The 288,358-nt window shown below is 42.1% G+C and overlaps 6 protein-coding genes and 4 long non-coding RNA genes across 38 annotated transcripts; 5 read left to right on the top strand and 5 right to left on the bottom strand.

The window, feature by feature from the left end:
• Positions 1–28,093: 28,093 nt before the first annotated feature.
• LOC110505151 (uncharacterized) lies at positions 28,094–32,435 on the bottom strand. The gene is made up of 3 exons (XR_002470697.3): positions 32,035–32,435; positions 28,272–28,345; positions 28,094–28,162 (listed from the first exon to the last, which is right to left on the bottom strand). It is a non-coding gene; the product is annotated as an uncharacterized LOC110505151 (long non-coding RNA).
• Positions 32,436–40,160: 7,725 nt separating this feature from the next.
• On the top strand, positions 40,161–48,284 carry LOC110505150 (transmembrane protein 33). The gene is made up of 8 exons (XM_021584161.3): positions 40,161–40,387; positions 41,100–41,171; positions 45,212–45,306; positions 45,739–45,926; positions 46,298–46,365; positions 46,601–46,734; positions 46,910–46,993; positions 47,125–48,284. The coding sequence occupies exons 2-8, from the start codon at positions 41,121–41,123 to the stop codon at positions 47,252–47,254; spliced, it is 750 nt and encodes a 249-aa protein (XP_021439836.1). The 5' UTR covers positions 40,161–40,387; positions 41,100–41,120; the 3' UTR covers positions 47,255–48,284.
• Positions 48,285–48,626: 342 nt separating this feature from the next.
• LOC110504164 (uncharacterized) lies at positions 48,627–50,890 on the top strand. The gene is made up of 3 exons (XR_016491711.1): positions 48,627–50,395; positions 50,512–50,695; positions 50,842–50,890. It is a non-coding gene; the product is annotated as an uncharacterized LOC110504164 (long non-coding RNA).
• A 3,456-nt stretch (positions 50,891–54,346) lies between these two features.
• On the top strand, positions 54,347–54,724 carry LOC110505149 (uncharacterized). Its single transcript, XR_002470696.3, has 2 exons — positions 54,347–54,450; positions 54,580–54,724. It is a non-coding gene; the product is annotated as an uncharacterized LOC110505149 (long non-coding RNA).
• A 21,840-nt stretch (positions 54,725–76,564) lies between these two features.
• Positions 76,565–81,572, top strand: LOC110505148 (cyclin-A2). Its single transcript, XM_021584160.3, has 9 exons — positions 76,565–76,802; positions 76,945–77,208; positions 77,601–77,850; positions 77,976–78,076; positions 78,181–78,404; positions 78,581–78,785; positions 78,867–78,980; positions 79,759–79,892; positions 80,841–81,572. The coding sequence occupies exons 2-9, from the start codon at positions 76,993–76,995 to the stop codon at positions 80,890–80,892; spliced, it is 1,296 nt and encodes a 431-aa protein (XP_021439835.1). The 5' UTR covers positions 76,565–76,802; positions 76,945–76,992; the 3' UTR covers positions 80,893–81,572.
• A 16,201-nt stretch (positions 81,573–97,773) lies between these two features.
• LOC110504163 (annexin A5-like) lies at positions 97,774–116,335 on the top strand. 4 transcript variants are annotated; one of them, XM_090219850.1, is made up of 15 exons: positions 97,774–98,032; positions 98,152–98,194; positions 99,492–99,514; positions 99,790–99,834; positions 102,341–102,428; positions 104,094–104,188; positions 107,554–107,667; positions 110,181–110,271; positions 111,597–111,676; positions 111,996–112,046; positions 112,415–112,508; positions 112,860–112,955; positions 113,200–113,258; positions 113,399–113,521; positions 116,171–116,335. In XM_090219850.1, exons 4-15 carry the CDS (start codon positions 99,832–99,834, stop codon positions 116,228–116,230), a joined length of 954 nt encoding a protein of 317 aa, XP_090075976.1. In that variant the 5' UTR covers positions 97,774–98,032; positions 98,152–98,194; positions 99,492–99,514; positions 99,790–99,831; the 3' UTR covers positions 116,231–116,335. The 4 variants fall into 4 exon arrangements, with proteins under 4 accessions (XP_090075976.1, XP_090075977.1, XP_036825909.1 ...); XM_090219851.1 differs by having other exon boundaries at positions 99,458–99,514; XM_036970014.2 differs by lacking the exon at positions 98,152–98,194.
• LOC149971991 (uncharacterized) lies at positions 108,514–118,805 on the bottom strand. Of its 2 annotated transcripts, none has more exons than XR_016491710.1 (2): positions 117,952–118,805; positions 108,514–109,038 (listed from the first exon to the last, which is right to left on the bottom strand). It is a non-coding gene; the product is annotated as an uncharacterized LOC149971991 (long non-coding RNA). The 2 variants fall into 2 exon arrangements; XR_016491709.1 differs by lacking the exon at positions 108,514–109,038 and adding an exon at positions 112,761–113,973.
• A 19,620-nt stretch (positions 118,806–138,425) lies between these two features.
• Positions 138,426–139,617, bottom strand: LOC110505147 (fibroblast growth factor-binding protein 1). The gene is made up of 2 exons (XM_021584158.3): positions 139,513–139,617; positions 138,426–139,347 (listed from the first exon to the last, which is right to left on the bottom strand). Exon 2 carries the CDS (start codon positions 139,330–139,332, stop codon positions 138,661–138,663), a length of 672 nt encoding a protein of 223 aa, XP_021439833.3. The 5' UTR covers positions 139,333–139,347; positions 139,513–139,617; the 3' UTR covers positions 138,426–138,660.
• A 480-nt stretch (positions 139,618–140,097) lies between these two features.
• LOC110505146 (uncharacterized) lies at positions 140,098–143,525 on the bottom strand. Its single transcript, XM_021584157.3, has 2 exons — positions 140,982–143,525; positions 140,098–140,753 (listed from the first exon to the last, which is right to left on the bottom strand). The coding sequence occupies exon 1, from the start codon at positions 141,893–141,895 to the stop codon at positions 140,990–140,992; it is 906 nt and encodes a 301-aa protein (XP_021439832.1). The 5' UTR covers positions 141,896–143,525; the 3' UTR covers positions 140,098–140,753; positions 140,982–140,989.
• On the bottom strand, positions 143,525–263,608 carry LOC110505144 (prominin-1-A). Of its 25 annotated transcripts, none has more exons than XM_090219834.1 (29): positions 262,884–263,488; positions 227,781–227,839; positions 227,121–227,147; positions 218,080–218,285; positions 182,423–182,543; positions 182,068–182,131; positions 181,676–181,765; positions 178,769–178,792; positions 176,353–176,582; positions 176,100–176,174; positions 175,668–175,731; positions 175,232–175,391; positions 173,579–173,731; positions 173,218–173,341; positions 172,998–173,101; positions 170,377–170,461; positions 168,976–169,122; positions 163,905–163,976; positions 158,241–158,333; positions 157,504–157,521; positions 156,759–156,812; positions 156,513–156,593; positions 156,357–156,425; positions 155,935–156,024; positions 150,921–151,036; positions 147,113–148,260; positions 145,971–146,074; positions 145,329–145,361; positions 143,525–145,155 (listed from the first exon to the last, which is right to left on the bottom strand). In XM_090219834.1, the coding sequence occupies exons 1-26, from the start codon at positions 263,119–263,121 to the stop codon at positions 148,224–148,226; spliced, it is 2,601 nt and encodes an 866-aa protein (XP_090075960.1). In that variant the 5' UTR covers positions 263,122–263,488; the 3' UTR covers positions 143,525–145,155; positions 145,329–145,361; positions 145,971–146,074; positions 147,113–148,223. The 25 variants fall into 25 exon arrangements, with proteins under 25 accessions (XP_090075960.1, XP_021439823.1, XP_021439825.1 ...); XM_021584148.3 differs by having other exon boundaries at positions 147,885–147,908; XM_021584150.3 differs by lacking the exon at positions 147,113–148,260.
• Between the last annotated feature and the right edge of the window lie 24,750 nt (positions 263,609–288,358).

Below are 288,358 nucleotides of genomic sequence, written 5' to 3'. Positions count from 1 at the left end.
ACTGAAAATGAGGCAAATACTTTTTTTGTTGTTGTCATGAATACAAAGCATTACGTTTGGGGCAAATCCAACACAACACATCACTGAGTACCACTCTTCATATTTTCAAGCATGGTGGTGGCTGCATCATGTTATGGGTATGCTTGTCATCGGCAAGGACAAGGGAGTCTTTTTTTGTTGTTGGATAAAAAAATAAACGGAATAGAGCTAAGCATCTGCAAAATCCTAGAGGAAAACCTGGTTCAGTCTGCTTTCCAACAGACACTGGAAGACAAGTTCCCCTTTCATCAGGACTATAACCTAAAACACAAGGCCAAATCTACATCAGAGTTGCTTACCAAGAGGACATTGAATGTTCTGTGTAGCAATGACAACCAGCTTCACCGAACGGCCACGCAGGGCACGTGCCCCAGTGGGAGGTTGTGGGGTCCCCAGATAGCATATGATAGCAAAACGTGTAGAATTGTAGGAAATTAGCTTTAAAACTGCAACATTTTCTCTCAGCCTCAGGCAAAATGTAAACAAAAGCATGAGAGGAGCTAAAAAACAAAAACATTTCCCCCTGCCCAATGGCAAAAAGTGTAGAACTGCTGGAAAATAGCTTTAACAAAATGTGTAGAATAGCATTATAAAACATCACATTTTTCTCTCTGCACCATGGCCCCAAATGCGGTACTCCAGCCCTGAGCTTGACAGAGCTTGAAGAAAGAATGATGGGCAAATATTGTGTAATCCAGGTGTGCAAAACTCTTAGAGACTTACCTGTAATTGCTGCCAAAGCTGTTTCAAACATATATTGACACAGGGGGTTAAATACTTATCGAATCAAGATATATTAGTGTTTTATTTTTCCTACATTTTATAATATTTGTAAAAATTATTATTATTGTGTAGATCGTTGACAACAAAAAAATACAAATCAATTTTAATCCCACTTTGTAACGCAACACAATGTGGAAAAAAGTCAAGGGGGTTGAATACTTAGGCCTAATGGTGAGCAATAATGCATCCAATTACGAGTTTATGGTGCAGTCATACTCCAATGATCAGTAACGAGACTTCAGTGTGCCCACCATTAAGCCTATGCCCAAAACGTAAACACTATTTCCCTGCATATTTGTTCACCCTCCCTTCCCACTGTGTCAATTTTTGTGAGATCAACGCGCATCCATCTATGCATCTGAATCATCGGGGCCTGAGCACTAGCTGGCCACGTGGAGGCAGATTGATGTCATTGTCTCGGCACACTGACCTTTGCTGTAATACCCACGGCAGACATCGCAAACTCTCACATCAATTTAGCCCAATTGGATGTGGCATGTCTTGGCTAACTCGATTTGTGGAGAAATGCACCTGTCTCTGCCTTCTCTCCCTATAGATTTCGGCTGAAGTGGGGGGGGGGGGGGGGGGGCTTGGAGTGGAGCTGCTGCATGCTCTCCACCCCCATCCACCAATCCCTCTATCCCTCCCTCCCTCCCTCCCTCCATCTCTCTGCAGATGTAGCCCCGTCTGCAGTAGCACACCCCCGTGTGTCTTGCCTTTCCAAAGTCTGGCCAGAGCGTCTCCGAGCAGCAGAAGGAAACCCATTAGCCAGCCGGATAATCTGATTAGGGAAACGTTAAAGGGGGATGTGGATTTAAACAGGGAGGAGAGGAAGAAAGTTTGAGGTTTTATTAAGGTTGTTCATTTCTCATATGGTTTGTGTGTGTGTGTATGTGTGTGTGTGTGTGTGTGTGTGTGTGTGTGTGTGTGTGTGTGTGTGTGTGTGTGTGTGTGTGTGTGTGTGTGTGTGTGTGTGTGTGTGTGTGTGTGTGTGTGTGTGTGTGTGTGTGTGTGTGTGTGTGTGTGTGTGTGTGTGTGTGTGTGTGTAAACCAGAGAGCGAGAGAGAGAAAGATCGAAGATGAACGAGTATTAATGGTGTGTGTGTTTGACTATTGACAAGCTATATGTGCATGAGTTTGTGCATGCCTGTATGTGTGCATTAAACTGTGTTTTTATGTCTAGGCCTGTGTGTGGGTCTGCATTCTTTATATGCTTTTGTCGATATTTGCGTTAGTGTGCGAGAGAGAGTCAATTGTGTGTGTGTGTGTGTTTGCCTGCATGCGTGTGTACATGTTTGCACATGTATGTGTGTGTGTGTGTGTGTGTGTGCGTATCTGTATGTGTTGCGAATGTGAGGGGTGCATGACGCGTGCATGCGCGCATATGCGTCTGTGTTTGTGTGTATGCGTGTGCGTTATGCAAAGCAGTGTGAGCTGTCAGCGATGAATAATATACAGTGGGTTATGAGCATTAGGTAATGAGGCGCATGCTGTGAGATAAGCGCTAACGCAGTATGCCATGGCCCTCCATCTGTGCTGACACGGTTTATTTGCGATTACAAACAAACACACCCACCAGCACCAGGTAGACATGTGGCCCTTCAGTCCCACCGTGAGGCTTGCGCATTTTGGACTTTCTAACCCCAATTCAACGTTGTGCGTTTGAGCTACAGACGACCTATGTCTGTGCGGTTAACGGGGGCTGAGCTCGAGTTTGTTTGTGAGACAAGGGCGGATTCTCACAAACATTTCTGTAAAGGCCCGAACAGTTTGAGCTACGGAACTATTATGAACCATCTATGAAAAGTTGGTCATCTCACACAACAAGCGCAAGTAACATGTTTTGCTCTATGATGCTCACAAGCTACGTAAGTGTCGTTAGGTCAGGGTTTCTCCTACATAGAAGATCATTGAAAATCCCAGGACATTGTGTCTATAATACTGTAATAAGCTCATATAGTTGCTGGCACAAGCTCCAAACTCCACACATTTGTCACTGACTAGTTGGATAGTCATGTCCCACTGAGCAAACATTTCCTAGAAATATATTTCTTATAAGGTTTTTGCTTGGCGGACCTTCGTTTTTTTATTGAGAATTTTTTTAAATAGCGCTCATGAATGCAGCTGTTTATGTCAAGTTGTTTTGTGTTCTACTTGTAGCCCTGGTTGTCCTGAAAAGAAAATGGTTAAACACTTTAATTGTGAGAAAAATATGGGTCACACCCTGATCTGTTTCACCTGTCCTTGGGCTTGCCTCCGTCTCCTCCAGGTGTCGCCCATCTTCCCCACTTATCCCCTGGGTATTTATACCTGTGTTTTCTGTCTGTCTGTGCCGGTTCGTCTTGTTGGTCAAGCTTACCAGCTTTTGTCCTGTCAGCTCCTGTCTTTTCCCAGCCTCGCTTTTTCTCGTCCTCCTGGTTTTTGACCCTTGCCTGTCCTGACCCTGTACCCACCCGCCTGTACTATCGACCCCTGCCTGCCTTGACTTGTCGTTTGCCTGCCGCTGTTGTTACAATAAACATTGATACTTCACACAGTCTGCACTTGAGTCTTACCTTCATACCTGATAATATGAGGGCATAGTAAGCAGATTAATGAAAGTTGTGAATTTCAGGTTTTTCATTGTGGGATTTCCTGGGACTGATAAGGTTTGAACATACCCTCTCTCTGTCTCTCTCTCTCTCACACGCACTCACATGTACACACAAACACACACACACACACACGAGAACAAACACACAACAGATATTGAGATGGCAGTCAAATCAAATCAAATGTATTTATACAGCCCTTCGTACATCAGCTGATATCTCAAAGTGCTGTACAGAAACCCAGCCTAAAACCCCAAACAGCAAGCAATGCAGGTGTAGAAGCAGGGCGGCTAGGAAAAACTCCCTAGAAAGGCCAAAACCTAGAAAGAAACATAGAGAGGAACTAGTCTTTGAGGGGTGGCCAGTCCTCTTCTGGCTGTGCCGGGTGGAGATGATAACAGAACATGGCCAAGATGTTCAAATGTTCATAAATGACCAGCTTGGTCAAATAATAATAATCACAGTAGTTGTCGAGGGTGCAGCAAGTCAGCACCTCAGGAGTAAATGTCCGTTGGCTTTTCATAGCCGATCATTAAGAGTATCTCTACCACTCCTGCTGTCTCTAGAGAGTTGAAAACAGCAGGTCTGGGACAGGTAGCACGTCCGGTGAACAGGTCAGGATTCCATAGCCGCAGGCAGAACAGTTGAAACTGGAGCAGCAGCACGGCCAGGTGGACTGGGGACAGCAAGGAGTCAACATGCCAGGTAGTCCTGAGGCATGGTCCTAGGGCTCAGGTCCTCCGAGAGAGAGAAAGAAAGAGAGAAAGAGATTAGAGAGAGTATACTTAAATTCACACAGGACACCGGATAAGACAGGAGAAGTACTCCAGATATAACAAACTGACCCTAGCCCCCCGATACATAAACTACTGCAGCATAAATACTGGAGGCTGAGACAGGAGGAGTCAGGAGACACTGTGGCCCCATCCGATGACATGGCCAAACAGGAAGGATATAACCCCACCCACTTTGCCAAAGCACAGCCCCCACACCACTAGAGGGATATCTTCAACCACCAACTTACCATCCTGAGACAAGGCCGAGTATGGCCCACAAAGATCTCCGCCACGGCACAACCCAAGGGGGGGCGCCAACCCAGACAGGAAGATCACATCAGTGACTCAACCCACTCAAGTGACGCACCCCTCCTAGGGACAGCATGCAAGAGCACCAGTAAGCCAGTGACTCAGCCCCTGTAATAGGGTTAGAGGCAGAGAATCCCAGTGGAAAGAGGGGAACCAGCCAGGCAGAGACAGCAAGGGCAGTTCGTTGCTCCAGAGCCTTTCCGTTCACCTTCACACTCCTGGGCCAGACAACACTCAATCATATGACCCACTGAAGAGATGAGTCTTCAGTAAAGACTTAAAGGTTGAGACCGAGTCTGCGTCTCTCACATGGGTAGGTAGACCATTCCATAAAAATTGAGCTCTATAGGAGAAAGCCCTGCATCCTGCTCTTTGCTTAGAAATTCTAGGGACAATTAGGAGGCCCGCGTCTTGTGACCGTAGTGTACGTGTAGGTATGTACGACAGGACCTAATCAGAGAGATAGTTAGGAGCAAGCCCATGTAATGCTTTGTAGGTTAGCAGTAAAAGCTTGAAATCAGCCCTTGCCTTAACAGGAAGCCAGTGTAGGGAGGCTATATGATCACATTTTTTGGTTCTAGTCAGGATTCTAGCAGCCGTATTTAGCACTAACTGAAGTTTATTTAGTGCTTTATCCGGGTTGCCGGAAAGTAGAGCAATTGCAGTAGTCTAACCTAGAAGTAACAAAAGCATGGATTCATTTTTCGGCATCATTTTTGGACAGAAAGTTTCTGATTTTTGCAATGTTACGTAGATGGAAAAAAGCTGTCCTTGAAACAGTCTTGATTTGTTCGTCAAAAGAGAGATCAGGGTCCAAAGTAATGCCGAGATCCTTCACAGTTTTATTTGAGACGACTGTACAACCATTAAGATTAATTGTCAGATTCAACAGAAGATCTCTTGTTTCTTGGGACCTAGAACAAGCATCTCTGTTTTGTCCGAGTTTAATAATAGAACGTTTGCAGCCATCCACTTCCTTATGTCTGAAACACAGGCTTCTAGCGAGGGCAATTTTGGGGCTTCACCATTTTTCATTGAAATGTACAGCTGTGTGTCATTCGCATAGCAGTGAAAGTTAACGTTATGTTTTCGAATGACATCCCCAAGAAGTAAAATATACAGTGAAAACAATAGTGGTCCTAAAACAGAACCTTGAGGAACACCGAAATGTACAGTTGATTTCTCAGAAGACAAACCATTCACAGAGACAAACTGATATCTTTCTGACAGATAAGATCTAAACCAGGCCAGAACTTGTCCGTGTAGACCAATTTGGGTTTCCAATCTCTCCAAAAGAATGTGGTGATCGATGGTATCAAAAGCAGCACTAAGGTCTAGGAGCATGAGGACAGATGCAGAGCCTCGGTCTGATGCCATTAAAAGGTCATTTACCACCTTCACAAGTGCAGTCACAGTGCTATGATGATGTCTAAAACCAGACTGAAGCATTTGGTATACATTGTTTGTCTTCTCGAAGGCAGTGAGTTGCTGCGCAAGATTCGATATAGGCCGATAGTTTTTTATATTTTCTGGGTCAAGGTTTGGCTTTTTCAAGAGAGGCTTTATTACTGCCACTTTTGGTGAGTTTGGTACACATCCGGTGGATAGAGAGCCGTTTATTATGTTCAACATAGGAGGGCCAAGCACAGGAAGCAGCTCTTTCAGTAGTTTAGTTGGAATAGGGTCCAGTATGCAGCTTGAAGGTTTAGAGGCCATGATTATTTTCATCATTGTGTCAAGAGATATAGTACTAAAACACTTGAGTGTCTCTCTTGATCCTATGTCCTGGCAGAGTTGTGCAGACTCAGGACAACTGAGCTTTGAAGGAATACGCAGATTTAAAGAGGAGTCCGTAATTTGCTTTCTAATAATCATGATCTTTTCCTCAAAGAAGTTCATGAATTTATTACTGCTGAAGTGAAAGCCATCCTCACTTTAGGAATGCTGCTTTTTAGTTAGCTTTGCGACAGTATCAAAAATACATTTTCGGATTGTTCTTATTTTCCTCAATTAAGTTGGAAAAATAAGATGATCGAGCAGCAGTGAGGGCTCTGCGATACTGCACGGTACTGTCTTTCCAAGCTAGTCCAGTTTGGTGTGGTGCCATTTCCGTTCCAATTTTCTGGACGCTTGCTTCAGAGCTCGGGTATTTTCTGTATACCAGGGAGCTAGTTTCTTATGAGAAACATTTTTAGTTTTTAGGGGTGCAACTGCATCTAGGGTATTGCGCAAGGTTAAATTAAACAGTCCTATCTGTTTGGGCTTATGGATTTCCACCGCAGGGATATTGACGACCAGTCATTATCCACGTGTGCAGAGACCAACCTCCATTTTTTACCCTAACGTTCACTTAACACTGAAATGTAGAAATCACCTCCTGGACAGCACACACAGCCAAGAGCCTTGTATGCCAAAATGTCAGTGTTGCTTATATCAATCATCCAATGTACTACTTTAGTTTTCACCTCACTCATATGGAATTGTGAACCTTCCATATTGGTGTAAGGATAAACTGTCAATCAGTATGTATCCCCATTGGTAATTTGGTTTACAAACAGGACAACATGACCAAATACACACAATCCATATACAAGAAAACAGACCACAGAGTGGCATACACCACATAACATATCACCAATTCCAGGTCGGCGTTGTGAATGAGAACTTGTTCTCAACTGGCCTATCTGGTTAAGTAAAGGTGAAGTAAAAAATAAATAAAATCATCATACTGCATTTATTAAAGATGCTGCTGCTGATCCACTACACATAAACTAAGCAGGAAAAGCAAACTTGTAGTATATTTGAGGTTTAAAAAGGCAAACGTTTGTCATTTCTACTTAATATGTCAAACTTGATTTGCCATAACTAAAAAATGCACCAACCCCTCCAAAAAATGTCAGTTAATTATAATCCACACAATAATTCACATTTCCTGTTGCTGCAGGATTATTCTCCTGTTGTGAGAAACTGGTCAAATTAAGATCCGACACCTGTAGCTGTGTCCTCAGTCGTCCCCTAAAAGTTCCACTGTGTGTGTGAGAGGTAAAGTTATGGCTCCGGTGGCACAATAATGCCTTCAGCCTGGCCCCCTGTCTGTCGCAGCCACAGCCTGACACTTGGGGTCAATGTCCCCATCATCCCTGTGAGTGCCCCGAGGCGCAAGACAACATCGTCATAATACCAGAATGCTGACCAAACCCCACGGTCTACACACACACACACACACACACACACACACACACACACACACACACACACACACACACACACACACACACACACACACACACACACACTCACACACTCACACACTCACACACACACACACTTTGTATTCCCCAGCATGGGTCCACACAACCACACAGTGAGTGACCTGTTCCAATCAGGCTCCCCACCAGCCACCACGCCAAAAGTCCAGACTGACAGAGTGACCCCCACTGCCCCCCTCTCACCCCCACTATCCCCTCTTCTCTTACCCCCCACCCAAATGCTGAGGCATCACAGTTCCTGAGCACACAGTCCTGTCCTATAGCACCCCCTGACCCCACGGTGTCCCCCATTATAGGCCAGTCAGAAAGCTTTTAGGGGTCTGGTAACGCTGAAAGATTGATGGCGTAAAATGGAGTGGAGGAGGGGGGAAGAGCAGGTGGCTAAGAAGAAAATGTCCTGCTTAATGGGTTGCAAGGAATGTAATTCAATAATTATGAAAAGTGACTCAGGAAAGCCGGGATGGATGGCTTGTGGTTTCAGGAGCATTGAGATTGTTCAGAGAGTTGCGGGTGTTGTGCGCATGCCAGGTCCCTTCACCTCCTTCTCCCTAACAGGGGAGTTATGTCAGACTAACTTCCTGCTTCCTGCTATGACATCCTAGATGTACAGTAGCCAGTATTGGAATGACCCCCCCCCCCCCCCCCCCCCCCCACACAGTTTTGGTTCCAGTTCTACCTGGAACCAAAGAAAGTTATACCGGGAACCAAAAGGGTTGTCGTATGGGGACAGCCTAAGAACCCTTTTTGAGTTTATACAGTAAAAGGTATAATAAAAACATAACCAAATCTAGAACCACAATAAAGTGAAAGAATGCCTCTTACAATATCAACTATTCTGACGTGTTGCCATTTTTTTCCCCCTCCATGTTTATTTTTTTTGAGTCTAATTCTGATTCAAGCAGGCCCTGTAGTTAAAATGTCATAAACGTACAGATAGTAACACGACTGACGACGATATGAAAACGCACAGGTTTTTGTGACATTTGCTAACTCCACATGTCAATAAATCTCTTCAACATAATATATGTCTACTGTTTGACTCCAACCAGTTGTTTCATCTTCCAACTTTTTTTTTATCTAACACCCCCTTTCCAATAACCCAGGGTCTATTCTATTCAATGTCTTTGTCTTCTTATTCTCTCTCAGCAAGATGTATTGCTAATTTCCAGCAAAAAAAAATACAATTTCCGTTTATTCTACAGAGCAAAAAAAAATCCAATAGTGCAGTCTTCAATTCAATTGCTTTTTTTTTTTTTACAAGAGTGGAGAACAATAAACATTGAAAGGACCCAGCTCCAGACATTCAACATGAGATTATTGTTCAAAAGAGACCTGATACAATTCCAGGAAGCAATAGATAATAATTACATCACAACATGATCTCTCCTCAGTGGACAGCACATATTAATCTGTGTTATGCATGGGAGTGAAGCTGAAATGTGGCAAGTACAGCATGGCAGGGCAGGAACCAGGTCTTTCATGAAGGTTGGCCGGTATTTTGATACTGTGTTATAGCAAGGTTACGGGGGACACCGACACATACATTTCAAGTTAAGCAACCGAATTTTGGGACAAGCTGCTGTCTGAGAACGGGTCTAGTTATTATATTTTGAGATATAACATGTCAAAAACATGTAAGAATAACTGTGGTTCCATCAACAAGCACAGCTTACTGTCCTGCATTGAAGGGTCGCCGATGACATCACAGGGAAATAGGCAGATACTGTAGGACTTGTTATCGGTCATCCACAATTGTATGAAGCGTTGCACTGTGTAGACGTCGAAAACATTTGGATGAGAAAAAAAAAAAGGAAAACGTTGCTTTGTTCGATCACAGACACTTTATTGTCACATACACCAGATAGGTGCATTGAAACGTGTCGTTTGACTGGGTCAGCCAGAGTAGTATGGTGCCCCAGGAGCTAATTAGGGTTTAAGTGCCTTGCTCAAGGGCACAGACATATTTTCCAGCTTATCAGCTCAGGTAGTCAAACCGGTGTCCTAGGCTACCTGCCTCCCTTTTTAATATTGTTTATGTCAGTATTTAGGCTTAACTCAAGTGCAGACATGTGATCAATATTGATCCCTTTAACAACCTCATATCACTAAACATTGCACCTTTTATGTGTATATTAATTGATAAAAATTTGCTTATGGCAATATGTTAACCTCAAATAATGTGGGCCATACACCACATCAGCCTCACATGGTGATATGGCACCACATCTCACAACTACGTCCCTTAAAACCCATTCCCAAAATAGCAGGCAACACATTAACCATCCCCAAAAAAGGGGGGGGACTGAAAACAAACAAGAGTAATTTGATTCCAGTGTGCAAAGAGTAGCTGTTTGGCGAGGAGGGAGGGACGGAGGGAGGGACGGAGGGAGGGCAAACAAACGGTGGGGACCAGGCGGTGAAAGATGGCCCCTTTTACAGGGAAAGACAATGCAAAAGAAAAATAACAAAACTGCCCAACTTTGAGGGCCCCTGAATATATTGGTCACTCTGCCTGTGCTGCTGTGTGTGTGTGCCTGCAGCAGAACAGCAGCAGCGGGTGGGGGGGGCAGAAGGGTTAAGTAGGATAGAAGGCACCCATACTTCAGATTGGCAGCAAGCTGCCACAAGGATAATCTAATCAGGGGATATAATTCAGTTAGCTGGGGTCTCTGGTGCGGCTGAGCCAGGCAGCCGGTCGCAGAGCAGAGCCGCTACGCTACCGAGGAGCCCTGTTCTCCTCCGCCGATGGTAGCCCGACCGACGCTCCACTCGGCCCGGGCCGCGCCGCATGAATGCAGATGAAATTTGAAACATGAAAATATCCAATAATTTATGGAAGTTGTCAGGAAAACCGGGGCCAGGCCAGTTGCTGGTGGCTGTGTTGGGAGGAGGGAGGTGGTTTGGAGAGGAGGGGGAGGGAGGTGGGAGGTGGTTTGGAGAGGAGGAGGGAGGGGGTTTTATTCCACCCATAGAGACAAGTGGAAGTATCTGACTGGTTGTTCTTCGATCTCAGAGTGACTAGTTGTGCATGGATGCTCATGTGTGCTAGGCCTTTATGTTACTTGCTATATGGCAAACAGATGAAAGCGTGTACATTTGACATAATACAAAGGATCATAGCTGACTTAAGCACGGTAGCAATGACTTCCAAACCTCTCTCACACGGACACACAAACCTGAACTTTGCTACATATCCCGATCGTTATCTCTTCATCTCCCCTTCTCTCTCAAGTAACAACAAAGCCACACAATTATGAAAAACACACACACATCCCACCCCCCCCCCCTCCCTTTTCCTCCTCAAGAAAAGAGAGAAGAAGCCGATGAGTGCAAGAGGTGGAGAAAACGAGAGAGCCGAAGGAATAATGGGTATTCTCTGCTGTGAACCTGAGCCTTGAGTGGAATGAGGGTGGGGAGTGAAGAGAGAGAGAGGGATATAGAAAAAGAAAGAGAGAGGCTCTTAGACAAATTACACCTCATTAGAGACTGCCTTGCACTGTGCCATTATGTCAGGAGCAATCCTTTTTCATTTGCAAAAATTTGCCTGGAATTCTTCGAAATTAGCCTGGCCTCCATTATCAAACATGGGAATCTGATTAGCTCTTGATTATTCTCTGCCTCCCATGCCAATGTTTCCTCATGTGGCCTGTGCTGGTGGCTGGAATCTTCGCTAGCCTTTTAGTAACCCCCGCCAACACACCCAAACAAAAGCATACAGGTCTACATACGCTATTATGACATAAATTAGTCATCCTTTGACCAATGCCCATCTCTGTGATCTAATACATGTTTACTATGCTATATGCAGTACTTGTGCATATGATGTGATATTCATGTTTGTTTTGTTTGTATGACAATGGAATAAAATAGCATTGTCAAACATTCCGATTTGTGTATTGTTACCCTATGCTCTTCTATATGATAATGTTTTAAAACTAAAACACAGGAGTGTAGGCCTATACATATTCAATTTACCATCACGCTCCATTTAAGCTACTGATTTTACTGTCACAATGCCCCTATTAGACCATGGTAAATACCTACTCTTATGATATACCCTTATTCACTTGGGTTTAAATATGATTATTGATTATTTGATTTGATCATTGAGAAGCAAATCCAACTGTAAATCCATCATCTTATCAATTGATTGGCAATGTGAGGAAGACGGTGACAGATTCCCCCTTCTGACAGAACAGTTGGAATGGTTTCCCCATTGCTAAATAATCCCTCCAATTAAACAATTACAACCCGAGGAGAAATTGAGTTACAAGGGACCCCGTGTATCCACCCCTTCTTCGCTAAACATAAATGAACAAAGACACGCTTGATTTTTGATGGTTTCATCAACCTGCTGGAATGTTAAACACAAATCTTGAAGGGCAACTTCACGGTTTGGTCTGCCATTTTGTATTGGCTATGCTGCTGATGAAAGCAAAACAACACAGTTTATAAGAAAATGAGCTTTATTAGGCTACATAGATTTGTAGTTACTGCAGAGACAACAAATTATGTTTTCTCAAAAAATTGTCCAACAACCTCTCTTCAAAACTGCCATCCCCTGTAAGACGCAGTATAACAAATTGATTAGAAAATACCAGATGTATGGTTCTACATACACTAACGTTCAAAAGTTTGGGGTCACTTAGAAATGTCCTTGTTTTTGAAAGAAAAGCACATTTTTTGTCCATTAAAATAACATCAAATTGATCAGAAATAAAGTGTAGACATTGTTAATGTTGTAAATGACTATTGTAGCTGGAAACAGCTCATTTTTAATGGAATATCTACATGGGCGTACAGAGGCCCATTGTCAGCAACCATCACTCCTGTGTTGCAATGGCACGCTGTGCTAGCTAATCCAAGTTTATCATTTTAAAAGGCTAATTGATCGTTAGCAAACCATTTTGCAATTATGTTGGCACAGCTGGAAACTGTTGTCCCAATTAAAGAAGCCTTCTTTAGACTAGTTGAGTATCTGGAGCATCAGCATTTGTGGGTTCGATTACAGGCTCAAAATGGCCAGAAACAAATAACTTTCTTCTGAAACTCGTCCGTCTATTCTTATTCTGAGAAATGAACGTCAACATCAACAGTGAAGAGTCGACTCTAGGATGCTGGCCTTCTAGGCAGAGTTCCTTTGTCCAGTGTCTGTGTTCTTTTGCCCATCTTAATCTTTTGTTTTTATTGGCCAATCTGAGATATGGCTTTTTCTTTGCAAATCTGCCTAGGCCAGCATCCAAGAATCGCCTATTCACTGTTGACGTTGAGACTGGTGTTTTGCTGGTACTATTTAATGAAGCTGCCAGTTGAGGACTTGTGAGGCGTCTGTTTCTCAAACTAGACACTCTAATGTACTTGTCCTCTTGCTCAGTTGTGTACCGGGGCCTCCCACTCCTCTTTCTATTCTGGTTAGAGCCAGTTTGCACACACAGCATTGTATGAGATCTTCAGTTTCTTGGCAATTTCTCGCATGGAATAGCCTTCCTTTCTCAGAACAAGAATAGACTGACAAGTTTCAGAAGACAGTTCTTTGTTTCTGGCCATTTTGACCCTGTAATTGAACCCACAAATGCTTATGCTCCAGATACTCAACTAGTCTAAAGAAGGCCAGTTTTATTGCTTCTTTAATCAGAACAACAGTTTTCAGCTGTGCTAGCATAACTGCAAAATGGTTTTCTAATGATCAATTAGCTTTTTAAAATGATAAACTTGGATTAGCTAACTCAACGTGCCATTGGAACACAGGAATGATGGTTGCTGATAATGGGCCTCTGTACGCCTATGTAGATATTCCTTTTTTTTTTTTTATCAGCCGTTTCCAGCTACAATAGTCATTTACAACATTAACAATGTCTACACTGTATTTCTGATCAATTTGGTGTTATTTTAAATGGACAAAAAAATAGCTTTTCTTTCAAAAACAAGGGCATTTCTAAGTAACCCCAAACTTTTGAATGGTATTGTACATAATACAACCATTAGGATAAATCAGAGGGCATCCATCCTAAATGACTTAGCATTATCTTAGAAACTCCTTTCATTTCCAATTCAATTACATGGGTTTGAGTGGCTGAGGTAGAGGGATCAGTGGAGAGCTCGAGTGTGACATAGAAATAGAACATCCAGATAGTCCCGCTACCATGAGACATCGCCTTGAATTACAACATCCATTCTACTAACTCTACTCCCACCCATCTGAGACCTACTGGGAGTATGTGTCATAGGGCAGACTGGAGCCACAGGACATAAGCCCATCACTCCACCCCCTTCCTCCCTCCCTCCCTTCCTCCCTCCCTCCCTCCTTCTCATCCCTCCAACCAGGCTGTACTGCAGTGTACCGTGTAGCTGCACTGAGCCTGGGGTCAGTGTAAAGCTGGCTTGGTAGGAGATGATTGCAGCCTAATTGTGCCATTGAGGGATGTGGTGCACTGGGGTTAGTATGGCCTGCATGAGGTCTGTCTGGACACTGTGGTGGACCATTGGGACTAATGCATTTTCAGGATGACAGGGATTCCCCAAGCTTCAGTGGGAAGGTCTCTGTGGAGCAGGGGTCAATGGCTGACCAATTGGTCTCCTGTTGCTTGGTGCAAGTGTGGCACTTCTATGAAGGCCTTTTGATTAGCTGGTGCCCGTTTGGGATTCTTGCTTATAGTTATGGATGAAGGGATGTAAATAAGTATTGTCCCAGATGTTGTCTTGTTTTGCCTCTTTGTTTTCTACAGTATATTGCCTGAATAGTATATCACCCTTCGGTTAGATTAGAATTTCAATTTTTAATGTTAAGATAAATAATATAGGTTGTTACACACTCAGGCAAATACAAAAAACCTGCATTTTCTGATATGCAAATCATCCCTTACCTTCTACCCTGGAGGAAGCTGCGTGATCATCAGCATCTTTCTCCATCTCCCTCTCCCTCAATTCCTCGATCAGTTGTGTGTGAACTGTACGCGTCTCCCCACATCCTCCCCTCCTGTGGGCCCTATCCAGCCCTCCACTCCCTGCTATTTTCACCCCCCCCCCCCCCCCCCCCCCCACACACACACACACACACACACACACACACATTCGTCGCTGCACTTATTAACTAGCCTCAGACGGCTGGTGGCTCAATGGCTAAATGGATTATGGAACAACAGAGCACCTTCCCCTCTTCGCTTGCTTGCCTGAATCCTCGTAGGCGGTGGCTATTGAGCGGGCCCAGGCCCTCCACTAGCCAGGCTTTATTGAGGCGTCTATGGGGCTTTATGCTGCCAGCGCTCGGCCTTGCCCTCGCCTTCATCAATCATCTGGGCTCCAGGGCTGCTATCACAGCGGAGACAGGCCTCCAATGCACTGCAGCACCCATCCAGGAAACTCTATAGGACAGAGAGAGAGAGAGAGAGAGAGAGAGAGAGAGAGAGAGAGAGAGAGAGAGAGAGAGAGAAAAATGAAAGAGCATCAGTCTGTTGGGGTGTTTCTTAGCCTGCCACTTGTTTCTGGGGGGTTTGAGTGCCATAGAGTGCATGACATGACAATGCAATGATTAACAAGGGTTGGGCTATTGCATATCGTTTAATCATAACGTTGTGAATGTATATGTCATAATGTTGGTCCCTATGTATTCCTGATCACAGTGATAGTAAGTTATGATATGAATAATGATAATTTCTGTTTGAAAATAATGACTTTGTTCAATAATAGATAGACCATTAACAGATAGAGACCATACTGTGTCTATGCTATAGGATATTGTGTAAAGCTAAATGAAGAAAGGTTATTTAGGGATAATATGTCTCATATAGGCTAAGGTCTGTCGGTGTTATCACTTTCCCCATTTTTCAACATGCCTCAACAGTATGTTGAATTTTACTCTGTGCCTAACTTTTTTAATAAAGATTTTTTTTCCCTCCCCTTCAGCCGTACACTCTCACTCTCTCCTCCCTGGTGGAATAGCCTAATGCGATTATAGTTCTATTTTACAGCAGACGCCAGGGGCGCAATAAAAGGAGGGGAGCATGGAAACGGGACTTCAGCCATCAGTTAGATCTCTATTAGCAGCCAATGCAGACCTCACCGCAGAAAATACTGCGGCCGGACTGCCTCAGCCAAGAGCCGAAATGAAAAAAATGATTCAAGCCCGTCGACAAGCTTGAGTCAAGTCTCCATTGTTTTGGCCAAGTTGTTTTTCTATAGCCGATACGATATCGTCTTGAGTGCTAGGATTATAAAGGCCACTTCATGCGGGAGCAATGGCCTTGTGATCTGCGGCGGTGCTAACATGTCAATGTGAGATAATTAGCTGCAACAATAAAGGAAATAAATGGGGAATGCCTTAGAGAGACGTTTGTCTGAGATTAAGGGCTAGATTGTATCAGATCCGCACTAACCGACAACCGCATAGTGGTTGTTTTTGGCCGTGTCGGAGATCCGTCAGAGCTGTGAAATCCACAAGCAGCTCCCGGTATTAGCCTACACCTAAAGTGGACATTGGCTGCACAGAGTCTAATTAAGAGAAATCCCATGCAGCCTTGTTTTCAAGTTGAACACTTAGATGTAATCTACACCTCGATTAGGCTGATAATCCTCATCATTTTGTTTAAGAATTTCTAAATTTGACCGTCATTATTTCTATATAGCCTAGGTCCACAGACTTTCTCGTTCTGAACTCCTAAGGCGCGTGGGATGGGTGTGGCTTTGTGACAAGGATCACAAGAGCAGATGCTCACCAATTTGACAGCTCCAACACAGTTACACCTCTGACACAGTCAAAGCATCAGCCATGCATGTGTCAGTTATCACTGGTTAATGCTGATTGAATCTAGGCCTAATTCGTGATTGTAAAATGAGATGTTTCTGTCTGTTTCCTGGCTAATTTGCTCTAACAGCACAACGGTGATGGGAAGGTTAGTGATCTTCAAAACATCCATTCGGGTCCCAGGGACTTCTAGAGTTGCCTTCAAAACTGGCCACTAGGGGCAACAGTGAGCCAAGTAAAAGCAACACTCCATTGCATGTTCAATCCCAGTGAAAAGCAACTGTTTTTTGCTTTTCTGTTTTAAGCCTTTCCCAAACCTTAACCACTCTGAATTCATTCCTAAACTTAACTAAACTTAACCCTATTTTAACCCTATACCACACCTTAACCCTTTAACTTCACCAGATTTGAAACCCCTAGCCCAATGGCAGTTTAGTGTTTGGTTTCACTTGAGTTAGGTAACAGTGGCTTAACTTAAACATTAAAAATAACTGTTTTACCTTGACTTCAGCCACAGATGTTTGGAAAAACGTGGACAAATGTCAAATTTACAAAGTTAAAAAGTGATATATGGGATTTGATCCACTTGATTAACCAACCCTAGCCTCCCATTAGGACAATTTGTGTTGTTTTGTGTGGAAACTTAATTCAGAACACTCTCATGTGTTTATAATGCATTTGTGTCATGTGTGAATTGGTCTGTTCTGTATTTATTATCTCATCTGAAGCTACCTCTGAGAAAAAGTCATTATATTCTCGCTGATCTTTGTTGCTATCAGACTCAGAGCAAACTGATTGTCTGATTTCACTTTGTGGGAAAATGTCTCAAATACATGTAACTATTGTTATACTAAACAAGTCATGGAAGAGACACTGTTAGGGCACACGAGTATGCTCTGCTCGTTCTCCATTGATGAAGAGAGCATGCAGCTTGGTCTTGCAAAACTTTCCCAAAATTCACAGGTTATTCCAGAAATCCCAGATGGAATATTCTTGAAATCAGGTGGGAATAAGCAGGAAATCCACAAATCTTCCAACCAATTTCAAGAAAGTTAGGAGAATTTTGCAACCCTAAATAGTTTTTTCCCCCTCATCATTCTACTCACAATACCCCATAATGATAAAGTAAAAACAGGTTTTTAGAAATGATTGCAAATGTATCAAAAATATAAATACATTTTTTTTTAAATCACATTTATATAAGTATTCAGACCCCTTACTCAGTACTTTATTGAAGCACCTTTGGCTGTGATTACAGCCTTGAGTCTTCTTGGGTATGACGAGCTTGGCACTCCCATTCTTCTCAAGCTCTGTCAGGTTGGATGGGGAGTGTCACTGCACAGCTATTTTCAGGTCTCTCCAGAGATGTTTGATCGGGTTCAATCAAGTCTGGGCTCTTGCTGAGCCACTCAAGGACATTCAGAAACTCCTGCGTTGTCTTGGCTGTGTGCTTAGAGTCGTTGTCCTGTTGGAAGGTGAACCTTCACCCCAGTCTGAGGTCCTGTGTGTTCTGAAGCAGGTTATCATCAAGGATCTCTCGGTACTTTGCTCCGTTCATCTTTCCCTCAATCCTGACTAATCTCTCAGTCCCTGCCGCTGAAAAACATCTCCACAGTGTGATGCTGCCACCACCGTGCCTTTCCGTAGAGTAGGTGCCAGGTTTCCTCCAGACGTGACGTTTGGCATTCAGGCCAAAGAGTTCAATCTTGGTTTCATCAGACCAGAGAATCTTGTTTCTCATTATCTGAGAGTCCTTTTGGTGCCTTCTGGCAAGCTCCAGGCCGGCTGTCATGTGCCTTTTATTGAGGAGTGGCTTCCGTCTGGCCACTCTACCATAAATGCCTGATTGGTGGAGTGCTGCAAAGATGGTTGTCCTTCAGGAAGGTTCTCCCATCTCCATAGAGGAAGCTGGAGCTCTGGAGCTCTGTCAGACTGACCATCGGGTTCTTGGTCACCTCCTTGACCAAGGACCTTCTCCCCCATTTGCTCAGTTTGGCCGGGCAGCCAGCTCTAGGAAGAGTCTTGGTGGTTCCAAACTTCTTCCATTTAAGAATGATAGAGGTCACTGTGTTCTTGGGGACCAAGATTCAATGCTGCAGACATTTTTTGGTACCCTTCCCCAGGGAAGGGGGATGCATCGACGCATTCCCGTCTCGGCGCTCTACAGATAATTCCTTCGACCTCATGGCTTGGTTTTTGCTCTGTCAACTGTAGGACCTTATATAGACAGGTGTGTGCCTTTCCAAATAATGTCCAATCAATTTAATTGACCACAAGTGGACTCCAATCCAGTTGTAAAAACATCTCAAGGATGATCAATGGAAACAGAATGGGTCTGAATACTTATGCAAATAAGGTATTTCTGTTTTATTTTTGTTCTATAAATTGTCAAAAAAATCTAAAAACCTGTTTTGATATGTCATTATGGGTAATTGTGTGTAGATTGATTAAGAAAAATAATAATTTAAGCAATTTTAGAATAAGGCTGCATGCAACAAAATGTGGAAAAGTAATACTCGGAAAACTTCCCGAATGCACTGTTTAACCATTCATTGACACCCATGCCATGATTCTCTAGTCTAGGGATGTGCTTGTCACAATCTGCAAACAAGACAACATAATTCTTGCATTTTAGGTTTAAATAAATATACATAACATAAAATAAACAACGTTTGTGTTAGTTCATGTTGTTTCAGTAGTCCTATAATCTTAAAGTTCAACAAAACTAAAGTACCCAATCTTTAGCAGTTTCTTAGTAGGCCTAAAGGTTCGTATTTCTCTATTTGTTCAATCAAAGGATGGCAATTTATCATCAAGAGGGACAGCTTCGTATTTTCTACCTAGTTCTCTGAAGCCCAGACCCAAATCCAGCATTTTTATGGAAAACTGCAGTCATTTTGATTGATGAAATCTAAAGATGTCTAAAACAATGCAAGAGATCCCCAACTGTGGCGCGCCGAAGGGGTGCTCCACTGTTGTCATTGTTCCGCACAAATGGGGAGCGTTGGGAGAATACGCAAGAAAAAATAGAGATTTCAGTTCAAAAGGAATAGAAAAGTAGCATTTCTTTGCAGGCAGTGGGAAAGTTTCAGAAAACATTTTCCACTTCACTCGAAAACAAAGCTAGCTTTGGTCTTCTCTTGACTAATTCAAACATATCGGCTTGCATAGGAATAGGATATAAAGAATAGATTATTTTACTGAATATGAAAGTCGTTTGTTTGCATGCGTGAGTGCCCGTATGTCTCCAATTGATCCAATAATAAAAATGGTACGTTTCATGTGTCCTATATAAAACGATTATAATATTTGACTATCATGGAGCCCAGGGTATCCCAAACTCGGTCCTGGGGCCCCCCTGCATGAACGTTTGGGTTTTTGCCCTAGTGCTACACAGTTGATTCAAATAATCAAACCTTGCTAATGAGTTGGTTATTTGAATCAGCTGCGTATTGCTAAGGCAAAAAACAAAACGTGCACCTTGGGCTGGACCGAGCTAGGGAAACCGTGGTGTGCCCTACTGTAGATTTGTGACACATGGGTTTGTTTCCTTGGCATGTAATACAAATAAATTAAATAAAGTACCATGTACATTTGTTTTTGATTTAGGCCTACTTGTACTTGCTTGTTTTCCCTTCTGTCTGTCTTGTTTAGCGGGACACATAATGTAACCTGCCTAATTTCCACGTTATATTATTAATACCAGGAGAGCGTGGCATCCTTATCACCCGCCGGGAATATTTTACTTAATACCGCGACACCCAAAGGGATCAATAAATCTCCCTTTAACTGCCTTCTCCCTCAAAACTCCTTCAGGCGAAAGGAGGCCGTGTCAAGATTGCGTTTGTGTGCCAGTGCTTAGGACCAGCTGCTCCTAAAGACAGACAAGCCCTTGTCAATTAGCCAGTGACAAGCAGGTCCTCTGGTTGCCTAAGGCGCTCCACCACCCAGCTAGCACATTTGGTTCCTTGGAAGTTGTGGGAACTTTTGCTTTTGATTTCAAATTGGTTGTTGGAACAAAGCAATACATTTCCTGACCATTTAAACTGAACCTTTTTTACAGGTTCTGAGAACAGAAGGGAAAACGTTGCCTGTTCTGGGAACATTTATTTTCAGGTTGCAGGGAGGTTCTGAAAACATTTTACTCTGGTTCCTTGAATTTTTTTCTTGGAGGTTTTAATTCAGCTCTGAGAATGGAAATTATAGGTTATTGAGTTTTTTTTTTAAATAACTTCCTTAAAAATTACACTGAATGTTTCAATATAACTTTTAATAACACTACTAGCTTATTTTGAGTTAGGTTTTGTTTATAACTCTAAGCACAGATAGAACACAGACATTATTGTCCTTTGGCATTTATACATGTTTGTTTATTGTGATATGGCATTTGTGGGATTTGAATGGAAGATATTTTATTTTCTATCTTTTGAATTATTCCACTGCGCCGCCAGAATACAAAGCTTTTCATTTGAGTCTATTCAAACAAACCCCAATTTTTAAAGGAAACAAGCACTCATTAAGATCAGGTGTGGTCAATTAGTGTGCGCAGCCAACACATCTGAGCACACTTAACAAGATAGAGGATAGAGATAGTTTTGTTGAAGCTGACAACGAAATGTATATGTTTTCAAATAACATTCTTAGAACGTTATCTGAACGTTACTAAAGTTTTCTTGTGTTTTTTTATGGAACATTTTCCATTAAGAAACTGGTGGGAAACTTTATGCAGAAGTACGGGAATTCCCACAGAACAACGCTGTTCCATAATGTTTTTGGCACAATTTGAGAACATGACTTTAAACAGAACCCTGAGTAACCTATAGGAAACACTATGCTTATGTACTGAAATTCCCGGAGAAAAACATAGATTTTTAACATTCTCTGTATTACTTGAAAACATTCCTGTCAAAATAGTTGGAGAACCTTCCTAGAACATGACCAAAATTTAAATTAAATGTATCCATGTTTGAACTTTTGGGAAAGGTTCTGTTAAAGTAATGGAATATCAAGAAAACTAAGTATTTTTATACCAAGAAAATGTTCCTTAAAGGTGCTGAGAACGTTCCAAAGCCAAGCAACTATCATGCACCATTCCCAGAACGTTGTGGGAAGGTTATATGCAAAATAACCATAGGACAACCACGCTCTCACCAAGCTCTAAGAAACATATGGTTCTCAGAACGTTATGTGCTAGCTTGTCAGCTAGCCGTGTACAGTCCCTGCAATTAGTATACAATTCTGTCTGGACCTCCTTGGAGCACACAAGGAGGTCCAGACAGAAATAACTGGATAGGCCACAAATTACACTGCGTAATATACCATTTTAGCTGCAAGAGAAGGAAATGCTGGAATAGAAAGAAAATTGAGACTTTTTTAGGCTTAAATTCAAACATGAAACTGTGTTTGGTTCCATGAGACTATTAACAAATTTCAGTCCAACACTGTCACAATACTGACATCCCATAGAACGATTGCTCACCGCGAGCCTTTGTGGCCGGTGTCACCGCTAGCAGCTGGCGGTGCCATTCTGAGCCACGGACGGTGCCCTTTGGCCCGTGGGGGGATGGACTTCGGACAGGGCGGTCCAGCCGTTTCAACAGCGCAACAGAAGAGCTAAGTTTCCAGCAGGACATGCAAAGTCCAGAGTTAGAACACAATCCAAAAAGCTCACCAGGCCTGCCGACTCATTAGTACGAGCGTTTATTTAACCAATTAGCAAGCTGGGCAGTCAGGGGAGGCTTGTATTCGACAGGGCATTGATTTTGAGGAATATCCAGAGTTCAAAGTACAGGATGGGGACACGGCAGCGTCGCCTGGTGCGGCACACTGAAGTTCAAGAACAGTGCAAACAGCACATGCCAACAATGGGGGGACACACACTATTCAACTGTGGAGCCAAAGAAGTCCCAACGACTGCAAAATAGAGAGCGAGGGGGGAAAGATCCCCAGTTAAACATGGGAAAGTTTAGGGAACGGGTCGGCGGGTCAAGAAAAGTCAACAAGAGAGCAGTCTTGATGACAGAAGGAATTTAATATCAAAAATACATAAATCTTCGAGTAAGGGCAGGCGCACAATGGGCACAAAGGGGGCGAGTGTTCCGAGTCAACGTAGATATGTAGTTGGCGGTAAAATGGATTAGGCCAAGTTGTTAACATTTAACACAAAACGTTGGCACTAGAATAGAAGTTGGGTGAAATAGAAGGGGGTTCCCTGTAGGCCATGGCGGTCTACAGGGAAGAAAAACAGCTTATGGTTTTGCCTCGAGGCTAATTGGAGACAGCCAATTCCACTGAGGGTGGCTATTTTTTAAGCACGTAAAAGTTGCTCATGCGAAAAAGTGCGCTGGCTGATTAAAAAAATGTATACAATGTAATAAGCTATATGCAAAAAGAAAGCAAAACCTACTCGCAAGAGCTATGAGTTAATGACCAATGAATGATATGTCAGGCCTTGCAGGGCCTTCATGCTGGAATAGTTCGGTGCACTGAAATGCATCATCAACCTAGTTGATTTTATGAGTAATAAAATTGTCACAAAAATTGGCACATTTGGGAATAACGGTACTTCACCATCTGTAAACATGATGGGGTGAATGGTAAAAAAACGAATTACATTTACATATAGCAGCCAATACCAAGCCCCAATCCAATCGTAAAATTCAAGTGGCGCCACTTGTGCCTCCTCTCTCCAGTCCTTAGAAGATGCCACACACTGAACAGTGAGTGACCATTACTGCTGAGAACTTCATCTGACCTTCGCCAGTTTCTCAGCGGTTGGCTGCCCTCACCCTTCCTAGCCCACACTAGGTCCCCCAGCAGTCGCCAACAACCCTGGATTCCATAATTCTTCGACGAAAAGGCATTATTAGGGAAATCCTTCCTTTTTGACAATTTAATAGTGAAAACTAATCATTTGCGTGACACGGGACATTCATCTCGTCATAGCGAGACAAAGACGAGGCCTCTTCGCATGTTGAGTCTGGGATCCTGCAGCTAAGACATGGCTCTATTTTAGGATAAAGTGCACAATAAAAGCATTGTGACCGCTTAATGGTTATGTTTGTGAAACCAATACCAGTGTATTAAGTCGATTTTTACTACGGATTAGAAATCTAGCCTAACCCACAGAACTCACAACTTTCATGTTCCGTTTTCAATTTAGAAGAGGAGCGAAATGGTATCTGAAAAAAATAGCTATCTTGAAATGCGTAAAAGTAAGGACAACATGATGGAGAAAGCAGGGGGAAGATAATGGTAGGGTGGGACACAATTAGGACTACTTTCTGTAAAACCTGAAACAATTTAGTGGTTCCAAATCATTTCCCAAACATTCTCTTACGGGATTAACAGGCCAGAGAAATTGATCCGCTGAGACCTCACCTTTCAGTGCGCCTCAATAAAAGAGACATCAGCCTCGCGCGACGACTGTTTAATTTTTAATATATATGCAATAAATGTTCAATTTGTTTCCTGAAATGACGGGAAATAATAACGTCAAATTTTAAAGCCATCCATTATATGACAACGATGTGCTTGCTCTATTGCGTGGCGCTTGATTAATTCATTTTCTGATTGTGTTTGATAAAGCAATAAAGATAGCGCTTTGATCTTGACATTGTGCTCTCCACGGGGCAGGTAGACCAATTCCCCTTTAGGGGGAAAATACTATGCAGGCATAGGCAGTTGTTTAAATATGATCAATTATTAATTTATTAATTCGACGTTATTAAGACACGCCATATCTGGTTGCCCCAAATGTCAACACCAAAATAGGTCTACAGATAAGGGCCCATATTTTAGGCCTTTACCATTAGATTGGCGATCCGATCCAAACGAATAATTCGTTTTTCAAGAATGTCACACACTACTTTAAATGTGTATGCCAACACAAATTGTATATGTCTTCTACAGTGAACGTGTCCTCTGCTTAAAATGACCTACAATAGGCCTACACACAATTTAGTTCAAAAACATCATAAGAAATATGGCGATTATGGTAGCCTTCCGGCTACCCATACCATTATCGCCAAACGAACAAAAGTGGCCTATCAGCATGCATTGGCCACTGCACAACGAATAAATCAAATACGCCTTAGATTGGGTAATATTCCTATAACCATTTGATTAATACTATCGTATTCAACCAAAAGGAGGCCCATGAGCTAGAGGGACGTGACTTAATAGTCGAGCAACCCTGCGCGCCCAGATGAGTTGTGGTGACAGCCCAGGGCCTCGTTTCCTAGTTGCAATGTAACTTAAACATTGCGATTATCGTACCAGTTGCCTCCTTATTTTACAAGCCAACTTTTTAAACAAGCACGTAGAGAACGTTCGCTAAGTCCATCGTTAACAGATGGTCTTTAGACCATGTGTCGACACTGACAGGATCGAGAGAGAAACATCAAAGCTGCTCTTGGATCAGCCTTCTCCACTCAAATCTTACCTTAACATTATAATTATTCCATAATACTGAATAAATGATTGTCATTATATGCAAACATAGTTTGGAAATATGCACTGGTAGCCAGGGAGGCATTTCTTTGTTTGAATAATGGCCCATGTCAACTCTGGCTGACTTCTTTACAATACAATGCAATACAACTTTGTCCATTAGTTACAGAGAACAACACAAATATGTCTTCTGCGCCATTCTCAACCTTGGAGGCTCCACAGAGGAGGAGCATCCTCCTCAGTTAATTTCAGAAAAATGTAAATAGTGAAACATTTAAAAAGTTATCTTTTTAAGATACAAGTATACTAAATATATTGTCAACACATCAACAAAATATTTATTAAAACACACTGTTTTGTAATGAAGGTCTACAGTAGCCTCAACAGACTCTGTAGGGTAGCACCATGGTGTATCCAGAGGACAGCTAGTGTCCACCCTCCCCTGTGTACTATGACTTCAACACAAAACCTAGGAGGCTCATGGTTCTCACCACCTTCCATAGACTTACACATTACAACTTCCGGAGGATGTCCTCCAACCTATCAGAGCTCTTGCAGCGTGAATTGACATGTTGTCCACCCAATCAAATGATCAGAGAATGAATCTAGTCCTGAAAGTATAAGCTACAGCTAGAGCACTGCAGTTCATAAAATGTGGAGAGTACTTGACTCAAAGAGAGAGAATGACAATAGTTGAACAGTTTTGAACAAATTCATTTCTTAAAAAATGAAGGAGAAGCTAGAGAGGGAGAGCTAGCTGTATTTCACTGTATCTTTTTCCATTTCACTTTCACTTACTAAGCTTGCGAATGCAGCTAGCTAGTTTCATCTACTCAAACACCCGAGCCAAACAGAGAGGGACGCAATGTTAGCTAGCTGGATATGGCTATCCAACACTGGAACTCTTCCAAGTCAAGGTAAGCTTTTGGTTTTATTCAGTGCTTGATTTGGACTGAAATTGGTGCTGGTACTCATTTTAGGTGCTGGTACTGTTTATATTTGGGTTCAGGAGCTCCACAATACTTTTGAACTAATATTCTAAAAGATGAACATTAGCTCAAGCGTTACAATATTGAAGGTGCTGGTACTCAGCTACGGTGAGCTCTTGCCCAAGTCAAGCACTGGTTTTATTAATTTATTGCCACGAGACCTGCCAGTGTACACTGCTTGCTGACTGTACACTGTACTGCATGATTGTAGTGGGTATACTAACACATTAGTTCTAATAGCTATGTTTACCATGACATTAGCTAATATGGTGACAAAAAAATAGGCTGTGTGTAGCAGTTATGATATGAAGGTTTGGCTTGGAGACGTTTTTTTGCCTGGTCACAGACAGCTGATGTGCTGTGCACTGAAGTCCACAAGTGAAAGAAAAAGATGGGAGGAGGTGTGAGATGGAATTATACAATGAGCAAAGTGATCATACTGGTTGTATATGGCTGCTATGAAAGTGAACTGTGTTTTTGCATGTGATCAGGGAAACGGAACAAAACGGGGATAAACATACCCAAATTTGTCCAATAGAAACTTGTTTGCAACTGTTGGACTTATGATTACAGCCGAGATCAGCTAGATGCAGGCAAGAGTGTGCATGCTTGTATTGTATGTGTCACTGTCTGTCACCTTGATTACTCAAATTTTTCTCTCGACCTGTGTGCACCTACGTAGTAAACTAGGCTAGGTTGGCTAGGTTATAGGCTAGGTTGTAGCCACCTCATAATGGGTATAGGGAACCTTTTAGTATCATGTAGAGGCCTAAACCTATCGATGTTACATTGAGCTGGTTGAGTGGAATATGAATGACAGTCATCCAATATGCTGTAATAGAAATAAGGCCATGCTCCTTAACACAATGATCTTTCTCCCTCATCTTAAACGGCACTGACCGCCACTGGTTCTCAACAATAATGAGTCTACATACAAGGAGTACCAGTACAGAGTCAATATGCAGCGCTACGAGGTAGTTCAGGTACTTGAGGTAATACAGTATGTACATGTAGGTAGGGGTATAAATGGCAAGGATAGCAGCGTATAGCAGGATAGAAGCGTATGTGAATAGTGAAAGTGTGTCTCTGTGAGTGTGGCGTCAATATTCATGTGTGTGTGAGCGTAAGCAGTGTGTGTGTATGTGTGTGTGTGTGTGTGTGTATGTATGTATGTATGTATGTATGTATGTGTGTATGTGTGTATGTGTGTGTGTGTGTGTATGTGTGTGTGTGTGTGTGTTGGAGTGTCAGTGTAGTATGTGTGAGTGTGTGGGTAGAGTATAATGAGTGTACATAGAGCCAGTGCAAGAGAGTCAGTGCAAACAAATTAAAATAGAACATCTATAATAAAGGGGGCCCATGTAAACAGTCTGGGTAGCCATATGATTAACTTTTCAGAAGTCTAATGACTTAGGGGTAGAAGCTGTTCAGGAGCCTTTTGGTCCCAGACTTGGTGCTCTGGTACCTCTTGCCGTGCAGTAGAAGAGAGAACAGTCTATGACTTGGGTGGCTGGAGTCTTTGACAATCTTTAGGGCTTTACTCTGACACCGCCTGGTGTAAAGGTTCAGCCCCAGTGATGTACTGGGCCGTATGCACTACGCTCTGTAACACCTGAGGTTGGATGCCGAGCAGTTGCCATACCAAGCAGTGATGCAACCAGTCAGGATGCTCTCAATGGTGCAGCTGTAGAACTTTTTGAGGATCTGAGGGCCCATGCCAAATCTTTTCAGCATTATAAGGGGGAAGAGGTGTTGGTCATGCCCTCTTTACGACTGTGTTGGTGTGTTTGGACCATGATAGGTCCTTTGTGACCTATCATGCTGCAGTGCAACACCCCTGGACGGAGAGAATGCTGCGGGGTTAAGGGTTTTGCTCAAGGGCCCAACGGTAGGGGAATGTTTTGATGATGTGAACCCAGCAGCCCTCCAGTTGTCAGATCAATTCCGCCTGTTTTTTTTCCAGCACCCGGCCCAGGTTACCTACTGCCAGCACAGTATGGATTATCGTCTGACTGGTTCCAGAGGATTAGACAATAGGAGCAAAAACACGAGTTAATCTTCAGAAATAAGCATGAGTTAATCTGACAAAATGAAGACAAAATTCTGTGCATACATATAATTATTATGATGTAGAAAAACAACTCACATACAGCTGTTGTCAGCAGCAGCCAAAACACAGATTATCTGCCTCTGATAGTTCTGGGTTACTGCCAGACTGAGGAAAAACATAGTATGTTAAAAGTAATGTAATGCTTAACTAGGCTTTTGAATCACCAATACTTATTATACTTCATATATTATAAATAATTTATGCATAGGCCTACCTCCTCTCAGTCAGCAACAGTCTTCTAACGGCTTCATGAAACATAGTCCCCTCAATTGATTCCACACTAAAATACTGAAATAAAACTAACAGTTAGCAAATGTCCTTTGTCAGATTGTGTCTGTAGCTCCATTTGGTATAACCCGTAATAAAAAACAATGTTTATTTGAAACAGTAAACATTAGCCGGCTAGCTTGTAAAGTGGCAGATTAAAGTAAATCCTAGCCTAGCTCAGCGTTTTCTGTTTAATGCTAAATTAGCCAAATAAGTGCTGTGGCTAGCTAGCTTACAAACGTGCTCAAATTCTAATAACATAACACAGCCTATAGTTTATCATATGAATTTGCCTTCCTATATTTTAAATAAATAATCTACTTTGCTTACCTTAATACATTGAAAAATAACTTGCTTATGGGCACGGTTCAACCACAGTACTCTTGCTTATTCATGCTAGAATGGCAGTTGATCTTTCATCTCGACCAAAGAACAAAAATTATCTATATTGAACCCCAAATATACATTTTTCTAAGTGTAGGAGCTGATCGGTTGTCCGTAGGCTATTGTGGAATCATTGTCATGTTATGGTAGATTTGAATGGAGAAAAGTGATCTCAAAGCAGCAGTGCTTTTCTTTCGATCCTAACAGTAGCGAACACATGGTCTAACAACAGACTTAGCGAACATTCTGTTTACATGCTTGTTTGGGAAACACTCTTTCTTAAAAGTTGGCTCATAAATCTAACATCTCTCACAGTCTCAAGTCAGAATTAGACATTCATCCATGCTTCTCAAATATCAAATTTCGAAGTTGTTTCAAATGTCAAATGTTGAAGTATTTAAGGTTAAGTTCAGGCATGAAGTCTAAATTCTTAAGGTTATGCATTCAATCCGAATGGTTGATGTAAGGGTTAAGGTATGGAATATGAAAACAAAAATATCAAAAACAACTTTATATTGCTGCACCTTTGGAATCAGAGGTTTATAGCCTACTTGAAGGTAACAATGCTCAATGTTGCCCCTAGTGGCCGGTGTCCACGTCGTCTGCCAATGTCCTCAGAAATGAACAGAAGTCGAACACTGATTTGACCTGGCTGCATAAATAACGATGCATCTGGTACCATCATTGTGATGCTTAGTTACATCGTAACTAGGAAAAGAGGCCCTTATCCGATCAATTTCATAGGTCCCGTTTCCCGATAGCGATGGAATTTAGGCTTACGGGTGTTTTAAATATGTATCTTTCGTACAACGGCCGAAGATGTTTAATGCGTTTTCCAAAACACCATGCAGAGATAACTTTGGGCTAAGTGCGTCGTTGAGGCATGTATAGATAGATACTAATAGAATCGAAAGAAAGGCGCTGCTCTCGGGATCATCCTTCTCCACTCAAATCTTACCTCAACATTAGAATAATTACACAATACTGACAACGGATCAGCTCCTAGAGAGATATTATCACCAATGGCTGCAAATGTTGAGGTGGCTTGTTCTAATGCTTACCCTTATAATAATGCACTAAATAAAGATTCGGCACATAATTGCGCACATGTTAGGCTACACATCATGAAATATAGCCTATTGAGGTAGAAATTGCATACAGTTGCCAGATAGCAAAATTAAATACAATTAAATAAACATTACATTGATTTCTAAATAATTTAAATATATAGGCCTATGTAGCCTATACTGTAGGTAGGCTATTTATATTTTAATGCAGGCATCTCGGTTTTCATTTGAAGCATATTTTTTATCCTTCACTTGTTTGTAACAATTGCATAGACATTGGCAACTTCATTGTGATGTTATCAGCGGTCACAGAGACAGATAATCATATTGATTTTATGTTTAGCAGAGATCTTCTGTGTATAAAGTGACGCGGTAGGGAAAAACGCATCGAACGACGCACTTATCTCTTCTGCGAGTGGTCTGAGGCAGTCGGTAAATAACGAGCATTTTCAAGTGCACCTTTTGTAACGACAGTTTTGGGAAACCGCTTGGAGATATAACAATGCTCCTACGAAGGTTCTAACGAGGAACTTAGCCTTCAGATGCTTTTGGGAGACCGGGCCCAGGCCATTCAGCTAAGAAACAAACATACAGTACCTCCCCAAAAGAAAAATACTTTATTTTCTAAATAAAGCATTTATTCAATGGGCATCGTTTGGCTATCAAGTCAAGCATAAGGAACAAGATATTAGCCTACATAACACATAATTTGTAGCCTGTTCACTGGTCAGCGGGTTTTCACCCGCATCCACCACCTTAAGTGTTCTACATTTTGTTAATGCATGTTTATAATGACCTTTTTGTCTGCTTGACCATGCAAACATATTGCCATGCAAACATATCACCATGCAAACGAATGCCGCAACAAGAGCTGCCAATTATTTACAGGCTCCAATCAGAAATCAGCATTTATTGCATTATTGTATATTTGTTTTATATTTTCGAAGCAATTCTGAAAGTCCGCTATTCTAAATAAATAGCATTAATATAATGCTTGATCCCCCATTAACAGAGCTAATATAAGGGAAGGAACTATAGATTCACCCTTATCCCTTTCCCCCCTTCCACCAAACCAAGCCTTTTTACACGTCTTCCTCGCTTGTGCCAATTTTCGTTGGTTTCAGCCCATTCCACACCCTGTTTCTTTTGGTCAGATACAGCTGCACAGACCTATTTTTGCCGATTACAACTACATTCCTTTTGAGGTAGCCCCCCCGCTTATACCCTGTCAATCGCACGTATGTTTTCTTCTATGTCTCGACGCAGCTTCAACAGAAAACGTATGACCCTTGTTGATTGATCAGTTTTGAAATAGGTTAAAAAGGTTAAAGGTGGAAATAGTTAAAGTGCGGCTTTAAAGGTTTCCCTGGCAATTGCTTTGTTTTTGCGAAAATGCTGTTATTTTTTTGTCATTGGTGGTAGCGATTCGACAGCAGAAAAAGTGGGTTGCTGAACGAATTGTTTTGCATAAAAAAATAGACAATTGTGGACTAAATCAAATAGATACAAAATTAGGAGTCAACAAAAAGCCTACATTTTATGACACAAAAAAAAATGTAGCCCTACATCATTTGCCCCTTCCACATATTAGAACATGACGGACGGTGCAGACAGACAGGTGCGTCTGAACCCTCACGCTTTTATGGAGTTTATGGAGCATTTCTTCCCCTGCACTTTTGCATTGCAGTGAATAGAAAAAGGAGAGGGCCTTTTCATCGAAATCCTAATATCACATTTAAGCAACAGCAATGCAAAAACGCTATATCTTGGTGAAATAATCAGAACGCTAAGCCTAAACTGCTTTAATGCAGGAAAAAATAATTTATTTTCCACCACAGAATGTCTAGATTTTTCCACATTTACATTTTGCAATGCATTAATTCACTCTAAGTTAGGCTATACGCTATAATGACTGTGGTTTAATGATATAGGGTCCTTGAGGACCTGACGCAGGATAAATATCATGCACTGCAGTGCTCATATATTGATGTTGCCATATATTGCGATTCCCTCCGGGAATAATGTTTTTTTTAATAAATCATGCAGCAATATACTCTTCCATTCGTTAAAGGAAAACGACATACATTTCATAGTTCGATGCGTAGTTAATGCAGCGATTCCACCAATAAAGCACGCTGTCTTATAGCCTCGGCTATAAAACTACAACATTTCGTGTAGATTATGATGTTTTAATAACAGCAATACGAAAATGGGCTATAGAAAAAAAGGGCAAAAATACACATGCTATAGCCAACTTACTGTGACGATGTCCTGCTTTCCCATCTCAGATCTTGTCAAATGTGGTGTGTTTTGTCTCGACCATTTCTCAGAGATTCACTTAAACAAGTGGAAACTTAGTGTCCTGCACGATTTTATACACGATGAGCCGTCAGTAATGGGATTATTAAACAAAAACGGTTTCAGGCGCTGGCGTTAACCTTTTTTAATGCCTAATTAGGTTTTGCAACGAAATAATTAGATTCAGTATTGCACTGCCTATATTTTCTAATGCTATCTTTCCACAATCTCATCATTAGGCTATATGACCCTCTTGTCAATCATATTTAAACATATATTTAGTGTCAGAGTACAGTAGATGATTTAAAAACATGTTGGCATCAAATACAGCATTATAGACGAAACGAATTATCCTACACACAGCGACAGTCAACTCCACACTGCAGAGGGGCAATGGACCCAACTGAAGGGCTGACCGCGCCATCTAGTGAAACCATAACAAAACATAATTGTTCTGTGAATACAACAATCACATGGCCTCATTTACAGGTTCATTGAAATATTAAAAAAAACTGATTGAAAAGCATGCGGACAAGGGCACGGTGCTGTCCATGGTGCTGAAACCAATCTGCAGCTGTTGCCTGGGCCACAGTCACTTGATGACTGTTTTCACCATGGTCTCTGATGCTTTCCAAGTGATTCTTGCTGTTCTAAAACCCATCCAGCATCTCGGTATCACAAATATTCGCTGCAGTCAGTGCATATGTAGCCCTAATATCTGTCTTTTCAACCAGCCTACTCCCTTGATGTCACAGATCTCAGCCCAGGGCTTGATTGCATTTACAACAGATTTCAAATCCCTCCATTCCTCCACAACAGCTTTTCAAACGCTGGGAGAGGAAATCACATTGAAATTGTTATCACTGTCGCTCTCATCAGTGGTGAAGATGGTCTCAAACTTTCCAATTGTGTCAATAGGCCTAAATAATCAAACCGTAGGTCAAACCTAGTTACAATGTGGATTTATTAGACATGTTAGCCTTTGTATTAACCTTATTATCCTGCATCATATAATCAAATGTCCAGATTACGCTATACTAAATATAAATTAAATCAATGGTAATTGCAGCTAGATATCACAGCCAGCCCTGCACGTACCATTTATTAAGTAGAGGGCAGCATTGAGGTCAATTTTGCTAAAGGCCCAGTGTAGTCGAAAACGTGGTATTTATGTGTTTTACATATATTTCCACACTATGAGGTTGCAATAACTGTGACATTGTGAAAATTATGATGCCCTTTTAGTGTAAGAGCTGTTTGAAAAGACAGCCTGAAATTTCAGCCAGTTTAGGTGGGATTGAGTTTTGGCCTGTCTGGTGACATCACCATGCGGGAAATTAGTTAATAGACCAATGAGAAAGAGAGTTCCAAACCTCTCTGCCAATAACAACTAGTTACTCCCCACTCAGACCACTCCAAGACAATCCTAGCAAAATTTTAGCTTGAGAAATTGTATTTTGCTAAGAAGCTATTTTAGTTTCTTTTTTTACTAATTGAATTGAAAACAATCACAGTAAGGTACTTAATTGTTACCCAGAAAATATTTAATATTGAGATAAACGGCTGAATTGGACCTTTAATTATTTTATTTCAGTTTACTGAATTGTTTTTTCATGATTCGTTTTGTTTCAGTTTTTGCTTACTATAATAACCTATGTGTGTGTGTGTGTGTGTGTGTGTGTGTGTGTGTGTGTGTGTGTGTGTGTGTGTAATATAGAGGAGTATTGGCCAAGAGTAATGGATTTCAGGTTGGTCTCCAGATGAATGTTTGCTGGCTTGACACTTCTAAATTGTGGATTCTGTTTAAAGTACTGTTAAATATGACATGTACCACAAATATATGATTAATAGATCAAAGCCATTTGAGCTACAACACTGTAATTAATCCCTTGTTAGGATCCCCGTGTGGACATGATGCAATACAAGGAAACTTTATGCACATATCCCATGTAGACGTTTCCTAGCCTACTGCACATGTGAGAACTTGCACTCATTGGTTGCCATATCTTTCACTGAGGGAGTATTTCCAGTGTATTTACACAATACCAATTAAGTTTAAACACTGAATCTTGACTATAGCAGACCTAGATCTCAAATCAAATCAAATTGTATTTTGTCACATGAGCCAAATACAACAGGTTGTTGTATTACAGTGAAATGCTTACTTTAAAAGCCCTTAACCAACAATGCAGTTTTAAGAACCCCCCCCCCAAAAAAAGTAAGAGATAAGAATAACAAATAATTCAAGAGCAGCAGGTATTAACAATAGTGGGGCTATATACATGGGGTACCGGTACAGAGTCAATATCAATATGTGGTGGCACCGGTGTCGAGGTAATTGAGGTAATATGTACATGTAGGTAGAGTTATTAAAGTGACTATACATAGATAATAACAGAGAGTAGCAGCAGTGTTCCTGGGGGGCAATGCAAATAGTCTGGGAAGCCATTTGATTAGCTGTTCAGGAGTCTTATGGCTTAGGGGTAGAAGCTATTTAGGCGCCTCTTGGACCTAGACTTGCCGCTCCGGTACCGCTGGCCGTGCGGTAGCAGAGAGAACAGTCTATGACTAGGGTGGCTGGAGTCTTTGACCATTTTTAGGGCCTTCCTCTGACACCGCCTGATATAGAGGTCCTGGATGGCAGGAAGCTTGGCCCCGGTGATGTACTGGGCCGTACACACTACCCTCTGTAGTGCCTTATGGTCGGAGGCCGAGCAGTTGCCATACCAGGCAGTGATGCAACCAGTCAGTACGGCCCAGTATATCACCGGGGCCAAGCTCTTGATGGTGCAGCTGTAAAACATATTGAGGATCGGAGGACTCATGCCAAATCTTTTCAGTCTCCTGAGGGGGAATAGGTTTTGTTGTGCACTCTTCACGACTGTCTTGGTGTGCTTGGACCATGTTACAGTGCCTTGCGAAAGTATTCGGCCCCCTTGAACTTTGCGACATTTCAGGCTTCAAACATAAAGATATAAAACTGTATTTTTTTGTGAAGAATCAACAACAAGTGGGACACAATCATGACGTGGAACAACATTTATTGGATATTTCAAACTTTTTTAACAAATCAAAAACTGAAAAATTGGGCGTGCAAAATTATTCAGCCCCTTTACTTTCAGTGCAGCAAACTCTCTCCAGAAGTTCAGTAAGGATCTCTGAATGATCCAATGTTGACCTAAATGACTAATGATGATAAATACAATCCACCTGTGTGTAATCAAGTCTCCGTATAAATGCACCTGCACTGTGATAGTGTCAGAGGTCCGTTAAAAGCGCAGAGAGCATCATGAAGAACAAGGGACACACCAGGCAGGTCCGAGATACTGTTGTGAAGAAGTTTAAAGCCGGATTTGGATACAAAAAGATTTCCCAAGCTTTAAACATCCCAAGGAGCACTGTGCAAGCGATAATATTGAAATGGAAGGAGTATCAGACCACTGCAAATCTACCAAGACCTGGCCGTCCCTCTAAACTTTCAGCTCATACAAGGTGAAGACTGATCAGAGATGCAGCCAAGAGGCCCATGATCACTCTGGATGAACTGCAGAAATCTACAGCTGAGGTGGGAGACTCTGTCCATAGGACAACAATCAGTCGTATATTGCACAAATCTGGCCTTTATGGAAGAGTGGCAAGAAGAAAGCCATTTCTTAAAGATATCCATAAAAAGTGTTGTTTAAAGTTTGCAACAAGCCACCTGGGAGACACACCAAACGTGGAAGAAGGTGCTCTGGTCAGATGAAACGAAAATTGAACATTTTGGCAACAATGCAAAACTTTATGTTTGGCGTAAAAGCAACACAGCTGAACACACCATCCCCACTGTCAAACATGGTGGTGGCAGCATCTTGGTTTGGGCCTGCTTTTCTTCAGCAGGGACAGGGAAGATGGTTAAAATTGATGGGAAGATGGATGGAGCCAAATACAGGACCACTCTGGAAGAAAACCTGATGGAGTCTGCAAAAGACCTGAGACTGGGACGGAGATTTGTCTTCCAACAAGACAATGATCCAAAACATAAAGCAAAATATACAATGGACTGGTTCAAAAATAAACATATCCAGGTGTTAGAATGGCCAAGTCAAGGTCCAGACCTGAATCCAATCGAGAATCTGTGGAAAGAACTGAAAACTGCTGTTCACAAATGCTCTCCATCCAACCTCACTGAGCTCGAGCTGTTTTGCAAGGAGGAATGGGAAAAAATTTCAGTCTCTCGATGTGCAAAACTGATAGAGACATACCCCAAGCGACTTACAGCTGTAATCGCAGCAAAAGGTGGCGCTACAAAGTATTAACTTAAGGGGGCTGAATAATTTTGCACGCCCAATTTTTCAGTTTTTGATTTGTTAAAAAAGTTTGAAATATCCAATAAATGTCGTTCCACTTCATGATTGTGTCCCACTTGTTGTTGATTCTTCACAAAAAATACAGTTTTATATATTTATGTTTGAAGCCTGAAATGTGGCAAAAGGTCGCAAAGTTCAAGGGGGCCGAATACTTTCGCAAGGCACTGTAGTTTGTTGGTGATGTAGACACCAAGGAACTTGAAGCTCTCAACCTGCTCCACTACAGCCTTGTCGATGAGAATGGGGGCGTGCTTGGTCCTCCTTTTCATGTAGTCCACAAACATCTCCTTTGTCTTGATCACGTTGAGGGAGAGGTTGTTGCCCTTGCACCACACGGTCAGGTCTCTGACCTCCTCCCTATAGGCTGTCTCATTGTTGTCGGTGATTAGGCCTACCACTGTTGTGTCATCAGCAAACTTAATGATGGTGTTGGAGTCGTGCCTGGCCATGTAGTCATGAGTGAACAGGGAGTACAGGAGGGGGCTGAGCACGTACCCCTGAGGGGCCCCGTGTTGAGAATCAGCATATCGGATGTGTTGTTACCTATCCTTACCACCTGGGGATGGCCCGTCAGGAAGTCCAGGATCCAGTTGCAGAGGGAGGTGTTTAGTCCCAGGGTCCTTAGCTTAGTGACAAACTTTGAGGGCACTATGGTGTTGAACGCTGAGCTGTAGTCAATGAATAGCTTTCTCACATAGGTGTTCCTTTTGTTCAGGTGTGAAAGGGCAATGTGGAGTGCAATAGAAATGGCATCATCTGTGGATCTGTTGGTGCATTACGCAAATTGTAGTGGGTCTAGGGTTTCTGGGATAATGGTGTTGATGTGAGCCATTGCCAGCCTTTCAAAGGATTTCATGGCTATAGGCTTCTGTATATTTATATAGGATCAGTAGGTTTCTGTATATTTACAATAAAATAATTCCAGTAAGATTAATGTTTTACACAGACATATTGCTAGGACAACATAAAAGAAGCCATACTTGAAATGTATCTAGCTAGTTTCAGATAATAAAACAAAACAGAGATGATTTGAATGATCTTTTCCCCTTTCTGGTGCAAGCCAAGGTCAGCTGATAAATTTGACTTCAATGTGGGAATGGCGCATATCGCTATAGTCAGGAAGGTACAGGAATCAATTGATGAGGTAGAGCAGTGGGCATTAATGTGGGGATTCAGGTTCCCTGTAGAGAAAACGGAGACAGTGTTCTTTACCAGGAGGAAGGTGGGAGATGAAGTACGCTTGAGGTTATATCGGAGAAACTTGGAGAGGGTGGGGACCTTCCGGTTCCTTGGGGTGTACCTTGACACCTGGGCCAGGCTGACCTGGGCAGAACACATTGAGAGAGGGGTGGGAAAGCGTAAAAAGGTGCTAAATGTGACACGCTGTCTGACGGGGACGGAGTGGAGGGCTGGGCGTTCCTCATTGAGGACCATGTATGTTGCATTGATCCAATCTGTAATCGACTGGCAGTATAGCATATGGTTCAGCAGCCCGGACCTCACTGGAAAGGCTAGGTGTCATACAGTGTATGTAGTGGGGATTTTCGGACCTCCCCAGTGCCTGCACTACAGATGAAGAAGGGGGATATGTCATTGCAGATTAGGAGACAGCAGCTGGCAATTAATTATTGGGTCAATTTACAACAACATGGAGTGTCTCATCCTGCGAAAGGGATTTTACAGGCATGCTGGGAACATGAGCTTTGGGTGGGTGGGTAATACCCAGGCAAGGGAGATGGGACTGTCTGGAAGGGAATTTTTCCCAATGGTAGCTATTCCTGTGAACCCACCATGGCTACTCCCGCCTCCAGTAGGTGATCTAGAAGTGTTGGAGAGACTAAGGAAAGATAAGGAGAGGGTTGATCCAACTGATTTGTTTCATAGACGTCTGGATACTGTACTGTATACCAGCATTTTGTGGCCATTCACACAGATGGTTCAAAAGATCAAGGACAGGGCGTACTGGGTCAGCATTTGTACTGCAGGAATGTGGGGTGTCAGTCAGGAAACGTATTACAGATCACCTGGCTGTATATGTGGTGGAACTGATGGCTGTACTGTTGGCTTTGCAATGGGTAGAGGAAGTCAAGTCAGACAGAGTAGTTATTTGCTCTGATTCACGTGCAGTGTTGATAAGTCTCCAGTCCTTTAGCTCATGTAGCAGACAAGACCTGCTTTATGACATACTACAAACCCATGGCAGGGTTAGACAGATGGGTAAACAGACCAGATTTACTTGGTTCCCAGCCCATGTGGGGATGGAGGGGAATGAGGCAGCTGATGTACAGGCTAAACAAGCATTCAGTAGTGGAGATATTGATGTTGTAGTTTCAATGAGCAAGGCAGAGGAAAACATCCTGATATGGACCGTGACCAAGACTAAGGAGATGATTGTGGACTTCAGGAAAAGGAGGACCGAGCATGCCCCCATTCTCATCGACGGGGCTGTAGTGGAGCAGGTTGAGAGCTTCAAGTTCCTTGGTGTCCACATCAACAAACTATCATGGTCCAAACACACCAAGACAGTCGTGAAGAGGGCACGACAAAGCCTATTCCCCCTCAGGAAACTAAAAACATTTGGCATGGGTCCTGAGATCCTCAAAAGGTTCTACAGCTGCAACATCGAGAGCATCCCGACTGGTTGCATCACTGCTGGTACGGCAATTCCTCGGCCTTTGACCGCAAGGCACTACAGAGGGTAGTGCGCACGGCCCAGTACATCACTGAGGCTAAGCGGCCTGCCATCCAGGACCTCTACACCAGGCGGTGTCAGAGGAAGGCCCTAAAAATGGTCAAAGACCCCAGCCACGCCAGTCAGACTGTTGTCTCTACTACCGCATGGCAAGCGGTACCGGAGTGCCAAGTCTAGGACAAAAAGTATTCTCAACAGTTTTACCCCCAAGCCATAAGCCTCCTGAACAGGCAATCAAATGGCTACCCAGACTATTTGCATTGTGTGCCCCCCAACCCCTCTTTTTACACTGTTGCTACTCTCTGTTTCTCATATATGCATAGTCACTTTAACTACACAATCATGTACATACTACCTCAATGGGTCTGACCAACCAGTGCTCCCGCACATTGGCTAACCGGGCTATCTGCATTGTGTCCCACCCCCCACCCGCCAACCCCCTCTTTTACGCTACTGCATAGTCACTTTAACCATATCTACATGTACATACTACCTCAATCAGCCTGACTAACCGGTGTCTGTATGTAGCCTCGCTACTTTTAAAGCCTCGCTACTGTATTTAGCCTTTCTTTTTACTGTTGTTTCATTTCTTTACCTACCTATTGTTCACCTAATACCTTTTTTTGCACAGTTGGTTAGAGCCTGTAAGTAAGCATTTCACTGTAAGGTAATCGGCACACATGACAAATAAACTTTGATTTGATTGTGCAGAGATGGCATGAGTAGTGGAAGAGACACACTAAGGGCAGGCATCTATTCCAAGTACAGACGAAAGTCGGGGAGGACGGAAGAGAGGAGGCTAAGATTACGGGTAGGACACAGCCGGGTTGAATAAGACTAAATGTGATAGGAAAGCATCCAATTGGAAAGTGTGACTATTTACAGGAAATATAAACAATAGGGCATGTAATGATACTGTGTGGACAGTATGAGAGGGAAATAGAAAGGCTGAGATCCAGTATGAGGGAGAAGTGGATATAGGAAATTAGTTTAAAGAGTACACTGAGTAGAACGTCATTAGATACAATATTCTCAAATATTTTGATACCTTTTTTAAAGGAAACGGGTCTGGCAGGTGGGATTTAGTTTCTCCCCGTCTCTGGTCCATACTCCAGTACGGTAGGTGGTGGTAATGCACCATAACGTTGGCTGCCAACCGCCGACAAAAACCCCACCGAATAAAAATATCGCTGAGTATTTAGCAAAATTAGCCAACAAAATAACAGAGTCATTGATGAAACGGCACATCTGACGTTGATCTCGACAGTTTCAGGTAATTTTCAGAAAAGAAAATATAGCCTAACCCGAATTGTTCGTGTTAGCCACATGGAAGCCAGACGGTCCACGCAGAGAATATTTAAGATAGTTTACGGTACATTACATGCTTGGTAGCTAGTCTAGCCAGAATTGAGCTAGCTAACGATACTAGCACTAGCCAACAAGCGTCCGAACATTCTAGAGTGTGAAGGCGGTCATGCGTTAGCTAGCTTACATTAGGCTTGCTCACTTATTTACCGGGATTAGCCAGTTTGATAACGTTCTCTCAATTAACTCATTCTATTAAAGCCAACACATTTGCTTGTTAAGTACTATAGTTGGCTAGTTATCACTTCCTGATCTGTCTCACTTTGGTGTGGCTAATAATTGCTGTCTAAGTTAGCTAGCTAAGCTAGTTGAACAGCGACTTTTTCTATGTTCTGACATTGCTCCAGCTAAACCAAAGATATTGATGCCCGAACTGACAGTCATTTAACGTTGGCTGGATGAGTATGTTGGGTAACGTTAACTTGAATCGGTTAACGTCAAAAGCAACCAGCTAAAATGTTAACGTCCGTACTCGGCATATGCAAAAGCAACTCATGGACGTGTGTTTAAACTGATCAGCGTTTTCATTCTTGACATTTCTTCAGAGTCAAGTGGGCTTTCTATGTCAGGGTGCTGGAAGTTATTCATTAAACGGCGTCTTTGTTTCCTTCTCTCTTCAGGGGTAAACGAGAGTCAAAAAGATGGCTGACACAGAGCAAACAAGTGCCCCTCCCCCTCAATTAGGGCCAGTGGTGAGTAATCATGCACTTCTACTTCATCGAGATCATAGATTGTACTTCTTAGGCAGGATGTATACTCTAGTGTAGGAGCACTGTGACTTCACCACACATTTGGCTGCATGTTGTAATTTTACGCACTCTCCAGTGATGTTTTGTTACGGATGTTTGGTTGAGTATAAACCCAGCTTAAAGCCTATTTTATACATTGTGCAAGTACTCAACGCAAGGACACTTATCTACACTAATTGATAGTGATGCACCGATATTACATTTTTGGCCGATATCTGATATTTTCCTTGCCAAAGAAAACAATACCAATATGTTTTTTTAATTGCAGCCTTTAAGCGTTCTAGTACAGTTAAAATGCACACGGACGCAACGGTCTAAGGCATTGCATCTCCGTGCAAGAGGCGTCACTACAGTCCCTGGTTTGAATCCAGGCTGTATCACATCCGGCCGTGATTGGGAGTCCCATAGGGCGGTACACAATTGGCCCAGTGTCGTCCGAGTTTGGTCGGGATAGGCCGTCATTGTAAATAAGAATTTGTTCTTAACTGACTTGCCTAGTTAGATGAAGGTTACACACTCCACACTGACCAAAACGTTTTTTATTTTTTGGCATTTACACATGTCCCCATTACCAGTAAAACACAATTAAAAAACGATTTCTTTCACTTACTTGCCGTGCTGTTTCGTTGTTTATTTGTTTGTTTCATTCTTAACCAGAATTTCTATGGAATGCCGGTTGGGTCTTTGCGTGTCAAAAAAGATATGTCAAATAACACTACTTGACAAAAAAGCTTGTTGACTAATCAGGACCTGAATATGACTACATGTCACGTAATAATTTAACGCATTCATGATTTTTTTAACATAGTTATTACACATTTATTACACTGTCACTTGTATTTCATATGTCACCATGATTCATTGATACGTATGCTATAATGCTGGTAAAGTTGTCTCGCGCACCTACAGTACTGGTCATTAATAAAAAACAATCAAGCTATCTCATGGATGCAAATTATGTTCTTCCCCAAAAACATAGCACAATGACATCTGTTTTAGTAGCTATATAGTTAGCTAGCTAACTATATAGCTTGGTGTCATTATCTAAAATAACCCTAATTTATAAGACAGTTCTTATTTGATTAATGGTTGTCGGACTCATATGTGAAGCTAGCCACAATAAGGATTAGCCACAATAGTGGACCTTGCTGTTAGCCTTCAAAACAAAAGTATGTAATTGACAATGATGCAAATGAATACAAATAGTAGAATTATGCCATAATTGAACAGATCATGCTAAACGAGGTTGGAATGTTATATAAAATCTGCAAAATACAATAATTTGTTAATTTGACCAGTCTGTTGAAATCACACTGGATGTATTATACATAAGAATTGCATTGGGGGCATACTTAGTTCACTGTACCTGTGGATCAATGACATGGGGTACCAGTCTACTCTGTGACACCCAGAGAACATTAGCACCGTAGCTCTTATTGTGGGAGTCTGAAACAACTGTGAATTGAGCCACATTTATTGACAACCTATGTCTATTGAACACTGTTGATGAGGGGAAAAAAATACTGCATAGATGTTTTGGAGTCTGAACTCTGAGGAGGATGTTGGGGGGGGGGAAAAATATATTGGGTATTGAGTAGACTGATAGCCCATTTCATTGATCCCCTATCCTTAGGTAAAGCTGTACAGTGCAATATGAATGTCAATACACACAATAGGCTTACTGGGGAGGGGATTTCACACAGTCCCAGTCCCGCGGTAAGCGCTAAAACACGAATCTTTGCGTAAACTCTTCAGTTGTGTTCTGTGGGTGTCACAGAGTAGACTGACATTACATTGCTTCACATTCCAACCTTGTTTGACATTATATAGTTTAAATATGGCATGATTCCACCAATTGTGACCTGCTGCATCACTTTCAAATAGGTACTTTTATTTTGAAGGCCAACCGCAAATTAAACTTTTGTGCCAAATCCTTATTGTAGCTAGCTTCACAACACACAACCCGGTCCGGTCGAGCCTCCCTAGCCAGAAGTTAGCTGGATGCTTATAATGTTAGCTTTGGGAAACAGGGTTAAGTAGCTGGCTAGCTATTTATTTTCATGAACTGAAATTCAATTTCAATAGGTGAACAACAAGTGGCTACCTAGCTAATACTTACTCACAAGGATTCCTAAATCATTGCTAAGAATAATGAATATGACTGCAGTTTCTACTGGTCATTGTTTTCAGGCTGGTTGTATTGGTGCTAGCTAGGTACCCCAGAAGTTGCGGTTGAACAAATAATGCTTTATTACCAACGCATAGATTGTGGCCGGTGTTTGCTTGTTTGTAGACTTTCTTTTACAGCTTTGACTGTGCTACTCATAGTAGTGGTGGCGCTTGGCTTGCACGTGCAAATTCAGAACAAACAACATTCTATTATAGAACTGTGTTATCCTCTTCCGTCTACCCCCTCCTTTTTCGAACATTCTGTTAAAAATCGCGCAACATTTCAGCGTCCTGCTACTCATGCCAGGAATATAGTATATGCATATGATTAGTATGTGTGGATAGAAAACACTCTGAAGTTTCTAAAACTGGTTAAATCACGGCTGTGACTATAACAGAGCGTGTGTTTCATCGAAAGGCGCAAGAAAAACTGGTCACTGAAAACTGAAAAAAATATCCATGCATTGTTTAAGGGACACCAAATTAAATGGGGCCGAGATTGCAATTCCTACAGCTTCCACACGATGTTGCCAGTCTTGTCAATTTCCTGGAAGTTATTTCTTGGTCAAACAAAGGAGAGAGATTCCATTCCATCCGGTCTCCGACAGGACGTCTTGGAAGAGAGATTTCCCAAACATGATTTGAAGACGTGGAGCTATTCACATCACACATCGCCCCGTGTTCAATTTGATAGATTATTAACGTTTACTAATACCTAAAGTTGGATTACAAAAGTATTTCGAAGTGTTTTGTGAAAGTTTATCGTCAACTTTTTTTATTTTAAAAAATGACGCTGCGTTTTGAAACTGTGTTTTTTTCTGAATCACACAGTTTCCATAGATGGATATTTTGGGTATATATGGACCGATTTTAATCGAAAAGCATTTAAAAAATCTGACTTGTTGGCTAGATTCACAACGAGTGTAGCTTTAATTCAATACCCTGCATGTGTGTTTTAATGAACGTTTGAGTTTTAACGAGTACATTTAGCATTTGCATTTCCAGGTGTCTAGTTGAGACATCTGCGTCTCAGGTAGGAGCAAGAAGTTATTTGACATTTCAAATTAAAAGCTTATTTAACGCGTCAAATGGTGTTATTGGACATGTATCTTTTTTGACACGCAAAGACCCAAATGGTGTCGGGAAGATAATAGCATTGCCGCTATTACTGTGCAACTCCGGTAGGGTAACATCTGAAAAACGCACTTGGTAGTGTGTACCGGTGCTCGACCAGTCGCGAAAGCCAACATCACTCACAACAGAGAACGGTTGATTGTCAAGGGCAATCTTGGCGTTAATTAATTTCGCCTTTGAGTTGTCTTGCTGAAATGTTGTTCTTACTTTTTCAAATGACTGCTCGACTTGACTGCTCGATCCACACAGCAGACACTGTGGGCCAGGTTAGGAATGCTGTGTTGCAACATTTTACGTGACGTGCATATAGGTATGCACGTCGGCGTTCAACTAGACATCGGGCCGATACCGATGATGGCATTTTTAGCTAATATCGGTCGATTCCGATATGTTCACCGATATATCATGCATCCCTACTAATTGGCTGTCCTGTGCAGTTGTATTACAAAAACATGCTGAAGTGTGCAGACCCAAATTTGTAGTGCAATGCAATTGTGAAGGTAATTGCGTCCTTGTAGACATTATTTTTTTAAATATTTTTTGGGGTTCTCACATTTTGGTGTATTGCAGATCATTTGGATAGTGCTCAATGATACAATGTAGGCTTTTGGATGGTGATTTTATAATATATTAAGTTTTTCTAACCTCATGAACTTGAATGTACTCTATTTTTTTCACAGCAATTCATGTTGGCTAACAAACTAGAGACGGCAATGTGGCTCTCACGGCTCTTCACCATCTATTGCTCAGTAATGTTCATTCTACCACTCTTAGGGTAAGGGTCAATGCTCAGATGTTTTACTTTGTCTATATCAGGGCTCTCCAACCCTTTTCCTGGAGCGTTACCATCCTGCAGGAGGTTTTCAGTCCAACCCCAGTTGTAAACTAACCTGACTCAATTTATCAACCAGCTATTGTAGTGTGCAGTTTGGGTTTTGCGTTATTGTTAATGTTAACACCTGGGATGTTAGCAACAATAGCTGACACAGAAAACTAATGCAGAACTGCAAAATTAACAATGTTATGCTGATGTCATTATCAAATGAATGTCTTGAATGGTCACGTGATGCCACCACATATTCAATTTTGTAGCATATTGTCGTCCAAATTGTTTTACCTTTTCGATACACTGAAATGTAGTTAACTAGTCTAAGTTCCCTCAAAGTAATGCATTTGTTTGTTTTAAACTTTTTTCAACTTTTTCCAGACCCCAGGCGGCTGCCAATTTCTACCAGCGTGCGCTGCTGGCCAACGCCCTCACCAGTGCTCTGCGACTACACCAGAGGCTCCCCCACTTCCAGCTCAGCAGGGCCTTTCTAGCCCAGGCACTCCAAGAGGACAGTTGTCACTACCTGCTGTACTCCCTCATCCTGGTCAACTCTAACCCCATCACAAGTATCCTCTCAACCATACGTAAAGGCTTTATGACAATAGCCTGGTCCCAGACTCGTTTGTGTTGCATAGCTGAATCCCATGGTCATTGTCATGTCAGGCTAATGTAACCATGCCTTGGTGGTTCTGTCATAAGGGTCTCAGATAAAGCTAGAGCTTGGTATATCACCACAAACTGGTTTGGGGAAAATGCTACTTGGTAATGCAGGAAGGTTTTTGTAATGCTTGGTCATTGTTTCAGTTATGCAAATCCACTAAACCTTTTTTCCTATTAACAAGAAGGCGTTGCTTGAAAACACTTTGAAGCTGCCCTTTAATGTCTGTTTTGCGTTGTTCATCTTAACTGCTGTTTGCCCTTTAACTGCTGTCTACAGTGAGCATATTCCCAGTCTTCCTCTTCTCGTTGCTTCATGCAACTGCCTACACAAAGAAGGTTCTTGATGTAAGTATCCTCTCTTGATTGCAAAACATTTTAAATGTTAGTAAAGCCAGTTGGGTAAAGCATAGCCAGCACTTGAAAAAGGGTATTTTGTGATTTGGATGGTGACAATGACCTTTATGCTCATTAGGCATTTCTCATTTAGGAAATTCATGGAACATGTAGTGTGTAAGGTGCTCTTTTAAGTGCTAGTTTAATCATTATTTTGTCATCCTGATGTATATTATTCCCCTTGTAGGCAATGGGCCCCAATAGCCTGCCCTTTGTAAGGAACTTCCTCAACAAGCTCACAGCCAACCAGCAGAACATCCTGAAGTTCATCGCCTGCAACGAGATCTTCCTCATGCCAGCCACCGTATTCATGCTATTCAGGTATGTACATTTCTCTGCACATTTTAATGGTACCTTAGACTGAAATCAGAGCTTTTTTCCCTTTTTTGTCTGTCTTGCAATACCAGTATGCACTGAGATAAGAATTCATTGATTGTCCGTCCATCTGCCCCCACCCAGTCACTTGATTGACTCATGGTTTTTGTTGTGTTAACAGTGGCCAGGGAAGCTTGCTGCAGCCTTTCATTTACTACAGGTTTCTAACTCTCCGCTACACCTCAAGGAGAAACCCATATTGCCGGTAAGTAGCCTCAATTGACTTCTGTAGGTGTAGTAATTTCAATATGTTGGATAATTGGACAATAAGTAAATATGGCAAATTGCATTTCTCAAACCATAATTTCCCTTAATCTCCCTGTCCACCCTTCCCAGCACCCTATTCTCAGAGCTGCGGATTCTGCTGGAGCATTTCATCATGAAGCCCGCCTGCCCAGCCTTTTTCAGAAAGATGTGCCTCAACAGTATCGCCTTTATGAGTCGCCTGGCCCCCACCGGAGTGTGACCTCACTTCCTGTCCCCCCCACAACCACAGTTTGTACTGTAAGGGGTGTGGCGACATGTCAACTCGAAAGGGACCGACGAGCAACAACAGAGTAAAATACATTTGAATGTTACATGTCAGGTCTGTGTTCCTGCTGCTCTGTTCATTTGCTACAGCGGAGGCTTAGGCTCAGCCTGGGATGCACTGAAAATCCCCCGATATTTGTTTTTTAAATGGCTTTATGGAGTAGCTGGACACTCACTCACCCTCCTCCACCCCCCTTTCTCTCTCTTTGGGAAGAACACCAGCTGACTATCTGATGTGTTCTACTTCTTCTAAGGATTGACCTTATGATGGTAATTGTCTTTGGTCTGTCCTGTATGATTTATTTATTTATGGAAAATACTTGTTCTTCTCTTGCAAAAAAATATTAACTTCTGAGATTAGATATTTAATTTAAGTTGTACTAATATTCATAGTTGTAATTCTTTTTTTATTAATCATATTGTTTTTCAAAGGCAACGAGATGTCAGTTGCTCTGCGATTTCTACATCCACCAATTCCATTTTATACATTTATTTTTTCTTACGTGGAAAGCATCGGTTGTTATGATTGTCTTAACATAAATTTTTCTCTTTGAAATTCAAATGTGATCTATGCCATGTAACTCACTACTTGGAAATAAGAGAAAGGGGAATACCTGCTGTACTTCTGAAGACTTGAATGGTACAAGGACATGCAGTCAAAGGATTTATGCTAAAAAATGAAACAGTTTCACTATACCAGCAGTTCCTCAGTCTGCACATGGTATGCAGTAAATGGGAAGGACTAGGCTGGCTTCAAATGCAAGTGTATAGTTGCATTTTGAATAGGTTTTCTAATTTAAAAATGTCTTCAATTCAACTGATTCGTGGCTAATACCCCTAGTTTTACAGTTCACTGCATGCCCACATTGCCATGTTAAATGTATTTATTATTTACTTGTAGAGAAACCGTTTGTGTAGATCTGGAATAAATTCATCCATTTTAAATCAATAAAATATTAAAGAAATGACCTTGTTGAATGACATTTGTAATATTGACTAATATAAACATGATTTGTATCAATTCGTATTTTCTACTCCTTTTTGGAGCGTCAGGGATTTTAAGGTCTGCTTGGTTTTTGTCAGTGTTTGATCAGCGCTATCCGGGAGCCAACGGCGTTGGTCCCATGAATGTTTATTTTAGAACGCTTCCGCATTGAATTATTACGACGTTTTTTAACGTAGCTACTATCGAGGAAGACACTGTGGACCACGCTAAACCAATCAGAATCTAGGTTTAATCTCAGACACCATCACCCAATGATCTTGAAGCTTCTTCAAACGACATCGTTGTCCATGGTAACGGATCCAGTGTGCTCAATCAGATGCTAGCTCGACAACGTGAATTTGTTATGTCGTCGATAAACTAGCTAATTTGAACAACGATGTGTCCTCTATATGGAATATATTAATGATACTAGTCCGTGTGTGTCACGTGGATTTCGAGTAACGCAAACGAGCTAATTTAGCCAACTAGGGGTGTGTTCGTAAATTTAGAGCGTTGTCAGATTGTCCGTTCGTAAACTGGACGTTCTGGCTGAGAAGTAGGGTTGATCCGAGCGTTCTGACTATGGGGCATACTGACCTCACAACGGCACCCAAGCTAACTGGCTAACGTTGGCTAACTACTTCATGTCACACATAGAACACCTCACTAACTGTTGCTGGCAACAATTTCATAACGTTTTTTTGCCAACGTTTACTGACACCCGCCACATTCGGGTGTTGAGCGTTCGTAGATTCTGCGCTTTTGGCACACTCAAATGAGAGTGCTCTGAAATCGGAGTAGATAACCAGAGTGAATTTACGAACGCACCATAGGCCAGCAAATCCCTACTACAGAATAATCCCACGGAGTTGTACTGTTTTTGATAATCCCATTCTGACAATATTTTTTGCTAATTTCGGATGTTAGCTAGCCAGCTAACGTTGATTTAGATGCATGTAACCCGGTTGGAAATATTTTTAACGTTTCTGGACAGAAACCCAGCTTCTTTGGATAATTGAGCTAGTTACAGTAGCTAATCAATTAAATTTCACACCAAGCCAAGAGAACATCATGGAGATCAGCCTCAATCGAGTTGATTATCTGCAGAGTTGCCTACAGTATTTTTACGTTTTTCATTTAACCAGGCAAGTCAGTTAAAAACACATTCTTATTTACAATGACGGCCAAACTTGGTCGACGCTGGGCCAATTGTGCGCCACTTTATGGTACGCCCATTCACGGCCGGATGTGATACAACCTGGATGCCTCTTGCACTGAAATGCAGTGCCTTAGACCGCTGCGCCACTCGGGATCCCAAAGTTATCACACCATCTAACGTTAGATCATTTGGCTGGATAGCTTTTTTTTCCAACATTTTGATCCCAGGCCCTGAACACGTCACTAATGTTATGGCTAGGTAAATAGTAGCCTGAGTGGAAAAAGGACAGATTTTTTTTACTGTGCCAATTTAGTCTTTAGTAACTGTCGATGAATTGTGATGCTGATTTACCCTGGCTGTAACATTCATCGTCACAGCTTGGTGTGACTTCTCAGAAAACCATTATTAGAGGTGACCCATAAACATAACTTGTCGTTGGTTTGGAATATGCTTTTGAAATCTGTCTCTGAACAATGCCTCAAGTATTCAGTTACAAATTTAATTTAGCGTGTTACCGGTTGCTGATCATGATGGTGTGAGAACTTGTTTTGGGATGAAAAAAGGAGAAGCTGTGGTATGGGGTCTTACATATTCAACCTCATTGAAAAACTAGCCTGGGCGCCATTCTGTTTTTAGCCAACTCATTCATCATTGTTGGCTAAAGCAGAACCAGACTGGCACAGAGGCATTACAACCACTTCTCAGGGGCTTCATATGAAACCCCACAGAAGATCTTTGTGTGTGCTGGCTCAGAGGTGAAGGGATACACCAATAAAGGCAAACAGTTCTTGTCCTTTGAGGCCAACCTTACAGAAAGCATTAATGCCATGTCATTTTTTTTAACTTTCGATTTGACATAGGTTACCTTGCCTCGGTTCCAGGCCCTCTACACATGTTCGTTAACAGTGACTTGAACGGGACTTGAGAGTATGGTGAGAGTATAAGGCTACCTTTTATTGTGAAAGAGATTTAGAGCATTTTTTAAAAATTGGCGTATAAATAAGGGGAACTGTGGGTGTTTTTTTAATGCCTACAATGTGTTTTGCAGGCATGTTTCAGACACAGACCTTTTTGTATGTGCGAGTTACATCTACAACCACTACTGTGAATGCAAGGACCAAGACTACTACCTGTCCGGAGACAAAATCAATGACATTGTGTGTTTGTCTGCTGAGAACTTGGGCCACTGTCCATGTGTTGGCATGTCAAGACAGTTCTCAAGAGTGTTGCAGGTAAAGATTTTACCACACGGTCTATCATTTAATCCCATTTCCATACAATCCAATGCTTGTTTTCTAATGGGTGAATGGAAATTAGTACTTCAAAGAGTTTGTTTTTTCTTGCCCATTTGGATCTGCGCTATTGTATGATATTGAAGTCCCTGGTCCTCCCTCAGTTTTGGAGCTGTACAATAGAGATGGAGGCAAGTACAAAACTCTTATACTGAACTCAAATGTCAATTTCACACATCCCTGTACTTACAGTGCATTCAGAAAGTATTCACACCCCTTGACTTTTTCCACATTTTGTTGGTTACAGCCCGAATTTAAAATTCATTACATTTTTTTGTCACTGGCTTACACACAAAACCCCGTTATGTCACAGGGGAATTCTGTTTTTAGAAATGACTAGAAATGAAAAGCTAAAATGTCTTGAGTCAATAAGTATTCAACCCCTTTGTTATGGCAAGCCTAAATAAGTTCATGATTAAAAATGTGCTTAACGAGTCACGTAATAAGTTAAATGGACTCACGTTGTGTGCAATAATAGTGTTTAACATGATTTTTGAATGACTACCTCATCTCTGTACCCCACACATACAATTATCTGTAAGGTCCCTCAGTCGAGTAATGCATTTCAAACACAGATTCAACCACAAAGACCAGGGAGGTTTTCCACTGCTTCGCAAAGTAGGGCAGCTATTGGTAGATTGGTAAAACATTTAAAAAGCAGACATGGAATATTTTGGGCATGGTGAAGTTATTAATTACACTTTGGATGGCGTATCAATACACCCAGTCTTTATAGAGATACAGGCGTTCTTCCTATAACTCAGATGCCGGAGAGGAAGGAAACGGCTCAGGGATTTCACCATGAAGCCAAAAGTGACTTTAAAACAGTTACAGAGTTTAATGGCTGCGATAACTGAAAACTGAGGATACATCAACAGCATTTTAGTTACTGCACAATACTAACCTAAATGACACAGTGAAAAGAAGGAAGCCTGTACAGAATAAAACTATTCCAAAACATGCATCCTGTTTGCAATAAGGCAAATAAAAGTAAAACAGCAGAAAACATGTCAAAGAAATGAACTTTGTCTTAAATACAAAGTGTTATGTTTGGGGCAAATCCAACATAAATGAGTACCACTTGTCATGTTTTCAAGCATGGTGGCGGTTTCATGATGTTATGGGTAAGCTTGTCATCGGCAAGGACCAGGGAGTTTTTTAGGATAAAATTAAACGGAATAGTGCTAAGCACAGGAAAACTCCAAGAGGAAAAGCTAGTTTAGTCCTCTTTGCAACAGACACTGGGAGACAAATTCACCTTTCAGCAGGACAATAACCTAAAACACAAGGCCACAAGGCCATACAGAATGTTGCTGAGTGGCCGAGTTACAGTTTTGACTTATCGGCTTGAGAATGTATGGTGTGATGACCCTCCCACTCTGTCTGCCGAATCCTTTCTCTTTGCTCTCGTTTTCCTTAATAGGATGTCGGTGGGCGGAGCTGGGAGGGTCGTCAGCGAAATGGGACACGCCTGGGCTCAGGTGTGTCCCAGGATAAATGCACCTCTTCCCCATTCATTGGGCAGACTCTCTCCATGCAGGCACCTTTATTGATTTTTTGGGGGTGTGGCCTTTTTGGTTGTTTGCTTTGGCACCTTTCAACACCCCGCATTATCACATTTATGCATGCAAAACACTCACTTACACTACTGATTACACACACATTGTACTTAGTTTACTTTATTTAAAAAATATATTTTGTTATTCCTTGTCTCCACGTTGTCTCCCTTTTGTTATGAACTTTGAGCCGGTTCGTGACAATGGCAAGACTTGAAAATGGCTGTCTAGTAATGATCCCCTACCAACTTGACAAAGCTTGAAGAATTTTAAAAAGAATAATGTGCAAATATTGTACAATCCAGGTATGCAAAACTCTTAGATATTTACCCAGAAAGACTTACAGCTGCCAAAAGTGATTTTAACGTTTTGACTCAGGGGGTTGAACACTTAATCTAGATAATAGTATTTTAGTTTTCATTACTTTATTACAAATGTTAGGGTGGGTTGCACCAACATGGATTAACTCTTAAACTGGGTTAAATCAAGGTTCATCTATTAATCTTGTTGCACCAAATGTTTAACCTAGTTTCACTTTAAACCTAGGTTAATTTTAATCCTGTTAATCAATCATTTAAAAAATAAGCAATACAAACATAGATTGGAGGTTAATTCAAAACTACCACTTGGTGGTTTAACTGGTAAAATGGCAGCATATCTACCATGTAGAGACCAAAACGACAGAGTTCCTCAGAGAATAATTAGAGACAGGTTGAATCCTGTTGAGTTTTTGATAATGATAAGATACCACTTCTCCAAATACTCTGTAATGCAACTGTAAAGAAAGCTTGCACCAACCATTAAGCATGGGAGTGATAGGAATGTGGCTGTACCCCAACTACTTCAGCTGCTGGTCCGGTTCTACGCAACTGGATGTTTCCAGATTTTTAGACTCCACAAGTCAACTGTCTGCAGGATTGTAGTCCGAGTGTCCAGTGCTATTGCCTGTCTGAAGAATCAGTACATAATGTTCAATCCTATGGAGGAAACAGCTGGATTTTACAGGAGAGGTAGATTCCCAAGTGTACTAGGAGCAATAGACTGGACACACGTTCCTATTCCCAACCCTGGTGGTGAGAATGGAGAACTATTCCGTAATTGGAAAGGTTACTGCTTCATCAACGTGCAGGCTGTCTGTGATGACAAAGGTCAGCTCACCAACATCGTAGCTAGATGGCCAGGATCCACCCATGACAGCAAAGTCTTTGACAATAGTCATCTGGGTGCAATGCTGGAAAGGGGGGCATATGAAGGCCACCTACTAGGTGACAATGGATATGTCAACGAAGTCAACGCAGTGTAATGGAATTCTTCATCCTCCTCTGACGAGGAGTATGACATTTCGGACCAATGTGCAACGTGGTACACTGACATACAGACAACAACGTGAATAAACTAAAAAAACGAAACAGTCCTGTAAGGTGCAGAAAAAACTAAATAGAAAATAATCACCCACAAAATACAGGTGGGAAAAGGCTACCTAAGTATGATTCTCAATCAGAGACAACGAACGACACCTGCCACTGATTGAGAAACATACCAGGCCAAACACATAAACACAACACAGAAAAAAATACATACACTACCCAACCCAACTCACGCCCTGACCAAACTAAAACAAAGGAACTAAGGTCAGAACGTAACACGCAGGGAAAACACACCAGCTCACAGAAGTCTTGAACACTAAACAAAAAACATACACGCACAAAACCATATGGGAACTAGAGGGTTAAATAGGGAATAAATTATAACGTAATGGGAACCAGGTGTGTACAATCAAAACAAAACAAATGGAAAAAGAAACGTAGAGCGGTGGCAGCTAGAAAGCCGGTGACGACGACTGCCTCCCGAACAAAGAGAGGTACCAACTTTGGCGGAAGTCGTGACACTCATATCCTGGCAAGTGTGGGGGAAAAAATATTCCCCTGCCTAAAGGAGGGGCTCCGCACGAAGATGGACACTACACTGACAATCATCATTGCAGTGGCGGTTCTGTATAACTTAGGCAAGAGACAAGCTACCTGAGGAAGCTGAGGAGGACCTACCGTTATAGGAATGAAGATGGCCAGGTGCAACATGCTGCCAATGCAAATAGGAATGCTGCGAGAACCTTGATTGCGAACCATTTGGCAGCCTAAGGTGTGTCAAATGTAACATTGGTAACATGTAAAAAGCAATATTATATTTTGATCAACACGTACAATTCCTAATTAGGCTATCTGTATTCAAATGTATAATTTAGACTTTGTTATTCTCAATACCATACAGGGTGGAACTGGAAGTACCAGAACACAAGAGTGGAGACAAGACTGGAGGATACCAAATCACTTGGGAAAGCATTGTTTTAATAAATAATTGTTTTAAAAAATTATTCCTTAAATAAATAAAAAGATTCTTTACACAGAACTGACATGAACCAAGCTCATATTGATGTTTTGTAGCTGGAGAGAGAGAATTCTACTACAGATTGAGGTCCTGAATTTACAAAAAGAGCTATTGCAAATTCAGGAACAGTTGTTTGTTTGGCCTGTCTGGTGTTTTTGCTGCTGGCATGCAAAATCCAGGCACTGCTGTTTCTCCATGGCACAGTGTGTCAGCTACAACAATTGAATTGGGCCCTATATGCCCAGCCTTGGTACAAATGATGATATGTGACATGCTGTAATGGGCCTGATAACAGTAACATTGTGAAGTAGCATTATCATTTGTTTTAACGTGCATTATAGTCATTGATATTTACCAGTTATTTATACTTACTAAATATTGGTGGTTCGAGTTGTCCGTCGTCATCATAGGGGTTAAGGACAGGGGAAAACTGCTGGGGAATCATCTCGCATATCTTCTGGGAGAGAGAATCAATTCCCTTGGATGGAGGCCCCCGTCTGGTCTGAAATAGCCCCCGCCTCTCCTCCGCTGCATCCTTTTTGGCTTTCACTTTGACGTTTTTCGAGCACTTTCATCTGATTTGGGTCCCACTTTTCTTTAATCCGCGTCAAACCATTAATTAAATCTGTCACATAAAATGGCCCAGGTGTCTTCCTTCTTTTTGACAGTCGCGTTGTCTGTCTTTTTGTCCTCCAGTACGTTACTAAATTCCTCCATCAGCTCCGACAATAGTTTTTTTTTCATAAGCGGAGAAATTTGAACTTATTTGACGTGTCATGGATGACTAGGAGTGGAAGGTAGGAGTCAGGCGCAGAGAGCAGAGGGTTCAATGATTCGTAAATAATTAAATTATCCGTAAAAACGGTCACGCCAAACACAGGGCGCATACACACTGACCAACCCAAAACACAGGGCAAACGATCCAGAGAACGAGAACACAAAATAATCCCGCACAACCCTAGGCGGGCATAACAGGCTTAAATAGACCAAAAATCAAGAAACACAAAAGGAACAGGTGCAACTAATAAGACTAAACAAACAGAAAAGGAAAAAGGGATCGGTGGCGGCTAGTAGACCAGCGACGACGACCCCCGAGCACCGCCCGAGCAGGCAGGGGAGCCACCTTCGGTGGGAGTCGTGACATGACGTGTCAAGGTGGCTAGCTGACAAATAATACATGCCTAAATAATTTATGACAATAATACATGACATTTAATGCTAACTAGCTTTGTTTATAAACTAGCTATCTACAGTCGTGGCCAAAAGTTTTGAGAAAGACAAATGTTATTGTTCGTCACCAAACTGTTCCTGGATGGTTGGGAAAAGTTGCACTCGGAGGATGTGTTGGTACCATTCTTTATTCATGGCTGTGTTCTTAGGCAAAATTGTGAGTGAGCCCACTCCCTTGGCTGAGAAGCAACCCCACACATGAATAGTCTCAGGATGCTTTACTATTGGCATGACACAGGACTGATGGTAGCGCTCACCTTGTCTTCTCCGGACAAGCTTTTTTCCGGATGCCCCAAACAATCGGAAAGGGGATTCATCAGAGAAAATGACTTTACCCCAGTCCTTAGCAGTCCAATCCCTGTACCTTTTGCAGAATATCAGTCTGTCCCTGATGTTTTTCCTGGAGAGAAGTGGCTTCTTTGCTGCCCTTGTTGACACCAGGCCATCCTAAAAAAGTATTTGCCTCACGGTGCGTGCAGATGCACTCACACCTGCCTGCTGCCATTCCTGAGCAAGCTCTGTACTGGTGGTGCCCCGATCCGGCAGCTGAATCAAGTTTAGGAGACGGTCCTGGCGCTTGCTGGACTTTCTTGGGCACCCTGAAGCCTTCTTCACAATAATTGAACCGCTCTCCTTGAAGTTCATGATGATCTGATAAAAATAAAAATAAAATAAAATTTATTTGTCACATACACATGGTTAGCAGATGTTAATGGTCACATACACATGGTTAGCAGATGTTAATGTGAGTGTAGCGAAATGCTTGTGCTTCTAGTTCCGACAATGCAGTAATAACCAACGAGTAATCTAACTAACAATTCCAAAACTACTACCTTATACACAACAAGTGTAAAGGGATAAAGAATATGTACTTAAAAATATATGAATGAGTGATGGTACAGAGCAGCATAGGCAAGATGCAGTAGATGGTATCGAGTACAGTATATACATATGAGATGAGTAATGTAGGGTATGTAAACAAAGTGGCATAGTTTAAAGTGGCTAGTGATACATGTATTACATAAAGATGCAGTAGATGATATAGAGTACAGTATATACGTATATATATGAGATGAATAATGTAGGGTATGTAAACATTATATTAAGTAGCATTGTTTAAAGTGGCTAGTGATATATTTTACATCAATTCCCATTATTAAAGTGGCTGGAGTTGAGTCAGTGTGTTGGCAGCAGCCACTCAATGTTAGTGGTGGCTGTTTAACAGTCTGATGGCCTTGAGATAGAAGCTGTTTTTCAGTCTCTCGGTACCAGCTTTGATGCACCTGTACTGACCTCGCCTTCTGGATGATAGCGGGGTTAACAGGCAGTGGCTCAGGTGGTTGTTGTCCTTGATGATCTTTATGGCCTTCCTGTGACATCGGGTGGTGTAGGTGTCCTGGAGGGCAGGTAGTTTGCCCCCGGTGATGCGTTGTGCAGACCTCACTACCCTCTGGAGAGCCTTACGGTTGTGGGCGGAGCAGTTGCCGTACCAGGCAGTTATACAGCCCGACAGGATGCTCTCGATTGTGCATCTGTAGAAGTTTGTGAGTGCTTTTGGTGACAAGCCAAATTTCTTCAGCCTCCTGAGGTTGAAGAGGCGCTGCTGCGCCTTCTTCACGATGCTGTCTGTGTGGGTAGACCAATTCAGTTTGTCTGTGATGTGTACGCCGAGGAACTTACAACTTACTACCCTCTCCACTACTGTCCCATCGATGTGGATAGGGGGGTGTAAATGGTTGATTTAGGTGCAATCTTACTGGCAGCAATATCCTTGCCTGTGAAGCTCTTTTTGTGCAAAGCAATGATGACGGCACGTGTTTCCTTGTAGTTAACCATGATTGACAGAGGAAGAACAATGATTCCAAGCACCACCCTCCTTTTGAAGCTTCCAGTCTGTTATTCAAACTCAATTAGCATGACATAGTGATCTCCAGCCTTGTCCTCGTCAACACTCACACCTGTGTTAACAAGAGAATCACTGACATGATGTCAGCTGGTCCTTTTGTGGCAGTGGTGTGAATACTTTCTGAAGGCACCGTATATCAAACTGGTCAACATTTACCACACCCGTCTGCTTTAGGGACTAATGGCGAAGACATTCTCTATGGAACTGTGGATAGCAAACTGGGACTGATTAGGATAGCTGATTCCTATTCCTCTTCTAAATGGGAGATTGATAATGACAAAATGAAAGGAGGTACGAGACTGTTAAAGAAGCCTTACTAGCTAGTGTATGTTTTATTTGCCAGAGACTGAAGAGTATCTATGCACTTAAATGCAATTAGCACACGTATTGTCATCTTATGTTAAAAGAATGTTATTGACATTGATTTACCATGTTGGTTATCATTCATTCATACACAGTGGGGCAAAAAAAACTTCAACTATGACAGACAAAATGAGAGAAAAAAATGAGAAAAAAAGTATTTTCCACCATAATTTGCAAATAAATTCATAAGAAATTCTACAATGTGATTTTCTGGATTTTTTTTCTTCTCATTTTGTCTGTCATAGTTGAAGTGTACCTATGATGAAAATTACAGGCCTCTCTCATCTTTTTAAGTGGGAGAACTTGCACAATTGGTGGCTGACTAACTACTTTTTTGCCCCACTGTAGCTAGCATTATTCCATTCATTCAGCTTATTCCTCTTTTCTTTTTCTGTGGTTGTTGACAATAGGTGTTTTGTGGAATCGACACGTTTGATATCCTGGGTGACGATGTGAAAGACATCCTCACACCTGGTTGCCAGGGACGATGGGACAGTGGAGGTCTATGCCATTGACAGCTCCGACAAGTTGTTGTTGTGCTTTGACCATGTGAGGCCACCATTTTTTAAATTCTTCATCCTATATCTTATATCCTTGGGCGTCCAACTGTAACCAACTTCACTAGCCCCCCAGAGGAAAGGCACACGGACACCCACACTTCAGCTTGACTCGTTTTTTATCTGCAGTAAAAATATATCAAAAAGTGATGACAGGCATTGATTGACAGGACGGTCACAGCCACACGTTCACTGCTCTCAGAATATCTCTCTCAGACTCAATCCACAAAGGGATCGTATAGTATACATGCGTTGTGTTTAGAAAATAACAAAAATACAGAAAAGCACACCTGCAGTAAAATATATCAAACAGTGATGACAGGCATTGACAGGACGGTCACAGCCACACGTTCACTGGTTAGGCAGGACACAAGATATCTTTTAGATAGGAGCAACACATGCCCTCAATGTGAAGTGATATTAATCCATAAATACAGAGCACAATTATAACCCTCTTTATATAAACATTTTAAGGTAGTAAGAAAATAATCACTCACTTAATATTTCAATAAATCACCTGCTAGCAAATCACCTGCTGTCAATAGCTAGTGTGACATTGTAGTGCAGTGACCAACGGTGCTAGTTATTGTGAGGTTCTGTGTTATGCACTATAGCCCGTTACCATATCATATGTGATTGAATATTTTCTGCTGTTGGCTTGTGTGGGTGTATGTATGTGTTATGCAACATAGCTGACTTGAGACATTGTTAACAGTTTCAGGGCCATGGGCCTTTCTCATGATGGAAAAATACAGAATAACATAAAAAAAAAAACAGGAACTGTGCAATGAGTTGCGAGGGACACATACAGAACGTAGTGTAGGGAACAAACATTTTTTTGTTAGATAACAGGAGCCAGGTGTGTGATAAATGTATCGAGTGTATGAGCGCATAGATATTCTACACAACTACAATGAATGACCGCTGAAGCGCCTAGGGGGCTGGGACCAGCTCGTGCGCCAACAATCAACGATAGGCTGGGTGAGTTTAAACCACGCCCAGTCTCTACTCTGTGACAGGCCGGCTCGGAAGCAGGAACTACTTCTGTCAGAGTATATTATAATATCTTTGTCAGGAACAAGTCAGTTCTCTGTACTGCCCTGCGTGGTGTTACAGCGAACCAGTATATACGAAAATTGCATTTACCACTTATTGCTTAGCTAATAAAAAGTACATAGTATACAATCAGTGACTCAGTGTCATATTTATCCTGATACCAGATTCGATTGACGCAACCCTTAACATTAGCTCGTCATTAACATGGCTAACGTTAGCTAAGTCAGCAAAAACTTGGTTAACTTGCTGAAATAAGTCTTCAATACATTAACGGCAAAATAAATATATGCATAGCCCCATTCGCTATTGACTTTAGGATATATGAACCAGTTTTCCAAAAACACTATTGTGTTATACAGTTTTAAGCAGTTTTTAAAAACAGATGAAGAGACAGGAACCTTCTCTCAGACTGAGGAGCAGGCAGACCAACTTCCTAAATAGGGAAGAAGCACTCAAAACCCACTAGTTGTTCTTTCAAAGAAAATAATACAAAAATGGTAAATCCGAAGCCAATAATACAATGGCAGCAAATATTTGTATAAATTCAGTAACACATAATGACAGGAAACTATTTATATCACCCCTTTTCCTGAAGTGTATGGTTTCACCCACTACTCTACCCGCGAACTGCGGCGTTCTCTGATATCTACATTGCACGCGAGGTTGATGGAAACTCAATATTTTCACGTTGTTACACAACCATCAGTGATGGGTAAGCTACTCCGAAAATATACACTGCTCAAAAAAATAAAGGGAACACTAAAATAACACATCCTAGATCTGAATTAATGAAATATTCTTATTAAATACTTTTTTCTTTACATAGTTGAATGTGCTGACAACAAAATCACACAAAAATTATCAATGGAAATCAAATTTATCAACCCATGGAGGTCTGGATTTGGAGTCACACTCAAAATGAAAGTGGAAAACCACACTACAGGCTGATCCAACTTTGATGTAATGTGCTTAAAACAAGTCAAAATGAGGCTCAGTAGTGTGTGTGGCCTCCATGTGCCTGTATGACCTCCCTACAACACCTGGGCATGCTCCTGATGAGGTGGCGGATGGTCTCCTGAGGGATCTCCTCCCAGACCTGGACTAAAGCATCCGCCAACTCCTGGACAGTCTGTGGTGCAATGTGGCGTTGGTGGATGGAGCGAGACATGATGTCCCAGATGTGCTCAATTGGATTTAGGTCTGGGGAACGGGCGGGCCAGTCCATAGCATCAATGCCTTCCTCTTGCAGGAACTGGTGACACACTCCAGCCACATGAGGTCTAGCATTGTCTTGCATTAGAAGGAACCCAGGGCCAACCGCACCAGCATATGGTCTCACAAGTGGTCTGAGGATCTCATCTCGGTACCTAATGGCAGTCAGGCTACCTCTGGGGTGCTCCTCCTGCTCCTCCTTGCACAAAGGCGGAGGTAGCGGTCCTGCTGCAGGGTTGTTGCCCTCCTATGGCCTCCTCCACGTCTCCTGATTCTGGCCTGTCTCCTGGTAGCGCCTTCATGCTCTGGATACTACGCTGACAGACACAGCAAACCTTCTTGCCACAGCTCGCATTGATGTGCCATCCTGGATGAGCTGCACTACCTGAGCCACTTGTGTGGGTTGTTTGCCTGATATTTCAAGGAAATCACATATCTCTAGTAATTTGTCTTTAGTCAGGGTGTGCAATTCTCCTACTACCTCTTCCTGTAGTTCTTCCAAGGCGCTTGTCATGTTGACAGAACAGGAGGAACTTTTACTGTGCAGGAGTTGACTCTGAATTAGATGGTCCTTACTGTCTCTGATGGTCGATCAATGGCCTCAGTTGACACGTACTTAACCACTAACTTCCAACTTCCCTCGAACAGCAACACTTTCCTCACTGCAGCCTGCCTGAGTTGTTATGTGGAGATTTAGCTGGCTCGGAATTCAGCGACCAGGGTGTGGAAACTGGACATCTGAGCAGCTATCTCAGCGGAGCCTCCAAAAATGTTACGCCCCTGATAACAGGGGAGAAATAATCACGAGAGTGATATGGTATTGTTTTCTCAATGCAACTTTTTTCAATAAGAAAAGACCGCGATTTCCCCAGGAATATGGGTGGAGACCAGAGCAATCGATCTCCGGCTCATAGATTAAGATCATTTCGTAGATCACAGATTAACACTTTTAGGCACCACAAAATAAAGTAATCAATATAACGTTTACACATTACTCACAATTCATACCCTTTGACAGATTTGAACGTTAACACAATTATATGAATGTTATCAATCTCTATCAACTAATACTGAATGCATCTTTTTAACCTTAGATGTTTTAAGATCCTCACATACTATGAACTTACTAATACTTTTTAATGTATAACAGGCTATGAATATTTCCTTTAGTTGAGTCTATAGGGGCGCTATTTCATTATTGGATAAAAAATGTTCCCGTTTTAAGCGCAATATTTTGTCACGAAAAGATGCTCGACTATGCATATAATTGACAGTTTTGGAAAGAAAACACTCTGAAGTTTCAGAATCTGCAAAGATATTGTCTGTGAGTGCCCCAGAACTCATTCTACAGGCGAAACCAAGATGAAACGTCAAACAGGAAATGAGCAGAATTTCTGAAGCTCTGTTTTCTAATGTCTCCTTATATGGCTGTGAATGCGACAGAAATAAGCTTAGACCTTCTGCCGTTTCCCCAAGATGTCGGCAGCATTGTGACGTATTTGTAGGCATATCATTGGAAGATTGACCATAAGAGACTACATTTTCCAAGTGTCCGCCTGGTGTCCTGCGTCGAAATTGGTGCGCAACGCCAGGTGCAAGTATTTTTCCATTTGATAGAGAGGAGAAACCAGGCTTCCACGAACGATATATCATCGAAGAGATAAAGGATTGAGGATTGATTCTAAACAACGTTTGCCATGTTTTCAGTCGATATTATGGAGTTAATTTAGAAAAAAGGTCGCGTTTTGAGGACTGAATTTTCGGGTTTTTTTGGTAGCCAAATGTGATGTACAAAACGGAGCTATTTCTAATACACAAAGAATCTTTTTGGAAAAACTGAGCATTTGCTATCTAACTGAGTCTCCTCATTGAAAACATCCGAAGTTCTTCAAAGGTAAATTCTTTTATTTGAAGGCTTTTATGTTTTTGTTGAAATGTTGCCTGCTGGATGCTAACGCTAATGCTAACGCTAAATGCTACGCTAGCTAGCTACTGTTACACAAATGATTGTTTTCCTTATGGTAATGAGCTTGAGTCTGTATTCACGATCCCGGATCCGGGATGGGGAGATCAGAGAGGTTTTAACCTGTCACATCTTGCTAATTGCCTATAATTTCCACCTGTTGTCTATTCCATTTGCACAACAGCATGTGAAATTTATTGTCAATCAGTGTTGCTTCCTAAGTGGATAGTTTGATTTCACAGAAGTGTGATTGACTTGGAGTTACATTGTGTTGTTTAAGTGTTCCCTTTATTTTTTTGAGCAGTGTAGTTTACCAAGGTACAAATTACTTCACACTGGAAGAAGTTAAACTACACTAAAGCTACCCTTAAAAATACTATTTGACTAATTCACAGCATCAACCTACTTTGTGACACAGTAAACTAAAATCTGAAATTACATAGAGTACAAATTACAAGAACATATCACTCTGGAGTGCAATGTTAACAGAATGTGTTATTTAGTCTGTTAAACAAAAAAACTGTTTCAAATAAAAATTTGGCAGTTCTGATGCCAAAAAAAGAGAGGAAATGCTTGCCTACTTCACCCATCCCACTGGGCAAAAACTGGTTGAATCAACTTTGTTTCCACATCATTTCAACCCCAAAAATGTCTGTGATGACATTGAATCAATGTAAAAACTGATTGGATTAGCAGAAAGTCATCAATGTAAGGGCATTTCATTTTTTAAATCCAACTTTTAACCTAAATTCAATGACATGGTGAAATGTTTAGTTGAATTCATGTTGAATTTACATTAGTTGACAACTCCATATGTAGATCAAAACTAGACTAGCCTTATTCCGAAATGGATTAAATATATATTTCCCCTCATCAATCTACACACAATATCCGATAATGACAAAGCAAAAACAGGGTTTTAGAATTTTTTGCTAATTTATATATTCAGACCCTTTACTCAGTACTTTGTTGAAGCACCTTTGGCAGCGATGACAGCCTCAAGTCTTGGGTATGACACTACAAGCATGGCACAACTGTATTTGGGGAGTTACTCCCATTCTTCTCTGCAGATCCTCTCAAGTTCTGTTAGGTTGGATGGGGAGTGTCGCTGCACAGCTATTTTTAGGTCTCTCCAGAGATGGGTTCAAGTCCGGGCTCTGGCTTGGCCAAACAAGGACATTCAGAGACCTGTTCCGAAGCCACTCCTGCATTGTCTTGGCTTAAGGTTGTTGTCCTATTGGAATGTGAACCTTCGCCCCAGTCTGAGGTCCTGAGTGCTCTGGGACAGGTTTTCATCAAGGATCTCTCTGTACTTGCTTCACCGTAGGGATGGTGCCAGGTTTCCTCCAGACGCTTGGTATTCAGGCCAAAGAGGTCAATCTCGGTTTCATCAGACTAGAGAATCTTGTTTCTCATGGTCAGAGAGTCCTTCAGTTGCCTTTTGGCAAACTCCAAGTGGGCTGTCATGTGCCTTTTACTGAGGAGTTGATTCCGTCTGGACACTCTATCATAAAGGCCTGATTGGTGGAGTGCTGCAGCATGGCCGGGCGGCCAGCTCTATAGGAAGAGTCTTGGTGGTTCCAAACTTATTCCATTTAAGAATGATGGATGACAGTTTTTTTTGGTACCCTTCACCAGATCTGTGCCTTGACACAATCCTCTCGGAGCTCTACGGACAATTCCTTCGACCTCATGGCTTGGTTTTTTCTCTGACATGCCTTGTCAACTGTGGGACCTTGTATGGACAGGTATGTGCCATTCCAAATCATGTCCAATCGAATCTACCACAGGTGGACTCCAATCAAGTTGTAGAAAAATCTCAAGGATGATCAATGGAAACAGGATGCACCTGAGCTCAATTTCGAGTCTCATAGCAAAGTGTCTGAACACTTATGTAAATAAGGTATTTCAGTTTTTTTTATATATATATAGATTTGCAAACATTTCTAACCTGTTTTCACTTTGTCATTATTGGGTATTGTGTGTAGATGAGGGAAAATATTTTATTTAAGCAATTTTAGAATAAGGCTGTAACGTAACAAAATGTGGAAAAGGTATTTCCCGAATGCACGGTATACCCAAAGAATTTATAGTGAAAGATGTTTTTTTAATCAGATTAGGAAATGACAAGTAGCCTAGGATAGGCTAGCCTACTGTGTGCTCCCCAGGCTGGGCTCCCAGTCTGCACAGGTGCGCAGCTCGACAATCTCCCCAATTGTTTAAGCTTTTAAGGGACAAGCAAATTAGCATACCTAGGCTATAACAACACAATGCAATAATGCATTTCATGATTTTTTTCAACCTTGTAAAGACTTCTAGTCTAGGTTGTTAAATGCAGTGAATATGTCATTTCAATAACTGCTAAAAAGCCCTGCTTTTTGAATGCATTTTTCATTCTGAAATAATAATAATCTAGCCTATGCCTCATTAGGCAACCATTTGGATCAGTAATGGGTATTTTTCTCTACAGTTTACAAGGTACAGAAAGGCACATTAGCGGGCCAGTCATAGTGTTTTCTGTCAGGCTATATTGGCATGAACAGATATGATATGCGCTGTTTGTCGTGGATCATCATTTACCCAAGTCGTCCTATAATTAATGTAGCCACCAATTTGCTCACACATGCCCAGCACAGGACGATGGTGGCACCTTAATTAGGGAGGACGGACTCGGGGTAATGGCTGATCAGTATATGTGGAACGGTATCAAATACATCACACATGGTTTCCATGTGTTTGAGGCTATTCCATTCACTCCGTTACAGACATTATTATGAGCCGTCCTCCCCTCAGCAGCCCCCACTGATGCCCAGTTATTCAGGCAAGTTTATCATGCGCTCTGCCTTCTCCTCTCCGAGCAGACACCTAGAACCAAGAACACTTCAATAGAACTCGTTTTTGATTGGTTGTCGGTAGCTATTTTTCCTTTAACTTGTCCTGTGATTTTTTTTGTCGACATATATTTTCGTATAGAAAATACAGTGCCTTGCGAAAGTATTCGGCCCCCTTGAACTTTGCGACCTTTTGCCACATTTCAGGCTTCAAACATAAAGATATAAAACTGTATTTTTTTGTGAAGAATCAACAACAAGTGGGACACAATCATGAAGTGGAACGACATTTATTGGATATTTCAAACTTTTTTAACAAATCAAAAACTGAAAAATTGGGCGTGCAAAATTATTCAGCCCCTTTACTTTCAGTGCAGCAAACTCTCTCCAGAAGTTCAGTGAGGATCTCTGAATGATCCAATGTTGACCTAAATGACTAATGAAAATAAATACAATCCTCCTGTGTGTAATCAAGTCTCCGTATAAATGCACTTGCACTGTGATAGTCTCAGAGGTCCGTTAAAAGCGCAGAGAGCATCATGAAGAACAAGGAACACACCAGGCAGGTCCGAGATACTGTTGTGAAGACGTTTAAAGCCGGATTTGGATACAAAAAGATTTCCCAAGCTTTAAACATCCCAAGGAGCACTGTGCAAGCGATAATATTGAAATGGAAGGAGTATCAGACCACTGCAAATCTACCAAGACCTGGCCGTCCCTCTAAACTTTCAGCTCATACAAGGAGAAGACTGATCAGAGATGCAGCCAAGAGGCCCATGATCACTCTGGATGAACTGCAGAGATCTACAGCTGAGGTGGGAGACTCTGTCCATAGGACAACAATCAGTCGTATATTGCACAAATCTGGCCTTTATGGAAGAGTGGCAAGAAGAAAGCCATTTCTTAAAGATATCCATAAAAAGTGTTGTTTAAAGTTTGCCACAAGCCACCTGGGAGACACACCAAACATGTGGAAGAAGGTGCTCTGGTCAGATGAAACCAAAATTGAACTTTTTGGCAACAATGCAAGACGTTATGTTTGGCGTAAAAGCAACACAGCTCATCACCCTGAACACACCATCCCCACTGTCAAACATGGTGGTGGCAGCATCATGGTTTGGGCCTGCTTTTCTTCAGCAGGGACAGGGAAGATGGTTAAAATTGATGGGAAGATGGATGGAGCCAAATACAGGACCATTCTGGAAGAAAACCTGATGGAGTCTGCAAAAGACCTGAGACTGGGACGTAGATTTGTCTTCCAACAAGACAATGATCCAAAACATAAAGCAAAATCTACAATGGAATGGTTCAAAAATAAACATATCCAGGTGTTAGAATGGCCAAGTCAAAGTCCAGACCTGAATCCAATCGAGAATCTGTGGAAAGAACTGAAAACTGCTGTTCACAAATGCTCTCCATCCAACCTCACTGAGCTCGAGCTGTTTTGCAAGGAGGAATGGGAAAAAATTCCAGTCTCTCGATGTGCAAAACTGAGAGACATACCCCAAGCGTAATCGCAGCAAAAGGTGGCGCTACAAAGTATTAACTTAAGGGGGCTGAATAATTTTGCACGCCCAATTTTTCAGTTTTTGATTTGTTAAAAAAGTTTGAAATATCCAATAAATGTCGTTCCACTTCATGATTGTGTCCCACTTGTTGTTGATTCTTCACAAAAAAATACAGTTTTATATCTTTATGTTTGAAGCCTGAAATGTGGCAAAGTCGCAAAGTTCAAGGGGGCCGAATACTTTCGCAAGGCACTGTATATGCGACAATTGCCAACTGCGGTGCCTTTCCATTTAACTATCTTGTGTCGATAAAAACAGCTGGATGAAATGACGTCACACCAACAACATTCCATTACCGATTTAGCCAATTGTGCATTAATAAATTGGGCAAGAGCCTGTATGCCTTTCTATCTATCTGTTTCATTTCTCAGGTGGCCCATCAAAGCCAGCATGGATAGAATGCAAGAATTGACTAATATTTAACATATTCTAAAAATCATCATTAGGGCTGGGCGGTATACCGTATTTTATGATATTCTGGAATTGATGCATGGACCGGTTTGGGTTTTTACTTTACCTTCTAGAACAGTATTTGAATGTTTGGTTGTTAATGTGATACGCCGTGTGTAACATCCATTTTTATAGTTTACTTCGCTACTTCAGTCATCTCTCTCAGCTCTCTCTCCATGCCGTTTTCCGAGCACATTTGTGTTTCCTCGACCAGGAGACACGTGCATTCAGTCTGCATGGTCAATGCAGTGCATGCAACAATGTTGATGACAATGATGCTGTTTTCACTTTGCTTCTTAATATAAATCTACTAGCGTTCTATAATTACACTATTCGTTTGTGTTTCTTACATCGGCAAACAGAAAGTTTGTATTTTCTTAGCAAGTTGAGCCTAAATCTTGTTAGCCAGTAATGTTAATCGCTAGCTAGCTAGCTAATAAATAAACTGAGTCAGAGCAAACCTAATGAGCAATACAGCCTGATTATTCCAGTGATATTGTGGAACCTAAATCAGCATGTTGTTTGTGCAACATTATCTTCTAAATCAAAGAGGAATAGGTGAAGCAAGAATATGTTAGCTACATGAAGTAGCTAAGAGAAAACATTCAATGTAGCCAATGCATTCCTAAAATTATATTTCAGGCGACACTGTCCGTAAGCACGGACCGACGCCTGCAACTTTTGGACATCCTTTTTGGGTCCTGTCAGGACTGGACATCTGTTTTTTTTGGTGCATAGACGTCTATGTTTGGTTCAGATTTGGTTCGGTCCGTGCCAGCCTTGATTTGGCCCAAACATAGACGTCTATGGTTTATTCAGATTTGGCCTGGATCAGACCAAAAAACTTGATGTCCCTGGATGTTGAAATCAAGTCTGGACCAAATCTGAACCAATCATTGACGTCTTTTTGTCGCGACTAGGGCGACAGAACAGCTAGGACCGGCACAGGAAACATGCCCAATGTTTTATAATCTGAGGGACAGGGAAAAAAATAGCTCTGAAAGTGATCCAAATGATAGCTCTCATGATTGTTTTCCTTGAATTAGAGCATTAGTATTTTTGTATAGTTATCGTCCACAAGGCCCTTAAATCTGGCCATCCTACAAATGTAAATACCCCAATAAATTTTGAACAGATTATGATAGAGATATGGTTTGGAACATTGCTTTTCTTAGAAGAGTATCTACACAATTAACATACTATTTCACCCATTGGTTAAAATATGCATTTTTGATTGGACACTATATACCCTACTGGCACTGTGCATATCATTTGAAATTGAGGGAAAAAATAAACACTTTATTGCCATTCAAGGTTGATAGGAATTTTTATTTTTGTTGTGGAAGTCTGAGAAATAACAAACTTTATATCCTAAAGTTGAAAGCATAATCCATGTCTTTGTGTTGTCGGAGAGGGTCACCTCTATTCATGGTGGCTGTGTTGGGAAGGAGTCTTATGACGAGGTTCTGACAGCCACGTATACAGGTGAACTATCAACAAGAGAAAAGAGAGGGTTTTGTGCACCAGCAGTACAAAAATAATAACCAGTAGAGAGAAAAACAAGTGATGTCAACGTTGGGAGCGACTTGAAATAACAATATGTATGTGTCCAGGGTGGGTGACAGGGCTAACTACAGAGCCCCAGCAGGCAGAGGTAGGCCCTGGAGAGGAAGTCAAAATGAGGTCGGGGGACCCAGAACAAAGTGTCAGCTCTCAGGTACACTTGTGGAAAGTTGCAAACCTGCATTTGCCAAAAGATATCAATGGAACTTTGTAAGCAAAACTTAGTGTTGGCGAGGCTAATTCAACAGCCAAAGTGGTAGTTTAGCACAAAACAAAGATGGGAGTCCTGTATTTTGCAAACATTAGAGGTAGCTAACTTAAGTATGAGAACAGATAGTAGCTACGCTATATATACACATAAGTATGTGGACACCCCTTCAAATGACTGGATTTCAGGCACACCCGTTGCTGACAGGTGTATAAAATCGAGAACACAGACATGGAATCTCCATAGACAAACATAGGCAGTAGAATGGCCCGTAATGAAGAACTCTGTGACTTTCAATGTGGCACCGTCATAGAGTGCGTTTATGTCGATAAAAAACGCTGTACGTAATGACGTCACACAAAAAAAGCGATTCTGCAAAAATCTACAGTGTTGAATAAAACAGTAGTGGTTGAAGTGTTTCCATCACCCATTTAGGCAAATTGCACATTAATAAATTGGTGACAGCCTGTATGCCTGCCCACCTATCTGTTTCATGTCTCAGTTAGCCTGCGAAAGCCAGCATGGATAGAACGCAATAATTCTCGTGTGCCAACGTATTGCCATGGGCCGTACCATGGTGAAACTTGCACTTCTGTCGATCTAAAATAATTGGATGGTGAAACTTGCCAGCCAATCAGAAGAATAAGGCGAAGAAGTTCAAGCATTCTTGAATGTCAGGACAATCCTTGTCCTGCAAAGAAACATTGTTTTTATAGTTTAAAAAAATATACTTGCAATCAGTAGGCATTTAGAATTAAATGTGGAGCCATAGACATTAAAACCTTATAGTTATTAATGAATTCACGTGCCCTGCGTACCTTCAAAAGTATTCGGCAATCATAATTTATTCAAAAAACAGTTTCCAACATAATTTGTCGCAATAAAGAATGTTAGACAAAAGACAAATCCACCCGTCAAAAGGATAAAAATGTAGTTGATCTTTAGAAAATGACTCCTAAACCTGCCGTTTACATCACAAGTCGCAATGTTTTTTTGTTGCAACATTGCTTTTGTCAAATAACCTTGGTCAATAGAAACCTGCCTACTGTCTGTTGTTGTTGTTGTTATTTTTCCAAGTATGAACACACAGCACATGTCACCCTCAGGGCAGAGCTAGACCAACTGCAGATGAAGGTCCTTCAGGGCAGTGTGAAGTACCAGCAGACCTCCCAGTCCAGTACGGCCATCTCTGCCATGCACATGTTCAGCGTCAACGACAAGTTCACCCTGTGTCAGGATGACGCCAGCTACAGCCTCACCCTGGAAGTGCAGACGGCCATTGGCAATCTGCTGCTACAGTTGAAAGAAATTGCCTCAACTCTGTATTTTTTATGTTGTGTATTGAACCCGAAAGGGAGGTTTGAACGTTTCTTTGCATGAGAGAGATCTGCTATTGATACGGCTATGACGACTTGTGGATTTTTATGTAATGGATTGTAATGCTAGGTTCCATTTTAGTCGGTCACTCGGTATAACATACTATGGGGAGTCAACGCCCAATCCTATTCACCTGAAGGAAACTAAAATAACGTCCAACGTATGCCGAGCCTGCCCTCCGAAGCCCTGTCTTACTGGCTATAATACCGGGCCTGTCATCCATTTTCTAAAATCTTTGCTCTTCAGCTCGCCTGAAGGAAGAACGTTTCACGCAATATACAAGCACACAAAGGCTCAGAGATTCGCCTCCGACCTAGGTGTCTGTTAGTGAGCAGAGAATATTCTTCCCCATATGTGTTGCGAGTTTTGGGTCTTGGTATCGGTTTTTGTGTTTGCTAAAAGCGAACTACTTTCTGCTCTGCTTGTGTAGCCAGTGCTTCCTTGCTTGAGTAAGATCGCCAATTGTAAGAGTAAGTTCAAAAAGGCTAACCAGCCGAGTTCGAATCTCCTATCGTACCCTAGGGCATGTGGTTTCACAATGAAAATGAAAGATACTCTTGAGTGCTGTCCTGTTGTATGGAGTGGAAACACGCTCAGGAAGCCTTGGCTCGAGCCTGTTCATGTGACTATTGTCTCCAGCTGGGTTCAACTCCATTGGGAGTCAGGCTGACTGAGAGGAAAGTGGTCGAAGTTGATAGGGGTGTCATCCCAACCCAGTGAGGCTCATTCCGGTTTTCAGTGTGTGAATCGGATGACATCAATCCGGTGCAGCCTGAAGCCCCGACTTTGGATCCGGCTGAGGAGACTAAACCATTGGTGGTGAATACGCCTTTGATGCCGTTTTATCCCCTGCATCAGTACCTCCAGGTTTGGGGAAGGTACACCAAATATACAAAAGCATGTGGACACTCCTTCAAATTAGTGGATTTGGCTATTTCAGCCTCAACTGTTGCTGACATGTGTATAAAATTGAGCACACAGCCATGCAATCTCCATTGACAAACATTGGCAGTAGATTGGCCTTACTGAAGAGCTCAGTGACTTTCAAAGTGGCAGCGTCATAGTATGCCACCTTTCCAACGGTTCGTAACATTTCAGCCCTGCTAGAGCTGCCCAGGTCAATTGTAAGTGCTGTTATTGTGAAGTGGAAACGTTTAGGATCTACAACGGCTCAGCCGCAAAGTGGTAGGCCACACAAGTGCACAGAACGTGACCACCGAGTGCTGAAGCGCGTAGGGTGTAAAAATAGTCTGTCCTCGGTTGCAACACTCACTACCGAGTTCCACACTGCCTCTGGAAGCAACTTCAGCACAAGAACTGTTCATCGGAAGCTTCATGAAATGTTTTTTCGTGGCCGAGCAGCTGCACACAAGCCTAAGATCACCATGCGCAATGCCAAGCGTCGGCTGAAGTGGTGTAAAGCTCGCCGCCATTAGACTCTGGAGGAGTGGAAAGGCGTTCTCTGGAGTGATGAATCATGCTTCACCTTCTGGCAATTCGAAGGACGAATCTGAGTTTGGCGGATGCCAGGAGAATCCTCCCTGTGGGTTTGAGCCTTGGGCTGCCATGGCACCGCACAAATACACATTTACTGCAGGTTTCCTGTGGGTTTTAACCTCAGGCTGCTGTGGTTCATCGACTCTGGTCCGATGCTATGCATCCCGCGTGTGCGCTTTACCAAGTCACGACAGATGTTCTGTTTTGGACATGTGATTCCTTGTACAAGTTCTGAAATTTCAGGCTTGCAATTGTTGTTCTTGGAACCTTGGGGTCTATGGACTTGGGCTGCAGTGTTAGTGCGCATAGCCAAGTTCCAGCAGATTCTGGTTTCCTATATGGGGCTCTGACAGTTCAGGTTTCTAGTGTAAGTATTTGGGGGGGGGGGCTTTTGTAATGCTTTTTTGGAGCCGGTGGAACCTGGATGTGCTTAGGTTGCCATTGGCCTCCTAGTTTGGTACTCTCTCAGCCGGCTTGGCGCGTGATTGTACAGTGCCTTCGGAAAGTATTAAGACCCCCTTATTCTAAAATTGATTAAATATTATTATTTTTCTCAGCAATCTACACACAATACTCAATAAAGACAAAGCAAACACAGGTTTAGATTTTATTGAAAATGTATAAAAAATGTAGAACAGACCTTATTTACATAAGTATTCAGAACCTTTGCTATCAGGTGCATCCTTTTTTATTGATCATCCTGGAGATGTTTCTACAACTTTATTGGAGTGCACCTGTGGTAAATTCAATTGATTGGACATGATTTGGAAAGGCACACACCTGTCTATATAAGGTTGACAGTGCATGTCAGAGCAAAAACCAAGCTATGAGGTCGAAGGAATTGTCCATAGAGCGCCCCGAGACAGGAATGTGTCGAGGCACAGATCTGGGGAAGGGTACCAAAACATTTCTGCAGCATTGAAGGTCCCCAAGAACACAGTGTCCTCCATCATTTTTAAATGGAAGAAATTTGGAACCACCACGACTCTTCCTAGAGCTGGCCGCCCGGGCAAACTGAGCAATCAGGGGAGAAGGTATTTGGTCAGGGAGGTGCCCAAGAACTCGGACAGAGCTCCAGAGTTCCTCTGTGGAGATAGGACAACCATCTCTGCAGCACTCCATCAATCAGACCTTTATGGTAGAGTGGCAGCAGGGACTGGGAGACTAGTCAGGATAGAGGGAATGATGAACAGAGCAAAGTACAGAGATCCTTGATGAAAACCTGCTCCAGAGTGCTCAGGACCTCAGACATGGGTGAAGGTTTGTCTTCCAACAGGACAACAACCCTAAGCACACAGCCAAGACAATGCAGGAGTGGCTTCGGGACAAGTCTCTGAATGTCCTTGAGTGACCCAGCCAGAGCCTGGACTTGAACCCGATCAAACATCTCTGGAGAAACCTGAAAATAGCTGTGCAGCGACACTCCCCATCCAACCTGACAGAGCTTGATAGGATCTGCAAAGAATGGGAGAAACTCCCCAAATACAGGTTTGTCAAGCTCATAGTGTCATCATACCCAATAAGACTTGAGGCGCTAATCGCTGCGAAAGGTGTAAGGAGTAAAGGTTCTGAATAATTATATAGATGTGATATTTCTGTTTTTATTTGTCATACATTTGCAAAAATGTCAACTTTTTGCTTTGTCATTATGGGGTATTGTGTATAGATTAATTATGGGGGGGGGCAATTTTATCCATTTTAGAATTATGCTGTAACGTAACAACATTTGGAAAAAGTCAAGGGGTCTGAATTCTTTCCGAATGCACTGTAGACAGTCTCACATTTTTATTTGCGGCTCTAATTTTTAGATATCAGTGACGATTCAGTGAGCCACACACTCAAGATGATTCGTCTGATGCTTGAGTATCAGCTGCATTTGGCCAAAAAGTTTCAGCTGATTGACTCATTAAAAGTAAATAGGCCTACCAGTGTTGCAAACTGTGATTTTTTTTTTGTATTACTGAAAGATGTTGAATATTGCAACCCTTGCACACATATCGCTCTCGTTCTCTCTCTGTGTGTGTGTGTGTGTGTGTGTGATGATCTTCATGTTCACAAGGGGAATGCGGACTTCCTTACTCCTGAATATTGTAACATTCTAGACGAGTCTGCCTATCTGCTAGAGGAATACTAGAAGCAACCAACTCACCTCGAAATACTTTAGTTACAGTTATTGCTGTAACATTATCGTTTCACTCAAATAAATAAAAAAACGGCCATCACAGTAGACTAGCTTGCCAGGGATCCTACATCTCCTGGGTGCATAATGAATGTGACAACATGGTTATGCAAAAATACAATCACAGTAACGTGTGTGTTTGTTTCCGTTTCCCCAGGTACTATAACTGACCTCTTCATCGACAAAATTCAAAGGACAGAATGTCAAGACCAAAGGTGTCATTGCTGCTGGAAATGTTTGGATAACTACGATTTGGATTCTTTAATGAATTTCTTCAATGAGGATACAAACTTTGACACTTCATTTGTAATGGCTTGTTGTTTTGTATAGAGTTTATTTTTCAGCTTTGTTTGTTTTTTTGTAAGATACTAGCATCAATTATGTTACATAATATGAATGATTTATATCAATTGTCAACAACATCTGGATGTCTAAAGCCCTATATTCTGTTGGTCTAGCTATATCATCTGTTGTATGTTCTCTTTTATAGGTTTACACATTAACAATTATATTTTCATGTTTGACAAGTTATATTTCTATTCAAGTATATGAATGTGTACCGCACGGGTCGGTATTGAGATCTGTACTATTTATATAAATAATATTGGTCTATCTGTTAAAACTTGTAATATTCATCTGTATGCAGACAACACTGTTATTTATTCCAAAGACCCAACTGTTGAACAGCCTGTTAGAGCTGTAATTTGACCTTGTTACCTTACAGAAAGCCCTGGTTGGTTTAAAACTTAATGCGGGCAAGACTAAATACATGTTCTCTAATTCTCACCAAAAAATTAAGATGGACTACGTGTTTATTCATGGTTGGTTCTCCCATTGATCGGCTTCCCGCCTATAAATATTTCGGCATTTGCATTGACAAAAATGTAATGTTTAAAAAAACGTACAGATGAGCTAGTTAAAAAGCTACAATTTAAAGTGGGCTGGCTTATTTTTTAGAAATGGATCTTGCCTCTCACTAAATAACAGGAAGCAGATTGTACAGTCAACATTCCTGACAGTTCTTGACTATGGTGACAGCATTTACCAGATTGCAGCAGCCACTACTCTTAAACCTTTGGTTTCCGTCTATTGGAGCACCATTCGTTTTATCAAAGGTGGTATTTTTAATACTCACCACTGCATCCTGGTTCAAAAGGTTGGCTGGTCCTCAATGTCCAGTAGATCACTTAATTACTGCCTTTTTGTTTACAAAGCTCTGCTACATAAGCTTCAAACTTTCCAAACTTTGTTGTTAAAGTATAAAAACATTAGAAACAAAACTGTTGAGATTTCTCTGGTCTCCCCAGAACTTGGTAAATCCACTTTTAGTTATAATGCGCATCATTGCTGGAACCAACTACAAAATACATTACAATTGGATGTTCTGGTCCCCCTCCGCAATATAAAATATTGATTTGGGAACTTCTTACTGAGGAATGTAACAGTTGTTCTGGAATATTTGTGTTGTGCTGCATTTTAGTTTGTTTTACATTAGTATATAATTTTGATTGGATTTTGTCTTATGAACTGCATATGCAGGCTTTCTTGTGAAAGAGACCCTGGTCTCAATGGTAACTCCCTGTTTAAATAAAGGTTCAAATAAAAAAATATAAAATGGAGTATTTAAATATATCAACTGTTTAATCATTTGTGGTTCATTTATCATGGGGGGTTGTCTACTCTGTATAACATAAGTGAGTGTAACAATACTTTGAGATGCTCTCAGAGAGATCATAATTGTTTATACACTATTATATGAATTACAGTGATAAAAAATCGGCCTTTGAGTATTCATTTTCAGGTTGTCCCGCCTGACAAAAGTGTACACCGAAATCTCAACGGCTGTGCATTCGCGGCATTCGCGGACACAGGGAATCTGAGTTCTATCAGCCGCCGTAGCTTCGTGACGTACTTTCGCATTCGGCTCTGATTGGCCGTTTCAATGGTCGCGGGCTACTTGAATTGAGAAAAAAAGCAGCATATCTCTAGCTGCATGTTCTGAGAAACAAGGGACTTGGTCTAGTTAGCAGTTATAATATTTTCTCAAACCGTATGGCCAGCTAATGTTGTGTTTTCATGTAGAGGATTTTGTTGCGTCAACGGTCCAGATAGGGTTTCAAATTTGCAGCGCCGACTTTTGCTAACGGTACGTTGCCATCTCAACACGAGACTTGTGCGATAACTAGCTAACCTAGCCTCTAGTTCTAAGCTAATTTGTAAATCCAGTTTATTTTATTTACCATCAAGGTTCTGTTTAATCTTCTGTGACAAATTGCACGTATCTGCAGTGACTTGTTTGACGTCAGTGAGCCACGAACGGTGGAACATAGGCTAACATGTCAGGATCAACCCAAGGACAAGGAAGCGCAGTTGATGTTCCACTGCCAGAATACCAAAACCAAGAAAATATGCTGTCCGGACTGAGGGGTACAATCAAAAACCGTGTGGACAACCAGGAGAACATTGTCCCAAAAGCGCCACAGAGAACTGTCCTGGGAGCCTTGCAAAACAACAAACGCAGCAAACTTCAAACTCTGCGCGGCACAAAACAGGTTGGTAACTTGCTAACTAGCCACTAGCCAGCCAACACCATATACTTACAGATTTGTAGACTAGCTAGCTAACATAGCAGTAGCATGCAGATTGAGCCTGGTGGCGAGCTAATTTGCTACATTTAGGGAAACACTTTTTAAAGTTAATATTTTCACTACCAAGCAATTTTATTTACATTTTACTGAGTATTTGTGTCTAGAAATGTTGGGTAGGTTTACTTCCAACTAACGTTAGTCCGCCATTTTATGCTGTCAGTCTCCTCTGCTCATTGGAATGGCCTATTTGCATTCTCAAACACAATTCTTGTCCATCAAATGTATTAATTTTATTTTAGAAACCATGAGCATGGAAATAATTGTCTGCTCTTTGAAATGATCTGACCTCATTTCAGGTGCTATCCTGTGACAATGAAGTACCCAGAAGTTATGCAGACAAGCTGGGCAGCAAGCAACCAGCTTTCCAGATTCATGTGGATGAGCCTGATAGTGCCTGCTCCAAGAAACAGGTGTCCCTCAAGGCCAAGCCCTCCACAGAGATTCCACCCCTGACACTGAACCCAACAGTTACCCTTCTCAGGCAGCCTCTCTCCTCTCTTGATATACCAGCAACATGTGTATCTAACATGAATGTTAGTTTTGACGGTGAGTGATTAATCAGACTTTATATATCCCCTAACTTATTTACCCTTTTAACTCTGAACATGGTGTTGTCTCAATATGGATTAGAAAGTCAAACATTTTCCAATTATCTTGATATATATCTACAGATTCTCCCATGGATATGTCGGTTATTAAAGGCGACGAGAAGCCAGTGAACGTGGCAACGGAGTATGCTTCAGAAATACACACGTATCTTAGAGAAATGGAGGTGAGCAAACTTGCGCGTGCAGTCATTTTTCAGTTGGTGCTGAAATAACTGACCTGTAACTAGAGTATTGTGGATACCCTTTGTCTTTGGACTCTTGTCCTTAGGTTAAGTCCAGACCAAAAGCGGGCTACATGAAAAAGCAGCCAGACATCACCAACAGCATGCGGGCCATCCTCGTTGACTGGCTGGTGGAGGTTGGAGAGGAGTACAAGCTCCAGAACGAGACGCTGTACCTTGCCGTGAACTACATCGACCGTTTCCTGTCTTCCATGTCAGTCCTGCGGGGGAAGCTGCAGTTGGTCGGGACCGCTGCAATGCTGTTGGCTTCGTAAGTGTTGTAGACTCCTCCACAGCATTATTAAAGGGAGTTTGTCTCAAAGGTGTGCAGAGTGGACTTAGTCTTTGCTGTTTGTTGTGTAGCGCTCACTTGATGTATTAGGCCTCTGTCCCAAATGAATGGAAAAGATTGGCACCAACATCTGACACACGTTTTCATTAATGCAGGAAATTTGAAGAGATCTATCCCCCGGAGGTCGCAGAGTTTGTTTACATCACGGATGACACCTACACGAAGAAGCAAGTGTTGCGAATGGAGCATCTGGTGCTGAAAGTGCTCTCCTTTGATCTTGCCTCTCCCACCATCAACCAGTTTCTCACGCAGTACTTTCTCACCCAGCCAGTCAGCAGCCAGGTGGAGAGCTTGTCAATGGTGAGCAGAGCACACATTGTGGTGTACACATCTGGAAATTTAAGTTGAAATTGTTGTTTTATTGTTCTATGTTTGTCTTAGTTCCTAGGGGAGCTCAGTCTAGTTGACTCGGACCCATTCCTGAAATACTTCCCTTCTCAGACTTCTGCTGCCGCTTTAGTTTTGGCAAATCACACAGTAACAGGAGGCTCATGGGTAAGTTTGCAATGCCACAGTAAGTGTTCCAACGGGGTAGGAGTTTCCTTGGCCTTCTGGTTTGGCCACCATGCCCCCATTCAAAATAGGGCAACATGTAGTGTCTTCAACAGGTCTTGGCCGCAATGCAGTAGGCCAGGATTTAGTAGCTAGTGCTAACAGGAAATCCCTCCCTGCAGTAACTCTGCCACGGGCACTCACTGGCTTTTGAAGAAGCATTCACACAATTTTTAAAAATCTCCTTTATATGCAAGACTTCACAGTAATGATCAGGCCTTTTTTGATGCTCAATGATGCTTTGGCCAATTTGGTGTCACTGAAGGTTGAGTGCCCTTGTTCTATACCCTGACTTGGCACGTACAAAACCTTATTTCCAACTGTCAGTAAAGTCAGTGCTATATTAAGTCTGCTTTTTTTAAGTTAATTGTTTGATAGGTAGGCGATACCCTAGTTGACAGGTTTGCTTACTGACAACATAGGAATACACCATCTCTAATCCCCCCCCTGCTGCCCATGTGTTTATGATCCTCAGCCTCCTCCCTGACACGCAATCTCTTGCTTGTATTTGAATTTAACAGTTAAACCTACATTTTTCCTTATACTGCTGTTGTGAGATTGTCTTACCCTGAAGAGACTGCTAGCCTGTGTGGAATGAAAGTTTGCAATTGATAAACAGTTTCTCCCAAACTCAAATGACTTGTCTTTGCCCTAAAACAAATACATTTGCAGTGCCATTTTTTTTTTTATTCCTTTTTCCTGACTCTGTTTTTTTTATTAGTCAAAGTCTCTGGCAGAGGTGACTGGCTACTCTTTAGAAGACCTGATGCCTTGCATAGAGGATCTGCACCAAATGTATCTCAACACTGCTACGCATGCACAGCAGTCAGTACGGGAGAAGTACAAGGGTGCAAAGTAAGTGATTTCAAAATTCTTAAGTTGTTCATGACTCACTAGTGGTCACCGTAATCCACTGTATATACCAAATTTGGCATATGTTGCTAATGTTAACAACCAATTAGTATCTCATTCATTTGATGCTAATCTATACTGACCAAAAATATAAATGCAACAATTAACGACTTTACTGAGTTACAGTTCATATAAGGAAATCAGTCAATTGAAATAAATAAATTAGTCCATTTATGTCTTTCACATGACTGGGCAGGGGTGCAACGATGCCATCCATTGGGAAGCTAGGCCCAACCAATCAGATGTAGTTTTCTCATCAAATAGTTTATTAGACAAATACTCATCAGTTTCATCAGCAGTCTTGGTGGCTGGTCTCAGATGATCCCCCAGGTGAAAAAGTTGGATGTGGAGGTTCTGGGCTGGTGTAGTTACGTGGTCTGCGGTTGTGAGGCCTATTGGCTGTACTGCCAAAATCTCAAATTATGTAGGAGGTGATTTACGGTAGAAAAATTAACATTCACTTTTCTGGCTCTGGTGGACAACCCTGCAGTCAGCATGCAAATTGCACCCACCCTCAACTTGAGACATTTGTGGCATTGTGTTGTGACAACTGCACATTTGTCACCTTTTGTTCCAGTACTGTCTAATGATCATGCTGTTTAATCAGCCTCTTGATATGCCCCACCTGTCAGGTGGATGGATTATCTTGGCAAATGAGAAATTTGAGAGAAATGTATTTTTGTGCTTCTAGAACATTTCTGGGCTCTTTCAGCTCATGAAACATGGGACAAACACCACATGTTGCGTTTTATATTTTTGTTCAGTATAGAATGTCCAGTAAGCTTACGTGCTTGGTAACCACTTAATGTGTTAATTTTACAGATTTCTATTAGATTGAACATGACTGATTAGTGTTGGTTTTCCTACCATATTGTGTTTCTCGTTGTCCAGGTACCAAGAGGTCTCTCTCATCGAGCCCCCAGAGAAGTTGTCATTGAATTGACTTCTTTCCTTTGCTCACCAACGCTGAGAACTGGTTTAATCTTTTTTTTTTTCATGCACATTTTAATCTTTTTTTTTTACATGACATCTTGCCAAAATGTCTAACTGAACCATGGCAGCAATCTTTTGCAGCTTTGGGCACAATTTAGTGATCTTTTATGTATTTTTATATGTACAATCCTGTAGGATTGTCTTTTATGCTTGATGCAACCCTGAGCTTTAATGTAGTTAATCAAGCAATGTCATCTGTCGGTCTCTTCTCACTAGACAAATGTGTTCAGTGGTTTTTAACTGTTAGAAAGCTGTACAGATGCATCTTTCAGTCTGCATTCTTGTAATAAAACGTCAGCTTATTTTTCCCTCTCAAACACATGCTTGTGAATATTTCCTGACAAATCTTTCCTGGGCTAGCTGTCTTGGTTTTCTGATTACTTGATCTTTTCTATGGGCTGTGGATTTTTTTTTTTTTTATATATCACATTCTGCTCAATGGTATTCTAGCCAAAGTTGGACACTGAAGTCTAGGTTGGTTCAACATTCTGCAGAACGGTGCCTTATTTTATTTTGACATTTTTTTTAACCACTTGCCTCATTCAAAGGGGTCTGGTTGGGAGTTCACTTGTTATCAATCAAGGCATCTGTGCTGTAAAATATCTTGTAAATAAATTCCATTCCTTCCAAGACCCTCTTACTCCTTCCCTTCTATTTCAATTGTTTTATTTCATGCATGTTGGAGCTCTGCCTAAGTTTTTCACTGTTCTCGGCAATCACACCTGCAACGCTCTGACTGTTACATTGCAGGTGTCTTCATAGAGTTGAGCTATAGAATAATTTAGATTGTAAAATGGTAATTGTCCATTTGGTCTGACTTGTTTCATATTGCCAAATGCCTAAACAAACTTAATACAAGTTTGGGAAACTCAAATTAAATCAGTTTTATCAAGAAGCTGAACTTGTGTCCAATACTTATTGCTTTCATTGGTCTTCCAACATTTGGGAGGAAATGTGCAATAGCAGCTCTAACTGTGACATGAATGGGCTGTGTTCAGTGGCCTATAGAGTACCACATCAGTCATAATACTCATAAAACCTTGCAGTCAAACAAGGTATTGTTTTTCCACCATTTTTTCCCATAGGGTATTTTAGAAAAACGTCAAGTAAGGGCGAGACAGCTGAATTGAGTCAAATGAAGACCTTTCGATTAACTTTAAAATTGATTACATTAGGTTCAGTTCCTTTGAACTGTCTTGTGCAAATTCACCTTTTTTAGGGAAGGTGTCTGCTAGAGATTTCTAGTCGCTCATATCTATTGATGTTCAATTTGCATTTTAGTCTGGGTGAATAGACAAGGTGACCTATCAAAATATTTTTGGGGGTTCCGAGTTAATCAATTTGTCACATGAGCCGACAATGCTTATTTTAGTGAAATGCTTATTTGCAAGCCCTTAACCAAAAATGCAGGTTAATTATTTAATAAAGGAGCAATAAATACTGAGGCTATATACAGGAGAGTACTGTCAATGTGTGGGGGAACTGACTGCAGTATTGTAGAGGTGACGTGACTGCATGGATAAAGTATAGCAGCAGTGTAAAATGGGAGAGGGGACAATGCTAACAGTCTGGGTAGCCATTTGATTTGCTGTTCAGGAGTCTCATGGCTTGGGGGTAGAAGCTGTTAAGCCTTTTGGACCTAGGCTTGGTGCGCCAGTACCTCTTGCTGTCTCCTGAGGGGGAATAGGTGTGGTGCCCTCTTCACAACTGTCTTGGTGTGTTTGGACCATGATAGTTTGTGGACACCAAGGAACTTGAAACTCTCAACCTGCTCCACTACAGCCTTGTTGATGAGAATCAGTGTACAGGAGGGGACTGATGACGCACCCTAGAGGTTACCCTGTTTTGAGGATCAGCGTGGCAGATGTGTTACCTACCCTTACCACCTGTGGGTGGCCCGTCAGTAAGCCCAAGATCCAGTTGCAGAGGGAGGTGTTTAGTCTCAGGGTCCTTAGCTTAGTGATGAGCTTTGAGGGAACTATGGTGTTGAATGCTGAGCTGTAGTCAATGAACAGCATTCTCACAGGTGTTCCTTTTGTCCAGGTATGGAGTGCAATAAAGATAGCATAATTTGTTGCGGCAGTATGCAAATTGGAGTGGGTCTAGGGTTTCTGGGATAATGGTGTTGATGTGAGCCATGACCAGCCTTTCAAAGCACTTCATGACTACAGACGTGAGTGCTACGCGTCAGTTGTCATTTAGGCAGGTTACTGAAGTCCCTGTGCCCAAGAACACTGGTGGTCTACTTGAAACATGTTGGTATTACAGACTCGATCAGGGAGATGTTGAAAATGTCATTGAAAACACTTGCCAGTTGGTCAGCGCATGCTCGGGGTACACATCCTGGTAATCCGTCTGGCCCTGCGGCCTTGTGAATGTTGACCTGTTTAAAGGTCTTACTCATATTGGTTACAGTCGTCCGTAGCAGCTGATCCGCTCGTGCATGCTTGTTGCTTGCCTTGAAGCTTGCCTTAGCTTGTCTGGTAGGCTCGTGCCACTGGGCAGCTCTCTGTGCTTCCCTTTGTAGTCTAATAGTTTGCAAGCTCTGCCACATCCGACAAGCGTCGGAGCTGGTGTATTACGATTCCATCTTAGTCCTTTATTGACGCTTTGCCTGTTTGTAGTTTAATATCGTCGCCATCTGACCACTTCCGTATTGATTTGCCAAATGGAGGGCAAGGGAGAGCTTTGTACATGTCTCTGTGTGTGGCGTAATGGTGGTTTAGCGTTTATTTATTTTTTTCCCTCTAGTTGGTAATATAAAATGCTGATAGAAATGTAACGGATGTAAGTTTCCCTGCATTAAAGTTCCCGACCACTAGGCGCACCGCCTGGAGCATTTTCTTGTTTGCTTATGGCCTTATGCAGCTCGTTGAGTACGGTCTTAGTGCCAGCATCGGTTTGTGGTGGTAAATAGACAACTATGAAGAATGTAGATAAACTCTCTTGGTAAATAGTTTGGTCTACAGCTTATGAGATACTCAACCTCATGTGAGCAAAACCTCGAGTCTCCCTTGATATTAGATTTTTGCACCAGCTGTTATTTACAAATAGACACAGACCTCCACCCCTTGTTTTACCGGAGACAGCTGTTCTATCTTGCCGATGGACCGAAAATCCTGCCAGCATAAGATATTACAGTTTTTAATGTCCCGTTGTGATTGGAGCTCATCCCTTTTTGTTATCCAATGATTGCACGTAGGCTAATAGGACTGATGGTAGAGGGATTGATTACTCACTCGCCGTCGGATCCTTACAAGGCACCCCGACCTACGTCCCCGATATCTCCGTCTCTTCTTCATGCGAATGACGCGTCCGACTTGTTAAAGAAAAAAACTTTGTCCAGTACGAGGTGAGTAATCACGGTCATAAGTGACGGTGGCAGAAACATTATGTACAAAATAAGTTACAAATATCAACAAAAACACGAGCAGAATTGGTTATGAGCCCGTAAAACTTCGGCCTTCTCATCCGGCGCCGCCATCAAAATGTCAAGCCAGGTTAAGTCTACACGAAGCACAGCCCTTTAAGTTTTTCTAAAATCCCCGATGGGAAAAATGAATGGTGGAAAAATGTTTGTGACCGTTTGACTTAGGTTTTATGGTTATGACACCTCCACTCTGGGGCTCTAACCTTTTTGAGGCGTAGTCTCTCTTTTTCCCAAGTCATGCTGTTGTATCAACTTCTGTTAAAGGTTTCTTTTTTTCCATTGATTTCTGCCATCAATGTGTTGCTCACTGCACTTTTACTAGAATAGTTTAGGAGTGCATATACTATAACCTCAAATAATTTCAGGACAGGTTATCCAATCTGTATTTTCAATATGCAGGGTTTCACTCGTTTTTAAACGACAATAGACTAAACATTTTTACAGGCCTAATTAAGGGCAACTTGTGACAAGATACCACCAAATAAGCTCTGACAAACTGTGTGCGCAGGTGGTCTTTAATTTATAAACACAATTTTTCTCCACACAGATATTATATATGGAATAATCGGGATATATTGTATAAAAATACCTCTCTGTTTTTAGAATATTGGTTCCGAAATAATATCCTATTGGTGAGCCAACTGGTAAATGCAGAGGGTATTTTACTCAGTTATAAAGAATTCTTATCACTTTACAAGGTCCCTGTAACACCTAAAGATTTTGCAATTGTTTTAGATGCCATTCCCTCAGTTGTTGCTATGTTATTCAGGAACATGTCTAGACCTGACCCTCAGAGCCTACCTTCTATTGACCCTGTTGACTCATCAGTAGGAAAGATTTGTTTCTCTTTTGGTCCATTCAACAACAGAGCGATACGATCCTTGTTTCAGCAGGATGTTGTATCAATACCTTATGTAATGCCTTATTGGAATGGATTTATTGATAATATCTGTTGGAAAAAAGTTTGGATGTTGCCACACACATACCTACTTGTTAACAAAATTAAGGAAGTTTCCTTTAAAATTATTCATAAATATTATCCTGCCAACCACTATATGAAGAAGTTTAAGGAAAATACTCAAATTGCTCCTTTTGTAATGCTCACCCAGAAACAGTTGTGCATCTTTTTTGGCATTGTATGCATGTAAGAAAACTGTGGCAAGACATCAGTAGGTTTATAATTGAACACATTTATGAAGATTTTACACTATTGTGGAGAGATGTACTGTTTGGATTCTTTACATACAATAGAAATAAGTGGAATCATTTTTATGTAATTAATTTCATGATTCTTTTGGCCAAATTTCATATACACAAATGTAAATTTACAAACAGAAAACCACATTTTCGTACCCTACAAAAATAAATTGAACTGTATTTTTAAGACGGTTAAATGCGCTACTAACAAAAAAGCTGTTAGAATTGTAAGTATATGCATGTCCCTTAAGGTCCTCGTGTAATTGTAATGTGATATTGTACCCCCTAGCTCGATTGTCTATTGTTTGTAGTCTATGTATGCTTGTGTTCCCTCATGTGTTTTATGTATTGATTTGTTATTAATAAAAATAAAAAAAAACTGTGTGCGTGTAACAGTATAAGTTTAGACCGTCCCTCGCCCATACCCGGGTGCGAACCAGGGACCTTCTGCACACATCAACAACTGACACCCACGAAGCATCGTTACCCATCGCTCCACAAAAGCCGCAGCTCTTGCAGAGCAAGGGGAACAACTACTTCAAGGTCTCAGAGCAAGTGACATCACTGATTGAAACGCTATTTAGCGCACACCGCTAACTAAGCTAGCCGTTTCACATCCGTTACATGCGCAGGTTGGCCTATGTTCAACGTTGGAGCTAGGGAGGTGTGGGTGTGTCGGTCAACAAATGCCAAGTGCACGTTCCCCAGGTGTCACTATTGAACAATTTCCATTTTCCCAAATCCACTGGTGAGCTGACTAAAATAACTATTTATGTTGTTAAATATTATGCGCCATTGTCCCCCACAAATCTCATCTGCATGCTGCTGTCTTGTGATAGGCTACGTTAACAATTATTTGAATGGGAGGGATTTGGCTGACTGTCAAAAATATTTAAATAAAAAGTCTGAAGAAAGAAAGGAGGAGCAAAGGACAGAGCAACCAAAGCCCCCAAACAACAAACGCAATGCACTTGGGTTGCGACAGGTGACGATGCCTTTGTGCTGGGAGGGAACTGCAAAAAGGGCAAACAAGTTTCGACTGTGAATATGTGGCCAAACCAGCCACTTGCCAATTATACTGTGCGCGTCTGGTTATTTTCCTGTTTGGTCCGGGCTGCGTTCTCACCTGCAGCGAGCCGAATAGGATCTGACCGAGACCACCCCTTTTGCTCCCCAGATCTTCTAATTTGTGAAGTGTGAAAGTTTCTCATCACAATTTGTGGGTGGCATTAGTCGAATGTGTAAGTATGCTATGTCTTGTTTTGGCCTCATGGTGGGAGCAGAGCACTATTGCTCCCAATTTCCTTCAAATTTAGGAAATGTACACTTTTCCTACACACTTCTCATTAGTTGATATTCAGATGTACCTTTATGCAGGTGTGTAATGGGCTTTGCCGGTGTTATTCCCTTGTGCGCACTGATTTAAATTGAATTGAACCTCAAATTCCTCCCACTTGCTGGACAACAGAATTTCTCAAGGAGTTTTCAATAAATAGGATTTTCAGTACGTGTATCTAACGCCACCCCTTTAATTTGGTGTACTTTACTTTTTTTTCCCTATTCGAATTTTCGGGATCAATGAAGGAAAGCAGTGTAAATACACACTTTCATCATTTCAGCACCAATTGGTAGATAAAAAAATACTCTGATATTGTTTAGGAAAGTATATATATAAAAAAATATTAAATATATTGGTGAATCATGGTTTGATTGGTTTGATTCATCCTGAAAGTTTCCATATTAAATTGTTCTATCCTTGAAATATTGGAAGTTGAGAAGTGTACAGTGGTCGACTAGTAGTTTTATAGATCTACCCTAATAATCCTCATGGAACTGTGATGACAACAGTTAAGGTGTCAGAAACCGTGCTCCAGGTTTAAACTGCGACGTATGGTCTGCGTTCCACAATGATTCAAATAGGTTACATGTTCCAAATTATTGCACAACTTGTAATACCGTAGCCCAATATGATCGATCCACTATTGCTAGCGATCTTCATAACAACCACACAAATGTAACACAGGAAACAAAGGTAAACTAAATATATAATGGAATGATGCAAAATGTAAGGAAACTAAGAGGGAAATGACTGTAATAATTGTATTTTGGTATAACTGACGGTTACCTATAGTGGCTAATATCTGGGCATATAATTAAAACATTCTAAAAATCACAAATCAACTTGGTAGGTTTGGCTCTATACTGTATATTGCAGGTTTTGGTAGGTTTTGGTTTTTGTCCTAGCACTTCACAGCTGATTCAACTAATCATCATGCTTTGATCATTTTAATCAACTGTGTAGTATTAGGGCAAAAAACAATAAGTGTGGTCTAAACGAATAGTTGGTGAATATCATGCTATTTTCATGATTAAGTTCAAGGTCAAAATTCATGTAGAGAGAAAGGTGCATAAAAAGGGAATTGCGTTCCATGTACACATGTGTAAATAAATACCACCCATTTATTTCTCAAATCCTCTCAGAGGAATTTGAATGATAACCCAGACTCTGTACAATGTAACCATTGTTTTTCCAAACAGTCCTTTTGTGTCCCTGACATTTTAAAAGCCTTGTTTTCTCAATTTCCCTTCTATCTATAATGCAATGTCTTCTGTATGATAAGCAATTTCACAAAAGTTATAATTTATCTTCTGAAAGGAAATACTGGATGTAGACTATTCTTAATGATGGCACTTATGTATTGGGTGATTGTTAAGTATCGGCCCTGTTTTTCAATTTTCCCCTAAAATGACGCCCAAATCTAACTGCCTGTAGCTCAGGCCGTGAAGCAAGGATATGTATATATCTTGGTATCATTTGAAAGGAAACACTTTGAAGTTTGTGGAATTGTGAAAGGAATGTAGGAGAATATAACACATTAGATCTGGTAAAAGATAATACAAAGAAAAAAAAATATATATTTTTTGTATTTTTTTTGTACCATCTTTGAAATGCAAGAGAAAGGCCAAACTGTATTATTCCAGCCCAGGTGCAATTACATTTCTGGCCACTAGATGGCAGCAGTGTATGTGCAAAGTTTCAGACTGATCCAATTAACCATTACATTGTTGTTCAAAATTTTGTATCAAGACTTCCCAAATGTGCCTAATTTGTTTTTCATGTTCAAAACTGTGCACTCTCCTCAAACAATAGCATGGTATTCTTTCACTGTAATAGCTACTGTAAATTGGTCAGTGCAGTTAGATTAACAAGTATTTAATCTTTCTGCCAATATCAGATATGTCTATGTCCTGGACATTTTCTTGTTACTTACAACCTCATGCTAATCACATTAGCCTACGTTAGCTCAACCGTCCCACATGGGACCCACCAATCCTGAAGAGGTTTTAATGACTGCAATCCAATGGAATTTTTTCATCACCAAGCTTTTTTGTTTTTTGTAAACCCATTTTTGTTTGTTTTGCCACATGGATTCCCTAAACTTGGAGAGGAATGCTTTTGTAGATGAGTTGCATGTCATGGTGACAGAATATAAGTTATTTAGCATAGTTCAATAGTTTGAGACTATTGCACCAGGGTTGAAATGACGGGCAACTCATCCTCGATCGCCGGAGTGGTGTTACACTTTTTCCCCATCCCTAGCAAACAATTAATTGCGTTCTAAAGTAAAGACCATGATTAATTGATTATTGGAGTCAGGTGTGTGAGCTGGGTCAAAAATGTGAGACCAATCAGGCCCCCAAGGACTGGAGTTGCCCATCCCTGCCTTAGAGCAGAGGTGTAACTCCTGGTTTCTTTAGTAACCACATACTTTTTAAATTTACTTGAAAACATTTTTAAATATATATAAAAAAATAACTTTCTTTCCTCACCACCACTGTTTAAGCCTGAAGTCCAAATCGTTTTTACTACAATATATTGTTTGCGAGATAGGTTTGTTTGATCAGTCAGATAGTTTGAGGACATCCTGCAGTGGATTCAAGTTTGATTTGAATTAGTTTTTCAACTTCAAAGTAAACAATTATGCTACTACATGTCATATTTTTCTGCTCTGAGACTGTTGATTGTAATCATTCCACAATTAAAAGAATAGACTAAAATAATGTAACTTCTCGAATCTCAACTGATAAACAACGCACAAGTTTTACTCACTTTTACAGTCATCTTTTTCATCTATTGAAAACCATGAGCTACAGATTCATGCAAATTTAAACAATTAGAATGACAAAGGCAGATTGTGGATGCCATTTTAAATTAAATTGGTAAGAAAAATAAAATGTTATATTTATGTTTAAATTATACTGCCAACATGCAATGTAAACTGAAGCCTACTATAGTTCTGCTTCATGCTATTGGTGCCAAAAAAATGAACAAATAATTTAAACATAAATGTTACGTTTTATTTTTCTTACCCATTTAATTTAAAATGGCATCCACAATCTACCTTTGTCATTCTAATTGTTTAAATGTGCATCTCATGGTTTTTAATAGATGAAAAAGATGACTGTAAAAGTGAGTAAAACTTGTGCGTTGCTTATCAGTCGTGATGTCCCACCCAGGTGAATTCGGAAAAAGGGGGACACTTTGCATTTCCGGCTTCTGTAATCTCTTTCAACATCTATCCAAAGTATTATCCCAACACATGATACATTTCTGAATTCCTCAAGATGTTTCCGAAATCACACCACATTGAGATGACTTGTCATTGGGGTGACACTTAGGACAGTCCCAGTTGATCTGAACCTGCTGTCCCAGTTCACCAAACGCAAACTGAAAATAGGATTTTGGTTCAGTCTACACAAATGCGCGTGTCATGCCTCCTGTGAATAGGATATCAACATTTGTCATTTTTGCGTGACTGGGAAACATCATGAGGATTTCAGAAATGTATCATGTGTTGGGCTGATATGTTGGATAGATGTCGAAAGTGTCCCACTTATTCCCGAATTCCCCCTTTATGTACATGCTTGCATTCAAATCACATCCCTAAGTTTGACAAAACGTAACAGATCTAGGCATCTGTGACATAAATGCATCTTTTCTCATCAATGTACTATTATGGTTTATTATGGTTGGCATCTGGCTCTTTGTATTTGAAAGCCACGATTCAAAGCTGAGGCTCCCATCTGAAATGGATGAAAGCTGCTTACAAATAGATGATATGATTGACACTTCAGAAAATGCTATTCTAATTATTTCAAGGCCCTTTGTGCAACAATAATGTTTCCTCTTATCCTCAACATGTGAACGTATATACCATCACATACAGCTCGGCTACATAATATATTGTTTCGTGAGATAAAAGAAGCAGACTGATTATGTAAAAAAAAAAAAAAAATCATAATTTAGTTAAACAATGTAAACACGTGTCTGTATATTTTCTCCAGCAATGTGTATGCGTCATTGTGTATGAGTCATTTAATCAAACTCTCACTCCAAATACATAATACCGATTTAAACAACATATTGATATTTTCTGTTCCCAGCTCGCCTATGATTTGATTCTCTGCCTGTGATTGTGGACAGAGGTAGCCAATGGCAGTGAGAGGGGTTTCATGCTCTCTTGGTGTGTGTTGAGCGCTGACAGCAGAAGAGAGTACGGAGCCCAGCAACAGAAAGCTTACCACACATTTCCCCAGTCTGTCTTGACGAGAGCACAAGTCTACACCATGGACCGCCTCTCCCTTGCTTCTTCTCTAGATAACGATGACGACACAACTCAAAAGGAGGACACATGGAATATCTGAGGAAAAACAAAACCATGGAGGGAAAGAAAATTCCCAGACCAACCAGCCCTAAGGATCTAACATTCTAAAATGACAACCATGACCACACCTCAGCACCGGTCCAAACGTTAAAGGACCAAGAACGCACCAGGGGGGACTCCAGAGCTGACCCATGCCTTCGCCGAGGAGGTTCTTGGTGGCGTCCACCTCGCTGCCCGTAGCCTTGGGCTGGGGCTGGAACCTGAGCGTGTACCTGGGGCTGTTGCTGCTACTGCTCCTGCTCATGGGGCTCCTGCTCTGGATGCTCCTCAAGCAGCTGAGGAACTCCGTGGGATCTAGTCTGCAGCCCGGGCGCTCTCTGAGAGACCCTCGCCATGGTCAGAGAGGAAACTATGTCCTGTAAAGGAAGAATAAGAGTGTGCTGACTTTGTTGGACTGTGTCTCCATCTTGTTGGATGGAAAGACAGTCTTCTCCAGACTTGTATTAGACTGTGCCTAAAAATACCTTTGTTATAAGGAAATTATGTTGTTGTTTTTTTAAAGGATGTTGGGCTTTGCCTCGCAGCTTGTTCAATGGAAAGACAGTATTTTGAAGATCAAGAATTCTATTGGACTGTGCCAAAGACACTGTTAGAAGGAAATACTCTCTTTTCTGATAGGGTGAAATACCTTTCTTTTCAAGAGTTGTCAGACTATGCTGTAAGGACCGATTTATCCTTGAGCGGATGGTCGAGGGGGCTGGAACATAGTTATAAATCATTTGTACACTGTAAATTGAATTCAAGAATTCCAATCAGAATCATTTCAAACTTGGATACAATCACACGTTGTCTATTTATGCGTGGTAATATTTGGGAACATATTTCCTAAATTAAAATCACTCTGACATTTCCTGGGGATTTTACTGTCTTATGTCAAAGAATGAAAATGATTAATAATAGTAAAATATGTGTTTATTCTTTGCTCAGAAAACTTGGCCAAATAAAATCACTGGCAGGACAAATTTGGCCCGTGGCCCGCCTATTGGGGAACCCTGCTGTAGACCTTTGTCATAAAGAAAGCGTGTTGGACTATCCCTCACAGCTTGTGGAAAGGAAAGACTGTTTTCTCTATGAACCTGTTTGAATGTAATGTACCTCATGGTTTGCAGAACACTTACCATAAAGCCTTCTTCAGAAGTTTCTTGGACTGTGCCTCACGGCTTGTCGACTCACCGGAGCTATACGCTATGGAGCTTAACATGCCTATAACCTGCTATAAACTTGCTTATTCTCCTCTCAACTGAATAATGGATCATAGAGAGCACAGCAGTGCTTTGGACTGCTTAGTTGTGATTGACAGAGACCGTGACTCGGCAATCCTTGTTTTAATCATGTATTGCATCTTATTTCCATGTATGTACTGTGCCTAAATTTGTACATAACAATGTTTTCACCATTGCATCAGTAGATATTTTCTGAGGAGTACATACAATGTAACATTTGCTGAGAATATACTCTGATAGTGTTAAGATATCACCCAAATTACAAAATGACACATTGATTACAGAGTAAGGAAACCAGTCTTTGGACAAGGTATGACAGCAATCCACGGCTTGGTTTTTATTTCCTTGGCACTGTTTACAAATGCTAAAGTTTTAGCACAAATCCCATTCAAGTCATAGAACCGATATTAGCAACAACAAAATAATTCATCTTTAAAGTGACTGGCGCGATTCAGTACCTTCGGATGATTTGGACATTCGAATTATAATATCGGTACCAGGACTAGGATGGGATTTGTGCCACATGTGGAAACAGTGCCTAGGAAACTAAACCAAAGCATGGTTTGTTATCAAACCTGGTTACAGAGTAAGGGAACAAATGATATGATTTGGGTGAACTAGACCTTTAAGTTTATTTTCTCTTTTCAAGGCATGTCGAAGTGGTATCAAATCAATCTATGCCAGTATACAGTGTAACTCATTATAGTATTGATTGGCCACAAAACAGAGCAGGAGTCTCTCCGCATTAAATATGGATGATATTTTCATGCAATTTGTACCGCACCTAAACACACAACCCATATTAACCTACTTCTATTAATCTTTCGAATGCATTTCCACAGTCACTTTTTAAAAAATCTGCCTTTCCAAGAGAAAAACACATGCAAGATCCAATCTGCATTTTAATATGCTGATTAAAGTGATGCTTTCAGGATGGCAATTTGCGCTCCTCTCATCTCAGTGGTGATTTGTTTGGCTAGTATTGAGGAAATGTCTCCAATAAAAAATCCGAAGGGAGCTTGGCCATTTATTTAGTTAATACATCTACCCCACATCCAGGTCAAACCAATTTCTGATTGAGTCCCTCTGGGAAAAGGGTCATATCTTTAATGTATTACTGCCTTGGGCGTGTATGTATATATATATATATATATATATACATATATATATATATATATATATATATATATATATATATAATGTAATTTTCCAACCCATCTTGTTCAGAGGACTTGTGTTTTGCATCATAAGGAAGCGGTCCATAGGGGCGGGGGTGCCAGGGTAGGTGTGTGTGTGTGTTCACTGCGTTGTGATGAATGGGAAGATCTGTTGCTTTTCTAGAGCTTAGAGCTAATCAATGATATCCTCACCTTGAAAGTTAATTAACCTTCAATAGCGGAATCCACCGTTCAAGTAGCTCACAACATCAACAAAATGCGTCCTTCACTCGGCTCCGTTATGCAGTGGCGTGAAAAAGTATTTGCCCCTTTTCTGATTTTCTCTATTTTTGCCTATTTTTCACACGGATGTTATCAGATCTTCAACCAAAACTTAATATTAGATGGGAAGGGAACCTGAGTGAAAAAAATAACACCAACATGTTATACTTATTTAATTTGTTTAAACTTTGACTGCAGTGGGCTAAATCAGGGTCACACGAAGTGTTTCCTGGTAGTCTTAAAAGTATACACCTCACACACATGGTTATGGGCTTAACAAAATGAAGACACCGTGTCAGATATAGAGTTGAAATGTATTCAATTTCGACTTTGCATTCCAATATTACACATTATATACATAACACAACACTGAAATATAACAAAACCATTTGACATAGAAACACCAGATTTTCCGTGTATTTTATGATGTTGATTAATTATGAAAAATATTAATAACGTTCCACCCATGAGGCCACTAGAGGGTGATTTGGTCTGACTGCAGGAAACTACTAAATGAAGTTATGCAACATCCAATGCCCCTGTGTGAAAAAGTAATTGCCCCCTTACACTCAATAACTGGTTGTGCCACCTTCTACCTGCAACCAAACGCTTCCTGTGGTGGTTGATCAGTCTCACATCGCCGTGGAGGAAGTTTCTCCCACTCTTCCATGCAGAACTGCTTTAACTCAGCGATATTTGCTGGTTATCGTGTATGACACAGAAAATGTGTCATACACGTACACAAACATACACACAGCTTCCTAAATGAGATGCTTTTCAGCCATTCTGGTGTTGACTTGATTGTGTGTTTTGGATCGTTGTCTTGTTGCATGACACAGCTGTGCTTCAGCTTAAACTCACGAATGGATGGCCTGACATTCTCCTGTGGAATTATATGATACAGAGCAGAATTAATGGTTCCTTCAATGATGGCAAGTCATCCCGGTCCTGATGCAGCAAAGCATCCCCAATCCATCACATTACCACCACCATGCTTGACTGTTGGTATGAGGTTCTTACTGTGGAATGCAGTGTTAGGTTTTCGGTCTACTTTTAACTAATCTGTCCATAGAACATTCTTTCAAGAGTCTTGAAGATCATCCAGGTGCTTTTTGGCAAACTTGAGTCTACTTTTTGGATGACATGGGTCAATGAGGGTCATTGCCCTGGGCAAGTGCCCTGCGTGCCAGGTCAGTATTTCGCCATGATAACTTCAAGTTTTCAGATAACTGGCTAGAGTAATTTACCAATCTAAAAATTGTTAGCTGACATGGATAATTGAGGGACTGTCAGCGACTGACAAAAGAAGAGAGAAACTGCTGATGCACAACCAAATTTCAAACTTCCACCTTGTCCATTCTACTATTCTAACGCTCAACAGTAAGTTAAGATACCGAGTTCCTACATTTTTGAAATAAAAGCTTATGTCGCTCATGCCTTAGTTGCAGGTATTGCAGCTAAAGGTGGCACAACCAGTCATTGAGTGTAAGGGGGCTATTACTTTTTCAATGAGTGTTGGGGCAATGAGTGTTGTATATCTCTTGTTTATTAAATGAATGAAATAAGTATCCCATTTTGTATTTGTACACTCAGGTTCCCTTTATCTAATATTAGATTTTGGTTGAAGATTAAAAAAATGCAAAAACAAGATAATCAGAAAGGGGAGAAAACCTTTTCAAGGCACTATAGCCTCATTTGTGACATTGTACATTTAGATTCAGATTCGATTTGGATTCAGATTTTGTCTTCAGTTTACCTCAGCAAAAATAAACTCACATGTGGCATTGACTGACAGAACATTATTCTCTGAATTACCAACTATTATGGCTGTATTTTTTTGTCCTATTTTTTTTCTTCTAATCAACAAGACAAAAGTGTCACGTTTTCACCAACAAAGCTTTGTTTAGTAAGGTCAAGGATGTGCTACTATGTGCTGAACGGCTAATCTTAGCTACAACCTTGAGTGTCATATACTACCTTGCCCATCACATACACAACCCAAGTGGGTTTACTTTAACTATGATGGGCCTAAACTAACCAGAGATGCCCAAACCTTTTGACGTCAAACATTGTTACAGTCAAGGAATTTGAACAGTTCAAATTCCTTGGTTTACAGTGGGTCCATCCACTTCACTGACAAGCCACACAAAATTGGAGATACGAACTCAAACTGGGACACGTGGCTATGATGAGAATTCATTATGTGACCTGTTCTGTAGAATCATAATTCATCAATGTCACCGGCTGATGGTGTGTGAGCCCACAGTGGAGGCGACATGCAGCATATTTCTCTTTTTCTCTTCTTTATTTTGGTGGGCGGAGGCATTCAGTGGTTGACTGATATCGTCTGTCACCACTTGGTCATCTGCAGGGCTCAATAAACCAACCTATGACCTTTAGCAAGTCTACATCTCCTATCTTGTCTCCTATCCCTAGTGATCACCATGGCCCCGGGGCCTTCGTTATCGTAACGGATTCTGCCCCTGTCAATTGAAGTGAATGGATGGATGGATTAATTAATTAAATTAATTAATTATGGTTACTTACCACTTCTTTCTATAAGCTTTTTAATTAAATTAATTAATTATGGTTACTTACCACTTCTTTCTATAAGCTTTATACCATCCGTAATGTGATGACTGGACATTTAAAATAATAAAAATAATTTAATATTTATTAATAGCAAACATGTTAACCCCTTTACATTTTTTTATTGACTCTCAGGCCTGCAGGTTATAGTAGCTTAATAATAAACACTTTTTTCCCCCACTGTGAGTTCAGAACCTGAGAAACAGGCATATTTCTTTTAGCACCCACGTCTAGAACCTCACACTGCAATTCATCCCAATGTGACAAAAAGTATTTAAGGAAGTCACTTCAACCCAACCAAATCTCATGATCTGATTTGAGAAGCACTCCCAGACAGTCCTCTCAATATCTGTGGAAATGTAATCCCTCTCCATTTTATCAGCCACCTCCTCAGAGTATAGGACCTCCTCAGAGTATGGGACCAAATAAGCAGCGGGTGGAACCCGAAACAGACGCCTCGATTTATGAATTGAATTTATTGTCCATCTATCAGCACTTGGAGAGTGAGCTGTCCTGTGGGATGTATATCATTCTGTCCTAACTGAGGTGGAGATTGTAAATAATAATCCCTCCATATCGACTTGCTGTTGAAACCGAGGGTGAGGAAGAAAAGCTGCTGCTTGCAGAGGGGTGAACTCTGTCCGAACTCGGGGCAAACTTCAAACTCCAACAACTGGTGGCGGTATTCTCGAGAGGAAGGAGGAAACATGGCACTGCACTCTTAGGCCTAAATGTGGCACCCTAGGGAGACAAGTCTAAAATGTTTCCACTTGAAACAGGCGACCCATCACAGGAGGAACTAGGTTACACTTCATACCTAATAACTTAAACAAATAAGCAATTATGAATGCATCATAAATTGAAATCAATGTAATAAATGCCTATGAAATGTACCACTTATAATGGTTATCAATACTTTAGAAGTAATTCAATATATGATAATAGTATGCAGCATACACTATCTGTAAATACTTTATTTCTGCTTATATTATACAATTATTCAAGTTTAAGTCATTCAAGTTATTATAAAGTCTGACCACAGTTTTTTATCATACAGTCAGACTCGCGGTTGAAGATGGAGTGAAGTCTTTGGTGGGGTAAGATTCTCCCTGTATGTTGTTGTTGGTATGTGTTGGTATCTTTGCTTGTTTAGCCATGACTCAACTCCAAAACCCCTAAGATCTGAGATAAGAAACCGAGATCTGTGCGCTACGACTCGATAAGAGACGATGCTTACCCGGGCTCCTGTCTCCTCGCAAGTGCTCATTTTAATTCAGGGTTGCTGTGTGCAGGACAGGAATGGGCATATGGGAGAGATAAGATACAAACACCTTCTTCTTGTGATCTGCTGATCTCACTCCTATCAACGATCTCATTCCGTCTATCACAGACGACTCACTCAGCCTCTCCCACATCTCAACGTGCTACTTTCAGAGTAGAGTGTAGACAAGGGAAGCTGGTGAAGAGGAGGCAACTGTTTGTGTTTGTAAGTGCTTTAAAAAATTTGTTTTTTATCACAGAACATGAAAGTCAGACTCAGTATGAAGATTATTGAGATCTATTGTAACCTTGACTTGCTCTGTCTTTCCAAATACAATGTGACAGGAGCGAAGATTAAAAAAAACTAAGATCTGCACATTTGCTCTGGGTAGGTTGCATTGATTCCACACTTTGTAGTGTGAATGAAGTTGCCGAGTGAAACTATTGGGAAGCTACCTAATTAAAAAAAGTATTTTGAAACTTTATTAACTAGGCAAGTCAGTTAAGAACAAATTCTTATTTACAATGACGGCCTACCCCGGCCTAACCCTAACCTAAGAATATGTTTCTGAACATTTCTACATTCATGTGGATGCTACCATGATTACGTATAATCGTGAATGAATTGTGAATAATGATGATTGAGAAAGTTACAGATGCACAAAGATCTTGCCCCCAAAACATATTAACCTCTCGCCTACACCAATAACAGGGGAGGTTAGCATTTTTAGGGGGGGGGGGGGGGGGGGGTGTATGATGTGTATGACTCTGTAACTTTCTCGCCTAATGATCATTCACAATTCATTCATGATTTTCCGTAACCATGGTAGCATGCATATTAATGTACAAGTGTTTAGAAACACATTCTATTCTTATTTCAAATTAAAGTGATTCCAAAATGACAAAATACATTATTTACCATCCATTACTAATTGGAACTACATACTCCGAAACACAACCAAAACAACCTGCAAATGCATCCAACAAGTGTTGATGTAGCCATTTCGTGCTAGGAATATGGGACTAAATACTAAACTTTTGACTAAATTGAATGCAATTTAAGTGAATTTGTCCAAATACTTATGAGACTGTCAAACGGGGGGACTATATACATAAAGTGCTTTCATTTCTAAACAGTAAAAAAGATATGTAAATACTCTAAAAGAAAAAGTGACATTCTGTGCTGTCGTCACATAAAGCATTTGATCTCAAATCCAAAATGCTGGAGTACAGAGCCACAATCCACCTGATATGTGATTCCAGTAAATTAAACATAAGGCTGGAATGGGATAGTTGGGATGTGGGTGAAACAAAGTGTCTGATGTCTGAAATCCCCGATTATAACGCTATTTTAGGTAAATTCTAAGCTGAAATTTCATATTTCTTCATTGGATCCCTGTCCATTGTTACAACAGTCTCTCGTGTTCATGTGTTAGTGTGGCAAATGTATCATCCAGATACTACACTGTGAAAACGTCAGAATGCATTAGGTCATAATCCCCCGTTTGATTGACAGCTGCTGAAATAGGATACTTTGTTTGGACAGTGGAGTAGTTCAGTTAGGTCTTCCCCACACTGTTGTTGTCGAGCGCTTAGGAAGCATTAAGAAGCATGGAGTAGAGGAGTGTCAATACCCATTACATTTTCACAGCCTGCTGTATCTTTACTGCACTTTCCATTCTCAGAGGTAAAGAACAAGACACCTTTGGTAAGATACCTTTTAGTTCTTGTTATTATTCACATGGTTTATACTGCAGTGTTTTTTTGTTTTTGACTTTTCAGAAAATCATTAGTGCATTTAATATAGACAAACATATTTGTGCATTTGATATCCTACACTTAATTAATTCGACTTGTGAATTTCCATGTTTTCCTACAAAATCCGACAGACCATTTGCCGTTGTTAAATTGATGCTCTTAGAAGCGTGACTCTCAGTGCCATTGTAAATGATGACATGTGAGCTTGCAAAATTGCTTTTTCAGATTTGATCAATTCTACATTGTCTCATCAACAAGTTACATCTCATGGTAAGTGTTTTTTGTTTGTTTACCGCGGTGTTAGTTCAAAACATTGCAAATACAGCAGTGAAATGGACCGCACCAGTTCTGGTTGACATGGGATCATTAACCAAACTACACAGTGAACTGGAGAATATGCTAATAACATAACAAGTGTATTATTACCAATTAAGAGCATCTCATTTCCACGTATTCATTTGAAACTTCAAGTTAATCACTCACTATGGAGATGTACTCATTAAAAGTGCAATATGACAGCAAACAGCTCTCCTGCTGTGACATCAAGCTCTAATTTCTTGAAACAAATTTAATCCGGTTCAGTTCTTTATTTATTTGCAATTCCAGTCGCTTCTTCAGCTCGTTATGAATATTTCTAACAAGTTGATTCGATGATTAAAAAGACAGTCAGATGTTGACTTCCATGCACCACTTCCTCATAATGGTGGTTCATTTGCATAGTGTTGTATTACCGTAAGGACGGTAACAGGGATAGCGTGGGTCTAAGCCCACCCACCTAGAATAGGGTTTCATTGGGGGAGACCTGACTTGAATATCCCTTGAGGTAGTCAGGTTAGGCAATCTTCACTGATGGGTCTCTAGCTCGGCATAGCAATGTCCTTGCTCAGTCTGCACTTGCAATCCCTACACATACATCTAAGAAGACTCTAATCACTCTGCGTTGGAAACAGACAGACAGACTGGGAGGGAGGGAGGGAGGGAGGGAGGGAGGGAGGGAGGGAGGGAGGGAGGGAGGGAGGGAGGGTGGGTATCTTTTGGTAGGTGTGACTCGAGACGGGTTTCAACCATTGAGTAAATACAGCCAAATGCCATCAATCTAACAGTGGATTGTCCCGTAGACCTATTTGCATTGGTTGATTACTGTTTCTGCAGTTTGCCTGTCTGTCTTTGCGTTATTACTTCAATGCCTGCAGGGAAAGAGAAGACATCTTTAATTGTTAATGAAAAACCTAAGACACTAACCTTTAATGTCCATTCAATATTAGATTTGTATTTTTTTTACTTAGGTGTGGTATTCAGTTGCTGCCTCCTGGTAACTTTACTCATTTAATTAAATTAATTATTTCTCAAAACCTTTTCTGGTTATTATGAACCATGTGAACTTGAATGTAAATGCGAGTGGCTCAGGTCATGATCAGATCGAGATCTTCATTCCGTTTCTTTGTTTTTTTCCTTCAAAATAATATGAATCCATCATTCTCCTCAAATATTACGTCACCAGCCGCCACTGATGGAGTCTTCACCCCTCGCCCACTATATCTATTCACCCCTTGTCTTGTAAATCCAGTTGCTCTCTAATATCAATATCTTTAATGATTAAAGAATTGAATACCTTGTGCTGATAGCCTTTAATTTGACCCATAATTAGGTAGTTAGCCTCGCCTGTATATAGCCTCGCTATCGTTATTTTACTGCTTTCCCTTTCATTATTTGTTACTTTTATTTCTTATTTTTTAGGTATTTTTCTTAACTTAATTGTTGGTTATGGGCTTGTACAGTAAGTAAGCATTTTACTGTAAGGTAACACCTACACCTGTTGTATTCGGTGCATGTGACAAATACGATTTGATTTGATTTGCTGTGGAATTGTTGGATTACTTGTCAGATTTGACCGCCCTGTCGGAACTAGAACCACAAGCATTTCGCTACACTCGCAATAGCATCTGCTAATCATGTGTATGTGACCAATAAAATTGGATTTGATTTGATAATGCTTCCCCAATGGTTAATGGCTAACATGTCAACCATTAGCTAAACATAGCCAACCAGCAGCAATCTCAATATGTAGCGGAATCGGATATTCAGTCGATTCATTTTTTAATTTTTTATCAGCACATACCAGTATGATCTTGTTAAGTAGACAAAGATGCACAACAAAGCAAATTGTGGGAAGGGAGTTTTGCTGACTGGAGGGGAAGCTAATTTTCTCAAATCTAAACCTTCGCTGGCATCCGACTGAGGCTGAGGCTGAAAGAGATGTTATATTGCTTTTCTCCTCAAATGCTATTTTCCTCAGAGATCGAAACCAAGTACAATTGAAAGAATTATGACTCTACAAGACATGGGCCTATCAACGTGAGCTTGAACAGTATGTGTTTACTTCTGAATTAGCAATGATGGTTAACATATATGTAGATTAACACAGACTACATTACAGTAGCCTAACCATCTGTAAGGGAATACCCCCCTGATTTGGACAGGTATGGAAGGGACAAAATAAAGTATTGCAAAGTGTCTATTGAGAACAACCTTGTGAACAAGTTTCAGTTCAGGGGGATAGCATGGAGACACACAGCTGCACAACATTCCACGAGTATCCCCCTTCTGATGTTAAGCGTTTGCTTCTGCAACCAAACGTGCTAGCTAGATTATAGTTTGATTGTGCAAAACATTTTCTCCCATGTCTGTCCCACAACAACACATATTAAGGAAATGCAGGCAACGTCCTCTGTATTCGGTTCACGGTGTTCATCCGTTGTTATTTCTTTCCCCACAGGATTCCCATAGAGGCAGTGTGAAAGACTTTGTCAACTTCAATGCCAAGCAGGATGCTGAGCTCCTGCACAAGGCCATGAAAGGCATAGGTGAGTTCGATGCACTTAATGTTTATAAATATAACAATATGTGCAATTTAGCAGACACTTTTTGAAAGTGATTTTACAGTATAGTGAGGGCATACATTTTAGTATGTGGCCTCAGTGGCAATTGAACTCATAAACCTGCCGTTTCTAGCGCCACACTCTTACCAACTGAGCCACATATGACCAGATGTAAACTCTACCAGAGAAACTGCTAAATATTTAATTACACTGTAATGAACTAGTAACAAGCAGAATTTACAGAGTTTTTACTTCTTAATTAGTTTTTTTTTTTTTGCTTAGAAAAACTGCCTTAGCTTGGTGTGCAGGCAAGTACTATATCTACCTGTACTTAAATATCTCATGCAAGACTTTATTCCCCTGCAATTCTCCGGGATAATGCCACTGTAATGGCATGTTTTTATGGAACTTTTTCCTCTATTCATCTTAAGCGAGGGTTGCTAATCTATATTCTCGAGCTTCAAAAAGGCGGCAGAGTAGCCTAGTGGTTAAAGCGTTGGACTAGCAGCCGAAAGGTTGCGAGTTCAAATCCCCGAGCTGACAAGGTACAAATCTGTAGTTCTGCCCCTGAACAGGCAGTTAACCCACTAGGCCTTCATTGAAAATAAGAATTTGTTCTTAACTGACTTGCCTAGTTAAATAAAGGTTACACAAAGGCAGTGTTCAGCTCCAACATGATACGGGAGAGAAAAATAAATAATCTATTTCAGATTCGTTTAGCCTATTTGACCTTTGAACTTCGTTTCCATCTGTAATGACCTGGAATTCATCACAGCAGTACATAAACCAATTGTTCCAGTGTTGTGGTGCATTTGATGGCCTTAAGCCCTAAAGACACATAGTTCTACAAAGGAAGTAAAGGGGAAGACGATCGTAAAATGGAGACATATGTCGTTGAATTATAGGTTGATTTATCATTGAATCTAATAATCAATCTGAACTCTGTGCTTTGAACCAGATCACATTATAAACTGGGACCTGCTTTATGGCATAGTTAAGTACGGATAACGAATCTATTTCAACGTTGCCCAAGAAATGCTGGGGCTTTGTCTCAGCCCTGGCATTAATTGCTTTTCTGTACTTCAATGTTTTACCGCAGAGGTATTGATGCCTTTTAAAGGTATTGGTATTGATTGTTTGTGCATTAGTCCATTTAACTCGTTATTTCCCTGGTGAGAATAGGTGCATATGTTGATCTACTGCTTATTAAAGGGGAGTTCATCCTCTAGATGCGATTACACGGTGCCAATCTAATTGAGATCTGTAGATTTTCTTGAATTCATATAGCGTGGTCCGAGCCACATTGAGTTTGACCAAGTTTGACACAGAACACCATGTTCCTGCCATTTAAACCACACTCTATTTATAGAATACGGACTCAGCTCGACATTAGACCACTTTTGGAGCATGGAAATATCTGACAAATGTACGTTTTTGGGAGAATCATCCCTTTATCGTTGAAAACACAGACTTCATTTCCTTACTTGGTGCGCTACACCAATATAATGGACAATGTGGTAACTTACAAGAGTTATTCCATACTGTTAAGGGTGGCCTTGTTTTAATGAGTTCTGCAATTAATTATTAAGACACGTTCTCATGTCACTGATTTAAGATCAATTAATGTATGTTTGCCATCATGTTTGACAGGCACTGATGAGGACACCATTCTCATGCTCCTGACATCGCGCAGCAACAATCAACGGCAGGAAATCAAGGCGGCGTACAAGAAGGCCCACGGAAAGGTGAGACAGGAAGCCGATGACAGGCGACACGTATCGTCTGATTGATGCCTACAGATCATGTCACCAACACTGTTGTGACGTTGTCACCAACCTCACCATTACTCAGCCAAGACGAGCTGGTCTACTCGGGGGTTACCTAATGGGAAAACAATTAGATGTGCTCGTATTACACCCTTACAACAAAAAACACATGTCAAATTTGCATTTTCACATATGAAATCACATTTCCACATGTGAAATTGTTGTTTTCACATGTGGAGCTTAAATATTTTCACATGTATTACATTTACAGTTAACATGTTAACACCACTGCCAAATTTGCAGTTGCGCATGTTTAAAACGTTCACATGTGGAGCTTAAATATTTTCACATGTATTACATTTACAGTTAACATGTTAACACCACTGCCAAATTTGCAGTTGCGCATGTTTAAAACGTTCACATGTGGAGCTTAAATATTTTCACATGTATTACATTTACAGTTAACATGTTAACACCACTGCCAAATTTGCAGTTGCGCATGTTTAAAACGTTCACATGTGAAAACACATTTGCTGTTTCACATGTAAAAACAAAAAACAAACATGTGGGTTTGAAATAACGTTCTTCTCCTCACACGTGAAGATGGTTTTAGCATGTTGCAGAAGCAATGTTTCCACCGGTGGAATTAGGGAAACCACATCTAAAAAGCCCAATGAGGGGCAAGGAAATTATTTTGCAGGACATTCATGGAACAGTGGACAGGATAAATTGTTTTTTTGGGGGGGGGGGGGTTAATGGATCACGTTCAAATGGCGACACAGTTTTGCTGTCTGAAGGTCACTGCCTGATTAAAGGGGAAGTCCTTAGTTGCTCCATCCATTTTTGGACTTCTAAATGAATTATTTGAACCCATTGATTCTTGAAGAATATGACGTATAAATGCCTCATAAGCTTAGTTCAACTGTCGTACCGCCTCAGAACCCAAAATGTAAGCTTGTTTTGCTCCAATGTTTGTAAACAAAGCCTAAAAACATGGCTAAAACTATCATTTTGATGTCATGGATGGCCAGTCCTTACACCCATTGCGTGGTCTATGGATTTGAGAGTAATTGCATTTCTCCAGCTCCATCCCTCAACTTTTTTACTGAAACTGTGGTGGTGATTAATAGTGTAATATAGTAATAGTTTTATCATATGGTCCAATCCTCTAGTGAGTGTGTTATTTTTTGCCATTAATATCATTTTTGTTGTATTTTAAACAAAAATAACGGTATCGAAAGCAAAACATGAACCCACAAATATTGATAGCAAAACTAAATATTGCAAGGAAATCATTTTGAAATGCAAGGAGAAAATGAATTGTAAACGGATGCAAAAAAAAATGTTGAAAGTAAAAAATATACATGATAATATGATTAAATAAAACACCTCCCTCTTTCCTGCAATTTTCTCTATCTTTGGTTACCATGGCCTTTGCTTTTGCTGCCTGTTGCAAGTTTTGGCACAAGTTTTTCCAGCAACATAGCACCCTGTATCCCACTGCTGGTTTGCCTCTGAAGCTTAGCAGGGCCGGTCCTGGTCGGTCACTGAATGGAAGACCAGATGTAGCTGGAAATGGTGAGACATAAACGTGAAAAAACACACATGTGAAACTTCAAACGTGTCCTGAGAACCACACCCAGTGCCTTCGGAAAGTATTCAGACTCCTTGACTTTGTCCACATTTTACTAGATTACAGCCTTATTCTAAAATTTATTTAAAAAATGTTTTTCCCTCATCAATCTACACACAATACCCCATAATGACAAAGCAAAAATTGGTTTGGTGATTTATTTTGGTGTGTAAATGTATCTATAAAAAAAAAAACGAAATTATCACATTTACATACCAGTCAAAAGTTTAGACACAAAGTTTGGACACTTTTCTTTATTTTGACTATTTTCTACATTGTAGAATAATAGTGAAGAAATCAAAACTATCAAATAACACACATGGAATAATGTAGTAACCAAAAAGGTGTTAAACAAATCATAATATACTTTAATATTTGAGATTCTTCAAAGTAGCTACCCGTTGCCTTGATGACAGCTTTGCGCACTCTTGGCATTCTCTCAACCAGCTTTGCAACATTTGTTTTTTTTAATTGTACGTGACATTTTTTCACATGTTTTGTGTTGACACGTGTCTGAAAACCCCATTTTAAAGTGTTTTTTTTTCCACGTGATTTTTTTCATGTTTTTTTTGTAAGGACTGTTACAGTTACATATGTTCTAATGTTACTAAAAAGGACTAGAGTATTCCATCCACACACTGCCAAAATTATTTACTGTTACTGTCAGATTTGTGGTTTATTAGTATAGGCAGGTTGGCGTGACTGTATAGCAATTGCAGCTAGAAACCCCTGGCAGCTAGCAGCCCAGGGGCTCCAAGAGGTTTTTGACTTATCTGTGACGAATAGCATCTGTCCAATGCCTACAATATACAGTTGGCCCTCATGAGGGTTCTGAAGTATTTTACACCCACGCATGCCATAAGTTTCTCTACCTTCCACCCACCCACCTACCCACCCACCACTCACAATCTCTCTCTCCCCACACCTCCATCCTCCCCCTCTTCTTTTTTCCTTTCCAATCTCCCTTTCATGTTGTTCTTCATTCATTTAATCTCTCTCTCTCTCTCTCTCCCTCTCTCCTTCCCTCCCTCCCTCCCTCCCTCCCTCCCTCCCTCCCTCCCTCCCTCCCTCCTGCCTGTTCAGATCATTACAAAAATAAAATATGCCAAAATCTATGATAAACAGCTAATAAAAATAAATTCCCGACATACACTTCTGTGAGTAATGTGTTGAAGTGGCCGATGCCTTATCATAAGAGGAAAGCCAATAATATATTTAGTTAACAGGGTCCCTGATAACTCTCTCTCTCTTAGGGTTGACTCAACTGATGTATTTTAGAGTCAACACTAATAACTTGAGCTCTCTCTCATGAGCCACACGTTAGCTTACGATTCTGTGGGCACGAGTCCTCAAAACATCCGTTAATCATTCAAATGTATTGATTGACTTAAGGACTTCTGTTCTTTTATTCAAATATTTTCCTATTACTTAAAGAAAATCCAAAGCAAACGCTTCCTTCATTGTCAAAGTTATCAGAATATGAATCGTCAAAATAGTTAATTATTTAAATGTATTGATCGAGATAAAAAAACAATTCTCCATTGTTCAAAGTGCCTTTTTTTCCTCAGGATCTTGTGAATAATTCAAATGTACCGATTGAGTAAGCAATTGTGGCTCCATTTGTTCAGATATTTCTTAATAAAAAGAGAATTCTACCGGAAAACCCTTCTGTTGTCTAAGTTATCTTAATATTGTCTTTATTTTTCTACAGGACCTTGTGAGTGCTTTAAAGTCGGAGCTCGGAGGCTTGTTCGAGACGCTCGTTGTGGCATTGATGACGCCTCCCATTTCCTATGACGCCTCTCAACTCCACAAAGCACTCAAGGTAAAGTATAGCAATGTATAGTCTATGTTTGGTTATGGATCCAAGAATAAGTCATATATTGTGCAGTCAAACATGCAATATTCAGGTGAAGTCGGAAGTTTACATACACTTAGGTTGGAGTCATTAAAACTCGTTTTCAACTACTCCATAAATTTCTTGTTAACAAACTATAGTTTTGGCAAGTCGGTTAGGACATCTACTTTGTCCATGACACAAGTCATTTTTCCAACAATTGTTTACAGACAAATTATTTCACTTATAATTCACTGTATCACAATTCCAGTGGGTCAGAAGTTTACATACACAAAGTTGACTGTGCCTTTAAACAGCTTGGAAAAATCCAGAAAATTATGTCATGGCTTTAGAAGCTTCTGATAGACTAATTTACATAATTTGAGTCAATTGGAGGTGCACCTGTGAATGTATTTCAAGGCCTACCTTCAAACTCAGTGCCTCTGCTTGACATCATGGGAAAATCAAAAGAAATCAGCCAAGACCTCAGAAAGAAAATTATAGACCTCCACAAGTCTGGTTCATTCTGGTTCAATTTGGTTCAATTTCCAAACACATGAAGGTACCATGTTCATCTGTACAAACAATAGTACCCAAGTATAAACACCATGGGACCACGCAGCCGTCATACCGCTCAGGAAGGAGACGCATTCTGTCTCCTGGAGATAAACGTATTTTGATGCGAAAAGTTCAAATCACACACACACACACACACACACACACACACACACACACACACACACACACACACACACACACACACACACACACACACACACACACACACACACACACACACACACCACTGAACATAAATGTGAACGCAACGTGCAACATTTTCAAAGATTTTACTGAGTTGCCTATCATATATGGAATCAGTCAGTTGAAATGAATTAATTAGGCCCTAATCTATGGATTTCACACAACTGAGAATAAAGATGTGAGTATTTTGGTCACAGATAGCTTAAAAAACAGGTCGGCACGTGGATCAGAAAACCAGACAGTATCTGATGTGACCACCATTTGCCTCATGCATTGTGACACACCTCCTTCGCATAGAGTTGATCAGGCTGTTGATTTTGGCCTTTGGGAATGTTGTCCCACTCCTCTTCAATGACCGTGTGAAGTTGCTGGATATTGGTGGGAAATGAAACACACTGTCGTACACGTCGGTCTGGAGCATCCCGAACTATGAGTATCTGAGTATGCAAGCCATGGAAGATCTGGGACATTTTCAGCTTCCAGGAATTGTGTACAGATCCTTGCAACATGGTGCCGTGCGTTATCATGCTGAAACATGAGGTGACGGCAGCAGATGAATGGCACGATAGTGGGGCTCAGGATCTCGTCACGGTATCTCTGTGCATTCAAATTGACATAGAAAAAAATATCAGCAAACCGCTCACCCACACGATGTCATCAGGGATGTTTTTAAGTGGCAGGGACTGGGAGACTAGTCAGGAGCAAAGTACAGAGAGATCCTTGATGAAAACCTGTCCCGCCCGGAGTGCTCAGGACCTCAGACTGGGGCGAAGGTACACCTTCCAACAGGACAACGACCCTAAGCACACAGCCCAAATAATGCAGGGCCTTGAGCGGCCCAGCCAGAGCCTGGACTTGAACCCAATCGAACATCTCTGGAGAGACCTGAAAGTAGCTGTGCAGCAACGCTCCCCATCCAACCTGACATAGATTGAGAGGATCTGCAGAGAGGAATGGAGGAAACTCCCCAAATACAGATGTACCAAGCTTGCAGCATCATACCCAAGAAGACTCAAGGCTGTAATCGCTACCAAAGGTGCTTCAACAAAGTACTGAGTAAAGGGTTTGAATACTTACGCACATGTGATATGAATGTTTTTTTTTTTTTATATATTTTTTTTAAATTCTAAAAAATCTGCTTTTGCTTTGTCATAATGGGGTAGATTGATGAGGAACAAAAAAACAATTTAATACATTTTAGAATAAAGCTGTAACGTAACAAAATGTGAAAAAAGTCAAGGGGTCTCAATAATTTACGTATGCACTGTACATACTTTTCCTTCAGAAAGTATTCATACCTCCTGACTTATTACACATTTTGTTATGTTACAGCCTGAATTCAAAATGGATTAAATAAAGAATTTTCCTCACCCATCTACCCATGGTACCCAACGATGACACATTGAAAACATGTTTTTAGACTCTCTTTTTTTCTCCAAACGTATTTATTGAAAATGAAATACAGAAGTATCTCATTTACATAAGTATTCACACCCTTGAGTCAGTACTTTGTAGTGGAATCTTTGGCAACGATTACAGCTTTTGAGTCTGGGTTAGTCTCTAAGAGCTTTCCATACCTTGATGGTGCAACATTTTTTAATCGTGCACTTTTTTTTTTAACCATGTCCACATGTACTGAATTCAATTAAAGCGCTTGCTAGCTGGTTGTTACATAATTGTCAGCCAGTTATTGAGTTTTGAGTGACATTTTCTGACGGTCTCTGACTGCTCTTCCCCAGGGAGCCGGGACTGATGACGACGTGCTAATTGAGATCCTAGCGTCCAGGACCTGCGCCCAGATTAAAGACATCGTCAAAGTCTACAAGAAAGGTGAGCGGTTGAATGTCTCATGACACATTCATAACGTATTTCATTCTTCATCTGCTAGAGAAAGGTGAGAGGCTCCACAAGGAAAACAGGTAGCACTTAAGCGGACGGTATAAATAGGCGTTCAATAAATCACCTTTATGAGTGTCGCGGTATCATCCCATAAAAACATCTGTAACCATGTTTAGTCAACAGTGGAGAGAAGTTGGGTCGAACACAATCCACGTGATGTTTTCACGGTCCAACAAATAAAGTGACACATTCCACATTTTACAACCATCTGCATAACCTTGATACCGTAATGTTTCTGCTTTCAAATGCTGGATCTGCGCTTTTCCAAAAATGGGAAAAATTAGCTAAAGCAGAGACAGATTGTCTCCCAGAATGCAATACCGGCCACCGGTCGTCCACATATTGTGGAACCTTGCTTTCAATCTGAATGTCCGTCTCTTCCACTCATTCTTATTCTAGAATTTCTTTATTACTAACTTTCCATGTTTACAACTGTGCACTCTCCTCAAACAATAGCATGGTATTCTTTCACTTGTAATAGCTACTGTAAATTGGACAGTGTAGTTCGATTCACAAGAATTAAAACTTTCTGCCAATATCAGATATGTCTATGTCCTGGGAAATGTTCTTGATACTTACAACCTCATGCTAATCGCATTAGCCTACGTTAGCTCCACCATCCCGCAGGGGACCCACCAATCCTGAAGAGGTTTTAAACAGTACTAGCTAATTTACCAACATTTCTGAAAATGGATATATAATGTTTTGGAATGAAACTCTTTAAATTAATTGTAAATGGATGGAAAATAATTATTTTCAGTAAAACATCATTTATGATATTGCAATTCAATAAATGTCCTCCTCCCCCTTTCCTTGCATTTTCCCTGTCTTGGGTTATGTTACCCTGGCATTTTGCTTTCACTGTCTTTTTTCCAAGTTTTGGCACGTTCCTTCCAGCAACATTGCACCCTGCATCCCACTGCTGGTTTGCCTTTTTCCTCACGTGATTTTGTTCATGTTATTTTTTTCGTGCCAACTCCTATGGTCATTATCACACCATTGTCACAGCACAAACTGTTCTGGAACCAAGCTACTGGCACAATAGGCCAAGGAAAAGAGCCACACTGGCCATCTGAGTTGAACACTGGAGAAGCCTGATCCATCTGTTACCCTTCTAATCAAATCCCCCTGGCGGAGATCTTTGGCTAAACTGAGCACGACCAATCAGAGTCCATTTCTGCCATTGGCGACTATTGTCAGAGATAAGTGTAAGCAATCTTCTGCCCTTCCCTTCTCTCTCTTCTCATCTATCTCAGAGTGCGGTGGCAAGCTGGAGAAAGATATCACTGGTGACACCTCGGGCCACTTCCAAAAGCTTCTAGTGATCCTTCTGCAGGTAAACAAAGTGGGGAAGGAGGGATGACACAAAGGGAGGAGAGAGATATTTTCTTCTAATAATGAGAGTGCTTTGGTGATGCCATTATAAAGTCATGAGTGGTTAAGTTGAGGTGGGCATAGAGTGAGGAAGGAGGAGGGAGTGACGCATACTGTATATCATTGTCTGGTAACCTAACCCATCAGGTCGCCAGGTTGGGTGACACTCAGCGAAATTAGGTGACGAAAGGGTAGACATGGCTCTTCTCCCATGACGCACTGACCTTTTGCCTTTGTTCTTTCTTCCCCTTTGCTCCTCTGTTTTTTCCCCGTTGTTGTAGGGGAGCAGAGACGAAGGGGTGGATGAAGACAGGATTGAGAACGACGCAAAGGTAACGAAACCCTATGGGTGGGTGGGTGCTCGCTAAGTGATATGCTATAGCGCAAGACATAATGACATTTTGTCTTCAGCGCTCAAATGTTAACATGCTTAGGATATGCCTTCAAACTACTACCATAGGCCTAAAGGACAAAGCAAGCTTCAAGGCAGTATCACAGTGCTCTCTGATAAATGATCGACGTGAAACATTTACTTAGGACATTTGCTAACTGGAAAAGACATTTCTGTCCTCAAAGCTATTTTTGTTTTTGTAGGTTGGAACAGTATTGTAGGCTACGGTACATTTACTAATTACACATGCATGTATAATATAGGTCTTTATAATATTCAGTGAAATCCAGTGACCAGTATATGTTTCAGGAACTGTTTGCTGCTGGCGAGGGGAAGGTTGGCACAGACGTGGAGAAATTCATCAACATCCTGGGCAACAGGAGCCATGAACACCTTCGCCTAGGTGTGTGTGTGTGTGTGTGTGTGTGTGTGTGTGTGTGTGTGTGTGTGTGTGTGCGTGTGTGTGCGTGTGTGTGCGTGCGTGTGCGTGTGTGTGCGTGTGTGTGCGTGTGTGTGCGTGTACGTGCGTGTGTGCGTGCGTGCGTGTGTTAAAATGCCTCCCAAGTGCAAGCTTTAACTTTTAGTGCTTGCTCTTTAATCAGCTCTGGGATTCTGGATGTTTTATTTCCACGGTGTAAATTAGTGATTACGGCCATTTTGTTCAATCATAAAAACAGAATAGCATTCTGCACTTTTATTGTAACATCAAATAACATCACATTCTCATTTGTATTTTTGTATTTTTGATTGTAAGTGTTTGACGCCTACAAGAAGCTGGCTGGCAGTGATATCGAGGACAGCATTGAGGGTGAGACTACTGGAAACCTGGAGAACTTATTGCTGGCTGTTGGTAAGACTTTACAATGATAATAAGCAAGACACAGTAAGGTAATTAAAAAAAACTAAAAAAATAAAAGAAGAAGACAAATATACAAAACTGAAATATAACACACTTAAAGAATGGGATTTCTCTATTGCATTTTGATAAATCAAACTTAAAAAAAACAGTCACTTACGTACTGTACGTATTGCATGCATGCATTATAATGAAACATTAATAAATCATTTGGGAATGCCATCTTCCTTTTCCATAGTGAAGTGTGCTAAGAGTGTCCCAGCCTACTTTGCGGAGTCTCTCAATGGGTCTATGAGGGTATGCTCTTTTGTGTTTGTTATCAATCATTCCGTGGACGATTTGCGCGAAAGTTTGAATTGCCATCGCATATCTCCAAAAGTGATTCAGTAGTTTAGGTTTAGGCATTTGTAATTGTGATGTCTATTGTTTATTGTTAGCGTGCTGGCACTGATGACCAGACTCTGATGAGAATCATGGTGTCCAGGAGTGAGACAGACATGCTGGACATCAGAGCCTGCTTTAAGAAGATGTATGGGGCCTCGCTCTACAACACCATTCAGGTACAGGGGGCAAATCTCTCCTCTATCCATTCTGGTACAAAAGGCTAGTCTCCCTTTTTATTTATTCAGGTACAATGGGCTATTCTCTCCTCTAACCATTCTGGTACAAAAGGCTAGTCTCCCTTATAACTATTCAGGTCCAATGAGCTAACCATTCCGGTACAGTGGACTAGTCTCTCCTCTAACCAGGTACAATGCACTAGTCTCACCTTCATCCCAGAGGGACTAACCCTAACAATCTATCTCTATACCCAGCTACCACCTCTCCAGTGCCACTAGATTCATGAGATACATTTTTGCCACACACCATTACACTGCGATGTCACCTGAGTAACAGGTCCTGTTATTCCATCTGCTCCGGCCACAGGATCCCAAAATAATGTAGCGAGTTGGCTACTGTGACAAACTGTTGCTCTCGTGCACATCCTCCTAGGTCTTTAGCTCATCCGTATCTGGATAGGAAGAATACACACATCTGGTTTCAGCCCCATTCACATGGGAGATGTCAGGCACCACAGAGGGCGTACTAGACTGGTGTAATTCCAAACGGATAGGACCAGTACATACAGTGCCTTGCGAAAGTATTCGGCCCCCTTGAACTTTGCGACCTTTTGCCACATCTCAGGCTTCAAACATAAAGATATAAAACTGTATTTTTTTGTGAAGAATCAACAACAAGTGGGACACAATCATGAAGTGGAACGACATTTATTGGATATTTCAAACTTTTTTAACAAATCCAAAACTGAAAAATTGGCCGTGCAAAATTATTCAGCCCCTTTACTTTCAGTGCAGCAAACTCTCTCCAGAAGTTCAGTAAGGATCTCTGAATGATCCAATGTTGACCTAAATGACTAATGATGATAAATACAATCCACCTGTGTGTAATCAAGTCTCCGTATAAATGCAGCTGCACTGTGATAGTCTCAGAGGTCCGTTAAAAGCGCAGAGAGCATCATGAAGAACAAGGAACACACCAGGCAGGTCCGAGATACTGTTGTGAAGAAGTTTAAAGCCGGAATTGTATACAAAAATATTTCCCAAGCTTTAAACATCCCAAGGAGCACTGTGCAAGCGATAATATTGAAATGGAAGGAGTATCAGACCACTGCAAATCTACCAAGACCTGGCCGTCCCTCTAAACTTTCAGCTCATACAAGGAGAAGACTGATCAGAGATGCAGCCAAGAGGCCCATGATCACTCTGGATGAACTGCAGAGATCTACAGCTGAGGTGTGAGACTCTGTCCATAGGACAACAATCAGTCGTATATTGCACAAATCTGGCCTTTATGGAAGAGTGGCAAGAAGAAAGCCATTTCTTAAAGATATCCATAAAAAGTGTCATTTAAAGTTTGCCACAAGCCACCTGGGAGACACACCAAACATGTGGAAGAAGGTGCTCTGGTCAGATGAAACCAAAATTGAACTTTTTGGCAACAATGCAAAACGTAAAAAAAAAAAAAAGCAACACAGCTGAACACACCATCCCCACTGTCAAACATGGTGGTGGCAGCATCATGGTTTGGGCCTGCTTTTCTTCAGCAGGGACAGGGAAGATGGTTAAAATTGATGGGAAGATGGATGGAGCCAAATACAGGACCATTCTGGAAGAAAAGCTGATGGAGTCTGCAAAAGACCTGAGACTGGGACGGAGATTTGTCTTCCAACAAGACAATGATCCAAAACATAAAGCAAAATCTACAATGGAATGGTTAAAAAATAAACATATCCAGGTGTTAGAATGGCCAAGTCAAAGTCCAGACCTGAATCCAATCGAGAATCTGTGGAAAGAACTGAAAACTGCTGTTCACAAATGCTCTCCATCCAACCTCACTGAGCTCGAGCTGTTTTGCAAGGAGGAATGGGAAAAAATTTCAGTCTCTCGATGTGCAAAACTGATAGAGACATACCCCAAGCGACTTACAGCTGTAATCGCAGCAAAAGGTGGCGCTACAAAGTATTAACTTAAGGGGGCTGAATAATTTTGCACGCCCAATTTTTCAGTTTTTGATTTGTTAAAAAAGTTAGAAATATCCAATAAATGTCGTTCCACTTCATGATTGTGTCCCACTTGTTGTTGATTCTTCACAAAAAAATACAGTTTTATATCTTTATGTTTGAAGCCTGAAATGTGGCAAAAGGTCGCAAAGTTCAAGGGGGCCGAATACTTTCGCAAGGCACTGTACGTACATGCCACCTCCTGTCATGTGTCCTTAATTCCAACCTCGCAATCTACAGCCTACATCATCCATTTAGGACACTGTCAACTCTGTCAGTATTCTCAACACATGACTCAACGTGACATGCTCTCTGCCTTGTTAATGATGAGCAGCCTTCCTTGCTCTGACTTGCGTCAGGTTGACAAAGTGCATAATGACAGTCCCCTCATTTGACACAACTGAGGTACAACCCATTTGACGCAACATTCACGCGGATGTTGTTTCCACAACCGATGTGAAGACGCTGCACAATGGTTTTGCAGGCTAACTCTCTGTTGTATGACAAAGCGGTCTGTCGAATGTGTTGTACACGAGTTGCACTAACTGAGTATTCGGGCCTATGTAAAACCCATAGGCTGCTCGTCTGTCTGATAGTACTGAATGCACCTTAAATGTCAGTTTGTGTTTATTTGTTTACTCATTCACAGGACGACACCGCTGGGGACTACGGAAAGGCCCTGCTCTACCTTTGTGGAGGAAATGACTGAGGCGCTTTTTGATGATGTGCAACGATGTTGCTCTATGATGATGCGTTATGGAGCGGCAATGGGCTGCACTTGATACTCTCTGCCAATTACAATGAATTGACACTTGACTTTATTGGCTTCTGTTTGACGATTGGCTTGAGATACCACTTCACTGTATTGGCTATGTGTCTTGATTGCCCACATTCAACACATATTGAACTTAACAGTGTGTGCCCTGTTTTTTCTTATATTGTTCAAATAATCAGCCCATTCTTTGACACTATAAGGCTGCGTTTACACAGGCAGCCCAATTCTGATCTTTTTACAATAATTGGTATTTTGATCCAATCAGATCAGATGTTTTGTGAATTGGGCAAAAGATCAGAATTGTGATGCCTATGTAAACACAGCCTAATGGTCATGTCAACCAAACTATGCTTTGTTTTGTCAAACAATTTCAGGGAATAATGAGAATAATATTGCTATAACTTTGAACTTTGAAGTTCTCTTCTTCATTGTTACTTAAATCAACATGCTATCTTAATCTATAGTATGTGTCTATGGGAGTTAGATATACAGATGTAGGATCTTAATTTGATCACTCTTTTGTTGCCGAGAATTTTCCTGCATGGCAGGAAATACAAACTTGCCGGGTATTCGAGGTTTCAAAAGGTTTCTAAACTTTGTAATTTCCATTTTAAAATGTCAGCCTTGATTTGTCAGCCTTGATTTATCAAAAAACATGTATCAACCCCTACATTAATTATAATCCACATATGAATGAACATTTCTGTTGCTGCAGGATTATTTTCTTGCTGTAGCAAACTGACTCAAATTAAGATCCTACATCGGTACAACGCTGCTGTTCAATTATTAAAAGGATAATGTCTACTATGATGTTTCACTCATGAATTACATATGAAGTGGTGAATTGCAACAGGAGTGTCAATAAGTAATGATATGCAATTGTCTATGCATGAACACTTGGGGCAGATATGCAAGATATCAATCGCCTCTAAAGCCTTGTTCACGCTGCAGGCCTTAATGTTTAAATCCGTTTTGTTTCTCAAATCCGTTTTGGAATACTGACTGTCCAAACAGCAAGTTACCAGTGACCAAATCTGATTTATGTGTGTTCAGACAGAAGTAATTTGCTAAAATGGCTACCCTAGATGTCATAATAATGACCGGTGTGTGCACTGTGGTGTAGGCTGATTGGTGGTGGTGCTCTGGTTCCTATCACTCAGAAGTTATGTAGCAAGCTAAGGCGACAACAATGCCTGCCATGGACGTTTCCCAGCTGCTTTGAATGTTCAAAATCATAGTGTAAGAAGACTTTTAAAGCCTCAAAGGGCAAGACGATACAACTTTCGAAACAACTACTGTGGCGAGCCAAAAATGACTGAACTAGCTAGCTAGGAAGCTGCTAGTTTTCTAGCACATTCACTCATTTGTTTGTAAACAATTAACAAGCTAGTTAGCTCCCTCATGTTATTGTCAAAACTGTCAACATAGCTAGCAAGCAACAAAATAAGCCAATAACAGTCTAAAAAGCACTTGAGGGCAAATAAACCAGATTTGACCGCTCAGACGCAGGGCCAGGAATCAGATTTATTATACCAGTACCATTAACATTTTCTACATTGTAGAATAAAAGTGAAGACATCAAAACTAACACGTATTGAATCATGTAGTAAACAAATAAGTGTTAAACAAGTTAAACAGAATCTTCAAATAGTCACCCTTTGCCTTGATGACAGCTTTGCACACACTTGGCATTCACTCAACCAGCTTCACCTGGAATGCTTTTCCAACAGTCTTGAAGGAATTCCCACAAATGCTGAGCACTTGTTGGCTGCTTTTCCTTCACTCTGCTGTCATCCCAAACCATCTCATTTTGGTTGAGGTCGGGGATTATGGAGGCCAGGTCATCTGATGCAGCACTCCATCACTCTTGGTAAAATAGCCATTACACAGCCTGTAGGTGTGTAAGAGGCATTGTCCTGTTGAAAACCAAATGATAGTCCCACTAAGCACAAACCAGATGGGATGGCGTATCGCTGCAAAATGCTGTGGTAGCCATTCAGGTTAAGTGTGCCTTGAATTCTAAATAAATCACAGACAGTGTCACCAGTAAAGCACCCCCACACCATAACACCTCCTCCTCCATGCTCTACGGTGGGAAATACACATGCAGAGATCCTCCCACATCATGTCTCACAATGACACAGCAGTTGACAATGACACAGCAAAAATCTCCAATTTAGACTCGAGACCAAAGGACAAATTTCCACCGGTCTAATGTCCATTGCTCGTGTTTCTTGGCGCAAGCAAGTCTATTCTTCTCATTGGTGTCCTTTAGTAGTGGTTTCTTTGCAGCAATTTAACCATGAAGGCCTGATTCACGCAGTCTCCTCTGAACAGTTGATGTTGAGATGTGTCTGTTACTTGAACTCTGTGAAGCATTTATTTGGGCTGCTATCTGAGGCTGGTAACTCTAATGAACTTCTCCTCTGCAGCAGAGGTAACTCTGGGTCTTCCATTCCTGTGGCGGTTCATCATGAGAGCCAGTTTCATCATAGCGCTTGATGGTTTTTGCGACTGCACTTGAAGAAACTTTCAAAGTTCTTGGTCTTTACCAAATATGGCTATCTTCTGTATACCCCGCCTACCTTGTCACAACACAACTGATTGGCTAAAACACCTTAAGAAGGAAAGAAATTCCACAAATTAACTTTTAAGAAGGCACACCTGTTAATTGAAATGCATTCCTGGTGACTACCTCATGAAGCTGGTTGAGAGAATGCCAAGAGTGTGCAAAGCTGTCATCAAGGCAAAGGGTTACTATTTGAAAAATCTCAAATCTCAAATATATTTTGATTTGTTGAACACTTTTTTGGTTACTACATGATTCCATTTGTTTTTTCATAGTTTTGATGTCCCCACTGTTATTCTACAATGTAGAAAATAGTAAAAATACTTCAATGAGTAACGCTTCAGCGATACAGATTGAATAGAGTCCTAAAATGAACACTATATCTCCATGACATGGTAACACATAACGTCATCTGATTGACTGACTAGTCCTTAGTTCACAAGTCGTGAAAAGGGTTGAGTCTTTGGTGATATCAACATTCTGCCACTAGATGGCAGAAACGCACAAAGCTTACTGTAGCTCCTTATTTTTTTACCATAGTAGTTGTGTTGTAACATGTCGCCTTCTCTAGATAGGTCCTCTATAGGCTAAAAACGATATTATTCTATGCATGTGCACGTTGTTCTCAGATACTAACCAAACAGATAGACACACCCCCAAAACCTAGAATGAGTAGCAAAGAAAGACTCGTGTTTTGAGGATTTAGTTGTCATTAAACACGGGTGTGAATTCATGGTGGTGAATTCAAAAACAAGGGACTTTAGTTTTTAGTGCACTTCAAATGGCATGGAATGATGAGTAGGTGAATGTTTGGACCATAATGACACAGTAATAGCCCCAGGTCTAGCCTAGAGAATCAACTATTACATAACAAATGGTTGCCAGACACTTTCATATTATGACACTAAATCATTCACTGGTTCAAGCTGTGAAAATCTTTTCATGTTTTGGCAGGCTTTTGCTGCAAGGTTCCCATCTCGCTGGTAGTTTTGAGTAATTGTTGTCGTAGCCTCTGCAACTGATTTGTGACAGACTGGCCAATCGAGATTGGGTGATCGCTGTCCCCTTTTCTTACACTGTTATTACGTAGAAGAGTGATTAAGGTCAGTGGTCCTAGCAGTGGCTCTCTTTAGGGGAATTCGATGACAGGTAAAGTGTCAGAATGGGGAAAGGTTGGCCTGATTTGAGAAGTCTACAGTCTGGACTATGACCATGGTGGATGGATTATGACCACTGAGGAATTCATGGGCAATCACAGGGGTGGTCAATCCTGGTCCTGGGCGGCCACGTGGTGTGCATGCTTTTGTTCCAGACATGCACTAATATATTTGATTATTAAAAAAAAACATTATTAACGGATCAAAAATGGAGCGTTCAAGACGTCACCACATGCCCTGCAACTGATAGCTTCTCTAACCCACATTGGATTGTACTCTACCTTACCTTCACGTAAACACATTGAGGAAATGTGCAGTCTCACTTTACACCTCACACACAAACAATGAATTGTTTGTAGACTGTAATAACTTCCTGGCCCCAGCCCTAAACCTCTTTATTAACCAATATGCCCCCTGGCTCTCTCTCTCTCTCTCACACACACACACACACACACACACACACACACACACACACACACACACACACACACACACAGACACAGACACACACACACACACACACACACACACACACACACACACACACACACACACACACACAGAGCTTCAAATCTCCTGCTTGGGTGTGTTTTCTTTATGTGTGAGGATGATCAAGGCTTTGTTTTTTTAGCCAATCAGGGGAAATCAGGCCACCTCTGTCCACACAGGAACAATACAACTGGCTCCACCCACCAACCGCAGGAAGTGGACATGTCCTGGCGAGGTGGACAGCACGTGAAATTTTGGCAGGCGTGTGGGCAGTGTTCCCAAATTCCAAGGTGTGGGTATTGGGAAAGGGAGGGAAAGAAAGTCTTTCTTAATCTCACGCTGGTAAAAGGTCATGTGGCAGTGGTTCAATGTTTCTGTGGTAGTTCTATATGAAACAAACTGTATAGAAATATGAACTGTGTATGCAGTATAATACTCAGTGAGGATATTCCAGACGCTATTTGGGTATAATCAATTCATCTTAAAGGGAAAGAGTAACACCTCTCGGTGTTCGTGTAGAAGAATGAAGTGGCTGTGAAAGTGTTTGTTGTGCAATGGCGGCATGCATTGACAAGCGAATAATATCGGCCTTTTCATGTTATCAGTTACGAGAGGAATGTTGGTATCTTATCTTCCCATGAATACAGTAGCAAACGTTGGCCGTTCCTCCCAACAGAACACACTGATGGGAACCCACCTGTAAAACTTTACCTGTAGAGATTTATCTCTACGACTGAATCTCTGCTTTTAGAACAGCCTGTCAAGACATCGTTTCGATGACCATCACCTACAGCACAATGCACAGAATCAAAGTGCTGCCCGACCGAGACAGCAGACACTGTCAACATTAACTGTTACAAGAGTTGGGTGGGGCAGCCATATATAGAGATGTATTGTATGTATTTATGTGTAGCCTATGGCTCTGGTGGTCAGAGCAGGCATGAGCAGGTTCTTACTGTAGATCAAAGGCACGAGTAATGATTCACATACAGTCCATATCTATAGAGGTGAAAGGGATGTTAATGAATGATTAGGTTAAGCCATGAATGAAGTTAATGTCTACTTAACTTGTGTACTGTGAAACAGGTGGAATAGGGACACTGTACGGGAGGGGAGGTACGATATTTTGCGGTCCCACCATGTCTCAACGACGTTCTGTTCCTTTCGGAAAAGAACATCGTTGTTCACTGGCCGCTATTGACTTTCTCGATGCATTATGGGGCTGTGCAAGAATGACAAAAACGCTAACGTTGACTCCTAATGAACGTAATTGTTCGGGACTGTCATGAATGCAAGGTGAAATAGAATTGAAATAAATAAGTAAAGTAAATAGAGCCCAAAAAATAAGGTGAACAGCACTGTGCTTCCACAGAGTTTGCGTTTATCCAATGAAGACTTATTTAGGAGTCCAATGCTGGTTTGATTGATTGATACACGATGTTTACATTTGAGTAATTTAGCCGACGCTCTTATCCAAAGAGATTTACAGTAGTGAGTGCATACATTTTAACGTGTTTAAAACCTCTTATCTGGAGGGTCGTTGGAATATACCCTATGTGCTGCCTACTGCCATTGTGCCCTTGAGCAAGGCACTTTAACCCTCAAACTGTTCCAGGGGCCACTGCTCTGCAGGTGACCCTGTGTTGCTCCCAAACTGTTCTGTGTTTGTGTGTGTGGGGGGTGTTGGGTTGGGCACAGAGACATCAGAGGGAAGGATTTCCGTGCAAATGTCAAACGGATAAAGATCTATTCAATTCTATCTGTATTCATAGTGAGGGCGTATCCTCAAGGATCTGACTTACATTAGATGTGCCAGCTGTGACTAAACTACTGAGGGAATGTGCTTCCTGTGTCCTGTCATGCATCCTAGTCACTTGTTAGTGAAAGCATCACAGCACAATGCAATCCTGCATATAAACTCCAATTCACTCCAACATCCTCCTCCATCTTTCTATAAAGCATTGAAAGGTCAAACAAACTTTACAAGACCAGACAACGTACAAAGGCACTTCGGTGCATGGGTGATATTCAACTACATTCCTGGGGTATCTTATTTTTCTTATCTGATTTCAGCTGTCATGATAAAAATATAGATATATAATCCTGAAAAGGAAACCGTGTCTCATCGTAAAACAACTTTATTTGTTTTGGTTAAAGAAATCACACCTGAAGAATCTCTTTTAAGTGAAATATAGACTTGGGTATATTTTATTTTAAAATTCCTTTCAATAGTTATTTTCCTTGTGTTTGAAAACATGTGGCACCCACCTTCTGCTATTAAACAAAATTCTAATCAAATAAAATGTTAATTGTCACATGTGCAACAGTGAAATGCTTACTTACAAGCCCTTAAACAACAATGCAGTTAAATAAATTTAAAAAAAAAACAATGTATAAGAAATAAAAGTAACTAATAATTAACGAGCAACAGTAAAATAACAATAGCGAGACTATATACAGTGGGTACCAGAACAGAGTCAATGTGCGGGGGCACCGGTTGTTCAAGGTCATTGAGGTAATATGTACAGGTAGGTATAGTTATTAAAGTGACTATGCATAGATAATAGCAGAGAGTAGCAGCAGTGTGAAAGAGGGGGGCGGGGGGGGGGAATGCAAATAGTCTGGGTGGACATTTGATTAGATTTTCAGGAGTCTTATGGCTTGGTGGTAGAAGCTGTTTAGAAGCCTCTTGGACCCAGACTTGGCGCTCTGGTACCATTTGCCATGCGGTAACAGAGAGAATAGTCTATGACTGGGGTGGCTGGAGTCTTTGACCATTTTTAGGGCCTTCCTCTGACACCGTCCGGTATAGAGGTCCTGGATGGCAGGAAGCTTGGCACCAGTGATGTACTTGGCCGTACGCACTACCCTCTGTTGTGCCTTGTGGTCGGAGGCCGAGCAGTTGCCATACCAGGCAGGGATTCAACCAGCCTTTCAAAGCACTTCATGGCTAAAGATGTGAGTGGGGCGGCAGGGTAGCCTAGTGGTTAGAGAGTTGGACTAGTAACCGGAAGGTTCTGCCCCTGAACAGGCAATTAACCAACTAGTCCGTCATTGAAAATAATAATTTGTTCTTAACTGACTTGCCTGTTTAAATAAAAGGTAAAATCTTAAAAAAGTGCTATGGGTCGGTGGTCATTTAGGCAGGTTACCTTAATGTTCTTGGGAACAGGACTACTGTGATGGTGTGCTTGAAACATGTTGGTATTACAGACTCAGACAGTGAGAGGTTTAAAATGTCAGTGAAGACACTTGGTCACCGCGTTCTCTGAGTACACATCCTGGTAATCTGTCAGGCCCTTGTGAATGTTGACCTGTTTAAAGGTCTTACTCACATCGGCTGCGGAGAGCGTGATCATACAGTCGTTCGGAACAGCTGATGCTCTCATGCATGTTTCAGGGTTACTTTTCTTGAAGCAAGCATAGAAGTGAGTTAGCTCGTTTGGTAGGCTCGTGTCACTGGGCAGCTCTCGGATGTGTTTCTCTTTGTAGTCTGTAATAGTTTGCAAGCCCTACCACATCCAACGAGCATCGGAGCGTGTGTAGTACGATTCAATCTTAGTCCTGTATTGACGCTTTGCCTATTTGATGGTTCGTCGGAGGGCACAGCGGGATTGTCCTTGAAAGCGGCAGCTCTACCCTTTAGCTCAGTGCGGCTGTTGCCTGTAATCCATGGCTTCTGGTTGGGGTATGTACATACCGTCACTGTAGGGACGATGTCATCGATGCACTTATTGATGAAGCCTGTGACTGATGTTGTGTACTTCTCAATGCCATCGGAAGAATCCCAGATCACATTCCAGTCTGTGATTGCAAAACAGTCCTGTAGCTTAGCATCTGCTTCATCTGACCACTTTGTTATTGACTGTGTCACTGGTGCTTCCTGCTTTTGTTTTTGCTTGTAAGCAGGAATCAGGAGGATATAATTATTGTCGGATTTGCCAAATGGAGGGCGAGGGAGAGCTTTGTATGCATCTCTGTGTGGAGTAAAGGTGTTATCAAGTTTTTTTCCCTCTGGTTGCACATTTAACATGCTGGTAGAAATTTGGTTCAAATGGATTTAAGTTTCCCTGCATTAAAGTCCCCGGCCACTAGGAGCGCCACTTTTGGATGAGCATTTTCCTGTTTGCTTATACATCTCATTGAGTTAGTGCCAGCATCGGTCTGTGGTGGTATGTAGATAGCTACGAAAAATACTGAAAACTCTCTAGGTAGATGGTGTGGTCTACAGCTTATCATGAGATACTCTACCTCAGGCGAGCAAAACCTTGAGACTTCCTTAGATATCGTGAACCAGCTATTGTTTACAAATATACATAGTCCGTCGCCCTTTGTCTTAATAAAGGCTGCTGTTCTATCCTGCCGATACAGTGTATAACCCGCCAGTTATATGTAATTCATGTCGTTGTTCAGCCATGACTCGGTGAAACATAAGATATTAGCATTTTTTAATGTCCCTTTGGTTGTTAAATCTTGCTCGTAAGTCGTCAATTTTATTTTCCAATGATTGCACGTTGGCCAATAGAACAGATGGCAGTGGGGGTTTACTCGCTCGCCTACGAAGTCTCAGAAGGCAGCCCGACCTCCGCCCCCCTATTCTCTGTCTTCTCTTCACGCAAGTGACTGGGATCTGGTGATAAATGGTAGGTAATGGTGTTTATTTTAACAAGTCATTAGGTCATGGTGTTTATTTGATTTCTAGGTAAATACCAGATTATAGATAACTGTAAAACAACAAATAACACAGCTGTGTCCTTGACTGGCCTGTATGATGAAGTAATAAGGCCCAAGGGGGTGTGGTACAGTGCATTTGGAAAGTATTCAGACCCCTTCCCTTTTTCCACTTTTTTGTTATGTTACAGCCTTATTCTAAAATGTCTTAAATAAAACATTTTCCCCATCAATATACACACAATACCCCATAATGACAAAGTGAAAACAGGTTTTGAAATGTTTTTGCAACAAACTGAAATACCTTAATTACAAAAGTATTCAGACCCTTTGCTATGAGACTTGAAATTGAGCTCAGGTGCATCCTGTTTCCATTGATCATCCTTGAGATGTTTCTACAACTTGATTTGAGTCCACATGTGGTAAATTCAATTGATTGGACATGATTTGGAAAGGCCCGCACATGTCTAAACACACACCAGTTAACAGTGCATGTCGGAGCAAAAACCAAGCCATGAGGTCTTAGGAATTGTCCGTAGCGCTCCGAGACAGGATTGTGGCGAGGCACAGATCTGGGGAATGGTACCAGAAAATGTCTGCAGCATTGAAAGTCCCTAAGAACACAGTGTCCTCCATCATTCTTAAATGGATGAAGTTTGGAACCACAGACTCTTCCTAGAGCTGGCCACCCGGCCAAACTGAGCAGTCAGAGGAGAAGGGCCTTGGTCAGGGAGGTGACCGAGAACCCGATGGTCACTCTGATAGAGCTACAGAGTTCCTCTGTGGAGACGGGAGAACCTTCCAGAAGGACAACCCTCTCTGCAGCACTCCACCAATCAGGCCTTTATGGTAGAGTAGCTAGATGGAAGCCACTCCTCAGTAAAAGGCACACGACAGCCCGCTTAGAATTTGCCAAAGGCACCTAAAGGACTCTCAGACCATGAAAAACAAAATTCTTTGGTCTGATGAAACCAAGATTGAACTTGGCCTGAACGCCAAGCGTCACCGCTGGAGGAAACCTGGCACCATCCCTACGGTGAAGCATGGTGGTGGCAGAATCATGCTGTGAGGATGTTTTTCAGCGGCATGGACTGGGAGACTTGTCCGGATCGAGGGAAAGATGAATGAAGGGTTCTGAATACTTTCCGAATGCACTGTGTATGGCTAATATACTACGGCTAAGGGTTGTTTTTAAGCACGATGCAATGCAGAGTGCCTGGATACAACATACAGTATGACGGCCATATGATGGCCATATACCACAAACCCCCGAGATGCCTTATTGCTATTATATACTGGTTACCAACATAATTAGCATTAGTGTAAAGGACTTAAGTAAAAAATACTTTAAAATACTACTTAAGTAGTTTTTGGGGTATCTATACTTTACTATTTATATTTTTGATTACTTTTACTTTTACTTCACTACATTCTCCCTTACACCCAAAAGTACTCGTTACATTTTCACTGCTTAGCAGGACAGGAGAAGTGTCTAATTCACACACGTCCCTGGTCATCCCTACTCCCTCTGATCTGACGGACTCACTAAACACATGCTTCGTTTGTAAATTATGTCTGGGTGTTGGAGCATGCCCCTGGCTAGCCGTACATTTTTTTTTTAAACTACAAAAAGGTGCCATCTGGTTTGCTTAAAATAAGGAATTTTAAAGGATTTATGCTTTTACTTTTTTTTTTATATACTTAAGTATATTTAAAACTAAATACTTTCACACTTTTACTCAATTAGGATTTTACTGGGTGACTTTTACGTGAGTCATTTTCTATGAAGGTATCTTTACTTTTACTCAAGTATGACAATTGGATACTTTTTCCACCACTGGTAATTAGAGCAGTAAAAATAAATACTTTGTCATACCTGTGGTTTTCAGCCAATCAGCATTCAGGGCTCGAACCACCCAGTTTATAATTAGCCTTATCCTCCTCGTGCTCCTACACTTACAGTATCCTTACTTTTTAAATCCTCTTCATATTGCATTGCAGTACATTTTAGGCATGATCACAAGAACAAATACCCCCAACCTAATTCCATATTTGACACGTCACATGTTGTCATATGATCTCATCCTATAATTTATTGTTTTGCCCCCAATGACGTTATTCCAAGAAACCTGTTTGAACCAAATCTAGACTTGTTAAAAAAAAAAGTGGGACCAATTTCCACTGAACAGGACACATTTTTCCCAGTGGCAGGTATGAAACATTCAGTTCTGATAGTTCAGTCGGCACGTTGAGTCATGATGCCACAGTTACTCGGAATAAAGACAGCCTAAAGACAGCCAGAAGGGCCACTCTCCACCGTCTGGTCCGATGCATGTTGAGAATTACCTATACGTCCTGATTGAGTTCTGTTTATTGCTCCTTCAGGTGCTGTATAGTAATATCACCTGGAGTGACTGATGTGTTGCTAGATAGATAAAGGCTTGGCGTGTTCCTATCTTCATGTTTCCAGGTGTCCCTCTAACATTCTTTTTATTTTTTAAAATGTTTTGGGTGGGTCAAACATTAATAATCTACGTTGGTAAGGGTTGACGGGGCACTACATTCTGAAATCACATCATTCACATCCAAAATGTATTATTTGAATGCGGGAATCTGCAATTTCCTAAAGAACGTACACTTGTTCTGAAGTACAGTTCAAGCTCAGGTCAGCCTTTAAGTTAAATTAATAAGCAACCATCTATAAGGACTATTACATGAGTAGCGAAATAGCTAATAACTAACTTATTATAAGTATGTATGGCCTAAGGCCTATGTCCTACATGGCTTTGACAAGTTGCAATAGTTAACATAGAGCTGCTTGTTAAAGTACACCAGTAAAGAACACCTTGTGTTGAGGGGGACATGGGTGGAAATTCAATCCAACAAGCTATCTACAATCCAACAAGGTCAAAGCAATGTACAACAATGTGCATGTTAATGTACAACCGAAACAAACCTTTCGGCGTTGTTCAAGCGGAAGATATCCAACTACAATCAGGGGTGCACTAAAACATTTTTACTATGACAGATTCATTTAACTACTGGATATGAAATACATATGGAGCTTCCTTCAACGCGATATAGAGCTGTATAAACGTGTTTCATTGCAGTGGCATCAGAGCTGTATTACAGGATGCCCATAAACTAATTGGTGGGCATACTGTTTAAAGAGGATGGTCACACTGTCAGAAATGACTGAGAGCGTGTACTACAAAAGCATTGTGGAGCTTTCAGACCAAGCCACATTAAAGGTCAGTTAATGTTGATAATCAGACATATTTCTATACGACATGACTTAGATCTTGGAGTCAAGTATAATATTCCCAGTTATCAGCCTTGGCAACAGTTACCCATGTGGCAATACCATGCCCTAAAGCACTGCAAGATATACCAATATCTATAACAATGCGAATAAATCAAGTGATTAATTAACATTTTATTCAGAGCTCATTCCAGAGACGAACTGCTGTATTAGAATGTTCTACAATGGGCTTCTGGTCCTACTATTGGTAAAGTTGACCACGTTTCTGTCCTCTTACTGTCCTTATTTGTTATCTGGCTGTTGGTTTTTCTGGCTTATCCATGTTTTTTCTTTCCACACACGGACACCATTACACCGACTCTTTTGGGGATCAAATCAACACCAATTTCACTCTGCGTACATATGCATACATTTGCTGGATCATTTCCATGTTTGCTCAATAGTGTACCATTCCTCTCCCATCTAATGAGGCCAACATGCTGGGAGAGGAAATGTGCTCAAATCTCTGAATCACCTATAGTCTACTCAAGCCTCCGGTCCCAGACATGCCCATTAAAAGTTGGTTGAAGATTGACAAAAGTTTTACAGTATGTTATTTTTTTATTTTTTATTTCACCTTTATTTAACCAGGTAGGCCATTTGAGAACATGTTCTCGTTTACAACTGCGACCCGGGCCAAGATGAAGCAAAGCAGTGCGACACAGACAACAACACAGAGTTCCACATGGGATAAACAAACGTACAGTCAATAACACAATAGAAAACTCTACACACAGTGTGTGCAAATGAGGTAAAAGATAAGGGGGGGTAAGGCAGTAAATAGGCCGTGGGGGCGCAGTAATTACAGTAATAAGGCACCATCTGTAAGATGACGTGCTGTCACCGGTCATTTAAACAAGGTATGTTTATTATGTCGACCTCGCAGACCTTGCATCCATAGCATCATCTAGGAATTTGAGAGTGGCTATATTTCCCCTGTTTCCATTCCTCAGCTTATCACCATTTGGAGGGCTAATTTGAACCAAATAAAAAAGACAAGTATTCGATACACACGTATTGTATTTTTCTTAACCTTTAGGCAAGTCAGTTAAGAACAAATTCTTATTTACAATGACGGCCTACCCCGGCCAAACCCGGATGACGCTGGGCCAATTGTGCGCCGACTCCCAATCATGGCCGGATGTGATACAGCCATATGCACATGTATTATATACTCATGTATTATATACTCATGTATTATATTCTCATGTAATATATACTCATGTATTATATACTCATGTAATATATACTCATGTATTATATACTCATGTAATATATACTCATGTAATATGTACTCATGTATTATGTACTCATGTATTATATACACCTGTATTATATACACATGTATTATATACTCATGTATTATATACTCATGTATTATATACTCATGTATTATATACTCATGTAATATATACTCATGTATTATTTACACATGTATTATATACACATGTATTATATACTCATGTATTATATGCACATGTATTATATACTCATGTATTATATACTCATGTATTATATACTCATGTATTATATACAGTTGAAGTCGGAAGTTTATATACACCTAGCCAAATACATTTAAAATCAGTTTTTCCACAATTCCTGACATTTAATCGTAGTAAAAATTCCCTGTCTTAGCTCAGTTAGGATCACCACTTTATTATAAGAATGTGAAATGTCAGAATAACAGTAGAGAGAATGATTTATTTCAGTTTTTATTCCTTTCATTACATTCCCAGTGGGTCAGAAGTTTACGTACACTCAATTAGTATTTGGTGGCATTGCCTTTAAATTGTTTCATTTGGGTCAAACGTTTTGGGTAGCCTTCCACAAACTTCCCACAATAAATTGGGTGAATTTTGGCTCATTCCTCCTGACAGAGCTGGTGTAACTGAGTCAGGTTTGTAAGCCTCCTTGCTCGCACACGCTTTTTCAGTCTTTCATGTTCTATAGGATTGAGGTCAGGGCTTTGTGATGGCCACTCCAATACCTTGACTTTGTTGTCTTAAGCCATATTGCCACAACTTTGGAAGTATGCTTGGGGTCATTGTCCATTTGGAAGACACATTTGCAACCAAGCTTTCACTTCCTGACTGATGTCTTGAGATGTTGCGTCAATATATCCACATAATTTTCCTTCCTAATGTTGCCATCTATTTTGTGAAGAACACCAGTCCCATCTGCAGCAAAGCACCCCCGCAGCATGATGCTGCCACCCCATGCTTCACGGTTGGGATGGTGTTCTTCGACTTGCAAGTCTCCCCCTTTTTCCTCCAAACATAACGATGGTCATTATGGCCAAACAGTTATATTTTTGTTTCATCAGACCAGAGGACATTTCTTCAAAAAGTACGATCTTTGTCCCCATGTGCAGTTGCAAACGGTAGTCTGGCTTTTTTCAGGCGGTTTTGGAGCAGTGGCTTCTTCCTTGCTGAGTGGCCTTTCAGGTAATGTCGACATAGGACTCGTTTTACTGTGGATATACAGTGCCTTGCGAAAGTATTCGGCCCCCTTGAACTTTGCGACCTTTTGCCACATTTCAGGCTTCAAACATAAAGATATAAAACTGTATTTTTTTGTGAAGAATCAACAACAAGTGGGACACAATCATGAAGTGGAACGACATTTATTGGATATTTCAAACTTTTTTAACAAATCAAAAACTGAAAAATTGGGCATGCAAAATTATTCAGCCCCCTTAAGTTAATACTTTGTAGCGCCACCTTTTGCTGCGATTACAGCTGTAAGTCGCTTGGGGTATGTCTCTATCAGTTTTGCACATCGAGAGACTGAATTTTTTTCCCATTCCTCCTTGCAAAACAGCTCGAGCTCAGTGAGGTTGGATGGAGAGCATTTGTGAACAGCAGTTTTCAGTTCTTTCCAAAGATTCTCGATTGGATTCAGGTCTGGACTTTGACTTGGCCATTCTAACACCTGGATATGTTTATTTTTGAACCATTCCATTGTAGATTTTGCTTTATGTTTTGGATCATTGTCTTGTTGGAAGACAAATCTCCGTTCCAGTCTCAGGTCTTTTGCAGACTCCATCAGGTTTTCTTCCAGAATGGTCCTGTATTTGGCTCCATCCATCTTCCCATCAATTTTAACCATCTTCCCTGTCCCTGCTGAAGAAAAGCAGGCCCAAACCATGATGCTGCCACCACCATGTTTGACAGTGGGGATGGTGTGTTCAGGGTGATGAGCTGTGTTGCTTTTACGCCAAACATAACGTCTTGCATTGTTGCCAAAAAGTTCAATTTTGGTTTCATCTGACCAGAGCACCTTCTTCCACATGTTTGGTGTGTCTCCCAGGTGGCTTGTGGCAAACTTTAAACAACACTTTTTATGGATATCTTTAAGAAATGGCTTTCTTCTTGCCACTCTTCCATAAAGGCCAGATTTGTGCAATATACGACTGATTGTTGTCCTATGGACAGAGTCTCCCACCTCAGCTGTAGATCTCTGCAGTTCATCCAGAGTGATCATGGGCCTCTTGGCTGCATCTCTGATCAGTCTTCTCCTTGTATGAGCTGAAAGTTTAGAGGGACGGCCAGGTCTTGGTAGATTTGCAGTGGTCTGATACTCCTTCCATTTCAATATTATCGCTTGCACAGTGCTCCTTGGGATGTTTAAAGCTTGGGAAATCTTTTTGTATCCAAATCCGGCTTTAAACTTCTTCACAACAGTATCTCAGACCTGCCTGGTGTGTTTCTTGTTCTTCATGATGCTCTCTGCGCTTTTAACGGACCTCTGAGACTATCACAGTGCAGGTGCATTTATACGGAGACTTGATTACACACAGGTGGATTGTATTTATAATCATTAGTCATTTAGGTCAACATTGGATCATTCAGAGATCCTCACTGAACTTCTGGAGAGAGTTTGCTGCACTGAAAGTAAAAGGGCTGAATAATTTTGCACGCCCAATTTTTCAGTTTTTGATTTGTTAAAAAAGTTTGAATAATCCAATAAATGTTGTTCCACTTCATGATTGTGTCCCACTTGTTGTTGATTCTTCACAAAAAAATACAGTTTTATATCTTTATGTTTGAAGCCTGAAATGTGGCAAAAGGTCGCAAAATTCAAGGGGGACGAATACTTTTGCAAGGCACTGTAGATACAGTGAGGGGAAAAAGTATTTGATCCCTGCTGATTTTGTACGTTTGCCCACTGACAAAGAAATTACCAGTCTATAATTTTAGTGGTAGGTTTATTTGAACAGAGACAGAATAACAACAAACAAATCCGGAAAAACGCATGTCAAAAATGTTATTATTTGATTTGCATTTCATGAGGGAAATAAGTATTTGACCCCTCTGCAAAACATGACTTAGTACTTGGTGGTAAAACCCTTGTTGGCAATCACAGAAGTCAGATGTTTCTTGTAGTTGGCCACCAGTTTTGCACACATCTCAGGAGGGATTTTGTCCCACTCCTCTTTGCAGATCTCCTCCAAGTCATTAAGGTTTTGAGGCGGATGTTTGGCAACTTGAACCTTCAGCTCCCTCCACAGATTTTCTATGGGATTAAGATCTGGAGACTGGCTAGGCCACTCCAGGATCTTAATGTTTTTCTTCTTGAGCCACTCCTTTGTTGTCTTGGCCGTGTGTTTTGGGTCATTGTCATGCTGGAATACCCATCCACGACCCATTTTCAATGCCCTGGCTGAGGGAAGGAGGTCCTCACCCAAGATTGTATGGTACATGGCCCCGTCCATCGTCCCTTTGATGCGGTGAAGTTGTCCTGTCCCCTAAGCAGAAAAACACCCCCAAAGCATAATGTTTCCACCTCCATGTTTGACAGTGAGGATGGTGTTCTTGGGTTCATAGGCAGCATTCCTCCTCCTCCAAACACGGCGAGTTGAGTTGATGCCAAAGAGCTCCATTTTGGCCGTATCTGACCACAACACTTTCACCAAGTTGTCCTCTGAATCATTCAGATGTTCATTGGCAAACTTCAGACAGGCATGTATATGTGCTTTCTTGAGCAGGGGGACCTTGCGGGCGCTATAGGATTTCAGTCCTTCACGTAGTGTGTTACCAATTGTTTTCTTGGTGACTATGGTCCCAGCTGCCTTGAGATCATTGACAAGATCCTCCTGTGTAGTTCTGGGCTGATTCCTCACCGTTCTCATGATCATTGCAACTCCATGAGGTGAGATCTTACATGGAGCCCCAGGCCGAGGGAGATTGACAGGTCTTTTGTGTTTCTTCCATTTGCGAATAATCGCACCAACTGTTGTCACCTTCTCACCAAGCTGCTTGGCGATGGTCTTGTAGCCCATTCCAGCCTTGTGTAGCTCTACAATCTTGTCCCTGACATCCTTGGAGAGCTCTTTGGTCTTGTCCATGGTGGAGAGTTTGGAATCTGATTGATTGATTGCTTCTGAGGACAGGTGTCTTTTATACAGGTAACAACCTGAGATTAGGAACACTCCCTTTAAGAGTGTGCTCCTAATCTCAGCTCGTTACCTGTATAAAAGACACCTGGGAGACAGAAATCTTTCTGATTGAGAGGGGGTCAAATACTTGATTTTGCAAATCAATTTATAACATTTTTGACATGCGTTTTTCTGGATTTTTTTGTTGTTATTCTGTCTCTCACTGTTCAAATAAAACTACCATTAAAATTATAGACGGATCATTTCTATGTCAGTGGGCAAACATACAAAATCAGCAGGGGATCAAATACTTTTCCCCCTCACTGTACTTTTGTACCTGTTTCCTCCAGCATCTTCACAAGGTCATTTGCTGTTGTTCTGGGATTGGTTTGCGCTTTTCGCACCAAATTACATTAATCTCTGGGAGACAGAACGTGTCTCCTTCCTGAGCGATATGACGGCTGTGTGGTCCCATGGTGTTTATACTTGCGTACTATTGTTTGTATAGATGAACGTGGTGCCTTCAGGCATTTGGAAATTGATCTCAAGGATGAACCAGACTTGTGGAAGTCAACTTCTTTTTCTGAGGTCTTGGCTGATTTCTTTTGATTTTCCCATGATGTCAAGCAAAGAGGCACTGAGTTCGAAGGTAGGCCTTGAAATACATCCACAGGTACACCTCCAATTGACTCAAATTATACCAATTAGCCTATCAGAAGCTTCTAAAGCCATTACATCATTTTCTGGAATTTTCCATGCTGTCACGAGTCCGACCGAGGGTGTTTCCCTTTCCCGGGCAGGTGGCGCTCGGCGGTCGTCGTCACCGGCCTATTAGCTGCCACTGATTGTTTTTCCTTCCCCTCCTTGTATGTTGAGTGGTAGCACCTGTGGATGTTTAATTAGTTTGTCTTTATTAGACAGCCGGCCCGCCTGGTTGTTGTGCGGGATTATTTCTATGTAACCTTCGGCTCTGTGGTATAGGCACGTGTTAGTGTCCGGTCGGGATTGTTTCCCATTGTACATTTTGATTCCCTGTGTTTTGGGAACGTAACTTTTTTGTGAGCACCCTGTGGTGCGTTGGTGCGATTAAAAGACGCGCAGCATTGAACTCTCTGTCTCCTGCATTTGACTCCACACCCACGACACCCGGAGCATTACACATGCTGTTTAAGTCAACTTAGTGTATGTAAACTTCTGACCCACTGGAATTGTGATAGAGTGAATTATAAGTGAAATAATCTGTCTGTAAACAATTTTTGGAAAAATGACTTGTGTCATGGACAAAGTAGATGTCCTAACCGACTTGCCAAAACTATAGTTTGTTAACAAGACATTTGTGGAGTGATTGAAAAACGAGTTTTAATGACTTCAACCTAAGTGTATGTAAACTTCCGACTTCAACATGAAGTACTCTGTAGTCTGTTTATTTTTCCTAGATTCACATTGACGCCTTTTCTATGTTCCTCTTTTCACTTTGCCACCTTTTCTATGTTCTTAGATTCACTTTGGCGGCTTTTCTATGTTCTTAGATTCACTTTGGCGCCTTTTCTATGTATTTCCAGGGAGCATGATGATGGATTGTCAAGTGCTGGTGTTGGTCGTGTAGGTGCTTGCCTGAAGTGGGTAGTGGTGTGTGGGAGCACCTGTAGTGAAAGAAAAGTCTTAGAGAGAGGGGAAAGAGTGCAACACAGGCTTTTTAATCATTACATAAGTGACATCACCTTTGTGTGAAGTTGAGGAACACATGTTCTACAGTATAATGACTCATAAAGATATCTCTGCTTCACTAGTATGTTTTGACAAACATTTCAAAACAATTAAGTTAATCAGTAAACTATTTTAAATGAACCGCCCACATATTTTTATCCTGTCTTTTCTTGTTTGGAAACCTCAGTATTTGGGTGACCATTTTGACAAGCAGGGTGAGCTGTCAATGTCTTAATAATACAGGTGACATTTTAAATATGATTTCTTGCTTATATAAAAGTCAAGTTTCAAAGATATCCAAAACCATATCGCAAGTGTGGTGCATTTGCCCTCTAGCCCCATAAAACACAAATACGGTAACTTGCATACCCAAAACAAACCCGGCTTTGAAATCATATTAATACTTTGAGTGTTTTCTTTAGTCTGCCTGGAGTGCTAGGTGGGTGAGGTTTGCACTTTTGGGACTTTTCTATTGCTTCCATTGCAACTGGCCAACTCAATCAAGCATAGAAAAAGTATAATATATTATTGTCTTGTTTTGGACACCTTGTACAAAATAATAAAATGGAGTACTACAGGATATTTCTTAATGTAGCTATTTATTAGCTAGCTATAACTGGCATGTTCACGTATCGCCAACCAGGATCAAACTGCCCATGACCTAACCATTTGGGTGGTCTTAACCAATCATAGCCCAGTATGATATGGCGGTAAAATGCATCCACTTACAATTCAGTATGTTTACACATGAATATTACAATTATTTCAAATAGTATTGTATGTATGGGTAGTATGGGTGGTGCCTTGTCAGAAGTTTCTCACGTGGCAGTGACCCTTTGACCTCAAATCCATAGATCAGTCAAAAATAACAGCTGGCCAGTAACAAGAAGGCAGGAAAAGCCCAGTAGCTGAAAAATGACTAGCCCAAAGGCCGGCAGATGGCGATATTGAGTCGTTTTATCTTACCGTCCAAGCGAATTGTATGAGGCCGGCAAGACACTCGTACCTAAAACATTCTCCATTCAGGCTGCAAAGGCTTCAAATGATTCCCTAACTTTAATGGCGAGATGGCACATTTTTGTGGGGGGGGGGGGGGGGGGGAATATGCGTGCTTTCTTTACAAAACACCATTTTCCACTATCATGCTAGAGTGGCTAAATGCTAATCTCAGATGTTGCATATTGCGTTCAGCCAATCAGGTTGCAGCAGTCTGTTGTTCACCCCTGGCTAAAAGGGGACGCAACATCGGGAGGTAGCATTCCTAGGCAATAGCCACTTTGGTGTGGTAGTGGAAAATGGTGTTTCATAAAAAAAGTATGCATATTTCCCCCTTTTTTCCTCCTTCTCACCATTAAATACATTTAAGGAGGTAATGGAAGCCTCTGCAGCCTGAATGGAGAACGTTTTATGCACAAACCGGTCCACGGGGGATACGAATGTATTACTGGCTCTGTGCAATGCATTTGGACGATAAAATGAAACGACTCAATATCGCCATCTGCTGGCATTTGGGCTAGAAAATTACATGTTTGTAACTGGCTTTGTCAATAGACCTAATTCGTTAATTTAGGGCTCTGTTTGAACAGATCTGCTTTAGCAAACATCCGCATAGCGGTTGTTTTGGCAGTGTTGGAGTGGAACTGCATTAGAGCTGTCAAATCCACAAGCGGTTCCAGGCATTATATCTAAAGCGGAGATTGCAATCGGCATGAAGAAAAATCCCATGCAGCCTTGTTCACAAGTTTGACCACTGGAATGTGAGATGTAATCTACACCTCCATTAGTCGTATAGAAATCCTAAGCGTCATTATTATAGTCTTATAGAAATTTGAGCGTCATTATTTCTATATAGACTACACTTTTGTCGTTTTGAACATCTAATGACAATGATCAAGGGTAGATGCTCACCGATTCGATAGCTCCAACGCAGATACACCTCCAACACTCCAACACCGGCGATCACCGGTTAACGCTTGATCTGATTCAATCTAGGCCTTAATGCACCTATGGGTCTCTGAAAATATCTGAAAATCCTAGGAATGCAACAACCTCACTGTGTAATGATAATAAAAATACCAAGAATGATGATCCATGAAAAGCTATTGGACCAAGACTAAAGAACCATCCAAGAGTCAATTATCTCATCAATGAAGAGGGTTGGGGTTAATTTATTTCAAATTGCCCTCAGTGCAAAGAAGGATTGAAATCCAATCATTGGAGAGAAAAATGTATCAAAAGTATCTTCCCTTGATTGCCTGATAGCAATAGTTGTATAGTTATAGCAAAAATATCCATTAGCTATCAAGCAGTCATGTACATTTTACAGACATCGTGATTGTGTATTGTTGTAGTGATCTACATGAAAGGCGTCGCTAAACGTCACAGACGAGTGTTTTCGAGCATGTGAATTGCATTTCGCCTTGGAAAAAGCCAATGAAAAGTCAGTCGTCAGTGCCAAGGAATGCAGCATCAATCTTCTAAATGATCCCTCTAACTGACTTGGTATAATTACAGTGTGTAATTACCCAACATGCTCAAACTCCTAATATTTTGGCAAATGCAGTGGAGTACGCCCAGGAGGGTCGTGTGTGTGCGCGCATGCATGTATTCTCGTGCGTGCACGAGTGAGTCCATGCAGGGTGGTACGGAATAACACTCTTGACTGCCAAGTAGTAGTAAATCATACAATCATTTTTAGTCATTAGAAAATAATGAGGAATGGGTATAAAGCTAACACATCATTGACAAGTATAATATATAAGTATACCAGTATAATAGCCTAACTTCAAGCCACCCTCCCAGGTTACAGAGCTGCAGAAATGCTTCAACTACAAGGGCATATGAAGAGAAGAGTTGAGTACATAGAAAACATATTTATTAAGTACTGTGGCTTTACAATGAATACAACACATGGCAAAAAGGGAAAATTGGTATGGGTGGTATGAAACAATCAATCTTGAAACTCAATCAGTCTTGATATTTTAAATAAAATGATCCATCAAAATGCACACATCTTCAGGAGGAACAACACGTGCCAATTTTGTTTATGACTGAATCAATGGGGAGAGAGGAAATTGAAATACATTTATACTCTCAGCAATCATCATTCTGGACCATGGAAAAAAAGAAAGTACACAAACTCGACCAGGAAGCCGCGCAATATTCTTCCGCCAGTCTCTTTTGATCAACTGCGCAAGATTTGGCTCCGAATGAAGAGGCAGAGAGAGAGGAACGCGGCTGAATTGTAGTCCTCTGAAGTGTAACAACATCTCTGGGTGTGTACTTAAGTTTGAAATGCGCGTCCTTGGGAGCTTTTCTGCACATACCTGCTTTAATCAAAGCCGTTGAGTCAAAGCATAAATTCTTATTTTTCTTTAGAGCGCGCGCAATCTGTTTCCAATAGGCTTTGGTGTTGGACTCGTACCCAGGGCAAGTGGCTGGTTTGGCCACATATTCGCAGTCGAAACTTGTTTGCCCTTTTTTACAGTTCACGCTAAGCACAAAGGCATCGTCACCTGTCGCAACCCAAGTGCATTGCGTCTTGTTTTTGGCGGAGAATTTGCCCTTGAACACATTTCCTTTGGGGCTGCTGTTTTTCTTATCTGGAGATTGGACGGGTGGCTTTGGTTGCTCTCCGTCCTTTGGTCCCTGGTTTTCTTTCTTCTTCATTCCCCTTTTTTTGGATCCTTGACAGTTAGTCACCATAAACTGCTGAGATATGCAGGCAATAACCAGCATGACGGTTAGGTTGGTAAGAAGTGTCATATCCCGCTAAAATATCTGCAAAAAAATGGCATAGTTGTGTATGTTAGTACAGTACAATTACCTCCCATTCAAATAATTGCTACGGTAGCCTATCACAACACAGCAGCATGCATATTAGATTTATGGAGGACAATGGCGCATCATATTTAACAACATAAGTGGTTATTTTAATCAGCTCACCTGTGGATTTGGGGAAATGGAAATGGTTCAATCCCGTTGTGACACCTCGGGAACGAGCACGTGGCATTTATAGAGCACCGACACACCCACCACCACTCCCTTATTCCACCAACGTGGAACATAGGCTAAAGCGCACTGTTTGAGTTAATCTGGTGGTATCTGGGTTTATCTGTTGGTGTCTTGTCAGAAGTCGTTGTCCTTAATTAGGCCTACACAGTCTATTGTCACGTATAACAAGTGAAAGCGTTCATAATGAAAATAGACAATTGATTACCCCTAAAAAACATTCAGGGACTTTTCTCTACACATGTTATAGTGTGCGCACTCCGGCCTAGTAAAAGTGCAATGAGCAACGCATTGACCGCAGCAGTCGTTGAACAAATAATATTTGAAAGAAGATACAACAGCGTCACTTACTGGGGAAAAGAGACACTGCACCTCAAAAAGGGTATTATTGAACACAAATGTAAACATGAACGTTTCCAATATTGTTCATTTGGACTTATTCCCTGCAGGTATTTAAAAAATGGGGAGAGACAGGCTTTAAACCTAAAGCAAGCCAGTAAGGAACACAGACACACCAACAAGAATTAAGAACACACTTTATTCATTATATACAGACATTCATACATTGATTATGACATTTCTGTACAATGAACCAGTGGTAGAGTTTGCAGAATATGCCTCTCTACTATGTGAATGACACAAAAACCTTGTCATGTTTTTCAGCATATTCAATATGTGGTTTATGGTAATGCAAACATACACATAAACAAACATACAAAAAATGGCAAAACCAACGGTGTATCTGCCTTAGGAGAGTACATTATAGGGTACCATAGGTTTGTCGAAATGTGTAGAGTGCTTTCTGACACAAAAACCATGGTACTCATTTTTGACAAAATGAGTACCGTGTGAAAGACGATGGATTTAACGATCTGTCCATACCCGATCCACACATTCAGGTATGGATGCGTTCAGTTGTTATTGTGACCCTTGGAATTACAATTTCACCAAACATTTTGGATTGGTATTGGTCTCAATGGAACATTCACAACTCATGGTAAAATGGCTGGCAGGAAAGATGTTTGATTGACAGAAATGTCAGCACCATCATTCCCATGGAGAGGGTGTTCAAACTCTCTTCTGCGACATTTATTAGCAAAGTCCTCATTTGGAAAACCACTCTGAGCACCTCTTTAGTCAGACCTTTGAAATCATCTTCACAGGGGAATCTAAATCTGGGAAACAGAAAGCAAAGTGAATACAGTGAATAGGTTGACATTTTCTACTCAGTAAAACACGGACTAGACTTTGAGCTGAACATGAAATCATATTGGTCGTATTTTTATAGAACTTAAGTCAAATGACTTTAAGAGACATACAACTGCTCATCTAGTTATCGTCATGATATATTACACAATGGCTACAATTCAGAAAATATCAGCAGCCAACTTATTTCAACTGACCTTCATTATTAGTTCTGAAACCAACCAATGACATAGGAACAGATGCCTTGAAGTGACTGCCAACAATACTCTTGTGCAATCTTTTTGGCATTGCCCTTGACAGTGGGCTTGGTTGGTTTTGGAGTGGTTGGTTTGGGTGTCAGAAGCTTCTTCAGTACTGCTGTCTTGTTCACTGCTGGTTTTGCTCCTGCTGGTTTTGCTCCTGCTGGTTTTGCAGCTGCTGGTCTTGCCTGCTCTGGTTTTGCCTGCACAGGTCTGGATTGCACTGGCTTTGTAGGTGCTGGTCTTGCTTCTGGTTTTGCTGGCTCAGGTCTTACCTGCTCTGGTCTTGGCTGCTCAGGCTTGGTTGCAGCTGGCTTGGCCTGCTTGACGATCGGTGCCTTGGGAGTCTCTGGTTTCGCCTGGGTTGGCTCCTGGGCTTTCTCCGGCTTTTGGGGGGTGGCTGCTGATGCTGCCTCTGGCGTGGAGGAAGCGGAGTACAACATCTGGGCGTCTTCCGGTGCCCTCTTGCACATCTGAGGCTTGATAGCCTTGGGTGCCTGGCAGGCGTTCTGGAGTTTCCTCAGGTCCCACATGATCTGGGTGAAATAATGGCGAGGGTTGTTGTTGTAGGCACGGCACATCTGGGGCTTGCCCGTGTACTCGCACCAGTAGGTTCTCTCGGCACCCTGGCACGATATCCTCAGCTTGGTGACATCTCCCTGGCCGGTGACGCTCATGGTGCACAAGTCCTTTGCCTTGTTGTTGAACTGGATGGGGTCCTCCCAGACACCCTTCCTGTTCTCTGCAGTAGCAGTGGCGGCAGCACCACCACCATTGCCTGCCCTCGTGTTGCCATTGCCGTTCTCGTTCTGACCCTCCACTGCCCAGAGGCAGCAGGCGAGGAGCAGCAGTGCGCTAGCCCGAGTCCACATGGTTATGCCAGATGATTAAGTGTGAGAGAGAGAGTGAAAGTGGGACTGCAGAAGCTGAGGGTCCCCCCTGCTATTTATGGGCTCAGCACACAAAGAGGGCATTCAGGTGAAAAAATCATGGGTTACAAGAGCCATCCTGAAGAGGGGAGGAGTGTAGTGCAATGCGACTATAATTTATGGCTATCTGGAGACTGTCAATGAAAGCCAGGACCACATGCGAAACCAATTGGGAGGGAGGCGAAGGAAATAGTCAGAGAACATTGATGCCCTCAAGTTTAACCAGGTGTTATATAATCGCCCATACTAGTATAGTATATCAGTGTTTCATTGACAAATATGTCAAGCACAACTTTGTGGATTTTATCGCTTTAAAAAAATTCCAGACTGCCATTCATTTTGAGAAGCTTGGCACATGGATGCCAATATAAGATTTCTGTAATTGTTCACCATGTCACTTACATTTTCTTCTCAGTTTTACACACCGTTGGTATGTGTGGTATGTCCATTTCAACTCAATACCACAAAGTGTCTTAAAATGCTATTCTATAAGGACATGTCGAACAGTTCAAGGTTCACGGCTGTTTTAAAGTTAGATGTTTACAACCATACAGCACAGCCTATAATTTCCTTCCAAACATAAACACAATCAAATCTGAAACAGAAGTGTGGCGAAACCTGAGGATAGAAATCAGAGAAGAACAAGAATAACCCATAATAGAGTTGCTGACTCGAGACAAAGGCATCTATAGTATGTAACAGCGAGTGTGTGTGTCTGTGCGATAGAGAGGGGGGTAGCAGCACATGCCTCTTGCAACTTTATTTTCCTAGCAATCAATCATAACGGGGGAGAAAGGGCTCCTTGTGAGTGACGCAGGATCTGTAATGTAAACTTCCGGAGCAGGTTCGCTTCGCTTTGTAGAATCAGGAATTGCACTCCGTGGCCGCAAGCCAAACGAAGGGCCGGGCATTTCTTCCTCTCTCTCTCTCCCGGTGCATGTCAGTGGCTACACAGAGTTTGCAGGGAGTACAAAGAGCTGCAAAGGTGGTGAACCAAAATATATCACTGCAGACAGCTTGAGGAACGATGAGCTTAGGTTAAGAATCAAAATACAATTACCTAGGATTTGAAATAAAATCAGCTTCACTCTCTCTGAAGTTTAAACTCATTACTCAATCTTCTTCTTTAGCCAGTTGTACATTTCGGGTGAGGGAGAAGTGGTCACGTGCAGGTCAGAAAATGTCTCTGGGCTGCACAGATGTGGGTGTGGGTGCCAAATGACTGTGGAAATCTCAAGTCCTAGCCCATAGCAAAATATAACCATCTCGTCTCCCAAACAGCGGGTACATAATGGGGTACGGCATGTTCTATGTCCGACGACGGCAACGGCAACATTATATAAGACTATGTGGCCTTGAGGTAATAGCTAACACATGTGTAAGCCCACTGTCTCATGTCAAATGTTCCTGGTCATGTGCCGATAATAATTGACACAAAACAAGGGACCTGGTGTCCAAAATAGCGACCCCCTTGCCCTTGAAAACTTGGGTAACGATTGGTTTCTCCATTGGTTTCTCCAGCGGTCACTGAGACACACCTCATAACGGGAACATCAATCCAAAAGATTTGTGTACAAAGAATGCAACTGAAAGTTTATTCACATTTGTACACTTTCAAAAAAACAAAACATCATTACAAGGAAACACATTTCCAATGATCACCATCAGTGCACCCCCCACTATCCAGTGCCACCATTACAGTTATACCCTTAAAACAACCCGAAACATTGCACCCACTATCTAACCAGATGGTGCATATAAAACGTCTGTCATTAGATCTCAGTAAAATAGCGTGTTATGTGATTAATCATACACTTGTTAAGGTAAGCAGTCTGCAGGCATGTACTTATTAAGTAGTAATGGTTGTTTGGGAAGTGGCGTTTCTTTCCGAGACTCAACGGGCAAGATCAGTTATACCAATAAGATGTCCTCGCTCCACTCGTCAACAAGCCTCTATTGGATTGGATTAATGCTATTTGATTGACAGCACATGGTAGTTAAGCAGGCTAATGTCCCCATCTTTGTGAGGCAGACAGTAGGGAAGAAGGAACGTGTAAACAAGTGAGAACAGATGGGCTATGTTATTGGGGGGGTGGCACATTTTTACAGTATGTTAACGTTGTTCAGCATAGTCCACACGGGTGTCATAAATCACTTTAAGCAATACATCTCTTATATACAAATGACTATTCAATACATTCCCCCTTCCATAGTTCCATAGGTACCAAAAGCTACTGTGGGATTTACAACAAAACAAAAAAAGATTGAAACAATATATTATGCATAACTGTTATACAACTAAAGACCTGAGACCTACAGTAAAACTAGGATTTGGCTTCAAATAGCAGTTCTCCAATTTAAAGTTTGACCACTACAATAGCCCCAGAAAATATCTTTATTAACGTGCCGTGTTAGTATACGCAACAGGATACTTTGCATTTACTGTTAATCAATGAATCAACTAAGGAATGTTATAGTCTTGACATTTCTGTCCAGGTTCCTGTTATACACTGATATGAGATACAGTATGTCCTCATATCCAACAAGATGGTGGACACCAGTCAAAATGCTGTGGGAAAACAGGTCTAAAAGGCAACCGTCTGGAGTTTGCCTCAACCCTGTTTGTTTCACGTGATACGTCTCAAACGGCTCTCCTCCATCAGTTAGTAAAACATCATCGCAAAGACCCCTCAAATATGAGCAGTAATGGCAATGCTCTAGTAGCAGCTCTACATGACATTTCAAAGGATCTGTTCATTCACTGTTTAGACAACGCAAAAGAAGTACAAAAGATTTGAGAGTACACAGCCATGTAATTGTCGTTGTGTCCTCAATTTGAACTCAGCCTCGGCTCTGATATTGTGGCCAGACTAATGTAAACACACTAGACAGCTGTGTGAGAGGTGAAGGATGAAGGTCGACCGACACTGGCTCAGATGTATGGCTTCCTTATAGTCCCCCCCCCCCCCCCCGGGGAAGATCAAAGAAAGGGTTGATGACAGCACCTTCTGTAGTGTCCGAGGGGGGTCCTATTGGACAGCGGATATCCAGAACAGCCTGTGACTGGTCATTAGGATCTTGTCAGTAAAAAGATCCGTGCAGACAGAGGAAGAGAGGACCGGCTGAACACACACAAAATACATCAGGTAAGGACCTCTTTTTGAAGCTTTGTCTTGTCCAAGGGGTGGGAAATGGATGGTGTCCTAAACATAGATGAAATGCAATTTAACACCGCATTCAACATCTGAGTAACAATGCATTGATGTAAAATAGTCTAAGTGGAAAGCCAACAGATAGCATATAAAGTGGTATATTTCTATGCTAAAATGTATCATAGAAAACAGGAACAGTATCTACAAATATAGTGGAAACGTACAATCTAGTGTTTCAGTTCCAGTTTCCGATGGCACTGCAGAAAAGGAAGACACTGCGTCAGAAAACATTGACATTTAATTGCATCAGATTTGATTAGACATTTCAGAAGCTTATTGCTTTTGCCATTGTGAGACTCAGGGGGGGAAATGAAAGCAATGAAATGTGAGTTTTGAAATGAGAGAAGGAAGACTTTCATCTTAAACTGTATAAGTCATTAGGAACGGCAAACACGCACAGCGGGCCTCGTCTATTGCACATTTATAGAGCAGTTACACGTGGTTAGACACAAATACCATCGAGCCATTTACGGTTTAGGGTTTATTAGTGATTCCAAAAACAGCAATCCTCCCCGTTGAAGACTTTCTGCAAAGCCAGTGAAGCAGACATGCGAGTGCTAAAAACAAGCTGTTGAAGAAGGGTGAATTGGGGGGTTACATAAGGAAATATGGTGTCAAGCAAAGGAGGAGACGAGAGAGAAAAGCCTGTCGAACTTCTGGAGGCTTTTCAGTGTTCCAACGGCATGCAGACAAACAGCAGGAGAAGATGGCATGGAAATTGCATGAGGAGAGAACAAAGGAGGGGAAGACGACGCTGATGAGGCGGCGGGAGAGATGTCGTCCGCGTATTCAGTGGTTCTCAGTACCTTTCTGGAGTCGGTCAAAAAGCCTGGGCCTCTCTCACCAGTCAATATGCCTGGGGGGAGCGGAGGCCCGTGGGAACCTAGTCATAGTGTCATAGGCAAGGATGCTAGTGGCACAGGGGTACAGGAAAGGGGGACAACATCAATGCCAGGAAAAGGGAACATTCGAGGGTCAACCATTTTGTTAGTCCTGTCTCTTGCTTTCAGATCCTGCACTTGAAGGGAGCAGCAGGCTTTCCCCAAAACACAGAGAGCAGAACCACTCCATCGACACTCGCTGAGGGCTTGAGGCCAACAAGGGATGGTATGATGCCAGGGTGAATGTATGCAGTACATTTGCCTGTGTTACACGTGTTGCATATGCACTGAACTGAGGTAATAATATCCACTCTATCCAAACTGATTTTCATATTGACTTTTAGAGGGAAGTAGAGAGTGAAACCATGGTCATGGTGAATTGATGATGATACTGGGTAGATTGTAACATAAGACAAGCCATAGGTGGTAGTCTCAGCATGTGTGTTATTGTCACGTTCCCCTGTCTGTCATTCTGCGGTGATGCTCTCTGTGTTTGGTTCACATTGCTTGGCCGTCCAAATGTACATTTCAATGAAAAACATGCAGTTAGAGGTCGTTAGAAGTTCGTCACATGAGCAGTTGTCTCAGTAGCACCACACCAAAGCAGACATGCTTGCCTCTCTTTTTGCCTCTCTCGGAGCAAAAGGATCACGTGTACATTCACAGCAGTTTGCCCAATTCTAAAGAAGAGGAGACATGCAAGGAGTTTCATTTCACTTGATCAAGTCATTGTGCACAGAGCATGCAGTGGGTTAGTAATGCTCCAAAGATCATGTGAAACCCAAAACCAAAAACACACAAGCGGTAAACAGTGGACGAGCTGGCTTGTTTGCGACCTCCCAATGCTGGAGCAGCAACCAGTGTAGCATCCAGTGGAAAGATCAGCTGACCTCTGAGGGGCTAGCCAACCCCTTGGGCATGCACTGTGTCCCAGCCACCTTATTTAACCACCCCACTGAGTGACTGACTGCCCCCTAGCCAACATGCCGCCCCTGCCCCAATCCCTCCCTGAAACAGGCCATGCAAATAGATTTTTTTCCCGTCGGGCTGCTTTATATTTTGTTTACCTTGTCATTACAGGGTTTTTGGATACCTTTGTAAATGCTCAACATGATAACCATTATTACCAATTTCCATACTGAAACAAAACATTGTATACCAAAAGAACATGATGAAAAGATATGACGTGAGAGACAGGGCATGCTATCAACCCTCGGCAATAAAAGTTTCTCTCTAAGTAGGAAAACTTGGGGAAATGCTAGCGTCTATTCTAAACGTAAACAAACGTATGGTTCTATATAGAAAGTCTAGAATGCATAAACCACAGTACTTTATCTTACACCTTAACTTACAAAAACAAAAAGGTGGGCTTGTAAGAATCAAATCAAAGTGTATTAGTCGCATACACAGTTTAGCAGATGTTATAGCATCGTCCGGGTTTGGTCGGGGTAGGCCATCACTGTAAATAACAATTTGTTCTTAACTGACTAGTTAGGTTAAATACTTGTTTTTTTTTTTTTTTTTTTTTTTTTAAATAGCGGGTGCAATGAAATGCTTGTGTTACTAACTCCTAACGGTGCAGTAAAACAAGTACACAAATAATCAAATACTAAAAACAAGAAATCAGAGCCCTTAATGATCAACAAGGGGCACTTTTTTCAAGATTGCACGCAAAGCAAAGCCAAAACGATACAGCGACGGATGCATTTCAAAGCTAAAAATGTAAAACACCAAGAACCAGCACCAAGAAATCAGCAATTCAATCTATGTACAAAATCCACAAAAAAGAGTTCTACTGGAAGGAGAAAGGAAAGGTAAAATGGGTCAAATGTATCTTACGTTTTCATGGGAATTGTCTCAATGCTACAAAGATAGAAAAAAGAACAAAAAAAATGTATGAAATGCTCGGCAATAGAAATGCACCAAAAGGTTTTTGGGCACTGATCAGATTACGTCGATACACGTCTTTGATCAAGACACTTGGTGACTTGTCTATCGCATTCATTCACTACTAAATGCATGGGAGAGGTGAGAGCTATTGAAGGATGCATAAAACAATATTAATAGTACTTAATTCGCCGCTTTTAAAAAATTTCTTCATAAAGTGCAAAGTGCTTGACGGAGAGAAATGAAATGAAAAGTAAGGATGGAAGAAGATGGAAATAGTAGGAATGGTTATCACAAAGTAAAATGCCAAGTCCCAGAAACAGAGGAACTGAAAAGAGAGAGAGAGAAAGATAATTAAGTAGAAAGAGTTAAGATACTGTTGCTTACAACTAGTTACTACTGCAAATGAACTGCAATAGACAGAAGAGGGGAAGGCAGAGATAGGGGAAGGAAAGTAAGGCAAGATAGAAAAAGGGGCTGGACCAGAGACAGGAAAGAAGCAATTCTATGACCTCCTACTGAACTTGTCTGTTGTGGATTGAGTCAAATTGTGTTAATTACCACTTTGTAATCCTGGCACATGAGAACTAATCAGACTCAGACCCAATTTCAGTCTTGTTAATGCATATCATAGGGTCTAATAAGGAAATGTTCCCCAAGATGACTTTCCAGTCTTAAATCAATTTAACCAAATAGGCATGGGGAAAGAGCTAGGTGGGGTGGACCAATTGTAGGGGAAACTCTGTAAGAGGGATCACCATTCATCAAACTAATCACTGGGTTGCACTACCAATTCACAGTAGGGGACGTCCAAACCTCAGCTATAGTTTACTTAAGAGGATGATCAAAGGGTTCTTCCCGATATGTGACCAACCGGTTCAATTTGGTCTTATGTAGCAACATTTGCAATGTTTTTTATTTTATTTTTTACAATGGATAAAAGTAGAGTCTCAGAGCTAGAAAATTGTATATCATACACTACAATTGAGGAACACTGGGAAAGTAATTCTGCTTTGAAAGTTGATACATTTATAACCACACTTTTGAGAAAATGGCTTTGAATATTTTGGTAAACCTACTGGAGAGCTCTTCTTTGTCTACACCCATTCAGCATCCTTCACACCCTCTTAAGCCTTAGCCCCACCCATCTCTTTAAGGATTCAAATGTGAGGCCATGTGCTAAACAGAGTGAGTAAGGTAGTGTACTAAACAACCAAAGATTTCAAGACTAAAAGCTGGTTTACACTAGTCTATTGACATGTCTGTAGACAGTTGTTGCAGTGACATCATGAACATGCTATTGTCGTCTGACATCAAACTTGCTGTCGTTATGAAAAAGTATAAACACTAAACAGGCTGCATGACATCAGCAACTTGGTGGTCCAAAATAGCATACTTGGTGTATTTTAACACCAATAAACCCACCCATTAAAAACTCATTAAAAATGAATTTAGTTTATGTCAATCGAGCAAACCAGGCAACTTTCTAAACAATGTTTTGGTTCGTTTCTAGCTTGTTAGCTAGCTAGCTAATGTTAAGTTAGCTGGCTAACGAGTTCAAATAATGATAATATCATATAGCTGACAACGTCTTAATTTGAGCTAATTTGTATTCATTATTACAGGAAAATAAACTCACAACAAGATCATTATTTACAAGTTAATGGCCAGCTAATTACAGAAAATAACTTACGGTTGTGAGTGTGACGAAATAAAAACAGGCCATTCTACCGGAGAATTTAAGAACTTACACACTGTCTCGTTGGCCTAACGTTATATCCTAATTTGACTTTGGTGCAGGTCATGTTGTCCTTCACATTACCGTCTCTGGTAAACACAAACTAGATCAAATATAATCAAAGTTTATTTGTCACATTTACAGGATACAGAAGGTGTAAAAGGTACAGTGAAATGGTTACTTGCATAGTGGAGCCTTATGTTTAGACATTTAGCTAGCTAGCTAAACAGTTAACCATAATCCTAACTTATAACATTATTGCCCTGCATGAATCTGCAGGTAGCTAAAGCTAACCAACTAAATTTGACGTTCGCTAACTAGACAGGTGTTTCTCTTTGCAATCAAACGCCAGAATTTTCTCCATCGCCTTAGACATTCCACTGACTTCAAAACTCGGTCCTCCAGAAAGTGGAGAGCATTAGCAACACTTTTGCAGTTCTTTGTGATATCTTTCATAATAGCCGTGTTAGAAAGGATTACCTACACATACTGAGCAGCTCATGTTATAGACAGACGCTTGCTACATGGCAGACCAATCCAAACTCATTTCTCGGCATGTCCTGCCCAACCATTATCTCAGCCAATCATAGTCTTTTTCCGTGGCTAAACAAACTAGGCACGTAATTCAACAATTGTATTCGTATTTACAGATGCACACACGTTTGTTATTAAGGCACATGAAAGTTCACATGTTCCAGAATGCATTTCTGCCAAAAAAATGCATTTTGATTTTTTAAAATCTGTTTACGTTCAAATGCCTCTCCTGTGAAGTAGTGACACGCGACATACTGTATGTGACAACATAGTATTTAAAGTAACTGTTCAGTGTTCATAGATTTCTATGAAAGATGACCTATAATTAATTCCAATATGAGTTAAATAGTTTTCCTTCCAAAAAATGGTAATTAAGTATGTTAAAAAGCATATATGGGCACACACCAACAATAGAATGGTGTGGGCATATACCTCATTAAAATACTCATGCGAGTAGACTGATTGGCCAGCTCAGCCAATGAGCCAACATGACATCATGCTCTATGAGGAAATAACAAGCATTTTTTAAAGATATAAGATATGTTTAAGATATAAGTTTGAGGTGGGTTTTTTATTGTGTTTTTTTCCCTACAATTTATGCTTTGGCCACAAATACTAGTATAGGACGAGTCAACAACATCTGGGTATGAGTTAACAGAATATGGACTTTTAAAAGTGAGATTTTCACTGGAGAGTTTAAGATTAGAGATACTCACTCATCGTAAACATCCTCTGTGTCCATTCTACGGTAGAACTTTGCCAGTTTTACTGACAGGATGATGCTAGGAAGGAGGAATAGGGCACAGCAGCCTAGGCCAAACCAGAATGTGTTCTGAGAGACAGGGAAAACAGAGAGAATGCAGTATCAGTCAAAAGCAGTCTTAGGTTTGGTATACTTTCTCTTGATCATAATTTTTTAAATACATGATATATATGTATATATAAAAAACATTTTTTACATGATAAATATATTTATGGTTTTATGACAGATAGACATGGAACATAATATATAATTTAATATCTCATTACTGGGAAGACTTTCAACACTGGAGCCTGAGGTATAGCACCATAAACTGGCTACGCTTCTCTGCACTGTCAACTGTGTATATTTATCTTTTGTAGAGGACTTTCCATCAAGTTGGACACAAAGTTCCCCACAGTATGTGTACCTGTTTGTGACTGTGCATGTTTTTGCAGAGGGGCCAGCACAGTTTACCCAACTCTAAAGGTGGAAAACACTGAGTCATAAAGTCTACATGAAGCAGAGTATGTTAGCGGAGCGGAACTGGAGCTTTGACTGGAGCGAAATTCCCAAAGGCTGGGGCGTCGGCCTTATCGCCTGCTCCATTTTCGCTCCAGTAGCATTCCAGTAGCACTGACTTCACGAGCTTAGGGCGTGCCCGGCCCAGCATGCATTTGTCGTCTACTTGTGTGCTGCTCTAGCCCCTTGCTTTAGCTACTGTCATGGAGTACGCTAACTATTTTCTTGAAAAAATGTAGAAAACACACAGGTGCTAAATCAAGGTGACTTATAAAGATGAGGACCAAGAGAGGGAGCGTGGCGATCCAGTGTCCACAACTAAAGAACAATTGTGGAATCTGAAAAGACACGTAATCCCATAAGCCTACTACATGCACATGCTAAAAGAAAGGAATGAGGTGGGTAGATAACTAAATGTGTCATTGTACTTATTGCAAAGTACTTATAAACCAAAAATCTGATCTCCTAAACGTTTAGTTCATTTTCATTATATTATTTAGACAATAGACCAATAGACCAGTTCAGCTTTCAGTTTTGACTGGGTTATTTTGCCTAAAAAACCTTTAGGCTTACTGTAACCATGTAAAAAATAAAAATAAACATCTCTGCCCAGCCTGGCAAGAGTGGCCAAAAGTGTGTTTAGCATCCCCAGTGGCTCTGCAAGTGTGGCGAGGATATTTTTCGCTGCTGGCCGGCTCTCCAGGCACCATCGCATGAGCCTTAAGCCACAGACTGGCCAAACTCGTGTTTCTAAAAATGGATTCAAAGGCATTTTTTTGTCTAATTTGCATTTAATTATAAGTAAGTCACAGCCTATATGCGCAATTTACAGACTATAACCAACTGTCACGGATCCCTCCGGAACTTTCATTACGCACACCTGTCCCCTACTCCCACTGATTAGTACTTGTATAAGTGTGCCCTTTGGTTTCCATTGGACTGTCCATTATTGTTACAATGTCTGTTTGTGCGTGTGAGTACCTGTGCTGTGTGTTTTGGGCTTTCGTGCCCTTGTGGATTGCGCAGATGATTACGGGTCTCGTCCCGTAGTGATAATCATTGTGCGGCATGTGTTATTTATTCGAGGTACTCCTTGCTCTTTTTTGGGGGGTTTCTACCCTGTGTTTGGTATAGTGTTTGTTTTGTCTTCGTCCCTGGGCCTTTACACGGCACGCCATATTTTGGGTACAATTTTATAAAAACTATTACGCATTCCTGCGTCTGTCTCCCAGATCATTTATACCAGCGTGACACCAGCCTACTCTGTCACACTCGCAAATGCTTCACAATGTATTTCTTTGTAGGCTGTAGCCTTGAAATAATTTATATAAAATACTCTAAATAATTCATTTTCATCCCTTCTTAGGCTTCCTGTCTGGCTCCTGACCTATTAAGAGTGTGTATATGCTGTTTAATATGACATGTAGTCTACTTGAAATTATGTTTGCTTCTTACATTCACCTTAAATACTTTTCATTAAAATCCTTATGGTTTGGTTTCTATACTTAAAAAACAATTGGTAGGTCCAGGTAGTCAAAAAAAATAGATAGGTGTTGGTTAAATTGTTTGATTTTAATGAACGGAGCGAATTTTGAGCTGCTGTTTTCTTCCCTGTGAGCACCGGGCAGTTAGGAAAGCACATGGAGCGATGAGTGTGATTTCTAACCACTCAACTCTGCTCAAATGATCTGAGATGAAGTAATCATAGCCATGACATAACAGCCCCACGGTCCGTTTACGAGAATGAACACTGTCATGATTTCATTTGGCTCTGCTCCAATCACACTGATAGTCAAAGTGTCACAGCTTTTCTCTTGTCACCATGTTAGGTAAGTAGTTCCATTCCTCCATCCCTGCCAGATACACTGTGCTGTTGACCTTTCTCTACTGTATCAACTTTTAGTGTGGAAACCCTGTTGTGTGTAGCTACTGTACAGAGGAAAGACTAGAGGCGCTATTGGAGCACTTACAGGCTCTTTCCTGTGTTGCTGCACCTTTGCTCTGTTGCTCCGGGACACTAGTAAAACAAGCGCTTTGGTCCGTACGGTGAGTCCAGAAACATCCTGTTGGCAGTCCAAGTCAATTAGCTGGCGCTGGAACCTATGTGGGCTCTAAGTGGCGGGGGGGGGGGGCTATTTGTTTAATTTCATGGAGATGCTTCCTGCCATTGGGACTGTGTTGGTAACAAAGCCCCATGCAGACTGGACACATGGGCAGATGTCGAGATTACGTAAGGCTGGCTTTCATTTCCTTCTTGTCTCTTCGTCTCTCTCTCTCTCATTCTCGACTCTTCGTCTTTGCAGCACTCTGTAGGGTTCCTCACTGTGCACTGCCAGGTCTACTGCCTCTCACTGATCATGTGCTGGATTCCAGGGCCTGACTTGTACAGTGGGGCAAAAAAGTATTTAGTCAGCCACCAATTGTGCAAGTTCTCCCACTTAAAAATATGAGAAAGGCCTGTAATTTGCATCATAGGTACACTTCAACTATGAGACAAAATGAGATTATTTTTTTCTCCAGAAAATCACATTGTAGGATTTTTAATGAATTTATTTGCAAATTATGGTGGAAAATAAGTATTTGGTCACCTACAAACAAGCAAGATTTCTGGCTCTCACAGACCTGTAACTTCTTCTTTAAGAGGCTCCTCTGTCCTCCACTCGTTACCTGTATTAATGGCACCTGTTTGAACTTGTTATCAGTATAAAAGACACCTGTCCACAACCTCAAACAGTCACACTCCAAACTCCACTATGGCCAAGACCAAAGAGCTGTCAAAGGACGCCAGAAAAAATATTGCTGACCTGCACCAGGCTGGGAAGACTGAATCTGCAATAGGTAAGCAGCTTGGTTTGAAGAAATCAACTGTGGGAGCAATTATTAGGAAATGGAAGACATACAAGACCACTGATAATCTCCCTCGATCTGGGGCTCCATGCAAGATCTCAAAATGATCACAAGAACGGTGAGCAAAAATCCCAGAACCACACGGGGGGACCTAGTGAATGTCCTGCAGAGAGCTGGGACCAAAGTAACAAAGCCTACCATCAGTAACACACTACGCCGCCAGGGACTCAAATCCTACAGTGCCAGACGTGTCCCCCTACTTAAGCCAGTACATGTCCAGGCCCGTCTGAAGTTAGCTAGAGAGCATTTGGATGATCCGGAAGAAGATTGGGAGAATGTCACATGGTCAGATGAATCCAAAATATAATGCTTTGCATTGGGGCTGTTTTTCTGCAAAGGGACCAGGACGACTGATCCGTGTAAAGGAAAGAATGAATGGGGCCATGTATCGTGAGATTTTGAGTGAAAACCTCCTTCCATCAGCAAGGGCATTGAAGATGAAACGTGGCTGGGTCTGTCAGCATGACAATAATCCCAAACACACCGCCCGGGCAACAAAGGAGTGGCTTCGTAAGAAGCATTTCAAGGTCCTGGAGTGGCCTAGCCAGTCTCCAGATCTCAACCCCATAGAAGATCTTTGGAGGGAGTTGAAAGTCTGTGTTGCCCAGCAATGCCCCAAAACATCACTGTTCTAGAGGAGATCTGCATGGAGGAATGGGCCAAAATACCAGCAACAGTGTGTGAAAACCTTGTGAAGACTTACAGAAAACGTTTGACCTCTGTCATTGCCAACAAAGGGTATATAACAAAGTATTGAGATACACTTTTGTTATTGACCAAATACTTATTTTCCACCATAATTTGCAAATAAATTCATAAAAAAATCCTAAAATGTGATTTTCTGTATTTTTTTGTCTGTCATAGTTGAAGTGTACCTATGATGAAAATTACAGGCCTCTCTCATCTTTTTAAGTGGGAGAACTTGCACAATTGGTGGCTGACTAAATACTTTTTTGCCCCACTGTATGTTCTAAATCAGGCGAGGTTGGGGGTGATTATGTGTGATTGGGTGGGAATGATGGGGTGATTGGGGGGGGGGGGGGGGGGGGGAGGGCCTCATTTGTCTGATGGAGCTCTGTTGAGGGTCACGGAACCCCCCTTACCTCCCAAACCCCTAAACTCCCTACCCCCACCCATCTCCACTACAGACCCTTCACCTTACACACACATAGTCCCCTGTATCTTGCCTGTGCCTTCATTATATCATGCCATTAGCGTCCGCTAAAACCTGGGGCCCTCAGAAAGAACCTGCCTTGTCTTCTGGGCCTGGCGGGCTAGGGGGTTTTGGAGGAGAACACTGAGGGAGCTGTGTGGACCCATGCCAGTAGAATGTACCGTGTGTGTGCCCCTACACATCACATATTTTAGCAGAGCGCAGCACATGGCTGTGTGAACATACTGTACCAGTACAAGGACAATGTGAACCCTCTCAAGAGACCAACCTCCAACCCCCTCACCCCTTTCAAGTTAGGCCCTGCATGCCTTCCTGTCTGCACCCCAACGGCCCAACAGACGTTTCAGGCATGTTTTAAAAGGATCCCTTATATTGCGTTTTTAGTTACCAATGAGTCAACCAAGAAGCTGCAGGCTACGATCTCCACTGTGTCCACGATGTTGCTGAAGGGTTTGCAAGCCGCTACCTCCATGGTCAGCTGGGTAAACCATGCAAACAAAGAGCATATGTTAGAGTTATACCATTGGCAAACAATTATGAAAGTTGCCAGTTGGAATGTCTGGAAAATGAAGGGACGTTATAGCTTTACACTTGGACAATTCACGATTGATGACCAAGTTGATTGAAAACAAGTCAGCAGCCCTGTCACTATTGGCACAATTCAATTAAGTTGTGAGAAGCATTCTGTTCAAACAGTAAGACTGTAATTTACGACAAGAGATGCAATATTTCTGCTATATCTAATTTCCTTCTTATGCTACAGGGGGGAAAACCACGGCATTAACAAACTGTTGGAACACAAATACTTACAGAAGTCCTGACCCACTCTATGTATTGCCTGAAATAACCAACAATGTTTTGCTTGTACTTTTCCGTTTCCTAATGGAGAGAGGAATAAAATGTTAGCTACTGAGTTTTACTGTAGCATCGAAATGTAAACAATTACTGGGAAGCCATAGTAATCACCTGGTTGACGACTTGTGTGGCATTCTGGGAGATGAGATACTGCGCTGCTTCTATGGTCGCCAGTACATCGGCGACTTTGTTCTGGACAGAACAGAGGGAAAATAAATGCTCAAGAAGCTTTCGTAAGAGTCTATTGGAGCTGCTCCGGAGTCTTTGTTCAGCGTTTATGGATGTACTACGAATGCTTGATGTTGATTGAGTCAGCGTGAACTGTTGGGGTACATGGTTCGTAGGAGGCCCACTTACCGGCAGGTCTGAGGCCGTCCTCTCCAGTAGTCTGATGCTCTGGTTCAGCATACTCTTTAAAAGGGTAAATGCACAACACATGTTAACACCCCAGAGGTTTAAAGGTCAGGGTTTTGAGACATACTCCAACAACGCCATTTCATGTGGATTTTGGTCGTGAGAAATGTGCTGCAAAATATGTCAAAACCCCAATTAAAGTGCTTTCGCATGAATTCATAATACATTTTCTTCAATACTATTTGAACACGTGAAGACCACTCGTGATGACTGATACTGTACGTGCAACATGTAAAAAAAGTGACAAACTCCATGCTGGTCCCAGTATACAGTACGTACATGGTCATTAGTCAGCACATGCACCAGACTACTGACAAATAATTACAGGATTAACAATTACAGACAGACTAATCTACATATCATGAATGATTGATTTTTTACAAGGCATGTAACGGACCCAATCTTGCTCATGCAAAATCAATCATGTCATACAGGTCTGAATCAGCATGCTGTACTAAATATCCTGACCTGAAAGAGAATGAAAGTTCATGGTAATGGTCAGGGCATGCCAGGGAAAAGCCCCTTGGATTCGAGGTACAAGGAGCATGGACAACTCGTGGTGAGAACACCAATATCAATTATTCGATATGACATCAATAATTTGATATGATATCGATGTGAGCAAGGCATGTCATCACCCTCAACATTACAAGACGAACACAGGTCCATTGTGGAGACACATGCTTACCCTCGCTCTAACATATTTCTTGGAAGCCATTAGTTGAAGTAAAAAGAGTTAAAAGGGAAATATTCAAATAAAAAGATAAGACAGACCTCTAAAACTCAGCCTTTCTTGGTAACAAGATTGCAGTTCGTGGAATTACTTTGAAGTACACTGACTATTAATGGGTATATTATCATATTCTGGGGAAAAGCACATTATATGTGGCCTACAGTGATGTCGTGTAAGTATATGTTGTTGGGTCCTTTTAACATATGCCTTTGAACTTATTAAAGAGTAAGATACTTGTGTGAGGTGGAGCAAAATATATGATTGATTTGCCCATGTGAATGTAACAGTCAACTACTTCAATATTCTAGCGTTGAGTGTCTTTCAGGGTTCTCATGTCCTGACTGCACAACCATTGATACCTAGGTCAAATACATATGTCAGATGTGCTGCACTTGGTTTGGTTTGCCCGGTACAATGCAAACAATGGAATAGTCCCAAAAGAGCAAACCATTTAATACGTACTCCCAAAAGCGTACAAATAAATTGAGCTCACCGCGTACATTTTCAACTATTTGAAAGTATCTGACCTACTGGATTGATCTGGGTCTGATTCTTTTTTCCTAAAAGGGTAGATAGAGCACGACTACGGGCCATGGCCATTTCTGCCAGTGTAATGAAGCCGAGCACTGATGGGCCCAGACATGGATGTTAATCTAAAAAAAAATAATGATTGAAGATAGATTGTTGATTACCATGGCCTGCTCCATAGGGACGACCTGCTGACTGTGGATCTGCCGGAGACTGTTGGCGTGGCCCTTTAGAGAGGTCTGGAGGGGCCCCTTGGGCTGTGGACACACATACAGACAGAGGTTCAGAGTAGACACACATAAACACATACAAAGAGGTAATAATAATACTATCCAAAAGGTCACCATTGTTCAGCACCCCTGGACAATGTGCCTTGCTCAATGGCACAGCAACAGATTTTTCACCTTGTTGGCTCCAGGATTTGAGCCAGTGACTTTTCGGATACTGTCCCAATGCTCTAACCTCGAGGCTACCACACACACAGTACCAGTAAAAAGTTTGGACACACCTACTCTTTCAAGGGTTTTTCTTTATTTTTATTAGACATCAAATAACACATATGGAATCATGTAGTAACCAACAAAAGTGTTAAACAAATCAAAATATATTTTATATATTTGAGATTCTTCAAAGTAGCCACCTCTTGTCTTGATGACGCCTTTACTCACTCTTGGCATTCTCACATCTCAACATCAACTTTTCAGAGGAGACTGCGTGAATCAGGCCTTCATGGTCGAATTGCTACAAATAAACCACTACTAAAGGACACCAATAATAAGAAGAGACTTGCTTGGGCCAAGAAACACGAGTAATGGACATTAGACCGGTGGAAATCAGTCTTTTGGTCTGATGAGTCCAAATAGTTTTTTACATTTTCATATTTTTTTTTAAACATACAACATACTTGCAGTGAAGCCGCTCAACAACGACATCACACTAGTCATCTAACAGACTCCCATCCAGAGCGACACACAGAAGCAACCAGGGTCAACGCCCTGCTCAAGAGCACGTCGACAGATCTCCCACAAGGTCAAAAACAGGGACCCGAACCAGCGATCCACCAGCCACCGGCCCAAGCTTCCAATCACCAGGCCACCAGCCCTCCAAGACCCCCCCACCCCCCCCCCAACTGTAACAACACTGCCCCTCAGTGTCATTCAACGTTTTATTTTGACTCCACTCCCACTTGTCTCCAATTCCACATCCCAACCCTCAGTTTCCGTCAGCCCATCCCACCAATCTCAACCCTCTTCGGATTTCTACACACCACATATCTTTCAACTATGCCGTGATGTTTAACATACAATTTGTATCTATCTAATCGAATAGAATCCACAGATTGCAAGTTGAAGATAAATACTTTTACTAAGAGTATTAGTATATTAGTAATTGACTGACCTGGGTCTCTCCAGATCTCACAACAGTACTATTTCAATGGTGAATTTTAGACCAATGCTATGTATTTTCAGCTAATCCTGAACCTGAGACCAGAAACAGGCTACCTGAGGGCAATACCAAAATAAATGGTCTATTGATTCTGTATCATCACAACAACATCTGCAGAGATTTGATGATTGTATGCCCCAAATATTCAACATTTTGTTGGCGGTAAGAATTCAATATAATAATTTTCGCTGACAAGCACAGTCTTGAATATTTTTTACCCCTTTTTCATGGTATCCAATTGGTAGTTACAGTCTTGTCTCATCGCTACAACTCCCGTACGGACTCGGGAGAGGCAAAGGTCGAGAGCTGTGTGTCCTCAAACACAACATAGCCACACTGCTTCTTGACACAATGCCCTCTTAACCCAGAAGCCAGCCGCACCAATGTGTCGGAGGAAACACTGTACACCTGGCAGGCGTGTCAGCGAGCACTGCGCCTGGCCCGCCACAGGAGTCGCTAGTGCGCGATGGGACAAGGACATCCCTGCCAGCCAAACCCTCCTCTAACCCGGACGACATTGGGCCAATTGTGCGCCGCCCAGTGCGTCTGCCGGTCTCCTCCGGTTGCGACAGAGCCTGGACTCTAACCTAGAATCTCTAGTGGCGCAGCTAGCACTGCGATGCAGTGCCTTAGACCACTGCGCCACCCGGGAGGCCCTGAAGTCTTGAATCTTGCATCGTTTTATATATCAACTCATACACCCTGTGTCATGGAATCGGTTTATCAAAAAAACGATTTTGCAATCTGTATGGCACCGCTGTCAACATCCTGGTCCTCAAATTAAACTGGTATACTTTCCTATTTATGCTATTTTTATTCCCCCACCAGTTCTGATCCTTTATATTGGGCAGACAGACCAGTTCCCTACCTCCTCCCGCTGCGACCCACCTCCTCCATTTTTGGGGTATTGCTGTATTCAATTGTTTTGTATTCTTGGATTGAGCAGACCTTCCCATATGAATCTGATAACTCCATGAAAGACATAACTCTACCATTCTAATTTACAATATAATTGAAAAACAAAATGCCCTTTTCAAACATCTTTCCCATAACTACAGGTGTTTTATCCACCAGCACATTTGAGTTCAGCCATAATATTTGTTCTATCTTTTCAGGGGGATGAAATTGAAATTGTAGCCAGATCTGCAATGCTTGTTTGAAAAAGAGAGATACTTTGAAAATAGTGTCATTTTCAATTAATTGAAAATGAGACATGGCAATCTGCACAAAAGCAAAAAGGCAATTTTTAAACAATAGGTGAGCTTTTCTTAGTAATCTACTTGAGAATCATTTAGGGTTCAAGTAAAACTTGAATAAGTGAAGCTTTTAGAGATATGACTAGGGCAATTTTACCATAAATAGACAGGTATTTACCTCTCTGTGGTTGCAGGATCTTGCCTATTTTTACAAGTTTTCTATTGAAATTCATTGTGGAGATCTCATTTATATATTTTGTGATATAAATACCAAGAATGTCTACTTCACCGTCAGCCCATTTTACAGGTAAACTACAAGGTAACGTTAAAGTTCTATTTTTTAAAGATCCAATATGCAATATTGTACACTTATTATAAATAGGTTTTAGTCCAGAGAGTCCAGAAAAGTTTAGATCTTCAATGAGACATTGCAGGGATCTAGCTTGCAGACTTAATATAAAACTTGAGACATCGGCGTACATTGACACCTTTGTTTTTAAGCTTAAACCTTGGATTTTTAATCCACTAATGTTGTTATTTGATCTGATTTTAATAGCTAGCATTTCGATGGCCATAACGAATAGATATGGTGACATCGGACACCCTTGTTTAACTCCTCTTGCTAATTCAAAACTCTCTGAGAAGTAGCTGCTATGTACTGTTTTACACTGGGGTTGCTACACATTACTTTTACCCATTTTATAAGATAATCACCGAAATTGAAAAAAAATCCAGGCATTTATGAATAAAATAGTCTTACTTATTCAAAGGCCTTTCAAAAATCCGCTATAAATACCAGGGCTGGCTTCTTAAGTGTTTCATGATCCATTATTTCTAGTAGTTGTCGTATATTATCTCCAATGTATAGTCCATGTAAAAAACCTATCTGAACAGGATGAACAATACCTGGTAAAACCTTTTTAATTATGTCGCTTGTATTTTTACATCAAAACATTGAAGTGAAAGAGGCCTCCAGTTTAAGATACTGTATCTTTATATTTACCATCTGGGTCTTGTTTTAATAATAGTAAAATCAGTCCATCCTGCTGAGTACCTGACAGACTATAATTTCTATAGGAGTAGTTCAAACAAGCTAACAATGGAGCTTTGAGCATATCAAAAAAGGTACCAGGTAAGCCATCAAGCCATGGGGGTTTTCCAGACTGAAAGGATTTAATTGCCTCAAAAAGTTATTCCTCTGTAATTTGTCCTTTGCACTGAGCTTTCTATACATTTGTTAATTTTCAATTTGTTTTATTTTTTGGAAAGAATTCCTAACAGTAATTGTCATTCAGTGGGTGAGGGTAAGATGGAAAAGACGGGTAAGACGGAAAAACATCTGCTTAAAATATTTAGCTTCCTCTTTTAAAATGTGTTCCTGTGTTGGAGATTCTGGAAGAATTTGATGCATTGATCTCCATATTCCATCCAGTTTGCTTAATTTTTGTAATAGATTACATTAGATCATTCTTGAATAAGTTCCTCCAGTTCTTTTTGTTTTCCCACTAACTTATTTTGTATCTCTGTGGTATAATTTTTATTGCTATCTAACTGTATTAGTTTATGTATTTCCCTTGTTAGTCTTGTTTCTTTAGTCAGAAACGGCTTTTTTATTATTGATGAACATTGAATTGAATGATTGAAACATTTAACGATATCCCAAACAATAAGGGGATTTGCTGAACCTGTGACTCGAAATTTGAGACTTTTGGTTCCAACCGCCGAGTCTTTGTGAGACGCAGAGTAGGTGAACGGATGATCTCAACATGTGTGGTTCCCATGGAGGAGGTGGTGAGATGGTGTGGGGGTGATTTGCTGGTGTCACTGTCAGTAATTTATTTCGATTTCAAGGCACACTTAACCAGCATGGCAACCACAGCATTCTGCAGCGATACGCCATTCCATCTGGTTTGCGCTTAGGGGGACTATATATTTTTTTTCAACAGGACAATGACCCAACACACCTCCAGGCTGTGTAAAGGCTATTTTACCAAGAAGAAGAGTGATGGAGTGCTGCATCAGATTACCTGGCCTCCACAATCACCTGACCTCAACCCAATTGAGACGGTTTGGGATGAGTTTGACTGCAGAGTGAAGGAAAAGCAGCCAAGAAGTGCTCAGCATATGTGGGAACTCCTTCAGGACTGTTGGGAAAGCATTCCAGGTGAAGCTGGTTGAGAGAATTCCAAGAGTGTGCAAAGCTGTCATCAAGGGAAAAGGTGGCTACTTTGAAGAATCTAAAATCTAAAATATATTTTGATTTAACACTTTTTTGATTACTGTGTGTCATTTCAGTTTTGATGTCTAATAAAAATAAAGAAAAACCCTTGAATGAGTAGGTGTGTCCAAACCTTTGACTGGTACTGTATATAAACACACAGGTTCCGATGAACAAACACATACGCACACACACGCTCACACACAGATGTTGTCATTCAAATACCCTTTTGTAAACTAGTCCTACATACATACATTCATGTACATATAGATTTATAAATATTTAGAGCAATATGCAATCTGCGCAAAACTCTACAATACACAGACCTACTTAGTATAAGAGACTGCCTTAAATCAATGAATGTAATGCGGCATAACAACGACATAGTGAACCCACAGAATTACATACAGAATCAAATAATTTATAGGATCTCTATGGGTGAACCAGTCTCAGTGTCCAGCGAGTGTGTGTCTTCTATGCCAACAGGAAAAACCAGTACCAGAATAGATGGGCACCAAATGAATACTAGGGGGCACAGGCATAAGCACATACCACCCCACAGAACACCACTTTAAACTAGCTCCATTGCCACATGGCAGGCGTAGGAGGACCCAGAGTTGGACTCAGCAACATTTTGGGCCATGAATGGGGAGCTTGTGTGAGCCTCAAACCCCCGCCCCCCAAAGGCAAGGCAGAACATTAAAAAGTGCTTCCACAGACTGCTTCAGTGTGTGTGTGTGTTTGTCGACAGCAAACCGCCGGCGAGGCTGTGCAGTTGATAAAGACACACGGAGCTTTCACAGTTTTAGATCTGAACTTCCATTCCATTTGATCCCGGTCTTGGATCGTGGTGTAAAATGCAACTGTAAAATGCAAGTGCCTTGCAACTGGTACACTGAGAAAACATTGTGTGGATGGTTGGAGCCGTGTTGATTTTGGGGGGGAGTTTTGTTGTATGTTCCTCTCACCATAAGGTCTGTCTGTGCCTCGAGCTCATTGGCGTACGACAGCAAGTCCACCTGAGTCACCCCTTTGTTAACCTGCAAATGAATAGACATAGGATAATAATGCATTATGACGCTGTTATTTTGCATTATAACACTTGCCATAAACATGTATGACCCCCCTTAAAATGTATTCTCATCTTACAATTGCATAATATAGAGTCAGTTGTGCAACATAGAGATGCATAACATGTTACAAGCCTTATAATAACACACTATAAAGGCTCATGCACGCTTTTAACAAGTCATAAAGCATTATAGCTGGTTTTAAGTAAAGAGTTACACATGCTGCAGTAAGAGGCCATAAGACGACCGTGTGTCTCCTGAATTCAACAGATTATTCAACAGATTCTGATAGAGAAGACATATACTGAACAAAAATAGAAATGCAAAGTGTTGGTCCCATGTTTCATAAAAGGCCACTCTAAAATGTACAGTTTTGTCACGCAACACAATGCCACAGATGTCAAGTTTTGAGGGAGCATGCAGACTGCAGGAATGTCCACCAGAGCTGTTGCCAGGGAATTTGGTTTATTCCTTTACCATAAGCTGCCTCCAACATAATGTTAGAGAATTTGGCAGTACGTCCAACCAGCTTCACAACCACAGAACACGTGTATGGTGTCGTGTGGGCGAGCGGTTTGCTGATGTCAACATTGTAAACAGAGTGCCCCAAGGTGGCGGTGGGGTTATGGTATAGGCAGGCAGAAGCTACAGACAGCGAACACAATTGCATTTTATCGATAGCAATTTTATTGCACAGAGATACCGTGACGAGATCCTGAGGCCCATTGTCGTGCCATTCATCCACTGCCATCACCTCATGTTTCAGAATGAATAATGCACGGCCCCATGTCACAAGGATCTGAACACAATTCATAGAAGCTGAAAATGTCCCAGTTCTTCCATGGCATGGATACTCACTAGTCATGTCACCCATCAAGCATGTTTGGGATGCACTGGATGGACGTGTACGACTGCGTGTTCCAGTTCCCACCAATATCCAGCAACTTTGCACAGCCATTGAAGAGGAGTGGGACAACATTCCACGGGCCACAATCAACAGCCTGATCAACTCTATGCAAAGGAGACGTGTCGCACTGCACGAGGTAAATGGTGGTCACACCAGACACTGACTGGTTTTCTGATCCACACCCTTACCTTTTTTTAAAGGTATCTATGACCCACAGATGCACATCTGTATTCCCAGTCATGTGAAATTCATAGATTAGGGCCAAATAAATGTATTTCAATCAACTGATTTCCTTACATGAAATGTAACTCATTGTTGTGTTTATATTTTTGCTCGGTATAAATAGTCTGAGGTATAAGGGTGGAAAACTGCCAAGTCTATAGTTTATGGAACACTGATTTTGGCAAGAGTAGCTATAAACGATGCAATCTCTAGAGATACATCAGTAATTCCACGATATTCATTTAGCAGTGGAGCACAGCCACTGTGAAATCGTTGCCTTCACCGCAAAATAAATGCAAGAATGATTACCTAGCTTGTAATTCTGGAAATGTAGCCAACTCTATTAACAGATGTCAAGCTGTATGCCCAAGCAAGACCCCAGGAAGACCCCAGGAAGACCCCAGCTGCCGCCCGCTCCCTGGTAAAAGATCCTACATCTGTACGCGCATATGTAATGTCTTGGCCCTCATTCGGTACTGTACAGCCAGGAAGGGATGTCTGTAATATGTTACATGAAGTCAATGGAGCAGTTATACATTCTAAACACAGAGGCAGATTGTAAATGAGTACATCAGACTTTTTAACCATCTTGCTGGTCGATCCTCGCAATTCAATCACACTCTTTGCAAGTGTGTTACTTAAACCTGTTAGATATCACCGTAATCAAAGTCAGGGGCGTACTACAGAACAAAATCCTGTCATTCTTATCTTATCTCAAAAGTAAAAGACGGGATAAATCCTGGGTTTTTCCATTACAGAAGCAAAATCCTACATCCCATTCTGTTATCCCGTCGTAAATGTACGTCCTAAAATGAGATAAGACGTAATTTGACAGTTATGGATGTTTCTGGAACACCTACCGCGGTTACTATTTAATACATTCCAATAAAGTTCTTTCACAAGATACAGTGCCTTGCGAAAGTATTCGGCCCCCTTGAACTTTGCGACCTTTTGCCACATTTCAGGCTTCAAACATAAATATAGAAAACTGTATTTTTTTGTGAAGAATCAACAACAAGTGGGACACAATCATGAAGTGGAACGACATTTATTGGATATTTCAAACTTTTTTAACAAATCAAAAACTGAAAAATTGGGCGTGCAAAATTATTCAGCCCCTTTACTTTCAGTGCAGCAAACTCTCTCCAGAAGTTCAGTGAGGATCTCTGAATGATCCAATGTTGACCTAAATGACTAATGATGATAAATACAATCCACCTGTGTGTAATCAAGTCTCCGTATAAATGCAGCTGCACTGTGATAGTCTCAGAGGTCCGTTAAAAGCGCAGAGAGCATCATGAAGAACAAGGAACACACCAGGCAGGTTCGAGATACTGTTGTGAAGAAGTTTAAAGCCGGATTTGGATACAAAAAGATTTCCCAAGCTTTAAACATCCCAAGGAGCACTGTGCAAGCGATAATATTGAAATGGAAGGAGTATCAGACCACTGCAAATCTACCAAGACCTGGCCGTCCCTCTAAACTTTCAGCTCATACAAGGAGAAGACTGATCAGAGATGCAGCCAAGAGGCCCATGATCACTCTGGATGAACTGCAGAGATCTACAGCTGAGGTGGGAGACTCTGTCCATAGGACAACAATCAGTTGTATATTGCACAAATCTGGCCTTTATGGAAGAGTGGCAAGAAGAAAGCCATTTCTTAAAGATATCCATAAAAAGTGTCGTTTAAAGTTTGCCACAAGCCACCTGGGAGACACACCAAACATGTGGAAGAAGGTGCTCTGGTCAGATGAAACCAAAATCGAACTTTTTGGCAACAATGCAAAACGTTATGTTTGGCGTAAAAGCAACACAGCTGAACACACCATCCCCACTGTCAAACATGGTGGTGGCAGCATCATGGTTTGGGCCTGCTTTTCTTCAGCAGGGACAGGGAAGATGGTTAAAATTGATGGGAAGATGGATGGAGCCAAATACAGGACCATTCTGGAAGAAAACCGGATGGAGTCTGCAAAAGACCTGAGACTGGGACGGAGATTTGTCTTCCAACAAGACAATGATCCAAAACATAAAGCAAAATCTACAATGGAATGGTTCAAAAATAAACATATCCAGGTGTTAGAATGGCCAAGTCAAAGTCCAGACCTGAATCCAATCGAGAATCTGTGGAAAGAACTGAAAACTGCTGTTCACAAATGCTCTCCATCCAACCTCACTGAGCTCGAACTGTTTTGCAAGGAGGAATGGGAAAAAATTGTGCAAAACTGATAGAGACATACCCCAAGCGACTTACAGCTGTAATCACAGCAAAAGGTGGCGCTACAAAGTATTAACTTAAGGGGGCTGAATAATTTTGCATGCCCAATTTTTCAGTTTTTGATTTGTTAAAAAAGTTTGAAATATCCAATAAATGTCGTTCCACTTCATGATTGTGTCCCACTTGTTGTTGATTCTTCACAAAAAAATACAGTTTTATATCTTTATGTTTGAAGCCTGAAATGTGGCAAAAGGTCGCAAAGTTCAAGGGGGCCGAATACTTTCGCTACTGTCACTACTGTAGGATGCGTTTAAGCAGGTTAGCATCTGAAATGATACCTGTCTTTTTGTTGAGTTGTGTTTTGTACGAGTACGCTAGTGTGCCTCTTGAAGGTACGGTGCCCTCGAAAAGTATTCAGACCACTTGACTTTTTCCACATTTTGTTGCATTACAGCCTTATCCTAAAATGGATTAAGTACAAAAAAAATCCTCAGCAATCTACCCCATAATGAAGAAGCGAAAACAGGTTTTTTAGAAATACCTTATTTACATAAGTATTCAGACCTTTTGCTATGAGACTTGAAAATGAGCTCATGTGAAACCAAGATTAAACTCTTTGGCCTGAATGCCTACGGTGAAGCATGGTGGTGGTAGCATCATGCTGTAGGGATGTTTTTCAGCAGCAGGGACTGGGAGACTAGTCAGTATCAAGGGAAAGATGAACGGAGGAAAGTACAGAGAGATCCTTGATGAAAACCTGCTCCAGAGCACTCAGGACCTCAGACTGGGGGTGAAGATTCACCTTCCAACAGGACAACGACCCTAAGCACACAGCCAAGACAACACAGGAGTGGCTTCGGTACAGGTCTCTGAATGTCCTTGAGTGGCCCAGCCAGAGCCTGGACTTGAACCCGATCTAACATCTCTGGAGAGACCTAAAAATAGCTGTGCAGCAACGCTCCCCATCCAACCTGACAGAGCTTGAGAGGATCTGCAGAGTGTGCCAAGCTTGTAGCGTAATTTCCAAAGAAGACACGAGACTTCAACAAAGTACTGAGTAAAGGGTCTGAATACTTATGTAAATGTGATATTTCCATTTTTTATGGGGAGGAGGCCAAAGTAGACTATTATGGATCCTGTTTTTACCAGGTACGTTGACTGAGAACATAATATATTTTACAGCAACGACCTAGGGAAGAGTAATAGGGGGAGGAGAGAGGTGAGCCAATTAGAAGCTGGGGATGATTAGGTGGCCATGATGGTATGAAGGCCAGATTGGGAATTTGTCCTCAACACGATAAGTGCCATGGGATCTTTAGTGACCACAGAGAGTTAGGACACTCATTTAACGTCCCATCCCGAAAGACGGCACCTTACGCAGGGCAACGTCCCCTTCACTGCCCTGGGGCATTGGGATGTCCTTAGACCAGAGGGAAGAGTGCCCCCTCCCTGGCCCTCCAACACCACTCACTATTAAGGCGAAAGAAAGGACACCATACTTTTGACATAAAGGAGAGAAGAAAAGTGGAGGAAGCCACATTAAGCTATAGAAATGAATGCTAGGAGACCAGGGGAGAAAGTCATTTTGGATTGAGATGCCCCCTCAATGCCAGTATAATACCTCCTCTAGATAGGCTGCGTAGTTGATCCTGTTGACGCCCGTCTCAGAGAAGCCAATGAGGTTCTGCTTCCCCTCAGACTCCAGCAGAACGATAACTCTCAGGTCAATCTTCACATCGTTAAACATCTTCCCCACCTCCTTGGTGTACTGGAAACAGGGAGGGAGAACAGTCCGTTTACAAAAAGGATAAGCAATAGCTATGAATGCAGTATGTATTGGCTACATATGTGTTATGAAGCAGGAGCTAGTCGGTTTGTTTACGCCATAGAAATAGACCATAGAAATAGACCATAGAAATGGAATAGAAATAGACTTCAATGGTCAAGACCACTATTTCAGAGACAAGCCTAGAACAAAATGGTGCGAAAAACAAACTTGCTTACACGTTAGACCAGCCAGTGTTACGCAAACCCCTTTGTTTTTGATTTGTGTGTGTTGGGGGAAAGGACTCTGTTACCCTGGCAACATAAACTTTACATTGAGCCCCATTCAAATTCTTAATTTTCAGAGGGTCCTCCTAGGCAACCCCATTCATTGATACAGAGTACAGATTAGGACGGCCTGTTTTCGTTACATTTTGTTTTTTTAAAACTGGTATCATTGGACCAAAAAATACAGTGAGGAGTTTTTTTTAAGCCTCAAGCGACACAAATCTTCAGCAGCAAAGAACCTCATTAAAAACCAGAGGCTGTAGCATTCAAATGGAAAATATGACAATATGTTAGCATTATATTTGAATGTGCTCCATGTAAAAATTGGCAGGTGAAATCAGTATAAATAAATACATGAAAATGAACATAGGAAGAACTGTAAATACAGCCAATTTGTGTAATGTACTGTAACTTAGGCTACACTAGCCAGCTCAGCTCTATTGCTAGTCCGTACAATAACAGAAGCAAGATGATCTTGCCAGCTGGCTGACTAATACAGAATGGTCCGGTTGGTTGACACTAGACAGGACTGGCATCACGTCAAGGAAGTCCCAATGATACAAGCTGAGGTAATGGTGAAGGAATCCTAACGCTACAGATCACTAGCCTGCTCTTTGTTTTGGCAAGGATAACACCATTTAGCTAATGTTAATGAATCACCATTAGGAAATAGAGAGTGTTAGCCTGTTTGTAATCGCCTGGGTCTGCTGCACACCGCAAGATTGTGTTTGCCTGCTGAGCTAAAACCTAGGCATTGGATTCACTCAACGAGCTGACATGACTCTTCAGGCCTCAGTGTTTTCATTTGGACTATTGCGTTGGTTACATTGTACCCGGCAAGATAAACCAAGCGCAAGTATTAGAAAGTACTCGGTATGTAAGCCCAGGTCGGACTAGGTGTGAGTTTGACTTTCATGCACAGGTATGCAGAATGCAGTACAGTGAGTGCACACTGCATGTGAATACTGACCAGGCTAGAGTTTAGGAAGGGTGTGACATTGAAGACTTTGTCCAGGCGCATGGCAGAGTAAATACCTCTGTTCTCCTTGCAATTACTGGAGAACAAGAGAGGGAGAAAAGAGAGAGAGAATTAATCATCGTCACATGTCCATTCATACATTTTTTTTGGTTAGCTTGCTCTCTCGGCCGCCATCCGGTGAATAAATGTGGAACCTCATACACTCTCCTTAACTCCGTATTGCTGCCTTCCAGTCATTTTACAAGCAGTGTACTCACAAGTCACTCATAGAGAGCTTTTCCAAAGCAATAAAATCAAGTCAGCATGGCCAACATTTCCCATTTGTACACATTCAAGGGTGCAAGGGTAAAGTAAGAGTAAAGGAATTCCTATGGTCACTGTCTGTACACACTATCTCATGGGTCACTTTTTGACTGGGCAGGAGTAGCTGAGGCAACTAAACTATATTTAAGCAAATATAGTATAGTAGTAAATAGTATAGAACAAGGCAGTTAACCCACTGTTCCTAAGCCGTCATTGAAAATAAGAATTTGTTCTTAACTGACTTGCCTCAAATAAATATTGTCATATGGCTTTCAGCCAATCAGCAACTAGGGCTCGAACAACCCTGTTTCTAATAGGGAACACAACATGATGGTCTTACAACACAGATTTGCTGCCTGTTCTAATCGAGAGATGATGAAAGTTGATGAAATCTAGGCCGGAAAGAAACCTCAAGCATTAAATCCCTCTCCCTAGTTTCAATCTTTTAAATAATTTACTAAGCAATGTCAGAGAGAATGTGAGGAGACTCCTGTGACATTTATTCCAGTCAAAAAATACCACAAAACAGAAATAGCTAGCGTTATCATCTAGTTCGATTCATAAGTAATCAATATAGTTCTCCAGCAGGTCTATGTAAAACATAAACCATCACTAGAACACACACAGATGAATCCCCAGCAGGAAGTGGTACATACAGTGCCTTGCGAAAGTATTCGGCCCCCTGGAACTTTGCGACCTTTTGCTACATTTCAGGCTTCAAACATAAAGATATAAAACTGTATTTTTTTGTGAAGAATCAACAACAAGTGGGACACAATCATGAAGTGGAACGACATTTATTGGATATTTCAAACCTTTTTAACAAATCAAAAACTGAAAAATTGGGCGTGCAAAATTATTCAGCCCCCTTAAGTTAATACTTTGTAGCGCCACCTTTTGCTGCGATTACAGCTGTAAGTCGCTTGGGGTATGTCTCTATCAGTTTTGCACATCGAGAGACTGACATTTTTTCCCATTCCTCCTTGCAAAACAGCTCGAGCTCAGTGAGGTTGGATGGAGAGCATTTGTGAACAGCAGTTTTCAGTTCTTTCCACAGATTCTCGATTGGATTCAGGTCTGGACTTTGACTTGGCCATTCTAACACCTGGATATGTTTATTTTTGAACCATTCCATTGTAGATTTTGCTTTAAGTTTTGGATCATTGTCTTGTTGGAAGACAAAACTCCGTCCCAGTCTCAGGTCTTTTGCAGACTCCATCAGGTTTTCTTTCAGAATGGTCCTGTATTTGGCTCCATCCATCTTCCCATCAATTTTAACCATCTTCCCTGTCCCTGCTGAAGAAAAGCAGGCCCAAACCATGATGCTGCCACCACCATGTTTGACAGTGGGGATGGTGTGTTCAGGGTGATGAGCTGTGTTGCTTTTACGCCAAACATAACGTTTTGCATTGTTGCCAAAAAGTTCAATTTTGGTTTCATCTGACCAGAGCACCTTCTTCCACATGTTTGGTGTGTCTCCCAGGTGGCTTGTGGCAAACTTTAAACAACACTTTTTATGGATATCTTTAAGAAATGGCTTTCTTCTTGCCACTCTTCAATAAAGGCCAGATTTGTGCAATATACGACTGATTGTTGTCCTATGGACAGAGTCTCCCACCTCAGCTGTAGATCTCTGCATTTCATCCAGAGTGATCATGGGCCTCTTGGCTGCATCTCTGATCAGTCTTCTCCTTGTATGAGCTGAAAGTTTAGAGGGACGGCCAGGTCTTGGTAGATTTGCAGTGGTCTGATACTCCTTCCATTTCAATATTATCGCTTGCACAGTGCTCCTTGGGATGTTTAAAGCTTGGGAAATCTTTTTGTATCCAAATCCGGCTTTAAACTTCTTCACAACAGTATCTCGGACCTGCCTGGTGTGATCCTTGTTCTTCATGATGCTCTCTGCGCTTTTGACGGACCTCTGAGACTATCACAGTGCAGGTGCATTTATACGGAGACTTGATTACACACATGTGGATTGTATTTATCATCATTAGTCATTTAGGTCAACATTGGATCATTCAGAGATCCTCACTGAACTTATGGAGAGAGTTTGCTGCACTGAAAGTAAAGGGGCTGAATAATTTTGCACGCCCAATTTTTCAGTTTTTGATTTGTTAAAAAAGTTTGAAAGATCCAATAAATGTCGTTCTACTTCATGATTGTGTCCCACTTGTTGTTGATTCTTCACAAAAAAATACAGTTTTATATCTTTATGTTTGAAGCCTGAAATGTGGCAAAAGGTCGCAAAGTTCAAGGGGGCCGAATACTTTCGCAAGGCACTGTACATACATCCTGTAAAGTATTACCTGTAGAGACTCTCCACTGTGAGATCCAGGTCTGAGTCGTTGTACATGTACCCTGGGATGAAGTTCCTCCACTCAGGGTTCACCAGGTGAGGAGTGTCCAAAACCTGGGACACAAATGACTAGTAAGACCATCATTCAGTTTCTCGATCATTATTATACAGCAAGACCATTTACAATGCCTAGACAGTCTCACATTAACAGTTACCACATCATAACTTGCCTTGAAGAGCTGCTTGGTGTGGAAGGGCTCGCAGACCAGCTTCTCCAAGTTGCCCCCGACCAGAAAGGTGGCGGTCACCACTCCCATCAGTATCCAGGAGAAGAGGAAGCTGAAGCCCACACCGCTGTGGAGAGACACGCATAGACAGATAGACAGACAGATGCCCAGCCAACCAGTCAGTCAGCCAGAGAGACAGCCTGTCAGCTGGCCAGAATTTGTCATTTATTTTTTATTTTACCAGGTAAGTTGACTGAGAACACATTCTCATTTACAGCAACGACCTGGGGAAAAGTTACAGGGGAGAGGAGGGGGGGGGGGGGATGAATGAGCCAATTGTACAGCCTGCCAGCCTACTACTCACGCCATAAGCAGGGTGCCGCCGGTGTTGGAGACACAGCCCCGTGTGGTGGGGGAGGCGTGCTTGTCATAGCCTATGGTGCCACACAGTATGGCCAGGAAGTTGAAAGCAAGGATGAGAACCACCATGCAGCACAGGCCAATACAGCAAATCCACCTGTAGAGGAACCCTGGAGTCAGTACACCATGACGAGTAACGATGGATAATAACGATGGAGCTACAGACTACGTTCGCCGGGTAGAGGTCTGGGTAGAGGTCTGCACGGGACTGATTCCTTCATCCCGCTCCAGAAGCTTTTCACATGGCTCCCTCAGCTCTTCATACCGCACCTGGCGGCTCCTGCTAACTTCTTGTCCGACTCCTATCCGCTCCCACAAGAACTGGTCCCGAGCCTGACCGTAGTCCCGCAATGTTATTGTAGGTGTATGAGATGCTGCTAGCTTTGCAGCTCCCGGTCTCAGCAATTTTGCCACCTTAAGCCAGATCAAAATGCAAAAATAGCCTAATAAATAGGTTAAATTACCAGAGATTCACACCAGGCCAATTATATTACACTATTGGTATTATTGGGTATATCAGCCAATAGGCTAGACCTACAGTAGTTTGAAAGAAAGCAGAGTTGGGGTTGAAATTAGAATAGGAGCGCACTAGACTTAAGCTAAGTTTTGCATAACTTTTAGGAGCGGCACGATCTGCAGACAGAGTAAAATAAATGTTGATTTCCAGTCAATGTCGGAGCATAAACTATAGCCTATCCTATTTAGGAAGGTGATTCCCTTGGAACGACAACTGTCCCGTGGTCCGTATTTCTCCGCCCATGCAGCCTACAGGCCACACGTTGGGTATACGCGCAGTTGATCTCGCACACACAACAAAAGAGAGGAGGGGTAGGCTATTGAACTTGAAGCAACAAAAATGTGGCTATTCATTTGTGAATATTTTGCGACAAATAGTTGCTCTTAATAGGCTACAGTAGATACAGATTTGCAGGCATAGACAAATAAATGTGTTATCAACAGGGTATTTACGTCCAGTCAATGTCGGAGCCGTAGCCTACCACTGGGAAGCACATTTCTCCGCACACGCAGCCGACTTCATCGATACCACACATAAGGCACATTTGATCTCGCACGCCCAACAAAAGAGAGGCGAGGTAGGCTGAACTTGAAGCAGCAACAAAAATGCTCTCCACCCCAAGTAGTCTGTCTGACCGCCTGCTCCCGCCCGCGGCAATGAAAAATGCATGGCGGCACAACGCACAACGCTCTCTGTCGCGGCCTGAAGGTTCCATGGGCACCCAGCGGCAACGAAGCCCCCCCCATCTCAGGGCTCAATCAAATGTAATGGGTGTAATAAGCACAGCTGGTCAAAGAGGGCAACATCAGGAGGCCATGTATGCGTGGGCAGGTCCAGGGTATACTTAGAAGATAACTGACTGAACAAACTCCTGATTCATTATTACATTATGTCACAGTGACCTCTGCTGCTTGGAATGACGCAATAACTCCCGACGATGTTCAGATAAAAACAGAAACGCATTTGTTCTAAAACTCTGAGCACATCGTGGGCCCCGGTCAAAAGTAGTACACTGTATAGGGAATAGGGTGCCGTTTGGGACGCCCGGTTTGTGAAGCGAGGCCCAGTTCCCGATTGTACCTGTAGAAGTCGATCTGGTCGATCTCGGGGTAGGAGTCTTCTATCTTGGAGTGTGTGTGACTAATGAAGTTGGTGAAGTTGGCCATAGTGCTGTGTACAGGGAACACCTTGGAGAAGCTGCTGATGTTGGTGCCGATGATGTCCAACATGCCCCGGGCTCCTGGGAGAGAGGGAGGGAGAGACATTGGTGAATTAATGGAGTAATACAACCATATATTTTGGGGTACTGGGGTAAGACAGTTCAGGTGTAGGTCATTAATTGGAATATGGCAATTGGTCTTATTGGGCTTTACCTTCAATGAGTATTCACACCATACATGATTTGACTGATTTGGTAATGCAAAGTTGAACACTCAAAATGATATAACCCTTCATATAGTTTCTTCTGAAACCTTTTTAGGAGCATTACATGAGGTTAAAGAGAGATGCCACTCACCCTCGAATACGTTCCTCATCTGGTCACTCACCATGCCTGGAGTGTCATTGAATGAGGAGTAGCCCTGTTTGGAGGAGAAAGTACAGGTGTGGGATCTTAAATTGATGACCCTGTTGTTGCAGGAAAAATGCAAACTTGTAGTGTATTTGAGGTTTAAAAGAGGCTTCTAAAGTTTGTAATTTCCACTTTAAAATGTTAGACTTGACTCGTACTAACTAAAAATGTATCAACCCCCAACAAAAATGTAAATTCATTATAATCCACACAATACTTCACAGTTTCTCACATTATTTTCCTGCTGTGAGAAACTGGTCATTAAGATTCCACATCCATAGAAAGGCACGTCTGCGACAGTATCACAAATATATATATATTTTTGAAGTCACAACTTCCAATTTTAACCTAAAGCTTTTGCAACATTTCTAGACTCACCTTTTGAATGATATTGCTGAGGTCCGTTTTCATCAACTGATTCACACTTTCCAGCTGATTGTTCATATCAGGTAACTGCAGCACATCACAGACAGCACACACTTACAACGTGATTTTCCTCAGGCAGCGCAGCACACACAATGGGCAAAAATACATTTTAAATAGACCAGATGGCAAATAGTATATTGCTATATAAATCAAAATATCACTGTATGACTATTATAATCATCTTCAATAAAGCGGGCCAGCATACCCGGGTGAAGTTGGCGCTGACGTGGAGCTGTGCCAGGGAGCTACGGATGGAGAGGCAGAGCTGGGCGGTGGTGGCGTCCGAGTCCTCGTCGTTGCAGCCCGGGTCGTTGAGGGTTCTATTGAGGCTGAAGCGCACCAGGCTCAGGTTGAAGTGGAGCTTCCCTGTCGCCTCCTGGAGAACCTCCAGAGACATACTCACGTTCTCCAGGGCGTCTTTGGTCTCCCGCATGGCTTGGGATGGGGACGGGGTAGGATGGAGAGGTGGTAAGTGTGTGTGAGAGTGCATTATAGAGACACACACAAATGTACAAGGCATAGTCACAAAAAACACTCAATGTATGCACCCGCAAGTACATACACACCAAAACAAATACACACACACATGCACAGTCATACCCTAGCTGTGATTATACACACACACAAAAACACACACATTCACACAGGGGCAGCAATTAGAATTGAACAGCTGAACAATAGTTGCAGGTTCAATCCACTGTTGGAGCAAGATTGGAACTTGGAAGGCCATAAACTTAATATATTCATATCGAGTCATAATTAAGATGGCACGCAAGGTAAGTTTGTACAGTTCCAACTATAGTGGCAAGAAAAAGTGTGTGACCCCTTTGGAAATACCTGGATTTCTGCATAAATTGGTCATAACATTTGATCTGATCTTCATCTAGGTCACAACAATAGACAAACACAGTCTTATTAAACTAATAATACACAAACAATTATAGGTTTTCATGTCTTTATTGAACACACCGTGTAAACATTCACAGTGCAGGGTGGGAAAAGTATGTAAACCCTTGGATTTAATAAGTGGTTGACCCTCCTTTGGCAGAAATAACCTCAAACCAAATGTTTTCTGTAGTTGCGGATCAGACCTGCACAACGGTCAGAAGGAATTTTGGACCTTTACAAAATTGTTTCAGTTTGGCAATATTCTTGGGATGTCTGGTTTGAACCGCTCTCTTGAGATCATGCCACAGCATCTCAATCGGGTTGAGGTCAGGACTCTGACTGGGCCCTCCAGAAGGCGTCTTTTCTTCTGTTGAAGCCATTCTGTTGTTGATTTACTTCTGTGGTTTGGGTCGTTGTCCTGTTTGCATCACTCAACTTCTGTTGAGCTTCAATTGGCGGACAGATAGCCTTACATTCTCCTGCAAAATGTCTTGAAAAACTTGGGAATTAATTTTTCTGTCGATGATAGCAAGCTGTCCAGGCCCTGAGGCAGCAAAGCAGCCCTAAACCATGATGCTCCCTCCACCATACTTTACAGTGTGGGTGAGGCTTTGATATTGGTGTACTGTGCCTTCTTTTCTCCACACATAGTGTTGTGTGATCCTTCCGAACAACTCAACTGTAGTTTTATCTGTCCACAGAATAGTTTGCCAGTAGCGCTGTGGAACATCCAGGTGCACTTTTGCAAACTTCAGACGTGCAGCAATGGTTTTTTTGGACACCAGTGGCTTCTTCCATGGTGTCCTCCCATGAACACCATTCTTGTTTAGTGTTTTACGTATCGTAAATTCATCAATAGAGATGTTAGCATGTTCCTGAGATTGCTGTAAATCTATAGCTGACACTAGGATTCTTCTTAACCTCATTGAGCATTCTGAACTGTGCTCTTGCAGTCATCTTTGCAGGATGGCCACTCCTAGGGAGAGTAGCAACAGTGCTGAACTTTTTCCATTTATAGACAATTTGTCTTACCGTGGACTGATGAACATCAAAGCTTTTAGAGATACTTTTGTAACCCTTTCCAGTTTTATGCAAGTCTACATTTCTTCTGGGATATCTTTTGTTCGAGGCATGGTTCACATCAGGCAATGCTTCTTGTGAATAGCAAACTCACATTTTGTGAGTGTTTTTTTATAGGGCTCTAAACAACATCTCCAATCTCGTCTCATTGATTGGACTCCAGGTTAGCTGACTCCTGACTCCAAATAGCTTTTGGAGAAGTCATTAGCCAATGGGTTCACATACTTTTCCCAACTTACACTGTGAATGTTTAAATGATATATGCAATATAGACAAGAAAAAGACAATAATGTGTGTGTTATTAGTTTAAGCACACTATGTTTGTCTATTGTTGTGACTTAGATGAAGATCAGATCAAATTTGATGACCAATTTATGCAGAAATCCAGGTAATTCCACACTTTTTCTTGGCACTGTATATTGTAGACACACAAGGATGCCTCGTGATTTAGCCTGGTCCCAGATCTGTTTGTGCTGTCTTGCCATCTCCTATGGCCATTGTCATACCAATGGTACAAACTGATCTTGGACCAGGCTACAATTGGCTCAAGAGCCAGGAATACCACAAGGGGACCAATCACAAGAGTGACACCAGGGTGAAGTCTCAAGGTTACAAGGCCAGGGATCACAAGGTCAGGGTTTATTTACTGTTACCTTTAATGGCCCTCTCCACTTTGACTTTATGACAAAAAAGTAAAAAGGAAAGAAAGGGATGTCTACTTAAGCGATTAAAGTCGTAGTACGCCATGTTACGAGCTAAGCAACAAGATCTTTCTATAAGAACTACAATACTACTCTATATTGTTTATATACAGTGCATTCGGAAAGTATTCAGAGCCCTTGATTTTTTCTTTTACAGCCTTATTCTAAAATGGATTGAAAAAAATCTCCTCATCAATCTAAACACAATACCCCATCAAGATGAAACGAAAACAGGTTTTCAGAAACTTTTGCCAAATGTATTAAAAATAAAAAACAGAAATACCTTATTTACATAAGTATTCAGACCCTTTGCTATGAGACTCGAAATTGAACTCAGATGCATCCTGTTTCCATTGATCATCTTTGAGATGCTTCTACAACTTGATTCGAGTCCACCTGTGGTAAATCCAATTGAATGAACATGATTTGGAAAGGCACACACTTGTAAGTCCCAAAGTTGACAGTGCATGTCAGAGCAAAAACCACAGATCTGGGGAAGGGTACCAAAACATTTAAGCAGCATTGAAGGTCCCCAAGAACACAGTGTCCTCCATCATTCTTAAATGGAAGAAGTTTGGAACCACCAAGACTATTCCTAGAGCTGGCCGCCTGGCCAGACAGAGCAATCGTGACCGATGGTCTTCAGAGTTCTTCTGTGGAGATGAGAGAACCTTCCAGAAGGACAACCATCTCTGCAGCACTCCATCAATCATGCCTTTATGGTAGTGGCCATACAGTAAAAGGCACATGATAGCCCACATGGAGTTTGTCAAAAGGCACCTAAAGGACTCTCAGACCATGAGAAACAAGATTCTCTGGTCTGATGAAACCAAGATTGAACTCTTTGGCCTGAATGCCAAGCGTCACATCTGAAGGAAAACTGGCATCATCCCTACGGTGAAGCATGGTCGTGGCAGAATCATGCTGTGGGGATGTTTTTCAGCGGCAGGGACTGGGAGACTAGTCAGGTTTGAGGGAAAGATGAACAGAGCAAAATACAGAGTGATCCTTGATGAAAACCTGCTCCAGAGCGCTCAGTCTCTGAATGTCCTTGATTGGCCCAGCCAGAACCCAGACTTGAATCAGATCGAACATCTCTGAAGAGACCTGAAAATATCTGTGCAGCGACACTCCCCATCCACCTGACAGAGCTTGAGAGGATCTGCAGAGAAGAATGGGAGAAACTCCCCAAATACAGGTGTGCCAAGCTTGTAGTGTCATACCCAAGAAGACTTGAGGCTGTAATCACTGCCAAAGGTGCTTCAACAAAGTGCTGAGTAAAGGGTCTGAATACTTATGTAAATGTGATAATTCAATTTTTTTTAAATGCTGTTTTTGCTTTGTCATTATGGGGTATTGTGTGTAGATTGATGAGTCGGAAAAAACAAATGAATCCATTTTAGAATAGGGCTGTAACATAACAAAATGTGGAAAACGTCAAGGGGTCTGCATACTATCCGAATGAACTGTATACATACACTGAGTGTACAAAACCTTAGGAACACCTTTCTAAAATTGAGTTGCACCCCCCTTTGCCCTCAGAGCAGCCTCAGTTCGTCAGGGCATGTACTCTAACATGTGTCGAAAGCGTTCCACAGGGATGCTGGATTTCTTTATAATAACAGCTTCATCTCAATTCTAGTCAGGTTTTAGAGCCAAGCATAGTACAATAACTGTGGGAACTAAAGTTGTAGAGGCTCAGGACTGTGTTTCCCTTTTTTATAGATTTTTTGAAGGTCTTCGACACTGTTTACCATGACCTGCTGTTGTATAAACTTAAAAAAGGTTGGTTTATGTGTTGAAGCATTGGATTGGTACTGACAGAACACAGTGTGTAGCACAGCAAGGTTATGAAATCGGAGTTTCGAAGGATTACGAAATGAGTTGCCCGGGGCTCAATTTTTGATCCGATCCTTTTCACGGTGCATATAAATTATATAGGGAAGACTGTTGACTGCATTGATAACTTGACCAAGAAACGGAAGTTGAAATTAGATTTTTATTTTAGGAACAAATCTTGCTCTTCAACGTCAGGCAGAAATGATCTTGTTCAAAGCATTTTCCTATTGGTGCTGGATTATGGTGATATTGTCTCGATGCAGGCCTCGGCAAGTACCTTAAAAACTCTGGACACTGTGTATCATAGTGCTTTAAAATGTATCACAAATGCTAGAGCACTCACCCATCACTGTGAATTGCATGCTATGGTGCAATGGACCTTTCTCTCCACCAGGAGGCTAAAGCCCCGGTATACCTTCGTACACAAAGCATTGATGGGACAACTCCCTTTGTATCTCTGTTCCTTACTGACCAGATCAGTCACTCGATACAGTCTTTGTTCACAGTCGCTGCTGTTCTTGTCTGTTCCTAAGGCTAGAACTGAGATGAGGAAGCCTTATTTTTCCCATAATGCCCCTTCATCCTGGCGCATGCTTCAAAAGATATTCAAGTTAAGGAGTTAGTGTCCTTGCCTGTTTTAAGACTCTGATCGCCGCGACTTGTTTTTGATAGTTGCGGTTATTTTGAATCTTCTACCGTATCTGCAATTTGTGACACTTTGTCTTCTGTGTGTATTTGTATTTTTTTGTCATATTTTATGTACATGCTGCTGTTTCCCTGTTTGGCTTTCTTGCATGTGTCCCTCGCAAAATATATATTTTAACATCATTAGGTCTTACCTGGTTAAATAAAGGTTAAGTAATACATAAATAAAATAATGTTTTGTACACTCAGGGTATTCTTAAAAGATCCTCATAACTTGTGTCCAATTTGAGGACAGCATTGTCAGTGTGGTAGAGAATAAAAACAATGACAGCATCGGTCTGAAAGAGGAAATGATATCATAAGTACAGGACATACCACCAGCCATACGGAGCGCTCCGTCCATTGCAGGACAGACCTCTTTCCCCAATTCCTCATGAATCTTCCCTCCAAGCAGAGGACCCACATCTGAGGATGGGGAAATAGCATCATTGTGTATTCGGGCTAGGGTCAATTCCATTTGAATTCAGGACGTTAATAAATAGATGTTAAAATTCCAATTTCTCTCACAGAAAAGCAATGGAGAAGAATTGGAATTGCAGTTGACATCCTCAATCGACAGAATTGAAATGAAATTGGACCACAACTCTGTTATGTATCTACTTAATGTTCAATATGCTGTTAACTTGATATGGCCATAAGATTCAGAGTTTTGTGCAGCAGACTGAACAGAGACAATATGGAGACGTGGCCTCAGGCGCTGTACTTACTATCCAAGTCAGAAATGACTTTGTTCTTGGCAGTGGCGTATTGTGCTATTAGATAATCAACTTGCTGTGAAAAGAAGAGCAGAACAAAGTCACAGAAATTGAGACACGTGAGTCTGTTTTTTTTGTCTGAGATTATTTGCTGTTGTTTTTTGGTCCGAGATTGTGTTACTCTGTCAGTTTCTCTCTATCTCACACATACCCACGCACCTATTACTGTATGTACGCACACACCCCTTTGAGAAACATACAATATACATGTAATCTAACCATCTCTTACATTCTCGACTTAGCCTTGTGTGTGTGCACACCTACAGAAATACTGTCATTGCAGCTATGGTAAAAAAAAAAGCTGTACCGTTGGCGTCTCGTTGGTAAAACTCTGCAGGTCCCTCAGGTTGCTACTGACCAATCTCCTCATGCCTTTGAGCTGTGAGCTCAGGTTCTGGTTAGCTGCATACGCACACAGTACTCCAGCCCTGCGGACAAACAAGAAATACAACCACAGAGAACATTAAAAGAGATATAGGCTAGCACACACCAAAATAAGTGCATTTTAAATATTGTAATCCAGATATTCTAAGCTTTATGGCTGCAATTAAATCTAGAATCGGCTTCCTATTTCGCAAAACAAAGCCTCCTTCACTCATGCTGCTAAACATACCCTCGTAAAACTGACTATCCTACTGATCCTTAACTTCGGCGATGTCACTTACAAAATAGCATCCAACACTCTACTCAGCAAACTGGATGTAGTCTATCATAGTGCCATCTGTTTTGTCACCAAAGCCCCATGTACTACCCACCACTGTGACCTGTATGCTCTCGTTGGCTGGCCCTCGCTACATATTCGTCGCCAAACCCACTGGCTCCAGGTCATCTATAAGTCTATGCTAGGTAATGCCCCGCCTTATCTCAGCTCACTGGTCACCACAGCAACACCCACCTGTAGCACGTGCTCCAGCGGGTATATTTCACTGGTCACCCCCAAAGCCAACACTTCCTTTGGCCGCCTTACCTTCCAGTTCTCTACTGCCAATGACAGGAACGAATTGCAAAAATCACTGAAGCTGGAGACTTATATCTCCCTCACTAACTTTAAGCATCAGCTGTCAGAGCAGCTTACCGATCACTGTACCTGTACACAGCCAATCTGTAAATAGCACACCCAACTACCTCATCCCCATATTGTTACTTATCCTCTTGCTCTTTTGCACCCCAGTATCTCTACTTGCACATCATCATCTGCACTCCAGTGTTAATGCTAAATTGTAATTTTTTTATGGCCTATTCGCCTATCCTATTTATTTCCTTACCTCCCTACTCTTCTACATTTGCACACACTGTACATATATATTTATATTGTGTTATTGACAGTACATTTGTTTATGTGTAACTCTGTGTTGTTGTTTTTGTCGTACTGCTTTGCTTTATCTTGGCCAGGTCACAGTTGTAAAAGAGAACTTGTTCTCAACTGACCTACATGGTTAAATAAAGGTTAAATATATATATATATATATATATATTTAAAAATTACACAGGCAGCCCAATTCTGTTATTTTCCCACTAATTGGTCTTATGACCCAACAGATCAGCTCTTTTTCCAAAAATTGGGCAAAAGATCAGAATTGGGTTGCCGGTGTAAATGCAGTCTTTATATGCTTATGATTTTGTTGAAAGGCAATTCATGTCAAACTTTTGTTCACACCTTCTGTCTATACAGTTATGAATCCTGTACAGACCTCTAATCAGTTTAGAAATACCACAAATAATCATTGGAGTTGAAACATACTTTGAACTAAGGCATGGAGCCAGCTAATGACTGTACATGATGTCCTGTCATCTATTGCCTTTATTGCTTTTCATTATTTTTGATTGTTTGTATGTGTTGTATTGTATGCACCACTCCACACAGAAGTTTTGGGGTGAGGGGCAATTAAGTTGTTTGGATTTGAATGTCCATCTCTCCTTGGCCACATAGCCAACCATTATGACATCACCTGCTTCAGAAAGCTTTGTTCGCCGTGGAAACCATCAATAACATTCTAAAATCCACAACATTCTAGAAACAGAATCAACATTCCCCCCATAAACACTTTCACCTTCTGAGAAGACAGGTTGTTTTGAGACAATCTGTGTACCTTTTTATTGCTAAAATGTCGCTGCATCTGTATAATGATGGCTACGAGTCTGACTCCCACTATCAGCCTGACCAGGGCTACGACTCAGGCTTTGAATCTGAATTGGAGTCAGAAGACCCCTTAGAAGAGTCCAGAGAAGTGGGCCTCTTCATCGAGCCCCCACCCTCCTCATCCTCAGATCAAGATCAGGTCCGTGAAGTCCCAGTGGCTAGGACCCATGCCCAGAGGGCTGAGGTGGACCAGGCAGTGGCCCTGGCCACGGCCCCTGTGGACCCGGAGGTCATGGTGGGCGAGCACAATGAGATTCTCCAGAGCTCCGGCCCTGAGATCACCAGAGCACCTATCTGTCTCATACTTGCCCCTCAGGTGGTTCCATCGTGGGTCACCTGGTTTAGAAGCAGAGAGGCAGAACCAGAAAGCACTCACTCAGACAGTTCTTTGAGCAATGGCGAGTATAAAATTCCAAGTTTATTAGGAAAACATCATCGCATAGAACGTTTTTGAAGACAAATGCTGTCTTTTAAGTGTGACCGATTGTGCGTATTGTCTTTCATTCCGCAGTTTATAATGGTTTAGACGTGAAGTGTCAAGAGTCTCCCGTAAGAGATCCGGAGGACCAGAGGGTCCCGCTCACCAAGAGAATGAGAGGATCAGAGGACTCTGACAGTTTCCTGATCCCTAGGTTGCCACCATGGGTCACCTTCAAGAGGACCAGGGAGTCCGGCCCTTCTAGCAGCCCAGGCTGTTTCCAACTAGAAGGCTCATCATCGAAGAAATGGAAGAGGTAGTCTGTCTTTTGATCTCTTTAATGTTTTATCTTGTGTTTTTTTCATTTATATAGACAGTACCAGTCAAATGTTTGGACACACCTACTCATTCAAGGGTTTTTCGTCATAGTTCTATATTTTCTACATTGTAGAATAATATTGAAGACATCGAAACTATGAAATGACACATATGGAATCATGTAGTAACCAAGAAAGTGTTCAACAAATGAAAACATATTTCATATTGTAGATTCTTCAAAGTAGCCACACTTTGCCTTGGTGACAGCTTTGCACACTCTTGGCATTCTCTCAACCAGCTTCACTTGGAATGCTTTTCCAACAGTCTTGAAGGAGTTCCCACATATGCAGTGCACTTGTTGGCTGCTTTTCCTTCACTCTGCGGTCCAACTCATCCCAAACCATCTCAATTGGGTTGAGGTCGAGTGATTCTGAAGGCCATTCTTGGTCAAATAGCCGTTACACAGCCTGGAGGTGTATTTCAGATCATTGTCCTGTTGAAAAACAAATGATAGTCCCACTAAGAGCGAACCAGATGGGATGGTGTATATCGCTGCAGAATGCTGTGGTAGCCATGCTGGTTAAGTGTGCCTTGAATTCTAAATAAATCACTGACAGTGTCACCAGCAAAGCACCCCCACAACATCACACATCTTCCTTCATACTTCACGGTAGGAACTACACATGTTGAGATCATCCGTTCACATACTCCGCGTCTCACAAAGGCACATCGGTTGGAACCAAAAATCTAAAATTTGGACTCATCAGACCAAAGGACAGATTTCCAACGGTCCAATGTCCATTGCTCATTTCTTGGCCCAAGCTGTCATGGTTCCACCAGGGCCCTAGAGAATTTTTTTGTTACTCAGGTGTTGCTTATCATTTCATTTCAGCACCTGGGTCCAACCCCACCTCATCACAGCATGTTTCTGCCACAACATTGACCCAGCAGAGATCAACCAGATTAGAGGTCATAACCTATCAAGGAGCACTGTTGGGAAGATGGCAAGAACAAATCCACGAGACCCTCCGGGCACTCACCGATTCCTTCTGTCCACGGCACGCCCCCAATTCAGGAGGAGCCAATGCCCAAGTCTCATCGCCCAGTGCTACGGGCGCCGCTGCAGTTCCTCCAGGGAACCTGCACCAGAAACCCAAGATCCCAGCCCCCTGAGCGGTATGACGGCCACCCGGGAGGATGTAAGGGTTTCCTCACTCAGTGCTCTCTGGTGTTTGAGCTACAGTCCTCCTCGTTCCACACTGATCGGGCCATGATCGCCTACATCCTATCTCTGCGTCAGGGCCCTGGCGTGGGCAACGGCTTTGTGGGCAACGGCTTTGTGGGAACAGCAGCCACCATCCGGCAGCTCCATATTAGCCTCTACTGCCGAGCTGTGTCAAGTCTTTGACCACCCAGTCGATGGGCGAGAAGCAGCAAGGCGACTGTTCAGACTCCGCCAAGGGGCCCGATCTCCATCCAAGAAGCCAAGAGGTTGAATGCTCGCCAGGCTAGGTGGGCTCTGTTTTCTAACCAGTTCGATTTCACACTAGCCTATCGCCCGGGATCCAGGAATCATAAAGCAGACCCCCTACAATGTCTCTAAGGAGGAGAGGGACCCCGATAACCTGACCCCGTGCGGGGGACCCACTAACAGACTTTACATTCCGCGATCAACCTGGTCCCGACTACTACAATGGGGGCGCTCCTCTAAATTAACTGGGCATCCAGGGGTTAATCGGATACTGGAGTTCCTGAGGTGGATATTCTGGTGGCTCCGCGGCTGGATCCACTCCTGAGGGGGCGGGGGTACTGTCATGATTCCTCCTGGCAGCAGAGACCGCCCTAGATACTTTGTTACTCAGGTGTTGCTTACCATTTCATTATGATTTCCCTTTTAAAAGAGGTGTGTTTTCTGTCCTTGTTTGCAGAAGCTTGATTTTGGTTGCCCTGTGTGTTTGTCGCCTGAGTAAGTTTCTAGTCGTTGTGTTTGTTGTTTTTTCAGTATTACTGTGATCTTTCTGTTACCTTATTGTTTTTCAGTGAAGTATTTACTATATCCTAAACCATTGATGCCTTGTCTGGTCCATTTGCTGCACCTGGGTCCAACCCCACAAGCAAGTCTCTCTTTATTATTAGTGTCCTTTAGTAGTGGTTTCTTTGCAGCAATTCGACCATGAAGGCCTGATTTACGCAGTCTCCTCTGAACAGTTGATGTTGGATGTGTCTGTTACTTGTAACTCTAAGTTACCTCTGCAGCAGAGGTAACTTTGGGTCTTCCTTCCCTGCGGTGGTCCTCATGAGAGCCAGTTTCATCATAGCGCTTGATGGTTTTTGCGACTGCCCTTAAACCCTTTCTTGAAAAGTTCTTGAAATTTTCCAGATTGACTGACCTTCATGTCTTAAGTTAATGATGGACTGTCATTTCTCTTTGCTTATTTGAGCGGTTCTTGCTATAATATGGACTTGGACTTTTAGGGCAAATAGGGCTATCTTCTGTATACCACCCTTACCTTGTCACAACACAACTGACTGGCTCAAATACGTTAAGAAGGAAATAAATTCCACAAATGAACTTTTAACAAGGCACACTTGTTAATTGAAATGCATTCCAGGTGACTACCTGATGAAGCTGGTTGAGAGAATGCCAAGAATGTGCACAGCTGTCCTCAAGGCAAAGGGTGGCTATTTTGAAGAATCTCAAATATATTTTGATTGGTTTAACACTTTTTTTTGGTGACATGATTCCATATGTGTTATTTCATAGTTTTGATGTCTTCACTATTAAAAATAAAGAAACCCTCGAATGAGTAGGTGTGTCCACTTTTGACTGGTACTGTATATATATTTTTTTGTGTCTTAGGGAGACTTGAAAGGCACTTAAAATCAAATGTATTATTAGGTCAGTTGAGGAGAGTGACATTGCCATTGTCCCAAATGTGACAAGGCCCAAGTATAGGAGAACATGGGAATTAAACCTTTGCCCAGGACGTTCTGAGTCCGTGGGAACCAATCGGAAGAGACAGAGGGTCTGATGAGGACACTGACTCAACTCAACTGACGTTATAAAATAATTGTACTGTCTTTTTTCTATATTAATAGAAAATAAAAATGTTTTAGATCTGCGATCTGATTTGTCCTTATCTGTCTTATGATTACTTAAGATTTGAAAACATATATAAACACCATGTAAAGTGTCAGTCCCATGTTTCAAGACCTGAAATAAAAAATCCCAGAAATGTTCCAAAAAAGCTTATTTTTCTTCAATTCTGTGCAAAAATGTGTTTACATCCCTGTTAGTGAGCATTTCTCCTTTGCCAAGATTATCCATCCACCTGACAGGTGTGGCATATCAAGAAGCTGATTAAACAACCTTGTGCTGGGGACAATAAAAGGCCACTCTAAAATGTGCAGTTTTTTCACAGCCATTGAAGAGGAGTGGGACAACATTCCACATGCCACAATCAACAGCCTGATAACGTCGATGCGAAGGAGATGTGTCGCACTGCATGAGGAAAATGGTGGTCACACCAGATACTGACTGGTTTTCTGATCCACACCCCAACCTTTTCTTTTAAGGTATCTGTGACCAACAGATGCCTTTTTGTATTCCCAGTCATATGACATCCATAGATTAGGGCCTAATACATTTATTTAAATTGACTTATTTCCTTATATGAGCTGTAACTCAGTAAAATCTTTGAAATTGTTGTATGTTGCATTTATATTTCTGTACAGTGTAAATAACACCAAATTGTACCTAATAAATGTCTCTTAATATTTTAGCTGTTCTTGCCATAATATGGAATGCGTTCCAGGTGACGACAATCTGCCCATCTCTGCCCATTCACGAAAATGGTTCGCTCCTACAGACAAATCATATTCAAACCAAATCAAGCTTTATTTATACAGCACATTTCAGACTTGGAATGCAATGCGCTTTACAGAAAAAAAAAACAATGAAAATAAAAGCTGAAATATTTACTAAACAACAAACACAAAATAAAAAACTAAAGAATGACAAACTGAACAACTAAAAAGCACTCTAAGGAAAAGCAAAGCTAAAAATGTGTTTTAAGATAAACATTTTAAATATGTCCACAGTTTCAGCTGGGGGCATAATAACTAAAGGCTGCCTCTTCATGCCTCTTGGTCCTAGGCTTTGGGACAGTTAAAAGGCCAGTGCCAGAGGACCTGCGTGAGTCACCTAGCCGTGGCTTGCTATATAAAGCAGGCAGACAAGCATCAAGGCATTCAGTTACTGTTTGATTCGACGTTAGAATGGGCAAAACCAGTGACCTAAACGACTTTGAGTGTGGTATGATCATCGGTGCCAGGTGCACCGGTTCCAGTATCTCAGAAACGGCCGTCCTCATGGTCTTTTCACACATGACAGTGTCTAGGGTTTACCGAGAATGGTCTGCGGCTATCCTGTGGGCGAAAACAGCTCGTTGACAAGAGGTCGAAGGAGAATGGCAAGAATTGTGCAAGCTAACAGGCGGGCCACAAACAGGGAAATAACGGCAACAGTGGTATGCAGAACGGCATCTCGGAACGCACAACTCGTCGGTCCTTGTCACGGATGGTCTATTGCAACTCCTATCAGCCAAAACAAGAAGAAGTGGCTCCAGTGGGCACGCGATCACCAACACTGGACAATTGAGGAGTGGAAAAACATTGCCTGGTCCAACGAATCTCGGGTCCTGTTGCGTCCTGCTTGACGGCAGAGTCAGGATTTGGCGAAAGCAAAACAGGCAAAAGCAAAACAGGCAAACTGCCTGGTGGCGGTGGTGTAATGGTGTAGGGAATGTTTTCCTGGCACAAGTTAGGTCCCTTGATATCAATTGAGCAACATTTCCATGACCTGAATAATTCAGGCTGTTCTGGAGGAACTAGATGGGTGTACCTAATAAATTAAACATTTTCAGATAATTGACAAAAATACTTCATGGAATCCTTGTATAAGCACAGCAATAACATATAAATGCCAGCAGGTGGCAGTACAAGTCCTTGCAGCAAAACCCCGACCTGTTCCACCATCATTATAGGAATAGTGTACAGGGCCTAAAATTTAATACAGACTAACTGACCAACCGAATCTGCTTATGCCCCCCCCCCCCCCTCCTCTGGGAAAGTTAACTAATTTAAAATGAAAAATACACACTGAAATGGTTGAAGGTGGAATGCTGTGGCTCACTCAACTGAAATGATTTGAGATCTAGGCTTTACACTCTGTCATGTAACCTTTCAGGCAGTAAACATACTGTAAAGTACATGCTAAACACGTTACTGCATATTGTGAATAACTTATACATCTAAAAGAGTCACTTCCGTACATAAAATAGTCCATACTGTGGCTCTGTGTGTTGTGCTTCTAGTGTTAATTAGCTCCAGGAACATCAACGGGAACCTTGTCCATATTTTAAGTCCTAATTTCCATGATTCCTTCTATCCCTCCTGAATACTAACCCTAGTTTCTAAAATGGTCAGAGCTTGATGAATACTAACCCTAGTTTCTAATATGGTCCGAGTTGCTAAATAATAACCTTATTTTCTAAAAACGGTCCGAGTTGCTAGGTCAGGGGCTCCCAAAAGTTTTTGGCCCACGACCCCATTATGATATTAGAAAATGATTGCGACGTGAAAAAAAATACAATTTTAATTTCCCAAAAATATTTGACCCCTTTTTTTGATCATGTCTCATCGCTGCAACTCCCAACGGGCTCGGGAGGCGAAGGTCTAGTCATGCGTCCTCTGTTAAACATGACCCGCCTTACTGCAAATTATTCTGACGTAATGTCTCTTCTCTCACCACCACTAATGAGATACAGTGCCTTGCGAAAGTATTCAGCCCCCTTGAACTTTGCGACCTTTTGCCACATTTCAGGCTTCAAACATAAAGATATAAAACTGTATTTTTTTGTGAAGAATCAACAACAAGTGGGACACAATCATGAAGTGGAACGACATTTATTGGATATTTCAAACTTTTTTAACAAATCAAAAACTGAAAAATTGGGCGTGCAAAATTATTCAGCCCCTTTTACTTTCAGTGCAGCAAACTCTCTCCAGAAGTTCAGTGAGGATCTCTGAATGATCCAATGTTGACCTAAATGACTAATGATGATAAATACAATCCACCTGTGTGTAATCAAGTCTCCGTATAAATGCACCTGCACTGTGATAGTCTCAGAGGTCCGTTAAAAGCGCAGAGAGCATCATGAAGAACAAGGAACACACCAGGCAGGTCCGAGATACTGTTGTGAAGAAGTTTAAAGCCGGATTTGGATACAAAAAGATTTCCCAAGCTTTAAACATCCCAAGGAGCACTGTGCAAGCGATAATATTGAAATGGAAGGAGTATCAGACCACTGCAAATCTACCAAGACCTGGCCGTCTCTCTAAACTTTCAGCTCATACAAGGAGAAGACTGATCAGAGATGCAGCCAAGAGGCCAATGATCACTCTGGATGAACTGCAGAGATCTACAGCTGAGGTGGGAGACTCTGTCCATAGGACAACAATCAGTCGTATATTGCACAAATCTGTCCTTTATGGAAGAGTGGCAAGAAGAAAGCCATTTCTTAAAGATATCCATAAAAAGTGTTGTTTAAAGTGTGCCACAAGCCACCTGGGAGACACACCAAACATGTGGAAGAAGGTGCTCTGGTCAGATGAAACCAAAATGTAACTTTTTGGCAACAATGCAAAACATTATGTTTGGCGTATAAGCAACACAGCTGAACACACCATCCCCACTGTCAAACATGGTGGTGGCAGCATCATGGTTTGGGCCTGCTTTTCTTCAGCAGGGACAGGGAAGATGGTTAAAATTGATGGGAAGATGGATGGAGCCAAATACAGGACCATTCTGGAAGAAAACCTGATGGAGTCTGCAAAAGACCTGAGACTGGGACGGAGATTTGTCTTCCAACAAGACAATGATCCAAAACATAAAGCAAAATCTACAATGGAATGGTTCAAAAATAAACATATCCAGGTGTTAGAATGGCCAAGTCAAAGTCCAGACCTGAATCCAATCGAGAATCTGTGGAAAGAACTGAAAACTGCTGTTCACAAATGCTCTCCATCCAACCTCACTGAGCTCGAGCTGTTTTGCAAGGAGGAATGGGAAAAAATGTCAGTCTCTCGATGTGCAAAACTGATAGAGACATACCCCAAGCGACTTACAGCTGTAATCGCAGCAAAAGGTGGCGCTACAAAGTATTAACTTAAGGGGGCTGAATAATTTTGCACGCCCAATTTTTCAGTTTTTGATTTGTTAAAAAAGTTTGAAATATCCAATAAATGTCGTTCCACTTCATGATTGTGTCCCACTTGTTGTTGATTCTTCACAAAAAAATACAGTTTTATATCTTTATGTTTGAAGCCTGAAATGTGGCAAAAGGTCGCAAAGTTCAAGGGGGCCGAATACTTTCGCAAGGCACTGTAGGTGTGCTTGATGCATGGCGTGTCAGAGCTTCCCAAAGTCATGGGGTGTGGTCGACAGTGCGCACCTCATCTCTACTGTCACATCCAACCTGGGTTGATATTTGGTTTTAATTCCGATGAGAGCACTGAATCCAGCTTCCTACAGATATGATCTGGCAGAGGGTAGCCTACCATGAGTTTTATGGTGCTTTCACGGAAACGGAAACATGGCTTACTCGAGACGCGCTATCGGAGTCGGTACAGCCAGCTGGTTTCTTCACGCAACGCGCAGACAGAAACAAGCATCTTTCTGGTAAGACGAAGGGCGGGGGTGTAAGCCTTATGATTTACGAGACGTGGTGTGATCATATCAACATACAGGAACTCTATAGAAGTCCTTCTGTTCACCTGAATTCCTCACAATCAAATGCCGACCGCATTATCTACCTAGAGAAATCTCTTTGATTATAAACCCAGCCGCAACTATCCCCCCCAAGCAGACACATCGATGGACCTGAACGAACTTCATTTGACTCTATGTAAACTGGAAACCACATATCCTGAGGCTGCATTCATTGTAGCTGGGGATTTTAACAAGGCTAGTCTGAAAACAAGGCTCACTAAAGTCTATCAGCATATTGATTGCGCAACCAGGGCTGGCAAAACCCTAGATCATTGTTATTCTAACTTCCGCAACGCATATAAGGCCCTCCCCCACCCTACTTTCGGAAAAGCTGACCACGACTCCATTTTGTTGCTTCCAGCCTATAGACAGAAACTAAATCAGGAAGCTCCCGCGCTCAGGTCTGTTCAACGCTGGTCTGACCAATCGGATTCCACGCTTCAAGATTGCTTCGATCACGTGGACTGGGAGATGTTCCGCATTGCGGCAAACAACAACATTGATGAATACGCTGATTAGGTGAGTGGGTTTCTTAGCAAGTGCATCGGTGATGTTGTACCCACAGCGTCTATTAAAACATTCCCAAACCAGAAACCGTGGATTGATGGCAGCATTCGCGCAAAACTGAAAGCGCGAACCACTGCTTTTAATCAGGGCAAGATGACCGGAAACATGACCGAATACAAACAGTGTAGCTATTCCCTCCGCAAGGCAATCAAACAAGCTAAGCGTCAGTACAGAGACAAAGTAGAGTCACAATTCAACGGCTCAGACACGAGAGGTATGTGGCAGGGTCTACAGTCAATCACGGACTATAAAAGGAAAACCAGCCCGGTCGCAGACCAGGATGTCTTACTCCCAGACAGACTAAACAACTTCTTTGCCCGCTTTGAGGACAATACAGTGCCATGACACGGCCCGCTACCAAAACCTGCGGGCTCTCCTTCATTGCAGCCGATGTGAGCAAAACATTTAAATGTGTCAACCCTCGCAAGGCTGCAGGCCCAGGCGACATCCCCAGCCGCGTCCTCAGAGCATACGCAGACCAGCTGGCTGGTGTATTGACGGACATATTCAATCAATCCTTATCCCAGTCTGTTGCCCCCACATGCTTCAAGAGGGCCACCATTGTTCCTGTTCCCAAGAAAGCTAAGGTAACTGAGCTAAATGACTACCGCACCGTAGCACTCACTTCCGTCATCGTGAAGTGCTTTGAGAGACTAGTCAAGGACCATATCACCTCCACCCTACCTGACACCCTAGACCCACTCTAATTTGCTTAGGTCCACAGACGACGCAATCGCAATCACACTGCACACTGCCCTAACCCATCTGGACAAGAGGAATACCTATGTGAGAATGCTGTTCATCGAGTACAACTCAGCATTTAACACCATAGTACCCTCCAAACTCATCATCAAGCTCGAGACCCTGGGTCTCAACCCCGCCCTGTGAAACTGGGTCCTGGACTTCCTGACGGGCCGCCCCCAGGTGGTGAGGGTAGGTAACAACATCTCCACCCCGCTGATGCTCCACACTGGGGCCCCACAAGGGTGTGTTCTCAGTCCTCTCCTGTACTCCCTGTTCACCCATGACTGCGTGGCTGTGCACGCCTCCAACTCAATCATCAAGTTTGCAGACGACACTACAGTGGTAGGCTTGATTACCAACAACGACGAGACGGCCTACAGGGAGGAGGTGAGGGCTCTCGGAGTGTGGTGTTAGGAAAATAACCTCACACTCAACATCAACAAAACAAAGGAGATGATCGTGGACTTCAGGAAACAGCAGAGGGAGCACCCCCCTATCCACATCGATGGGACAGTAGTGGAGAGGGTAGTAAGTTTTAAGTTCCTCGGCGTACACATCATGGACAAACTGAAATGGTCCAACCACACAGACAGCGTTGTGAAGAAGGCGCAGCAGCGCTTCTTCAACCTCAGGAGGCTGAAGAAATTTGACTTGCCACCAAAAACACTCACAAACGTTTACAGATGCACAATATTACCGGCAGGTACGGCAACTGCTCCGCACACAACCGCAAGGCTCTCCAGGGGGTAGTGAGGTCTGCACAACGCATAACCGGGGGCAAACTACCTGCCCTCCAGGACACCTACACCACCCGATGTCACAGGAAGGCCAAAAAGATCATTAAGAACAACAACCACCTGAGCCACTGCCTGTTCACCCCGCTATCATCCAGAAGGCGAGGTCAGTACAGGTGCATCAAAGCAGGGACCGAGAGACTGAAACACAGCTTCTATCTCAAGGCCATCAGACTGTTTAACAGCCCTCACTAACATACTGACTCAACTCCAGCCATTTTAATAATGAAAAAATTGATGTAATAAATGTATCACTAGCCACTTAAAAAAATGCCACTTTTATATGTTTACATACCCTACATTACATATGTATATACTGTACTCTATACCATCCACTGCATCTTGCCTATGCCGTTCTATACCATCACTCATTTATATATTTTTTTATGCATATATTCTTATTCATTCCTTTACACTTGTGTGTATAAGGTAATTGTTGTGAAATTGTTAGGTTAGATTACTCGTTGGATATTACTGTATTGCCAGAACTAGAAGCACAAGCATTTCGCTACACTCGCATTAACACCTGCTAACCATGTGTATATGACAAATACAATTTGATTTGATTTGATTTCAAGACAACTGGGAACTCTGAAAGATATGAGGTCAAATTAGGACGTCAAGCCTCCCGGGTGGCGCAGTGGTCTAAGGCACTGCATTGCAGCGCTAGCTGTGCTACCAGAGACTCTGGGTTCGAGCCCAGGCTCTGTCGCAGCCGGCCGTGACCGGGAGGTCCATGGGGCGACGCACAATTGGCCTAGCGTCATCTGGGTTAGGGAGGGTTTGGCCGGTAGGGATATCCTTGTCACATCGCGCACTAGCGAATCCTGTGGCGGGCCGGGCGCAGTGCACGCTGACCAGGTTTCTAGGTGTACGGTGTTTCCTCCGACACATTGGTGCAGCTGCCTTCCAGGTTGGATGTGTGCGGTGTTAAGATGCAGTGTGGCTTGGTTGGGTTGTGTTTCGGAGGACGCATGGCTCTCGACCTTTATCTCTCCCGAGTCCGTACGGGAGTTGTAGCGATGAGACAAGACAGTAACTACTAACAATTGGATACCATGAAATTGGGGGTAAAAATATATATATATTTTTAATTCATGACGTCAGTGATCTTCAGGTTGGAATGTCAGAGCTCTAGAAAGAGGCCAGAGTTCCTGAGTTGGAATTCCGAGTTTAACGACCATTCAAAACAATTTTTCTCAGTTGGAGCTTGTTTTTTTCGCAAGTTTCCAGTTGTCTTGAACACACTTAAGTCAGAAGTCAGAGATTTCCGAGTTCCCATTTAGGAGTTCCCAGTTGTTTTGAACACAACATTAATGCTCAGAGGGCGACGGCAGGGTATTCCCTTTGAGTCAGTGTAACGGATGTGAAACGGCTAGCTTAGTTAGTGGTGGTGCGCGCTAAATAGCGTTTCAATCGGTGACGTCACTTGCTCTGAGACCTTGAAGTAGTGGTTCCCCTTGCTCTGCAAGGGCCGCGGCTTTTGTGGAGCGATGGGTAACGATGCTTCGTGGGTGACTGTTGTTGATGTGTGCAGAGGGTCCCTGGTTCGAACCCGGGTATGGGCGTGGGGACAGTTTAAAGTTATACTGTTACATTGATGCTGTTGACCCGGATCACTGGTTGCTGCGGAAAAGGAGGAGGTTAAAAGGGGGGTGAGTGTAACGGATGTGAAACGGCTAGCTTAGTTAGCGGTGGTGCGCGCTAAATAGCGTTTCAATCGGTGACGTCACTTGCTCTGAGACCTTGAAGTAGTAGTTCCCCTTGCTCTGCAAGGGCCGCGGCTTTTGTGGAGCGATGGGTAACGATGCTTCGTGGGTGACTGTCGTTGATGTGTGCAGAGGGTCCCTGGTTCGTGCCCGGGTATGGGCGAGGGGACGGTCTAAAGTTATACTGTTACATCAGGAACCAAAACCCCTCCATAGTGACCCATGAATGTGTTGTCTGTAGCATTAGGTCACATGACAGCTTGATCAGCTGTTCGATTTCACTTACCGGCATGTCATCTGAGCCAGGATCGCAGTCAAACGGATTGGGAAGTAGGTCCCAAAGTGCTCTTCCAAGCAGGAGGTGAGCAGTCATCACTCGTGTGGGACACTTACTGATGCTGTTATTTTATTTTACATCCATTGTGAATGACAACAGTTCCTCTCTCAATGCAACAAAAATCTTTCTAACACTCCCCCTCGATAACCACCAAGCCTTGGTGTGAAATAGAACATTGTCATGATCAGATCCCATATCGCCACATAGTTTCGTGAACAGGTGTGTGCAGTGGATGGGGTTTGATGTAGTTTACAATCAAAGTTACCTGCTGCAGTGTATCTCCGAGTTCTGTGCTCAGCACTTTTCCTGCCATTTGCTCTCGGCGGAAACAATGCGTCTATATGGCAGAGGGACACACATTCATAACTAGAGTGAAGAGGCTTTGCCCCGCCAACGACGGAGCCCCATCTGTGCAAAAGCCCACCATTCAATCCCATACGGAATCTGTTTTTTTGTCAATATAGCCCCGCTGCACACTGAACATCCCGAAGACGTTTCATGCTTGGGAATCATGAGACAGAACAACGTGGCAACACGAATAGCATCTCCTGACATCTATAGTGAACAACAGTCAATGCATGGGGCATCTCAGCCCTCACAGCTAACATCCATTTGGAGAGTTTTCTGAGTCGATCAGGCAGAGTTTCCTCTTGAGGCTAGCAATAGCATACATTCTTTGTTTAACAGTGTTACCTGACAAAGATATTGATGTGAGTTCCTGTGCCTCTGCCTCCCCACACACTGTATTCATCATGTCAGTTTGAGGCCGGTAATATCAACGTCTCTGCAATAGTGTGTGGTTTCATAGAGTAGCGAGCCTACCCATTCACTGTGGGAATGATTCACGTGCAACTGAGACAGAAATTATATATTTATTTTCAGGATTTTGGAAATTATCCCGCGACCCCATTTTCATATCAGGCGACCCCACGGGGGGTCGCAACCCCTAGTTTGGGAACCGCCCTGCTTGGTACGGTAGTGAGAGAGGGGCTTATAAGTAAAGGATTTGAGAAAAGACTGTGGAAGTGTCTATGGAGGTTGAGGTACGCAACCAGCAGCATGTGCTTTTGGGCAAAATGTTAACATTGGTTAAAATGTTAACATGTCCCAAATGGCATTCTATTCCCTATATACTGTAGTGCAAAGTAGTGCACTGTATAGAGAATAGGGTGCATTTGGGATGCCTGGTCAAAGTGCAGTACACAAACAATATTGTACTGCATATGTCATCTATAGAAATATGAAATGTTTTAAAATAATTAGCAAGCAGCTCAATAAAGAGATAGGATGACTCACTGTAAGAATGAGTCAGAATGTCTGTTTTCCTATGGGTTTTGAATGTTTTGATCAGTTGAGATGGAGTGTGTGCATTTGCAGTGTGTGCTTTATGTCTGTGTTAGGAAAATGAGGTAAATTATTATTAGCATGCATTCCGATCTATTTTGAGTCACTCATGAGTCATTCATCCCAGATGTGTGTGTCTGTGTGTGCGGGGAGAGTGGGGGAGTACTATGTACTGTACAGTGTGTTTGTGTGTGTGTGCATGTTTCTTCTGTGTGTGTGTGTGTGTGTGTGTGTATGAACAGTGTCAGCTTCGCAGGGGCATCATGGAGATAAAGGAGAGACATGACCTGGGTAGGTGAATATAATGAGCGTTGTCATTCATGCTCACTCCATCACTCTTCCGCTTATGCTAACGGAATGTTAGCCCTAACGCTTGAGGGTTTACCACCGCTGAGAGATACCCAGCTGTCTCTCTGCTCGGTCTCTCAGGCTGCTGTTCATTCACACTGCATCCCTGGGACTGGAGCTGGTCTCACAGTGTGTGAGAATGCTCTGTGTGTGTGTGTGTGTGTGTGTGTGCGCAGTGTGTGCTCATCATGCATTGAAATGATCATGTGTATGTCATTGGCAGCTGTATCAGAAAGTGTGCAGCCCTAACTGAGAGAGATTGCCCGTTTGCGTGTGGTATGTCCTGAGGTTTTGTGCTGATGCTCATATAGAGACAAGCTCTTGGGAGAGCAAAATGGAAATCATTATGGTGGCTATTGGCTAACATGTAGGTTGCATGGACATGATGCTACTAAAGCTAGGCAGTAGGCATTGAGGCAGGCAGATCAAGGGAGATTCAAAATGGCTGCCAGACGACAAAGGCCTTTTGTGCAACTGCCTCCCTCTCCCTCATTCTCTCACTTTAATGTCCCTTCTCCCATCATTTTCTCTCTCTCTTTCGGTCCCTAACCCATTCAATCTTTCATTCTAATTATCATTCTCTCTCTCCCTCTCTCTCCCTCTCTCTCCCTCTGTGTCAGCATTGTCCAGCAAGGTCAGCGGAATCTCCACCGAACAAAGGGGCTTTGAAGATGGCAGGAACTGTGGAAGAGAATGGACCCTGATCTAGTGACTACATTCTGACCTGAAACCGTAGCTCTCACCAGAGCAGGGAGACTGTCAACAGACTACAGCGTGTGCGACCCCATTCAACGAGTCAACAAAACAAAATGTTTCAGTCGGGAGGAGAAAAACTGCAACTCGTCTTGCGATAGTTAGCTGTATAGCAACTTGACGAAATACGCCGTATGAAATGAATGCCTACAAGAGCAACAAAGTCAACGAGACGTGATAACATAACTCGATAACAAGTCATCATAACTGTGAACACAGTGTAGCGCAAACTGTTGGCCTATAGCAAATCATATAGGCCAGTAATGGCAGTGTAGCATTACACGGTCTAGTGGCTCCATGGCTTTGCTTGGGCTAACAATGGCCTGTATTCAGCTGTGTTGTGCTAGGACAGGACAGTGCTTTCCCAGTCCTCCTCTCTTTCACTCTCTCCAGTCTCTAGAGAGCCCCGTTTCTGTTTTCTATGAATGACAGGGGTGGTCAACACTCTATTCAGGGGCATGCAGGACTATAACAGCCCTGCTCCAACACACCCGATTCAGCCAAACAAGATACGAAAGATACTCACACGAGTGGCTGATCAACAGAATCAGGTGTATTGGAGCAGAGCTGGAGCAAAAGAAAAGCATACCCAGGAGCTTTACAGGAGGAGGGTTGGCCATTGCTACTCTAGATGTACAACGTCCTAACAGGAACTGACCCACAGTCTCACAATCTGGTCTGCAAGATGCAGCATGGAGTAAGATGTTGCCTTTCGTATTTTTCTCAAAGGTAGAGTGCCCACTAATTATCGGCCTTTAAATAACAGCTGGGTAACACGACACAAGCTAGATTGAAGTCGACAGGTCTTGGTTATGTTGATGAAGTGATGCCTGGTATTTTGAAGCCGGATCACACGAATAATAAATGCACACTAAAGTACTCTTCTCCTTTTACGTCACATTCACTGATATGATCTGTAGTTCAAAGTGTCAAGCAAAAGCAAAAAGGGGTTTAGCACCATGCTTTGTGTGAAGACTGAACAATGCCATGATTGTATGGGTCTAAAATTAGGTGTAAAATGTAAGGTAAATGGATGCTTCTGGTTAAGATACACGTGAAGCCTACATACCACAGAACTGTGCTTAGCACTTAGGCTAAGGAAGGAAAATGACTGCCGTCGTCTTTCAAACCATTTAATATATAGGATTGTTTTCATCTGGCGTTAAGGCGGAGCTTTTTTTGTCAAACTCACACTCATTTCAACTTGTAAAAGCTCTGCTATTTTCCAACTCTGGCGCCAGGATTGGTCCTTACCTGTCTTATATTAGCTCACTTGCGCTGAGGAGAGGGGTGGAAATATTTGCGGTAACTCAATAGATTACGGCATTGATTTGGCCAGCGGAGGCACACAGTAGCCTAATCAGTAGCCTATAACCAATACTTAATTAAAATATCAGGAGCAGCAAAGCAGTCAACATAAACTCAGCAAAAAAAGAAACATCCCTTTTTCAGGACTTCACAGATCTTCATGTGAAAGGGTTTAAACACCGTTTCCCATGCTTGTTCAATGCACCATGAACAATTCATGAACATGCAACTGTGGAACGGTCGTTAAGACACTAACAGCTTACAGACGGTAGGCAACTAAGGTCACAGTTATGAAAACTTAGGACACTAAAGAGGCCTTTCTGCGTCTGTCTCCCGATCCTTCATGCCAACGTGACCCCCCCCCCCCCCCCCCTATAACGCTACCGCCAACGCTAAGATTTACCATCGCGTTAGGTTTGTTCAAATAGAGCCCATAATCTCATGATTCATTATCTTTTCAAGAATAGACAGCGTACAGCATACAATACCACTTAAAAAGTGGAACTATACTTCAAGAGCGCAGCAAACCTTGTGAATGACACAGTATGTCACTACTCTTACTAAAGACAACTATTAAGGCAGCAACCACGCACGCACGCACACACACACACACACACACAATATAAACTATATCAAAAACATTTACAAAACATTCATCCATTTATTCTCAGGATATAACTTAGGAAGGATTCTTCCATTTTTCAAATCACAGATGGTCACACTCCAAATCTGAATTTAGCTCAGCAACATCTCCCATGAAGAATGAACCAGTGAATACATGGAATACATGGAATACATGGTGAATACAGTGTTACGCTGACTAAAAGGGCTTTGGCATTGTGAGACACTAACACACAGCTTAGCCCCCCAGGGTCCTGTCATGTAAGGACACAGTGTCAGTTCCGAGCACCTAACACAAAGTACACAGTAACATAGCCCTTCCCCTCCGAGTTAGCTGTACAATGGAGGACAACAGGTCTTTTTGTGTATGTGTATGTGGGTGTGTGTGTGTGCAGCGCACCTGCAGGAAACAGCACAGTCCTTCCCCTCCAAGAACCCTGGGTAGTCGTACTGTATGTATGTAGACAACAGCCGTTTCAGACCTTGATTTGTTGCCTTAGACTGCAAGACTGACAACAATGCTAGCGTCATTGACTCCATGCCAAGTAACCATGGTGGTTGGCTGCTCAGGGTTGTATAAACTACTCAGGGTTTGCCATATCAACTCCAGTCCTAATTAAGAACCCAATATTGCATATTGGCACCATCATAACCATACCTTGATAGATTTGTCATAAGCACCTATGGTCCCCTTGTAATGTCTTACTATCATAGTGAAAAATGACGTTACACGGAACCCAAACTGGCCAAACTGGCAATTTAGCTAGCTAGCTTGCACTTGCTAATTAATTTGTCTTATTTAGCTAGCTTGCTGTTGCTGCTTACCTGAAATGCACAAGGTCCTCTACTCCACCTATTAATCCACACATAAAATGGACAACCAAATCGCTTCTAGTCATCTCTCATCCTTCCAGGCCTTTTCTCCTCTTGACTTTATATTTGGATTGGCAACTTTCATAAATTAGGGGTATGGGGTCCACAAAAATGTTGGACACACCTACACATTCCAGGGTTTTTATTTATTTTTTACCCTTTTTTGTACATTGATGAATAATTGTGAAGACATCACAACTATGAAATAACACATATGGAATCATGTAGTAACCAAAACAAGTGTTAAAAAAGACAAAATATATTTTATAATTGAGATTCTTCAAAGTAGCCACCCTTTGCCTTGATGACAGCTTTGCACACTCTTGGCATTCTTTCAACCAGCTTAATGAGGTAGTCACCAATTTCTTTCTTTCTTAATGCGTTTGAGCCAATCAGTTGTGTGTGACAAGGTAGGGGTGGTATACAGAAGATGGCCCTATTTGGTAAAAGACCAAGTCCATATTATGACAAGAACAGCTCAAATAAGCAAAGACAAATGACAGTCCATCATTAACTTAAGACATGAAGGTCAGTCAATCTGGAAAATTTCAAGAACTTTTCAAGAAAGGTTTTTCCAAGTGCAGTCGCAAAAACCATCAAGCGCTATGATGAAACTGGCTCTCATGAGGACCGCCAGAGGAAAGGAAGACCCAGAGTTACCTCTGCTGCAGAGGATAAGTTCATTATTGTTAACTGCACCTCAGATTGCAGCCCAAATAAATGCTTCACAGAGTTCAAGTAACAGACACATCTCAACATCCATCATCTGTTCAGAAGAGACTGCGTGAATCAGGCCTTCATGGTCGAATTGCTGCAAAGAAACCACTACTAAAGGACACCAATAAGAAGAAGAGACTTGTTAGGGCCAAGAAACACGAGTAATGGACATTAGACCGGTGGAAATCTGTCCTTTGGTCTGAAGAGTCTAAATTAGAGATTTTTGGATCCAACTGCCTTGTCTTTGTGAGACGCAGAGTAGGTGAACGGATGATCTCCACATGTGTGGTTCCCACCGTGAAGATTGGAGGAGGAGGTGTGATGTGTGGGGGTGCGTTGCTGGTGACACTGTCTGGGATTTTCTTTTAGAATTCATGGCATACTTAGCCAGCAAGGCTACCACAGCATTCTGCAGCAATACGCCATCTATCTGGTTTGCGCTTAGTGGGACTATCATTTGTTTTTCGACAGGACAACGACCCAAAACACACCTCCAGGCTGTGTAAGGGTTATTTGACCAAGGAGAGTGGTGCCTAACTTTTGTTTAACTAGCTAAAAAGCTGCTCTTAGTGAAAATGTGTTTGGAGTCACCTTTTGTAGCTAATAGGATATGTTAAGAGTTAATGTGGGGAGGTCAAAATAATGAAACTAAACCTAAATCTATTAATTTAAAAATGTTGCTTACTTCTCCTTGCCATTAACATTCACCTGATGATAAGACAACATACTGTACGTTTGTTTATTTCTATATGCTATGGTATGATGGGCCATCTAACCAACGCTCAAGACAATTCTATTGCTGTGATTTCAGGGTCCCTTAGATTCTCTCTCTCCAGTGAGAAATCCCTCCAAGCTGCCACTGGACACAAATATCCCCAGTCAAGCGGAGGACTGGCATCACTGTGATGTTGCCTATGGTCATTCACTGGGCCAGCCAGTGCCCAGTATAGCTGCACGCAACTACACACACACACACACACACACACACACAGACACACACACACACACAGGCGAACATGCAGGTTTGTAAACATAATACATTAAAGTCAGGAAATTCCTAACACGTGTTTGTGTGTGCATGCATATGTGTGTGTGTGTGTGTGTGTGTGTGTGTGTGTGTGTATGTATGTGTGTGGTGTGGTGTCTTGTCTGTGTGCAATAATGTGTGTGTAACACATTCATGTCAGGGAATTCCTGCCACATGTTTGTTTGTGCATGTGCATGAATGTGTCCATTCACTTGTGTGAGTGTGTGTGCCGGTGTCTGTGTGTGCGTGACATAGCTTTTCTCTTTCCTAACCAGAAAGATAACGCCGTTCCCCCTGGCCACATAAAGGGCTGAACAGGACCACTGTATTCTCCAAACTGTAACATGTAGGGGACAGAAGCAGAGCTGCTATCTGTCCACAAAGAAAAGTTACACAAAGGAATGAAAGACGTCTTTATCTACCACACAAATGCTTCTCTTTCAAACTAGGAGATCCACCAAGAGCTCATGTCACAGTCTTGGTTGCAAAACAAACAGGAAACAAATCCGTATTTTCTAAATAATATCGCAATATCACTTTCATCTAGGACCGTCCCCGATTTAAAAAAATCTTGGTCGACAGAGAGTCTTCCTGTTCTTTCGACCAATCGTTTGGTCGAAATGTTTAAACTTATTTTTCCATATATTGAATAAAACCAACTACATGTGGTTTAAGCACACTGTTTGAAGAAATAATTAAGACACACAAATAACTCAACAATGAGCCCAATAATCACACTGTGTTAAAAATAAATGACAGCGAGTGCCTGTGTGACTGGCGCACATTGTCTCGCTCTCCTCCCAACTGCAGCGAAAAGGCCCCACAGCACAGCAAGTGTTTATTGCGTATGTCCGTGCTGAAGCATAATTTCAGCCATTAAGTTTCTTACTTGTTTCGGAAAAACATTCCCTAATCCCTTGACCCTTGCTCTCTTTACGTGAAACATGTAAGCATTGCATGCATGTGACCAGTAGGGCCTGACCTATAGCCTATCATAATCACGTTAATAAATTGGGGGAGGGTTGGTAGGGTTGGAGGGTAATAAAGGAAATATATATATTTTTAAAATTAATAAATAAATAAAACATTTGGTTATAACAATCTCCAAACACAGTAATGTCGACAGTAAAACGGATGCAGAGGATATGAAAAATAAACTCGAAACGGACAAATATTTACTGGTTGCTCAGGAGGGAAAGGGGAAGTCAGATTTGTGGAAGACATTTGACTTAGTTGTGGAAACTACTGGAGATCCAGAAAAAGGAGGGTATAGGAGCAAGTGTTGCGTGAATATTGTGTGCCAAACAGTTGCTGTTAGATTACAATATTTTTTCTGACCATTTGGAACAGTGTAAACACCACTAAATAAATAAGTGTAACAGAGTCTGTTTTATATAAAGCCTTTATTACAGAAGACTAAAAACAGTTGAATGCATTCGTGAATTGCGGTTTATTTTTTGTTTAGGCTAATTATTCAAAGCTCCATTTGTTATTTAATTAAAAGTAAAAATGCGTGATTGCATTTCAAAGCAGGAATGTATCATGTGCTGTGTGATGGCATGAACAAATGAATGATTGATTGATTGATACAGTAGCCTAAATATAGGCCTTAGTAAATTACGGTAGACTAAACAGGACACGCTCTTAGGCCAAAGCTTAATGGTGGATATACAAGATTACTATACAAAGCCTACTAATGATATTGACATGACTTATTATTATAATGATGATCATAACAATAACTCTAATAATAACAATAGGAAGGAAATCAAGAAAAATGCAGCAAGAGCTGCGTGTATATTATATGTATATAATGTCATACTTTATGTGACAAACAGGTGCCGTTAGATAACAATATGATTTTTCTGCCTGTTTACAGTGTAAACAACAATAAATAAATCAGAAGTAATACCCCTCTGTTTGAACAAAAAAACAACAATCGTAAAGCCTTTACTACAGCATGGCAAAGATGAAAAACAGCCAAATCTGTGAAATTGCTTCATCCGACATTTGCCCATCGCATGAGACTTGGTGGTCACAGAATGAGCAGGCTATTAAACAAACACTCACACAGGCAACAGAAGCATGATCTGTCTTATGTGGATGGTTTACAAAGCCAGGCACATTTAACAGTTAGGTTATTGATTATAGACCTAATTAAGTTTCAGTTTGCTGCGGCAATTTTCAAAGACAATTAGGCTAAGCCCTATTTGCACGGGACTAGAATTACTAGAGAACGTTGGTTATGTAATTATGACCCCAGAACGTCCGTTATTCCAGAGGACGATTCGGACGATCCAAACTTCCCCCTGTAATTCTTTTTTTTTTTCAAATAAATTTACAGAAATAACAGATAATACTTATTTTCCACCATAATTTGCAAATACATTCATTAAAAATCCTACAATGTGATTTCCTGGATTTATTTTTATCATTTTGTCTGTCATAGTTGAAGTGTACCTATGATGAAAATTACAGGCCTCTCTCATCTTTTTAAGTGGGAGAACTTGCACAATTGGTGGCTGACTAAATACTTTTTTTGCCCCACTGTATTCCTGTTTTTAATTTGTAATTCATTTTCAAAAATGTATAAAAACCTGTTTTGCTTTGTCATTATGGGGTATTGTGTGTAGATTGATGAAGAAAACAGTCTGTAACGTACCAAAATGTGGAAAAGTCAAGGGGTCTGAATACTTTCTGAATGCTCTGTATGTAGACCCTTCATATTTAGGTTATGAGCAGCACTTCGTTACATTTTTCTCTAATCAGTTATTCCACGAGACTAGCATTATCAGAGGACCTTGGAGTTTGCCAAAAAAACATTATTCTGGCTGGAATTCTTACTCTCCTGCCATGTTCAAATTACTGACATGGCAGATTCAGACTGGACAAAAATTACAGATGTGCTGTTTTGTGCTTGTGCACATAATTACATTACCTGACCACCCAGTAAAACTAATCCCGTCCGAATAGGGCTTAAGGCAAGGGCTGTTTTCTCATCTTTGCTGCTGCTGCCTCCGCTGCATTGTTCTCTATCCCAATATGCCGGTTCATTTTGCTATTATGCACACAGCAAACATAGGGAAAGGCACCAATTCTACGGCGCACCGAAGATTATGTTTCAGAACCGTGGACAGCGACCGTATCCAACTCGGGAGAAAGCGCATTTGTTATAAAATTATATTTGATTTATTAGTGTTGCACCATTATTTTTTACATAATATAACCATATACAATTTCAGTAACACATGTCTCAAAGTGATGGACTGTGCCCTCCCCGTGGCCTCGGCAATGAATCAGTCCACTGAGACGAATCAGACAGGTGTCTTGTGCGCCATGAAAAAACGAATGATTGCAACTGCTCGGCAGAATAAATCTCAGTCAACCAAGCAATCAGTCGACTAAATGGAGTCAGCCCTACTATCATCTATAATGTTCAGCCCTTTTTCTCCATTCGCTCAACTTAAGATTGTAGACAAGCGAACATTAAGCAACAAAGCTTTTTAACAACCTGAAAAATTGGTCAGGGCGTGACTACCTCATTACTGAATTTACCCTGAGAAAGTTCAATAGTTCAACAGCTAATGATGCTACAGTAATCATTATTTACACCATAATACGCTATCATTAACAGGGGTAATAATATCTCTCCTCAGTCACCTGTGATGACCTGTCTGGGGCTCATCTTTTCGGGGGGCCTGATATTATTAGCTTGGGCTTTGATGACTCAAAATCTGCACTAAGATGTAAGATGGGCCCTCCCCTGTCTGTCTGTGGGACGGTCGATCTGTCTCCCCCGTCAGTCGGTCGGTCTGTGTTGTCTGTCTGTGTGGTCTGTCTGTCTGTGTGCTCGCTTGCCAGTTTGTACTGTCCGTCCGTTCGTCCATCTGCCTGTCTCTGTCGTGCCTATCTGTATCTTGTTAAAGCAGATGCTCTGCTCGCAGAGCTACAGTACAGCGGTGGCACCCTTTCATATCGCTCTCAAATGACAACAAGGCACAACGGCAGGAGTTTAGTGCCTTGGCAACAGCTTCTGGGAGCTCACTGTTGGCTGAGAGAGGTGGCTGTGGAGGGATATAATCATCTGACAATAATGATGTGCAAGGAGAGGTAGTGTGTGTAAGAGCCATACAGTACTCATATACAGGTTAAGGACTGTATGGCTCTATACTGTAGTGTGTGCTTATGTTAAGAAGCAAAAACAATCCATCTCATATGTTTCATAACTGAAAATGTATCAAATATGTGAGTGGGCAATACATCACATTATATTAAGGTCAGCTCAGCCAAAATGCCACAAATTGTGTATAACTTGTGAACAAGAGAGTGTGGAAGACAAGTACCAGCAGGTGAGGTGATAACAATGTAATACCTGGAAGATTAAAAGGTTGATTTGAAGGTTTCATCTGATAAAGTAACACATGTAGAGTATACAAAGTAGAAGCCAAAACAATACAGCCCCCAAGTCTACTGATTGAAGAATACCATGGCTATTCCTTTAAATCCTACAACTCTCTGAAGTCATTTCTGATTCCTTTGTGACAGATTTAACTTAATACTCAACCCAATATCAAAAGAATCTACTAAAAATAGCCATGCGCAAGATGTGTCCCTGTGGTGCGCGAGTGTGTGTGTGTGTGTGTGTGTGTTGAGGTGTGTGAGAGAGTGTGAAAGTGTGTGTGTCTATGTGTTTGTATGTAGGCATGTGCCCGAGTTTGTGTGCGTGCAAATGTGCATGCGCTTATGCGTGTCTATGTGTGAGTCTGCGCCTATGAGTGCGTCTGTGTGTTCAGCTCACCATGGCGTGTAACACCACACTGACAGTGTTCTGTGCACCCGGAGAAAGCAGGGCAGTGATGAGAATTTGTTTCAACACATTAATTGGGTCACGTCGTTAATTATTAATCAAGCACATCTTACGTTGCTAAAGACATAAGGCAGAACGGGGCCCCCAATACATCATACAGTTCCTTCAGAAAGTACTCATACCCCTAGACTTTTCCCATATTTTGATGTGTTGCAAACTGGGATTCAAATGTAGTTCATTGTCATTTTTTGATCAACGATCAACATAAAATACTCTGTAATGTCAAAGTGGAAGAAAATGTTTAATATTTGTACACAAAAATAAAAGCAAAAAAATATATATATATATATATCTTGATTACATAAGTATTCAACCCCTGAGTCAATACATATTAGAATCGCATTTGGCAGGGATTACAGTTTTGAGTCTTTCAGGGTAAGTCTCTAAGAGCTTTGCACACGTGGATTGTACAATATTTGCACATTATTCTTTTTTAAATTCTTCAAACTGTGAAGTTGGTTGTTGATCATCGCTAAGGCAGCCATTTTCATGTCTTGCCATAGATTTTCAAACCGATTTAAGTCAAAGGTGTAACTAGGCCACTCAGGAACATTCAATAGGCACTTTCACACTGCGCCGTAGCCCTGGGCTAAGGGAGATTTTAGCCCTGGGCTAAGGGAGATTTTAGCCTGGGGCTAAGGGAGATTTTAGCCTGGGGCTAAGCGAGTGTTCACACTGCGCCGTAGCCCTGGGCTAAGGGAGATTTTAGCCTGGGGCTAAGGGAGATTTTAGCCTGGGGCTAAGCGAGTGTTCACACTGCGCCGTAGCCCTGGGCTAAGGGAGATTTTAGCCTGGGGCTAAGCGAGTGTTCACACTGCGCCGTAGCCCTGGGCTAAGGGAGATTTTAGCCTGGGGCTAAGCGAGTGTTCACACTGCGCCGTAGCCCTGGGCTAAGGGAGATTTTAGCCTGGGGCTAAGCGAGTGTTCACACTTGCACGTTGTAAAGTGGGCTAGCATCAACTTTAGCCCAAGGCTAGCTGGCCCTGCTCCGGAGCTTTTCAGGGTTAGCCCCAGAAACACGGTGCCAAAATAGCCCGTGTGAAACGGATTCAAGAACAACGCCTAGAATGCTCACTGTCCAATCACAAGAGTGGCACTTTCATGCTCGTGATGCCTGAAATACGTTCTGCACGTTATTTTGACAAGTACATTTATACTATTTAAACCAAAAAATACTTTAATCCATGCAAAAACATTGGTTGCTATACCTAAAAAATGGTTGCTATGCAGGCTGGCTAACCTCCTCTCACTTAGCCAACTAAAGCTACAAACTCTACAGCTGGAAGGGCAGCACACGCTACATTTCCCTCTGTTTTCAATGCTTTTCTATTGACATGTTATTGCATATATCCATGCTAATAACATTGCTGCATGATTTCACCGGGATCAGAAAAGTTGATGTATCGATCGTTTGCATGCATTTGCAGTACAGGGGTGAGATCGAATTTCAAAAGTTAAACACTGTTCCCGATTGTCGGAACAGGCAGACACAGCAAGGTTTATACAAACCATCAACCACTGTGTTGGAAATCAAATGCTGGGCTAGAAGCAAGAGGAAATAATGTGTTAATAAATGCTGTATTGCTTCTAACATTGGTCGTGTGTCAGCGGTAGAATGTTGGTCGCATGTTGTGTTTGTCCGCCTTATCCAAGGAATTTGGAATACAAGAATCTCTAGCCCAGGACTAAAGCACAGACCAGGGTTAACAAATGCTTGTATGAACAAAGGCTAAGCTAGCACAGGGACAGTCTATCTAGCCTGGAGCTAAGATAGCCCAGGACTAAAAACAATGCCAGTGTGAAAAGGCCTAACGTAGTCTTGGTAAGCAACTCCAGTGTATATTTGGCCTTGTGTTTTTAGGTTATTGTCCTGCTGTAATGGGAATCTGTCTCCTAGTGTCTGTTGGAAAGCAGACTGAACCAGGTTTTCCACTAGGATTTTGCCTGTGCTTAGATCTATTCTGTTTCTTTCAATTCCACCAAAAAGCATATTCATAACATGATGCAGCCACCACTGTGCTTGGAAATATATTGAGTGGTACTCAGTGATGTGTTGTGTTGGATTTGCCCCAAACAGAACACTTTGTATTCAGGACATGAAGTTCATTTATTTGCCCCATTATTTGCCTGTTTTACTTTAGTGCCTCAACGCAAACAGGATGCACGTTTTGGAATATTTCCATTCTGCACAGGCTTCCTTCTTTTCACTCTGTCATTTAGGTTAGTATTGTGGATTAACTGCAATGTTGTTGATCCATTCTAAATGTTCTCCTATCACAGCCATTAAACTCTGTATCTGTTTTAAAGTCACCATTGGCCTCAAGGTGAAATCCCTGAGCGGTTTCCTTCCTCTCTGGCAAATGAGTAAGGAAGGACACCTGTATCTTGGTAGTGACTTTGTGTATTGATACACCGTCCAAAGTGTAATTAATAACTTCACCACGCTCAAAGGGATATATTCAATGTCTGTTTTTTGTGTGTGTTTTTTTTTTACCCATCTACCAATAGGAGACCTTCTTTGCGAGGCATTGGAAAATCTCCCTGGTCTTTGTGGTTGAATCTGTGTTTGAAATTCACTGCTCGACAGAGGGACCTTACAGATCACTGTATGTGTGAGATACAGAGATGAGGTAGTCATTCACACAGAGTTTATGTAACTTCTGTGACATGTTAAGCACAGTTTTACGCGTCAATTTATTTAGGCTTGGCATAACATTAGGGGTAGAATACGCACTGACTCGAGACATTTCAGCGTTCCATTTTTAATTAATTTGTAAGTATTCCCGAAAAATATAATTCCACTTCGACATTATGGGATATTGTGTGTAACACAACAAAAATGTGGAAAAAGTCGAGGGGTGTGAATACTTTCTGAAGGCACTGTATATTTGTATATTCTGTATCTCGTGTTAATACTTCTAGACAGGGACAGAAATAACATACTTGGGTCCACTACATTGGCAAATACTAGTTTGCAACTTGGTTCTGTAGTACTGGGCAAACTAAATGGTCTAGAAATAGACTGGTCTGGAAATTGACCCCAGTGGATCACATCATGGGGCCCATTACGAGACAAGGGAACCTCTACTTACTTGTCGACAGCAAATTATCATTATCATCAACCATACAGGTCTAGTATGTCGTGCTACTGATTATTCTCCTGTGGTCCAAACATAATCGGTAGTCTCCATCCATTTCTTTTGAAGAACTGTACTTATTTGTTTTTTAGTGTCTTGCATCATTCGGGGAATTACAGGGGATTATTATCATGAAAAAGTTATTCCACTCAAACAATGTGTCATTCAATATGTGTAATGTTGTGTGTGCAGGCATTTCATATCTAGTACCCCTAACAGGGGTTGGGGTGAAGGGACTCACACTAGGCATAGTGTTTTACTCAGAACACAGTCTGTGGCTTTACTTAGCGAAACGGCACTGTTGCGATGTGGGATTAAACCCAAAACATTAGGAAAGTCACGTGGTGGCTGGGACTGACATTGGAAGTGACACGATTCCAACATTTACAAAGCGATTAAGAATGTATGGTGACTGTGCTGCTCTATTTCAAGCCTGAGCTAAATGTGAAATGGATGGGAGAGTACACAGAGGACAAGCTGTCTCATCTTCCCTATCCTCTAGCATCTTTACCTCGACTGCAGTCAGTGCACCTGTCTGTCTGGTCGGATGTGTGACCTTAGACGAGACATTCAGCTCACTGTCCCTTTAAATGGTTTATATCTAAATGTGTTTGTTTTTCCGAGGGGTTCTGAACCAGTCGAACCTCGTACCAGTGACACAACTAAAGGCAAATAGGACCTACCTTACAAAACGCGATTTCATGCTACACCAGCTTTTCTAAGACATCTTTGGCATACCAACCTACACTAAGTGTAGAAAACATTAAGAACACATTCCCCTTTGCCCTCAGAACACCCTCAATTTGTCAGGGGCACGGACTCCACAAGGAGTCGAAAGCGTTCCACAGGGATGCTGGCCCATGTTGACTCCAATGCTTCCCATAGTTGTGTCAAATTGGCTGGATGTCCTTCAGGTGGTGGACCATTCTTAATACACATGGGAAACTGTTGAGAGTGAAAAACCCAGCAGTGTTGCAGTTCTTGACCCAAACCGGTGCGCCTGGCACCTACTACCATACCCCGTTCAAAGGCACTTTAATCTTTCGTCTTGCCCATTCACCCTCTGAATCATGGCGCCGGAGAAAGGTGGCTGAAGTTTTACGTGCTCCTAACTAGGGCTGGGCGATATGGCCTAAAAGTCATATCTAAATATTTTTCAGTGGTTTGGATAATTCACGAAATATATCTCGATTTCTTGTTTTTCCTCTAAACAAATTAAAAAAGGCCACATAATTCAAAGATAAAAAAAATATATACCTCAAGGCCTATTTGTGCAAAACAAATGAGCAACACACACCCACACGTCTATTCTATTGTTTGGGAATGTTTGACCACTAGCTGTTTGAATATGTAATTCATGTAATCATTTTGATTGAAAATGTATTAATTGAGTTAATTTGTTGTTATAATTAAAACAGCCTGTGGTTATTTGCTATTGGATTGGCAGAATGACACAACTACTAACACATTAGCCTACAGCTGGCCTGAACATAACTTTTTTGAACGCACTTTAATTATCCAATGTCACATTTACCGATGGCGAGGTGAAGCCCAAAGCACTGCAGGCGGGTCCAGTTGTTCAAGCACAATGCTTTTATCATGCTGCTCCTGCTGTCAGTTGTCATGCACACCTGTCGGTCTTCGCTCATCTTCCACGATGCCAGAGAGTCTGAGACCCTGGGCTATTTCTTCACCCGTATGATCATCGGAGAAGTAAGACGTCTGGAGGCAGACATTTAGCAATTTCCAGTTTTCAGTAATGTAGTGGAGTGTCAACCTTCGGTATAGCTCTGGTATGGCTGTGGTGGAAAAATAAGAAATAAGTGTTTTTTGTTCGTTTTTTTGCGTTTTTTGTAACTTAAAAAAAAGAAGGTATTTTGTACATAATGTTGCTGCTACTGTCTCTTATGACCAAAAATAACTTATAGACATCAGAACAGCGATTACTCGACACAAACTGGCAGAAGCTTTTTTCTCCTTTAACGAGTCCGACGAGCCCGGCGTGAAGGGCATGCTGCTTCCCTGGGACAAGGCCCAAATCCCTATCATTTGCGTGAAAAGAAGAGAAGATGGAGAAAAATCATAGGAAATCGAATAAACCCCCACTGTATTCATTGGAAAATAAAATCCATGACCTACGAGAAAGATTAAACTTCCAACGGGTCATTAAAAACTGTAAAATCTTATGCTTCATGGAGTTGTGGCTGAACGACGACATTATCAACATACAGCTGGCTGGTTATATGCTGTATCAGCAGGATAGAACAGCGGCGTCTGGTAAGACAAGGGGCGGTGGACTATGTATATTTGTAAACAACAGCTGGTGCACGATATCTAAGGAAGTCTCAAGGTTTTGCTTGCCTGAGGTAGAGTATCTCATGATAAGCTGTAGACCACACTACCTACCTAGAGGTAGGTTTTCATCTGTATTTTTCATAGCTGTCTACATACCACCACAGACAGATTGCTAGCACTAAGAAAACACTCAATGAGCTGTATTCCGCCATAAGCAAACAGGAAAACGCTCATCCAGAGGCGGTGCTCCTAGTGGCTAGGGACTAGTGGCCAGGGAACATCAAACAGGCAAACATCAATACAGGACTAAGATTGAATGGTACTACACCGACTCCGAAGCGCACCGGATGTGGCAGGGCTTGCAAACCATTACAGACTACAAAGGGAAGCACAGCTGAAAGCTGCTCAGTGACATGAGCCTACCAGACGAGCTAAACTACTTCTATGCTCGCTTTGAGGCAAATAACACTGAAACATGCATGAGAGCACCAGCTGTTCTGGACGACTGTGTGATCACGCTCTCCGCAGCCGATGTGAGTAAGACCTTTTAAACAGGTCAACATTTACCAGGCCGCAGGGCCAGACGGATTACCAGGACGTGTCAAGCAAGCATGCGTTGACCAACTGGCAAGTGTCTTCACTGACATTATCAACCTCTCCCTGTCCAATTCTGTAATAGCAACATGTTTTAAGCAGACCACCATAGTCCCTGTGCCCAAGCACACCAAGGTAACTTGCCTAAATAACTTCTGAGCTGTAGCACTCACATCTGTAGCCATGAAGTTCTTTGAAAGGCTGGTCATGGCTCACATCAACACCATTATCCCAGAAACCCTAGACCCACTCCAATTTGCATACAGTCGTAACAGATCCACAGATGATTCAACCTCTATTGCACTACACACTGCCCTTTCCCACCTGGACAAAATGAACACCTATGTGAGAATGCTATTCATTGACTACAGCTCAGCGTTCAACACCATAGTGTCCTCAAAGCTCATCAATAAGCGAAGAACCCTGGGACTAAACACCTCCCTCTGCAACAGCATCCTGGACTTCTTGACGGGCCACCCCCAGGTGGTAAGGGTAGGTAACAACACATCCGCCATGCTGATCCTCAACACAGGAGCACCTCAGGGGTGTGCGCTCAGTCCCCTCCTGTACTCCCTGTTCACTCAAGACTGTATGGCCAGGCACGACTCCAACACCATCATTAAGTTTTCCGATGACACAACAGTGGAAGGCCTGATCACCGACAACGACAAGACAGCCTATAGGGAGGAGGTCAGAGACCTGGTCGTGTGGTGCCAGGACAACAACCTCTCCCTCAACGTGACCAAGACAAAGGAGATGATTGTGGACTACAGGAAAAGGAGGACTGAGCACGCCAACATTCTCATCGACGGGGCTGTAGTGGAGCAGGTTGAGAGCTTCAAGTTCCTTGGTGTCCACATCCCCAAGAAAATAACATGAGGACATTAAAGACAGTCGTGAAGAGGGCACAACAAAACCTATTCCCCCTCAGGAAACTGAAAAGTTTTGGCATGGGGCCTCAGATCCTCAAAAGGTTCTACAACAGCACCATCGAGAGCATCCTGACAGGTTGCATCACTGCCTGGTATGGCAACTGCTCGGCCTCCGACAGACGGTAGTGCGTACGGCCTAGTACATCACTGGGGCCAAGCTTCCTGCCATTCAAGACCTCTATACCAGGCGGTGTCAGAGGAAGGTCCTAAAAATTGTCAAAGACTCCAGCCACCCAAGCCATAGACTGTTCTCTCTGCTCCCGCATGGCAAGAGGTACCGGAGCACCACGTCTAGGTCCAAGAGGCTTCTAAACAGCTACTACCCCCAAGCCATAACACTCCTGAACATCTAATCAAATGGCTATCCCACCCCCACCCCCACCCCCCAACACACACACACACACTATTTTACGCCGCTGCTACTCTCTGTTATTATCTATGCATAGTCACTTTAATAACTCTACCTACATGTACATATTACCTCAATTACCTCGACTAACCGGTGCCCCCACACATTGACTCTGTACCAGTACCCCCTTGTATATAGCCTCTCTATTGTTATTTTACTGCTGCTCTTTAACTACTTGTTACTTTTATTTCATATGCTTATTCATATTTTTTAAGCTGCATTGTTGGTTTAGGTCTTGTAAGTAAGCATTTCACTGTAAGGTCTACCTACACCTGTTGTATTCGGCACATGTGACTGATACAATTCGATTTGATTTGATTTGAACTGCACACATACACAACCTTTGTCTCATTTGTCTCAAGGCTTAAAAATCCTTCTTTAACCTGTCTCCTCCCCTTCATCTACAGTGATTGAAGTGGATTTAACAAGTGACATCAATAAGGGATCATAGCTCTCACTGGGATTCACCTGGTCAGTCAATGTCATGGAAGGAGCAGGTGTTCTTAATGTTTTGTACACTCAGCATATACGCCACACCTGAAAGCCTTATAGGCCTACACCTTCAAATGAACATTCGCATTTAATCAAACAGTTCTTGGAAATAATGTAAAATACACCACCCCTGTCCTTTTTATGCCTCATCCTCTCTCTCCCTTTCTAGTAATATTCCTGCAAGCCTTACTTACACAAATCAAAACTCTTCTTGGAAATACCAACCCCTGTCCTCACTGTAAAACATCCCTCAGCTCGAGAGGCAGTCTCCTCCTTCCTGTGCCCAGTGTAATTGCTTCATTAGAATCGGTGAGGAGTCTTTGTCTGGAGGCCGGGGAGATTAAATAAGGGCTCTAGGTGGTTTTTCTCTCTCAGACACTTGTCTCTGGGCAGCTAGGATTCCACTCTGGAATTTCTAATAATGCCGCACTCTCTCTCCAATAAAGCCGTAAAGTCAAGAACATCAAACAGAGAAATGAAGCCTGGTGAATCCTCTCTCCTCCACCGTAGAGCCAGAGGCAAGCCACAGATACTGTCTGTATTGTTTCCATATTTGGCTTTTTCTACTGCCTAGGCAATAATGTGCTGTAAGTACATTTGGCCATTTGTTTCTCACAATCACCACTGGATATCTAATGTTCTGAGGTTTTTAAGGTGATGCCAGCCACTAGGTGATGTGCTATGTTCGTAAAAGCTTGTGAGGGAGAACACTGAAGCAGGAACAGCAAAAATGAAGTCAAAAGACTGTTGAGAATGAGTAAAAATGTATAATATATATCTCCATGTAAAATGTCTAAATCTACCGTGCCTAAAAATGTAACAGTGGGCCTTTTGAGGAAGATTTCCAGGGGGCCTCTTGATGTAAACTGAGAATGTAAGCCATGATTAATATAAGCCATGATTCATGTATGGCATGTACGGTAGATTTATAGTGTTACATTTACAGGTGGCCTCAAACCTTCTAGAGCAGCCTTCAAAGTTACCCAGTGTTTTCCCTAGATTATAATCCAGACGAGGCACAAAAGACCCCCTAAAACAACTGTTGAAATAACATTTTCAATTTAAACCCATTGAAGTCAAATACTTTTAAAGCAGAATTTTTATTTTATTACCTTTATTTAACTCAGTTAAGAACAAATTCTTATTTTCAATGACACCCTAGGAACTGTGGGTTAACTGCCTGTTCAGGGGCAGAACGACAGATTTGTACCTTGTCAGCTCGCGGGTTTGAACTTGCAACCTTCCGGTTACTAGTCCTACGCTCTAACCACTAGGCTACCCTGCCGCCCCAGAAGGGGAATTGAGCTAAGTGAACCCTCCTCGACCTATAAAAAGGTTGACTGCCACCAGTGTCGCATGGAATGAAGATATCAACGCATATGGACTCACGTGATGACGAGCGAGGTGGCGAAGAGCAGTGTGGTGAGCAGGCCCCGTTGGCAGTCTGCGTTCTTCCGCTGGCGCTGGTGCATCTCGCCACCACAGTTGTCGCAGCAGCGGCACAGGCAGAAGAAGAGGCCGACCAGGGGCAACAGGACCATGAAGAGCAGGCCGAGCACAGCACACACCACGAAACCTGTCTCATAGTAGATGGCCTGGAGAGAAAAGGAGGAGTGGAGGGGGAGAGAGGGGGATGAGGGGAGAGGGGGAAGGAGAGAGAGGGAGTGAGGAGAGGGGTAGAAGTAGAGAGGGAGGAGTAGATGAGTCTAGAATGATGATGAGAGGCCACAGTTGGCATTGACAACACTTTACATGAATGCTAAGAGGAACGTTTAAAAAAAAATCTATGTTATTAAACACAGTACATAGTACTCTATAGCCATGTTTGACAGTTTTTGGCAATTTGGCCACAAAGCTGGACAACAGCGACGGCTGTGGAGATGTTATCCTCAAAATCAATGCCAAATGTGTGACGTGTCAAGCCAGTGGACACAGCACAGTGATGCCATTTGACATCATTTCTGCGTCAGTGTGATTTTTATTCTATTACATTCTATGCAGCAAACATGCAAATGATAGCAGGAATAATGCCATACACGATGTCAAATCAATAGAAACATAAATTGAATTACATTTAGCATCAAAACAGCTTTAAATAAGGGCAGATCAACACAAAGGACACATCAAAAATAAAAAGGAGACAGAAATCTTTAGTTCAATAGGTACAATTTGTCTAAGGAATTTGGGACAAATTCTAGTGAAGGGGGAAGTAAGAATTAGTGCTACTAATGATACTTCAGAAGTAGAAATGCTTCTTCAGTTAGCTAGGGGTGGGGTAGCTAGGTGAGATGGGGTAGGGGTAAGGACCATATGTGACCTGATTCATGGAACTAGGCGTATGTCGCAAGTCACGATTTCACAGGAGAGCCGTTTGAACATAAAACATATTTATTTTATCAAAATGCGTTTTTTGGGGGCAGAAATGCCTTCTAGAACATGTGAACTTTCATGTGCCTTAATAACAAACTGTAAATCTGTAAATACGAATAAAATGGTTAAATTACGAGCCTTGTTGGTTAAGTCAGAGAAAAAGGGTGGGTCTTCCTACTAGCCATGATTGGCTGAGATAATGAGTGGGCTGGAGTTCGGATTGATCTGCCATATTGAAGGCTTCTGTCTATTTGTGCTCGTCAGTCTGTGTTGGTAATCCTGTCGAACGCGGCTTCTTTAAAATTGTATTGTGTAGTGGAGCTGATTAAGTGTTGCTCTCCACTTTCTGAAGGATCAAGTTTTGAAATCAGTGGAATTGGAGTATGATAGCTAAAGAGACGGAGAAAACACCTGTCTCCGGATTACATCTTCAAACTAAGGGCAACTGTGGTATGGCATTCCTGACATGGAGATGCGTCCATCATGCATGATGACATATAAAGTTAAGATAGTCTAGCGTTAGCTAGCTACATTTTCAGATATTTCACGTGTCTAATTTTGACAGAAAGTGGTTTCATTTCAAGCTAAAGTGTATTGTTAGCTAGCTAGCTAACACTAGCTGGCTGGCTCCCTAGCTGACGTTACTATTTGTTTCCCAAGGTCGTTTGCTTTTCTAGTTAGAGCCTAATGTTAGCTAGCTAACATTGGACCTGGTTGGTTAGCTCCCAGCACTGTGGTATTGTTGGCACTTTGTTCATTGTTGTTTAACTAGCTAACGTTAGTTGGCTGGCTCATTAGCTAACGTTACGTGATGTGTGGGATCTTAAACGTTGTTTACCTAGCTAGGTTCATTGTTTACCTAGCCAACTAGCTATATGTCTTAAGCTAAAGTGTACTGTTAGCTGACTGGCTACCTAGCGGACATTATTATTCCTTTCCCAGAGCTGTTTGCTTTTCTAGTTAGAGCCTAATGTTAGGAATTGTTGACACTTTGTTCATTGTTGTTTAACTAGCTAACGTTAGCGTGTGTACAACATGGCCGGTGTCAGTAAACGTCTGCAAAAAAGCGTAATGAAATTGTTGCCAGTGTTGGGGAATAATCAGAATTAGCTGGTAACATAGGTAAGATGTTTTATATTCATCATATGTTTGTAAGTTACTTCTCTTCAGAATGTTATTTTTGTATAATACTGTGGCGGGGTTGCAGTATCTGTTCTATGTCAAGACTAAGTTGCTTGGGCCGGAGAGAGGGGAGAGGTCAAGCGTGTATCTCTTGGCTCCACAATGTCTGTGTGCCAGTCAGTGTGTCTCTGTGATCTTGTCAAGATAGGATGGATTTGATATATGGCTGTTGATATGGAGGATTTGTTTATGGTTCTGAGTTTGAGAAAATAACATAGTTTAGGAGACAAAGCTGAACGATAAATTATGCCTATGCTGTCTCACTATGTGTGTCTTTGCTATAAAGGATCTCAGTTGAAATGTGTAAGGGACTCTCAGAGAATTCATTGATAGACACTGAATTGATCTGAGAGTCACAGGGTTGTGATAGAGCTCATATAATTAAAGATGGACTTTGTGATAACTAACTCTGACTTGTGTGTGGTTTGCTCTCATGATTTGGTAAATAGAGGAAATTTCCACGACACCAGCAGAGCTGGTTATGCTGTTTTCATGTTATCCATAGGTAAACAAATCATTGGCCAGAGCATCAAGTGTGCACTCCGAGAGCGAAACAAGATGGGTGGGGCTAAAGCTTAAGAGGCTGTGAACGATGCTGAATGGGTGTAGACAAAGAAGAGTTCTTCACTAGATACCAAAACAAAGGCGATTTTCTCAAAAGTGAGTTTACAATTTAATCAACTGTCATAGCAGAATTATTTTCCCATTGTTCCTCAAATGCAGTGTATGATATACAATTTTGTAGCTCTGAGTCTCTACTTTTATCCAACGTAAAAAACACAATTTCACGTTTTGCTACATGAGACCGAATCCAGGTGGTGAGTCACACATAGGCTTGAGCACATGGGGCCGAACTTGAGAGCACTCAAATGATTCTGTTGGTTATCGTGAACACTGTCTCCCATCTCCCCTTGTTATGTAAGGCTGCCGTCCCACTGATCTCCTCCTATGTCAACTGAAGTAAGTGAGGGCTTTGAAAATTGGAAAAATCAATAGGGATCTGTAATTCCTGCACCGTATGTAACTTGTCACAATGATGTTCAATGGGCTGCTTCATTATGAAAGGATCAAAGGGGTCGCTATCAAAACGTCTGAATGACTTGGGCTCTTCTCGTGGCTTTCCCTACTGATTCTCTCTAATCTTCATATTTTTAAAGGGCAACTGCACTTCCTGATTTGGCCTCGTTTTAGATTTGGTTTATTACGAAATGCTAGCGGCCAACACTGAAATCAAACGCGAGTTGGTCTTGGGGTGTGGTTTGATGTGGGTGTCTCTTGTGTGAGTTCGCGGGTGGGAAGTGTTAGCCAGATTATTCTGCCAATTAGCTTCCACTAGGCGACTGTGGCAAAGTTGGTTTGACTTTGGATAGCCTATCTCCGGGGCTTGTTAGGGATGATCAATAAATGACACAATGTAAATTAGACAATATTTTCATGTAGCACAACTTTTAGTTTTCTCATTAAACGCTTTCAATATTTGTTCCCGTATGCGGGTTGAAAATGGCAAATTTGGACACCAATAAGCATCTAAATTGGAACATAGTGGCTGTACAGTAACATGCTAAACATGACATTAGAGCTCTGGCTATGCGCTACTCAGTGCTGTATGGGTTTTGACTGACAGACGTTCAGAACCTGAGCACTGCGCGCGACAAGAAGTCCCCCCCCCATCCCTCCCGATAATTTGTGCAATTTAAGCAAATGTTTTGTTGTCTGAGTGAGGGAAATGCTGTAAATGAAGATGACTCAATGTTCTTTGAAAGATGAGAAGCTGAGGATTATAATAAATACTGCTTTGATGTCATACAAGTATGCCAAACACTTCATATTACCAAATCATAAAACTCATGTCATATACAGTGTCAACGTTTATAATCATTATGTTGAATGCACAGTTACAAGATGACATGGTGTCATACCCTGGGTTGTTCTGAACAGAATGAGCCTGTTTGTTTATTGTGAAGAAAGTTTGCCGTGGCACACACACCTGAATGCACTCATGACTCCATTCTATGCCCACCAAAATTACCATCTGCTTCTCTGAATTGCCTTGTGAAAGCCTAACACTGTAAGATCATGTTTTATAACTTAGCTAGTCATGTTGGCAATAGAACAAGCTTTCAAATCATGCCCACCTCAACCAGATTTGGATTTATAAATTTATAAATGGATTTATAAAAAGTAAACAACGATAGGTGTGTCTGCTCTAGTTCTTCAACGGCACAGCTAGGAGAGCTCAAAAAAAGTACCTTATAGTTGGAGACACTTCTTTTGAGTCATAAAAGTGCATTGAAATTGCTTACGAACTGTGCAAGCTTTGGAGAGGTCTGGCCACTTGGAGACACCAGTTAGTCCTCTCACTCAAACCCTTGTAATTGTTTTGTCTTATCTTGCATCTTCCCCACATTTTACATGAATAATCTTATGTTACAGAATGTAAAATATATTTTTAAATGTTGTTGTCAACAAATGCGGTGAAAAGTACAGTAAATGTCAAATGCACGTAAAATAAACAGTGTAATGTTTGAATTCAGTCTTGTGTCAGGTGAACTGTTGTGTACAGTCGTGGCCAAAGGTTTTGAGAATGACACAAATATTAATTTCCACAAAGTTTGCTGCTTCAGTGTCTTTAGATATGTTTGTCAGATGTTACTATGGAATACTGAAGTATAATTATGAGCATTTCATAAGTGTCAAAGGGTTTTATTGACAATTACATGAAGTTGATGCAAAGAGTCAATATCTGCAGTGTTGACCCTTCTTTTTCAAGACCTCTGCAAATCCTCCCTGGCATGCTGTCAATTAACTTCTGGGCCAAATCCTGACTGATGGCAGCCCATTCTTGCATAATCAATGCTTGGGAGTTTGTGGGGTTTTGTTTGTCCACCTGCCTCTTGATGTTTGACCACAAGTTCTCAATGGGATTAAGTTCTGGGGAGTTTCCTGGACATGGACCCAAAATATCGATGTTTTGTTACCCGAGCCACTTAGTTACCACTTTTGCCTTATGGCAAGGTGCTCCATCATGCTGGAAAAGGCATTGTTCGTCACCAAACTGTTCCTGGATGGTTGGGAGAAGTTGCTCTCTGAGGATGTGTTGGTACCAATCTTTATTCATGGCTGTGTTCTTAGGCAAAATTGTGAGTGAGCCCACTCCCTTGGCTGAGAAGCAACCCCACACATGAATGGTCTCAGGATGCTTTACTGTTGGCATGCCACAGGACTGATGGTAGCGCTCACCTTGTCTTCTCCGGACAAGCTTTTTTCCGGATGCCCCAAACAATCGGAAAGACTTTACCCCAGCCCTCAGCAGTCCAATCCCTGTACCTTTTGCAGAATATCAGTCTGTCCCTGATGTTTTTCCTAGAGAGAAGTGGCTTCTTTGCTGCCCTTCTTGACACCAGGCCATCCTCCAAAAGTATTTGCCTCACTGTGCGTGCAGATGCACTCACACCTGCCTGCTGCCATTCCTGAGCAAGCTCTGTACTGGTGGTGCCCCGATCCCGCAGCTGAATCAAGTTTAGGAGATGGTCCTGGCGCTTGCTGGACTTTCTTGGGCACCCTGAAGCCTTCTTCACAACAATTGAACTGCTCTCCTTGACGTTCTTGATGATCCGATAAATGGTTGATTTAGGTGCAATCTTATCCTTGCCTGTGAAGCCCTTTTTGTGCAAAGCAATGATGACGGCACGTGTTTCCTTGCAGATAACCCTATGGATGGCAGAGGAAGAACAATGATTCCAAGCACCACCCTCCTTTTGAAGCATCCAGTCTGTTATTCGAACTCAATCAGCATGACAGAGTGATCTCCAGCCTTGTCCTCGTCAACACTCGAGAGAATCACTGACATGATGTCAGCTGGTCCTTTTGTGACAGAGCTGAAATGCAGTGGAAATGTTTTTTGGGGGGATTCAGTTCATTTGCATGGCAAAGAGGGACTTTGCAATTAATTGCAATTCATCTGATCACTCTTCATAACATTCTAGAGTATATGCAAATTGCCATCATACAAACTGAGGCAGCAGACTTTGTGAAAATTAATGTTTGTGTCATTCTCAAATCTTTTGGCCACGACTGTACTCACCTTCGGTCTAATCATTTTCCCATTATCTCCAAACTGTTCCATTTCAACTGCTACCATGTTTATGCATATTTTTTGGATATTTCTTCTGCAAATTCGCCACATTTGAAAATGGAGTTACGAGAAAAAAAATAAGCAATTGCACTTGTTTCATAGAACCGGTGTTGCGTCAATAACCTCCATTAGCCACTAGATGCGGTTATAATGAACAGATTGGTTTCTGTTTTCTTCCTACAAATGTGTGTCTATTCTTTGAACGGTTTAAGCAACAAAAAAATATTACGACCCCGTCACTGAAAGATAATCTCAGCAACATGCGTGTGTCTTCTGTTCTCATTAGAACAGAGTGGACAAGACCAGGCACGAAATCAGACTGGTGGGAAAAGAACACCGTCAATTATGATGTTTTTTTTTTATCTACACAGAATATAATAACAAATTATTGCCTGATGATCTTTTGAAATTCCCAATACCTTTCTGATGCATTTCAGTCACTTCAAACCAGACTTCCTTCAGATTGAAATTATGTCAAAAGTACTGTCAGACTGATTTGTAATAGACTGTCATAGCCCCAATTTTAAAAATTACATCCTTCTTTTTTTTTACATGGTGGATCGCAAGTTTGAAAAAAAAATCTAAATGGGTCGCTGATCCGAAACAGTTGGGGTGCCCCTGGGTGAACATATTGTCCCATGTACATTGTGTAATTTACCGATGGACTCTAACTAGCCCCATAGGGATATCCAAAGTCAACCCAAATTGACCACGAGCATTACGATTAGGTCGCGTGGAGCTGCACCCTGAATTCATAATGACTTGTGTGCTGCCAGATGTGGGCACGTGGTCAGGGTTAAAACAAACCCAACCTTCATTTACACTGTTATACAGTAACAGCCACAAGTTTCACAAAAAAAATGATCCTAATTGCACTTTGTCGTCAATTTTGACAGTAGAATAAATGTTTTTCTGACTCATATCGAATGCCACATGGGCTCAAATCTAGTTGGAACTTTTTCCACCTCTTCTCCTTTCCTCTCCTGCTAATTTCGACATCTTTCGGGACAGTTTCTAAATCTCCAGCTGCTCAGTTAATCCAACTTTCAAAGCCACTATTTGGCTGAGTAAGGCTCATTGGGTGTCAGTCAGGTAGTTCCTGGAGGCTATGGATAAAGAAAAATCCTGTCTTACCTAAAGCCCCCTTCGCCCCGGCTTCTTTTTCTCCACATTATCAGACGTGGTAAATCTCAGAGCTGGAGGGAATGTGTGACTTTCACTATAATGAACGAAGCAGCCATGTCTGACCAGCCCTGACGGTTTGGCCTCATTATTTGCCCATGGACGGTTTCGTTTGTCTTTGTTGAGGGTTCTGCACATCCACTACAGTCGCGTTTAGATGGATCTTTCTGTCAAATGCTTCCCACAGCTGTTTGAACTGGGTGGCAAATGGCAAGGGCACTTTGTGTAACTCAACGCTATGTGATCTGATTCATTCTCAAGGTTAAGATCCCAGGTGGGCCGTCCGCTACTCGCTTGCTACTGGCATTTGTCCAATTAGGGATGAAAACACACACACACACACAGCCATTCTCTCAGTGCATATAACGAGGAGAGAAAAAGGGACTTTGACAAATGTTCTCACCAGAATAACTGTCCGATTGCGAGAGAGTGTATCACAGGATGGTAATGGTAGCAGTAAACTGTCATCTCTGTCCAATCCTCACCAACAACCCTACATGCAACCCTACATGGTTAAAACGGCGCTCTAAAGACTGCCCTTGACATAATGGTAAGAGATATGATGATAAGCATCACCTAACCTCTCCAGTCTCCAGCAGGTTCGCCTACCGCATGGGAATGTGATATATGAGGGTCTTTATGGACTAGTACTGTACGGAATATGGGGTGGGGGGGGGGTCCAGTGTCTTAGGAATTAACTGGAGTTCTGGCCACATCAGCACATGCAGGGCTCAAGTGAGGCTCGGCATGGCAATGGTTTGACTGGCTGTCTGGGAGAGAAGAGGGGAAAACACACTGCAGAGGATTCAGGAAACTACTGAATGGTTGCCATCGAAATCCCTGGTCCGAAACAAATCTGACCCTTTAGGAAATTGCTCATACACAGATATGAATTATGCCTGTTATTGTACGACTGGCATGATCATATTAATGAAGGCACTTAATATGGTATAGTACAAACCCATATGAACCCATTAGGTATACAGTGACTGTCATATAACTTTGAATGGATTTCCAATGATGACCATAACCACAAGTAGTTTCCAAGACCCCCAGCCCAGCTGGCAAAATGTGTCATGGGAAGTGCCAAGTAATGACATAATTTTCTAATTGAAATCGTTTTTTTTCTCATTTTTGGGGGGGTTGAAGAGATGCCAGATAACCACAGCACAATCAGTGAAAGAGGTATTTTTCCCAGTATGCTAAAAAGATGTAAACAAAATGTCATTTTGCCATGAGTGTACAACCTGATGTTATCATTGCGAAGTCTGACATCATTGCAAGCAGTTTTGCCCGCTGGGTCAGTTCAACAGATGTGATGGCAGGGAGCGCTAAAGGGATGCTAGATGGGTGAGGGGTAGGGTGGCAAAGGACATGGACCAGACAGGTGAATGAAGGTAAAGGGATGCTAGATGGGTGAGGGGTAGGGTGGCGAAGGACATGGACCAGACAGGTGAATGAAGGTAAAGGGATGCTAGATGGGTGAGGGGTAGGGTGGCGAAGGACATGGACCAGACAGGTGAATGAAGGTAAAGGAAGCTAGGTAGTGTGCAGACTTTACCTGGAGCGTCAGAACAATGTTCTCTGGCTGAGGGTTGCCAAGTCAGATGAAGAAGGCATGCAGAAGACAAAGCCAACGCAGAGTCAAAGAAAGGGCAAAGCCATACAAACCAAATAATGAAGCAGAAAATCAAACTTAAAATTGACATGCATATCCAGACATTTGCACACTATAGGCTCTAATACATTGTACACTCCATCTTTGAAGTCGTTTCAACGTTTTGGCATGCCATTGACTGGGGGGGGGGTAAATAAATAAATAAATCATTGAAGTTCTGTCTGGAAACTTTCTAACACTTTTCTTCTGAAGATTCGGGAGAAACCTAGATCTTCAAAGAAAACGAGTTCTTAATTAAAGCTATTTATTAGACAAAAACACAACTAATTTCTCCCTCTGTTTGTTTTCATACACAGTGCCAGAGGCAATTACTGTTTTTCCAGTGTACTGACACAAAGGGCGGCCATACCTTGGCTTCCACAAGCAATTAACACATTGCTTTAGAACAGAAAGGGCGGTGTCAATTTCGCAACATCTGAAATATGCGTTGTTTCCTTATCATAAGAAAAACTGTGACACTAATAAGAATGTGAAATCATAAAAACGTGTGAACAACCACAGGCAACCATCAAACATAAAGTGTGTGCACAAACACACACTTACCTTCTGATACTCCGACTGAATGGCTCCAAATTTATCCTTGGCGACTTTGATGACGAGATCTGAAACAACATGGAGGAAACAGACACAGTGTGAAGCCCCCTTGTCACAGCTCAGCAAAGTCATAGTTGGTTACGCAACATCATGTCCCCCCCCATAAGTACAGTACAGAAACATTTACAACACAACCCCTCGAGGACCACCTTTACCCTCTAAATTGTACAGTAGTAAATCATATACCATATCCATAGGGGTTCAGTCAAAGAGATACAAAATAATAGTGTTCTATTTAATTATGTGTGTTCAGCAAAGCTATCCACTGATCTAGAAAACAAAAGGCTATTGCATCTCCACTAGCGGTGGATGAAACCTTATAGTAACTGCAGAACTGTAGACATCCACTTTTACTATGGACATGTTGAAGTAAAAATGTATTGTGCAGGTCAAATCTAAACACATAACCAAGCTATAAAGAAACATTTTTAAAACATACGAAAGCTGTTCAGATTTCGAAGCAAAAAATTAAAAAGAACCCTTCAGTTCAATGTGAGGACAACATAGCCACTGATGTTATTTTGTTAGGAGTCAAACTGACATGAGGCCGAAAGCAAAGTCATGAAGTGAAAGGGTCAAGCACCACGCTTTCATGAAGTGAAAGGGTCAAGCACCACGCTTTCATGAAGTGAAAGGGTCAAGCACCACGCTTTCATGAAGTGAAAGGGTCAAGCACCACGCTTTCGTGAAGTGAAAGGGTCAAGCACCACGCTTTCGTGAAGTGAAAGGGTCAAGCACCACGCTTTCGTGAAGTGAAAGGGTCAAGCACCACGCTTTCATGAAGTGAAAGGGTCAAGCACCACGCTTTCATGAAGTGAAAGGGTCAAGCACCACGCTTTCCGCGGACGTCAAATTACTGAGACACACTACTGAGGACAAAAATACTGCGACAACATTCTCCAAGATTGCCTCTCCTCCAACCCACTCGATGCCCTCTCTATGTGGCATATTGGGGGCATGAGCTTGATAGAGCATGGAGTGGGGTACTCTTCCCACAGCTATTTGACCTGCAGCGGGGTTGTTCATTTCTCACAAATGATGACAGCGTAGAGCAATGCTTCTCAGAGGCTTAAAGAGCCCTGGAATGAGATGGGAAAAGAAAGACAAGGGGCTTTCCTTTGCTGCAATGCAGGTTTTTTTTTTTTTTATCACAGGCAGAAATAGACAAAAAATGCTAATAAAGACAAGCTAAGGAGGGTGGGAATCGTTGACAGGCACTTTTTTTTTTTTTTAGCAAAGATGGGCCATCTATTATTCAAAGGATGGGCTGTGTTTTAAGAGGAGGAGGTCGCTTCGGGCTTCTCCTTCACCCAATTATTCTTGCTTTTATGAAGATCTGAGTGGCAAACTAACACGGGTTCCATGGAAAACCTACTTCATTGTCTTTGTCTTGACATTAAATTGTGTTGAAATTAGGACGATGTTCGCATCTGATTGGCGCGTACATCCCTGTCCTTACCAGAAAATAGTCATTAGTAAAAATTATTTTGACACATTGCTCACCTTTCCCCCATTGGTTTCCCCCCCAGAGTTGAAAAGTGAATCTAAGACCTCTGGTTTCACTTTTCTGACGGTTCAATTTGACATTGAATCGACCACTGTCAATATCCCCTCACATTCTGATAAAGGGGGAAATCCATTAACCAGGTAAGTGGGTTTGCTCATCAGAAGATGACTTACCGCGTTGTGTGTGCGAGTGTTGCAAAATACATTTACAGATGTTTTTCCATTTTAGAGCTTGACGCAATGCAAGTCTCGCCTCTCCCATCTACTGATTGTTTTTTTACGAACATATACCCTTGTGGGTGACTGAAAGATGAACGAGGTTCACACTTCACTCCAGTTCAGTCCACTCCGGTTCACTCCACTCCAGTTGCATCTTAAAGTTGGTTGCCAACCGCCATATCAAATCCACAGAAGAAGAAAGATGAACGAGGAGAGATTAAGAAAACTAACAGAAAACTAACTAGGTTTCCCCTTTGTATCTGTAGAATAATTGTCAGAGTGGGGAACACACCATTTTGTATGACTCTAAAATTCTAAAAAGATGCAGCTAAAAAAAAATACCATATGCATTTCAGGTAAAATAACAACCCAATGTTTACCTCCTTGGACAAATTAGCTAGGAACAGTAAGGTAGCTAAATGCCCATGAATGTTATTACTATGGTTGGTTCACAGTTGACTTTGGTATTTTAACCTGCGTGTCATGAATGTGTCTGGTGGGATAGACAGAGCCGGTTTGGTCAGCCTGTTACAGATACCTTCTGTGCAATCACATTAGCTAGCTAGCTACAGTACATATCAGGGTAGAGGGGCTGGCCTGCATACCAAGCAGCAGCAGCTTAACAGTGTGTGTGTGTGGGGGGGGGGGGAATTGAAAATATATTAGGATACATGTGAAATGTAAAAAGAAATTGGCCATATAAGGTATTTCAAAAACATGTTAAATACATTAACATATTACGGAATGTACAGTGGGGCGAAAAAGTATTTAGTCAGCCACCAATTGTGCAAGTTCTCCCACTTAAAAAGATGAGGCCTGTAATTTTCATCATAGGTACACTTCAACTATGACAGACAAAATGAGAAGAAAAAAAATCCAGAAAATCACATTGTAGGATTTTTAATGAATTTATTTGCAAATTATGGTGGGTGGCAAAAAGAAAGCTAACCCAAGGCCGAAACTCCAACAAGTCATGCCTCCAGATCCTCTATCCTCTATTATACAGTGCATTAGGTTAGAATTCAGACATGTTGACATTATCCAATTTATTTTACGCTACCGCCTTATTCTAAATAGATTAAATGTTCCCCCCCTCCCATCAAACTACACACAATACACCATAATGACAAAGCAAAAACAGTTTTAGAAATTTGTACAAATTCAGAAAAAAAACAACTGAAATATCACATTTCCATAAGTTTTCAGACCCTTTACTCAGTACTTTGTTGAAGCACCTTTGGCAGCAGTTACAGCCTCGAGTCTTCTTGGGTATGACGCTACAAGCTTGGCACACGTGTATTTGGGGAGTTTCTGCCATTTTTCTCTGCAGATCCTGTCAAGCTCTGTCAAGTTGGATGGGGAGCGAGATGCTGCACAGCTATTTCCAGGGCTCTCCAGAGATGTTTGATCGGGTTCAAGTTCGGGCTCTGGTTGGGCCACTCAAGGACATTCAGAGACTAGTCCCAAAGCCACTCCTGCACGGTCTTGTCTGTGTGCTTAGGGTCGTTGTCCTGTTGGAAGATGAACCTGCGACCCAGTCTGAGGTCCTGAAAGCTCTGTGGCAGGTTTTCATCAAGGATCTCTGTACTTTACTCCGTTCATCTTTCCCTCCATCCTGACTAGACTCCCAGTCCCTGCCGCTGAAAAACATCCCCACAGCATGATGCTGTGACCACCATGCTTCACCATAGGGATGGTGCCAGGTTTCCTCCAGACATGACGGTTGGCATTCAGGCCAAAGAGATCAATCTTGGTTTCATCAGATTACAGAATCTTGTTTCTCATGGTCTGAGTCTTTAGGTGCCTTTTGGCAAACTCCAAGCGGGCTGTCATGTGCCTTTTACTGAGGAGTGGTTTCAGTCTGGCCACTTTACCATAAAGGCCTGATGGGTGGAGTGCTGCAGAGGTGGTTGTCCTTCTGGAAGGTTCACACATCTCCACAGAGGAGCTCTGTCTATGTGACCATCACCTACCTGACCAAGGCCCTTCTCCCCGGATAACTCAGTTTGGCGGGGCGGCCAGCTCTAGGAAGAGTCTTGGTGGTTCCAAACTCTGATGGAGGCCACTGTGTTATTATTTAATTAAACTGAGGAGAGGCACTTATTGTTGTCTATACCATACAAAAAAATGTAACATGAGATTTTTTTTTACATAACTTCAATTATATCACTGGCTTGGTGGACCAATTTCTTTTCTCCTGTAGCTAGGTTTTCATTCAATTGCCGACAGATTTTCATGTGAATATTAAAACATCTGCATAAAGCAATATGCACATTTTCCCACCAGAGATGTTTCCATTTAACTGAATTATTGCGAATAAAAGGCTGTGCATGATAATATAGTGCACATAAAAAAAAAAATTGTGGTTAAATTACCATAAAAAAATACTAGTCAAATGGGTTTCCATTGCATTTTCAACTGTAGTGACGGTTTTGTCACAAAAACTGTTGCCTTATATAGCAAATGGGCCAACTTTGGACTTGGCACGTGTGCTCTAGCCAACAGCTCGCAGAGAGAGTGTGGGTATTGGTAGGCTACGTACAGTTGAAGTTGGAAGTTTACATACACTTATGTTGGTGTCATTAAAACTAGTTTTTCAAACACCACAAATTTCTTGTTAACAAACTATAGTTTTTGTCAGGTCGGTTACGGCATCTACTTTGTGCATGACACAAGTCATTTTCCAACAATTGTTTACAGACAGATTTTTTCACTTATCATTCACTGTATCACAATTCCAGTTGGTCAGAAATGTATATACACTAACATGACTGTGCCTTTAAACAGCTTGGAAAATTCCAGAAAAGTATGTAATGTCTTTAGAAGCTTCTGAGAGGCTAATTGACATCATTTGAGTCAATTGGAGGTGTACCTGTGGATGTATTTCAAGGCCTACCATCAAACTCAGTGCCTCTTTGCTTGACATCATAGGAAAATCAAAAGAAATCAGCCAAGGCCTCAGAAAAGAAATTGAAGACCTCCACAAGTCTGGTCCATCCTTGTGAGCAATTTCCAAACACCTGAAGGTAGCACGTTCATCTGAACAAACAATAGTACGCAAGTATAAACACCATGGGACCACGCAGGCGTCATACCGCTCAGGAAGGAGACACGTTCTGTCTCCTAGAGATGAATGTACTTTGGTGCAAATCAATCCCAGAACAACAGACAAGGACCTTGTGAAGATGCTGGAGGAAAGAGGGACAAAGGTATCTATATCCACAGTAAAACGAGTCTTATGTCGACATAACCTGAAAGGCCACTCAGCAAGGAAGAAGCCACTGCCCCAAAACCGCCATAAAAAAGCCAGACTACGGTTTGCAACTGCACATGGGGACAAAGATCGTTGTTTTTGGAGAAATGTCATCTGGTCTGATGAAACAAAAATAAAACTGTTTGGCCTTAATGACCATCATTATGTTTGGAGGAAAAAGGGGGAGACTTGCAAGCCGAGGAACACCATCCCAACCGTGAGGCATGGGGGTGTCAGCATCATTTTGTGGGGGTGCTTTGCTGCAGGAGGGACTGGTGCACTTCACAAAATAAATGGCATCATGAGGCAGGACAATTATGTGGATATATTGAAGCAACATCTCAAGACATCAGTCAGGAAGTTCAAGCTTGGTCGCAAATGGGTCTTCCAAATGGACAATGACCCCAAGCATACTTCCAAAGTTGTGGCAAAATGGCTTAAGGACAACAAAGTTAAGGTATTGGATTGGCCATCACAAAGCCCTGACCTCAATTCTATAGAAAATGTGTGGGCAGAACTGAAAAAGCGTGTGCGAGCAAGAAGGCCTACAAACCTCACTCAGTTACACCAGCTCTGTCAGGAGGAATGGGACAAAATTCACCCAACTTATTGTGGGAAGCTTGTGGAAGGTTACCCTAAATGTTTGACCCAAGTTAAACAATTTAAAGGCAATGCTACCAAATACTAATTGTGTGTATGTAAACTTCTGACCCACTGGGAATGTGATGAAAGAAATAAAAGATGAAATAAATCATTCTCTCTACTGTTATTCTGACATTTCACATTCTTAAAATAAAGTGGTGATCCTAACTGACCTAAGACAGGGAATTCTTACTAGGACTAAATGTCAGGAATTGTGAAAAACTGAGTTTAAATGTATTTGGCTAGGTGTATGCAAACTTCAGACTTCAACTGTACATGATGAGATTATTATGGATAAGGGCAAGATTATTTGTATTTTTCAAATGGCAGCCGAATATTGATCATCATGTCACCAGAATAACCCTCAATATTTATTGGAAAGGAACATCAAGCCGATCACAGTGCACTTTCACCACCTTGTGCTTTCCTGAGTCATTGAGTGACTCCAAGTTTACTTCGATAAAACGGTTATTATATAAATATTTGCGCATAAAGGTGTTTCCACTGCCATATCTGGCATAATTAATTTTACAGACAAAAATATCCCACCATGTCGAACGGACAAATTGTCTGTCAGCATTTATTCATTTGTAGCGGCATTTTATGTTTCCATCAGCCCGGTAGTGACTTTTTCCATGCATCAGTTAATTCATCCGCATTAAATGGTTGGATGGTTAACCTGGGTATTGATCAATACGTAAAGGGTAATTTAAGGGCCGCCCGAGTAGCGCAGCGGTCTAAGACACTCGATCCCAAGCTGTGTCGCAGCGACCGGTTGACCCATGAGGCGGCGCACAATTGGCCCAGCGTCGGGATGGATGGTCGGGATGTCCTTGTCACATCATAAGCTAGCGACTCCTTGTGGCGGGCCGGGCGCATGCATGCTGACTTCGGTAGCCAGTTGTACGGTGTTTCCTCCGACACATTGGTGCGGCAGGCGTTAACTGTCATAACAGTTAACGCCTGTCAATCCAAATGAACGCTGCCATTATCTGCCACACGGGTTGCTACTAGCTTACCTACAGTCGACATGATTTGACTGAAAATCTGAGTCAGGTGTTACTATTATCCCTGTGCTTCACTGAACCTCATGCTGTGTGGAGAAGAGGAGGCAAGCAAAGAACAAAGGTGAGATTACTATTATGTTCACCCAATTAATTCCAATTAGCATGTGTACACCCATGTCAGCTGCCGTGCTGCTAGCTGATTTGCTAATGGGATTAGCCCGAGGAGACTCTCTCACGCTAATGGGGAGAAACTGGCCTTCGCCCTTTACCTCACTAACAGTGTTGTTAAGCGAATGAGACACAGGGCCATCTGTCCCAACTATGTGACAGTTCCTAATTTATTTCCTGTTCCACTTTGTGTGATGGACAATAGCCTCTTTTGGCAATCCACACAGAGACAGGCAGGTATTGGAGGGCCTGGTTTGAGATTCTCTTGTCTTCATTTTGAGCTAATAACATTGTACTGGTCTGCTCTGTACTTAATACTGAGTTGGAGTTCAATTTTAGGATGTGAACTCTTGTGTAACAATAGTTGTTTATCTGGTCAGTCAAAGATGGCGGGTGGGTGAGAGAAGAGTGAGAGAGAGACTTCACTTCAAAGCCGGAAAGCCTCACGGCATAGGTAACACAATCTGCAGCTCGTGTTGACATTGGTAGTGACAACCTCAAACTGACCACTCAGAAGTGATACAGTCTGCCCTGACCTCCCACTGAACCCGAAAAGAGTTAGATGTTTTGTAAACACAAAAATGTAAGCTCACAACACATAGTACCACAGCTGTTTGAAAAGCTTACATCTACATTGGAATTGTTATGTCTGGTTAAATATCCCAAAGCAACATCGTTTAAAATAAAAAAAATACAATAATTAGGCATAATCAGGTTTTATTTTATTCATGCTTATAATAAACCAAAGCAAAAATTATAGTTGAAATATAGGTCAGCAATATGTTCAGCAAATGTTAGTGTCAGTTTTCCAAAGTTAGAGATCTAGGAGATAACTCACTACCTGAACACTATAATATGTCATCAAGCATTACAATAAACATGCATAGATGCAGTAGCATGTGCAGTAAAAGTATGCTGTTTCAGGCTTGTCGGCAAGCTAGTTTACTGACCTAAAATGCTGCTCATGTGTCAGTACCTGCACTCACCATAATCTGACTCATGACGACATCAAATTGTGCCCGACTTAGTGTGACAACAATTATCAAGACTGAAATGTAGACGCCATGCAGTCGTAACATTCAGGGTAAAGCATAGCCAGGAGGGGAGGAGATCCAATGGGTTTTGGAGTCAGGGGGATATAGTGATATTAGGGCTTTAGAAACAGACACTCAATGGAGGTCAGACGTTTGCTGTGCTATCACCCTCCTATTCTGCCAGCCCTAAACCCAGCTGACATGGTTTGAATATGGTGCATGAATTCCCATTCCTCGGGCGGATGTAAACAGTCCCTTAGGCCCAGTGGTAAACAAAAGAGCCGTGTCTCTTACTGTGTGACTCCAAGAGGTAGTAGAGCAAGGGGAGAGGGGTTCAATTACATAGTTGCATAATAAGACCGGTAGGACTCCATGCCAGTGGGAGACTAGATACTGTAACAGTACGGTAGGGTTCCCCATCCGCTACTTCTGTACTAGCCTGGGCAGCCACTAGTGGGCTTTATGGATGGATCTACACTATAGTCTGGGCTTGATCCACACAAGTCCCCCGGTGAACGGTTCGTACATAAAACATTCTCCATTCAGGCTGGATTTCATGGCGAGAAGGCAACAACAAAAAAACAAGGAAAATATGGCTACTTTCATTGTGAAACACCATTTTCCAACACCATGCTAGTGTGGCTAATGCCTAGGAATGTTAGCCTTCTTGCCATTAAATCTAGTTAGGGAGAAAATCGAAGCCTTTTCCAGCCTGAGTGGAGAATGTTTTATGTAAGACCCGGGTCACCAGGGGACACGAGTGTATTACCGGCTGTGCACATCAAGCCCAGACGACAGTGGAGATCCATAAAGCGGCTGCCCAGGCTACTTCTCTGCCGGCTAAACTCGGAACTCCATGTGCTTCTGATTCATCTGATGGCTGACACCTACTCTGGGTCTGATATCACCTGACTCGAGACAGGGGTTGCTCCTTTTGATTTCAAAAGATCTGAAGGAATATAATAAATCAGTGATGAGAAAACACAGCAATGCAGGTCTCTTTTGAGAGTGAGATGATACCCGACCCTATGGTATTAACTTAATTGTGTAAGCCCAAGCAATGTTTTTTACACAAACAAATGTTCTGAAATCTCATCCGAACACTCAGGCGTGTTTCACAGTTTGTTCCACGTACTGGAAAACTTCCTTTGCTGTCTCCCAGAGGACTTAAGACTCCTTTGATGTGACAAGGCGGAGGAGGTATTTGGACAACCTGTTGTGTCTTTGAGATGGATGGGATCCCCTGTGGGTATCGACCTCACTATTTTCAGAGGCAAAGGAAAATGTTTTATGGAGGCATAGATTAGAAGCACTTGTACAAAGGAAAACATTCCAGTGAATTACTCGCCTGATGACTAACCTTTCCTTCGAACTGAGGACTAGGCATCTAGGAGAGGTTTATGAACGTGTAGGTCTGATAAGTGAATGAGTGAGTGTATGTGAGTGCGCGTGTGTATCGGGAGGCACTAATGACGAGCAGCTCTGGAAGGAGAGTGAGAGAGAGAGATATGGACGTGGATGGGATCCAAGCTCGGGCTCAGTGAATAGAATCGTCTAATCCTCCTCCATCAATGGCAGCGCAGCTCACATTTGCCTCTGATTAGGTTTCCCACCCACGCCACTTCTCCCCGTCGCCGTAACTCTATCTGTGGTAGCGGTTGGGGGAGCCGGCTAGCATCTCACCACCTCCCAGCCTGAGTGGTGGATTTTACCGCAGCAGCATCTATATTCTCTATATCAGCCTTTGAGTGGAGATAAAGAAGAAAGAAGAAAAACCTTGCTTGATAAATATTTCATTGGAGTTTTCCCAGAGGTAGCCCATTTTGCTTAGGACGGACGGGTGTGCAGCAGCAACTGATTAGATAGATACCCACTGGGCACAGAAGTCAGTTCAAAGTCTAGTTTTGATTTACATTTGGTTGAGTTGTCAACTAACGAGAATTCAACATAAAATAAATAAACAAATTCGCTACGTCGTTGGACTTAGGTTAACAGTAAATGCCTTTACTTTGATGGCTTTTTGCTAATCCAATTAGTTTCCACGTCGATTCAATGTCACTACATAGATTTTGAGGTTTAAATGACATGGAAACAATGTTGATTCAACCAGTTTTGCCCAGTAGGTAGGCTCTAACGAACAAAGAGCTCCTATAGGCTTCTACTGCATCCATATCTTTGCCTGTATTAAACAGGATATCCTGCCTGCAGCACACCCTGCAAGAATGTAGCAAGTGGGCAACTTCAGGGGTTGAGTTAACTGGGCTAATTCAAGTTCAGGTTTATTACTTTTCCTAAGAGGAAAAGAGGAAACAGAACTGATGTATGGGTGAGATTTTCATACACTGCCCATCATTGACAGATTTAAATGGAAGTACTTCCATATATACTTTGATAACAGGCTACCTTCAGACGAGTCTTGTGAGGCATGTGGGCGTAGGCATGTAGGCCTATGTGTCCGTGAGAGTCTCACCTTTCGATGGTGGGTGAAATTAGTGTGTAGCCCAAACTGTTTGGACAGATTGGAGGTTGTCAGATTGGCAGTTCTGACTTCAGACAAGTACCATGACACTTGTGGGGATCGTAGAGCAAAACGGAAAACACAATCTTGTCCGTAACAGTCTCATCTTTCCATAAAGGGGTCATATTAGTTTGTAGTTGGATGCTACAGACATTTTCTTGGAATGTCTCCTTGTCTGACAAACACCGCTGTAGCTCTGCCACCTTCTACCACAGATGAGGAAGGTCAACCTTGGCAGATTTTTTTATTTTAAATATAACCTTCATTGAACAAGACAAGTCAGTTAAGAACAAATTCTTATTTACAATGACGGCCTACCCCTGCCAAACCGGGATGACGCTGGGCCAATTGTGCGCCACCCTATGGGACTCCCAATCACAGCCGGATGTGATGCAGCCTGGACTCGAGCCAGGTACTGCAGTGACGACTCTTGCGCTGAGATGCAGTGCCGTAGACCACTGCGCCACTCGGGAGAGCGATGGATGCAGGGGATTGAGACGCAGCCCATCCCAAAATGATATCTCTTGCTTAAACAGAAATATGTGTATATTATGCTAATTAGATGTCCATGGGGGCATGAACATTAAATCTAGGGATTAACGAGATACTGTCCAATGCAGGGGTGGGTAACTCCATTCCTCCAGAGCCTGATTGGTCTCACACTTTTCTCCATCCCTAGCAAACACAGCTGATTAATCAAATTGCATTCTAAACTGAAGATCATGATTAGGTGATTATTGGAGTCAGGTGTGTTAGCTGGGGTTGGGGCAAAACTGTGACACCAATCAGGCCCTCGAGGATTGGAATAGCCCACCCCTGGTCTAATGGTACCAATAGAGGATGACGACGCCATCTAAACTATAATCATAACTTTTTAAAATATATATACATACCACATAGGTGCAGTGAAATGCGTTGTTTTACAGGGTCAGCTATAGTACTACGGCACCCCTGGAGCAAATTAGGGTTAAGTGCCTTTCTCAAGGACACACCTCCAGATTTTTCAACTTGACGGCTCGGTTAATCAAACCAGCAACCTTTCGATTTCTTGCCCAATGCTCCAACCACTACGCAACCTCCCACCCTACATCTCTCCAAACACCCTCAGTGTGATGCTAATTCTCAGTCTTAGCCCCCTGGGTGTCCATGTAAAACAGTCTTAGCCCCCTGGGTGTCCATGTAAAACAATCTTAGCCCCCTGGGTGTCCATGTAAAACAGTCTTAGCCCCCTGGGTGTCCATGCAAAACAGTCTTAGCCCCCTGGGTGTCCATGTAAAACAATCTTAGCCCCCTGGGTGTCCATGTAAAACAGTCTTAGCCCCCTGGGTGTCCATGTAAAACAGTCTTAGCCCCCTGGGTGTCCATGCAAAACAGTCTTAGCCCCCTGGGTGTCCATGCAAAACAGTCTTAGCCCCCTGGGTGTCCATGCAAAACAGTCTTAGCCCCCTGGGTGTCCATGTAAAACAGTCTTAACCCCCTGGGTGTCCATGTAAAACAGTCTTAGCCCCTGGGTGTCCATGTAAAACAGTATAAGCCCCCTGGGTGTCCATGTAAAACAGTCTTAGCCCCCTGGGTGTCCATGCAAAACAGTATTAGCCCCCTGGGTGTCCATGCAAAACAGTCTTAGCCCCCTGGGTGTCCATGCACAGCACTTTAACTGATTTGAGTGAACGTTTAAGCCCACGCACTGGGACACACAATACATGTACCCAGTTCAGTGGCGCATCTCTGAAGATGATCTGAATCTGAGCCTGGGTTGGTGATGCACAAAGAATGACCTAAACGCTCATTCATAATCAGTCTTTCTCATTTAAATGAACTGCAATAACCATGGGGAGTGTCCACAAAATGGACTCTGAATATCACCCAACTGTGAACCATATGGTGAGTGAACCTCGTAATTATGCACTTTGGGATGCAAGGCACTGGATCGACACAGTATTATCTTCATCATCATAATGACTGCTGTAAGATATTTTGAGGGATTTACCTATAGCAGTAGTTTTTATACCATTGAAGCGGGCCATTGTATGTTTTGTTTTTTTTTCGGGATGGAAAAGCGGTTTCAATGTACACTTAAACGACTAAAACCAGATATAGAGTATGTACAAAAGATAATGGACCTTTATCTTTTTTAATAATATGATCTTTGAGAACTAACATTCATCGAAATAAAAGCTAGGCAAGGCAGACAGGCAGGGGAGAATTGAAAATTCCAAAAACAATGAATTTAGATTTTGCTATTATGTTTGAGCAAAATAACACAGCATTAGCCATGGCAAAATGCAAAAATTGCAGGAAATTATCCTTAACACTACAACATTTTCTCTCAGCTGCTTGGCAAAATGTGTAGAATTGCAGGAAATGTGCTTTAAAACTGCAACATTTTCTCTCAGCTGCATGGGGAAATGTGTATAATTGCAGGAAATTGGGGGCCAAGATGGGGGCCTCTAAAATATTCTCTTAAATTCAACCAAGCTGACAGGCAGACCGCACCCCCGTCACACCCCTTCCATGCCCCCTGCCACACCTACCACCTAAGCCCCTTTAAGATCCAGAAGAAACCCTGTATAGTCTAAATTATAACGAGGAGTGTAGCAAAAATGAAAGTGAAACACATGGTAGTCTGTGCTAGTTTCTGCAGTCCAGAATGTTATACGATTCCTATTCAACCTAGTATTAGTGCAGCATGCCATATTTCTTTTTTACAACTATGCAACCATTTCGGGTCTTGACCACCGAAATGAGGTGATAATCCAAAATCTGTTATTCTGTAGCCGCTCAACTGAGCAGAGTATAACGGAAGAGGCAGGAGGCAGACACAGATATAAAGAAAATGCATCGCTTCATCAATGTCTCAGAGAAGCATACCCAGGTAAAGTGTGTGAGAGAGAGAGAGAGAGAGGGAGAGAAAGAGAGAGGGACATATTGTGTGTCTGTTTGGGAGAGAGGCGGGGAGAGAAAGAGAGCGAGAGGAAGAGCGAGAGAGAAAGAGACAGTCTGTTAAGTCAAGCCCCATGCACTCATTCTTCCATCACTCACATTTACCCATGAAGGCACTGTGACTGATGAGACCTTGGGTTGGAATGAAAAAATACTAATCAATGGGCTAAAAAAAAAGCCAGTCGCACCGTCAAAATACGAATATTACCCCAGCTTAAACCTTCTCGCCCGTATAGGGGGACATCCATATAACAGGCTTACTGGTGGAAACGGTATAAAACGGCACATCTTTGAGATACATTTCCAAGGTATTGTTCAACTCACTCGACCCCTCCCTGCTTGTAAGGCAGAGTAGAATGCAATGTGATTTTCTGGGTCAGGGATGGCATTGACAAACTTCTGCGTTTCCCGAACAAAGCTACTGTGTCTGTGGAAAAGCAGAGCCTAGTTCAGGGAAGTAAGCACAACCTGACGAGTGTTGAATGGGGAACATCTTGGCAGGGACTGTCACAAAATGGGATTTTATTTGAAGTCTGGTGTGACGATGTCACTTCATCTTCCTCTGAGGAAATGGAGATATAGCCGGTGAAATTAAGTATTATTGACATAGCGAAATTTGGTAACTAATAGATGGGTTAGCGAACAAGCAACGGTGAACAAGCTTCAAAGGTGCAGAAGGCCATGTGTTGTTGTGATTCTGGAATGCTATATAGCTAGCAACAATGGCAAGAAGCTGCCATGTTGGGAATCATGGGTGGCTTGTTCGAGCTAATTTGATCTTGTTCTTGTTTCCATGCCTTGTTTTGAGTTGTTTTGACTGACTGTCTATGATAATATGACAAAAAATTCACTAGCTTCCTAACCAACAACTGAAACAATGCATTTCAGAGACTGTGCTCATTTTGCAAATGTATTTATGCTTTCAATAAACATTGGAGAAGAATGCTGTCACCAATCTTAGCCAATTGCCCTAAAGTTGAGCACTTTGTTGCTTAACAACAAACCCCATCTATTAGGCATTAATGAAATAATACATAACAAAGGCTATATACAGTATTACATGTTTTTAATTAGCCTACAACATAAACATTTATAAACGCATAGGTTATCCTGCAGTAGTAAATACTGATTGTTTATGCGGTGGTTATGAACTATGAATTCCATTCGTTTTTTACAACAGGACAATGATCCAAAAGACACCTCCAGGATGTAGAAGGGATATTCGACCACGAAGGAGAGTGACGGAGTGCTGCATCAGATGACCTGACTTCCAAATGATAGTCTCACTAAGTGCAAACCAGATGGGATGGCGCATCGCTGCAGAATGCTGTGGTAGCCATGCTGGTTAAGTGTGCCTTGAATTCTAAAGAAACCACTGACAGTGTCACCAGCAATGCACCCCCACACCATCACACCTCCTCCTCCTCAAATTTGGACTAATCAGACCAAAGGACAGATTTCCATTGGTCTAATGTCCATGGCTTGTGTTTCTTGGCCCAAACAAGTCTCTTCTTCTTATTGGTGTCCTTTAGTAGTAGTTTCTATGCAGCAATTCGACCATGATGGCCTGATTCACGCAGTCTCCTCCGAACAGTTGATGTTGAGATGTGTCCGTTACTTGAACTCTGTGAAGCACTTATTTGGGCTGCAATTTCTGAGGCTGGTAACTTTAATGAACTTATCCTCTGCAGCAGAGGTAACTCTGGGTCTTCCTTTCCTGTGGTGGTCCTTATGAGAGCCAGTTTCATCATAGCACCTGAAGAAACTTTCAAAGCTCTTGACATTCTCTGGATTGACTGACATTCATGTCTTTGTATTATTTTAATTTTTTTAGTGGGTAGATCAGCTTTAATATTGCAGATAGATTGTAGCTTCCATCAATGTAATTGTCTGCATCATTTCCAATCCCCCATATATTTTTGGCGTATATATATATATATATATATATATATATATATATATTTTTTTTTTATATATACTGTATATACATACCCTTAATATATATATATATATATATACACACACACACACACACACATCTTTAAAATATATTTTCCTTTATCATTCCCCACAAACCCTACCACCCCTCCCCTAATTGGAGTAAACAAATAAACAATAACACTTAGGCTTCTACTTCCAGCTTATCAAACCAAATCAATTGTTATTAGTCACATGCGTCGGATCTTACAGTGAAATGCTTACTTACTTACAAGACCCTAACCAACAATGCAGTTTAAAAAATATGAATAAGAATAAGAAATAAAAGGAACAAGTAGTTAAAGAGCAGCAGTAAAATAACAATAGCGAGGCTACATACAGGGGGCACCGGTTAGTCGAGGTAATGGAGGTAATGTGTACATGTAGGTTTAGTTATTAAAGTGACTATGTATAGATAATAACAAAGAGTAGCAGTGGCGTAAAAGAGGGGTTGGGGGTGTGGGCAATGCAAATAGTCTGGGAAGCCATTTGATTAGATGTTCAGGAGTCTTATGGCTTGGGGGTAGAAGCTGTTTAGAAGCCTCTTGGACCCAGACTTGGCGCTCCGGTACCGCTTGCCAAGTGGTAGCAGAGAGAACAGTCTATGACTAGGGTGGCTGGAGTCCTTGACAATTTTTAGGTCATTCCTCTGACACCGCCTGGTATAGAGATCCTGGATGGCAGGAAGCTTGGCCCCAGTGATGTACTGGGCCGTGCGCACTACCCTCTGTAGTGCCTTGCAGTCAGAGGCCGAGCAGTTGCCATGCCAGGTAGTGCTGCTGTAGAAACTTTTGAGGATCTGAGGACCCATGCTAAATGTTTTCAGTCTCCTGAGGGGGAATAGGTTTTTGTCGTGCCCTCTTCAAGACTGTCTTGGTGTGCTTGGACCATGTTAGTTTGTTGGTGATGTGGACACAAAGGAACTTGAAGCTCTCAACCTGCTTCACTACAGCCCAGTCGATGAGAATGGGGGCGTGCTCAGCCTACTTTTCCTGAAGACCACAATCATCTCCTTTATCATGTTGAGGAAGAGGTTGTTGTCCTGGCACCACACAATTTTTCTAGGCGCACTGGTGCTCCTAAATTTAAATTCCCGGTCGCAGCTAAATATTTAGACGCATATGCGGACAAAATGGTCACACTGTAAAGCCCTCATAGATCCAGTCGCTAGGGAGAACAGAATTCGTCTTGACAAACAGAGCCAACGGGTCTGTCTGAGGAAGAGAGCGAGATGGAGAGAAAGTCTTGTCTTTCAGGACGTGCATCACAGGAGGTTGGCGGCACCTTAATTGGGGAGGACGGACCTGTGGTAACGGCTGGAGTGAAGTAAGTGGAATGGTGGTGGAAAGTGGAATATTTGATGCCATTCTATTTGCTCTGTTCCAGACATTATTGTGAGGCGTCCTTCCCTCAGCAGCCTTCACTGACGTGCATCCATAGTGGAGTGCTAATAAAAAGGGTATTAAGTGGTTTATAAGGTAATAACTGACTGGAAGAAACTTAACGCACATATTTCAATTAGAAAGCTGGGAGACAAGGCAAATTAGTTTAAGATGAAGCTATATTTCAATTGCTGTTTTTATTAGACAGATACAAGTGTAGGGTCTTAATTTGAGCCAGTTTTCTACAGCAGAAAAAATGATCCTGCAGCAACGGGAAATGTGCATTATTATGTGGATTATAATAGACATTTTTGTAGGGGTTGATACATTTTCCGTTAGTGCAAATCAAGTCTGAGTGGACAAACTTTAGAAGCCTTTTTCAAACTCAAATACACTCCACGTTTGCATTTCCTGTTGTAGCAGTGGATCAGGAGCGCATATGTGAAGCTGCAAGCAAACAGAGATGTTAGCGAGGCAGTCGAGGCTCTTGTGTGAAGCTGAAGGCAAACAGAGGTCTTGTCAAGGCAGCTGAGGCTCTTGTGTGACGCTGCAAGCAAACAGAGGTCATATCGAGGCAGCTGCAGGCAAACAGAGGTCTTATCGAGGCAGCTGAGGTTTTTGTGTGAAGCTGCAGGCAAACAGAGGTCTTATTGTGGCAGCTGAGGATCTTGTGTGAAGCTGCAAGCAAACAGAGGTCTTATCGAGGCAGCTGAGGCTCTTGTGTGAAGCTGCAGGCAAACAGAGGTCTTATCGAGGCAGCTGAGGCTCTTGTGTGAAGCTGCAGGCAAACAAAGGTCTTATCGAGGCAGCTGAGGTACTTTTGTGAAGCTGCAGGCAAATAGAGGTGTTATAGAGGCAGCTGAAGCTCTTGGCTGCATCTGCCAAGTCCACACTAATACTGTCTCAACTAATACTGTCCATGTGCCAACACAGAGTATTACTCAGGCATACAAACACAAACACGTATGCATGGTTAAGCATACACACGTACAGTACGTACAGTATGAAAGCACATCAGAGAGAACTCAAAGAGATAGGAAACATGGACGAGTTGAGAAAAACACACAAATACAGACAAACAGACAGACAGGCAAGCACGTATACATACACAGTAAGATGTTAGAATGAATGCAGAGGCCATAAAGTTACTAGTTGGCAAGACTGAAAGCAAGGCACATACACATGTTTTCACCATGCAGATGCATTCATGCATACAGTATCTAAAGCAGGGGTTCTCAAACGTTTTGGGGCTGAGGACGCCTTTTGTGATAGCAAATTCAGTAGGGACCCCCTCATAATCAGAACAGAACTCGAGTGAGATAAAAAAAAATAGCATACAAGGAGTTATACTATGACTTCGGCAGGGCATGGACAGGCAAACCAAGTCCCGGGCCCTGGGAAGGAACATTTTAAAAGGCCCGTCTTGTCATCGGAGAGAAAATGTGTCCGTTTCCAGCTAATTTCCTGTAAATCCCCCCCCCCCAAAAAATCCATGACACAGAGAGAAAAATGTGCAGTTTTAAAGCTTAAGTTAGAGTGCATTTATTTATTTTAAATATTGAAATTAAAAAATGATAATTGGTGGACTAAGAGCCATGTTTCCCAGGGTTAAGAACATAAACAATATTACATTGTATTGTCTTTTATAGTCTAAACCTATTCCTCGGATTCCTTGGCCAAAATTAGTTTAACCTGTTGTTGTTAGTCATTTTCCTTAAATACATTTTTCTTAAACACAAGGGGGACATATTTCTTCCACATAGCTCATCAAATGGCTCGTCTTGTTGGGGCTCTGGCGATAAAGACAATGTTTTCCTTCGTGTTTTTCTCCTCGTTGATTTGAGTCTTTTCACCCCGAGGCAGCATCATAGACATCATTTCCACTTGTTTACATCCTTATTAAGAATAATCATTATTATTCCCTGTGGCGGACGGAAGGAAGAGTAACAGGCCACATAGAACAGAGCTCGGAAAAGGGGAATGGTTTCAGTCTCGTTTTCATTTTGGGGTTATGGCCTCCTGATTGCTGCCTCTTTGTTTGCTGCATGATTCACTCAAAGCACTTAAGTAAGAACCCAAGGGAGAGAAATTGTCATGGAGAGCTGGATGAAATGACCATAAAATGTGTCAAACTAGCATGAGCTCATTGTTACACTACATGAGCACACGTTGTTCTGTAGAGATTGGAACCACATCCAAGTGTTAGGCACAGCACAGTACAATGGTTTAGGCCTAGGTCTACTGCAAGGTGTGGAGCATCACACATTCCAAGTTTAGCCTAGTTTTCAGGATTTTCACACATTCTTCTTAATTCCCCCTTAAACACATTATTCCCCCCCCCCCCCCCCCCCAACTCATGGGTTTACCCATTAGGAACTTTATGCCCTAATTATTGCCAACTTTTTATGAATTTGTCAGTATTTTTTTAGTTCCATATTCAAGGTTACTAACTAGGCCAGAAAAACTGTTGTCCTGAAAATCTTACACATTTCACAAATAGGGATTTGGGAAGGTGGGAAACCTTCACTCCCAGTGGCTAACTGTTAGTTTATATAAAACACACTTGAGAACTGTGGTTAGCCCAACTGGCTCACACAAAAGAGTTAAAGTGGAAAGGTCATCTGAATCAGTATCCCACTAATTATATATATATAAAAAAAAAAATGTGTGGGGGGGGGGGGGGGGGGGGTGATCTCCATTAGCTCTTGCAAAAGCAGCAGCTACTCTTCCTGGGGCCCACACAAAACATGAATTATGACATAATACAGAACATTAATAGACAAGAACAGCTCAAGGACAGCTAGGCTAACTGTTGTAAAGCAGTGGGTGGCTGAGGATTGGCTATGCACGTCAGAGGTGCAGGTAGACACAATCCCTGATTAACATCAGTTTGCAGGAGCTAAACCAGTGTCACGGCGACAATGAAGGACAGACAACTCTAACTACAGAGGGCGGGTGCCTATTGATCAGAGAAGGAAACCTAAATCCACCCCACACACTGTCAATAAAACAGATGGAGCTGTGTAATCATGTGTTGTTCGCTATCGGAAGCACGGGTCTTAAACATGCGGCACATGGGCAATTTTCAGTCCGCCATCTGATTTAAAGTGGACCCTACTTGTGATCCCATCAGTAGGCTAACCTTTTTGATTATTTGACATTCTATGTTGGGGAAAAACTACTCACATGCAAAGAGGCACTGCACTCAGTGTCTGTGTGAAAAAGTAATTGAAGGATAATTAGGGTGCGCCCTAAACCAATTAGCATTAGCATTGGTTTTCGAGAGATAATTGATATATCCCTGACACCAACCAATCCCAGTCCTCAAGAGCTAAATTACACACTCTTAACCTCACTTCTTCATTGTGACACAGACCATCAGTGGTACATTTAACTGAGGGCCCCCTGTCTCTTAAACGTAGTAAGGCTAAAAGGATACTCTGAAGTAGCACTGAAGCTGATGCCACGCAGAGTGGGTCGTCCGAGTAGTCATCTCAGGCGTTGGCAGGTTGACCCTTACTGCAGCACATCTGCAATTACAACTCACCATGTCCCCAGTGCCAGCTCCCAGAGGGCACGGCTGCGCCCGCCAATGAAGCTGAACTAAAGGATGGAGTGGATGCATGACTTGCCGTCCATTCACCAGGACAGTGGCTTGCTCGCCTGCTCGGCTTCCCAGGGCTGACCCATATATGACGTGCCCGAGCGAGACATGGCCGCAACCGCCGCTTCATGATGATGATGCGCTCTCTCTATTTGTCTCTCCCACACGCTCTCTCTTTTTCATTCTTTCTCCCTCTCCTTTTCTTCGCTGCTTCTCTTGATCTTTATTTTGTTCTCCCTCTTTTCTCTCTAAGGGACGCCATGTTTGTCTTCCTGTTTGGATCTTTGACTGTTTCGTTTCCTATCTCTATGTGGATTTCCTGTTTTTTACCCTCTGTTTTCTCTGTGGTTCTCTCTCTGTCTTTTCATCACATTCCCTTCTTTCTTTGGCAGATTGAACCTATGCCGATTGAAGCGACGTTGGTGGCATTGTGCGAATAGCATTACCTGAAAGGCTCAAAGTACCAGGACATCTCAATGCCATATCTCATATCATATGTTCCATCCTCGCTCTGCCAATACGCCAGCCTAGTGTGTGGTAAGGCGAGCTTCAATTAATGAGACACAGCGCTTGCCCTTTGGATCAAAATTAACGGAAAAACCATATGTCCTTTATAATCAATTTGTGGCACCCCGTTGAAGAGCACATACAGATTTGCCGGCATACTTAACGATCATTCACTTTACAGAGAAAAAAAACGGGCAATTAGGAGTCTTTCAGCACTCTGAACTCTCAGAATTCTTTGTCTTGCGGCTCGGGCGAAATCCCATCCAAAGCTATGTGAAGGAAAGTAGCTCCACTAAAATTAAGCATTTCATTCAGCACTAGTGATTTGGCTTCCATCCCCTTGGCGGAATCGAGTTCCTGCAGGGTTTCCAAGTTCTTTATTACTGCACTAACGTGGAACACCATGCAAAGGTATTTTTCTGTGGGGGGGGGGGGGGGGGGTTAAATGCAAATGCAACCATCACAAAGGGGGGGGGGGGGGGGGGGCATGAGCTCATATGACAGAATTAATCTTGGATTCTCTAGCGTCGGCTTAAAGTCGAGGAGAAATTCATGTGTAGGCCTAGTTAGTTATAAACTGCACGGAAGAGAAGAGCTCTGACTTCAAACTGCTTTGAAAAGTTGAGAGCCGTCTCAACAAGTTGTGTCTGCAAAAAGGAGTGGATTTTGTTTCCAGCGTTATCTCTGAACGTGAGGAGGAAATTCACTCAACCTTCATCTGTAATCTTTAAGAGCGTTATTTCATTTGAATGGGAGGAGTGACGGAGAGTTGATTTCAGGCAATATTGTAGCTCATGCATGTCAAATGTTGGCAGACTGTGCACATGAATCTATGCTATATTGCTGCTGGCCTCAAGACAGTGCGACATAGTTAAGCTATAAGACGTTGTGGTGAGAGAAACGACAGCCTGGCAGAACAGGATTAACGGTTATAGGTTAGCCTACATCCTCAATTCTTCATCGGATAATGCTTTATCCCAACGGACACAAATGACACAATATCATTACATAAAACGGCATAAATGGTACACTCGTATGACATTTCATTGCCTAGCGTAAATTAACAGAAAGGAATCACTTGCTTCAAATAATCAAACCAATACTGTGGTAGCTATGGTGATGGGGAAACCAAAGATAAGAGCAAAGGTAGGGGTTTTGGCATTTGCTTTGTGTAGTAGGAACAAAATACGGTATATTCAGAAAGTATTCAGACCCCTTCATCTTTTCCACATTTTGTTATGTTACAGCCTTATTCTAAAATAGATTAAATACAAATATGTACTCATCAATCTACACACATTACCTCTTAATGAAAATACGAAAACAGGTTTTTGTAAATGAATTTAAAAATCAAAAACAGAAATAGCTTACTTACATAAGTATTCAGACCCTTTGCAATGAGACTTGAAATTGAGCTCAGGTGCAGCCTGTGTCCATTGATCATCCTTGAGATGTTTCTACAAGCTTGATTGGAGTCCACCTGTGGTCAATTAAATTGATTGGACATGATTTGGAAAGGCCCATACATATTTATATAAGGTCCCACAGTTGACAGTACATGTCAGTGCAAAAAGGAATTGTCGGTAGAGCTCAGAGACAAGATTGTGTCGAGGCACAGATCTTGGGAAGGGTTCCAAAACATTTCTGCAGCATTGAAGGTCCCCAAGAACACAGTGGCCTCCGTCATTCTTAAATGGAAGAGGTTTGGAACCACCAAAACTCTTCCTACAGCTGACTGCCCGGCCAAACTAAGCAATCGGGGAAGAAGGGCCTTGGTCAGGGAGGTGAGCAAGAACCTGATGGTCACTCTGACAGAGCTCCATAGTTTCTCTGGGGAGATAGGAAAACCTTCCAGAAGGACAACCATCTCTGCAGCACTCCACCAATCAGGCCTTATAGTAGAGTGGCCAGACGGAATCCACTCCTCAGTAAAAGGCACAAGATAGCCTGCTTGGAGTTTGCCAAAAGGCACCTAAAGACTCTCAGACCATGAGAAACAAGATTCTCTGGTCTGATGAAACCAAGATTCAACTCTTTGGTCCGAATGCCAACCGTCACATCTGGAGGAAACCTGGCACACTCCATACGGTGAAGCATAGTGGTGGCAGCATCATACTTCGGGGATGTTTTTCATCGGCAGGGACTGGAGACTAGTCAGGATTGAGGGAAAGATGAATGGAGCAAAGTACAGAGCGATCCTTGATAAAAACCTGCTGCAGAGTGCTCAGGACCTCAGACAGGGTCGAAGGACCTGATAATGGCGGCGATGAATAGGGCTGCCGTGCTTCGAGCACTTAGGACATTTTTTGTGTTATTACATACAGCCGGGAAGAACTTTTGGATACCAGAGTGGCGGTAACTATAAGCATTTCGCTACACCCGCAATAACATCTGCTAAGCACATGTACGTATGTGACAAATAAAATGTCATTTAATTTAATTTGAGGTTCACCATCCAATAGGACAACAATCCTAAGCACACAGCCAAGACAGCACAGGAATGGCTTCGGTACGAGTCTCTGAATGTCTTTGAGTGGTCCAGCCAGAGCCTGTACTTGAACCTAATCGAGCATCTCTGGATAGATCTGAAAATAGCTGTGCAGCAACATTCCCCATCCAACCTGACAGAGCTTGAGAGGATATGCAGAGAAGGATGGGAGAAACTCCCCAAATACAGGTGTGTCAAGCTTGTAGCATCATACCCAAGAAGACTCGAGGCTGTAATCGCTGCCAAAGCTGCTACCCCATTTGCAATGAATTTATGTCCAATGCATCATTACAAATAAATGCCATCTGTGCTGTAACACACATAAAGCAAGTAGCTCATGAAAACAAAATGATCACTAATACCTCAATAACGGGCCACCATTTAGGATAGCTCTTCTGTTTGTGCTATATCCAGAGCCCCCTTAGTATTGAGTTGCCTTTAAATATATCACACAAAGCAGTATGGTCCAGACAAGATAGTCACAAATCAACTTCAGAAGATTTTGGCCTAGGCCACCCGAAAGGAAACAAATAACTCCAAGCACCTGTCCCAGCCATTGTTGGTGTATGAGTGACTAATTTCCATGCCTCACACTAGTCTATTTTATATAATTTTGTTATCATTACATTCTTGAGGTTATTTTGTCTTTTGGTTTGGCAGTAGGTTATATCAGGATTGCGGTACAAACTGATATCAACCATGAACAGAGTGAGTGGGCCATAGTTAGCCTAGTCACAACTGTTGCTACACAATGGAGTAGCAAACACTAAACAGCCCATAATGATAGGCTCTGAACGACAGAATAATGTTGATCTATTTGTGCTCACTGCTTATATTACATGGTATGCCATTTGAGCCCAATGTACACAATGTCCAGCTAGCTACTCTTTGTCGTACTCTTTGTCAGTCCATTTCAAGACGTTCGCCTATAGCCTACCTCATATGGGCTAAAAGTACATTAAGTCTATAAACAAAGCCTAAATAATTGAAAACATACGAAGGAAATGACTCAATATGGTACAGGCGAATGCATAGGCCGACTTAGCTACGTGACAGAGTGGCACTTTGCCACAGGCGTTCAGCTGGCATTATGTTAGGCAAGTAAGACCATGCCCATGGCTGTCTTGGAGCATTACCACACTACGGGCACCACAGTCACTACAGTGACATGACTGTGTGTGACAGGCGCTGATACACACCAGGGAAACTGTGTCATACATCCAGCCCACTCACATTTTCACGTCCTGTTACGGTAACAGTGCGGCTGAGCTCTAGACACAGATATGCTTACATGTCATCGGGTTGATAAGCAAGTGATAGGTGTTCTGATTGCATCCCACTCACAAGGAGTGTTATCTGAACGTGAGAAGCAACCAATTGAAATGGACAGGATGTCAAGCTCATTTCACTGTGCACCACAGCGGGAATTTGATGTGCAGTACTCAGGGAGTATATCGCAATTTCAGACCCACAATGCAATGCAACTGGAAAAGGGTCCGTGTTCAGTCAGGGAACAAATCGTGATAGACAATGACACATACTCGTGCTCCGTATGTATGGATGAGTCATAGGCTCATATTTATAGCCTACTGTATACCTTTTTCATTAAACAGTGTGTTATAAAAACTGTTTGTACAATTTTAGTTTAGAGTACATAGCAGGGACATTCAGACACAGCCATGTTGTCCTGAGAGGACCCAGCAGAGCTAAGGAGGGAGACCATTGTGATTAGAAGTGACCCCAGATTGATGCCCACTGCTGATGCCATCCGCGACAAGCTGACCAATCCCTGCCCCATCATCCCACTACTGCCTTTCACATCCACAAAAACATAGGCATAAACATATTCATATCATGATGGACATTTCAGACACAGCACATAACTGACATTTCAGACACAGCACATAACTGACATTTCAGACACAGTGCCACTGCAGAAACATGACATAGGCCTTCTATAGTGTGGCGTATCATGGCTAGGGTCTACTAAAATGTAACACTTTCTCCCTTCATGTGTTAAACAAAGAATCCATCGTGTCCATGAAAACAATGTATTTTAGTACTAGATACACTCAATACTGGGATTGAAAGGAGCTGCGTCTCTCAGCGAAGCACCTGCGGCACTGTGGAAATATGAGTTGCTAAAACCGCAAAAACGCTGCAGTTGGCTCCAAAACTCTGTCTCAGTTCACCCTTTGTATCAAATGAACGCATGCAGACATACAATGCCTTCAGAAAGTATTCACACCCCTCTAAAAACATAATTTGACATTATGGGTTATTGTGTGTAGATCGGTGACACAAAATCTCAATTGAATCCATTTTAAATTCAGGCTGTAACACAATAACATGTGGGGAAAGTCAAGGGGTGTTAATACTTTCTGAATTGACTGTATGAATTGACTGTATGAATTGACTGTATGAATTGACTGTATGCAAAATTAGGGAAATTAAAATACATTGCCTGCCGGTGTGTGTGTGTGTGTGTGTGTCTCCCTGGCAACTGTTACCTAGCCTTAACTAATTCCTGTTCCCTCGCCGAATTGCTGTGTCCAGTCCACGGAGTCAATATTACACCTGTCATAGCTACGTCTGGGAGAGGAGATATCAAACATACTTTTCGAATTGTGCCGTTAATGAGAAAACCTTCTATTTGTCACCGAGCACTTTCCGACCAGGATTCGCATGGCTTCAGGTAGCATAATCCCCCTAGTCTCATACCAACAGACTCGGAATGACAGTAGAAACGGCATAAGAAGACCTCATTCACATCTTGTCTTAAGTTTTAGAGTGACTTATGTTACAGAACAGTTCTACTAAAATAGGTCAAACGGTTTGAAATGACAGCAAACGGATGACAGAAACTTGACAACATGAATGAGACATTTGCTGTACAGGTTCTGTTGCTGTGTGATTATGTGTGGGTGATGTGCACGGGTATGGCCATATGTGTCAGATAGCACTATGGTTGCATGAGTGGGTGGAAGTGACAGACAAGGTGACAAATGTTGCTAGATTGCTAATAACAGCTCTCACGGGTTGGCGGGTAGTGGAGGAAAGGTGTTATTAACAACAGAATGGTGACATATCGCAGTTCAGCTGTGTGATGTAGGCTACTCCCATAAATCATAACGAAATGATGGATGTTATGGACATAGGCATTATTGTCCATTACAGTACTCAAGGCACCAGTTTGTGATGATGTAACCAAGAGGAAACACTGTGCCATAGACATGATGGTTTAATCTAATGTGCTGGGGACGAGAACACCCTCTAACCACCTCTGCCAGTGTAAGAAGTGTTTCCCTTGTCATTACTTAGGTGTGGTGAGCTCCATCCCAACCAGTGCGTAGAATGGCCTGTCTCCGAGTGCGTACATGTAAGTCGGAATATCTTTAATGATAAGAAGCAGTATTGAGAAGACAGAATATAAACAGAGCTTGACCGGTCTTGATTTGCCGGCTCTGGGAGGTCAAAGATCTTTACACACGCTAATAGCCTCCAACACAGTGTCTATTGTCCTCGGGTGAGTTCGTGCATTCAATCTGGAATGCCAGAGTGCATTCAGAGCGTTTTGCTCTCGGAGAGTTCAGAGCACACACAAGATGCTCTGGCCGAGGAGTAGGGTCGATCCTAGCGTTCTGACCTAACAACAGTAGTCCCAAGCTAGCAGGCTAATGTTGGCTAGCTTGCTAGCTATTTCAGACACAAATGAGAGAACAACTCACTCTGACCATTTTACTCGCCCTAGCAGAGCTAGTTAGGTTGTTTTTATGTTATCCAGAGCGTTTGTGAACATAACTGTGCTTCTGGCAACAATTTAATTATGATTTTTTTTGCCAACGTTTACTGACGCCGGCCACATTCAATGGGTTTTGAGCGTTCGTAAATCCGTCAGTTATTCTGCACTGTGGCACACGCTAGTGCTCTGGAATCGGAGTAGATAGCCAGACCAAATGTACCAGCTACGTCTATCGACAGTTGTCGCAGTGACATCATGAACATTCTATTGAAATAATTACTTGCATAGTGGAGTCTTTTGTTAAGAAATGTAGCTAGCTAGCTAAACAATGAACCATAATCCCAACTCATAACGTTACTACCCTGCATGAATCTGCAGGTAGCTAAACAACCAGGTTCAATGTTAGCTAGCTAGATAACATTAGGCTATAACTAGCAATGCAAATGGCTCTGAGATACAAATAATATTACTACACAGATCCTACACATAACGTTAGCTAGCGAGCCAGCCAACTAATGTTAGCTAGATAGCTAAATAGATAGCTAGATAGTTCACTTGAAATGAAAACGACTTTCTGACTAAATTAGAAATGTGTTATATCTGAAAATGTAGCTAGCTTGACTATATTACCCATATACATGGATGGACGCTTCTCCCTCTCTGTCACGGATGCCATGGTTGCCCTTAGTTTGAAGATGTAATCCAGAGACAGGTGTTTTATACAATAGCCGTCTGTGTGTTCTCTTTTCGACACCCTCTGCATATTTGCAATCAAGCAACATAATTTTCTCCATCTCCTTAGGTATCATGCTCTAACTCCACTGGGCATTCAACTGATTTCAAAACTCAGTCCTCCAGAAAGTGGAGAGCAACACCTTTGCTGCTCTACTACGTGATATCTTTCAAAAAAGTTGCGTTAGAAAGGATTACATGTTATAGACAGAAGCGTGCTACAAGGCAGACCAATCCGAACTCATCTCTTGGCATTGCTTGCCCATTATCTCAGCCAATCATGGCCCAACTTTTTCATGGCTAAACCAACTAGGCTCGTAATTTAACAATGTTATTCGTATTACAGATGGCATACAAGTTTGTTATTATTAAGGCACATGAAAGTTCACATGTTCCAGAAGGCATTTCTGCCCAAAAATGCATTTTGATAAAAAAATAAAAGTTTATGTCCAAATGGCTCTCCTGTGAAGTAGTGACGTGCGACATACGCCTAGTTTCACCTAGATCTTGAAGGTGAGTGGTCTCATAAAGACATGGACTGGCTGTAACATAATTCTATATCTTACAATTTTCTCATGGATTTTGATGCATGTAACCACTGCTAATACACCACACACTGACGCCTCAGGTGCAGCTGCAAACCGGTATTGGACTGAAAGAGCGACATAAGTCGTCGGACACCCCGGACAGAGCAAAGGACATCAAAAAGCAAAAGGCAGCATCGCCAGAGACACGATAGTTTATAAATGTAAACCAATCCATACATTTTGAAGTGCAGTACTGAATTTTGAAAAGTTGAGACTTCTTCCACAGCTTTTAGTGTGTGTACTTTTTTGGCTTTTTTTTTATTTTTAAATATTATCATTCCAGAGTTGGAGACCATTTGTTAATTAGGCAGAATAACTTATTGTCGCCTGTAATTTCACAGGCTCCGGCCAGTCGGTCAAAATAACTCTCTGCTGAAGAGAAGCAGTGATTTGCGGGTGCAACTGGAGACATGATGTCTGATGTGGAGACAGACCCAGGGGAACCCAACGCATTTTTAATAACCTCCCCTGAGTTTGAGGACCTGATTGTGTAAGCAGACCGGAAAAGGGCCAAGCATGCTTATGGGGAGAAAAGGCGCCGTCAGAACTAAAACCGGAGCCTGCATGCACATCCAGCGCAGACCTACCCAGAACAAATGATTGTGCAATACACCACAGACAGCCTGAACAATTCCTCGGTGTACACATCCCTAAGGAATTAACATGGTCCACACACCCACACAGTTGTGAAGAGGGCACGACAGCACCTCTTCCCCCGCAGGAAGCTGAAAAGATTTGGCACGGGTCAGAAATTGTCAGACTCCAGACACCCAAGCCATAAAGTGCTCTCTCTACTACTGCAAGGCAAGCGGTGCCAGTGCACCAAGTATGGAACCAACAGGACCCTGAACAGCTACTACCACCAAGCCATAATACTACTAAACAAGACTGCTAAATAGCTAATCAAATGGCTACACGGACAACCTGTATTGACCCTTTTTTGCTCTAACTCTCTTGTACTGACTCTATGCACACACACAGGACACAACACACCTTCACTCACCACATATGCTGCTGCTACTGTCTATTCTCTATCCTCAGTCATTTTGCCCCTATATGTACATAGCTACCTCAATTACCTCGTAACCCTGCACATCGACTTGGTACTGGTACTCCCTGTATACAGCCATGTTATTTTGGACTTGTTATTGTTCGTTATTCACTGTGTATTTACTCTTTATGTCACTTACATTTTATAACTCTGCATTGTTGTAAAATGACCTATATGTAAACATGTCACTGTTAGTCTACACCTGTTTGTGCATCATCTCCCACACATCTATAGTTTGGAAGGGGATCAGCAAGTATGTATTTGTTTTCCACTGTGAGCTTGGATTATTTTCAGACCAATTTGTGTAAATAGCCCTTGGTAAATGTTGGGTCTTTTAAGAAGGACTGGCCTCACCTGTCTTCCCTGACTATTTAAGTCTTAGTGCATCATCTAAAGTTTGGAAAGGGATCAACTCTTACAAGAGCAACAAGTACATTTTTGGATTCAATAAGTAGCTGTTGGTATTGTCTTGCTAGGGCAATTGAATTTAAGTGCTGTCTTTTACCTAGTAGTCTATAAGCTGTCTGATTGCTCAGTACGTGTGACTGCCGTTGTGGACTTGGATAAGTTATAGGCCTACTTGTGTAACAGTCTTGCTCATTTGTAGGCGTGTTGTATTGTAGGGAGTGTTTTCTTCAGCTCTGCCAGGCAATCAGCATTCAGTGCTGGGAGGTGTGTCTTCACCTCTACTAGGCATTTAGTGCTAGTACTAAAAGCGTCTGTATTGTTAATGTTTCGGTGTTGTTGCCGAAACAAAGACATTCTGCCGAGTTGTTCGAGGAAGGCTCCCATCACACTCTCACTTGAGTATCTTACCTAGTTCTTTTCTGATGATCTCATTTTGCTCTTTTGCAGCTTTGGCAAGTTTGTGTGTTTCCCATCTCAGTTTGCTCCTGGCTGTAACCCTTCCTAATTTAGTGTACCCTGTGCGCACAACCCGTGTGGAATTCCTAGTCTCTGGTAGCGTTTGGAACTCATCTTAGCCTTTTGAGTTCATCTCAGCCCATGTTGCTCTTCAGTCCCTTGACTTCTTGGCCGTGGCAGCGACATGGTTTTCCCCAGAGAACACTGCTACTCCAGCTGCTCTCTCGTCATCTGACTATGTGTTCTCTCATAGTCTGAGAGCATCTGGTGGTCGGGATGGTGGCACAGGGCTAGGGCTGGGTGATATGGCCAAAATATTATATCACAGTATTTTTTTTTTAAAAGGACGGTAATGTTGGTATTTGACATTATTTTTAGTTTTTGAATACTAAAAGTTCTACATTTGCTTTATGAGTAGTGAGTGATCCTAGGGTGGCAACACATACATTCTAAGTGATTTCAATGAGTCTTTCTCCAATCTGATTGTTTTATTTGTTTTATACTGTTCAATTCAACTTCAACCGAAACAAATTACAGCACTTTTATCATGTCTGCATTTCCTGCACTCAATCGCAGTGGTGGAAAAAGTACCCAATTGTCAGACTTGAGTAAAAGTAAAGATACGTTAATAGAAAATGACTCAAGTAAAAGTGACAGTCACCCAGTAAAATACTACTTGAGTAAAAGTCTAAAAGTCTCTTTCCAGATTAAATCCTGCAGCTAGTGATACCCAGCCACCCAACAACCTGCCCACTCGATCCCATCCCCTCCTCCAGACCACTCTCCTCTTGTGTCACAGATACTCTATGCTCTACCAAAGCTGGACTCTCTCCTCTGTTCTCATTGACACTCAATTACTCTTCTACTTCCCCCTCCTGACACTGAGGTGGCGACAAGCATCTCATCTCATCTCTCTGCGACAAGCATCTCAGCTCGGATGTCGGCCCACCACCTCAAGCTCCACCTCGCACCATCTTCAAGACCCTGGTGCTTGCCTACGGAGCAGCAAGGGGAACTGCACCTCCTTTACCTTCAGGCTCTGCTCAAACCCTACATCCCAACCAGAGCACTTCGTTCCACCACCTCTGGTCTCTTGGCCCGCCGACCCCTGCGGGAGGCCAGCTCCCACTCAGCCCAGTCAAAACTCTTCTCTGTCCTGGCTGGGCGATATGGCCAAAATATCATATCACAGTATTTTTCAAAAATGTGACTTATGACGTATCTTATGTTTTTTTAATAATAAAAGTTCTAAATGTGCTTTGCGTAGTGCGTGACCCTACGGTGGCAACACATGCATTTCAATGGGTCTTGGGTCAATGGGTCTTTCTCCATTCTGATTGTTTTTATGTTCAATGAAACTTCAAACTAAAATAATTTCCCGCATTTCCATAAATTCCTGCATTTCCTGCACTCATTTGAGATAATTGACATAATGCCATGTAGGGCTGCACGATTTGAACAAAAAATGGCCCTATTTTTTTTAACAAATGTTGCAATTGCAATTTGACTTGTGATTTAGATCAATACACTTGGGTGAACTGTTGGAATCATGGAAATATCATATTTATTCATAGTTCGAATATAAATAATAGTGGGCACTTTGAATACAGTGTTTGACATGACAACGAATTAAAATTCCAGGGAGTTATTGTTACAGGGTACGAACCAAAGTCATGGCCAGTTTTTCCTAGGGGACCCTATAATCTTTGGCTACATTAAATGTTTCTTCATGCAGCAAACATATTCATGCTTTGCTAATTCCTCTTTGATTTAGCAGATACTGTTGAACGATCAACATGCTGATTTAGGCTTACACCTGCACTGATATCAGGCTATATTAGCTAGCAACATTTGCTCTGACTCAGTACATGTATTAGCTAGCTAGCTAGCCAGCTAACTAGCGATTAGCATTAACGGGTAACACGATTTAGATAAAACATGCTAAGAAAAGACAAACTAGCTGATTTCAGATGTAAGAAACAAACTAATAGTGTAATTATAGAATGCTAGTGGATTTATATTAAGAAGTGGAAACAACATCGTCATCAACATCGTTGCATGCGCTGCATTGACCATGCAGACTGAACGCAAGTGTCTTGTGGTCAAGCAACAACAAATGCGCTCCTTGAGTGACAGGGGATGGGGCTAGGTCTGTGTGAAAAACAGCATGGAGAGAGGAAAGGGGGATACCTAGTCAGTTGTATATATGAAATGTATCTTCCGCATTTAACCCAACCCCTCTGAATCAGAAAGGTGTGGGGAGCTGCTTTAAATCGGGATGACTCAAGTAGCGGTGTAAACTATAAAAATCGACGTTACAACACGGCATATCACATTTAACAAACCAACCATTCCAATAAAACCCAAACCGGTCCATACATCAATACCATGACTCTTCCGCCCCCCCGTTCCCATGTGGCGTTTCCTACTAGCACTGACTTTGCTGATAAATAATTTGTTGGGGGGAGAATGTACATGATACGATTGTGATGTGTTGTTGTCTCGCCTAGCTATCTTAAGATGAAGGCACTAATTGTAAGTCGCTCTGCATGAGAGCGTCTTTGAAATGACAAAAATATTAAAATGTATAAGACGCAAATACGAAGTATTTGACCAAATACTTTTCACAAAATCTTCACAGCTGCTTCTCAACTTTTTGTATCCCCAACTCACCCACCGTTACATACTGTGTACACACACAGAACAATACCATGTTGTTTTCACAATGCTTTATAACTTTTTTTTTAAATATAAATGTCTTGATATTGTGTATTTTATACTATGAATGTGTGTTGATTGCACTGTTAGAGCTGGCAATTTTTTTGTTTTGTTATTTCATTACTTCTTTTTTTGGCAGGGGGTTTGGGAATATTTTTTTGTTTATTTATGCGTAATGTTGTACACTTGACATTTTTTTACTTCATTAGATGTTGTATTTTATAATTTGCTTGACTTTTGAACACGTGTTCTTTTTGGGGTTAGGGGGCAATGCAGTGCAAATGTATATGACTTGTTTATTTATTTAACTGATTTCATGACCTATTTTTTGGGCAATGGTGAGGTGTGAGTGTCAGGATAACTTACTGGCATGTATCAGGCTGGACACATTGGCAGTCAGGATCTCTAGTATCCACCGAGTGCTGTTAACATCCCATGGTTCCTCTTATCCCATTGTCGGTGGAAAAACTAGCTTTTGTGTGTTCAGAGATAAAACACTTACGTTCTTCCGACTGTCATGGAAGTGGCTAGATTATTCAGAGGTGTAAGGATAATTAGAAGTCTGAATTAGGGATTTTGGTGCAGTGCATCTACCTGTAGTTCTGTTGCCTCCCACCTGAACTAATTATTTGGCCTCTATTGGTTTCAAATGGGATATTTTGGGAGTTTACAGTCCTGATTGTTGGTTTGGGGGCAGTGGTGCACCAATAAATGAATCTAGGGGAACAGGTATATCATACATTTTATATGATTGCATTAAGAAATCAGAAATCAAGATACATTTTTCTTCGAAAATTGTCCACTGCCACACTATGTATGATGATTTACGGCAGTCACAACAGTGTTATGGGGAAGCATTAGGGGCTGGTACAGCCTGTCCCTTCCAATCAAAATAGGCCTGACAGATCACTGGATTATCATGCTAAATCTCCATGTGTGCATTTTTATGTCCCAGTTAATTGGCAGACATGTGACTGTACAGCTGAGGCTATCTGGTTTCAATTAAGCATAGGATTCATTTGAAATAATAATGAAACCCCCTACAGTAATATGGATGGATGTCTAAAATATATTGCCTAATAATAATAATAATAATAATTGTCTAATAATGGTCATATAATTAATTTCGGTGTTCATTTTTTTATTTTTATTTTTTGCATTCATGGAACATTTTTAAGACACTGTCCAGAAGAATTCCTATAGACAGTTCATACAATACAAACCCCACTATCTCTAACATGGGATTTCAACTTTACCTATAGATGTGTAATAGAACCCAACAATGATATCCAATGAACAAATTGAACATCCATTGTGTAAGTGAGTTTGTGCCATATATCAACGAATGCCTCTGACAACCCTTGAAACTAAAAGCACAGCAACATATGGCACTCCAGATTATGGGATTACCTAGTTAAATCTGTGACACAGGGAGACACTCCTAATCTCCAGATTTACTAAATGATTATGAACACTGAGATGGGGTAGTATTGCCTACCAACCCCCTCAATTCAAGTGACCACGCAATACTTACTTTAAAGACACCTTATTTGAGTTATATGGAAAGTTAGGCCTAATTGCATTAAATTGGACCAACGGTCCACCGTCCAACCCATTCCATCCCCATTGGGTCTTGGCATTTTCTCGTGAATTGTGTGCCCAGACTATTTAGTGACCAGTGACCACATGATGCAAAGTCAGTAAGGTTCGGTTTAATTGTAATTATGTTGACACCGGCAGGCAGCACACTGTAGGCAAAATACTCTTAAAGCACAACAAGAATGTAGAAATATGATGCAAATAAACACAATTTTACGCATTGGATCGGCATGTTTTGCGTAAACCTGTGTGACATATTCACAGCTGCCAAATAAAAGATAAAGCCCTTCCTGCGATGATTTGAACATCTCTGCACGCATGTGTCATAGCAAATAACTTATCTTGCCATTGGCAAACTTTGTAAACGACAATGACGGCGCTGACGCTAAACGAGGACGAAGTGCCTCACTGTGCGGCACTTATAATGAGTTGAAGCTAGATGGCTTACGGTGTATTCTAATGAAATGTTATTGGACAGCATCAATGGGCATCAAAACAACATTGCACTTACCTTCCGGGAACGGGTTGGGCTGCACAACGTATAGGAAAGCGTGCACCATGTGGAACAGTAACCCTATTACTCCAGGTTCGTAATAGGCAAGGGTTTGGTAAACTCCCTGAGGCACATAGCCAAAATCCAACTTTCCCGACGGTGGCAGACTTCGGCGCTCTGGCTCCGTTTCTTCTTGCTGGAGTTCACCAGACGTTAATAGTCCCCAAAAGAGGAGAAGAAGACCGGTTTTCCACATCGTCCCAAGACACTGTCAAGCTCAATGTACAGGGGTTAAAATAGGCTACAACGAGGGAGATGGTACAAAAATGTCGCTACGTCCGTATCTCTACTAAAATGTGGAAATAAAAGGGAAGGGTTGAGCAGTGGGACTGCAGGTTTTAAGTCCTGCTGTCCGGGGAAGGATTCGTGATTATCATCGTTCCCACGGTCAGTGGCTCCTCATATGGACGCAAACCGGGTGTTTCTTTTCTCCGGTCCTCCAACCGCTCAGTTCCTCAGAGATGATATCAGACCGACTGTCAAATTGGCTGGAGCATCTGTGCAGTGTGCTAGAGGAACGGGAAGGTTTGGATGGCTGAGCGAGAGAATGCGTGCGCATTCACTCTACTGGCTGTGGGAGGCTCGGGCAGGGGCGGACTGGAACAATAATTCGGCCTTGGCATTTCATCCACACTAGCCCATATCAATGCGCATGCCGCCAAACCCAGTGACTGGCGAGTGATGCTCCTCCTCATCTTTTTTAACCAATTCATGTTTAAAACAAATACAATATGTAAAAACACCACTGGGTTGTTCCACCTCAAAAAGCACAAAAAATAGGATTTTGACACCCACCATCTCAGACTGTTCTGAAATTGTTTATGTTGTTAGTAGCAGATACAATTAGCATTCCTGAAACATTATTTTGTTGAAATATAATTTTATCTCTAAGAAATGAAACGAATTAATTGCGCAAAAATTGGCAGTTTTAGTTGATATGATTGAGATAATATTCAATAAATATAGTACCCATCACCCACATAGGCTTGGGCGGTATCTAGATGTTTATATTGTTGTGAAAGGGCCTAGTCAATATTTTTTGTTGACTCCCCCAGTCCCCAGACAAGACTCTGGTAACACTGAAACAAGAAAAGATAAGAAGAAGTGGAAGAAGAGGCCTCAACCACAAGCATCTGCAGCCAGAGAGCGGCAGGACCAAGTCAAAGAAAGAGAAGAAATGACGGGTGTGGGTGGACCATATGCAGATGTTCCTCTGCTGGAGGGCGGAGGTTCATCGTATATGGCAACACCCCTGTCAGATCTCGGCCCTGCGATGGAGTTGGTAGTTGCTTGATCGTACGTGAAGCAGATGAAACCACGGATTGTCGTCACCTTCGAAGGAACCAATGTGTTACCAATGGCAAAATTGAATATTCATACATGTAAAATCACTAATAAAAAAAACACTCTTCCGTGTTTTCTATCAGGAATTCGAGCATTACATTAAGACCATTCTACATTCTTCTAAGAAATAAATCTGTGAAAACAATCAATACCTGAGAACCTCTTATGGATCTACGGGATTGGGGTCCCTATACCGGAACAGTTGTTACTAATGTGCGCTATTGTGACTAGAATGACATTGTAAGTAACAGCAAACTTCCCAAGACATAGACATGTTTTATATGGGCAGAAAGGTTAAATTCTTGTTAATCTAACTGCACTGTCCAATTTACAGTAGCTATTACAGTGAAAAAACACCATGCTATTTGAGGAGAGTACACAACAACAAAAACTTATCACGGCAACTAAAATGATACATTCACCTCTGAAAGGAAAATAATGTACTTACATTCAGTAATCTCTATATATATTGCTACCTGTCCCAGACCTGCTGTTTTCAACTCTCTAGAGACAGCAGGAGTGGTAGAGATACTCTTAATGATTGGCTATGAAAAGCCAACTGACATTTACTCCTGAGGTGCTGACTTGCTGCACCCTCGACAACTACTGTGATTATTATTATTTGACCATGCTGGTCATTTATGAACATTTGAACATCTTGGCCACGTTCTGTTATAATCTCCACCCGGCACAGCCAGAAGAGGACTGGCCACCCCTCATAGCCTGGTTCCTCTCTAAGTTTCTTCCTAGGTTTTGGCCTTTCTAGGGAGTTTTTCCTAGCCACCGTGCTTCTGCACCTGCATTGCTTGCTGTTTGGGGTTTTAGGCTGGGTTTCTGTACAGCACTTCGAGATATCAGCTGATGTTCGAAGGGCAATATAAATACATTTGATTTGATATGAAATCGGAAGTTTACATACACCTTAGCCAAATGAATTTAAACTCCGTTTTTTACAATTCCTGACATTTAATCCTTGTAAAAAGTCCCTGTCTTAGGTCAGTTGGGATCACCACTTTATTTTAAGAACATGAAATGTCAGAATAATAGTAGGATTTATTTCAACTTTCATCACATTCCCAGTGGGTCAGAAGTTTACATACACTCAATTAGTATTTGGTATCATTGCCTTTAAATTGTTTAACTTGGGTAAAACGTTTTGGGTAGCCTTCCACAAGCTCCCCACAATGAGATGGGTGAATTTTGTCCCATTCCCCCTGACAGAGCTGGTGTAACTGAGTCAAGTTTGTAGGCCTCATGCTCGCACATGCTTATTCAGTTCTGCTCACACATTTTCCATAGGATTGTGGTCAGGGCTTTGTGATGGTCACTCCAATACCCTGACTTTGTTGTCCTTAACCTCTTGAACCTCTGGGGGCAGTATTTCATTTTTGGATGAAAAACGTTCCCGTTTTAAGCGCAATATTTTGTCACGAAAAGATGCTCGACTATGCATATAATTGACAGCTTTGGAAAGAAAACACGCTAACGTTTCCAAATCTGCAAAGATATTGTCTGTGAGTGCCCCAGAACTGATGCTACAGGCGAAACCAAGATGAAACTTCAAATAGGAAGTGAGCAAAATTTTTGAGGCGCTGTTTTCCTTTGTCTCCTTATATGGCTGTGAATGCGCAAGGAATGAGCCTACACTTTCTGTTGTTTCCCCAAGGTGTTTGCAGCATTGTGACGTATTTGTAGGCATATCATTGGAAGATTGACCATAAGAGACTACATTTACCAGGTGTCCGCCCGGTGTCCTGCGTCGAAATTGGTGCGTAATCTCCAGCTGCAAGCATTCTTCAATGTGATTCAGAGGTGAAACCAGACTTCCACGAACGATATATCATCGAAGAGATATGTGAAAAACACCTTGAGGATTGATTCTAAACAACGTTTGCCATGTTTCTGTCAATATTATGGAGTTAATTTGGAAAAAAGTTCTGCGTTTTGATGACTGAATTTTCGGGGTTTTTTGGTAGCCAAATGTGATGAACAAAACGGAGCGATTTCTCCTACACAAATAATATTTTTGGAAAAACTGAACATTTGCTATCTAACTGAGAGTCTCCTCATTGAAAACATCCGAAGTTCTTCAAAGGTAAATTCTTTTATTTGAATGCTTTTCTTGTTTTTGTGAAAATGTTGCCCGCTGAATGCTACGCTAAATGCTACGCTAGCTATCAATACTGTTACACAAATGCTTGTTTTGCTATGGTTGAAAAGCATATTTTGAAAATCTGAGATGACAGTGTTGTTAACAAAAGGCTAAGCTTGAGAGCTAGCATATTTATTTCATTTCATTTGCGATTTTCATGAATAGTTAACCTGTTAGAGCTCTAGGGGCGCTATTTCATTTTTGGATAAAAAACGTTCCCGTTTTAAGCGCGATATTTTGTCACGAAAAGATGCTCGACTATGCATATTCTTGACAGTTTTGGAAAGAAAACACTCTGAAGTTTCAGAATCTGCAAAGATTTTGTCTGTAAGTGCCCCAGAACTCATTCTACAGGCGAAACCATGATGATGCATCACCCAGGAATTAGCAGAATTTCTGAAGCTCTGTTTTCCATTCTCTCCTTATATGGCTGTGATTGCGCAACGAATGAGCCTACACTTTCTGTCGTTCGCCCAAGGTCTTAGCAGCATTGTGACGTATTTGTAGGCATATCATTGGAAGATTGACCATAAGAGACTACATTTTCCAAGTGTCCGCCTGGTGTCCTGCGTCGAATTCGGTGCGCAATTGCCAGCTGCTTCTACTTTACCATTTGATTCAGGGGAGAAAGCATGTGTCCAAGAACGATGTATCAATGAAGAGATATGTGAAAAACACCTTGATGATTGATTCTAAACAACGTTTGCCATGTTTTCAGTCGATATTATGGAGTTAATTTGGAAAAAAGTTTGCGTTTTGAGGACTGAATTTATGGATTTTTTTTGGTAGCCAAATGTGATGTATAAAACGGAGCTATTTCTAATACACAAGGAATCTTTTTGGAAAAACTGAGCATCTGCTATCTAACTGAGAGTATCCTCATTGAAAACATCAGAAGTTCTTCAAAGGTAAATGATTTTATTTGAAGGCTTTTATGTTTTTGTTAATGTTGCGTGCTGGATGCTAACGCTAATGCTAACGCTAAATGCTAACGCGAAATGCTAACTCTAGCTAGCTACTTTTACACAAATTATTGTTTTCCTATGGTTGAGAAGCATATTTTGAAAATCTGAGATGACAGTGTTGTTTACAAAAGGCTAAGCTTGAGAGATGGCATATTTATTTCATTTCATTTGCGATTTTCATAAATAGTTAACGTTGTGTTATGCTAATGAGCTTGCTGATAGATTTACACAATCCTGGATACAGGGGTTTTTTCATAGCTAAACGTGACGCAGAAAACGGAGCGATTTGTCCTAAACAAATAATCTTTCAGGAAAAACTGAACATTTGCTATCTGAGAGTCTCCTCATTGAAAACATCTGAAGTTCTTCAAAGGTAAATGATTTTTTTGAATGCTTTTCTGTTTTTTTGTGTAAATGTTGCCCGCTGAATGCTAATGCTAAATGCTACGTTAGCCATCAATACTGTTACACAAATGCTTGTTTTGCAATGGTTGAGAAGCATATTTTGAAAATCTGAGATGACAGTGTTGTTAACAAAAGGCTAAGCTTGAGAGCTAGCATATTTATTTCATTTCATTTGCGATTTTCATGAATAGTTAACGTTGCGTTATGGTAATGAGCTTGAGTCTGTATTCACGAACCCGGATCCGGGATGGGGAGATCAGAAAGGTTAACGTTGCGTTATGGTAATGAGCTTGAGGCTGTTTTCACGATCCCGGATCCGGGATGGCTAGAAAGCCATTTTGCCACAACTTTGGAAGTATGCTTGGGACCATTGTCCATTTGGAAGACCCATTTGCGACCAAGCTTTAACTTCCTGACTGATGTCTTGAGATGTTGCTTCAATATATCCACATAATTGTCCTGCCTCATGATGCCATCTATTTTGTGAATTGCACCAGTCCCTCCTGCAGCAAAGCACCCCTACAACATGATGCTGCCACAATGGTGTTTTTCGGTTTGCAAGCCTCCCCATTTTTCCTCCAAACACAACGATTGTCATTATGGCCAAACAGTTATATTTTTGTTTCATCATACCAGAGGACTTTTCTCCACAAAGTACAATCTTTGTCCCCATGTGCAGTTGCAAACCGTAGCCTAGTTTTTTTATGGCGGTTTTGGAGCAATTGCTTCTCCTTGCTGACCGGACTTTAAGGTGATGTCGATATAGGACTCGTTTTACTGCGGATATAGATCCTTTTGTACTTGTTTCCTCCAGCATCTTCACAAGGTCCTTGTCTGTTGTTCTGGGATTGATTAGCTCTTTTCGCACCAAAGTACGTTCATGTCTAGGAGAGCAGAAAGCGTCTCCTTCCTGAGCGGTATGACGGCTGTGTTGTCTCATGGAATTTATACTTGCGTGCTATTGTTTGTACAGATGAACGTGGTACCTTCATGCGTTTGGAAATTGCTCCCAGGGATGAACCAGACTTGTGGAGGTCTACAATTTGTTTTCTGAAGTCTTGGCTGGTTTCTTTTGATTTTCCCGTGATGTCAAGCAAACAGGCACTGAGTTTGAAGGTAGGCCTTGAACGGTAGGCCTTGAAATACATCCACAGGTACACCTCCAATTGACTCTGAACATCACATGTAAAGGAGACAATGTGCTACCTGACTCTGTCTAAACATCACATGTAAAGGAGACAATGTGTTACCCGACTGTCTAAACATCACATGTAAAGGAGACAATGTGCTATGGAACAATGTGTTTGCTTAAATGTCATGTATAAGGGGGAGGATTTCTTGTGTGTCTGTAGTCAAAGGAGGCATTGGCTTGGGCGGTTAAGGGGTATTAAAACCCCATGTGAAAGATAAGGAAAGCGGAGCGGAGATTCTGGGCGAAGACAGATCAGGAGCTGAATGATGTATTAGAAGTTAAAAGACTTTTGGGGTAAGAACAGAACTTGATTGTTATTGTTAGAAGTTTTTACATTATAATTGCTATATTTAAAAAACAATAAATCCATCAGTTGTGAAACCTTGGAACCAGAAGAGAAGTGTTACTTGTTTTCATTAACTTGTTCAATTATTTGTTGAATAAAGTGCTGAAGGAGAAGAGAAGCATTGTAACAACTACAAGCTTGGTGGGTTCACCTTAGGTGTCCGCGGCCAGACTATATTGTGGGCTCGAACCACAGGGGAGCTCAAGGGTAGTTGTGTAAAAGACACACAAAAGGAGCACTGGGTATTTATAGTTTGACTTTACTCAGACGAAGTGTTCGGACCCCTGATTTCAACTAAGAATTACTTTCAAGATATTAGTCTTAGCTGAAACCCTATACCCGGGACTTAGCGAGTGTGAGTCACCCATGAGGGTGTTGTCCTGTCAACTAGAAAGGGAGGACCAGCCGCTAGCAGGAGTATCGGAGACTATGCCGCTCTTATAAAAACAGTATAACCCCGTGGTTGAACATATCCTGCGTGAAAGGAGAGATACACTACACTGCCAAAAGCATGTGGACACCTGCTCATTGAACATCTCATTCCAAAATCATGAGCATTAATATGGAGTTGGTCCCCCCTTTGCTGCTAGAACAGCCTCCACTCTTCTGGGAAGGCTATCCACTAGATGTTGGAACACTGCTGCGGGAACTTATTTCCATTCAGCTACAAGAGCATTAGTGAGATCAGGAACTGATGTTGGACGATTAGGCCTGGCTCACAGTCGGCATTCAATTCATCCCAAAGGTGTTCGATGGGGTTGAGGTCAGGGCTCTGTGCAGGCCAGTCAAGTTCTTCCACACCAATATAGACAAACCATTTCTGTATGGAACTCGCTTTGTGCACAGGGGTATTGTCATGCTCCAACAGGAAAGGAGCTTCCCCAAACTGTTGCAACAAAGTTGGAAGCACAGAATCGTCTAGAATGTCATTGTATGCTGTAGCGTTCAGATTTCCCTTCACCCAAACCATTATTCCTCTTCCATCAAACTTTACAGTTGGTAGCGTTCTCCTGGCACCCGCCAAACCCAGATTTATCTGTCGGACTGCCAGATGGTGAAGCGTGATTCATCACTCCAGAGAACGCGTTTCCATTACTCCAGAGTCCAATGGCGATGGGCTTTACACCACTCCAGCTGACGCTTGGCATTGCTCATGGTGATCTTAGGCTTGTGTGCAGCAGCTCGACCTTGGAAACCCATTACATGAAGCTTCCGACAAACATTTATTGTGCTGACGTTGCTTTCAGAGGCAGTTTGGAACTCCAGTGTTGCAACCGAGGACAGACAATCTTTACACGGTACGCGCTTCAGCACTTGGCGGTCCAGTTCTTTGAGCTTGTCTGGTCTACTACTTCGTGGCTGAGCCATTGCTGCTCCTAGACGTTTCCACATTTCCACTTCACAATAACAGCACAGTTGACCGCGGCAGCTCTAGCAGGGCAGAAATTTGAGGTACTGACTTGTTGGAAAGGTGGCATCTTATGACGGTGCCACATTGAAAGTCACTGAGCTCTTCTGTAAGGCCCTTCAATTGCCAATGTTTGTCTATGGAGATTGCATCTTGTCAGCAACAGGTGTGACTGAAATAGCTGAATCCACTCATTTGAAGGGGAGTCCACATACTGTTGGTCATGTAGTGTAACACGTAGTAAGAGCTGACCCACGTTAAAATAGTGCAGAGCTGACTATAAATAAATATCGGATTGCTCATTGGTGTTGTACACAAAAATAGCCCCGCTGACACGTAGCATACTGCATCACAAATGACCTGTGAAGTGTTAACAGTAGGAAGGAGTGAGCTAACCTCTGTGGCAAGCAAGCGATGGACCAAGAGGGGAGCCTGGGGTCGAAAGACATGAGCCTCACCAGCAAAGAGGCTCATACCGCGGGATAATCCAGGCCTACCGGCACGCAGTGGTAGTTGACCCACACTGTGTGGTCAAGAGAAGATCCACAGGTAAGAATACCTGCGCAGTAGTGAATGCGGCCATACTTGTCACTTCGACATTCTTGATGCCCAAGGTGGGGCCCTAAATAGTTAAAAATCTATAGAGGAACCTAAAGTAACTGGTTAACAGATTTAAAGGCAAAGCGCCACACTAGAAGGGGCCCTGTGAAAAACAGTAAAACTCTGATAAGGGTCTTAACTAATTAAATCTAATTAGGGACAACCGGTCTATAACCCTAGATTGGTAAATGGTTACGATTTATGACCTAAAGTAACTGTGCAGGATAGCCATGGTGGATACACCCGGTAGCAGATAAAACAACTTAAAGTAACTAGTGAAGAAAAGGCCTTTTCATTTTGGATAAGATATAAGTCAAAGGAATCCAAATGGTTCAAACGAAGGCTCAGCAACACCAGTGACCCTAATACCCGTCCTAGAAGTGTGGGATAATTTGCCAGAAAAAGAAAGAGGGATGTTAATGAGAGGAGAAATTAACTGTAAAAAATGGGTTAAGGTAATGGTAGAGCTGAAAGGAGGGCAATTCTACTGGAATCAGTTTATAAGGCAGCATAGACTGATACTGACCAGAGCCCCTCTCTCCGGTGTAGTGGCAGAAGCAACACGAGAATTGGGTGGCCTGGCAAAAAAATGTAAGAAGAAAGGAGGGAAATTCAGGGAAATGGACAGATGGCTGGTGGCGTTTGGTAAGTATGACCCCAGCTTGATTGTACGGACATGTGAGTATGTGGATCCAGAGAATGTCATGAACGTCACACCCCCAATAGTAACACAAGCAGTCCATAAATTCAGCTTACACTATGAGAAGGGAGTGCCTAGTGCAGTGTGTGGGTATAGTAACTTAAGAAGGTAGAAATGGTGAATGAGGAGCCCTGGGGAAGCGACGGGGGGAGAGGGGCAAGCAGTAATGCAGTGTCCCCTATAACGTCAACACCTATGGTGTCCTCAGAAACGGAATGGCACGCTATTTACAGCTGCTTGAGAAGTGGGATAGACAGGACCAGTTACCTGAAGGGAGAGGTTCAGGGCCATAGTACCTAGACCTGGCACCACAGGTGCACCACACCCAGTGTGTCACATAGGCCCACCCACTGTGGATCAGGCCCAGCCAATCAGAAGGAGTTTTTCCCCACTAAAGGGCTTTATTACAGACAGAAATACTCCTCAGTTTCATCAGCTGTCCGGGTGGAGGTCATGGGCTGGCGTGGTTACACGTGGTCTGCAGTTTTTAGTCCGTACTGCCAAATTCACCAAAACAACGTGGGTGGCGGCTTATGGTAGAGAAATGAATATTCAATTCTCTGGCAACAACTCTGGTGGAAATTCCTGCAGTAAGCATGCCAATTGCACGCTCCCTCAAAACTTGAGACATGTGGCATTGTGTTGTGTCACAAAATTGCACATTTTAGAGTGGCCTTTTATTGTCCCCAGCACAAGGTGCACCTGTGTAATGATCATGCTGTTTAATCATCTTCTTGATATGCCACACCTGTCAGGTGGATGGATTATCTTCGCAAAGGATAAATTCTCACCAACAGGGATGTGAACAAATTTGTGTACAACATTTTAAAGAAATAAGCTTTTTGTGCATATAGAACATTTCTGGGATCTTTTATTTCAGCCCATGAAACATGTTGCGTTTATATTTTTGCTAAGTATATGTTCTTAGGACAGAACAGCTCATTGTTACCCCTCCTAGATCATGGGTGGATAAGATGGATGAGGGAACACGTGAGACACGGTTCATTTATGGGGATTATGGAAATTTTGCCAACCAGCCCTCCACTAAGCGCTTAATATTAGCTCAGGGCCTCATTCTCCCTCTCAAAACGTCTTTAATGGAAGTGGCGCATGATGTCATGTTGCAGCAATGCAGGAGAAAGATAAAAAATAATTAAAGTTGAAACTAGAAACTGAAAAGAAGAGTTAGAAGAATCAGATGGAGATGACTCTAGCTCTGAGATGTTAAACAGCAACAGCACCTGGGCTCCCAGTGCTTCCTCAAGAGGAAGTGCTGGCAGTTTTGATCTGAACTCTTAACAGATTGCTACAGGAAGCTGGGTTATGCAAACACAGGCGGTACCCATGACAGCCTTGCTTCAGTCTGATGAACATATAATATATAGACAGTGTTGCCTAAAAGAGAGACAACATATAGACTCCTTGGCTAGAGATAAACATTTACTAGACACTTATGGCTTTTGCGGGTAACTTCAGACAGCTGAAGTATCAGCAATACTGGAAGGACTATTGAAAGCTAAAGACAAACACATACAAAACACAAATTGAGGAATTTGGGATAGTATGACTTCTCTCCCCAGTAAACAATCGAACGGCCTGGTAGAGAGGTCTATTACACTTGTAAAAAATTGGAATAGCGAAAAATCTGAATGATGACCACTGGAGTGACAAAATTAGGATCGTTTATAAACAATAGGAACCAAGATAATAGAAATATGCCTGCGTACTAACTAAATGGGTGGCCATTTGAGACTCCAGAAATAGGCAGGAAAGGTACCGTTGGGGATGCCACACTGTCCTCTCTCCATAGGGCAAGAAGTGTAGATTAAGGCATAGGAAAGGGACACAGGTGGCAGACCTATTCAATGAAAATACGACCAAAAGGATAAGGTAATACAAGTCCTAGACGCTAACACAGAATACAGTGCGTAGATCAATTAAAAAACCCATTGTGATTAGCTAATAACCTAGTATCGGAAAAGTGGGCTAAATCAGCACTCCAAGGCAGACCCTATGACCGAACCTAGAGCTCAAGTAGCATTTCCTCTGTTGGTGGAGGTAGTGAATGTGAAGGGCCTAGTGCTTGTAAGAAGGGGACACACCCACATATGGCTCAGAAGAGCCTTAGCGCTACTAGAGCTTGCGAAGGACGGCATGACTAGCAAGGTGTCTGAAGGTCTGAAGTGGCTGTAGACTGCAAGTGTGCCACCTACCCCGGGATGCCATTGCCAGTAGTCTGGAAGGGTCCAGGGAAGGAAAGGCCAGGAAGGATACCTGGCGGGAACGATGCCCTGATAAGATTAGATGGATAGTAGTTAACCTACTCCCTAGACTGAAAATAGCTCAGGAGTCGGAAAATAAGGGTAATAAAGTAATGATACCCACTGACTGTACCTGTAAGTGGGATGGTGCCCAGTTGTTTAAGTGTGAAAAATGCAGAGAGGGTGACCATTAAAGCTAGGAGGGGGACGAACGCAATTCAGGGTCACTTGATGATCTCAGGGACTCGGAAGCCCCTGCCAGAGGGAGCAGCCGGACAATTGTTTGAAATAACTATTAAGGTGTGGTGCCACGCAAAGGTGTTTTTTTTCACTCTTTATGCAGGTAGCACCAGGATTTACAGAGCCAGAAAGACCCGAAACTGAAACCACCTAAAGTAAGCGATAAGAAGGGTAAACAAAGGGCCCCAAAGAAGGAGGCCAGAGATACTGCATAAAGGGTGAGTATAGACGATGGAGAAGGAGGAAGAGCTGGGTGTGGTGGGGAGCCTTCCAGGAAGTGTTCGTTCTTCTTTAGACTCCCTAACATTCTCAGACGATGAACCTCTCCTTCAGCAGGGCCATCCAGCAAAGTGTAAATACTGTCACCATGGGAGCATGGGCATGCTGTTTCTAGTACTGATGGAGGTGACTCTGTATTTGATTGGGGAGCCAGGCTGGGAACAAATGCATGATAAAGTAGGGATAAAGACAACAGAAAGATTAAACCAGACTGACTACATTCCACTGTTTGAGACCCATGCCCTCCCGATGATATGTGGGCTGGGAATGAACTCCATTAAAAGGGGTTTGCTATTCAGGAACTGGAATTTCAGCAGAAATGGGAAAATATTTTGAGGGAAGTAGGGAAAGAGTTCAATGAACCTCGAGCTGGATGCGCGCAGAGACCAGTGAATGGTTGACGGTTGACTGTCACTTAAATGATGAGGTTGGTTACTGGGTTTTGGATTTGAACTGGGACTGTGAATACTTATACTGGGTCACAGTGCACTGGGCTAGAAGATAAAGGCGTACAAGTGAACTGGACTAAAAAGGAGGGAGAACAACCAAGGCTGTACTCAGATTGGTGTGCTCAGTATTTCAAAGGGGACCCGGACACTCCTTTATGGGAAAGGGAGTGTGTAGAAAACAGTGAATCAAGGGCTGGAGGAGTGTAAGGCTAACATACCCTGTGGTCACTCAAATCTGACATACCCCAGAACAGAGAAGTTGGTTAATGCAAAAGGGACCCAGAGCGAACCTCTTGAAGGAAAATCACGAGGCCGTAGACAGACTAAGGTAGACCCAGTCCTTTATCCGTACCGAATAAAGGACTGTAGGTGGATGGACAACCTTGCCCCTCATGGGGGTGTGGCCCCAATAACTGTAACCATTTATCCTATGGGTGGGGGGTAATTGGCCAGGCTGTCACAGTATAATGAGGGTAGGGATAGAGAGTGAGATTAATAAGACTCTACCCTGGGTGTGGAAAATACCGGTTACCTTATACCTGCTCTCCCATAGAAGAATGTGAGAAAGTGAAAGAGGAGACGTGGGTGCAACGCCAGCCTAGTCCTGGGGACTTGAAAGGGGGTTAACAAAACACATTTTAGAGAGCCGGATACGTGTGTGAGTAAGACAATTGCAGAGATGCTGGAGGGAAGGGACTTCCCCGTAGATTCATTTACAAGGAATTCATCAGGAAATCCTAGATGCCCAATATGTCAAACAAGACCAATGGAAGAGGGATACTGGTTATATAATTTCACAGGGCTTCAGCGGTCAGGTACTGTTAAAAAGGTGATTTGAGGTCTTACACACAGGTCTTCACTACGGATAGAGGTAGAGTAGGGTGGGGATTAGAAACTACAGAAGTGTTGAAATAATTATGTGAAACCATGCTTGGATAATTTAGACTGGTGAAACAATTACTGGACTAGCTACCAATACCTCGCTACGGGCCCGTTTCCGTGGTTAACGTCTAAGAAATTAAAAGAGGTGGTTATAGAACGAGCCAGAGGGAGCCTGGACCGTTTTGTGTTAAACAAAGGCTAGATAGGAGCAATTGAAAGATAAGAAATGGGTTAGAATAGTAACTGGGCAGGTGTCTTGTAGGAGTTATGTAAGTGGGGGAATTATGGGACACGCTTTTTCCTCAGGAATGGTCGTTTGAATGGCTTAATAATGTTTATTGGGTAATTAGGGAAACATATAGGAAATTAAACATCCAGCCATGCACGTAGAGAATCCGCTCTGGTGCAGACATAGAGTTCATGAATGGCGGAGAGATTTGTGCAATGGAAAAGTGCAGAAAGGATTAGATTGGGTTGGGAGTAACAATATGTACTGTATACCAACACTACGGGTAGGAAGCAGTGCAGGAAAGGCTCCAGTCTGGGGATCCTGACTGTACTATCCCAGAGTTATGGGGGCAATCAGCAGTGTAGGGAGATAGAGAGGTAGTGGAGACGGTTGTGTGGAGGAGTGTGTGAAGGATATGCTGTGGGAATGGGCCGGAGTGTTTTTAACAATGGTGGGTGCTCTGGCTGGAAGGCTACTATTGTTGATGATAGGAAAGTGCTGTGTGAGTGCAGCAATAAACAGGATGTGCGCCCGGGAAATAAGATTAAGTGAAGCTGCTTAGAGAGGTTAAAAAAACAGCAGAGAATGAAGAGGGAGAAGGCGTCTACTGATTGCCATTCTTTCGCATTCAAAACAACCATCTTTTATACAAGGAGTAGGAGATAGACATTGTGTGTAGAAATTGTGTAGAAATTGTGTAGAAATTGTGCACCTTTAAATAAAGGGGGGTGATGAGTTGTTTAGAATGGAAGGGGGGTAATGGGCATCTAGTAATTTATAGATCAGGGTGATAATCCTAGAACTTCCAAACCACTTAATACGAACATGGATGATGTTCTATGGAACTGTGTTCTCAGAAGCCTGCCGGATGGCAAGAAAACCTTGGTGTCCTACCCAGACAGACTGAATCCATCCCATTGTCACCAATGCCCAAAATAGTTAGAGGGGGGTTAGGATTGCAGTGATCCTGGGAGGAATTGTGGCTGTGTGCTGGCAATGTTGTGAAGGGAAACGTGACTACAGAGCACTAGGCAGAGCAAGTACTCCAGGATGCATGGTAAAAAAGGGCCTAAAGCTGACAGTGACAGGAATAAACGGGGAAGACATGTTTTAAGGGCAAATATTGAATGGTGGTGGGAGGATATAAATTCAAATAGAGGGACGAAGACCACAGGTTGCAGACAAGAAAAAGCCAACACCAATGCAGAAAGGGTGTGGGGAAATTGGTGGAAGGCACTGATTATTCAAACTACATGGCCGGTATTCAGACCCCTTAACTTTTTCCACATTTTGATCCGTTACAGCCTTATTCTAAAACTGATTACATGTTTTTTTCCTCATGAATCTACACACAGTACCCCATAATGACGAAGCAAAAACAGATTTTCCGAAATTGTAGAAAATATATATTAAACATAACTATTCAGACCCTTTACTCAGTACTTTGTTGAAGCACCTTTGGCAGAGATTACAGCCTCGAATGTTCTTGGTTATGACGCTACAAGCTTGGCACACCTGTATTTGGGGAGTTTCTCCAATTCTTCTGTGCTGATCCTCTCAAGCTCTGTCAGGTTGGTTGGGGAGCATCGCTGCACAGCTATTTTCAGGTCTCTCCAGAGATGTTGGATCGGGTTCAAGTCTGGGCTCTGTCTGGGCCACTCAAGGACATTCAGAGACTTGTCCCGAAGCCACTCCTGTGCTGTCTTGGCTGTGTGCTTCATGTCATTGTCCTATTTTAAGGTGAACCTTTGCCCCCGTCTCTGAGGTCCTAAGCAATCTGGAACAGGTTTTCATCAAGGATCTCTCTGTACTATGCTCCCGTTCATCTTTCCCTTGATCCTGTCTCCCAGTCCCTGCCGCTGAAAAACATCCCAAATCAAATCAAATTTTATTGGTCACATACACGTGTTTAGCAGATGTTATTGCGGGTGTAGCGAAATGCTTGTGCTTCTAGTTCCGACAGTGCAGCAAGGGTAGCCTAGTGGTTAGCAAGGGTAGCCTAGTGGTTAGAGCGTTGGACTAGTAACCAAAAGGTTGCAAGTTCAAATCCCTGAGCTGACAAGGTACAAATCTGTCATTCTGCCCCTGAACAGGCAATTAACCCACTGTTCCTAGGCCGTCATTGAATATAAGAATTTGTTCTTAACTGCCTAGTTAAATAAAGGTAAAATGTAACAAAAATTTAACAAGTAATATCTAACAATTTCACAACAAATACCTAATACACTTTCTTCGCTAGAATGGACGGCTGTGTACACAATGTGACTGGTTTATCTTTTGTAGTCCGTGATTGTCTAGACCCTTCCACATACGTCTTGTGTCTGAGCCGTTGATTCCACTTTGTCGCTATACTGACGTTTTGCCTGTTTGATTGCCTTGTGGAGGGAATGACTACTCTGCTTGTATTCTGCCATATTACCAGTCACCTTTAAGGGGTTAAATGGTTAAATGCGGTGGTTCGCGCTTTCAATATTGTGCGAATGCTGCCATCTATTCTCGGTTTCTGGTCAGCGTAGATTTTAATAGTCACAGTGGATATAACATCTCCTATACACTTATTGAAAACTCAAAAATCGTCATAGTATATACATCGATATTATTCTCTGAAGCTAACCGGAACATATTTCCAGTCCGCGTGATCAAAACAATCTTGAAGCGTGGATTCCGATTGGTCAGACCAGCGTTGAATAGTCCTTAGCACGGGTACTTCCTGTTTGAGGTTCTGCCTATTGGAAGGGAGGAGCAAAATGGAGTTGTCGTCAGATTTGCCGAAAGGAGGGCGGGAAAGGGCATTGTATGCATCCCGGAAGTTGGAATAACAATGGTTGAGTGTTTTTCCAGCGTGAGTACTACAGTCAATATGCTGATGATAGAATTTAGGTAGCCTTTTCCTTAAATTTGCCTCAACGTCCCCAGCTACAATAAATGCAGCCTCAGGATATATGGTTTCCAGTTTGCATAAAGTCCAGTGAAGTTCCTTGAGGGCAGTCGTGGTATCGGCTTGGATATACACAGCTGTGACAATAACCGAAGATAATTATTTTGGAAGATAATATGGTCGGCATTTATAGTGAGGTATTCTAGGTCGATTGAACAAAAGGACTTCAGTGCCTGTATGTTATTACAGTTACACCATGAGAATCCAGATGGCTGGACCGACTCCGACAGTATATCCCGAGTGAGCCATGTTTCCGTGAAACAGAGTATGTTACAATCCCTGATGTCTCTCTGGAAAGAAACCATTGCCCTGATCTCATCAACTTTGTTATCCAGGGACTGAACATTAGCAAGTAATATACTCGGAAGAGGTGTGTGGTGTGCGCACCTCCTATGTCTGACCAGAAGACCGCTTCGAATCCCTCTTCTCCGCCAGCGTTGTTTTGGGTCGGCCTTTGTAATCAGATCAATTGCCCTGGGTGGTGCGAACAAAGGATCTGCTTTGGGAAAGTTGTATTCCTGGTCGTAATGCTGGTAGTGCTGGCGAGTTTCCGCCATTCTGTTATCCAATATTTCTGGCCGGCTGTATGTGATAACACAATCAATTTTCTGGTCTGACAATATAAGACAAAACAAAATACTGCAAAGTTTCCTAAGAACTAGAAGCGAGGCAGCCCTCTCTGTCAGCTCCATTTTGTAGAGTGTTAGTGTAATGCTGCCACCAACATGCTTCACCGTAGTGATGGTTCCAGGTTTCCTCCAGATGTGGCCCTTGGCATTTAGGCCAAAGAGTTCAATCTTGGTTTCATCAGACCAGAGAATCTTGTTTCTCATGGTCAGAGTCCTTTAGGTGCCTTTTAGCAAACTCCAAGCAGGCTATCATGTGCCTTTTACTTAGGAGTGGCTTCCATCTGGCCACTCTACCATAAAGACCTGATTGGTGGAGTGCTGCAGAGATGATTGTCCTTCTGGAAGGTTCTACCATTTCCACAGAGAAACTCTGGAGCACTATCAGAGTGACCATCGGGTTCTTGGTCACCTCCCTGACCAAGGCCCTTCTCCCCCGATTGCTCAAATTGGCCCTCTTTCTGGGACTCCCCAGATTAGATAAGATAAGAGCACCACAAAACAGGACCAAGCCTGGCCTGCTGAGGAGTGACGGACTTCATCCTAGCTGGAGGGGTGCTCTCATCTTATCTATGAACATAGACAAGGCTCTAACTCCTCTAGCTCCACAATGAGATAGGGTGCAGGCCAGGCAGCCACTAGCACAGTCAGTGTAGTCGGCTCAGCTATCCCCATTGAGGCCTTGTTTGTCCCTCGATCTAGGTTGAGCAAAACAAAACATGGCAGTGTTTGCCTTAGCAATCTCACTGGAATAAAGATATCCTCCATTCATGTCATTATTGAAAGAGATTGTGATGTCTCACATCTCAAAATAGGGCTACTTAATATTAGATCCCTCACTTCCAAGGCAATTATAGTCAATGAACTAATCACTGATCATAATCAGTCTAAGCTTGATGCAATCAATCTCACAGAAATGATCAATGAACCTACCAGGTACAACCCCAAATCCGTAGACATGGGCACCCTCATAGATATCATCCTAACCAACCTGCCCTCCAAATACACCTTCAACCAGGATCTCAGCAATCACTGCCTCATTGCCTGCGTCCTTAATGGGTCTGCGGTCAAACGACCACCCCTCATCATTGTCAAACGCTTCCTAAAACACTTCAGCGAGCAGGCTTTTCTAATCACCTGGCCCGGGTATCCTGGAAGGATATTGACCTCATCCCGTCAGTAGAAGATGCCTGGTTATTCTTTAAATGTGCTTTCCTCACCATCTTAAATAAGCATGCCCCATTCAAAAAATGTAGAACCAGGAACAGATATAGCCCTTGGTTCACTCCAGACCTGACTGCCCTTGACCAGCACTGCAATCAAATTAGCATTGAATAGCCCCCGCGGTATGCAACCTTTCAGGGAAGTTAGGAACCAATATACACAGGCAGTTAGGAAAGCAAACGCTAGTTTTTTCAAACAGAAATTTGCATCCTGTAGCACAAACTCCAAAAAGTTCTGGGACACTGTAAAGTTCATGGAGAATAAGAGCACCTCCTCCCAGCTGCCCACTGCACTGAGGCTAGGAAACACTGTCACCACTGATAAATCCACTATAATTGAGAATTTCAATAAGCATTTTTCTATGGCTGGCCATGTTTTCCACCTGGCTGCACCTACCCCGGTCAACAGCCCTGCGCCCCCCACAGCAACTTGCCCAAGCCTCCCCCATTTCTCCTTCACCCAAATCCAGATAGCTGATGTTCTGAAAGAACTGCAAAATCTGGACTCCTACAAATCAGCCGGTCTAGACAATCTGGACCCTATTTTTCTAAAATTATCCGCCGAAATTGTTTAAACCCCTACTACTGGCCTGTTCAACCTTTCTTTTGTATCGTCTGAGATTTCAAAGATTGGAAAGCTGCCGCGGTCATCCCCCTCTTCAAAGGGGGAGACACTTTAAACCCAAACTGCTACAGACCTATATCTATCCTACCCTGCCTTTCTAAGGTCTTCGAAAGCCAAGTTAACAAACAGATCGCCGAACATTTCAAATTCCACCGTACCTTCTCCACTATGCAATCTGGTTTTTGAGCTGGTCATGGGTGCAACACAGCCAAGCTCAAGGTCCTAAACGATATCATAACCGCCATCGATAATAAGACAGCTGTGCAGCTGTATTCATCGACCTTTCGACTCTGTCAATCACCACATTCTAATCGGCAGACTCAACAGCCTTGGTTTCTCAAATGACTGCCTCGCCTGGTTCACCAACTACTTCTCAGACAGAGTTCAGTGTGTCAAATCGGAGGGCCTGTTGTCCGGGCCTCTGGCTGTCTCTATGGGTGTGCTGCAGGGTTCAATCCTCGGGCCAACTCTCTTCTCTGTATACATCAAGGATGTCATTCTTGCTGCTGGTGATTCTCTGATCCACCTCTAGGCAGACAACACCATTCTGTATACTTCTGGCCCTTCACACTGTGTTAACTAACCTCCAGACGAGCTTCAATGCCATACAACTCTCCTTCCGTGGCCTCCAACTGCACCTAAATGCAAGTAAAACTAAATGCATGCTCTTCAACCGATCGCTGCCCACATCCGCCCTCCTGTCCAGCATCACTACTCTGGACGGTTCTGACTTAGAATATGTGGACAACTACAAATACCTAGGTATCTAGTTAGACTGTAAACTCTACTTCCAGACTCACATTAAGCATCTCCAATCCAAAATTAAATCTAGAATTGGCTTCCTATTTCGTAACAAAGCATCCTTCACTCATGCTGCCAAACATACCCTCGTAAAACTGACTATCCTATCGATTCTCGACTTCGGCAATGTTATTTACAAAATAGCCTTCAACACTCTACTCAGAAAATTGGATGCAGTTTCACAGTGTCATCCGTTATGTCACCAAAGCCCCATATACTACCCACCACTGCGACCTGTATGCTCTCGTTGGCTGGCCCTCGCTTCATATTCGTCGCCAAACCCACTGGCTCCAGGTCATCTATAAGTCTTTGCTAGGTAAAGCCCTGCCTTATCTCAGCTCACTGGTCACCATAGCAGCGCCCACCCATAGCACGCTCCGCGACGCGGATCCTGTGTTCTGCCTTACAAACAGGACAACGGAGCGGATCCCATGCAGCGACCCAAAAAAACGACTCCGAAAAAGAGGGAAACGAGGCGGTCTTCTGGTCAGACTCCGGAGACGGGCACACCGTGCACCACTCCCTAGCATTCTTCTTGCCAATGTCCAGTCTCTTGACAACAAGGTTGATGAAATCCGAGCAAGGGTAGCATTCCAGAGGGACATCAGAGACTGTAACGTTCTTTGCTTCACGGAAACGTGGCTCACTGGAGAGACGCTATCCGAGGCGGTGCAGCCAACGGGTTTCTCCACGCATCGCGCAGACAGAAACAAACATCTTTCTGGTAAGAAGAGGGGCGGGGGCGTATGCCTTACGGCTAACGTGACATGGTGTGATGGAAGAAACATACAGGAACTAAAATCCTTCTGTTCACCTGATTTAGAATTCCTCACAATCAAATGTAGACCGCATTATCTACCAAGAGAATTCTCTCCGATTATAATCACAGCCGTATATATCCCCCCCCCCCAAGCAGACACATCGATGGCTCTGAATGAACTTTATTTGACTCTTTGCAAACTGGAAACCATTTATCCGGAGGCTGCATTCATTGTAGCTGGGGATTTTAACAAGGCTAATCTGAAAACAAGACTCCCTAAATTTTATCAGCATATCGATTGCGCAACCAGGGGTGGAAAGACCTTGGATCATTGTTACTCTAACTTCCGCGACGCATATAAGGCCCTGCCCCACCCCCCTTTCGGAAAAGCTGACCACGACTCCATTTTGTTGATCCCTGCCTACAGACAGAAACTAAAACAAGAGGCTCCCACGCTGAGGTCTGTCCAACGCTGGTCCGACCAAGCTGACTCCACACTCCAAGACTGCTTCCATCACGTGGACTGGGACATGTTTCGTATTGCGTCAGACAACAACATTGACGAATACGCTGATTCGGTGAGCAAGTTCATTAGAACGTGCGTTGAAGATGTCGTTCCCATAGCAACGATTAAAACATTCCCTAACCAGAAACCGAGGATTGATGGCAGCATTTGCGTGAAACTGAAAGCGCGAACCACTGCTTTTAATCAGGGCAAGGTGTCTGGTAACATGACCGAATACAAACAGTGCAGCTATTCCCTCCGCAAGGCTATCAAACAAGCTAAGCGTCAGTACAGAGACAAAGTAGAATCTCAATTCAACGGCTCAGACACAAGAGGCATGTGGCAGGGTCTACAGTCAATCACGGACTACAGGAAGAAATCCAGCCCAGTCACGGACCAGGATGTCCTGCTCCCAGGCAGACTAAATAACTTTTTTGCCCGCTTTGAGGACAATACACTGCCACTGACACGGCCTGCAACGAAAACATGCGGTCTCTCCTTCACTGCAGCCGAGGTGAGTAAGACATTTAAACGTGTTAACCCTCGCAAGGCTGCAGGCCCAGACGGCATCCCCAGCCGCGCCCTCAGAGCATGCGCAGACCAGCTGGCCGGTGTGTTTACGGACATATTCAATCAATCCCTATACCAGTCTGCTGTTCCCACATGCTTCAAGAGGGCCACCATTGTTCCTGTTCCCAAGAAAGCTAAGGTAACTGAGCTAAACGACTACCGCCCCGTAGCACTCACTTCCGTCATCATGAAGTGCTTTGAGAGACTAGTCAAGGACCATATCACATCCACCCTACCTGACACCCTAGACCCGCTCCAATTTGCTTACCGCCCAAATAGGTCCACAGACGATGCAATCTCAACCACACTGCACACTGCCCTAACCCATCTGGACAAGAGGAATACCTATGTGAGATCGACTACAGCTCGGCATTCAACACCATAGTACCCTCCAAGCTCGTCATCAAGCTCGAGACCCTGGGTCTCGACCCCGCCCTGTGCAACTGGGTACTGGACTTCCTGACGGGCCGCCCCCAGGTGGTGAGGGTAGGCAACAACATCTCCTCCCCGCTGATCCTCAACACTGGGGCCCCACAAGGGTGCGTTCTGAGCCCTCTCCTGTACTCCCTGTTCACCCACGACTGCGTGGCCACGCACGCCTCCAACTCAATCATCAAGTTTGCGGACGACACAACAGTGGTAGGCTTGATTACCAACAACGACGAGACGGCCTACAGGGAGGAGGTGAGGGCCCTCGGAGTGTGGTGTCAGGAAAATAACCTCACACTCAACGTCAACAAAACTAAGGAGATGATTGTGGACTTCAGGAAACAGCAGAGGGAACACCCCCCTATCCACATCGATGGAACAGTAGTGGAGAGGGTAGCACGTTTTAAGTTCCTCGGCATACACATCACAGACAAACTGAATTGGTCCACTCACACAGACAGCATTGTGAAGAAGGCGCAGCAGCGCCTCTTCAACCTCAGGAGGCTGAAGAAATTCGGCTTGTCACCAAAAGCACTCACAAACTTCTACAGATGCACAATCGAGAGCATCCTGGAGGGCTGTATCACCGCCTGGTACGGCAACTGCTCCGCCCTCAACCGTAAGGCTCTCCAGAGGGTAGTGAGGTCTGCACAACGCATCACCGGGGGCAAACTACCTGCCCTCCAGGACACCTACACCACCCGATGTCACAGGAAGGCCATAAAGATCATCAAGGACATCAACCACCCGAGCCACTGCCTGTTCACCCCGCTATCATCCAGAAGGCGAGGTCAGTACAGGTGCATCAAAGCTGGGACCGAGAGACTGAAAAACAGCTTCTATCTCAAGGCCATCAGACTGTTAAACAGCCACCACTAACATTGAGTGGCTGCTGCCAACACACTGCCACTGACACTGACTCAACTCCAGCCACTTTAATAATGGGAATTGATGGGAAATTATGTAAATATATCACTAGCCACTTTAAACAATGCTACCTTATATAATGTTACTTACCCTACATTATTCATCTCATATACATACGTATATACTGTACTCTATATCATCGACTGTATCCTTATGTAATACATGTATCACTAGCCACTTTAACTATGCCACTTTGTTTACATACTCATCTCATATGTATATACTGTACTCGATACCATCTACTGTATCTTGCCTATGCTGCTCTGTACCATCACTCATTCATATATCCTTATGTACATATTCTTTATCCCCTTACACTGTGTACAAGACAGTAGTTTTGGAATTGTTAGTTAGATTACTTGTTGGTTATTACTGCATTGTCGGAACTAGAAGCACAAGCATTTCGCTACACTCGCATTAACATCTGCTAACCATGTGTATGTGACAAATAAAATTTGATTTGATTTGATTTATTGCCTTACCTCCCTTATCCTACCTCAACTGAGGAACTACATTTTACTTTGTGTAATACCCTAGATGCAATTGCACCCCTAAAAACAAAAAACGTTCTTAAGAAATTAGCTCCCTGGTATACAGAAAATACCCGAGCCCTGAAGCAAGCTTCCAGAAAATTGGAACGAAATGGCGCCCCACCATACTGGAAGGCTTCCAACTAGCTTGGAAAGACAATACCGCGCAAGAGCCCTCACTGCTGCTCGATCATCCTATTTTTCTAACTTATTTGAGGAGAATAAGAACAATCCAAAATGTATTTTTGATACTGTCAAAAAGCTAACTAAAAAGCAGCCTTCCCCAACAGAGGATGGCTTTCACTTCAGCAGTGATACATTCATGAACCTCTGACGAAAAGATCTTGATCATTAGAGAGCAAATTTGAATCTGCATATTTCTCCAAAGCTCAGTTGTACTGAGTCTGCACAACATTGCCAGGACCTAGGATCAAGGGAGACACTCAAGTTTTTTAATCCTATATCTCTTGACACATTGATGAAAATAGTCATGGCCTCTAAACCTTCAAGCTGCATACCGGACCCTATTCCAACTAAACTACTGAAAGTGCTGCTTCCTGTGCTCGGCCCTCCTATGTTGAACACAATAAACAGCTCCCTATCCACCGGATGTGTACCAAACTCACTAAAAGTGGCAGTAATGAAGCCTGTCTTGAAAAAGCCAAACCTTGACCCAGAAATATAAAAATCTATCAGCCTTTATCGAATCTCCCCTTCCTCTGAAAACATTTTGAAAAAGCTGTAGCACAGCAACTCACTGCCTTTCTGAAGACAAACATTGTATAATACATGCTCCATTCTGGTTTTAGACACCATCATAGCACTAAGACTGAACTCGTGAAGGTGGTCAATAATGGCATCAGACCAAGGCTCTGCATATGTCCTCGTGCTCCTAGACATTAGTGCTGCTATTGACATCATCAATCACCACATTCTTTTGGAGAGATTGGAAACCCAAATTGGTCTACAAGGACAAGTTCTGGCCTGGGTTAGATCTTATCTGTCGGAAAGATATCAGTTTGTCTCTGTGGTTGGTTTGTCCTCTGACAAATCAATTGTAAGTTTCAGTGTTCCTCAAGGTTCCGTTTTAGGACCACTATTGTTTCCGCTATATATTTAACCTCTTGGTGATGTCATTCGGAAACATAATGTTAACTTTTACTGCTATGCAGACGACACACAGCTGTACATTTCGATGAAACACGGTGAAGCCCCAAAATTACCCTCCCTGGAAGCCTGTGTTTCAGACATAAGGAAGTGGATGGCACATTTTCTACTTTTAAACTCGGACAAAACAGAGATGCTAGTTCTAGGTCCCAAGAAACAAAGAGATATTCTGTTAGATCTGACAATTAATCTTCATGGTTGTACAGTCGTCTCAAACAACTCTGTGAAAGACCTCGGCGTTACTATGGACCCTGATCTCACTTTTGACGAACATATCAAGAATATTTCAAGGACAGCTTTTTTCCATCATCGTAACATTGTAAAAGTAAGAAACTTTCTGTCCAATAATGATGCAGAGAAATTAATCTATGCTTTGTCACTTCTAGATTAGACTACTGCAATGCTCTACTTTCCGGCTACCCGGATAAAGCACTAAATAAACTTCAGTTATTGCTAAACACGGCTGCTAGAATCTTCACTAGAACCAAACAATTTGATCATATTACTCCAGTGCTAGCCTCTCTACACTGGCTTCCTGTTAAGGCTAGGGCTGATTTCAAGGTTTTACTGTAAAGCATTACATGGGCATGCTCCTACCTATCTCTCCCATTTGGTCCTGCTGTACATACCTACACGTACTCTACGGTCACAAGACGCAGGCCTCCTTATTGTCCCTAGAATTTCTAAGCAAACAGCTGGAGGCAGGGCTTTCTCCTACATAGCTCCATTTTTATGGAATGGTCTGCCTATCCATGTGAGAGATGCAGATTCAGTCTCGACCTTTAAGTCTTTATTGAAGACTCATCTCTTCAGTAGGTCAGTAGGGTGTAGTCTGGCGCAGGGGGGTGAAGGTGAATGGAAAGGCACTGGAGCAACGAAC

Source organism: Oncorhynchus mykiss, chromosome 25, assembly GCF_057628025.1.
Source record: "Oncorhynchus mykiss isolate SJ-2025 chromosome 25, ASM5762802v1, whole genome shotgun sequence".
Classification (NCBI taxonomy): domain Eukaryota; kingdom Metazoa; phylum Chordata; class Actinopteri; order Salmoniformes; family Salmonidae; genus Oncorhynchus; species Oncorhynchus mykiss.
Note: the sequence above shows the minus strand (reverse complement) of the source record. Positions and strands in the feature narration are given on the sequence as shown.

What these genes read in the sequence shown, in the direction of transcription:
- LOC110505150 (XM_021584161.3), top strand. Translation starts at nt 41,121, where the DNA reads ATGGCTGACACAGAGCAAACAAGTGCCCCTCCCCCTCAATTAGGGCCA. An exon ending in ACACAAAGAAGGTTCTTGAT is followed by an intron (nt 46,366 to 46,600) that starts GTAAGTATCCTC and finishes TTCCCCTTGTAG; the next exon opens with GCAATGGGCCCCAATAGCCT. An exon ending in ACCGTATTCATGCTATTCAG is followed by an intron (nt 46,735 to 46,909) that starts GTATGTACATTT and finishes TTGTGTTAACAG; the next exon opens with TGGCCAGGGAAGCTTGCTGC.
- LOC110504163 (XM_036970014.2), top strand. An exon ending in CAAGGCCATGAAAGGCATAG is followed by an intron (nt 102,429 to 104,093) that starts GTGAGTTCGATG and finishes CATGTTTGACAG; the next exon opens with GCACTGATGAGGACACCATT. An exon ending in GGATTGAGAACGACGCAAAG is followed by an intron (nt 112,047 to 112,414) that starts GTAACGAAACCC and finishes TATATGTTTCAG; the next exon opens with GAACTGTTTGCTGCTGGCGA.
- LOC110505148 (XM_021584160.3), top strand. Translation starts at nt 76,993, where the DNA reads ATGTCAGGATCAACCCAAGGACAAGGAAGCGCAGTTGATGTTCCACTG. An exon ending in GCTGCAATGCTGTTGGCTTC is followed by an intron (nt 78,405 to 78,580) that starts GTAAGTGTTGTA and finishes TCATTAATGCAG; the next exon opens with GAAATTTGAAGAGATCTATC. An exon ending in AGGTGGAGAGCTTGTCAATG is followed by an intron (nt 78,786 to 78,866) that starts GTGAGCAGAGCA and finishes TGTTTGTCTTAG; the next exon opens with TTCCTAGGGGAGCTCAGTCT.
- LOC110505147 (XM_021584158.3), bottom strand. Translation starts at nt 139,332, where the DNA reads ATGACACTTCTTACCAACCTAACCGTCATGCTGGTTATTGCCTGCATA.
- LOC110505146 (XM_021584157.3), bottom strand. Translation starts at nt 141,895, where the DNA reads ATGTGGACTCGGGCTAGCGCACTGCTGCTCCTCGCCTGCTGCCTCTGG.
- LOC110505144 (XM_036969591.2), bottom strand. Translation starts at nt 263,121, where the DNA reads ATGTGGAAAACCGGTCTTCTTCTCCTCTTTTGGGGACTATTAACGTCT. An exon ending in TCAGCGCCAACTTCACCCGG is followed by an intron (nt 176,175 to 176,352) that starts GTATGCTGGCCC and finishes GATGTGCTGCAG; the next exon opens with TTACCTGATATGAACAATCA. An exon ending in AGGCACAGACAGACCTTATG is followed by an intron (nt 158,334 to 163,904) that starts GTGAGAGGAACA and finishes GTGTGTCCACAG; the next exon opens with CCCAAGGGGCCCCTCCAGAC.